The 223688-nt window shown below is 42.6% G+C and overlaps 8 protein-coding genes and 2 long non-coding RNA genes across 25 annotated transcripts; 7 read left to right on the forward strand and 3 right to left on the reverse strand.

Moving 5' to 3' along the window:
- The first annotated feature begins 419 nt into the window (after nucleotides 1-419).
- Nucleotides 420-12816, forward strand: EEF1AKMT1 (EEF1A lysine methyltransferase 1). Of its 4 annotated transcripts, none has more exons than XM_090133836.1 (5): nucleotides 420-707; nucleotides 8042-8195; nucleotides 9002-9084; nucleotides 9719-9999; nucleotides 11464-12816. In XM_090133836.1, exons 2-5 carry the CDS (start codon nucleotides 8046-8048, stop codon nucleotides 11589-11591), a joined length of 642 nt encoding a protein of 213 aa, XP_089989962.1. In that variant the 5' UTR covers nucleotides 420-707; nucleotides 8042-8045; the 3' UTR covers nucleotides 11592-12816. The 4 variants fall into 4 exon arrangements, with proteins under 4 accessions (XP_089989962.1, XP_031471584.2, XP_089989961.1 ...); XM_031615724.2 differs by lacking the exon at nucleotides 420-707 and adding an exon at nucleotides 959-1033 and having other exon boundaries at nucleotides 11464-12809; XM_090133835.1 differs by lacking the exon at nucleotides 420-707 and adding an exon at nucleotides 1104-1235 and having other exon boundaries at nucleotides 11464-12814.
- A 2645-nt stretch (nucleotides 12817-15461) lies between these two features.
- LOC149920265 (uncharacterized) lies at nucleotides 15462-18623 on the forward strand. Its single transcript, XR_016463376.1, has 3 exons — nucleotides 15462-15574; nucleotides 16453-16688; nucleotides 18543-18623. It is a non-coding gene; the product is annotated as an uncharacterized LOC149920265 (long non-coding RNA).
- IL17D (interleukin 17D) lies at nucleotides 16686-29947 on the reverse strand. 2 transcript variants are annotated; one of them, XM_090133837.1, is made up of 3 exons: nucleotides 29424-29947; nucleotides 29030-29319; nucleotides 16686-20730 (listed from the first exon to the last, which is right to left on the reverse strand). In XM_090133837.1, exons 1-3 carry the CDS (start codon nucleotides 29436-29438, stop codon nucleotides 20415-20417), a joined length of 621 nt encoding a protein of 206 aa, XP_089989963.1. In that variant the 5' UTR covers nucleotides 29439-29947; the 3' UTR covers nucleotides 16686-20414. The 2 variants fall into 2 exon arrangements, with proteins under 2 accessions (XP_089989963.1, XP_089989964.1); XM_090133838.1 differs by lacking the exon at nucleotides 29424-29947 and having other exon boundaries at nucleotides 16686-24006; nucleotides 29030-29050.
- A 492-nt stretch (nucleotides 29948-30439) lies between these two features.
- On the reverse strand, nucleotides 30440-67219 carry IFT88 (intraflagellar transport 88). The gene is made up of 25 exons (XM_090133834.1): nucleotides 65406-67219; nucleotides 64395-64457; nucleotides 63297-63353; nucleotides 62220-62273; nucleotides 61378-61441; nucleotides 61217-61286; nucleotides 60172-60262; nucleotides 58544-58648; nucleotides 57601-57707; nucleotides 56810-56920; nucleotides 56481-56712; nucleotides 54784-54854; nucleotides 54349-54435; nucleotides 52574-52673; nucleotides 51385-51471; nucleotides 50561-50747; nucleotides 49862-49970; nucleotides 47382-47532; nucleotides 46188-46303; nucleotides 44558-44610; nucleotides 43080-43145; nucleotides 41230-41336; nucleotides 36015-36075; nucleotides 31142-31237; nucleotides 30440-30708 (listed from the first exon to the last, which is right to left on the reverse strand). The coding sequence occupies exons 1-25, from the start codon at nucleotides 65493-65495 to the stop codon at nucleotides 30587-30589; spliced, it is 2457 nt and encodes an 818-aa protein (XP_089989960.1). The 5' UTR covers nucleotides 65496-67219; the 3' UTR covers nucleotides 30440-30586.
- Nucleotides 67220-73590: 6371 nt separating this feature from the next.
- Nucleotides 73591-126864, forward strand: CRYL1 (crystallin lambda 1). The gene is made up of 8 exons (XM_031615874.2): nucleotides 73591-73912; nucleotides 75895-76002; nucleotides 82904-83030; nucleotides 97652-97813; nucleotides 102537-102731; nucleotides 111552-111657; nucleotides 122465-122571; nucleotides 124552-126864. The coding sequence occupies exons 1-8, from the start codon at nucleotides 73881-73883 to the stop codon at nucleotides 124663-124665; spliced, it is 951 nt and encodes a 316-aa protein (XP_031471734.2). The 5' UTR covers nucleotides 73591-73880; the 3' UTR covers nucleotides 124666-126864.
- A 28049-nt stretch (nucleotides 126865-154913) lies between these two features.
- Nucleotides 154914-166827, forward strand: LOC116244191 (gap junction beta-6 protein). 5 transcript variants are annotated; one of them, XM_090133839.1, is made up of 3 exons: nucleotides 154914-155001; nucleotides 156320-156387; nucleotides 164696-166827. In XM_090133839.1, exon 3 carries the CDS (start codon nucleotides 164718-164720, stop codon nucleotides 165507-165509), a length of 792 nt encoding a protein of 263 aa, XP_089989965.1. In that variant the 5' UTR covers nucleotides 154914-155001; nucleotides 156320-156387; nucleotides 164696-164717; the 3' UTR covers nucleotides 165510-166827. The 5 variants fall into 5 exon arrangements, with proteins under 5 accessions (XP_089989965.1, XP_089989966.1, XP_031471605.1 ...); XM_090133840.1 differs by lacking the exon at nucleotides 154914-155001 and adding an exon at nucleotides 155024-156105 and having other exon boundaries at nucleotides 156320-156431; XM_031615745.2 differs by lacking the exon at nucleotides 154914-155001 and adding an exon at nucleotides 155026-156105.
- Nucleotides 166828-181644: 14817 nt separating this feature from the next.
- LOC116244231 (gap junction beta-6 protein-like) lies at nucleotides 181645-186430 on the forward strand. 2 transcript variants are annotated; one of them, XR_016471098.1, is made up of 3 exons: nucleotides 181645-181717; nucleotides 183488-184586; nucleotides 184745-186430. XR_016471098.1 is itself a non-coding variant. In XM_031615805.2 (2 exons), exon 2 carries the CDS (start codon nucleotides 183510-183512, stop codon nucleotides 184185-184187), a length of 678 nt encoding a protein of 225 aa, XP_031471665.1. In that variant the 5' UTR covers nucleotides 181645-181717; nucleotides 183488-183509; the 3' UTR covers nucleotides 184188-186430. The 2 variants fall into 2 exon arrangements, 1 of the variants encoding a protein (XP_031471665.1); XM_031615805.2 differs by having other exon boundaries at nucleotides 183488-186430.
- Nucleotides 186431-192367: 5937 nt separating this feature from the next.
- LOC149920266 (uncharacterized) lies at nucleotides 192368-196324 on the reverse strand. 2 transcript variants are annotated; one of them, XR_016463379.1, is made up of 3 exons: nucleotides 195489-196324; nucleotides 194800-195062; nucleotides 192368-192765 (listed from the first exon to the last, which is right to left on the reverse strand). It is a non-coding gene; the product is annotated as an uncharacterized LOC149920266 (long non-coding RNA). The 2 variants fall into 2 exon arrangements; XR_016463378.1 differs by having other exon boundaries at nucleotides 194800-195079; nucleotides 195489-195597.
- GJA3 (gap junction protein alpha 3) lies at nucleotides 195384-209233 on the forward strand. Of its 6 annotated transcripts, none has more exons than XR_016463377.1 (4): nucleotides 196718-196806; nucleotides 199860-199956; nucleotides 201660-205323; nucleotides 209047-209233. XR_016463377.1 is itself a non-coding variant. In XM_090133846.1 (4 exons), the coding sequence occupies exons 3-4, from the start codon at nucleotides 201677-201679 to the stop codon at nucleotides 205226-205228; spliced, it is 1530 nt and encodes a 509-aa protein (XP_089989972.1). In that variant the 5' UTR covers nucleotides 196718-196806; nucleotides 199860-199956; nucleotides 201660-201676; the 3' UTR covers nucleotides 205229-209233. The 6 variants fall into 6 exon arrangements, 5 of the variants coding, with proteins under 5 accessions (XP_089989970.1, XP_089989971.1, XP_089989972.1 ...); XM_090133846.1 differs by having other exon boundaries at nucleotides 201660-203162; nucleotides 205185-209233; XM_090133847.1 differs by having other exon boundaries at nucleotides 201660-201745; nucleotides 201920-209233.
- Nucleotides 209234-219178: 9945 nt separating this feature from the next.
- Nucleotides 219179-220551, forward strand: LOC149920267 (uncharacterized). The gene has a single exon (XM_090146522.1). It carries the CDS (start codon nucleotides 219179-219181, stop codon nucleotides 220253-220255), a length of 1077 nt encoding a protein of 358 aa, XP_090002648.1. The 3' UTR covers nucleotides 220256-220551.
- Nucleotides 220552-223688: the final 3137 nt, after the last annotated feature.

Consider the following 223688-nt stretch of genomic DNA (forward strand, 5'->3'; position numbering starts at 1 on the left):
GCAGGGGTAGATAGCTTACCTTTGGGCACCTCCTGCAAAAAAAAAGATTAAGAAACAATAAAGCATATATAATAAATATGTTGTAGGGCTCACATTACTGGTGTTCCCACCCCGGTGGCTGGTTTGTTCTCATGTCCCCAGAGAAGCAGTTCTGCAAGATACAACCTGTTTTCCTTTGCAAAGGATCATTCCAGCATCTCTGCTTTCCCACTAGCATCACCTATCACAGGTTCAAGCAGCTCCAGGCTGTGCATTTGCTCCAAGCAGCGCCTTACAGCACAGCCCAAATGCTGCTGCCTGCCCGCCCCCAGGCCTGCAGAGCTGTGCGTGATGTCTGTGAGCCCTTGGAAAAGAAGAGCCATCGGTGGCAGCAGGGGCTGGTGCTCCAGGGAGCCGGACCCGACAGATGTGTCTGCACGGCCTCCTTTCCCCTTCCATTCTATCAGCTCTCTGAGCACTTTCTTTTTCACCTAAAACAAAGCTGCATGGAGCGCAGCACAGTCAGGTCTCTGTCCCTCAGTGTCAGTATTCCTCCCGGTTACCGAGATGGCGTCGTGCCGCCGCAGGGCGGAGCTGAGCCCCCCGCTACTCCGCACAGCGCTGCGGCTCATTGCAGCACAACGCAGCGCCTCTGGGCGCATCCAGCTCTGCAGACGGCCATACGGTTTTATGCGGCTCATCTTTAAGCTGTAAATCGCGTAGTCGAGGTGAGGCTCTTTTAAAGCCTCTCGGAGCCCCGGAGCTGCGGGAAGACGGGCTACGAGTGCGGCTGCTGCCCGAGGCAGGCCCACGGCCGGCCTACGGCCGCGCTCCCCTCCTCCCGGAACACCGCACCACAGAGGAGCAGCGGCCCGCCGCCCGGGCGGCACGCGGGGCCTCCCCTCAGAAAGGGCGGGAAGGGGCGGGCAGAGCAGCGCCACGCACCGCCCTCCGCCCGCGGAGCCCGGCAGGGGGCGCGCGCCCCTCGGCCCACACGGCCGCGCGCGGCGCCGGGGAGGGGCGGGTCCGGGTGCGCGGAGGGATCTGTCGGCCGGTGAGTGGGAGCGGGGCGGCGAGTGGTGCGGCCCGCCGGGGTGTCCGTCCGCCCGCCCGCCCGCCCGCCTCCCTCTCGTCCGCCATGAGAGCGGGCGGGGGGCCGGGCTTGGGGCGGTGTTCCTCCCGCGGTGCCTGAGGGCCTATGCGGGCCGAGGCGCTGCGAGGCCGTGGGGCGCCGTGGGAGCGGCTGCCCGCGCACGGCACGTTCATGCGGGGCGAGGAGGGGGCGGGCGGGGCGGGACGCGGGTTGTGCGTACGGAGCGATCGCCTGCAGCCTCAGCACGTGGGTGTGGGACACGGCTCTGCGCGGCCTTCTGGTCACAACCACGGGCAGCCCTACAGGGCTGGGGAGGAGTGGCTGGAAAGCTGCCTGATGGAAAGGGACCTTGGTGTGCTGATGGGCAGTCGGCTGAATATGAGCCAGCAGTGTGCCCAGGTGGCCAAGAAGGCCAGTGGCATCCTGGCTTGTAACAGGGATGGTGTGGTAAGCAGGACGAGGGAAGTCATCCTGCCCCTGTACTTAGCACTGGTGAGGCCTCACCTGGAGTGCTGTGTTCAGTTTTGGGCACCTCAGTACAGACAGGACATGGTGCAGGTCCAAAGAAGGGCAACAAGGCTTGTGAAGGGCTTGGAGAATATGGCCTATGAGGAGAGACTGAAGGAACTGGGGCTGCTCAGGCTGGGGAAATGGAGGCTGAGGGGAGACCTTACTGCTCTCTTCCAATACCTGAAAGGTGCTTACAGCGAGAGTGGGGCTGGTCTCTTCTCACTGGTGACAGGTGACAGGACGAGGGGAAATGGCCTCAAGTAGCGCCAGGGTAAGTTTAGGTTGGACATCTGGAAAAACTTCTTTCAGAAAGGGTTGTTAAGCACTGGAATAGGCTGCCCAGGGAGGGGTTGAGTCACCATCCCTGGATGTGTTTAAAATCCATTTGGATGTGGTGCTCAGGGACATGATTTAGCAGACGGTTGTTACTTAGGGTAGCATGGTCAGGTTGTGATTGCACTTGGTGATCTTTAAGGTCTTTTCCCAGCTGAGCAATTCATGATTCTATGAAAAACATATCAGCCAGGAAATGTTGGAATTATTAAGGGAAAGAGAGGGAATGTGGCAGAGAACATCTGTGATACCACAGTATAAATGAATGATCACCTTTATCTTAAGTGCAGCATACAGCTGCAGTTCCCCCATCACAGGCAGGGGTGTGTGAGAAGAGGTGAATGAGGGTTAGTGAATACAGGGAGGCCCTGCTAAGGGACAGGAGTCAGGAGCTGCAGGGGGAGTGGCCTGTGCATGGCTGTGAAGTGGTGGGGTGGTATGAAGTGGGGTCACACATCAGTTTCTTTCCTTCCCCTGCATCTAGTGGATCCGGTAGCCATGTTCACTGCAAGAAGAGGTGGGGTTTCATAATGTGGAACTTGCTGCTGTGGGGGGACACTATAGATCACTTTATGTGTATTTAAGGATACTGGGCAAGGGTCTGTTAGAGAACTGCATTCACAGAATATATCACTTCAGCCAGAAATGCCCTTCATGGAGAAAGAGATTATAGACTGGGAGAAGGCAGAGTGAGTTAAGTGTCACCTCTGATTACTTGCCTTAGTCTCACTCTCCAGGACAGCTGGTTCTGGCTGTCTTCAAGATACTTCAAGAACAAGCACCAACCCTTGTCTGAACTAGTGAAGCTTCTCTTTTGAACCTCTTGCTGTGGATGTTAATGAAAGTTCTTCAGAGATCCCAAAATGGAGCTGTTTTTGGACTATGAATGCCCCAGGTTCACATCTCCATCTTGTCCCTCCTTTCTTCCCAGTTCTGTTTTGCATGCAGGTTTGTCAGGCCTTCTTTTCTGATGTTCCCCCCTCCTGGGATCCCCCTCAGTGGCTGTTTGATGCTACTGGGCCCCAAAGCCTTGCAGCTGGTTGACAAACATCCCAGATATTTGGGGAGTTTTGTTTCACCTTGGGAAGACCCTATGAAACAGATGCACATATGGCCTAGCACCTTTCAGGTTCTTCTGGCTGCACTATGCTAAGAGGATTGTTGTGGTTGTTACTTTGGCTGCTGTACTTAATATGCTTTGTCCTGTCAGCCCCTCTTGTGAAATTTGGCATTCTTGTACGTTTGGCAGTGCTCAGGTAATTTGTCAGATCCTTGAGCAAAAACTGAGCTTCCACTAAATTGCTTTTCAGTTTTAAAGATCTGAACTTCAAAGGAGGGGTCCTTTCTGTGTTGGGGTGATTTCTGTTTGGAGCAGGACGGCTCAGAGAAGTCTGCTGCTCTGCGTGCCTGCTTGGCTGCTGGCTGCTGGTGGAGACCTGGGCTTAGGATCCTTGCATTCAGTGGCTGGAGCATGAACAAAGCCCCTTGCTTTTCAGGTAGCAAGGCATGTGTCCAGCTTTGGAGTAACTCCCGTCCCCTGATGGAGACTTGTTCACCTCCAGCCAACTCTCCTGATGCTGTATTGCTGCCCAGGTTTTCTTGGCACATGTTTCATATGTCATCAATGACAGGCTCTGTGCTTCAAATGCTAACATGGGTGGCTTGGGAAAAATACTGCTATGTTTTATTCAGTTGCACACTGCTCTTAGATCTGTGCTATACTAGAATTGTCTTTTCTGAAGTTGCACGTGCACGTTTTATATACTTGATAAGAGATTGCAGGAGCTAACAGCATCCTTCCTTCCCTCACAGAGGTTAACAGCGCCAGTTCTCAGTGGCATTAATATTCCTTGGCTTTCCAGTAGTCTTTCCTTCCTTTAGTTAAGGGACGTTTATTGCAGTGAGATTACTTCTTCAGGGTACCATAAAGGGGTGAGTACTGGAAACTGGCAGAGCAGCCACGTTTCCCTCTACTTGTGCACACGTCATTCCGTATTTCTGCATTACACAGATGATAGGGAAGCCTGACCTGCAGCCACAAGTTGGGTTGAACTCTCCCCTGGCAGAAAAGTGGTAGTTAGCTGTGGTGCAGTCTGGAGGTAAAAGTTCTGGAGGAGCAGCTGCCTGCTTCAAGAGAATTTTTGATGTAGTTTCGTAAATATGTGTTCCACCTTGTGCTGCCTCTTGAACATTCCTCCTGAGTACTGTTGTGGCTCTGGAAGGATCTGATCTCATCTTCTGTAGTTGTGGGGTAAGCAGTGATGCATGGACATGCAGCCTAACCTAGCTGGGTGGGTGTGAGTTCCCAAGCTTCTGCTGTAGGAGCACAGGCACATCTGTGTGCAGGAGCTGCGTTGTTTTTCACAGAGTGCTGGTTTCCAGATGTCTGCATGTTCCTAACTATGGATGGACCAAATGTACTGGGGCACAGAAAGACTATGAAAGCCCTTAGGAATTTTTGAGTGAGTTAGTTTTTCCACAGTGTTCCTTCTGACTTTGTCTCCACTTCAGGGCTTAGCTGTGTAAAATTAGAGTTTGTTTTCATACATGAGAGCTGGAAACCAGCATTAAATTGTACAGTATTGCTCCGTAGATGAGGCAGTAAAGTCTTCTGTGCTGCTATTTCCACTTGGTATTATTACCTCTTTGTTATTTTTTTAGAAGAGTTTTCGCACAGAAGCGGTGCATCCACCCAAACAGCTCAGCAGCTGGCAGGGGCTCAGTAGGGGCTCAGCTGTGCACGGACAGGGCTCTGCAGGCACCTTTCCCTATCCTGCAAGCTGTGGGCTGTGGAGTGCAGTGTGTGGTGTTGGTGCACTCCCTCTGCTCATTCAGTGGGTCAGGCTGCCCCTTTGGAGTCGAGCAGCATTCACATAACAGTAAATCAGACTTGACACATTGCTAGCTTTAAACTCTGTATTCCTATTGATCGTGCTTAGAGGCACTGTGGGTTCCTCTGCTTCGTCCCATCCTTCCTCAACTTTCAGGGCTGTTTTTGAACTTGAGAGCAGCAATGTGTGGGACGGCTGCAGAGGGTTTCAAGAAGTAGTGCCTCACAGAATCACAGAATCATTAAGGTTGGAAAAGACCTATAAGATCATCCAGGCCAACCATCCACCTATCACCAATGGTTCTCGCTAAACCATATCCCTCAACACAACATCCAAACGTTCCTTGAACTCCTCCAGGGAAGGGGATTCCACCACCTCCCTGGGCAGCCCATTCCAGTGCCTGACCACCCTTTCAGAGAAGTAGTATTTCCTAATATCCAGCCTGAATCTTCCCTGGCGCAGCTTGAAACCATTCCCTCTAGTCCTATCACCGGTTATACGGGAGAAGAGGCCGACCCCCAGCTCGCTACAGCCTCCCTTCAGGTAGTTATAGAGAGCAATAAGGTCTCCCCTGAGCCTCCTCTTCTCCTGACTGAACAATCCCAGCTCCTTCAGCCGCTCCTCATAGGGCCTGTGCTCCAGACCCCTCACCAGCTTTGTTGCCCTTCTTTGAACACGCTCCAGGGCCTCAATGTCTTTCTTGCAGTGAGGGGCCCAGAACTGGACACAGTACTGGAGGTGCGGCCTCACCAGAGCTGAGTACAGGGGGACAATCACTGCCCTGCTCCTGCTGGCAACACAGTTTCTGATGCAAGCCAGGATGCCATTGGCCTTCTTGGCCAGCTGGGCACACTGCTGGCTCATGTTCAGCCGAGCATCAATCAATACCCCCAGGTCCATTTCCTCTACACAGTCTTCCAGCCGCTCTGCCCCAAGCCTGTAGGTTGCTGTGGCCAAAGTGAAGAACCTGGCATTTGGTCTTATTAAACCTCATCCCATTGGTTTCAGCCCAGCTCTCCAGCCTGTCCAGATCCCTCTGTAGGGCCTCACTACCCCCAGGCAGATCGACACTTCCAGCCAACTTGGTGTCATCCGCAAACTTACTGAGGGTGCACTCAATGCCCTCATCCAGGTCATCAATAAAGACATTGAAAAGGACAGGCCTCCTGATCACTTGAAAACAAAGGAATTTACAAGTCTTGTTCTCATAAGTTCACTTACTGTAATAGTTTTATAATGTAAGTCATGTGCATAAAAACGTCTTCATGCTGATGACCTAAGTCAGTCAATGTAGACAATGTACGTTCATTCATCCAGGCTGGATGTGGCTCTGGGCAGCCTGGTCTGGTGGTTGGTGACCCTGCACATAGCAGAGGGGTTGAAACTAAATGACCATTGTAGTCTTTTTCAACCCAGGCCATTCTATGATTCTGTGATTCAGAAAAGTGTTTTGAGGTTTGGAAGTGTTCCAAATAGATGGACCTCGTGGTATTTCTGCCATGTGTTCCGAGTTACCTTTCCTTGCAGCCTCGCAGTTAATTGCTGCTTGGTTCCTGAAGCTTTACTATGCAAACCAAAAGGAAGATTGCTAAAAAGGAGCTAAAATAACATGTAGAAAAAAGATACCTCCACTTGTATGCCCGCCCTTCCACCAAAACAACGGATCTTAGCTTCTGTCAGTGAGGATTTCATTTCATGTGTATAGATTCAGTCTTTGCAAAGGCCCAGATGGGGTCATTGAGCATAAAATCAAAATTTCAGCTTTTGACTTAAGAATTGCAAGTTTGCATCTGTTTCAGCTTCTTAGCATCAGAGCATAGATGTGTGCATGCTTTAGGGATAACAGCAAACCAGATTTCTGCATGTGTGACACACTTACTTTTTATCTCACACCTTCTCTTTAATTAATTTGTAACGTCTGTCTCAACAAAAAATGTTCTTGTACAGGGTCACGATGCGTGTTAGCAATATGTGTAGTCAAGAAGTAGGAGCAGAAGGAAGTGTTGTGTTGTTCCCAGGTGGGCTGGCTCCAGCATCCCTCCATCCACCCATCCATCCCTGCAGGAGGCAGCTGATGAGCTGTGTGTCGCAGCACCCCGTGTGCCACCAGAATGGCACAGCAGTTGCTGTAGTGTGGAGGTGAGCTGTGGAGTATTTCAGCAAGCAGTGAGAAACGGAGTTTTAGGAAATGTCCTGAAAGCTCTGCAGGAGCGCAAAGCACGGATGGAAGAGCAAAATGAGAAGTCCGTGAGCATTGCAGCCTCCACTGCAGCCAAGGGTGGAAGAAATGTGAAGCAGCTCTAGTTCAGGTGAAGCATACTTCACCTTGGAAATTAGCTGTGGTTCAGGTGGCACGTGTTGCTGTGGGACCTCTGACATGCACGGCTTCTGCCCAAAGGAAGGGGCACATCTGCTTTCAGTTCTGTTGAAGTCATTGCACGTCTATAAGTTCGTGGAACGAGTGGAGAGGAAATTAGTTTCTTAAGAGAATAAGTTTCACAGGCCCAATTGATTTCTGCTTGTCACCCTTGCTTCCACGAGGTGGCGGTGCCTCTGCTGGGAAGGACAGCGGTGCTCAGCTCCTGCCCGTGGTGCACTGAGCTGCACGGTGGTGGCACCTGGCTAACAAATGTCTGGCAGTGGCTCTGCTTGGTCGTCCTTCTGACATGAGCTCTGTCTGTGTTGGACACACAAGACAGTCATGCAGTGTTAGCTCAAAAAAGCATCCTGAGCATCTCGTCTGCTTCAGGTTTGTAGTATACAGAGGAGTCTTGTTACAGTGTGGGAGGTGAAGCCGGGTGATCTTCGAACACTGGTTTATTCATTTGGAGTCAAAATTGTGACTTTACAACATGGCAAGAAATGATTGGCAGCTATCGTTATGTCTAGGAGGGAAGGGTAAATATTCCAAAGGATTTGCAGCATCCATTAAAGCTTTTTGTTTTTTTTTCAGCAAGATAATACAAAAGTGGTGTTTGGATGCAGGGATACAAAATGTCATGACAACGTCCCTATAAAAATATAAGCCGCTTCTGTGTTGTGCAGAAAGGAAACAGCTCCCGTATTCTCTCTGGAGACGCGCTCTTTGCATTCTGCCTCTGACTGGTTTAAAGCTGCTAAGCAGAGGGAGCATGCTGTGCCCTGTAGGAGGCTTTCCTAGTTAGCTGTCAGACTGAGCCCATGGTGTCAGAAATGTTGGTTTTTTTTTCCTTGGGAAAGCGGGCTGTTATTAAAAGCTTCCACCATTGAAAAGGGTTAATATATATATATATTTTTCCCTTTGGGCAATGTCTAGGAAAATGGATGATGATGATGATGACGTTCCCCAGCTTTCATCCCATACATTGGCTGCCCTCCAGGAGTTCTATTTGGAACAGCAGCAGAGAGAGGGCATGAAGACCTCCCAAGGGTTTAATCAATATTCTGTTGGCTCAATAGAAGAAGACTGGGTAAGAAACTAACCTGCAGCAAATGAGGCACTTTGGTTTCACCGAGCTTTCTTTCATGGATAGATAATAAAAAAGTGAACACTCGAGGTGTTCCTAGAGTGGCCAGGCTGTTTGTGGAAGTTAACACTGTAGGGTTGTTCACTTTAAAATCAAGTCAAGTCAATTACATGAAGAAAGGGAATAAAGTTCCCAACAGAATCCTCTGTGCCCTCTTGACACTGAACTCCAGCCTGGTGTGTGAGGGTAGTGAAGATTGTTCCTTGGGTTTGAAACAACACAGTGTAACAAGAAGGAATATGCTTTCCTTCCACATGTATTTTTGCTTGTGTTTATTTTTTTGGTTGTGTGGGTGGATGCCTTGCTGCATTTTTTTATCTCACAGACTGACTTTTGTCTCTGAGTTTGTTTTTTTACTCCTTCTGTTTCTGATCTCATTTGGTACTTTTTTCCTTTATTTCCTCCTACATTGTCGTTTTTCAAGTTTTTTTTTTCCTTTTCCACTGAAGTAACATCAATTTAAGCACATGTTTATTTTGCATTTCTGCATATTGGGTTTGAACTAACCCTGCCAATGATTGGTTCTCCTGCTACCATAGGTAAGTGTTTTATAAAACACACAATGCAAACTGCCTGCTGTTTGTCCTTGGTTTTCGGAAGTAGAAAGCTTCTCTAGAAAATGTCATCTTTGTAGTTTGTGAACCAAGAAGTTGCAATGGATTTGGGTTTTCTTCAAATAGGGCTCTCAACCCCATTGTTCACAGTCAGAAGATATGATGTTGCTTATAATTGTGCATTATTTTTCTCAGCAATTGAGCCAGTTTTGGTACAGTGATGAGACTGCATCGTGCCTGGCTAATGAAGCGATTGTGGCAGCAGGAAAAGGTGGCAGGTAGGACTTAGTAGCTACTTTGTAGGTTTAACGTGTCTTTTCTGTAATTGTTCCATTTATGCAGAGAGAGCATGCAGCGTAATTCATTACTTTTTGTACCTTCTCTTCCTTTGGTGGAGGTGTTGCAGAAATGCCTTGCCATTACTTAATCAGTAGTTCCTACTGAACTTGTTCTGAATTGCAGTGAATGTTGTAGGCTCTGCTGGACAGAATCATAGAATCCGTAGAGTTGGAAGGGACCTTTAAAGGCCATCTGATCCAACCCTGCCATGAACAGGGACACCTACAGCTCCATCAGGAGCTCAGAGCCCCGTCCAACCTGACCTTGAGTGTCTCCAGGAACGCGGCATCCACCACCTCTGTGGACAACCTGTGCCAGTAACAGAAGTTTACTATGGATCTTTTTTTCTTTTTTTTCCCCTGAGAAATACAATGAGCTCCAGAGCACGTTAATGACTTCTAATTCTTTTTCCTATTTTCATACATTTCTGCAGAACAGACGGAAAAACTTTTCCCTCTTAGTTCTGCAAGGCTTTTCATTTGAAAATGAGTTTTCAAATTACCTGGGGCAAAAGTTTGAGACTTTTCCCACAGCAGCCCTGAGAACTTACATATTTTATGTGTCTTTTTTCAGGATAGCCTGTGTCAGCGCACCCAGTGTGTACCAGAAGCTGAAAGAACAGGATGGCACAGATTTTTCCGTGTGTATCCTGGAGTATGACAGAAGGTTTTCTGTGTATGGAGAAGAATTTATCTTCTATGATTACAACAACCCTTTGAACTTACCTGAACATCTCCTGCCACACAGTTTTGATATTGTAGTAGCAGATCCACCCTATTTGTCCGAGGAATGTCTTCAAAAAACTGCAGAGACCATCAATTACTTAACAAAAGGAAAGATTCTGCTTTGCACAGGTATAATTAATAACAATATGTAGATCGCCAGTAAGCTGCTCTTCTTCTGTCTCAAAAGGCAAACGTATTCAAGTGAGAAAAATCCCAACTCAGTAATACTAATCCATAGGTAATTCTGGGAAGAATTGACCAGAAGAGGGTAAGCTTGTACTGCTTTAGTTCTGCATTTATTTTTCATTGAAGATATGTGTATTTTAATGGTTAAAATCTGTACCTTTTTCTTACTGCGTTATGAGTTTTACTGAATTATTGAAGAACAATTGAGATCACCCTGCAAAGTTGTAAAATATTTTTTTCTTGTAAAAGATACATTCTTTAGAATTGTAGTGACTGAAATTCTGGCTGTGACAAACAGAGGTGTGACTTACTGTTGAATTTCTGATTTCCTAAGCATGTCTGTAGCTGCAAGTTTTCAGCTGCTGAATTTAGCAAAATCTAAGGTGAACTAAATAGAAAGACACGTAGGTTAGCATGGCCTTTGCCTGGTGAAGTGGGATGGTTTCAGCTAAGTCTTCCAAAGAAAAATGAGAAAAAGACAACTTTTTTCTTTTTCTTTTCCACATCAGCTGCTCCTCACTGGTAAATATAGCAATTGCAGTGTGAACAAGCACTGGAAAATTCTGCCATTGGTTCAAATAATTGGTTCTTAGGCATTGAAATGCAGCAAGAGGAATTAAAAATTGGTGATCTGGAAGACTTACTGAGTGCATTTGCCAGGCCTTCTTCATGAAGATGCTCTCAATAGCTTTAAGAAGCTACGAGCATCTGCCTTGGCTGTGGTGGTTCTTAAAGCTGTAGTCTTATAGTAAGTTGTCTGCAGACATTCAAGAAGCTTTTGCAAAGCAAAAACCAAAGGACAAAAACCCTCTGTATGTACAATTCTGGGCAGTCAACCAAGTAGGCAAAACAGAGAAAAATGAAAATAACATGTGGACAAAGAAAGTTTACTTCTTTGTTTAATTGTAAAAGACAGGCATGCATAAAAGTAGTTCTGAGATTTTTTTTTTCCCTAAAATGGATATGTGGGCCTTCAGTTTACACCATTTGACAAATACTCTTCAAGAAAACGATTTCTCAGCGTGGAGCCATAAATATCACACTGTGGTTTATTTAAATAAAATAGTATGTGTAATCTGTTTGCATTTCCCATGCTCCCCACCATGAGATTTCTCTGCCACGTAGCAGCAAGATGGAGTTTACATTTTTCTTTTCTGTGAAAGGGGCACTGATCTTACCCCTCTACCTATTTTTAAGAAACTTTGAGGATGTTCTTCCATTCTTTCATGCTTAAATAGCCCAAAATAGCAGTTGTTGAAGAGACAGTTAACAAAGTGACGGTGCAGCCCGTTTGAGTCTGTTCTCTAAAGAAAAAAGAGGCAGACAATTGGGAGGAGCTAATAAGAAGTCCAAACATTCTGATATTGTTACCGTTTTCTCACCAGCTACCCATTATTTTTGCTGCAGGTGCAATCATGGAGGAACAGGCAGCAAAGCATCTTGGTGTGAAGATATGCAAGTTTATTCCAAAACACTCTCGAAATCTAGCTAATGAATTTCGATGTTATGTGAACTATGCTTCTGGACTGGACTGATTTCTGGGAGAAGATCTGGAACTTTCTCAGGAGATCTGGAACTTTTTCAATCAAGTTACTTTGTATTTTTTTCTCAGTGACTCCACAACCCTGAAACATTCCACTCCAAGCAGTATTTTCTGGGCTAGAAGTAATCAACACAGGATGATAGTGTTTCTCTTTTAAATGTGTAAGCATTTGCAATTGTTGTTTACCTTACTCCTTAGGTAAGTGGGGACACAAACAATGCAGGTTCTGCATAATGGTAACTTCTTTGTTAGAGTTCCATTCCAACCAGTAGTTTTTACCATTGGAGTACTTTTCTGTGACTTCTCTGAAATGATTTTAGCTGGTTGGGCTGTAACACCATGTGGGTGCTTGCCTGACAGACATCAAAACTGTCAGCTGTGTCAGAACTGATGACTTGGTAGCTTGCGGATGGTTGAGAGAGCATGAATATTGGTCTCACCTTTCAGAGCTGTCTGTTCCGAACATGATGTGCTCAGATTCATTATCCAGCAGGCTGATATTTTTATAAAGAATAACTAAAGAGAAAACACATCTCCTTCTGGGTAGGTCTCTCCAGTTGCTTTTTATAATAATAAAAGATTTGCCAACTAAGATAAGACCTACTATCTACTGTCACCAGAGTGGCTTTAAAAAAAATGCAGTGGTTGTTTCACCTTTTATAAAGATTTTTCAAAAACCCAGACTTTGTTTTTGTAGAAGATGAGATCTATTTTGTCATCAGTTATCACCATGTAAACTTGTGTATGTGTGTCGTGCTTGAAAAAAGTCGTGTTAAACATCTCTTTGCAGCAGTACAGTGCATTTATTTTGCAATACAGAATAAACATGAGCAACAAAAACTGATTAACTTGAAAAACAAAGAAATACCCAACTAGACTTTTGTATTCATTAGCTAAGCTTATCTCTAAATGTTGGTATAAACCTCATGTCTCCTTGAGAAAATCACAATAAGGATTCACCCCCCAGACAGAGCTTTACTTTTATTAAGAATCCTGTATGAAAGTCAGGTAAAATCAGCGTAAAATATGAAGTAATCAATAAAAATGCCACACGTCAGCCAATTGTCTGAATCAGTGCTTCAGACCATGTCCATGGATTCTCTTTGAATTACTCCAATTGCTGGCTAGGAAATACTGCTTGTGTAGTGACATGACTCACACATGTGCATTAAATCTTGAATTGCTATGGATCTGATTAAATACAGTGCCTTCATTTTCATCGATTTCAATATCAAGTTGAAGATAATTTACAGATATATCAAGTTTAGAATTCCAAGAACAGGTCTTTTTTTCTGAATACTGATTTTCATCTTGGTCTTCTGTTCCACAGACAGAAGCGTTAGGAATAGAACAGAAATTGTTGGATCTTAAAAGGCCGATGAGGTATAACGTTTGGTAATAAACTCCTACTGTTTCTAACAGGCAAATATTAAATTTTATATAAAAGAGTTTGGCTGTATTTCAAGCATTTTCTGTCAAAATAGATGCTGCATTAAAAAAACTTCAGCATAGATGGAATTGTTGATAGCAGGACACTTCTGGAGCCATTTTTCTTTAACTTCTTGGCTACACTGCTGATGTGTTTTTGAGTGAAAGCTGGTTCATGAATTCCAAGGCACTCCAAAGTTTTTATCATTATAAATATACGAAACAAAAAATATACGTACTTATCTTCGTATAGCATATTAGATATTGGATTTGTGTAGAAGGCTAACAGAAATGCTGCATCTACAAAATGAAGCACCTAAGAAAAAGTATTAGAAAATCTATTTTATGAAAGGGATAAGCTTAATTATCCTTTTGAGGCAAGAATTCTAATAACATAGAGGTTGTACTCATCTTTCTGTGCATTTGTGCTGTTTGGATGCAGACTGTCCCATCTGGTAGAGTAAACAAATGCGCAGAAATATTGTAGATGGAATATTTTTAGAGTGCTCAAAGAATCATGCTTCCCAAGGTGGAGCTAAAATTGGATCCTAAATACTCTTCCCAAGCCACTCTTGCTCTCCTCTCCGCTTTCCAACAGATCTTTTCATGTCTGTTCATGTTCATTGCAGCCAGGATTCCAGTATTTCTCACGTCCCTGAGCCCTGCATCCCTAAACCTCTGGGTGGAGACCAGGGTGGTAAATCCTCCCCCGCTGTGAGGACAGAGCAGGTCCAAGACTGCCTCATGAGACTGAATGTGTACAAGTCTATGGGGCCGGATGGCGTGCATCCCAGGGTTCTGAAGGAGCTGGCTGAGGTGGTTGCCAAGCCGCTCTCCATCATATTTGGAAAGTGGTGGCTGTCAGGTGAGGTCCCGGATGAGTGGAGGAAGGGTCACGTCACTCCCATTTACAAGAAAGGGAGCAAGGAGGACCCCAGGAACTACAGACTGGTGAGTCTCACCTCTGTGCCTGGGAAGATCGTGGAACAGATCATCCTGGATGACATGCTTGATCACATGAGGAATGAGCATGTGATCCAAGACAGCCAGAACGGCTTCACCAGAGGAAGGTCATGCTTGACCAATCTGGTGGCCTTCTATGATGGTGTGATGGCATCAGTGGACAAGGGAAAGGCGACCAATGTCATTTACCTGGACTTGAGCAAGGCCTTTAACCTGGTCCCCCACCACATCCTTCTCTCCAAACTGGAGGGATGTGGATTTGATGGGTGGACCACTCGATGGATAAGAAACTGGTTGAAAGGCCGCAGACAGAGGGTGGTCATCAATGGCTCCATGTCCAGGTGGAGGCGGGTAACAAGTGGCGTCCCCCAGGGGTCTGTCTTGGGACCGGTGCTCTTTAACATCTTTATCAATGACATCGATGATGGAATCGAGTGCACCCTCAGCAAGTTTGCTGACAACACCAAGCTGAGTGGTGTGGTTGACATGGTAGAAGGAAGGGATGCCATTCAGAGGGACCTCAACAGGCTAGAAGGTGGGCCCGGGTGAACCTGATGAGGTTTAACATGGCAAAGTGCAGAGTTTTGCACTTGGGCTGGAGGAATCCCAGGCACCCCTACAGACTGGAAGGAGTGGTCCTTGAGAGCAGCCCTGTGGAGAAGGACCTGGGGGTCTTGATAGATGAAAAACTTAACATGAGCCAGCAGTGTGCCCTTGCGGCTCGGAAGGCAAATGGTATCTTGGGCTCCATTAAAAAAGGGATGGCCAGCAGGGACAGGGATGTGATTGTCCCCCTCTACTCTGCTCTTGCAGGCCCCATCTGGAGTACTGTGTCCAGGTCTGGAGCCCCCAGTACAAGAAAGACAGGGAGCTGTTGGAGAGGGTCCAGAAGAGAGCCACAAAGATGATCAGGGGACTGGAGCACCTCCCCTGTGAAGACAGGTTGAGGGAGCTGGGCTTGTTCAGCCTGGAGAAAAGAAGGCTGTGGGGTGACCTCACTTTCAATACCTAAAGGGAGCCTACAAAGAGGAGGGGAATCAACTCTTTAAAAGGGTATATAACTGCAGGACGAGGGGAAATGGTTTTAATTTGAGGGAGGGGAGATTTAGGTTGGACGTCAGGGGAAATTCTTTACAGAGAGAGTGGTGAGGTGCTGAGACAGGCTGCCCAGAGAAGTTGTGGATGCCCCGTCCCTGGAGGTGTTCAAGGCCAGGTTGAATGGGGCCTTGGGCAGCCTGGTCTAGTATTGAATGGGGAAGTTGGTGGCCCTGCATGTGGCAGGGAGGTTGGAAATTCATGATCCTTGAGGTCCCCTTCCAACCCTGGCCATTCTGTGATTCTGTGATGTTCTAAGACTTTTCCCCCACATTTTTTTCATCAGCTGCTTCCCCACCCTTTACAGTGCTCCTGAGATTCATGGCACTAGTTTTCTTTCTTTCACTCCTGTTGATTTCTGTCACAGGACTGCTAATGGATACTGTCAGAATAATGGCTGTGTGGCAGAGGAAATGCTCAGCAAGGCTGATCCAAGAGTCTCTGCATGCCTATGGCCAATACCTGTCAATCCAAGTGATGTCCCTGCTGGTAAGCCCAGTAATACCAGAATTCTCCTTGAAAGTTTCTGCCCACAGGTGACTCCCAGCTGGGGTTAGCTGTTTTCCAGGAGCCTGAGCCATTGCTGTTACGTGACCAATTTGAAAATAAAAAAGCAAAGCAGTGTTAAACACGTAGGCATTGGCATAAATCACAGCTGCGAACTGTTCTGTGTTTACTACCATGCCAAGTAGATGGAGGGAATGCAATATGAAGCAACTCCTGAAACTTTTAACTACACAGAGGCCTCAGGTGGGCAGGTACAGCATGACTGCCAGAACTGATTATATTCTCCCCTCCTGCCCACCTAAATTAGAATGTGCTGCCCAAATACAAGCTTTACATACATTGCTGCTTTATAGTTAATGTCTTTCAGTTGTCTCCTTCTCTTTGCTAAATCTGTTTTGCTGGGCTCTCTACCACCGCATTAAAAGGTAACTTTGCTAACTTCATCAGAGACCCGTTTCTTTTTCTTAAAAAAAGTACAACTTTGAGTTGTACCAAGAAACCCAGTTTGCCAAATAACTGCTGCCTCTCACACGTTGGCCAGATAGCTTTGAAAAGAGGCTCTGTGAAGATGCGTGACTGCAAATGAGGGTACCTGTAAATTTTTGTAGATGCAGTCCACACAGCAGCCCATTATCCACCAGCTTCCTTCTCCCAAAGCTGGTGAGGATGGGCAGCTGCCCAAGCAGAGCTTGACTGGTGGCATTCACAACCTTCATCAGTGATAGGGTGGAAACTATTTTTCCTGTATTTGTTTATGGGGAACTTGCTGTGTTTCTGAAGCCACAAAAGTCTGTAGTGAATTTGTACTTTGTGCCAATGCAGTAAGTTATGTAACAGCAAACATCTCTTTTTTGGAACAGGATTATCAGTGTCATGCAGTGCTTGGCTAGCACTTATTGTCAGTCTCTCATGGATTACCTCTCTCTCAGTGAAGCTTTCAACATGAAGCCATTCTTCCAATGCTGCCAAGGCAGACATGCTGCAGCCTCTGAGCTGCAGCAGCAGCAGGACCTCTTGGTGCCACGCAGCCATGTGCCAATATACCGTGCGACACCTGGCAGAGGAAACCTAGCATTGTGCACAGGCACATGAAGAGGTAGGTACCATGGCTACCTGCACTGTATCACATGACAGATGAGGCTTTCATTAAGCTCTAATTGGCATTAAAAGTGTTGTGCTCAACTCAGCATCACACAGCCAGCCAGGCTTCGTGCCGTCGCCCCTCAATCCAAGTGGGAAGCACCCACTGATGCTGCTGCTCCATTTCTCCTCATATTTTGCAGATTCCTTGAAAGGAAGTGCTGCAGAAACAAGTGGTAGCTCACACCACTCAGCAGCAATACGTGCTGATCTCCTTCCTATAGCTACGGCTGCTCCTTAATCCCAGAGAAATTAACAGGCAGTTATACGTTCTGAGAGCATGTAATCGCCTTCTTCCCTCTTCCCATTACTGCTGGCAATCTTGTGCTTATTTGCAGCTGCAGGCCACTGCCCGGTTATGCAAACAGCTTCTTGGAATGATAGGCCAGTAAACCAAAGCAAGCATCGCAGGATTTTCTCAGCTTTCCTGCATGATACAAATTTTCCAATATATCTTAAGTGATACTACAGAGAAGAAAACAATTCCTTTACCAAGGATATTGTTCCATGTTTTGTGGCTCCTAATGCATTCCAGGGACAACCTCCTTGCAGGAGAAGATTTTCCTGGCACAACAAAAATTTTCTCAAATCAGCCACAGCTGCCAGATAGTTTCAGCTTTGAATTGTTTGCATTTATTGGGCCTGGAGTTGGTCCAATGAGGCATTCTGTGTCTGCCTTCTGTCAATAGTTTGTAAACCTCGAAGCAACTCCAATGCACTTCCCTCCCCCCGTGCAAATTAAAGGCAAGGCTGTAACCAGAGGGCTAAAAGCTGGAAAATGTCACACCACAGCTGAAGTCCATCTGATATAAATCCACAATGTGATGAAATCTTAAAGAAAAGGAAAAAAAATCCAAACAAATGCAAACTACATTTAATACTCAAACTTTTCCACATGAGTAATGTGGAGAGGGCTTATAAATGGAAGGGTATGATGGTTAATAAATGTTTGCACAGCTAATAGTTTTTGATGTTAAATATTAGGAAACAGTTGTTCAATAACAAATTATTAGCAGTTGCTCACACTGAAACATAAACACCACTTTCAAGAGACACCTAACTGGAAAGCTGGATCAGAAAGCAAACTGGCTCAGCTAGAAAGCTTGTCATAGAAGAGAAAGAAGATTAAAAAAAGGGAAAAGAGAATAGCATGAGGTTGCCTGTGACCATAGGAAGCTTTCTGCACTTGTTGCAGTCTGAACAGAAGGTCGCCAATATACATAATCTATTGATCCACTGAGGTTTTGCAGTTCTCTAATACTTTCCTTTCAGTCATCCAATTCCTGAAGCTTTATGTAAGCTGAAGCATCTGTTCTTCTGGATTGACAAAACCACTTGTGTTCCATTTACCTGGTGTTAGCCTGTGATTCCCACAAATTCCCAGAACATATTCCAGTTACTCGAAGAAACTCAAACTGACACCATAAAATTATGGCTGCAGGACAGTTACAACAGAATGAGAACTTTTTTTCTCTCTATGTCACGTAAATAAATCCACAGATGCTGGTTAACACATTTGTTGTAAACATGGATCTGTGAATCAGAAGGATGTGGTCAGTCACACTGATTTTCTGGAGGACAGTTTTTAGAAGGAGCTTTGTTTATTTTGTTGTTGTTGTTGTGAGCTACTTTTATTATCTTTTGCAATGAATAATTTGTTTATTCAAATTGAATTCAAATTATTCATGGAGTCTGAAGGTCCAATTTCATCCTTCCTGAAATGTGTGCGTGCAGGAAAAAAAACTATGTTAAACAGTGAAACCTTTAAGGAACTGCTGAAGTATCATCTAATGCATATTTATCTTTGCAGGTCTGCTTCCTTTCGAAACCCTCTGTCTTTGATTAGCACTTCCCTTTTCTCCAGGGATGAGAAGTTCTTCCACATTAGGAGGAATGAAAAATGGCTCTATCAGCTTCAAGTATTTATATTCTCTGGAGAACAGGTAACCACCTTTAATTGCTGGCGGCAGCGAGGCAATTAGCTGTTCTGAACACTCTGTGGCCTCTTTTGAACCTTCCTTTGAGAATCTCCTTGTGATACAAGTATCCCACTCTGAGGAGACAGAAGCTAAGGTATAATAATAAAAAACACATCTTCAAGAAACAGTTACATACTTCAATCTGACATTGTGATGGGAATCTTTCTTTTATTGGTTCCCAGAATTCTTGAAGTTCTTTTAGGCTTCTTAGTTAGACAGACTGCACTACAAAAATATCATTATGCCATACAGAGCCATAAAGAGCACAATCAATGACTATGCTTCAAGACAAGGAGTTAGGTGATTTTAATTCTCTATTTAACTTGTTAATTCTGTTTAGCTTATAGACTTTCCATTCTTCATCCAATGACACTCCAAAGGTATGTTTTTGTGTAGGATTGAGACTTTCTCCTCTATGAACCAAGCCCAATTTTAAGATTCTTGATGTAGCAAATGCCTCGACACATACTGTATTTATTCTATTTTACAACAATATTGTAGTCACAATCATTCAACTGTAAAAGATACTCTCTGCTGTTCATTTTCAGATTTATCTCACACTTTGGTGACTGTGACCTTTCTACACGTTGTGGTCATGCAAACTATCCAGTTAGTCCTTACTGTCATTCTCTAGACTAAGTCAATCTTTGGTCCCTCATTGTGGAACTGCAAGTTTTTGCTTATTGATAGTTTGTAGTTGGGTCTTGCCCCCAGGTTCCTGTAAGCTGCAAGATGAAAGGCTGAATGCTTTTCTACAAGTTTTCACAGGCGACTGTCTGCTGCTTGTAACATGGGAAAACCGAGCAGAACTAATTGTATAAATTAGTTGTATTTAACCAGTTTGGCTTGGCTGTGATTTGTCTCAGTGACAAGAAAAACATTTTGGCCTTTCAACTTCACAGAACAGTTTTATCTCAAGAAACTGTTAAAAAGTTAACAGTGAATGAAATCCAACACAGAATTCTTGGGATGCAAACTCTATTTAGTCTAATGGATATTTTCTGTTCAATTAGCTGTAGTCCACAATGGGGAAGTCCACTGCACTTTCATCACGTTCTAGCATGTTTTTTTTTCTCAACACTTTTGTACCCTTAGCAATTTGGTGAGTTTAAAAATAGCTAACTCACAGAATGCTGTTTCATGAATGACTCCAGCTCAATGAAAGTTCCCATGCTGTGCTGTATAAACAAAGACATAACAGCAAAGAATGCTGCTATGGGTTGATAGGCAGTATAAGGGAAGGCTTTCCCACCCTGAAAAACTGTATTTTTAACTGATGTTTTGGCATCTGGACAAAAACTATGATCTTTGTATAAAAGTATTTAAAAGTAGAGTATAAGTGATTCCTGAATAATACCTACAACCAGCAGTCTGCTATAGCAATAGCTAGCATTTCTGACTATTGCATCATCTTCTAAAATATACTGTGAATAAGTATGGATAAAATGTTCCGTGCTAAGGAAAGGAAAAAAAGCTATACTGGAATTTGCAAGAAATACTCACATGAGCTACAGAAGTTCTTAATATGAATTGTCATCGCTAATGATCTGAGCAACTGAACAGAATTTTCCATCTTATAACTGAAATAACTGTAAGCAGAGAAACAGCATAATCTGATGCGTTTCTCTGCTGCGCGCAGTTTGCTGAGGTGGTGAAATAATGATGTGAAGCCAATACCGTACAGACGACTCTTCCTATATTCTTCATTCCGACGACGGCTTGTTCTGGTTTACCAGCAACTTCATTTCTTGCTTGTCTATGCTGGAATTTACGCTTTCGGCCTCCTTGTCTTGCTCAGGCACACAAGTGCAGCCCACTGGGATGGTGACGTAGTCTTCTGTGTACACATAGCGGCCCCCAGCGCAGGAGGAGGTGCGGCGGAGGATGACGGTGGGCATGTACACGGGGGTGCTGCGGAAGTGAAAATTCTCCTCGCCAAAGATCCCCATCAGGCAGCCCTTGCACAGACAGTATGCTTCGGGAATGTATTTAGGGTATCTTGTGGGGTCATATGAAATTCTACAGGGAAGCAGATAATAAAGATTCATTAGCGTCTCTCTGCATATTCATCTGGAAAACATTATTATAAAGTTATTTGACTGTAAACATTCATATAATGTTTTGGGGGATTTGTTGCCAGGATAAACAGCAGTAGTTGTTGCTGTCTGGCTTCTTAGTTGAAAAATTGAAAGAAAGAGCACAAACGACTCATTGAACTGATCACGTCCTACAGAGCCTGCTGAAGTATGAAGTGACTGGCTTCCCAAAATACAATTCAGGGGGTTCAACAGAGTAAGTCTTGCACTTTGGACTGATTGGGAAATTCACGTATTAGAGAAGGCTTGGGCATTTTCAAACTTATTATCTGCCTTGAGTTCTCAAAAATGCACTACAGATACTTGTTAACATTCTTACTGTTGACGTGATTATTTAGAATTATATAATTTAAATGGAATTTCTTTGTACAGTTCTTTCTGCAATAGTTTGTGCTCCCTAGTATGCTTAAGATGTTCAGGGTTGTAAGGGTTCCTTCCTCTTAAAAGCAGAACTGAGCATTTCTTCGCCTTATTAATCTCTGTAGTCTCTACCTCTTTCTCTAACCACATAGAATCATAGAACCACCAAGGTTGGAAAAGACATCTAAGATCATCCAGTCCAACCATCCACCTATCACCAAATTTCCCACTAAACCACATCCCTCGATACAACACCTAAACATTTCTTGAACACCTCCAGGGACAGTGATTCCACCACCTCCCTGGGCAGCCTGTGTCAGTGCACAACCACTTGTCATGGTTTTACGTTAACTCCGTGACACCACTCTCCTGGAGAAGTATTTCCTAACGTCCAACCTGAATCTCCTCTGGCACCATGTGAGGCCATTCCTTCTATTACTAGTTACGTGGGAGAAGAGGCCAACCTGTAGCCCACCACAACCTCCCTTCAGGTAGTTGTAGAGAGCGATAAGGTACCCCTGAGCCTCCTCTTCTCCCAGAAGAAAAGGTGTGATAGTGTGGTTTCAGGTTTATACTGATCCTGACTGCCTTATCACTTATGTTTTTAGCAGAGAGCAAAAGCTGATAAAGTCAGCTTGTTTCTTGAAATTAAAAAAAAAAAAAAGAGTACGTGGCATAAAAAATGAAGCGTGCAGCCACAGTGCATATTGTGGTGACGATGTACTTGTTCCTCAGTTCTCCACCCCCGCTTCCTGCTTATACTGGAATTGCTGGGAAGGGCCGTAACTTGGATTGGAAGAAGTTTTATACAGTGAGGATGGTGAGGCACTGGCACAGAATGCTCCATAATGAGACACTCAATATTAGGATGGACGGGGCTCTGAGCACCTGATGGAGCTGTAGGTGTCCCTGTTCATTGCAGGGGGGGTTGGACCAGATGACTTTAAAGGGTCCCTTCCAACTCAAATGATTCTATGATTCTAGGATCATTAAAAAAAAAAAAAAAGACTTTTTCACTTCTATTTTTGCAGTGGCCATATATTCTGGAATCTTTATCTTTTTAAGGAACTCGATTTCCTTGCAGAGAAATGTGGCCAGTTCTTGCATAGCCAGACATCTGTGATGCTGCTGATAGGTTTTGCAAAGCTGCTCTGTCCCATTTACACTTGCTTACTTTCCCCAGGAAATACCTTCCAGTTACAGGATCTCACACCAATGTGCATTGAAATGTCTGCTAGCCAGCAGAAAGAAAAGACAGTGAAATACGGTTGGTTCTCCTGTGATACATTCCGATTTCAAACTCAAATGTGAATAATTTCAGTGGCAGAATGTTAAACACACCATATGTCAAGCCAGTGGTATTTCCTATGCTGTATTATCTCTAGCACCTACCTGGTTTATGATGTTACTGGAAAGCACAAAAATGCTTCTTAATGCAAACACTGCAATTTTCACTAATAACAAGAGAACAGTGTCAGTGGAATCATGGATTGCAACAAACTTCCCCCTTCTGAATTCTCAAGTGGCAAAAGTCAGGCATAAATGAGGTTTTCTGGAAGGATGGTGTGGTGTGGTTTTCTCCTTTCTGTAGTAAAATCTCTTATATTCCTAAGTGTGGAGTAAGTACCACTGGTCCATGAGAAGAGGACTGAAAGGAATCGGTTACAAACGTGAAAATGAATCCAAAATGTAGATACAGTTTTGCATCCAGAGCAGAACTGGAGGGCTGAATGCTCTAAGTAATGAAATTAAAGGCTATACTGAAAGGTTCTGCATCTTCGGCTCAAACTTGCTAATAAAGACAACCTAATCATGCAGGTGCATTTTATGTCCTTCTCTTGTCTTTATGCACTGATCGTCAGTTTGTGCATACAGTGACCACAGCCTCAGGTTGATGTATCTTCATTATTCCAATCATGACAAATTCCTTTTTTAAGTCTTTTGGAACAGGACAAGCATGTTTGACAGTGTTCAACAAATGGACAAAAAGTGTGCTCCAAGTTCCCACTGACTCCTCCTACGTGTGGTAGAATATGCACCAAATGGGTGGACGCAATAGAATTTGCCCAGAGAAGCTGTGGATACCTCATCCTTGGAGGTGTTCAAGACCAGGCTGGATGGGACGCTGGCAATATGATGTAATGGCTGAATTAGAGATTGGCAACCCTGCCTGCGGCAGGGGGGTTGGAATTAGATGATCTTTGAGATCCCTCCCAACCCAAGGCATTCTATGATTCTATGAATCAGCTGAAAGTGAAGGATGACCTGAGATTTGCAACTTCCCACAGCTGTGTTCCCTGCATCCTTGTGCCAGGTGCTGTACCACAACTGCAAACTAGACAGACCAAGCACATAGATGCAGGCTGCCCTTGGCACTGAGCTTGACAGTCTCTCCCTGGCCTGTGGTCCTCATCTGCAAATGACCAAGCAGGGAGCTGTACGGAGCTGCTACATTTCCATCTGCTGGAACAAGCAACGGGTTTGTGCTGAACTGGAACTGCTAATGAAGTGTGACTAGTTCTAGGCTGCTTTTACTTACAGCCCTATGAGTGTCTTGAGAGCTCCCAGTGAAAAACAAACTTCCTGCCGTTTATGCACTAAGCCTGGAAACTCAAGAGAGACACTGCTGTCAGAAGCAAAACTCTTGCAAAGACTTTGTCTCTCTTGCCCTGTATTGCTATTTCAGATGTAGTATTTTTTAATAATATTAGCACTTCACAGTCTTCAAGCTTCCAAATCCAGCGGTCAGATGCTGTGCTGGATTAGGCAGGCACGGCTAACTTCAGAAACCCACAGCTGGCGTTGGGCAATTCAGTTCCACACGCACCACGCTTACTACCTGCATATAGAACACACTGAGCACAATGAGAACATAACAAATGAACACCTGCTCCAGAGATTTACATGTTCTGCCAAAGGAAAAAAACCATTTGTTAGCTCCTCATCTTCTAAGAGTGCAACGGGACAATGATCTGAATGTCACACCTCCAGTACCATCCAGCTGTTGTATGAACGGGTACGCAGAAAAGACAGCAGTTCTGTGTCCCCCAGTGTTCTCAGCCTCAGCTGCACCTTTGGGCCATGCACACTGTGCCACACACAAATGCTAAATCCCAGAAAAAGTCTTGGATAAGGTTCTTGCAAATCATTGGATTTTTATCCAAAGGAAAGCCCCTCTCGTGTATGACTTTATTTCCAAAAGCACTGTAGTCAGGTTTGGCCCTACCCATGAGGACAGGCCAGCCTGTATTACTTTTATTAACATTTTATGTAAATGAGCACTAAACTAAGGATCACAGAAACACAGAATCACAGGGGTTGGATGAGACCTTGAGAGACCATTGAGTCCAGCCCCCCCTCCAAAAGCAGCTACCCTGTAACAGGTAGGTGTCCAGATGGGTCTTGAATCCTGCCCTTCTGCTCTGCACTGGTGAGGCCTCACCTGCAGTACTGCGTCCAGATGTGGAGCCCCCAGTATAGGAGAGACATGCACCTGTTGGACTGTGTCCAGAGGAGGGCCACAAAAATGACCCAAGGAATGGAACACCTCTCCTACAAGGACAGGCTGAGAGAGCTGGGACTGTTCAGCCTGGAGAAGAGAAGGCTATGAGGTGACTTGAGAGCAGCCTTTCAGTATCTAAAGGGGAGCTACAGGAAAGAAGGGACAGATTCTTTCTTCAACAGGGTCCGTGGTGACAGAACAAGGGGAAATGGCTTCAAGTTTAAAGAGGGGAGATTTAGGCTGGATATAAAGAAGAAGTGAAGTGAGGGTGGTGAGGCACTGGAAGAGATTGCCCAGAAATGTGGTGAATGCCCCATCCCTGGATACTTTCAAGGCAAGGCTGGATCAGACCCTGGGCAACCTGATCTAGCTGTGCATGTCCCTGTTCATTGCAGGGGAGTTAGATGGCCTTAAGAAGTCCCTTCCAACTCTAAGGATTCTAGGAGTCTGTGAATGCCTCCATAGAAGGAGACTCCACAACCTCTCTGGGCAGCCTGTTCCAGTGCTCTGTCACCCTTAATGTAAAGAAGTTCTTCTGCATGTTAGTATGGAACTTCTTATGTTCAAGTTTTAAATGGAAACATTCTTGAAAAGCAGAAGAAGCAAGCCAACGTTTTAGAAAGGAACCAGATTGCACTGGACTTCACCATCAGATAAACGCAGACAATAGGAACCAATTCTCAAGGAACTCACTACAGAAAAGAAATGTAAGATGGAATCCTAAAAAAATGGTGAGAAATTTTGCCAATTATTTCACCCTACTGTGTTTCAGTAAACAACCTCCTGTGGAAATCATCATCTCCATGCAGAAGTTCTTTATTATTTTGCTGGCAGTCACAAAGTGCTGCATGAAAAATAAACAAAGGAGGACTTCACTGTGGAGAATCTGAAGCTCTAATCTTGTCTCTCAATTCAGGAAGTGACCCTTAAGTAAAAAAGGGGGAGGCTCCAAGAGAGACACAGAAGCCATGAGACTTGGAAATTCAGAAATAGGAGTGATTTCTTGACTACAGAGCTTTTATAACTCTGCCCCCAAACAGCAGACAATAAAGTTGATGAAAACAGCTGATTAATGGAGCAGCACTTTTGCTAGGCAGCAAGGTTAACGGAAGCTGAGCTCAACGCTGTCTTCCACATCTTCGTTATGAAAATTAGAAAGTATTGGATAGATGAATGCACGGTGAGATGGACAGAGAACTAGCTGACTGCAGAGCTCAGAGGGCTTTCACCAGTGGCACAGAGTCTGGCTGGAGGCCTGTAAATAGTGGTGTTCCCCAGGGGTCACTGCTGGGTCCCGTCTTGGTCAATGTCTTCATCAGTGACATGGATGAAGGGTCAGAGCCTGCCCTCAGCAAGTTTGCTGATGATACAAAGCTGGGAGGGGTGGCTGACACACCAGAAGGCTGTGGATCCCATTCAACAGGACCTAGAACAGACTGGAGAATTGGACAGAGAGGAACCTGATGAGGTTTAACAACAGCAAGTGGAGAGTCTTGCTCCTGGGGAGGAATAACTACATGCATCAGTACAGGTTAGGGGATGACCTGCTGGAGAGGTGCAGCAGAGAACCACCTGGATGTCCTGGTAGACAACAGGTTGGCCATGAGCCAGCAGTGTGCCCCTATGGCCAAGAAGACCAATGGGATCCTGGGGTGCATTAAAAAGAGAGTGGCCAGCAGGTCAAGGGAGGTGATCCTCCCCCTGCTTCTCTGCCCTGGTGAGGTCACATTTAGACTACTGTGCCCAGTTCTGGGCTCCTCAATTGAAAAAAAGACAGGGATCTCCTAGAAGGAGTCCAAAGGAGCGCCACAAAGATAGTAAAGGGCCTGGAGCATCTCTTGTATGAAGAAAGGCTATGTAACCTGGATCTGTTAAGCGTGGGGAAAAGAAGACTGAGAGGAGATGATTATAACAATGATTATAAATATTTAAAGAAAGCTGGGAGCCAAATGGGTGAGGCCAGGGTCTTCTCAGTGCAGCAACAGGACAAGGAATCATACCCTAAAACTTGTACATAGGAAGTTCCACACTAATATGCAGAAGAACTTCTTAATGGTAAGGGTAATGAAGCAAAAAAGGTTGTGCAGTCTCCTTCTGTGGAGCTATTCAAGACCTCTCTGGATGCCTACCTGTGCGACGTACTGTAGGGAGGCGGGGGAGTTAGACTCAATGATCTCTTGAGGTCCCTTCCAAAATGTGCAATTCTCTGATTCTGAGCTTCATGCTCCCAGCTATACACCAAACTCCTGTGGCCATTGGGATGGAATTTCAGTCTCAGGCAGACAAACTTGCATTTTACTCCAACTTTTGCTGAAATACCAATGGACAGCTGCTGCCAGCAGCAAGATTTTGGACCAGATGGTTCATGGTGCAGTCCACATGCATTTCCTGTACGTCCAGGTAGCAGCATGCCAAATATGACTTAAGTCTTGTTAGTCGTGTAACCAAACTAAGGATCAAGTAATAGAAAGCAAGCTGTCTTTCACACTGAACAGAATGACAAACTGAGATTTATATATGGAACAAGTTACACACTGATCTCTAAGTAACATATTTGATTCTTTCTCACAAATGCTGATATGAAAAAAATCCAGCTGACTTGAGCTAAACTGGCATGTGAGCAGAAGAATTACAAGAAGCAGCATTCAACAGCTGGGAGCAGGTGTCTGGGGAGACGTGTGGGGAAGGTAAGTGCAGCCAAGCTTGATATCCTCATTATTAATGATCTGGAATAGGGAGTGTAAGCAGCACGTTAATGAAATCTGCAGATGGTCACAACGGGAACTGCTGCAACACCAGTGAAGACAGAGTAATAGCACAGTACATCTCGGACATTAAAATGCAGGTCAAAAAGAAAAAGATTTCTGCATGGAGCAGAAATCAACAGTGCTGTATATCTTCACTGGCAGAAAAAAAGCTGGAGGACATCAGGAGATGGTGGAACTGTGCAGGAATCCTGATGCAAGTCTGAAATAGTGAAATTAATGTTTGAGGCGTGTCCGACCCATTGTGGTGCAGAAGAAGCATAGGAACATAGGAACACCAAGGTTGAAAAAGACCTCTGATATCACCCAGGCCAGCTGCTCACCTATCACCAGTATTTCCCCACTAAATCACATCCCTTAGTACAACATCTAAATGGAGAGGACCACTTGCTCTTCTCAGACGACACCGGGTGAGAGCACTTTGGCCATCCACCAAACAACCCTGGCAGTTCCAATGAAGAACAGCAGCAGGAAACACCCATGACTCCTGGAAGATGAGCGAAGGGGAGCAATTTGTGGGGAAAGACTGAAAGAATTAAACATATGTAGGCTGGTAAAGTTCTCTCACACGGGAAAGAGCTGTACACAGATCTTCACAATACCCTTGCCATGGAGAAGACATTGCCAAGATCATGTCAGAAGAATTGCTTGTCCACTGACAAGGTGTACTGTGTCACAGTGTGCTTTAATGAGGGCCGTGTGTTTTTTTTGGACATACACAACAGCTCTAAAGGCATCTGGGAGACCGCTGAGGGAGTTAACGGGGTGAACAGCCATCCTCTGAACACTGTGCAGCAGAGCTGGTCCTCCGGACACTCCTTGGATCTGGCTGCACAGCCTGCGAAACAGCAGGTTGTCATCATCGAAGCACACTGCTCTTCATAAAGGGCAATTCTGTACTGCACGCTTTCCACACGCATCTTGCAGTGTCTCACAGTATCAACGATGAAGGAGAAATGGGATCTGTGACTGGGCAGCATTCTCTGTTAAGCACCAAGAGCTCCAACTGAAAAGAAATACCTGCCCAGAGAGGCTGAGAATAGAACCCCCTGCTTTCCAAAGTGAGCCATTTTCTGCCAGCAGTGCAATTTGACAAAAGCTACGCACAAATACCTCAGCTTGCAGGTGGGCGTTCATCACACCCGGCTTTACACACGTTTAGCTCCAAAAGCTCTCAGTCCGCTTAATTTGTCGTACCACGACAAACACTATTTCTAAAAGCACTTTGTTTAGGAAAGGCTGATGGGGCACGTCGGCCGTTTTCCTCTCGGCGGCATTGCCTCTCCGAGGAGCAGCGGGCAGCGGCCGCGCCACACAACAAACGTTCGGGCCGATCGCTCCGAGGCGCCGTACCGAAGCCCGCCGACGTGCGGCCGCCCCTCGCGCCTCGGGCTCCACGGCTGTCCGCAGCGGGCTCCCCCCGCCGGGATGGCCTCGCACCTGTCCGTCGGACACCCCTCGGCGCCCCGTCCCGCAGCGCAGCCCTCGGCCCTCGCCTCCCGGCCGCCGGGGCACCGCGGCACCCGCGCCCACCCGGAGCCCGGCCCCGCCGCCTCCCGGCCCCACCCGGCGCTCCCCCGCCGCCCGTCGGTCACCTGTAGGCCCAGGGCGAGGCGCTGCGCAGGTTGACGGGCAGCCGGAACCTCTTGTCGCCGCCCGGCCGGGCGCCCGCGGGGCAGCTGGCGTTGTGCTGGCGGCCGGGCGGCTCGGGCTGCAGGGTGTGGTGGAAGGCGCCGAGCATGCCGGCCGCCAGCCGCCCGTACAGCTGCTCCAGCAGCTCCTCGGGCCGCTCGCCGCAGCTCCGGGGCCGGGCCGGGCGTTTGGGCGCTTTGGCGGCGTCCGAGCGGAGCGGGAGCAGCGCCGCGCACAGCAGCGCCGTCAGCACCTGCAACGGGCAGCCGTCAGCGGGGCCGCCGCCCGCCGCCCCCCGCGCCCCGCGCCGACCCGCTCTCCCGTCCGCGCGGCCCCCCGCCCGCCGCCCCTCCTCACCCGGCCTCGCTGCATGGCGGCGCTCGGGCCGCTCGAGGAAGGCGAGGGGAGCGTGCCGCTGGCTGTCTCCCGGCGGAGGAGCGGCTGGAAGCGCGCCCCGCGCCTCGCCGCATCTCCCCTGGCCTCGCGTGCCAGGAGAGCGCGGGCGCTCACGGAGGAGGCAGCGCTGCGGCGGGGAGAGAGCCGGCCCCGAGCTCTGCAGGAAACGAGGAGCGCGCGAAGCCCAGAACCGGCCGATGGGCTCGTGAAACACAGCTTTATTGTGAGGCGCGCTTGAATCGGCGTGGATCAATCCCAAAGGATAACTGACGTTTCCTCAGAGAAAACGGCTGAGACGCTGACGTGCTTTACCCCTCGACGGCCTCGGATGAAAACCGTCCCGCGGTGCTCCTGGCAGCAGCTGAGCACGGGCTGCCCCGGCCTCCCGCCTCGTGGCGCTGCCCTGAGAACGTGGTGGTCGGCTCACGCACCTTCACGGGGCTCCGTGACCTCAGAGCTCATTGTGTGTCAGTTTAGAGATTCCTGGATACGCAGGGTGTTAAATAAGCACAGGTTTGATTTGCACCTATCATAGGTACGCTTCGTCCACGTCTGCAGGCACACACCCCACATGCAGGCACACACGTGTAAAGATGCTTAAATATCATAGGAAAGAGGGACTGCACAAAGGAGAGGAACCAACCGATGGATTAATGAATCCAAGGTTTACTGGGAAACAGAACTTGGAGACTGTCCCACAGAACAGCGAGGGCTGGTGGTGCGGAGCTCTCCTCACCTATCGATGGCTGCAGGAGCCATGTCCTTGTCCTGGCCTAGAAGACAAAAGAGCCCTCCTCCACCACCTGTGTTCAAAGGTTCACAGGTGAGGTGAGAGGATGGTAGGCCCCCCCTCCTACACCTTGTCTCCTCACAGTGCCCATCCACCCTTCCCCTGCTTTTTGCAGTTTTAATGCAGGAGTAAAATAACCCTATCATAACTTATTTTATTTTTCACCAATCGTAAAACACACTGTAGCTTCAACTCCAAAATGTTTAATATACGGTCCCATAAACACAAAGTGTTTCAACAATTATTTCTTTAAAATCTGGTACAAAACCATCTTGAAGAAGCATTGTTTTGCTAAAAAGTTTAGAAGGAAAAGAGATTTTGAGTGGATCCCACATCATTCTGGAAGCAAATCCTCTCCCAGTTCTTCATCAGCGAAGTCATCTTCCTCAGTTCTTTTCCTTGCTGCAGTTTTAGGTCTTTCTGCTTGTGGGCCAAGTGGGTCTATGTAGGAAGCATCTGGGATTTAAACAAGTACATTTGAACAGTTACCTGCAAGTACTTTTAGCTTGGTTTTAAACACCTCTCATCAAACAGGAGACTGCTTTCTAACATGACACATCTGTCAAGGTATCTTCTTTGAAATGCAGACTAGAAAGATCACTGAAGAAGATACCACTTTTGGATTTTTAAGATATTTTTTCCTGACCAAACCTTGCAACAGAAAAATAGTAACATAAATATTTAGTTGGGCCACATTCCTTAATATCTACAGATCCTTTAAAGTGAGCTCTGAACAATAAAGCTAACGTCATTCATCACGATTATTTCATGGGGAAAATGCTTTCCTAATTGTGTAATTATTATACTTGCTCTTCCAATAACATAATTTTTCTAGTACCCCTCTCTTCAAAGGGTCTGGAAAGTCGCATGGTATAAGATGTCCACTTGCCTATTTCTTTACTGCTGCTGCTTTCATAGGGCTCGTTTGTTCCAGGCAAAGCTTTTAGTTTGGCACTCAGTCTTTCCCCTTTGCTACCACCAGCATCTGGAAGGCAAAAAAAAAAACAGTGAGAAGGCAAGGAACTTGCTGTCATGTGCTGTGAAGTCATGATACAAGAACAAGGTAACTTCAGCTACTTTCTTTCAAACAAGATTTAATGAAACCATCCTTTCATGATGGAGTCAGTACTCAATTGTAACAGTAATTATTAAAACACAACAGTCACTGTGTGTGATGTTTGTTGTTTTTTTACTTTGGAGTAAACCATATTAAACTATTTCTACTTCCAATGCTGACATGTCAGTTACTTACAACCGAAAGTAACATGCTGGAGCTAAAATAATCATGATGGTCACACTGGATCCAGTTCCATTTATAAATATAAAACATTTGTTTAAGTGGTTGGTTTCACATGGCAGAAAAATTAATAAAACAACATGCTGCAAAAGTAATCCTATCTTGGAATAATCCTATTTAAAGGAGTGACACCTCTAGCAAAAAAAAAAAATATTAAATTGTTACGTTTCTGTATGTCCAATTCAGGAAGATACCCATGAATACAACAATCCAAGCCATTAAAGCCCATAAAGTTATGTTTATATTTTTAAAAAATGCCATCACCTTCAATTAGTTTGATGATATTAATGCATCAGAAATTGAGCATCACACAAAGGACATAAATTAGAATTTTTAGTTTGGCAGTCTGCCTTCATAAAATGTTTAAGTAATGAAGCACACAGTTAACAATGCTTTTAGAGACTACAGAAGTTTCACTAAATCCAGAATGTATTTAAATGCAGCCCTTGGCACCTTTCACATTTGGGATGAAGGCACCATCTTTGGAGAAGAAAGGGCTTTGGTTGGAGTCAACTAGCAGGGTTGGACTAGATGATCAGCAGAGGTCCCTTCAAACCCCTACAATTCTGTGATTCTGTGACCCAAAAGAACAGTACTGTCAGTGTAGCAGCAAGAATATTATGTAAAAACTTTGAAAAAAATGCTTCAAAGCAAAACTTTTCAATTGTTGAACACAAGTTGTTTCTGGTGTATCAGTTAAGCCAACTCCTCTGGTGAGTTCATATGCAGCAAACAGGTTAAGATGTCCACATCATTCAGATATTTCCCATATGTATACAAAAAGAACTTTTTTTTTTGTACGCACAGTACACAGCCAGTAGAACCATCCCATAGCAATTTGAAATTAATGAGGTATGAACAGGCACACAAAGACTAGAAAATAATAACAATCGTGCAGTTCTTGCTGCAGAGTAATAGGAATAATCTTTTGCCTAAACCAGAGTGAAGATTATTTGGGATGCCCGGTGCCCTAATATCCATAATATAATTGCATATTAGTGCAAAGAGATTCCTATGAGGTGCTAAAGGGTGTCTGAATACAGAATGGTTGCTTGGGATGGACAAACTCATTTCTCCTCTAGCATCATCAAATGAAATTAGAGACATCTCAATTCTTCTCGTGTTTTTCCCCCCCAGATGCCTCTGGCTAGGCTTAGGTACCTGGGAAAGTGCAAAATGCTTAGCCTTTCATCTACTGAACCTCTACTGCTTCTTTGGGCTCCTGTCCGAGACATCAGGACGCCTCATGTACAACTGCCCTCTCATCTGGTACAACACTTCTCATTCAGAGAGCAGGGCAAATGCAGAGACCAAGTAAACACTGCTACAGTAAGGTGTTCCTTAAGGACATGCTTTCACTTATCCATGAAAGGCCTTATGGTCTTGAACAGGAGAAATCTCTTACAGCAGTAAAAACCATAATGCCCAAACTTCCAAGTGCTGGATGTTAGTATCACAGCTTTGCAAAACTCAAAGAAAGTGTGAGAACAAGAAGATTATTAAAAAGGAAATCTTTGACAACTGCTGAAACTCAGACGTGCTGTTAAAAATCCTTCAGGTTTTTTTGTCTTTTTTAATTACCAAAAATGTTAAGGGTACATACTAATGCAATCTCCTTCTAATGTGAATCAAAAAGATCACAAATTATTCATCTGATATTCAAGTAGAGAAGAAATTTTTCACATTTATAGAGCAAATGTGTTCAGTTTTGGGTAAGCAGTTTAGATGTAATGCTTATTTGCCTCTGACAACACAAGAGTAGACTTTATACTGACACTCACATAGATGTTAGTTTTTTGGGTTGATTTCCTTCCATTCTTTGCACTATCCATGCATATTCTATGAGTAGTCTTCAAAGTACGGTTTGGTGCATCTTGTGCTTCTGTTTTAATTCATATTGACAAAGCAAGGTTCTAAGCACACACCTTGCTGATTTCTCTTTCCTCCACTGAGCAATTTTAAATAATATTTTCTAAAACAAGGAAGTCTGAACCATTAATACTCCTACTACAAGTACAGGGAATAAATACTTGGAAAAAAACTTCTCCTAGGGATGCTAGGCACAGGGCTGGTAAGAGAAAAGAAAGAAAAACATGCATCATATCTAAAATATTGGGAATGCATATGCACTTCAATTAGCTAGCAAGTACTTTCATTTAGCTAGTAAGTAATAAAACTAAGCATGATTCCACTCCTCATTGTCGTCAGTAATGACAACAAATCTCCCATACAATGAAGGAAAATTATCCCTTTTGGTCTTGGCAACAACACTGGAAGAGATGAAAATCAAAATGCATACAAATGTTTATTTTCTTGTAATGAAGACAGTAGTATTTCAAATGCATATTAAGATCTTGAAATAAAGTAATCCTCATTTATACTTCATGTGTGTCTCCATGCAGACACTTTATATGCTGTAAAATACAGATTCATAACCCAGGTGGATAATGCCAAACACTGGTTAAAATGATGTTTCAGTCTTTGGCTTTCCCTTATTCTTCCTCAGCATAGGGTAGACAAGCTACAGTGTAGTCCTTAACATTTGTTGCCATGACTTCTTCACTGATAATGCTCCCCAGGTCAAAAAGATGTAATGCCTTTGACTCCACTGAGATATAGATAGATATATGTATAAAAATATATAAATATATAAATATACATCATACAAGATTTATATGTGTGATATACATACATATACACACACTCACCACAATTTTTAATTAGCAATCTCAACAAAAATTTTACTCCGGGTTCAATACAGAACCTTTTTTGTACCTCTACTTGTTTTCTGAGTCATTTCCAGGCAGGCTGGATCTTTGGCACCAACTTCATACAACAGAGGCTTCCCAAACATGCTCTTAATATAGGCTTGTTCTCAAAATGCTTTTGTCGATTCTTTCTTGAATTTGACACTATGTCTTGAGCATCACACTAAGAATTATTGGTAGGACAAGTTCTAGGTCAGTTCTGATCTTGATTATCCTCCCGTCCTCCTTTTCTCCAGTTATTCTGACTGAGGAGGGGAAGTAATCCCTTGGAATTAGTGGAGTTTGCACTGAAAGTTCCTGACATGCTCAACCTTTTTAGGGGGTGCCACCTTTCTTTTTTTTCTTTCTAATAATATTTTTAAGATAAGATATTTCTGTCTTTAAATAAATGATTGACTTGCTTGTCATTTATATTCTCTATTATTAAATTACTGATGCTACCTGATTCTGCCTTTATTTTTCTACTTTTTATTTTTTTTACTAAGGCAGGTAGACATCATGACAAAAGATCACTGTAAGAAGAGAGACCCTTTGTGCTGTTTGCCTGGATGCTTGACGCAGTGTTTTGCACAGCAGTGACTACCCTTACCTACTGTACCTTTAGTTGACTGTCTCGTCAGAGAGTTTATGTTAGAAAAGTGATCCCAGACATTTCCATCCTTTTCTGTTACCAAAATAAGGAACTTCACCCTGAGAATTATTTGGCCTAAGGCTCAGATCAGGTAAAATTAAGTTCTAGGCGAATTATATTTTTTCCTACATAACAAGAAGTGATTTAAAAGCTTCTCTGGAGAAACTGCTGAGCTAAAAAAAGAAATGAAAACTCGTAAGAATCCAGTAGTAATTCTTACCCCTTCGAGAACTCAGTACGGCAGTCTTCCTAAATACCAAAGCATTCTAAAATATTCCTTTTAACATGATGCTAGTAATTTTCATGACCCTATAGAATTGGATCAATGTAATAAAACTTCTGCTATGTCAGTGGATAAATAAAATTATCAGTTAGTTTCCAGTTAAGAAAAAAATGCAAGAAGTGTTTCACTGAAAAAGGAAGAGAATGAAATTAAGAATTTCTGGGTGATATCTTTTATGATACTGAACGATGCAAAATAAAAATGAAAGCAGAATACCAAGGAATAATTTCCTATTTGGGTCAAAATGGACTTTATTCCAGCTGGCCAAAGTAGCTGGAAGTCTGGTAGTTTCCTAGAACAGCAGAGGGGAACAGTCAGATTTAACAGTATTAATGTCTCATGGATTTAATAATGGAAGGGAAAAATCATTAGCTCTGTAATATGCAGACTGCCTAGTGCGGAAAAGACTACACAGGCAAGCTTCCAGATTTACCTTCCTGCAGTTTTACATTTAAGAAACTCAGCATTGTGGATCTATGGGAGCAGAGAGACTTAACAGTCAAGAGAATGAGCTTTTCTTTAAGGAAGCCTCTAGCACTTCATCTCTGCCATACTGGGAAAAGAGGAAGAATGAGCAAGAAGGTAAAACAGAGGTCTTCCAATTACAGGGTTGGTAGCACAAAGTAGAGTCTTGAACTCGCAACAAACACTGCTTGATTATTACTCAATGCTTATTTGTGTGCATTTATAAAATGTTTGTAGAACCTCCTTGCATTTAAGAAAAACTATTTTCTTTCAAATCCTGACAAGCCCGATATTTAAGCAGAGGCATTAAGTACTTACCTCCACCAGCACTTCCTTCCCTGCGGTTACGTGCACTGCCATCTCTGCCAGATTTAATGCGCTGCAGAACAGCAAAACAGGTTTAAAAAGAACAGAACAGAACCCCCATTTACTAATATACGTTAGAAATAATTATTAAAAACTCAACCTAGCTTATTACTAAAACAGAAGAAGAACATTAAATTACATTTATCCTACTGTAACTAATAAACTCTGTGTTTTCAAAGCACAGAATTGTCCCAGTATCAGTGTTAAAGCCAATGTTTATGTAAAACTAGAGTCCTGTGAAATTCAAACAGACTATCTCAATACATTGTTTTTCTTCAGATAAAATTTATACAAGGAACGTGCACAAAAAAATAGTTCAGATGAACCTCTGTGAAGTACAGCTGAAAAAACAGGCAACGTAGATCTCCTTGCATGAGTTCAAAGTAGTTTCTGCTCATTAATGTCTTGCAGATCCCACAGGCGTGTTATTATTGTAACGTTTCAAGGGAGGGGGAAAGTAAGGAAATGTATGAAAAGAACTATTCACCCCATAGGTCTTAAATTTTGAATACCTGGCATGGCACTGCAATTTACAGCAAAACTTAATTTGCTGCTGAGTGTTAAATGTAAGATAAAGGTGAAGGCAAATACTTCAAAAAACTATGCTTAAAAACTCAGCTCTCTTGCTCAGAGGAAGGTACCATAAACATCTTCCAGCTGTGTTTTTTTTTAGAGCTATTTGAAAACTCTGACAGTTTATCAAAGCAATACCTCTGTATCACATGGCAGAAATGGCTTCTCTTGGCTAAACACCAAAGTTCTCATACACACATACTGTCAGTTACAAGATGGTACATCTCAGAAAGGGACTGTTTTATGGTCAGGTACAAACAGTCAGCATTTCAAGCACTCATCTATCAATAAAAGTAATCTCTGTATCCTACAGAATTCAGATTCTGCATAAAACGTGTGCACGCTACTCTACTTAATCACGTGTTCAGGACAATTACTGTAGCTTCACTCATTTTTCACCAGTAAAGTAACATGGAGTCTGGCAAAGTTGGAATGACACAGATGTGAAAGAACTTCCAAGCTTCTCGCCAACAGAAGAAGGAAGAGCCTTTAAATCAAAATTCACAGGAGTCAGACAGGAAAGCAGCATGCCTAGCATGAAACCTGGAATGGTGTTGGAACTATCCAGCCTGGGACCAGAATCCTTGTATTTTGTATTTATTTTGGGAAATCTTCAAGTCTGGAATATGTTCTCTCAGTTCTGGGCTAAGCATTCCGTTCGCAGTCCAACGCTTTGTGAAAAACGTTCAGACTGTCCAGGCAGTGAAGGACTGACAAGAGTCCAGCAGCAGAAGTTCAGCTTTTGTCTGTCAGAGGGAAGTGGTCCCTACATGGTAGTGCTGCGGTGGTGTTTTCATCCTTGGACTTTACTCCCCCAGTGTTGCAGAAGTACTAAAGCCAAAGCATATGACTAATTCCCGTACAGTCCCGAGTAAAAAGCAGATACTTAAAATAGGCCCAGTCATTTCCACCCCAAAAACTTTTCTCATAAGACTGCAAAAGAAAGGTAGGTTGATGAGTCCAGATGTAGATGCCTGAAGGTAAACACAGCAAGTCCCCCTCTGTGTTTGCACCGATCGTCACTTCACACCACACCCAATCAGCCCCACTTTTTCAGTCATTAAGCTCACTTAAAGGAAATAAATGGTAATGTACGTACATGAGGGAGCCAAGGAGGTTATGTGAACTTTTATATTAATACCTGTCTTTTTTTAAACTGAAACATGAAAAAGAAATATTAATGAAGTAAAAAAAAAAAAGAAAAAAAAAGGCATGAAGGTTACAACAAAAATCCAGTGCTGTGAGAGACAGGGAGAAAAACTTCTACGGTGAATGAAGCCCACAGATGTTCCCAGATTCTTGTCTGGAAGTATTTAAAAACTTGCCCATATTTCAGACCGAGTGAAGAAAGTACTGCAGAATATTTATTTTGGTATAAATTTCATATGGATATACTTATTCTGGCAAAATAGTGCCAGAACAGCAAATTTTGATAAATTTCCATGCAGATACAAAGTCAGTGTGCAGACTTTGAAAAGCAGGTATATTACAGTGGCATTCATCCTTATGGTCTTTACTGTGTGCAACTGACAAACCACGCATTAGTTGAAAATTGTGAGCAGGAATTGAGTTGTATCTGGTTTTGTTAACTGAGACCAGTGCTGCTCCTACTGGAAATCTACACAGTGAAATATTAACACTTGATAATTTTAGAGCTCAAAAATACAGTTCATATGTGCACAAATGACAGAAGGATTTCCTTAGGACAAAAAGATCTAGTCATTCCCAAGGCCAGATGGCAGACATAAGAATAACCCTCTAGAACAACAAAAAAAACACCAGAAATCAGGAGATGGAAACCCAGGCATAACACCAACAGCAAAAAACAGCACTGGTGTTGTGACTCTGTCTTGCACTACTGGATTCCACTAAGACCTCTATCATTCACTTACTACTCAGTGAACTTAACACAGTGTAGTCAGAATGAGAAAACCCAACATTTGAAACATAATTTATGCGCTACTAAACTCAGTTTTTAAATAACTTCAACAATACAATCTCTTCAATATTCACTGGTAGCTTTTTCCCCATCAGACAGTACAGAAATACATCCAGGAGAGTTCAAACTTCCAGCAGGAAATAAGCATGATGAAATTTGACAAGAGACTTTTTTCCCCACATATTTAATCACCAATTTTCTTAAGAGAAAGATATGTCACTCCTTTGAACCTTCAACATTTGCAGATGTATGGTGCATAATTAAAATCTTCACTGGAAAAAAAAAAAAAAAAAACAACGCTAGAATTCTATGCCAAGCATGAGATTACTTCTCCATCCTTAGGAACCTCTCTCTCTCACCAACTAAGGTAACTGGGTTGAAAAGGACCACAATGATCATTGAGTTTCAACCCCCCTGCTATGTGCAGGGTCACCAACCAGCAGACCAGGCTGCCCAGAGCCACATCCAGCCTGGCCTTGAATGCCTCCAGGGATGGGGCATCCACAACCTCCTTGGGCAACCTGTTCCAGTGCTTCACCACCCTCTGTGTGAACTTCCTCCTAATATCTAACCTAAACCTCTGCTGTCTCAGTTTAAAACCATTCCTCCTTGTCCTATCACTATCCATCCTCGTAAACAGCTGTTCCCCCTCCTGTTTATATGTTCAAGTACTGGAAGGCCACAATGAGGTCTCCCCAGAGCCTTCTCTTCTCCAAGCTAAACAAGCCCAGTCCCCCAACCTTTCCTCACAGGAGAGGTGCTCCAGCCCTCTGATCATCTTAGTGCCCTCCTCTGGACCCGCTCCAAGAGCTCCACGTCCTTCCTGTACTGGGGGCCCCAGGCCTGGACGCAGTACTGCAGATGGGGCCTCACAAGAGCCGAGTAGAGGGGGACAATCACCTCCCTCTCCCTGCTGGCCACCCCTTTTTTAATGCAGCTCAGAACACAGTTGGCCTTCCGGGCTGCAAGCACACACTGCTGGCTCATGTTCAGCTTCTTGTCCACCAGGACCCCCAAGTTCTTCTCCACAGAGCTGCTCTCCAGGAGATCTTGCCCCAGTCTGTACAAACCCCTGGGATTGCCCTGACCCAAGTGCAGCACCCTGCACTTGGCCTTGTTGAACCTCATTAAGTTCTCATGGGCCCACTTCCCCAGCCTGTCCAGGTCCTTCTGGATGGCTTTCCTTCCTCCCAACTACACTGCTCAGCTTGGTGTCATCTGCAAACTTGTTGAGGGTGCACTCGATGCCATCATCTATGTCATTGATGAAGATGTTGAAGAGCACCAGTCCCAAGTCCGACCCCTGAGGGACACCACTTGTAACTGGCCTCCACTCTGACACAGAACCATTGATCACAACCCTTTGGCATTTAACCCTTTTGGTATTTAACTGGTTTCATAGCTGAGCTTTCCTGGGTACAGCACTGAGGAATTGGATGTTATTGCAAAGAACTCTGGATATCATGGACATCAAAGTGAGATTGTCTAGAAACTAAGAAAAGCCTGTTTAACACACTTGAGAGAGGTCTCAATTCAGAGTTTTGTAGAATAGGAATATCTGGTTATCTGCTTTGTTTACTGATGCCATTATGAAAGAGGCATGGATGAATACTAGCCCCACTATATTTGACCCCCTAAATTTGCAGACTGCCTTCTTGTGTTCATTTTTCAAAAAGCATTAAGGTTTACATTCACAGAAAATCCAAACCAGCATATTTCAAATGGCCCAGAAAGCAGGCTTGTAGCATAAAGTTGGAATCCTTTGAACAGCATTCCCCTGTCTGAGTTCTTCTCATTTCTGAAATGCTCCAGTCTACACGTGCATACTTAGACCTCTGGAATTAAAGTAAAACTGCAGTAACTAAGGATGTATTTACACATTATCCAACACTGAAAGGGAGCCAGTAAGTCTTACTAGCACAACATAAATTAGTTAAGACTTCAATGTGCCCTAATGTGATGATGCAGTTTTCAGACAATTCACTGGAAAGAAAGAGCAAGCTTGAGTATACTGCAGCTCCATGACACAGACAGTGCTTTCCAATTAAGAAGCTGATTTTAAGATCTTACTTTATCACAGGAATAACAAGAAAATTAAGAACACACACAGCTCTCAATGCAACACGAGTTGTGATTTCATACCTTTCACAGCACGTAGCTTTCTCATGGAAATCTTCTTCAGTTTAATATTTGCCACTAACATAAATGATTTACTTCATACTTATGTAACCTGCTAATGTCATGGTCCTGTAATAGCAAAAACAAGTTCTACCGCATGGAGAAATTCTTGCACTCTCCTCTCTCTCTATAGCTGCATTATTACTTAGCTAGTAAATATACTTTTCACACTCTGGCAAAGAAGTAGGAAAGACGACATTCCAGAGGAGCTGAATTATGCGTGTGGCTCCAGCATTCCCAGCACATCCACATAACCCATTTTTCACTAATATTTAAAATCACAGAAAATCCAGTGCTCAACAAACATTCAGACAGATTTAATGCTGACCGCTAATTTAAAACTAAAGAACCCAAACCACAAAACATGAGCCTCTCCATACCAGGAATTTAATATATGTTTTATTTTAAAGTACCATCAATACTGTCTTAGCTTTGTCTGTGGTACGCAGTCCATACTGCAGAAAGAAATAGGCTTACCTGCTCTCTTATCTCCTTTAATTTTTCCACTTTCTTGAGTTTTGTCATATATTCCTGGACTTCTTTCAGTCCCATATCTGTGCAGAGACGAACTAAAAATCGGAGGCCTAATTGAAGAACAAAGCATTGTGAGAAAAAGGCTTACTAGCAGCTCAAACTACAAGTGCACCCTCCCCAGACTGGACATACTGAATAGCAGTACAGACCACTGCAAAAAGGTAGGAACACAAGGTGATTCCAGTCCAACATGACAATGCAAGTTATGATAAAAATGCAACACTTTCTGTGATGCAGTGGCTATACCCACAAGCAGTACAAACATCATTTATGTAAGTTGAAGATGCAAAACATGCTCAATTCTTTCAGCTCGAAATGCTTGACGAACATTTTGGAAACTGGAAAGTATAATAATGGTACTAACTTATTACTGAGGAGCCACTATCAATAGCATTTTCTTAAAAATAATTTCATAAATGCCAAGTGAATCAGAATGGTTTGCTGTTTTTTTTGGGTTCTTTTGTTGCTCTAGTTAATTTTCGAAATATTAACTCTATAGAATAAAAAACACAAAGAGCAAATATAACTGCACAATGGAAATGAAAGGATCCCTAAAATCAGTCATTGGAGACGCTGGACCAGACTCTGAAAACATTGATGCTACTCCTAAGTGTTTATTTCTGCCTCAGAGGGATGTTGACGAACACGACACAAGCCACTTCTCTCAACTTCTTTTATATATATATGCTTTTTGATTATTATTTTTGTACTAGGTTAGTTTTCTGCTGCTTTAAGGGAGCTGCAATTGTTCACTGAGGGATCAGGTCAGCATCAGAACCAGCATAAGGAAGAAAGCTGTGAGCATACGGCCAGAAAGGGAAGGTGAAGAACCATTTTTTCAGCAGTAGGAAACTTTTAGATCAGTTAAATTTCTTGTCCAACTACTGTCTCAATTTTCTAATTTGTTGAAACCTTTCAGAAAAATAGTGGCATTTCTAAAAGGTTTTCACATACTCCTAGTGACCAATGAGAACGTGACATTTTGCCTACAACCTTGAGAAGTCCTAGTACTGAATTTATCTTGTACAACAGAACTGTATGCTTCCCCTTTAAAAAGTACATTTGTTAAAGCAGAATGATACAATCTTATTTTAAAATACAGTAAAAAACTCTTCCCATTTAAATTTAAAAGTGTAGGCTTGTTGGTGACAGCCTTGTAGTTTGGAATTAGTACAGCAGTGTGAGATGTAGGAGGATGTCATGGCAACCAGTCACAGGCACTGTTTCCTATAGGACTTCATCATTTACTACAGGATTACAGGTGTGACAGCTTCTGTAAAACATCCTTCTCTTCAAAGCTGTTTCCTGTACCTCAGTTGGAAATTCTCTAAGGATTTTCTAGAGACTATTTGACCTACTGTACTTAGGACTCTCTACCTCCTTATGGTAGGATGGGCTTTGGTAAAAATTTTACTAGATCATTTTTTTTGTATCTGGAAATTTTTTCACAGCAGGAGTTTCAACTAGTGGAGACTAGAAGTAAAAAGTTTTTAATCTCATGATAAAACAATTATTGTAATTATAAAATGTAGCAACTATGCAAGAAAATTAGCTCAATCAACTACAGATAGCTCATTTTCATATTTCTTCTTCAGCAGTACCCTAGTACTTCTTAAATCATATTTTTGTGCTGTCACAAACAATAACCCTACATGGGGGCATAAACTGGAGTAAAAATGTTAGTTCAAAACAATATCTGGGTACGAAAACTACTTACATCATATGGATCACCAAATATATTTAAGGTAAGAAAGTTTTCTTTGATGGTAGTACCACTCAATGAAACAACTTACATTCAACATTCTCTGGGAATTTTTGGTGAATGACTTTGTATTTCTCTAGAGCTTTCTGGTAGTTACCTGCAAACAAAACAGACGTCTCCTACCAACATTAACACATTATAAAAAAAAAAAGGATATCTGAAGAGGAATATATACAGTTTGATATCACTTTTCCGTTTCAGTTTTTATATATGATTTAATATTATAAGACCAAATTTGAGAAAACCAAGCTTAACATTAATTAAATACTACACAACAGCAAAAATTAAAAGCATCTGAAAAGCATCCAGATTATTCTATGAAAAACAGTTTCCTGATTTTTGCCAGCTAGGACCCTGTTGCCCTGTGACACATGTACCACATAAGACAGATAACACATCTAGTGCTTATCTGAGGCTGCAGATAGATGGACTGGTCAAACAGAAATGTATAACTGCTGAGCTCTGTTGTATTTTTTCCAATCAGAACACTTGCTTATGTCTCTCTCCGTCTCTTTTGCCCAAAATTGGTTTTCACCAATCTAGTAGCAAAGTAATTAGCCTTTAATTTGGTTCAGCTTGATTACCATGCAAAGGACTGACAGAGCTTGTGAATCTAAAAATTCACCTCCATGATATAACTGAGCAAAAAGCTTGTTCAGATATCATTGTTTTTATTTTCCTGATGTGAGACAGAGAACAATTGAATCTGCTTTGTGTTAACATGATAAGCTGGAAATTTTATCAGTGACTCATGAATGAGTTAAATAAACAGCCAGTTTTTCTTTGCTGGGAAAGCAGTTCATCTGTCTCTCCTTCAGTGGCACTGACTGCTATTAATTCACTGCCTTTCCCAGGTCCTGTTCCTTTTTCCATTGTTGAGTTCAATAAGCAGAGTGAGAAAATCACTAATTTGTTAAGAGATCCAGTACTGCAGAGTTCTAAAGAAGCAGAAGGAAGAATGACAAAATGGGACAGCTAAAAAGGTGAGTATCATTTACAAGATTATGTGATGAAAGAACCTAGAAAGATTAGGCACTTTCCATTTTGCTTATTGACATACAATATTCCCAGTAAGAAAATGCACATTAAGACTGTCTGTTTGTGCAATGCATGTACTATTTAAATACCTAACAAACATTTATTGTTGAAAATGAATGGGAATTAAGCAACTTTAAAATCTATGAGATACAGATCTCTGTTAGATCTGTATGATAATTACATTAAAGAACTTTGAGCAAATAATTTATGCTGTTATATCTTTATTTTAAGTACTTAGGAGCATAAGGAATGTTTCATGCATAAGTCAGTCCAGGCATACTTCTCAGAATTAAAAGAGAAGTCATGCTTTGTTGCACACACAATGAAAATTTATAACAAAATAATCTGTAACTGAAATTTTAAACAAAATTTAGGACCAGTACAGGAGACAGAAATGATCAGAAGGAAAAAAAAATAAAACATCAAAACAAAATTTTTCAACTAACTGCAAAAAAACATTACTGAACTTACCGCTTCTCCGATAGCAACTGGCAACCATCAGCTGCCACTTCACTTGTGTAGGTCTGCACATAAAGAAGACAAAGTTGTGCACACTGTAAGCACGCAATAAATAGGCAACATATTCTGCATAGCATTTGGAAAAACCTACTATTAAATTCCTCTTAAACATTTCACCCTTGTATATCTCTTCCTAGGAAGCAGCTAAACTGGTCAGTTTGCACACAGTGTATTTGTGTGTCATGTTCTTGTGTTCAGGGCTCTAGCTTACTAGATGTACTTTCATTTCCAATCAGTAATGATACTTATTCAGCAATCTATATTCCAGCATTCATATTTATCAATTGACATACCTAGATTATTTTAATAACAAATAAACACCCAAGTATCTGTGTTGTGTTATTTATTAATAACAGCATAATCCCACAGAGAAACCATTTCTGTATGAAAGACAGATGATAATTATAGATAATCATGAAGAATTTCATGTCAGTTATTCAAGACTACTTTACAAGGTCCTATATTTTGACCAAGCTTCTTCCATCTCTTCTAGGTACATGATGCCTTACAAGTATCAACTACTGAAGTACTGGTTGCTCTTCACAAAATGTTACTTTTGTGATCTGCACAAATTTGTTTGCTGCACCAACTGGTTGCAGAATTGAAGAACGTTGCATGCTTTAGTATTTTACTGTACCTATAGTTGCACATTTTTATATCCTTCCCTACATACAATTGAGTTTAATTACTTTAAATGAAAAGCTGGATTGACAATAGAATCACGTTAATCACTTCCTACAAAAATAAGAGTTTGAAAACATTTTCATGAGGAAAGAAGGAGCCTCACGCAGAATGGAAGAAAGCAGTCTTTGCATCTGAGGATCTGCATACTGTCAATGCCACTTCCCCAAGCTCTGAGTCAGACTGACAGTTAAAATCAGGAACACAGTCTTAATTTGATTACTTAGAATAAGTTAAGGTGATATCTCCCTTAGGAGTAATGCATTTGTCTCACAAGCTCACTTTTCTGACTTAGAATACAAAGCACAGCCTACAGGCTTGCGTTCTTAAGTGCATCATATTCTGCAAAGGACAATTTCAGTAAGTTCAAATATCTATATTGAGATCAATGTGATTTGCCAACTCACATCTGCTATCCATTGTTAATTCTGCATTGCACACTTCTTACTTTCGCACCTTATTTGTAACATCATTCTTCTTATGGGAGTAGAACTTAGACAAAAAGGGAAAATGCAGCAAGAACATTTAAATATACATTTATCTAAACCATCAGTTCCTGATTGTGTGATAAACAGAAAGGGAATGTTTCACATAAAGCCATAGAGAAGGAAGTCCTGGTGACTTAGAAGAAGCATTCCCTATTTCATCGCTGTGTTTAATGACAGAGGATAGAGCAAAGAGGTTCTAATAGCTAATACCATCTTGGGCCCTTACTTAACACTGAAATAACACAGAAAGAACAAAAACACCATGTAAACAAACAGAAATTTGGGGAAAATTAGATGATGTTCCAAAATAGTTTGCTCTGATACGAGCTTACAATACTAAAATTATCTCTGAGTATAATTATGGATGTCTAAACACAACATTTTTAAATAGATATAAAATAAAAATTACTTACAGGATAAGTGCTGCTCTCTCAAAGTACTCAATGGCTTTTTCACAAAACTGGGTGTCAATGCAATAGGCTCCAAGCCATTCAATGACCTCAATGTTTGAAGGGAAATAACGGTACGACTGACAAAATTGAAAAGGTGAAAGAAACACAACTGTAGTGATAAACAACATCTTTATGTTACTTCTGGAATATCTGACTCGTGTGTTTAATTCCCCAGATGCCAAAAATATGTTATATGTGAATGGAAGCAGTGTACTATGCTAAGTAATCCTGGGAAGGAAAAAAAAAAAAACAGCATGCCAAGTTTTCTAATTACAGAATGCATATTAGAAGTTACCTGAGATAAGTCTGTCACATTTTCCATACAACCTTACTTGAAGTACTATTTATACAGCCTGCAACAGCTAAGATTTTACTTAGATCAGGTCTATGTGTGAATACATTACCTAAAATGTTAATGCTACCTAATACAATTTCACACTCAAATCAGTCTGATAGAAAACTAACCTAAAAGCATTCTTTTCCAAGAAATGCATATGTGTGCAAAGCATATTCTTAGAAATCTCCATTGAAACAGGCACCAAAACGATAATCATGCACAACTCCACCAGTACTCAGAATTGCAATGCTGGTCATCCTCACTTTACATGTACATAAAAAGAACTATGGGACTGCAAAGTGGCTTCTTGTCTTATTCCTATTTCTGAAACGAAAGGATCTCTAGAAATCACAGCCAGTTTGAAAGGAGAGAGGATGTCTAATTTTAGGCAACTGTGCATACTTAATGCATAGCAATCAAACACAGACACATAGATTTATCTCCATATCCATCACACAGGTATACCTTCCAACTAATGCTGTCAAGTTAAGCACCTTTAAAATCACATTTATTGTATCCACTTTTAATCTTGAGTGTCAGATTGAGTTTTAAATTGAAACTGTTAGGGCCCAATGTAAATAACAACCACTTGAGAAAGAAAAGTTGGACAGGAGGAAACACAGACTAAGTGTTTCCTTAGGACCTGACTACAAAAATTAGATTTTGTCAACTACCTGCAACCCCCACCCCTGACAAAGGTCATTCTTTCTTCTTCTGGATGACATTTTGAACAGTTTAAATGACTCAGTTGTTAACTTGACACAGAAAACTATGGCAATATTTTCTTTAATTATGAGAAAGTAACAGAAAGCAAATACCTCATAGTAATAATGAAAGGCTTGGGATTTATCACCTTCATTGTCATATAATTTCCCTAGTTTTGAAAGTACATGTGGGTCAGTTGGTACTACACTGATCAACTGCATGAGCCACTCTATGGCTTGATTGGGATCTTCCATGATTTCATAGCTGAGTTTTCTTCAGTTAAGGAACAGCAGCGACGATTTTTTAATTTACACAGATTTCCAACTAATTTATATAATATAATCCACATACTAGACAAATATACTAGTCACTGTAGTATGGATGCATAGATAGAGTTTTTGTTTGTTTCTTTTAAACACACTTTTAATCATTTCTTTATGACGACACCAAGCTGAGTGGTGCAGTTGACACAATACCAGGGAAGGGAAGTCATCCAGAGTGACTGGACATGCATGAAAAGTGTGTGCACAAGAATCTAATGAGGTTTAACAAGGCCAAGTGCAAGGTGCTGCACTTGGGTCACGGCAATCCCAAATACATATACAGGCTGGGAGAATAACTCCTTGAGAGCAGCTCTATGGAGAAGGACTTGGGAGTCCTGATGGATGAAAAACTGGCATGAGCCAGCAGTGCGGGCACACAGCCCAAAAGGCCAACAGCATCCTGGGCTACATGAGAAGAGAGGTGGCCAGCAGGGAGATGGAGTGGATTATCTCCTTCTTCTCTGCCCTTGTGAGGCCCCATCAGGAGTACTGCGCCCAGCTCTAGGGCCCCCAGCAGAAGAGAGCAGCTGAAGTGGCTTCAGAGGAGGGCCTCAAAGATGATCAAAGGGCTGGAGCACCTCTCCTGTGAAGACAGGCTGACAAAGCTGGACTCATTCAGCTTGGAGAAGGCTCTGCAGTGATCTCATTGCAGCTTTCCAGTAATTGAAAAGAGATTACAAACAAGAGGGGGACTGACTTTTTACACTTTCTGACAGTGACAGGACAAGGGGGAATGACTATCAACTAAAAGAGGGGATATTTACATCAGATACTAGGAATAAAAAGTTTTTACTCAGAGGGTGATGAGATGCTGAAATAGATTGCATTCAAGACCAGGTTGGACGTGGCCCTGGGCAGCCTAACCTAGTGACTGCCAATCCTGCCCATCGCAGGGGGGTTGGAACTGGATGATCTTTAAGGTCCCCTCCAACCTAAGCCATTATTTGATTCTATGATATTTTCTTTATCATCAGCAAGTATCTTTTGCCGAAAAAAAGACAAATAGTTCAGACATTCAGCTGCTCTTTCACCTTTAAAAAAAAACTGGGCTTAGTTGTCTTTTATGTCAGCCAATAATTTCACATATTTTTTAAATAAGATTGAAGTGTGAGAATCATTTCTCATCTCATCATTTCTAACCTTGACACTTGAGTTTATATTTTGTAATACATCATTTCATCCTTAAATAATTGATTAAGCAGAAGTGCTATCCTTAAGAACAGACTTTTGCCTACCAAGAAATCTTCTGCTGTATGTCTAAGAAAGACAGCATAGGAAATGTTTAATTCTGGCGCCGAGTACAGAAGCAACTTTAATTTTCACTAGGCCTACAGCATGCTCTCCCCTCCTCAGCCACACAGCAGCTCTCATCTGCAGTAGTCTGAGCTACAGCTACTTCCAAACACAATGTTAAATTTTTTGCTGAACCCTGTCCTTCGTGGAAGTAGTCTGCAATCACGGTTGGAAAACTATTTCACAGATCTGTGGAGCACAGAAATTCTCCATCTGACCCTAGAGAGAATTACAGTGTATGCTTTTGCACATGGGCTAGGCAAGAAATACAAACCATAACCCTTTGGCATTTTTGGAGGTTGCTTACTGTCTCATCTATTACTTTCATTCTTAAAAGTGCAGTGCAGCAATTGGAATCTGTTCTGCTTTAGGGACAGCTTTATTATGGTTTGCATGTTCTCAGAAACAATAGTAAAACAATTTTGTACTATAGAATACCCCTGGCGATGTGTGAAGCCAAAACATAACCCACCCTATGTTTGGCTTTTCAATCTGTTTCTGCTTTTGCAGCGCTGGGAGACAATTCCTTTCTTACACATACCACTAGTCTGAACACAGCTTTCCCAACAGAACATCACTTTCATTACACCTATTATTTTTTTTTCCTCTAAGGCTTTACTCAACTGTGCTTACATCTATGACATTATTATCAAAATAAAATCAGCAGCTTTTTAAATACTCCACGACATACTTCAATACTGACCATAAATGTTTAGCTATTCCCTGACATGCTGATTAATGCAACATGAGTAGTATTAACATATTTCTCCACTTGCTTCACTGGAAATGTCAAAGAAGGTTTTAAGTTCTGTCCTTGTTTTTATAACTATCAGAGAATCAATCTATGCATAATCATCCTAATTATAATGGACGCTACAGTAAATTTCTAAGTCTTTCTGACATGGCTTAAACACATATTTCAGATGAAATGAGTTTACCAAAACCATCAACCGTTATCATAACACAGAAAAGGATACATGTCTGCTATTTGGTGAAGGACCTGGGCACTATTTCCAAGTATTGCATGGAGTTTCAGGAAACAATCCAAAGCTTCATCTATTCTGTTTAACTTCTTGTATGTTAAACCTAAAAAATAAAAATGGTTACAATGTAAGCACAATGAGAAAAAGATGGATTCAGCTCATTAATTAAGAGAAGAACCAAGAAAAATAAAATAGGGACATGGAAGCCAACAGCAGTGTAACTGCCTTGACACCAATGATCTCTATTACTTAAATCATCCTTATAGTTCTTTAACTCTTTCCCACTGTTATGATATTAGGATATAAAGGCAAGGAACATGAAGATAATCAAAGACCAAGAACATAACTCATCTCACTTTTTGAACAAGATGAATGACAAAAAGGAATGGCTCTCAAGAGCAGAATGGTGATTATGGTTTAATACTGCTAAAATTAGCAGATTTTGGTAGATAGGAATATTTACATCAATTTTTATATACAAAGTGACTTACCAACACCAACTAGTAATTGCAGATGAGTTTATTTTTTGTAAAAGAGATAGGAAGATTATATCCTACTACAACATAAATTACTGAATAAAGTAGTAACAATTACTATACATTTATACACAAGAAAACTGTAAAAGCCAGATTCTCAGAAACACTAGTATTACCTTTAGACAAAAACTCAATCACAAAAGCACGTTTGGCTTACCAAGGTTATAAAGTGCTTCAGTGCAAGAGCAATCATTCCTGAGAGCCTCTTTATAAAATTCAGCTGCTTTTTCGTAGTCTTCATTTGCAAAAACAGTATTTCCTTTGTTAGTTAGTGCTGCTGGGTTGTACCTATCAGAACTGACAGCTAAATCTGCATAGTTTGTTGCTTGAGCCAATTCATTCTCCTATATGAACAAAACCAACACTGTATTAGTCATTTCTCAGTCAGTTTTCTTGCTGTTCTGGCTTCTCATGGTTACTACAGTAGAATTTCAAAAGATTAAGGATGAAAAAAAATAGATTCTTCAATCTGAAAATATTCCTTATGTATTTTAATAATCTTTTTAAAGTTTCAGAGAAATAAGCACTTGAGACCTGTCCTGCCATTCCCTTCCATCCAGCCTGGAAGTTTTCACAGTTGCAACAATGAATGCTTGTTTAAAAACAAAAGACAAAAATAAACCCTCAAACTCTACAAATTCCATACACAAACATATCTGACTAACCTACATACTGCACACGTCCCTGAAGTTCAGACGGGCTTTGGAAGACAGGCTTTAAATGCATGTAGTGAACTTCAGCACAGATTGTACTTTAGGTATACTTCTGTGGCCTGGACATCAACCTCACTATTCCACCCAGCAGCAGCAAAGGGACATGCCCCAAACCATAGCCAGAGGAATGTGTTCCAGTAGTGCTCTTTCAACATGCAGTTTCCTGCTGTTTGTGCAGGTTTAAATAAACACAAAAATTGCTACAAAGATACAGAAATCACTGCATCAGGTTTGGTTCTTAAGTGGTTTTGTTGAAGCACACACTTACCAAATAATAAAGGAATGAAAGGTTTGTTGCAGCTGCACTCTTCACTCTGCTATCCTTTTTTTCAAACATTTTTAAAGTCTCCAGTGCCTAGAAGCAATTCAGAAACTACTTAATTCCCACTGAAGCAAACACCACATTTTGAGCATTGAGAAAGCACACATTGAGCACTGAGAAACAAACGTGCAGGAGTGGAGATAGGGAGGGGAGGAAGAACTCCAGAAACCAGAAGAGCTCAAATACAGAGAAAGGAAGGTGAACTTAAGCACATGGCCTTGCGTGCATCCTTTCAGGTGATAGGAAGCTGAAAGATCCTAGACCGTGCCAGAAGTATTGAGATTCAGCTAGAATTTTGTCTGTGTGACCTCTCATATTCCCTGCCACTCATGCTAACTTGGACTGCTATATTCTCTTTTAGCAATGATTCCTGTCACTAACTATAAAAAACAACCTACAAAGCATGGTAGAAGGAAATTGAGCAAATCTGATCTGAGCTTCCTGTTGTTTAGATGAAGGTGTTTTTTTGTTTGTTTGTTTGTTTTTTAACTGCTATCATTTCAAAATGAACCTCTTTCATAGGCAAAGAAATGATGAAAACGTGCTCTTATCCATTGTCCTGAAATCTATAAGAAAATTGATTAAAAGCAAGAAGTGCATTTGACTTAAAACTCACTACAAAAAAATGCACATGCCATTAGACAATAACAAAAGCTTGAACCTTGGGAGCTGTGGTATAAATCTTCACCACACCTTCAGTGGCAATTTATATACATAGTAAAGGAAAGCTATAGCTAAAATTATACTGTACATATTAACAAGAGACTGGTAACAGTTTTTGCCATGAGATCAGCTCAGCACAAAATTCATCAGCAGAAACTGCCCTTAAGGCTGCACTGACTGCACTGACTCCATCTGCATTAATTGTAATCATGACTTGGACAGCCAGGAAAGATAACAAAATTCAGGTGTCTTAATTTTGAAGTGAATTGCATTCATTGCAACTTCTACAGTAGAAATTTCATTGAGATTAACTGTTCTCTCTCCAGTATTAAGTTACCTTAACGAGCAGCATCAATACAATCATTGTGCTTGCCTAAATTATCCCTACTGTTGCTGAAAAATGTGCTATGGCCACATAAGATGTCTCTGACAATACCATATTAAAAAGAAATGACGTGAAAAGTTACTATACCTGGTTAAAATCCCGTTGTCTCAAATAAGTAGTGGCTTTATTTATCTCCAGGTCATTGGCTAACTCTACATAGTGGGAAGCTTTTACTGCTTCAACACACCTGCAACAGAAACAAATCTGATGTACAAAATGTATCTTTGCAAATGCCACTTCAAGGTACATACTCTTGCTGTCAATTCCTTTTCCCAAAGGGGTTCTTAGCTATTCCTTTTTTTTAAAAAGTCAAACAGCATTTCCATAAAAACATTTTAAATCACATTTTGTTCTTATAATCTACCTCAATAACACTGCCTCTGCTTTCTTCAGTCAGTTGCCTAAATATCATGTCATTTTCCAAGACTGAGTGAATGCTGTAACACTGATTTCTTTCTGGAAACCCAAGATTATGTTGAGAACTCTATGTAAGAAGCTAAGAAATCCAAAGAATATTTGCCCCTACTTTATTTTTGTAAGGAACATTCACTTGGTGAGAAGTATATTTAGTATTCAGAGGACTCAAACTAGTATCTGGGAAAACAAGCTCAAAATGCTGGTTAAGCTAAGATCTACAACTTCTTTACAGGACTTCAATACCTCAGCCTTGAAGGGGGAAGAGAATCTGTCCTGACACCCACCCAACAATTCTACACATCTCACTGCTGAGTTCTTTAGTTACCCAGAACAGGTATGAAAGACTACATTCTACTTAATGAAAAGTATTTTGTGGAATGCATGAAAGAAACTGAGCATCTGACAAACTGAAATAAATAAACTTTATTAAGATTTCTTGAATGAGAAAAAAAAACCCAAACACAAGCTACAGAGCAAACAAATCAGCCTTACTAAGCATATGCTAAGTTGCAAAGCAACCAAATAATGTTCGCTATACATACTGTTCTGGTAAGTCAGAAGGCAGAAGCAGGGAAATGACTGAATTAGATGATACTAAATCATCAGACACCACCTTGTGGGCTCTGGCAGACAAAGCATGTCTTCAGTGAGATTATTTCATTATTTCATCTTGTTGTAAGTTACTTAATTAATGAACTAGAATTATAGGACCTTCAGGGTTTGTAAATACTCCTAATTGGCCAACAAAAGGCCAGGAAGGAAAGTTTCCTTTTCCCATAAAACTTATTTCACAGAGTAACAGGGACTGGAAGAGATATCTGGAGATCATCACTGCCACTAATAGTTTTTATGCTGTCCTAACTGAAATTGTCCTTTTTTTTTTTTCTTTTAAAGCAAATAGAACTCTGATGTAACAAATACACCAGAAAGCAAAAACTAAGCTGTAAATTAAAAAAAAAACCTGTTGTTTCACACATATATACATATAAATATTAAATTTACAAATAAAATGCAAATAAACATTCCTAATAATATTTAGATACCTATGTTCTATATAATGACAAGCCTTCATTATGTTGTCTTCTAACTTAAAGACCCATTACCGTTGTGATCTGTGTGAACATGGACATCATGTCTGCTGAGACTTTAGTAAGTTCTGGAATTTTCAAATTCAATTGAATTTTACAAAGCTTCCTTTGTGCTCATGTACAGCAGGTTAAAACATATAATTCATTGCCAAGTTTCACTGATGCAACAAAATTCTTTTTTAAACACAGAATATGTTCTGTTTTTTTCTCCAATGCATTACAGGGTCAAACTGAATACAGCCTGGACCCTACCCTTGAGATGTGCAGCAAACTGCACTCCCCAGAACCCTCATGTTTCATAACCAACACCAGACTGGCACACAGGTTAGACAGAAAGAAGCCTTACTGAACCCTTACCAGTCATAGCCCACAGCAAAAGATGTCTCAATTACTGGTGCTATCAGTTTAGCAGCTGTCATGATATAATCCTCTGCCATGGACTTCCTAAGGTAAAACAAGCAAACAAACATTAACCAACTTTAAAACCAACACACAAACACATCACAGTTTCAAAATCAGTCTGCAAGAAATAACCAAACCTTGTTCTCGCTCTTTCCTGCGCTCAGGAGACAGTCTGACAATTCAATCTAACAGCCTCCTGCTGCCTTGTATGTTTTCCCTTCTCTGCACACTGTAGTTTCATTAAACAAACAAACAACAAAACAACAACCTAAAGCTGCAAGCTTTAAGCAGCACAACCCACCACATATGAGGTAGATGGCTCACTTTTAATACTTTCAGGAACAAAATCCTACAGCATCACAGTCAAGAAGGAACAGACTCCACTATTACCTCTCACGTTCTATTTGTCTTAAACTGTCGTTTTTGATGGCTTCAATCAGTAGATTTGTATGTGGATCATCCTGGATGGGGACAAAACAACCGTAAGCAATTATGCCAGTATACATGCACTTTAACTTGACTATAAACATAAATTTATGCAGATTACATAATCTACAGTGTTATTTTCTTTCCACATTTCAAAAGCTGAACTCAAATTAGTCTTAACGCTAACTACAAAACCTCAAGTTTGACAGCACAGCTACTTTCATCCCATTTCAGTGCTCAGGCACATGGCTCACATTATGGCTGCTGATAGGTGCAGTCAGCATCCCATGCATCAGACTGGGAAGGCTGAATGAGAAGCCTGCATCCACATACCAGTGAGAACTCTCACGTTTGAAAATAAGAACATGCTTCAGCACTTGCTGAAAGGCAGTGGTATGCAACAGATGGAGGAACTGCAGCACCTTGTCATTATAGCAGCTCACACAACCGTCTTGCAGTTTCTCTCACATATGTACATTCCTCTTAGTTCTGACAGAAACACATAGAGGTGAGGTGCTAGCAAATCAGCAAGGAGTGGCTAGAGATAGATCAAAGATTCAAAAAAAAAAAAAAAATGAAGAACAGAACAAAACTTCATCAATTTTTCCTCTGACTACTTCATAGCAAAACAGCAAACCTGGAATGACCATTACAACTGTACTAACCTATCCTTACAAAGAACATCTAGAATCCAAAGCTTTTCTTCCAACCAGTGATGTTATAAAGCCTTGAATTGACCCCGCAAATGTTCAGTGATACCTATTGCTACATAATTCCCAATATGAGAAACTGTATCCACTATATAATAAAAAACACATTTAAAATAAATATAAGAAATTGTATCTATGTGTATCAATAGTAATATAATCATAAAATACACATGATTATATATATTATTATATATCAATAGTAATAATAATGATATAATATGTGAAACACTATATAATATATTAAATGCTATTTGCTTACGCTAGGTGCTACAAAGCAATAACTGTAGTTGAGTTGCAAAGATCTTTGATCTTTAGGACTGAAAAAGAAGCTATGTGAATAAAAAAAAAGATAGCTAAGAAAATATAAAGTGTTTGTCTTTATCTTTCTGTAGACAATCCGTTTAAAAGGACCCTAAACCTATTCATTATTTTTCCTTTCTTTATATCATGAACAGCTGGTTTCATGCTAAAAAGGAAGTTCAGTTTCCAGCAAGTTCTATGCTAGCTAAAATAAGAATCTCTATACTTCACTTAAATCTTCTCTCTGTTAAAAAGAAGAGAGTATAACCAGTTTTATTAGCATTTATATAACTTGCACTAACTCATTTATTTGCTCCTCTTGTTTCAACTTACGATTCAGCAAAATGTTAAATACATAAAGGATGCAAAGCAAGGAGTGAGCTTAAGTCAGCCCAGATGAATTTCAACAAAACCTTTAAGGCAATTTTATGTAGACTGTATCTTTTGAGGAAAAAATATTCAAATATTCTCAATATCTATTACATTTCTGAGTGGTGCTGCCATGTTAAATTCATCCCAGTAAAAAAATGTTACTTTAGATAGGCACATACACATCAATTTACATATTTGTTATAGTCGAAGCATTCAACATATCTCCCTCTTCCTCCTGATTTATCATATAAATACAGCCTTTATTTTGTTCAAACTTACATTTGGTGAAATGTATTTGTCATCATAATCCATCTCCAAGGGAACTGCAATCAGTTTTTGGAATGCTTTTTTCATTTGTTCACTGTCTCCAATAGCAAAGTAACATACGATCAGGTTGAAGCCTGCCTTCAGGTTTGGGGACAAGCTCATTATATGTTCAAATGAAGAAATGGCATCCATGTACTGGCCAGTTTTAATAAATGCAACTCCAATATTTTGCATTATTTTAATCCTAAGCAAAGAAATCAGATCTAGGTTACGTTATTATTAACTATCATGCTGTACTCAAAACTTTCATTTCAGAACCATGCTAAATAGTACGAGCTCACCTCATCTCTTTGTGGACACTAGGAATCTGGTCTAGAGCCATGCGGTAGAATTTGATAGCTTTGGAATAGTTCCGTTGTTTTAAATATATATTTCCCATATTGACCTTCAGTCTACCTGTCACAAGAAGTCAATGAGTTACAATCTTTTAAAGCATAGTTACAGCAACTTTTAAAACTAGTTCAAAGGGAGATTAGAATAACTTTTTTTTTTTTTTTAACACTAAAATCAGTCTTTGTTACAGTCATCCTTTAAAGGAGCATGACAAGGAACAGCCTCCAGGTAACTCTGACCCAGAAGAAGATAAAATAATAGCAAAATCTGAAAAAAAGACTATCAATGTAAGACATATCTCTCATTTTTGATTGTGAACTGAGGGATGAACTAGACATTTATGATGGTGTGCTCCAGGAAGGCAGCTGTAAATAAGCACCTCAGAGAAAGAGCTGGTGGAATCTGCAGGAGTCTCAAAGATGTGCAAAACACATCTGAAGGAAGATTTCAGAAAGAGCAAGCTGAGTCAAAAGAGAAAAAAAATTAATATCAGAGTAGACAACATAGTATGTTGCATGAGCAAATGGTGTATTTGACTCTGTGCTCTGTTATGGAAAGAAAAGACTGCATGAGCTGGAAGAGTGTTAACCACACTAAATTATACCCAGCCAAACAGTATGAGCATCCACCACTCATCCTGGCAGATGTGAGAGCTGAGGTCTCTTTGAGTCAATACATAGAGATGAGGTCCTGATTTTGAATGCATGACTACCAATTTTTATTCATTTTGATACATAACCTACCTCCATTGTTGAACATCTTATTCTTCACTATAACTTGGTAAGTGTTCAGTGCTTCAGCATACATTTCATTAGCAGCATACTGACTGGCCAGATTGAAAAGAACCTAGACAAAAAAAAAAAATATTATAGGTATGGGAAAAGAATGTTCTTGTATCAACTGTAATAAATTTGAACTCCTAGTAGATACTTTCAGATAAATTTTACCTAAGAAATACGGCTTTTGCCAGTTTTAACTTTCCCATCTTTAATGCTCCTTTGTTCTTTAAAATAATACTCAGAAACGGTATAATTTACGACTCTCATCGTGTGGAAAATGGTCCTGCTAAGTTTATGAAGAGAACTTTTTGAACTGCTATTTCAAAAAAAGAAGTTCAGTTGGAGTCAGGTAAAATATCCCCAATATTTATCTCAGCTTTACTGGAAACTTCTCTGTGAAATAAGCAACTAAATCTGCCTAACTTGTTGCACTTTCTCTACAGCAAGTCAAGATACTAATATACTTTTTGTTATAATATGTTCCCTGATACTTAATGGTTCAAGATAAGGGCAATGGTAGATTCTTGTGTTTTCTTCTCCTTTGTATTCACACATTACATTTCCTACATAATTATTTTTGAAGTATGGAGCTTACATTTACTATATTTTGATATGTGCTTTTTTAATGCAATAGGTAGCTGGAACATCCCTGGGTGTCCTTCAATTTATATTGACTATGTGATGGATTCCTCATCTCTGGAGGTATTTAATAATGTGTGGATGTGGCACCACAGGACATGGTTTAGCATTAGGACTCCATAGGTCAGGTTGATAGTTGGATTTCATCATCTTGAAGGTCTTTTCCACCTTAGGTGATTTTATGATTACAGCATGCACATAGCAATAATGAAACATCATTAGCTACCAACACACTTTAGTCACTGAAGACTTCTAAGTACTTACTGAGTAAGTGAGATCTAAGTTGATGTTTTCTGAAGTAGCAGTTTGTTCACGTTGCCTCACTAATACTCTTTCCTTTCTTCCAGCTTCTTTTGCTTTTTCCAGAGCCTTAAATTAAAAACTGAAATTTAGCGATACCTCAAATCTTACTAACAGAAGACCACAAAAATACATTCAAAACAAGTATGAAAATAATATACTCATGTCCCTTTCCTTTAGGCGCACAAGTGTACACAATGCTTGAAAAGTAGCACTACGACCCACAGAAACGTGTTAATTAGCAATAAGCAGACATAAAGACATACTTAGTAGTGCAACTAAGCTAACTTATCTAAGTCAGCTTAGTTGCAATACTATTACAATAGTTACACAGTATGTATACACACACACACACACAAAATATGTGCCATAATCACAAGCACAGAAATGTTATTCTACTTGTATGAATAACAGAAACTGCATTTAAATTAAGGGTGACAAAAATGATTAAGGAACTGAAGCATCTCTCTATAAGGAGACGCTAGGAGACCTGGAACTGTTCAGTCTGGAGGAGGCTCAGGGGAGGATCCCATCAATGTCCATGAATACCTGAAGGGAGGGTGCCAAAAGGTTGGAGGCTCTGCAGTGCCCAGTGCCCAGACAAGAGGCAATAGGCACAAACTGGAACACAGAAGGCTCCCCCTGAATACCAGGAAGCACTTCTGTGCTGTGTGAGTGATGGAGCACCAGCATCAACTGCCCAGAGGCAGTGGAGTCTCTTCCTCAGAGATCTTCCAAAGCTACCTTGTAACAGCCCTGGGCACACTGCTCTGGGTGTCCCTGTTTGAGCACAAGTTGGACCAGGTGACCTCCAGAGGTCCCTGCAAGCCTCAGTTATCCTATGATTCTAAACAAGGAGCAGGGCTGTGTGTTTCTTAGCAGGTCCAAACTGTAGCTAAGACAGCTCACACATTCAGACAGCTGAGGTAAGATTAAGTGACCATCTACCCTGACAAAATCTAAAGAGAGATTCAAAATGGTGTGAATTAGATTGTGGATAGAAAACATTCTTTTGTGTCAGACAAAAGTACAACAGTTATTAAAAATGCTAACTTGCTCAAATAGCTTAAACTCACTAACTATATCCATAATAAATGTAAATAAAATTAGTTGTTACTTAGCCTCTAACAACCATGAAGACGCGTTGCATCTGCAACAGGGCAAATGCGTTCAAACTGCCTCCTGGAAAAAGGTCCATAGCAATCTTCAACTATACCTAGGACTTGTTTTGGAAAATAGCCTGGGCCAAAACTGTAACAGTAAGCATGCTAACCTAAGCTCAGGAATGGGTTGATTCAGAAATAAAGCATTGCATACATCAAAGAGCGTCATTTTCCTGAGCTGAAGTAAAGCACAGACCATTTGCAATCTGTCACAAAACTCGGAGCTCTACTCTTCTCAAATGAACATGAGAATCGATCAGACAAAAAGGCCTTTTGGCCCAGGATTGATATTGAATGGTATAAAGCAGTTCAGAAAGATATTTTATTCATCTTCTGCTCTAACTGTATTTCCACAAATTGCTTTCCTAGACTTCTCATTATTAGTGCTTCAAATAACACCAAATGAAAAAATAAATCCAGAATAAATACCAATTTCAAGTCTCCACAGCTGTTGGCAATGCAACTTTCTTCAACCAGTTCATTCACTTTTTTTTCTAACTGCCTAATCTTCTCTTCTGAGCTAAAATAAACACAACAAGAAAAGGATTGACTACCATTAGTAATACACTGGCAAATACTTAAGCTCTAAGGCAGCATATTCTCAGTAAAACAAGACAACGATACTTTACTACTAACTGGTTTCTTCATCAGACAATATAATGTGAAACTATGCCCAAAGAACCTCCAAAGATATTACATTCATATACACAGAAACCTAAGAAAACATAAATTCTCTTATGAAAAAGGGACAGACATGCAAATATCCCACACACGAGTTGCTGATCTGAAATAATGACAGCACAAACACATGAACTGGTGAAACTTTCAAATCTAACATCTAGTGAAACGAAATATTTTATTAACAGCAATTAATTGAAATTCATCTGCATATATAACTTTGAAGTATTTACTATAAGATTTTGCTTTAAAGTTCTTATTTGTCTGTATTTATTCTTTTCATTTAAACAAGCAAACATTTCAGTAGGATTCCCTACTCCTAAATGCATTTAAGGAATACAAATATTGTGAAAAGCTCACCAACACTCACAGCAGACTGCAAAACTTTCACAACTTCAGTTTTAACTCAAGCGTTAAGGCCAGACAGTGAACAGGGAGAAAGAGCAAGAAAACTCCCTCTGAGCTGCATGAATCACGGTGCCTCTTGCATACACTTTTTTATAACCCTCTGCAACCCTATTCAGTATCACAGCATTCATGTGGCAACACCCACATCCAGGCTGCTAGCTACAGCTGGAACCAGAAATCTCTGACAGCAGACTTTCCTTCAAGTCAGTACAACTACACACAACTACTTAGAATCAGATAACCATGCAGATAAATGTTTGTGACTCTATTCCACAAAGTTAAGTTTGGCCTCTCAAGGTTTCATAACTGCATTATGTTTCTAAGCTCTGCTGTCAGCTGCTCTTTGTACTATTAATGCTTTGAAATCAGAGCAAAAAACTGAACAAACCTGTCTGGATTTTTCGTTTCCAGAGGTGGAGCAGGACCTCTTGCTTGGCCAAGAGGATCAAATAAAGAACCTGTAAAATTGAGAGTACTGAAAATTTCAGAGTACTGAACACTGTAAAATAACATCTTCCTCTGATAGCATGCCATTTCTACAAACTGTACCTCTCATAGCTGCCTTTGTGTAACCTGCAGCTTGCACTGCTGTCATTGGTCGAGCAACCCCATCCTTAAATAAAAAGGAAGAAATATTAAAAGACATATCATGGACAGCATAGGCAACAGTTACATACTAAGAAACATTTAAGTGCAAAAATCAATTGTTAATGCATCAGTAAACTGACTATTTTTAAACTGTTTTTGTTGACCTGCCTCATCACTGTGGCATTGCCTGATTTTCTGGACTTTAGGTTGGATGTGGGCACCATTTCTATGTGGACCCTACTTGGTTTGCTCAGATGGTGGTGCCTGGTGATGCTCCTGCACGGCTCAACAGATGATTTCCTTCTGGGATCTTGGCATGCCTTTCCTTAGGGAGCAGCCCCATTCCCAACACTTCCAAGTATGTCCTATATCCTACCAGTACTGGTGCAAGGGAATAAACAGTGGTAGAAGAGAGAGTTGCCACTAAGTCAGTAAGTTTAAGCATGGTGTGGAAAATATTTGGTATGTTGCAGTAGTTTCTTATTAGAGTATAAACGCATAAGAAAAATGAAAAACAGAATCCAGCTTTCTTCCTACTTTGAAAAAAAATTATTCATTTGCATGTCAGGAGGTGTTAAAAACAATTATGGTGACGCTGTCTCCAACCACGTGCTCAAATAACATGCTCATCCAAAACATGACACTTGCTGTAAGATGCTTTCAAAAAAGGAAAAACTTAAAAAGTGCCATCATTTATATTTAATGGTTAATTGAAACAAGAATATTTGCATTCAACATAAACACTTTGCAGAAAAAAATCACTGTTCTGAGTCAACATAAAATGTAAATATTAAAACTTTTACCTGCACTGTTCCTGTCACTGGTCTTCCCATAGATGAAGTTAAAGTCGCCTTTGACTGTAAAAGTAAGTAACTTGTTTGAAACTGGCATTCAAAGAGCATTAGAAGCCTATAAAGGCTGTGCATACATAGTTTCCCTTACATTAAGTTTTAAGAGATGATTAAACTCATAAAAGTTCTTAGCAAAATTCCCATTTACATTATTCATGTGCAATATACTTGAGCCCGGCAGACCTGAAGATGTGAAACACTTCAGTTAGCACAAATTCACAATACTCTTTTTATATATTTGGATATTTGTGCCAAACCTTTAAAAAATGCAAACTGTATAAAGGCAAGATAGCAGTACTTTCCATTATTAAATTACTGAAATGACATTTAGTCATTACAATTCATGCATTCTTAAGTCTCAAACAAGTAATTTATGTAAAGTTCTGCAGTAAAGTTCTGAATACAGCTGATACAAGATTAGAAACTATAACTTGTTTGTTTTATCTATGTTATGACATTCTGGACATCCTCCACCCATCATTTTCACTGTAAGCAGTGAAAGGTTTTTTTACGCTTAACTATGAATCTTGGTGAGTAATTTGAAGTCATACATTCACACAGATCATTTTACAATAGAGACAGATATACCCACTGGCAGTTGCAAAGTATATTTTCCATTAGTTGACATGCCACATACTGTCCTTCTGTATAAGTAATAAACATAGGAAATAGCAGTAAATGCTAAAGGTTGCTACACATGCAATACAAATACATAAAAACAAAAGGCTTCAGGCCATGAAAAATCATTCCCCTAATTTCCACCCACAAGGCCTATATTACACCATTTTACCTGCTATCCACCACAAATATCATTTATTTTTCCTTTCTTCCCCCTCTCTGTTTACACAGCAAGGATTGTGGTGCAGAAGAAGTGAATCTGCAGAGTGAAACAGGAGGTACCATAGATGGGACAATGCTCCAGAAGTTTCCAATTCTATAGTGGTCCTGTGGACAACTGATCCACTTCTGGCTGGAGCCCACTAGCTCTGCTTTGAGCTGGGATTATTTTATTAATAAACAAATACCTACCCCAAAGGCAGTATCTATAGGTCTTGAAGTTGCTGTACCAGGAATTTTGGCTGTCACCTGAGTGGGAAAAATAATTAAAAAAAAAAAAATGCAGCAAACAACTGTATGAGTTAATCATTAGTCTTTTTATAAGTAAGTTCATAGAAATAATGTTTCAATTGTTACAGAAAGGTGTATTGTTGTAGAAACAGATTATTCTGGCAAATAACAAAAATTCCTTGTTTGCTTTTCCTCCAGCTTAACTCCAGAGCTTAACAGAATTGATACTGCACTAATTTTTTACTCGGTTTTCATACAAACAACTGAAAATTGTATATACATGCTATTAGGGGACAAAAAGATAAGAGATGCAATCTTCTGCTGAGAACTGGGGCTAAAATTAGGGAGAGGACTCTAGAGAACTTCTCCTCTACTGTAATATCCACAGAACCCAAAGGCAGGAACTAGGAGAACAAAGAACCGCTCTCTGTAGAGGATCAAAACCATCCAAGGAACCTGAATGCACACGAGTCCATGAGATGCATCAGATCACCTTAAAGAAACTGCTGGATTAAGTTGCTAAGCCACTCTCAATCATATTTGAAAAGTTGTGATGATCTGATAAAGTTTCCACTGACTGGAAAAGGAAATAAAGGGCTTTAGAAGGGAACAAAGAAAGACTTAAGCAACTGCAGTCCACACAGCCTCACTTCCATGCCCGGCAAGAACACAGAGTAGATCTCCCTCAAAACTTGACTAAGGAACATGGAAATCAGAGAGGTGACTGGTGACAGGAGATATAGCTTCACTAAGGGCAAATCATGTCTAAGAAATCTGGTGGCCTTCTATGATAGGCATTTACAGATAAGGGAAGAACAACTGATGTAATCTACCTAGACTTGTGCAAAGCATTAGATGCTATCTGGCACAACATTCTTGTTTCTAAAATAGAGGGGCATAGATGTTATAGGTGGACCCTGGAAGCACTCAAGACCAGACTAGATGGAGATTTGGGCAACCCGGTCTAGAGGAAGTCGTCCCTGCACACTGCGGGGTGGGGGTGGAACTGGATGGTCTTTAACCAAACCATTTTATGCTATATTTTTATAAATTACTTACAGGGGGTCTTCTACCATGACTTGTTCTTGCTGCCTGTAGAAAAGCTGTATCATTTTCTAAATCCTGTAAAGAACAAAATAAAATAAAACTTTAAATCACAACATCCAAAGCCACAATCCCAGAACACTATGACTACTGAAAGCAGATAGGTAAAAAGTTGTTCTTCTAAAAATACTAAAACTAGAACTGAATGACAGGTCTTACTGACAATAAGTAATGACTGCAGCTGGTCTATCTCGCTGGGCATTTTAGAATAAGAAGTGTAAAAATCAATTATTCCTTGAAAAAAACACAAAATTTAACGCTGAAGAAGCAGAGATTAAGTGATGAAATATAACATGATTTCTCTCCTTATTATTAACACTATTTCTGAATTTTAACTGACAGAAATGTCTGCCACACACACGCATAAAGATATCTATCTGAGGTCACACTGAAGTTTCCATGGACTTTGGTATAGGGATTTCATGCAGGATAGCAAAAAAGGCTTGTGACTTTGTGGGATTTGGACCAAATGAGACCCCTCAGTCCCTCCTATTGCTCCAATTCCAGTACATCAGAAGGTTTCAGTAATTGGTCTGTAGGGTTACTTTGCTACCCTAGATGCTCTGCAAGTTGGGCAGGGACCTGCAGAGTGGGGAACTGCATTCCCATTCCCTTCAGCTCCATCACATCAAGAGATGGATGACCTGCCAATTGCTAAATAGCAGGAAACTTGCTGCTGCACACTGAGAAACACCACAATGAATGCCAACACAGACTTCAGATAATTAGGATTTCCTAATCCTTATGGCATGTTAGACTTGTTATGAGATGCGCAAAAGCATTTTGTTGGAACAGATAAACGATCAGAAAAAAAAAAATTATTTAAAGAGACCCTTGTGAAGCTCTGTATTTATTGCAAAATGCAGAACGTGGCCCTTCAAAGCATCCCTGCACATTGCCAGTTTTTATCTTGTGCTCAAAAACTGATTCCCTGTAGGAAAAGCGGGCAAGAGCTAACGTTTTTACCTCTGTGTCAAAAGTGGGATTATAATCATTGTAGCCAGAGTAAAGATCATCCTCGTCTTCTTCAGGAGCTAGGTGCACGTTCTGCATCATTCTTCCTCGAAACACCAAACGTGACAAAGCGTTGTTAGGAGGCGCTTCGGCAGGTAACCCCCCGCCAGGAGGACGCCCTCACATCCCGGCACAGCCCCGCACCGGCCTGGGGTCCGCCCGCCGTGCCGCTTATCCCAGGGCAGAGCCGCTCCTTTCGGCGGCGCTCCTCGGCCCCGCCGCGGGGGCTCAGAGCGTCACCGCGAACTGCCGGCGACCGCCCCGCTCCCCCAGCTCCAAGCGCTGCGCAGGCCGCCCGGCCCGGCAACGCCGCCCACGTGACCGGGTGAGGACGCGGACCCCTATAATGCACTGCGTTCGGTTGCTACGAAACGTACGGAGCGGAACGAGAGCCCAAGCGGGCTCCGAGCATACGCAGAACCTAACGCATGCGCAGAGCCGCCACCGAAGCCTAGCGCCTGCGTAGCGCTGCCCGCCGAAAGGGGGCGTTCCCGCCGAAATGGCGGCGCAGCGAGAGGGCGGGAATGAGGGTTAGGGCGCGGGTTGTGCGCGTCTGCTTTGCTCCTATATCCGTTCTGAGTCTTGGGGATAAAAACATGCCAACTCTTACCTTGTTTCCACAGATTGTTTCCACAAATTACCTTGTTTCCACAAATTCCACAGCAATAAAAGTCTGCTATCCAGAGTGCATAGTTGACCATCTTTTTGATTGGAAATAACTGCGCTGAACTCCCATGGGCTGACTTTTGATGTGGATTACTGTTGATCACTGAGCTAAACTTGAACTTGAATTCCTTGCTTGTTCTAGGGCTTACTTTGACCTCATCCTGCAAAAACTTATGCGTACACTTAATTTCCTGAGTTAGGTTGTGCCTATTTCCAGGACAGGAATCTGTGTGAAGGAATAAAAAGATGCATCATACAGTAGACACACAAGTAAGTTCTGTTCACCCCTCTGCTTTCCTCAGCTTCTGAAAGAGGAACACAAAACCACTGTGAGTGATGGTTCTCCTTTAGCCTATGGGATAAAGATAGCCTAAATGGAAGAAGATCTCTTGTCTGCTGAATGTTGCTTTCCTGTATCTGGAATCCAAAATCTGACTAGTGCCAACTGGCCTGCCCACAGCAAATCCTTGTACTCTGGGAACAGGGGGGATCCATGGCTCTGTGGGGAACAAAGCAGACTGAAGACCTCTCAACGTGACTACAGTGTTTTATTTTTTTGAGAGAAAAAGGTTTCTGAGGCCAAATGTAAGCCTGCCCCACCTGCTGCCTGCTGCTGAGGGCATAAAAAAACCTGTAAAACAGTATACAGAGTATCCTACTGATACTACTATCCTATAATCAAGGTTTGTGAGCATTACACAATATTGAGCCTTTCTGCTGCTCACCTTTCACCCTCAAAGACCTTTCAGAAGAGATAAGGCACAAAGGATATCAGTGAAAGTTCTTTCTATTCCAGCTCCCAACATGACAAACAAAGATAACATAAAGTAGTATTAAAGCATTATCACTTCTTGCACTAACTTGTTCATGTTCCATGCATGAACTGTTTTCACACTGAAACCTAAGATGTGAGTCCTTTGGACATGAGAATTTCTAAACCTGGCATTTCTGGAACATAAATATTTTACCGAGTAACGGATACTATGTGGGAAAAAAAAATCAGGTGAATTACTTGCCACAAATAACAAACTTCAACAGAAAAAAATACACACATTTCTAGCCCTTCTTTTGTGCCTCTGACCCCTCACATAAAATTGAGCCTATGGTTTTTAGATTTTCTGGTTGTCTTCTGACACAGTCAGACTGAGCAGCAGGTACTTGCTATGGCAGCAGCCCTAGCTTTGCTACTTAGCTTGTCCACCTCAGGGATCTGAGCATACTGTGATGTTTTAGACCAGTTCTTTAGGGCACTGGAGAGAAGGGATAATGCTGGTGCATCTATCTTGTAAATGGAATAGTGCCAGGACATAACTGGAATCTGACCATGACCATTTCAAGCTTCCTTACCCTCCAAAGCAGGGTGTACACATTCATACCAGCTGTTGAAAGTTGTTCCTAGCCTCTATTACTTCTGAGTCCATACTGAGAGCCGTGAGAATGGTAATTAATTAACACTGTAACGGGATATGTTAACAGCAAAGGCAGTTGGCTCCAGCATCAGAGTGGGCTCTGAGATCAGGAGTACTCCCTAGCTCAGCTCCTTAGGTCCCTCAGTCCATGCATAACAACTTGAGGGTTGTAATAGGCTTTGTTTACACTTCTAAAAGCTGTATCAAGCTGCCTTTTTTTTTTCTCTATGAAGTATAAGTAGACCTTAATGCATGAAGATTTTACGCAAAACCTCAAAGTTTCAGTTTTCTCAGAAGATTACACTATGGGGAAAAATCCTTAGCAGTTTTTGGCTAAATCCTGAGGGTGATTTGGGTTGTACAGCTGACCCCCCTCAAATGCAGCAAGCAGTCCAAACATTGTATGCTGCGAATTCCAGATCATTTTAAGCTGTCAGAGTGGTTACTAAATAAGTTGTCCAGTTCTTTTTCCACCTTCAGATTTTCAGTCATGCTCCAAGATGTCCTCTGACTTGCATCACATTAGCTGTTTGTGCAATTAAAGCAAACTGCAAATACAATATATATATATATATATATATATTTGCTGTTGTTCAGTTAGATTTCAAGACCTTAAGTACCTGATCTGATAAATTCACTGAAACTTGAAGGAGATCATAAAGATATACTCTTAAACAGTACTGTCCTGGCAGTTCAATAAATACATGGTGTATCTATCTTTCTGCTGCAGTAACATTGCATGTAAGGGCTCAGACAAACTGTTCCAGTACCTGCTAACTTGAGTTCAGGGGTTACTGGCCACCATCTGTGTTGTAATCACTGTTCCTGCACGCCCTACCCTTGATCTGTGGGTTTAACTGTTTGTCTGCCCAGCTCCTAAGGTGTGGTTTTGATATATTAATATATATATATATATATTTAATGGTCTGAATTGAAAGGGTATTTCTCCCATTAAAATTTTATAAAAGTTAATAATTTTCTAGTATTCAACCCTTGACTGACCAGATGTTCAGAAGTTGTCAACTGAAGCACTTCAGCTTAACATCCACACACAGTATCGCTGCATTTAAACACTCCTCTTGAAACTAATGGATCTTGTCTGCATACCTTTAGAAATTTCTGAGAATAAAGAAAATAAAGAATGTATTTGAAACACTGCAGGCTTGGGGCAGAGCGGCTGGAAGATTGTGCAGAAGAAAAGAACCTGGGGGTGTTGGTCAACGCTCAACTGAACGTAAGCCACCAGTGCACCCACGTGGTTAAGAAGGCCAATGGCATCCTGGCTTGTGTCTGAAATACAGCCAGCAGGAGCAGGGAGGGGATCGTCCCTCTGTACTGAGCTCTGTTGAGGCCACATCTTGACTTCTGTGTTCAGTTTTGGGCCCCCACTACAAGACATTGAGAATTATAGAACCACTCAGGCTGGAAAAGACCTTAAAGATTGAGTCCAACCATGACCTAACCAAACTACCTTAAGTAACAACCCTCTGCTAAATCATGTCCCTGAGCACCACATCCAAATGGTTTTTAAACACATCCAGGGATGGTGACTCGACCACCTCCCTGGGGAGCCTATTCCAGTGCTTAACAACCCTTTCTGTAAAGAATTGTTTCCTTATATCCAACCTAGACCTGGTGTGACTTGAGGCCATTTCCCCTCGTCCTGTCACCTGTCACCAGTGAGAAGAGACCAGCCCCACTCTCGCTGTAAGCACCTTTCAGATATTGGAAGAGAGCAATAATGTCTCCCCTCAGCCTCCTTTTCCCCAGTCTGAGCAGCCCCAGTTCCTTCAGTCCCTCCTTACAGGCCATATTCTCCAAGCCCTTCACAAGCCTAGTTGCCCTTCTTTGGACCTGCTCCAGCACCTCCATGTCCTGTCTGTACTGAGGTACCCAAAACTGAACACAGCACTTGAGGTGAGGCCTCACCAGTGCTAAGTACAGGGGCAGGATGACTTCCCTCGTCCTGCTCACCACACCATTCCTGTTACAAGCCAGGATGCCATTGGCCTTCTTGGCACACTGCTGGGCACACCTGGGCACACTGCTGCCTTATATTCAGCCGACTGCCCATCAGTACACCAAGGTCCCTCTCCATCAGGCAGCTTTCCAGCCACTCTTCCCCAAGCCTGTAGGGTTGTCTGGGATTGTTGTGACCAAAACACAGGACTCAACACTCGGCCCTGTTGAAACTGACGCAGTTTGCCTTGGCCCATCAATCAATCTGTCCAGTGTATCCAGGTCATTGAGGCCTTGGAACATGTTCTGAGAAGAGCAGTGAAGGTTCTGGAGCACACATCCTGTGGGGAGCACAGGGCTTAAAAGACACTACATCAGGGGAACTACTTTGTTGATGGGTATTTCTACCATTAATGAATATAATTCTATCTGGTTTTCCTAAATCGTGCATTTGTATAGTTGGGTTTTTTTTGCTATGAGATTTCTGATTCCTACAGATAGTTTAAGAATCAGCATTTTAGTGCTATTGGCAATAATTGCATCAGACCATTTACACTGTAAACTGCACAAATTGCTAGTAATAATCAAAATTATAGTTTCAATAACAACATGATTTTAAAACACACTAATTATAATTATTGTGTAAACCACTACTTAGAACTTTACAGGATAGAAATAAAATTAATAAATGAAAACTATTATTTAAGCACACTTTATTTCCCAAGACATTACTATCATATCAACAACATACCATAGTCAATTACAAAATAAACATACTTTCTGATTCTGCTGGTAAAAAGTAACACATTAAAACAGCCTAATATCTAACAAGGATGAACTGTGGCTCTGTTTTCATTCCCTGCCAAAAGTTCAGACTAGGACATTCAGTATTTTAGAGACATGTGATTTCTTTTTTTCCTGCATGTGGATTCATGCTCCCACCTCTTCCACATTCTAACCCCTCTAGCTCCCAGCAAGCACTGGTAATGCTCCTCCTTTTCTTTCCCCAGACTTTTTTATAGTGCCCTGCTCCTCCCCTGCAGTAATCCCACCTCCCCTCCACAGCCAATAGTGGTTTTCACCTCCTCTGTGAGGCATGCTTGAGCATGCTCAATACACAATAAAAACATGGAGGAGGCAACTTTGGAGCTCCCAACGTGTTAAGTCAAATCTGCTCCTACTGCTGTTGGACCACAAAAATGAATGTAGAGGATGGTGAGTGTATACTTGCTCCACTTGGGCTTTTCCTCCTGCCAATATAAGCCTTACTTTTCAGCCCCTAATGGAACCTAGAACTTTTCACCGTTTCGTGATTATGGGTTTTTGATGCCTCTGGGCTGGAGGTATCTTCTGTCCTTCCCACATGAGCTGCAGAATTACTGTTGTATATTTTAGAAGCTCCAAGAACTAGATCTAAAAATTCTTATGCTGCTACACAAAAGTTAAACTAATGTTGTTTTCTTTCTAACCACGTTGCCTTTCCTTGACATACACTAATTACAACATAATTCTCTCTGTTTTCCTTGCTTGTAAATCTCTCTTTCTTCTCTTCTGACCTATTCATGTGTTGGTAGCTTGGGCTCATTAGTGTGTCTGGCTATCAAAAACAATGGGGAATAAGGCTGTTTTTGTGCCCTAATAAAATAACTAATGTAGAGTTACGTGGCACTGTTACTGCTACACTGATGGTAATAGAACAGTTCAGATTTTATTCCCAGAGATCTCTTGTTTTGGTCACCAATAGAACTTGCAGCCCATGTAACTGTTCTCAAACTCCTGCACTAACTCCTCCTAACTTGTTTGATTGAGCTCTTAATTTCCCTATATCAAATAATTATAGGGATTGGAAAGGACCTCTGGAGATCACTGAATCCAACCCCTTGCTAAAGCAGGTTCCCTACAGTAGGTCGCAAAGGAAAGTGTTCACATGGGTTTTGAATACCTCCAGAGAAGGAGACTCTGCAGGCTCTCTGAGCAGCCTATTCCAGTGCTCTGTCACTCTAAAAGAATGTTTTTCCTCACGTTCATGTGGAACTTCCTATGTTCCAGTTTGTGACTGTTGCCCCTGTTCGCTTCCTGTTTATGACTGTTGCTCCTCGTCCTGTTGTTGGGCACCATTGAAAAAAGCCTGGCCCCCTCCACTTGACCCCCATCTTTTAGATGTTTGATAAGATCCCCTTTCAGTTTTCCCAAGGCTGAACAGTCCCAAGTCTCTCAGCCTTTCCTCCTAAGGGAGATACTTCAGGCCCCTCATCAACTTTGTGGCCTTCTTCTGGACTCTCTCCAGAAGTTCCCTGTCTTTCTTGAACTGAGGAGCCCAGAACTGACACAGCGCTCCAGATGTGGCCTCAAAAGGGCAGAGTAGAGGGGGAGGATCACCTCCCTTGACCTGCTGGCCATACTCTTTTTAATACAGCCCAAGAAAATATTGGCCTTTGTGACCACAGGGGCACACAGTTGGCTCATGGCCAACCTGTTGTCCACCAGGACACCCAGGTCCTTCTCCCCACAGCTTCTTATCAACTTGTCTATCACTGAGTCTTGCTTTTGTCATAAGGCAACTTCAGATATAAATATGCATCTCAGTGTGTCATTGAATATTGAGATAACCTGTAAGTAATTCCAAGTGAGAGTGATAATGATCCTGTTCTCAAAACCATGTTTCCAAAGTCCAAAATACATCTATTTTATCTGGGAACTTTTTTTTCTTTAAGTAAAAACTTGCGTACACAAGGTAAATATACAGAGCTTCAATTACACTTTGGCTAGATAAAGTACTTTGTAGTATGTGCCAAGTCATGCAATTTCAAATTAGTCTTTAAAGGAGCAAAACTGGTATTTGCTATGAAATAATAGAACAATGCTTCTGACACATAAACTGGCAAGGACAGGTTTCCTGCATGCTGTTGCCCCACTTCCTACAATCTTGAGGCCAGTGGCCTGCACTTGGCTCCTCCATTTTTCAGCTACTAACAGTAGCTGCCATGTTACAGATGCAGTGTTTGTGTGCTGAGGTCAGAGAGAGTGTAGTTTGGTTTTCCTTCTATTTGCTTTCCCGTGGGTGGTCATCATGAGACCTTTAGGAATTTATACTTTTGAGATATCTGCCTCCTTGTTCAAGTAATAAACAGGGAGGTTGGTGGCCCTGCCTGTGGTAGGGGGTTGGAGATTCATGATCTTTGAGGTCCCCTCCAACCCAGGCTATTCTGTGACTCCAGTGCTAGTGAGGGGGATAGATATTGACAATGTTTTGTAGTTATTATGTAGTTGTTGTTTTTTTTTTTTTTGGAAACGAGAGTCAAATTGATTCACTGACATTCAGTAATTATGAAACACTTATTCTGAGGGGAAAAAATTATTTTCAGTGTAACTTTTTTCAGTATGCCATTAACACAAAACTTACAAGTGGTTCTCAGCTATGTTAAGTGTACAGATCTTTGGTAGCAAGTAAATATTTAAAATCTTAATTTTTATTTCTTTTCAGGAACATTCAGCATGATAACAGAGCAATATACAGATGAATGGGAACTACACAGAATAAACAAAAAAACAGATAATGCAGACTTCAGCAGAAATTATAGAGCCGTCAACTTAATTGCGTTGACCTTGTAGTCACATTCTTTCAGAATATAGAAAAGTTCTCGTGGAAAAAAACAAGGCCAGCAAAAATGCATCATCAGAATTCAGGAAGAAAGTATTCTGAATGATAACTGTGCTTCCCTAATGAATAAATAAAGCATGGAATTTAGCTTTTCATTTGAACACCACCTTGGAATCCAGAGCTTTCTGCAGCCCAGGCACGACGGGGTGGGAGGCAGCAGCTCCCAAGGCCCCGACTCACAGCTGGGTGAGTTTCAGTGGGAGCTGATGTAGAACCTGAACAGCTCTGAAGCTGTGGCTCCCGTCCTTTTTGCTAGTATGGTAAAACTGAGGTCTTTGCAAGATGCTGGCCGCGGTTCAGCACACCTGCACGGAGGAAGGCCGGGCAGACTGCGTCCTGGCAAAGGCTGCTCTTGCCCTGGAGGTGAGACCCCGCCTGCTGCCTCACGGCGCTGCCCGTGGGCTACCGCGCATAAACGCCGGGCAGCACCGCCCCCTCGACGCGAGGGAAGACGTCGTGGCCATCCTCCCTCGGGCCGCGCGAGAGCCTCCCTCAGGTGCCGGCGCGGCCGCATCGAAGCGGACTGCCTCCCGTCGGGGGAGCGAGGGCGGCCGGCCGGGCTCGAGGAGTGGCCGCTGAGGGGCGCGGCGCGCGGCCAATGGCAGCGCTCGTAGCAGGAGCCAATGGGGGCGGCCGTGACATGGCGGGAGCCGTGGGTGGGGAGCGGGCGTTTTTTAAGGCGCTGGCGGCGCCCCCGGCTGCGTGGCGGCGGCGGTTGCGCGTCCCCCGAGCATGGAGTCCATGCGGGTGACGATCGTCGGCAGGTGAGGGCTGCTCGCCCGTCCGCGGGGGGGCGCTGCGCGCGGGGTGGCGCGGCCCGGGGGCGCCGGGCCTCGGGGAGAGGGGCTGCGGCCGCAATCCGCAGCAGTAGGGGGCAGCGGCTGCGAGCGGCGCTGGGGAGATGGCTGCCGGCTGGGACTCTGCGGGCTGCCGGCGGGTGGGCGCTGCCAGCGGCCGGGAGGCCTCTGTGCGCCCCGGGGCAGCCGGCGGCGCTTCCGTAACGAACGGCCTCCTGCGGGTCTGCAGCAGCGCTGCCCTCTGTGCTCCGTCCCGTTTCTGCACAAGTGGAGCGCTGGAAAAGGAGGCTGAGAGCTCGTAAGAGCCAGGACGGTCATCGAGCTGCTGGTGTTCTCTAGCGGGCTCCTGCAGTGCTCTCACAACACACGGCGGTGTTTGACTCCCGAGTGCAGTGCTTCACCCTCTCCTTGAGCTCGAGCCGACGTCCTTTTCTTGAGCGCAGCCGCGCGGCGTTCAGTCGCGCCGTGTCCGCGGCGCCGGAGCTGAGCGGCACGTGTCCGGCACGGCCATGTGACAGCACGGCCCGCAGGCACCGCCGCGCGCCGCCCGCCTCGAGGGCGAGCAGGTGGGACCCCGGGGTGCCGCGCTTCCTTCTGGGCCCGGGAGACGGCGCTTCGTGTCCGGGAGGGCAGCCCTGGGGTCATCGCTTCAGCCACGCGTCGTGCTGGTGCTGTCGTGTACGACGGGAATAGTGCGAGGCTGCTGCCTGCAGCCCAGCAGCTTTGTGCGCTGTGGAGTTCTAAAGAAAGCAAATCTGACAGTTCTAAAAATCTGTATGAAAATAAAACTTATATTGCTGTTGTTAAGTGTTGATTTAAATAACCCTTATTCAAAGTGCAGTTTGAAGAGGTCTTACTAGTTTATAAAGGTATTGGTAGCTCAGGTATGCTTGTTTAGAGTTGAAGTACTCCAGTGCTTTCAGTTGTCAAGTGCTCGCTAGCTGGGGGGCTGCAGCATCTACTGTGGCCTGTACCTGTCTTTGTTGTAAGTGCACTTATTCTGTAGCTTGCTTGAGAGATGAGGCCTCTGGGTTTCTATGGCATGTGTTTGATTGATGCTTTAAGTGGGCAGTTCTCACTCAACTTTACTAAATGAGAAGTTTCACTTCATTTTTGTCTCAGTTATTTTCTCTGATTCCTGCTTTTTTTCCCCAAAGCTTCCTGTTTGTTCTCTTTTTGTTCTACTTTAGATAAAGCCTGAACGTGTTCCTATTTTTCTCTTCCTTCTTTTTGCATCTGGTCTGCTGACTTATCTCAGTTTATTACACCCCCACCGTCCTTTACTGTTACCCTCTTGGCCTTTCCTTTTCCCAAATGCCAGAGGTTGTTTAAGTTTAGTGTTACAGGGACAGCAATGAGGGAAGTGGCAGAAAATGCATGTAATGATCAGTGCCGTCACTGTGACAGATGTGGCTGTGGAGTTCTTCTTGCTGGGGCTGTTACTTTTTTCATGTGATCTGAAGTTACTTAAACTTACTGCACTGTGTCTCAGTGCTTCTCTCTGAAGAAGCTAATGCCCAGTAATAAAACTACTTAAGTTAAAACCAGCATTGCTTTAATGTAATACAATTATTGGTTACTATAGATTTCTCTGTAATGGACCACAAGTAATGTGGTTCTTTTCACTGGCTCCTAGGTTAGGATTACAGCTGGCAAAACTATTGATGCTTGAATCCAGCGTCCCAAAGTAGTGGTTTCTACTCCTTAAAATTCTGCCCTCCTTCTATTTTTAATTCCTTGTTATCTTTCTCCTTGCTCTCAGAAGCTGCTGTGCAACTAGTGAAGGATATTTCTTTGCTGAAGAAAGAGATTAGATTGTTATTAATATGTAACCAATCTTTAGATTAAATGCTGGAGAATTCAAACTGCGGTTTAGTTCCTGAAGTGCTCGTTGGACCCTTGAAGAAAATACTTTTTTATTAATTGGTTAATATTTATTTTCTTTTCAGCGGACTCATTGGTCGCAGCTGGGCCATGGTGTTTGCTGCTGGAGGCTTCAAAGTGAAACTTTATGATATTGCACAACAACAATTAACAACTGCACTGGAAAACATTCGGTATGTCTCCTGAGTTGCCATCATAGAATCATTTAGGTTGGAAGGACCCTAAAGCCCATCCAGATCCAACCCCTTGCCATCAACAGTGCTGCCATCCACCAGCCCAGGCTGCCCAGGGCCCCATCCAGCCTGACCTTGAGCCCCTCCAGGGGTGGGGCACCCACAGCTCTCTGGGTGCTCTGTGCCAGTGCCTCACCACCCTCTGAATAAAGAATTTCCTCCTAACACCTAACCTAAACCTCATCTCTTTTGGTTTAAAACATTCTCCCTTGTCCTATCACTGCCAGACTGTGCAAATGACTGACATTGTAATGAACCTGTGGGATTTCTGTAACTAGGAGTGAAGAGTCTTATTATTCGAGGGAGCATAGATTTTTGAGCATTAAAGAAAGTCGTAGTTCTATGCTAATGCTCCTGTTACTATCAGAAGAACCATGTTCCCAAATCTCTTAGGAGTTTAAGTTTAGATCCAAGTTCTTGAAATCATGTTTTCTGTGATTAGATTATCTATAGACTATGATTAAATACAGGAGTGTAAGGTTTTTTGTGTAGAAATACAACAAAGACGCAAAGAGGCTAATATTGATTGCTAAGGAGCTGTACTGTAATTACTAGTTTTCTTTAATTAGAAATATTTTAAAAATTTGAAGCAACTTTTTCAGAGTCCTAGAAGAAGTGGTAGCTAGTTCTACTGAAGACACAACTGCTGACCAGTTACAGTAGAGGCTTGAAAGCACTTTAAAAAGTGCAGATCTGAGGGCTTGAACATGAGAACAGTCAGTTCTTCAGAGCAGTACACCCCAACCCTTTTCTCTGATAACCTTGTTGCACTGTGGGGAAAGTACCATTCTTTGGGAATGTATGAGAGCTATAAGTTCAAGTCTTGCCTGTCTGTTTCCCCTCCCTGAACCTACGGTGCCTTGAAGTTGCATATGTACTGAGTGACTCTTAACCATATTGCTTCCAAGTATTTCTCTTAACCTTCCCTTGAACTTGTGTAAATCTTTCTATGAACTCCTTGCCAAGGGACTTTGTGATGTACAGGTTTACTGCTCTCTGCATGAAGAGCTATTCCCTTTTGTTTGCTTTGAACCTGGTTCCTCAGTTGCTTTACTTGGCCGCTGGTTCATAAGTTAGAAGGAACAGTGACTGATTGGTCCTGTTCACCCTCTTCTTGCGAGTCCTGGAATCTAGTCTGTGTGGGAGGGGGCATGCATTGATAGAGTGATTCTGCACACAGCCTTATATTGCTTTACCAGCATTTAATTCTGAAGTTCAGATTGTTTGATCATAAGTATAAAGCAAAATGTTTGTGTTCCCTTCCTGCTGTCTTGTAATTAAATAGTAATTGCTATGTGGCAGCTGGTATAGACATGAAGTTTCACCTGAAAAAGGGTTATGGCATGTTGCACTTTGATTATTTTGAGTAATCAAGTCTCACGAGGGGGAGGGACTTCAGAAGCCACTTGTTGAATTAGTTCAGTTCTTGGAGTTTGAAGGTTAAGCAATATGCACTCTTTAGTGAGATGTGCTTTATTTTTAAAAAAAAAAAAAAAAAGATTTGATAGTGAAGGAGGGGAAAATCTATCTTAAGTGATGGTTTGTCTTTGTGTTGTTTTTTGTTGTTTTTTTTTTTTTTTCAAAGCTCTGCAGGTAGATTTTAATCAAACCTAACATATTTATTACACTTGCATTTTTTTTTTTTTTTTTTGCAGAATTGCTGTCATAGCACTATCCACAGTAAGACTGTAGATTTATTGAGAATGGAAGGAGTTCTGCATGATATGTTAGTAAAGCCAGCACTCATCCCTTTTTATTCCTTGTCTAATAGCAGAATGAGGACTTCAGTATTCTGAGGTTTTCAGCTTGGAAAAGAGAAACAAATTACTGTGTATAGCTGGGTGGAGAGCTATTTGAGGTGTGTCAGTGTACTGTCCTGTGCCTGTATGTGCTGTTCCATAGGAGTTCAGGGCAGGTTTTGCCTTTTACATAAGGTGTTCTTAACTCAACTTATAATTAACTTATGTATCTTGGCTGTTCTAACATCTTAGTTAAACAGTTTAGTTCCAGAAAAACATAGCATTTGTGACAAGAACACAAGCTATGCAGTTGTTTTTTTTTCCCAACCAATATTTTAATGATTGAATCTGTGAAAATACAGTTAAACTGGAACATTCTTTTGGCACTGATTTCATAGCACACAACCTGCAGTAAAACTGTTTGCATTACTGAGATGATATTTTTATAAGAGCTGGAACTTCAGCAGATCCTGAAGGCTCATAGAGGAGAGCAGCAGGGCCTGCTGGTGAAGTTGAGTGACAAAGCAGTTGGTAGTTACTTTTCTGAACTTGCTGGGATTTGCTTTCTGGGAAATTTTTAAAATGTAGTTGTGGGAGTGTTGTTTTTGGGTGTGTGGTTGTGTGTTGTTGTTTGTTTGTTTGTTTTTAATTCAGTGTTGAAAAGGGTTTTGTTCTTTAGTCCATGACTTAAAAGTATGGAGCTACTTTAAAATATTAAACAGAAGAGTATAAAGGAATGTTTTTAGCTTTTCTTTTCTAAACTAAGGAGAAGATTTGAGTAGTACAAAGCACTTTTATAAGGAGTAGAAATGAGCTATTATGTGATTCACTTTTGGAACAATGGTTTAACTCATTGTTCTGAATATATACAAGCTGTATAAGAAGTGCACTTCAGGATTCCTTAACCTAGAGAATTTAGGTCTCACAAAACAGCAGGTGCACAGATCTGCAAGAGGACAGGCAGGAGAGTAGGATGGTGGTCGGTGATGAGGGCCTGCTTTTATCTGCGTGGAAACTCTGAAATGTGTTCTGCACTATTTCCAGAATGTGTGCCCAAAAATGAGACCAAACTGGAATTTGCATCTACTGATGCAAGTGGAAACTTGTAACAGTTACCACAATAGCAGTAGACCAGGTATGGAAAGGAAAGTGTGTTTACTAAGGCCTAGCTTGGCTTAGTGGATTCACGGCCTGCCTACCTGCTGACATGCACGTGGTGCCCTGACACAAAAAGTGACTTCATGCTGGATTGAACTGGGTGTACCAGTAGCATCATTAACCAGTGTTTGCTCTAATGGAACAACCTTTTTTCCGGGGGAAGAGAAAAAAAAAATCAATTGAACAGCTTCATGCCACTTGACCTACTGAAAAAACCCTGTAGTAACCTGCCTTGGAAGGTGTAACTTTTCCTATCTGATACTTTTTCTTCCGAGTCCTCGTGATTCTGGTTTGATTGCAAGATAGCTGAACTTTAAAATAATGAAAAATAGAAAAACAAATGGTGTGGTATTCCTGAAATTAAGCCTAAAACATACCATATAGTGTGTGTTACCCCCCTTGCCCATTGATTGTTGTGTAGATTTCTTTCAAATAGGTACCATGCTACTACTCTAAAAAGAATTATGTTGCTGATAAAGATAAAACACAGTGGTAATGCTGCACTAATAATAAGGTAATGAAGCTGTAGAAGGAATACTGTATGGAAAAAGTGGATGGGAAGTTTGAGACTGGTCTAATTGTTCCCCCATGACAGTTTCTTCCAATCACTGAGGAAGAAAAGTTTCCAGGTTCTTGTAAGGAGCTGTGAGGCCTGGAGGTGGGTCGCTGCTGTGTTGGAGTTGATAACTCTGCTTTTCAGAAGTTCTGCATTCAGAAATGTGTTGGTTTCTTGAGATGTGAAGGCTGGGGAGTTTGTGCTAAGTAGTGCTCTGGTGCTTGTCTGCTCAGTCTTGTCTGGGTGGTCACTCATACACATGCTCTGAGCTTGTGCTGAACTGTTTAGGTTTGGAAGCTGTAGGGCCAAATTCCTTTAGGCATGGTGCCTACTTCCATTCTCTCTAGTCCTTTGCCCTGCTGTAGTAATATTACGAAAAAGACTTTAATTATTGGCATCACTTCCAAGGCCCTTCTTTAAAACCTTCTGCAATAGGTGTTGTCATCAAGAGCATCACAGGCAGTTTGGACCCAGAGTGTTGCTATAGATTGGGTGCCCTATTTTGAAATGTATACTGGTTCAGTTCCCAGAATAGTGTTGACACATACAGTCCAGTACAACAGTGAAGCACTGGAGATATGCAATGTCAAATTGTGGGCTCTCAAAAAATTAATATTTTCTTCTGGGTGTGAATTTCTCATTCTCTGAAGACCTTATGGATACTGAGCCAAACTTGTCAAGCTTTGCATGCGGTATAGCTGCAGTGTGAAGTCATGTGGTGTGTCCTACAGCAATGACTGCTTTGTCCTTGGAGTCTGTGCTCATTCTTGGGGATGATCGCCCTGAAGTTGAAACTGCTCTGAATAAAAAGTCATCCAGTAGAGGTCAGTGGTGCACTGCTGTGTACCTTAACCAGTCTGTTACTGTTTAATGCACGTTAAGTATTGGGGAGGCTCCCTGCCATTGCTTATGCTTCTGTGGTAATGTAGGACCCAAGGGGAATTTAAATAGAGTTTAGCATTTGGAAAACTTAAAGTTCGTCTGTGGAATAAGACAATCACATTGCCAATAAATGTATGTAGTGAAGGTGGTTAAAAAAAAAAAAAATTGTGGCAATAGAACAAGGAGAAATGTCTTCATGCTCAGGGAGGGTAGGTTTAGGTTAGATATAAGGAAAAAAAATCTTTTACAGTGAGAGTGGTGAGGCACTGGAACAGGTTATATAGTGATGTGGTTGATGCCTTGTCCCTGGAGACTTTGAAGGTGAGGCTGGATCAGACTCTGGGCAGCATGGTCTCACTGTGGTGTCTGTCTTCATTGCAGGGGAGTTGGCCTAGATGGCCTTCAGAGGTCCCTTCCGACTCTAAGGATTCTATGATTCTGCTAGTTATGACCTTTTAATAAAACCATGTTGGAACTAGTAGAGTTTAGTTATGTTGTGTCCAAGAAAATATAACAAATCAGAATTTTATTTCAGCATCTGTACCTCTGCAATTTGATAGTTGATTTCAGCTCAAGCTGAATATTTGAGGGCCCACTGAATCTCTGAGGTTGGACTTGCTTCTGCGTAGTTTAATAGGAACTGGATTGTTTTTGTATAAGTAACTTTTATCTTTGCTAACTTAAGAATACTGTGATTGAAATGGCTTGGTTTTTGCTATTTTCTGTCAGGGAGAAATAGGTACTTATATTATAAAGATGAGACTTGCACATTTGAATGCCAAAAAAAAAAAAAATCAGACAAAGACACTATGTTTTCCTCTCTGAAAGAGAACTGAAGGTTATTGTCTCAGAATGTGCTGACAGGGTAGGATTAATCTTCATTTTATTTAGGGAATCTAGGGGAGGAACACAATATTAGATCTATGGATTCAACATTTATTGACAGTAAAGAGCTCTAAATAAAAGGATGGATTGACAGAGTGTGTATATGTTAGCCCGTGTTGCTCAGCAGGCAGTCTGAAAAGCAGAGAGTAAAAGATGCAGACAGAATGGCCTGCATCCCTCTCCCTCTTCTGTTAATTTAAAATGTCGCGTGGAAAGCTGTTGATGGGTTTCTCACCCCAATTTCATACAACAGCTGAAAGCTGAGGTGCAGTCAATCCGTCTGCAATACCTCTGCTTGGGGTGGCTGCAGCTGCCTGGCTGGTAGAGATGAAGAAATGCTGCCTCAGTGTAAGTGCTGGAGCTGATGCTACCCTTGTTCCAAGGTTAACTGCCTGCCTGGCGTTGTAAGTATTAAGGGCAGCATTTGCCTCTGGCTGCTGTAGTTAATATAGGAAACATTTGGGGTCCCTGTCTCTTCTGAGGTGTCTGCAAAACTAAGTCCAGTGGTACTGTTCCAGAAATCCCTTTGTACCAACTGTCATGTGTGCCTTTGTGTCACAGTCACTTAGGGAACATGTGATGGATCACTAGTTGTTTCTATACTCATCTGTGTGATATTTGTAATACAGGAATACACATTTTTTTCTCCCCAGGCTGTACAGCTTCTATTTGCTGTGGCTTTTCTACCCTCCAGCTGGGTGCCAAGTGTAATTTACTTATTATGTAAGCAAGCACCAAAGAGAAGCCAAAGGATTTATTTATTCCACCCCACTCCTCCCCCCAGTTATCAGCTGATAACCATCAGCTGAATTTCTTCCTCTCTTCAGAATGAGCAATTTTTGCTGAATAATAACAAAGCTATAGAGAAGTTCTGAACTTAGGCAACTGATGAGCTTAAATGTATTAATGGTTGTATCAGAGAGCTTCAGGTTCATAGTGATCAGATGGTTTAATCCCACATAACTTCTGTGAAAATTGCACTTCTCAGTTACTTGAGCAGCTTTGAAAATGGCTTGCTTGCTCTCAGCTTTTGAGGGTTTCAAGCTGTAGAGACTTCATCAGGTGGCTTGTCCAAATGCAGCAGTGATGTGTACCTGAATGTTCAGTTAAAGTTCTGGCCACTCAATTTATTAATTACAGAAATTTTCAGACACGCTGTAGTCATTACCTATGTTAGGGGGATTTTTTTTTTTTATGAACAATTTCTGGCTGCGTGGAATACTTCTGTTCCTTTTTTTAATATGGTTAAACAATGATGCTATAGTGAGATGTCATAACAAAAGGGCTATTGTTAGTAATACTATAGGAAAAAAATAAAAGGTACACTAAATTTAAGGAGAAGTTCTTGCTGATCCTGCACTAGTAAAAACAAATCTGACGTGGTGACTAATTTGGGAGTAGGAATAGATCTCTTAGCTGTCCACGTATGAAAAGAAGGAAGGAGGGGAATAGAGAGAGAGAAACAAAGATAAAGGACTGAAATGAACGTTTGTTTCTGACTATATATACAGTGGCATGACAAATAGTGTGTCGTTACTACGTCATTAAGAAGCTTTTATTGAAAAATAATAATAATGGCTTTAAAATGATAATGTAGATAAATGTGCTTTATTTCTGTTAGCAAACAAATGAAAGAGCTGGAGGAGTCAGGATTCCTGAAAGGAACTTTGAGTGCAGAGAAGCAGTTAGCTCTCATCAGTGTCTGCACGGACCTGAAGGATGCAGTAGAGGGTGCTACTTTCATTCAGGTAAGCAAATGTTTGACAACTCCTAGCAAACAATGAAAGATGAAAAACTGCTTGCTGTAGGTGGACAGTGAAGAGTTCAACACCCTGTCCCTGTAAGGTTTGTGTTTGTTATGATTAAAATTCTTTCCAGCCAGGACAGATTATTGTTTCTTTGTAGTTTTTCTGTTTGAGAATCTTTGCAGGTTTCTTCTGGGTTGTGTTGGAAAAAACTCTCAGCTGACTAAGCTCTGAGAGAATTGTTTACCTGTGTGTGTAACAAAGACTGTACCTCTTAGAAGGAAGAATATGGGGCAGAAGATTCTCAGGGGAGGGCTTATCTGTTGGACAACATCACACATCCTAGAGCTAGGATTAAAAAGTATTTTTTTCTTCTCTAGGTATCTAGAGGCAGGAAATATGGCTGTGCCAAGGGTAACTTCTGTTCTGCTGTCCTAGAATGCAGGCCTCTTTCTGCTTGTGCTTCCTGCTGTCTCTGTCACAACAGCTTGTCATGGGTGCTGCAAAGAGTCCTGCACAAAGGGCTGAAATTGTAGCTGAAAGCAGCTATCCACAGCATTAGAGTATTAAAAACAAGGTTTGTAGACAGCACTGAATCCATGCTGCTAAGTAACATTTGTCTGAGGAACAAGCTAGATTACTGGACTTGACAGTTCATGCTGCTTATCTATTAGTATGCTCACTGACGTGGGCATAGTTAAATGAGTGGATGCAATAGAGATCATTTCTGGAGTAAAGCATAAATAAGTCTGCTAGGACTTGACACCTTCTACCTTACAGGGTTGCCTGTTACTATTCCAGTGTTCATTAACTGTCCTCACACATTCATGTGCTGCACCCAGGAGTTTAGAGTTCATATTGTCTCAGGCTGTAAATATCACAGTTTGATCAACTTCAGCACATCCTTCATCATAATTTTAATCAAGAGGACAGACTTCCAGTCTTTTTTCCTCTTGCCAAGCTGGCTAGTTGAAGGGGAAAGAATGGGAGGTAAAGAAGTCAGGGATGTGAATGCACTACAGTTACTACTACTATTACTCTACTATAGTACACTATTTTGTGTTCATTTCCCTTTCAAGGGTCATGAAACCATTTAGTGTTAGCCCAATAGCTTACTTTCTCATCTGTATTGAGCTTAGAGTTTGTTAGTTCATAGTTTCCACATACTGCTTACCTTTGCTGAATTTAATCTGCAAGTTTATTGTCTATTCACTCAGTCTTATAGAATCTGTATGCGGATGTTTGTAGTAATAATGACAAGGATCAACTTAGTTCTGTGAGCTAACTAGCAGGCCTTTTCATCTCTATGTCTGTGAAGCAGCACTGGTAGCACGTTACACTGAGTAAGAGCTGTCTGCCAGTTACTGTCTGTTACTGGATCACTCACATAACTAGCTAACTTCCTTGAAAGCCTTTATTTTATTACAAGACTTCTGGATGTGCATGCTGACTGCATCAGCTGCATGATTGATTGCTGCATTCCCTCCTTTAGGGATTTCCCTTCGAAAAAGTTGCTTTGACTCTTCCATGTTTATCTAAAGCACATTCAGTGCTACCCCTTTTTAAAACAAACAAACAAAAAATAAAACTGCTTAATAGAGACATAAGGCTTACAGGCTCAGTGTATAGGTCTTCCCTGAATCTCCTTTAAAGTAGCCTCATGCTTGCCACTTTCCTCCTCTTTGGTACCAAAAAGTACATCTTCAGTTATTTCAAATCAGCAGTTGTATATTCCCATTTCTGGGTTGGGTATTGTAACTATACCAAAACTGGATAGCATGTCCCAGTATCTTATTTTTTGGTTATCCCTCCTTTTGTCTGTGATTTATTCTGCTTCTTTGCATTTGAGACAAACCCTAGAAGTTCCCAAAAGCAGGGCTTCAGTGTCTGCAAAGGTTAGAAAGGAAAAACAGAAGTAGCAAAGAAACTCCTGTTCTGCGTGCATTTTCTAGATGGTCCCTCTGGACTTACATCCTCTTCTAGCCCTATGCATTCCTTTTCTCCATGCATCTTGAAGGAAAAAATATATTTTTAACTGTTCAATAAATTGACACTTTTTTGTGCCTTTTTCTCATTCTTTCTTTGGCAAACATCCTTCAGAGCCGTGATTGTTGGGTGCCATTTCAGTTTTATCAAGTCTGCCTTCTTGGTTCTAGTAGACTCTTCTTTATGCCTGTTTTTTTATTCTTTCAAACATTTCTTACAACCTAGTATATAAATTTCTATTCCCTCTATGGTGTCTGTTAGTGTCTGATCTTTTTTGCTGCCAAGTGAGCATCTCTGTACAAGTATCCTGAATTATCCTTGACTGCCTTTTGAAGCTCCGTGCAGCTGTAATGGATTTGCTAGAAGATTTTTGAACAAGGGCCTGCATGCTGCTTTAGATGAAGTTGGGGCTGCATTCTTCCCCCCCGCCATTCATGTTCTCCTTGATCTGCTGTTCTGTGAAAAGTCTTGGACAAGTATTGAATCAGAATTTTCCATTAAAACAAACCTGTGGAAGTCAGCTGGTCCAACCTGCTACTCAAAGCAGAACAAACTTGAATCTTACATACAGCTTAGGATTTTTCCAACTGAGTTTTGAATATCTCTAAGGACTTCTAGCTTCTCCAGGTAATTTGCTGCAGTATGTCATTACCCTCATTATGATGCTTCTTTCCTAATATCAAATTAGAACTTCTGTTCTTGCAACTTTTGTCTCTTGCCTCTATCCAAACTCTATGGACCTTTGAGAAGATCTGGCTTCCGGGTACTCTCTTCAGGTAGTTGAAGACAGCAGTGTTGTATTGATAGTGTCTGAATAGAATCAGTCTACCTGGGGTGCTATCATATTCCTTTTCTCCTTCCAATGCCACTCAACACGTTGTTAAGCATATATATAAATAAAGTAGCTGCAGTGTGCCAATAGATAATAAGCCTTAAGTGTGAAATGCTGTTGGTGGTTTTTGTATCAGCTTATCAGTTTCAAACTATAGCATCAACTTTTGGCTTGAAACAAAGTGTTATCAAATAGGTAATGTAAGCAGGCAAATTATTTGAACTAGGTTTTAATTTGTTCTTTTAGAATGGGGGTGGGAAGGGAAATGGATATAAAAGAATTCTCATTCTAGGCTCGTAGCTTTATTTCAGCAATGAAATGACTACCTTCTGGCTGAACTTACTGAACTTCTGAAACTTGACCAAGTAAAGCTTTAAACCTAGGAGGACAAGATGGAACAATTGTAACTTATGGGGCAAGAGTATTGACTTTTTTATTGGTTACTTAAAAACATTGTTTGTGTTAATCTTGGTTGAATATAGAGGGCTTAATTTTCTGGTCTGATAATAAAATCCTACTGATTAACTTGTCAGAAGACTTCCATGAGATCTGTATTTCTTTACACTAGATCTCAGTTGGTTAAAACTTAATTTCTTTTCAAATTTGACCTTAATAGAGTAAGTCCAACCCCAATTAAAAAAAAAAATCCTTGATCTTTGTGCTCCTTGAATGAATTCTTGTACTGAGCCTCCTTTTTTTTTTTTTTTTTTTTTTTTTTTTTTTTTTTTTGTGGGACATAAATTAAAACAAATGGGGTAGCCTATAAAAATAAATTAAAAATAGGGAACTTCTTGAGTATCATGAATGAAGATACAAAAATAAAAAAGATGCAAAGATAATTAGAAGGACTGAGAAGAAAATTCAGAACAGTGGCATCATGACCTTCTGAATACAAGGTATGATTTGTATATTAGTTTGTCTTCACTATCTTGGATGCTTTTATGAAGCAACCTGTTTTGATGATTTGGTGTGCTTTACATCATCTTCAGAAAGAAATTAGTCTCTTTTTTTGTCTCTAAAACATGAGTATTCACTCAGAAAATAATTGAATAGAGTTTCACTTCTTAGAGTTTTCTTTCACTACTTAGAAAGCAGGTGGAAGTCTTTTACCACAACTATTAAAATAAAAGCACTACTTTTTATGCTTGGCTCTATTACTTTTGCTACTGAACTCTTCCAAAGTTTATTAGCTTTCATAGGAGGATGAAATGACTGGTTGTTGGTAAGATCTTATGTTTGACACTTGAGCTCTTGTGTACTCTGGCATCCAAGCAGGAGAATGACTTGGTGCTAAGGGCAGTGCTTGCAATGAGCTGTAGGGCTTGGCAGGGTCATTGATGGGGCTGGAGAGTTGCAGAGGGATGCTTGCTGAGCCATAGGACAAAGCAGACTGCAAAGGGAAGTTAACCTTAGTCTACTCCAGTGGAAAGGATTTGTAATCCTCACAATATGAGGTATTTATCCTTCTATCTTTTACATAGCTCTGTATAAAATGCCCTAAAGCAGGTGTTGTTTTTTTTTTTTTTTTTGTGGATTGTTTTCTTTAAGAAGGGAGGGTCTCTTCTTGTTCCCCTTTACACCTGCAGATTCTTTTGAACTGGTGGCAATAACACTAATAGATGTTTTAGCCTGGTTTCCTTTCTATCTTTATGGCTATTTTATCCCTCCCAGTCAGAAAAACAGAGTTACCACCTTATAAACAAAACAAAAAAAAAACTTTCAAAAAGACTGGAAGTGCCTCACAATCAGTCTCGACAGTTAGGTCTCTTGTGTTCTGTCATAAATTTATCTTTGATACCAGTTTCTACCATTAGTGTTTTTTCTACTTTTCTGATGACTTCCAAGGACTACTTCTGGTGATGGGCAAATACAGCTGTTTGCAGATGTGCAGAGATGCTTACTGTTGCCCTGAACCCATAGGGTAGAAGACAATCTTGATTTGGAAGGTGTGTTAATACCTATGTACATGAAAAGCTGCTGCACGGCAGAGTGTTCAAACATTTCAGTAACACAATTTCTTTGGGTCTGCTATCTGGTCAACTTGGAGCACTGGACAAACAAACATGGGTCTGTTTGCTCTTAATTGGGCAAATGTAACCTTAGGCCTGGTTTTACCTTATCTAGCTTAAACACTGATCTTGAGGCACTGGAAGTTGCATTTCAGCCTCTGAGGTAGCTGGTTCTAGGGGTTTTAATCATCTTGCCATCTTTGTAGATGTTGGGGAAGAAAACTCTGTTTGTAATTTGAAGGGTTGAATGAGTCTGATCACAAAGACCTGCTGTAAAATGCTTTCTTGTCCGTGTTTGAATTGAACTGAAAAATGATGTTTGAATAAGCAGTTTGTCACTTCTGTGATGCTCTTACTGAATGGACTCTTCATATTTTTCTAATATTCACTCCTGTCTAGCCTTTGTGTGTATCAAGTGGCATTATTGACTATTGCAGATTTGAAAATAGTCTTCATTGCCATAATTGTCATCTTGCCCAGAAGTTAACCCTGCTCCTCGTGTTCTTTCGATGTTCCCTGATCTCCTTTCAAGAGCTGTATTTCCATTGTCTTTCTTAAACATTTCTTCCCCTTGTACCTTTCTCTTTTTCAGGTTGGGTGGGATCTCTGTAAAAGAAGATACCTGATTATTTGAAATGGGATGTGGGGAGGAGGGTATTCATCAACCTTTTGTTAAGATCTTGTTCCTTAAGAGAACATAAAAGATGCTCACCTCTTCTACAGCAGCCTGATCATCTTGTCTATCCACCTCTTCAAAGCTCTGCAGAATACAGGAACCTCATGAAAAACGGTGGTTGTCTTCATTGTGTGATACTGACACTGGGTGAGGCAAAAATTCCCTTATTGGTATGCATTTAAAAAGCAAAACAAAAAACCCAAAAACAACACTCTCCCTCTCCCAAAAGCTCCAAAATCTTCAAGTTTTGACTCTTATTTAGGTAATGTTGTTCTGCTTTCCCAACTTCTGCTCTCTATTTTGTGCTAACTAAAAGTTGAACAGACACTTGTAATTCAGTCAGTTGTCCTGAAAAGTGTACGATGGCAGTAACTTGATAGTATACTGCTCTAGTTCCTTAACAGGGTATGTTTCTGAACTGTAGGAAAGTACAAAATGTTTCCACCGAAATGCTAGATTTCACCTCACTGTAGTGGTATTTATTTGTACGGTATCATGTGGTAGGCAGTCTTTTGTGTCTGTCAAGAGCTAGTGATTTGAGAAGCATCAAATTTCCCCCTAGTATGAACTCATACAGTCAAGACACTTAAGTTATCATTTTACTAGATTTGAGTTCAGTTATAGCCACAAATTCATTTTTAAAGTTGCCATTTTTATAGGTATCTCAACTGGTGGCAGTGTACCCCTCAGAAGTGACTCACCTGTTGGCCCTTCAATTAAGGCCCTGCTATTCTCAGCCTTCTCTTACCCTGGGCTTACAGGATACCAGTTTGTGTTCAGCTTGAGGGGACAAAAAGAAAAAAGGAAAAAAAAGAAAAGGGGAAAAAAAAAAAAAGACTTGATTGCCCAGGTTGTGTGGTTTGTTTGAGAATAACTGGAATTTTTTTGTATCTAAGGAGTCTTTTGTCTCCAGACACGGTTTGTTAGCGATTGGGTATTTGAACATGTGCTTAACACCTATTTTGGAGGAAGCTGTGTACCAGGTATTTAGAATGCATATCTGCAGGGGGAATGGGGGCTGACAGCCTGTTGGGCTTCTGTTCCCTGGCTTATATCCCACTTGTCTGGGTTCCTGCTCCTTCGCTGCACATTTCAGGGTCAGGGTCCTTGATCCTGCCCCTTGCAGTTGTGCAGAGCCAGGTACTCCCCAGTGATCTTAGAGGCTGGAGGTTCAGGTTGTAATTATACCTTGACATAACAATGTTATAAGAGTCTTTTGGCTTTTAATCTTCTTTATTCTAACTGATCAGAATACTGACACCACTCTGAAAGATGGCCAATAGCCTGGGGCCTTGCTCAGTGACAGCTGTGTGCATCTCTGTTTGTACTGTGTCCCAAACCCAACTGATGGTATGTATGAATCTTCTGTCAAGTGGCAGTCCTTACCTTTACTTATAGGTGAGCTTAAAAGCACTTTGTAAAAAGAGGCTGAAGTAAATGTTTTTCCCATTATGCCATCTTTGCAGTCTGAAGTGATGCTTTCTTATTTTACACCTTGTTGTAGTTAATATATGTAGTCAAATGGTTGCTTCTCTATTTGGGGAGAGCAGAACGAAGTATGGCATAACCTTGAAATCTAAAGCTGTGAAGCATTTGAACCCTCCTAGGCTTTTGTCATCCTCAAAGTAGAGAGATTAAGACAAAGCTTATGCTTTGTTTCTTTTCACTTTCCTGACAGTTTTTGCACTGCATGTTATTTCCCTAGGCTTTCCTATCACTTGTTCAAAACAAGCCATGCTTGCAACTTTCCAAGACCTGCATGTGTGGTCCTGTCTCTTCTCTTCTACTTGTTGTCTGAGCAGTGTGTTAATGCCACTTCCACTTTTTACTGATCTGTGAAGTCAAAAAACATATAGTCACAGTACTTATTTTTAACCACAGTTGTAAGGCCAAATGCTTTGGAAAGTCAATGTAAAAAAATTCAATAAAGCTGGTAATTTAATTCTGGGAGTGCTAGGGCAGGAGACAAAAAGTTGCTTTCAACCCTGTGATCTTCACTTTTTTTTTTTTCCCCATCTGTTCTGTGCTAGAGGAGCATGTCCTGAACTGTGATGTGGGGGGAGGCTGTTTTATCTTTCTTTTTTTAACCCTGTTATGCTTTCTTATGGAAAGAAACCTTGAAGCTTAAAGGTTGTCCACAGAATCATAGAATCACAAGGTTGGAAAGAACCTGCAAGATTGTCTAATCCAACCATCCTCCCATTACCATTGCTACCACAAGCTACTAAACCGTATCTCACAGCTCCTCATCCAGACACCTCTTGAACACTGTCAGGAACGGCGACTCCACCACCTCCTAATACAGGCCATTCCAGTGCCTGACCATTCTCTGAGAGAAAAAGTTCTTCCTTATGTCTAACCTAAACCTCTTCTGGTCCAACTTGTGGTCATTTCTTTCAGTCCTGTTCGTTGCCTGGGAGAAGAGGCCAAACCCTTCCTCATCACAGCCTCCCTTCAGGAAGCTGTAGAGTGCAATGAGGTCTTCTCTGAGCCTCTTCTTTTCCAGACTAAACAGTCCCAGATCCCTCAGCCATTCCTCAGAGGACTTGTGCTCCAGACCCCTCACCAGTTTTGTTTCCTTTTCTCTGGACATGCTCTAGAGCCTCAATGTCTTTCTTGTAGTGAGGGACCCAAAACTGAACACAGTACTCAACATGGGGCCTCACCAGTGCTGAGTACAGGGGGATGATCACCTCCCTGCTCCTGCTGGCCATCACTATTTCTAATGCAGGCCAGGATGCTGTTGGCCCTCTTGGCCACATGGGCACACAGTCAGCTCATGTTCAGCCGAGCCTCAGCCAATACCCCCAGGTCCCTTTTCACAGTCATCCAGCCACTCGTCCCCAAGCCTGTAGCGCTGCACGGGTTTGTTGTGGCCAAAGTGCGGCACCCGGCACTTGGCCTTGTTGGACCTCATCCCATTCACCTCAGCCCAGCGATCCAGCTTATCTAAATGCCTCTGAAGGGCCTTCCTACCTTCAGGCAGATCAACAACACCTCCCACCTTGGTGTCATCTCAAACTTACTGAGGGTACACTCAATCCCCTCATCTAGGTCATCAAGAAAGATATTATACAAGATGGGCCCCAGCACCAACCCCTAGGGGACACCACTTGTAATGGCTTGCCAGCTGGACTTAACTCCATTAACCACTGGGCACAGCCCTCCAGCCAGTTCCTTGCCCAAAGAAGGGTATACTTGTCCAGGCCACAGGCAGTCATTTCCCCAGAAGAATACTGTGAGAGACCTTGTCAAAGGCTTTGCTGGAGTCTAGGTAGACTACATCAACAGCCTTTCCCTCGTCTACCAGTCTGATCACCCAGTCATAGAAGGAGATGAGGTTGGTCGAGAACAACCTGCCTTTCATGAACCCATGCTGGCTGGGCCTGATCCCCTGAATGCCACATATGTGCTGTGTGATCTCACCCAAGATGATTTGCTCCATAACTTTCCCTGGTTATGCTGACAGGCCTGTAGTTCCCTGGATCCTCCTTACGGCCCTTTTTGTAGATGGGAGTCACATCGGCAAGCCTCCAATCCTCTGGGACCTCTCCAGATAACCAGGAGCACTGGTAGATGGCTGAAGAGTAGCTCAGCAATCACCCCACCAGCTCCCTCAACACCCTAGGATAAAGCCCATCCCATGGACATGTGACAGTCCAGATGGAGGAGGAGCTCTCTGAATCCACCTGAATTACCAGGGGTGTATTCTGCATAGCATCCCAGACTTCCAGATCAGGCTGTAAAGTACCCTGAGGATAACTGATCTGCCTATTAAGGGCAGATGTAAAGAAGGTATTGAAAACCTCAGCCTTCTCCTTATCCTCAGTGGTCATGTTCCCTGCTGTATCAAGTAAAGGATGGAAATTCTCCCTGGTTCTTCTCTTACCACTGATATATTTATAAAAGGATTTCTTACTGACTTTTACTGCAGTGGCCAATCTGAGTTCATGATGGGCTTTTGCTCTCCTCCCTGCGTACCTTAGCAAATTCCTTGTAATCTCCCCAAGTAGCCTGTCCCTTCTTCCAGAGGACATAGACTCTTTTTCTTCCGGAGTCTCAACAATATTTCCCAGTTCATCCACACTGGTCTTCTTCCCCTACAGCTCGCCTTATGGTATTCAGGGACAGCCTATTCTTGTGCCTTCAAGATTTCCATCTTGAGGAGCATCCAGGCTTCTTGGATCCCTTTACCCTTAAGAAGCAACTCCCAAGGGACCTATGCTACTAGCGTCCTGGACAGGTCAACGTCTGCCCTCTTGGAGTTCAAGATAGCAGTTTTGCTAGACATCATTCTGACATCTCAGAGGGATGCCTTGACAGGCTGGAAAGGTGGGCCCGGGTGAACCTGATGAGGTTCAACACGGCAAAGTGTAGAGTTTTGCACTTGGGCCGGTGGAATCCCAGGCATCCGTATAGTCTGGAAGGAATGGTCCTTGAGAGAAGGACCTGGGGGCCTTGATAGATGAAAAACTGAACGTGAGCCAGCAACGTGCCCTTGCAGCTCGGAAAGCAAATGGTATCTGGGCTCCATCAAAAGAGGGGTGGCCAGCAGGGACAGGGATGTGATTGTCCCCCTTTATTCTGCTCTTGTGAGGCCCTATCTGCAGTACTGTATCCAGGTCTGGAGCCCCCAGTACAAGAAAGACAGGGAGCTGTTGGAGAGGGTCCAGAGGAGAGCCACAAAGATGGTCAGGGGACTGGAGCACCTCCCCTGTGAAGACAGGCTGGGGGAGCTGGGCTTGTTCAGCCTGGAGAAAAGAAGGCTGCGGGGTGACCTCATTGCAGCCTTTCAGTACCTAAAGGAAGCCTACAAACAGGAGGGGAATCTTTGAAAGGGTAGATAACTGCAGGATGAGGGGAAATGGTTTTAAGTTGAGGGAGGGGAGATTTAGGTTAGACATCGGGGGAAATTCCTTACAGAGAGAGTGGTGAGGTGCTGGAACAGGCTGCCCAGAGAAGTTGTGGATGCCCTGTCCCTGGAGGTGTTCAAGGCCAGGTTGAATGGGGCCCTGGGCAGCCTGGTCTAATATTGAATAGGGAGCTTGGTGGCCCTGCATGTGGCAGGGAGGTTGGAGCTTCATGATCTTTGAGGTCCCTTCCAAACCTGGCCATTCTGTGATCTCCAAGAATAAAGAAATCTATGGTTTCATGGTCACTCTGCCCAGGACAGTTCCCAGCCTTCACATCTCCCACTAGTCCTTCTCTGTTAGTGAAGAGCAGGTCTAGCAGGGTACCACCCTGGTGGGCTCTCCTACCAGCTGCAGAAGGAAGGTATCTTCCACACACTCTAAGCTATCTTCCACACACTTTAAATGTTCATATCAACAGATTCACGGAATCATAGGGCCTGCAAGGGACCTCTGGAGATTGTCTAGTCCAAGCCCCTGATGCAGCAGTATCCTTAGAGTAGGTTACTCAAAATTCCTATAGGAATTAGGCAGAATTCACCTCTCTGAGCTGTATTTGTATTATTTGGTGTAGGGAGGATATCACGCTGCAAAATTTTAGACCATTCATCTTTTAAGCTTCTTTCTGGAGTCAGCAGTTGCTTTTTATTATTTACATTATTTTCATTGTTATTATGTAGATTTGTTAAATAATATGGAATAATGGCATTTGACTGTACAGGCACTTGCTATAGTTAAAAGAACTCTAAGATCTGTTTCATTTAACTAAATTTCCAAATCTCCTGTTCAGATCTCTTTTGTCTTCTGTCCTTATATGAATAAAACTAAATACTAAATAACTTAATCCTTTCTTTATGTGGGTGTATGCAAATCAGGCTTTGTTTTAAAAATACATCCCTCTATAGTGATTTGATAAGTTGAAAATAAAAGAACTATGCCTGAAGTCTTTTCTGTCTTCTTTTTAGTGGATTATAGCTGTAGAAGATAAATTATTTGTATAAAGGGATTAGGTGCTGAAAAGCAGCTTTCTGAGACATAGATGTCTCTCTGCTCTTTGTTTCTTAATCCTGAGAAGATGTTCATATTCCCAAAAGCTGACAGTCTGTCCCAGTGGGTATTCTTAGTGTCCCAGGAGCACTGGTTGTGTCTCGCCTGTGGGGGAGCTCAGTGCCCTGAAGGCTTCTTGTGATGTCTGCATACAAGGATTGCTGTCACCTGGCCCTGGAGAGTGTTCTGTGAAGGGCCTCGAAGCTGACAGCTACATCACAGCACTGAGAGCACTTACAGTGCTGTAAGTGGTGTGTATAAATACAGGAATGGAGCCAGAGTTTGTGGTGCATTTGGAGATCCTCATTTAAGTGCTCAAGGTGAAGAGCACGTGTGTAGCAGTCAAAGTGGGTATGGCCTCTAAGCAGCTCACCTGCTGTTGAAGCCCTGTTGAGCTCAATGGAGACTGAGAAGACAGAAATCCAGAGGATGATTTTCTACCTTAGTCATGGCTTGGGCTGTTGGACTCTACTGTTGTCATGTGGTTCAGTACTGCTCCCAATGATAGTGTTGTGAGATGTTGTAAAAGGACGTTGCTGAATGGTTGATAATATTTGACCTTTTTTGTGTCAGCTTAAATCTTGGGATTTCAGCTCATGTCTTATGCTTGTGCTGCTATTTTAGTACCATTGTGTTGCATTTGGTGCATTTATGTACCATTGTGTTACAGTGCTTTGCTTCAGGCAACGCTTTGCTTCTTAACCACACAGGGCTGGTAAACACATAGTCTTGGCAGCAAGTCTAATTGCCATGCAAGGAGAAGGAAGATGTTCTGCAAGGAAAGTGTTTTGGGGAGTGTTTCCTAGAGGGAGGTGGATTGCTTCCTTGGCGTGTCCAAGAGTGGATGGGAAGAACCTGGAAAGATGCCAGCATCTAATGAAAGTAAATGAAGTTACTGTGCTCAGATGAGCACGGGTGTGTGTGGGAGTGCAGATGGCATGGTGGAAAGAGCCTGTACAAAACCACTTGACTTAAACAGATAAAACTTCTAAGCTCTATGTGTACTGGCATTCATTTAAGGGGTTGAGTCATATGAGGGCAGATTCTCTTTAGGGGTGGCTAGACTCTGTCTGGATATGGGTGGATGTGGTCTGGTACGTGCTTATCTTTGTGCCTTCAGAGTTCATAGAGTGCTCAAGCGGCTGCTGAGTGTTTGCTGAACAAATAGTTAGACAGCTTAATACCTGTTGTCTTTAAGTTGTTAATACAACATAATTATTCCAGGAGGTGGGTCTTAAAAATTAGTAGCTGTCATGTTCTGATCAGGCTGTTAAAGGTGTCTGATAAAGTCAAAGTCAATTTAGTAGCAGCCTTGTTCAGGTGCTCAAGCCTCAGAATAAAGGTGTACTGTTTGCTGCACATGAGAAGTGCCATCCTGCCTACAAAAAGGGCACAGAAATATTCAGTGTCACTTAAAATGCATTGAGGTGTGTGCTAACCTTCTTAGCACTGATTCTTTGAGGGAGACTGAGGTGGCTTTAAAGCCGTATCTTATCTTTGTTTGATCTTCTTTTTCTCAGGGTAAGCAGGATAGCTTCAGACCTCTCTGTGCTCCAAAACTGACAGTGAGTGAGGTTCCTGTTTAATAGGTTGTTCAGAGTTTTATTTTCCCTCTGTTCTTAAGGGAATTGGTTTCTCTGAGAAAATAATTGCATGCTTGATGAGGATAGAAACTTCTTTGCAGTGGTCCAACAACGTGAATACAATTGTGATGCTATATGAGAAACTTCAAGCAAATGGCCCATTCAGAAACCTTGCGTAATCGTGGCAGGTTTGAGTTTCCAGCAGATTTGAGTTTGCCTTTTTGATTATCATCTGATGTGAGAGGAGGCTTAGAGTTTCAAGCTCTCAATAAGCCTATTCAGTGTGACCCTTTTATTAGCCTGAACAGTATCTGCAGAATTCTCTTCATCTTTGGCTTTACTAAAAGAAACTATTTAAACTTAACTAACAAGCAGGGATCCTGGAATTAGGAGCAGAGTATCACTTTGTTTTGATAACGCCATCTATTACTTTGGGCTCTATCTGGAGTTCTTAAATGACCCTGTTTATCTTTTCTACATCATGGAACTTTTAGTACTGTCCCATACAACTTGCTTATATCCTAATAAGGCTTAAAATTAGTTTTAACCCTTTTGTACTTGGTCTGATGGAAACTGGCTCTGAGCATTTCTGTCTGGTTCAGCGTAACCAGACAGGATGGGATGAAAGGCTGATACATAGGGAAAAAAAGTAGGTATTGTCTGTGTCTTTTAAAGGGAAAGCTGAAGTCTTTGAAGTTTGGAATTCTGTTTGGATTTTTTTGAAACACTTTTAGGTGGTAAAAAAACAAACAAACAAAGAATCCAAGCAGGCTGTCCTCGTCCTGGTCAGTTGGAAGTATTTCCTGTTGATTCCAGGATTCTCTGTTTTCCCATGCCCTCATTGCTCCCAGATTTCTGCATGCTCTCCTTCCGGCTGCTCCTGGGGATAACTTTTAACATTCTAGAGATTGAATCTGGCTGTTGGCTCATCCCTGTGAAATTTCACACTGCCATTCTGCAGAGCTAGGCATGTTCATTAGCTTTGGGAAAAGTTTTGATAGTATGCATTCTTTTTCAATCTATGAATATGATAGTATGCAATCTTTCTCTGGTCTGTAATAGGTTGAATAACTTTTTGAGTATGGCAGGTATTTTAGTGCAGATTCTTAAGGTTGGTATTCTCTGCCATAGTTGTGGGAACTGCAGGTTCATCTTCTTTGTAGCTACATATGTTCATTTTCATCTTGTCTGAAAAAGAATACTGACTTACCTCATTTGATGTTCTCTTAAAAACAACCAAAAACAGTGATGAAAAACAAGTCTTATTCCTCCCTACCTTGTTACATCTGTGCATCAGTAGAAGTCTGTACTGTATGCAAACCAGAACAATCTGTTTTATGTTCAGTCTGCAGTGGTGTGTGGTCATCTCCTTTCTGCTGTAAAGAACCTCCTGGACTTTCCCTTTCTTTATATGTAGGAAGATATTTTTGTGTTGTGGCTTACTGGTGTATCCATGCTGAGTTAAAACTGGTAGTTTGTATAGAGTTCTTATATTTTTGATTGGATCACTGAAGCCTGAAATGCATGGATAAGTGCTATTAGTAGAAGTCTACTAACACTGTTTTTATGTTCTTATTTCAGGAATGTACTCCCGAGAACCTGGACCTGAAAAAGAAGATTTTTAGTCAATTGGATCTCATTGTTGATGACAGTGTTATCTTGAGCAGCTCAACCTCTTGTCTCTTACCTAGCAAATTATTCACTGGCCTTAAACATGTTAAGCAGTGTATTGTGTCACATCCTGTAAGTATGATGGAGAGTATTGTTCTTATAATGGTATTAGAAGTACTTAATTTAACGGCATCCGAGTTATTTCTTGCAGACTGAGAGAGACTAGAGGATATTTTGAGTGCTTTTGTGCCATTGTTAGTGTACAGGGCCTGAATTTTCAATAATGTTTTAGTTTCATCATTCTGTGAGTAACAGCATATACTAAATCGACAATATGCATGGATGTTTTGTACCACTAGCTCAAGATACCTACCATTTCAATTCTTGCACTGATATTGTTGTGTTATTCCAGCTACTGGGTCTCAGAATACAGGAAGTGTGTTTTGTTGACCAACCCATAAAATTCCCTGTGCTCTTTTCACAGTGCTGCTTTACTATGAGATCTCTACAACAACCTAATGCTGCAGAGTCAAAATGCTTGAGCTGTTCCTTTCTGACACCCTGCTACCACTGCCTTTGTGCCTTGGGGTGACTGATCAGAAGGATTCTGTCCAAATAATTTACTGCTTTTTTTTTTTTTTAAATCCTCTTTTAATTAAAAGAAGGAAAAAAAAAAAAAGACAAAGATCATAGAATGGCTTTGGTTGGAAGGGACCTCAAGGGTCATCAAGTTCCAACCCTCCTGCCACAGGCAGGACTGCCAGCTGCTAGATCAAGTAGTAGATCAGATTGCTTAGGGCCCCACTCAACCTGGCCCCATCCAACTACTTCCAGGGACAGGGCATCCACAACCTTTCTGGGTAACCAGTTCCAGCACCTCACCGTTCTCTCAGTAAAGAGCTTCCCTCTGAAACCTAATCTAAATCACCTTTCCTTTAGTTTAAAACCATTTCCCCTTGTCCTGTCACTATCTACGCATGTAAAAAGTTTATTTCCCTCAAGTTTATAAACTCTTTTTAAATATCAGAAGGCTGCAATGATATGTCCCTGCAGCCTTCTCTTTTCCAGGTTGAACAAGGCCAGTTCCTTCAGCCTATCTTCACAGGAGAGGTGCTGTAGTCCTTGGATCATCGTCATGGCCCTCCTTTGGACCCTCTCCAAAAGCTCTGCATCCTTCCTGTGTTGGGGGCCCCAGACTTGCATGCAGTACTCCAGCTGGGACCTCATTAAAGCAGAGGGGGACAATTGCCTCCCTTGCCCTACTGGTCACCCAGGATACCATTGGCCTTCCATGCTGCAAGCACATGCTCTGGCTTATGTTACGTTTTTCAACAACCAGAACCTCTAAGTCCTTCTCAGCAGGGCTGCTCTCAAAGAGTTACTCTCCCAGTCTGTATACATATATGGGATTACTTAGACCCAAGTGCAAAACCTTGCACTTTGCTTTGTTGAACCTTATTAGATTCACAGGGGCCTACTTTTAGAATTTATCAAGGTTCTTCTGGACAGCATCTTTTCCTTCTATTCTGTCAACTGCACCACTTAGCTTGGTGTCATCAGTAAACTTGCTGGGGATGTGCTTGATTCCATCATCTATGTCACTGATAAGATGTTAGAGAGTACTGGTTCCAAGACAGATCCCTGGGAGACACCTCTTGTGACTGGCCTCCATCTGGACATGGAACTGTTGACCACAACCCTCTGACTGTGACCATCCAACCAATTCCTTATCCGCTGAATAGCTCACCCTTCAAACCTATATCTATCCAATTTGGAGATAAGGATGTGGTGGGGGACTGTATCAAAGGCCTTGCAGAAGTACAGATAGATGACAAAAGTTGCCTTTCCATTGTCCACCAGTGCCATCACTCCATCATAGAAGGCACCAGATTTGTCAGGCATGACTTTCCCTTGATAAAGCTGTGCTGGCTGTCTCAGATGATGCTCATGTGCCTTAGAATGTCTTCCAGAAGGATCTGTTTCATGATCTTTCCAGGCACAGAGATGAAGCTCACCAGCCTCTAGTTCCCTGGGTTCTCCTTCCTCCCGTTCTTGTAAATGGGGGTGATGTTTCCCTTTGAAGAACAAGTGTCAAAGTTTGTATGTGTGCCTATGTCTAAAGTTCAGGAGTTGCTTACTTCATATTTCCAGATTCTAACTCTGTAGTGTAAGAGAAAACAAAATGCCTATTCTTTTAAACTACTGTATTAAATAATTTTATTGATAATTATGACTTTATTTATTACCATTTCCTAGGCTTCTGCTCCTCCTGTCTGTCAGCCTTTCATATTTAATTATTCTTTTTTATTATCATCCCAGGTTGGTTTCTGTTGATTGGTCTATTTAGTTGGAGCTGCATTTTTCTGAAACAATCTTTGGTCAGATCTGGCAAAGCAGTCAGTCTCTGCATTTTCCTAGATTGCTGTTGTAAGGATACTTACAAAGCAATGTATGTATGTATTTTCCAAAGCAAATAGTTTGGAGTTTTTAATTGTTCTGAAATGGCCTTGCAGTCTGACTGAGACCAATTTCTTAGTAGTCTCACCTTCACTTCAAGGGGAGTATACTGTGGAAGCTGGGATCCTGTACATAATTCCAGGAGCATTTCTCTATTTGTTACATCAGGACAAATACTTACTTTGCAGTTGGTTTTAGATGGTTTTAATTGTGGCCTTGCTGACATCATGGGGAATGGTGACTGAAGGAAGTTAGCAGTTCAGAAAGATGCTGTGAAAACAGTGTGGAATCTGATATTCTAGAAAGACAAAACCTTAAGTTGTAAAGGCTCTGGTGCAGGTGAGCTTGCTTAGGAGAAATGAAAGGCTGTAAGGGCAGGAGGAGCTAATTACTCTACTTAACGTAATAGGCTTAAGAACTAGAAAAAAAATAAATAACATATCACAGCTGTATAATAGAAATGCACACAATCCTTACAGGCACAGCTGTGCTCTGCAGTCATTCTCTGGCCTTCCTTTCACAGCATTCATTTCTTGAGTACTGTGTCAGCCTGCTAGGTCACACAGCTAGAAACATGGAGCTAGAGGAGATGAGCTGCTCAGTGAAGTTCCTTGCTATAAAGGAAACCATATCATCAGTTGGCCTTGAAAGATATCAAGCTCTCTTTGCTACATGCTTTATTATGATTAATTTACATGACTGCTTCTATCTGAAGTTGTTTTTCTGTTCTATTTTGGTTTTATTAACAGTCATTAAAATTAATTTGTTGTTTGTTTAGACTGTGTAGTTATGTCACTTGTCTAATTCTGTGTGTTTACCATATCCCTTCTTAGCTTTCATTTTGTTAGGCTGTGTAAGGTAAACTCTTCTGCTCCCTTAAGAATGGCTTTGCATTCCACATTTCCCTTCTAATTTTTAGAATTTTTTTCCTCTGTCCCCCATAAATTTTATCTGTCTTACCACTTCTGTTTTTTACCAGCATCTACTAATCTACTCTTACAAAAATTGTCCTTCTCAGTTTCCTCAGCATGCTTGTTAACACACCCATGCACTCGCAGTGCCAAGTCCATGAAATAGAATATTTCAATAAGATCTCTGTCAAAAGTAATCTTGGAAGAGATTTGTATTAGCCTCAGTCTGGCTTAAGAGTTAACCTGTCTCCCTTCTGAAGAGACACTGCAGTGTACCTAAGAGTTAGAAAAACCTTCAGAGAGCTTCTTGGTGGTTGTAGTGTTTCAGGCCTTGCTGAATTGCCTGGCACCTCTATATCTGTAATGGCATCTGTCACACCACAGAGATTTGTGGTGGCACTGCCAAAGAGAATGAAGTGTGTTACACTGGTTAGGGCAGACATGACCATGCAGCAGGTCATGCATTGGTCAGACTCTAAAAGAAACTTGTAAATACCGAAAAGTGGGGAGAAAACCAACGACCCAGAGGAAGGGTTGCTTGCATGTTGCTGTGATTAAGTCTTGTATTTACATTTGCATAAGTGGAGCTGAGAGCAGTTGTCCATAAAGGAGCATGGTGAAATAATCAGTCCTTAAGTGCCATCCTTTAAATGTAAATGTTACTTCTGGTAGTCACTTAATCATTAGTTACATCTGTCTGTTACTTGGAAATGAGTACAAGAGCTGTATTTAAGGCTTTAAGATGGTTGTGTAAGGACTGCTGCTTCTCAAAGGAGGAAACATTGTGTACTGCAGCAGTACTGACCTGAAGAACTTAGAGGTGTTCCTAGGATATTATTCAGAATATTTGTTTATAGCTTCAGTACCATATTACACATAAGTCTTGACTGTTGAGAAATAGAATTTGGGAAGAGTCAGGGAGGGATAATATTTGTCTTTTTGCTTTTTCTTATAGCAGGTGCAGTGTTTGAAGGTAACCTGTTCTAGGGCTTTTTGGAAAGTTTATTGTATGTGATATCTATTAATGTGGTTGGCATATATTTATGGGGTTGGGCTGGCAACAGCTAAAGTGTTGAATTGCACAGATGGTTTATAGGAATAGTTTTGTTATAAATTTCCTGAATATCTAAAAGGAAATGCCTTGTTTCTTTAGGGAAGATAGGTGGTGGTTATTTTACAACAAAAAACAGTCTGAATATTGGGAAAAGATCCATTAATTCAAGTCAGTATGAAGTCTTCTAGTGCTGATTGGGTTCTCTTGTTCTTACTGTAGCTCCATAAACTTTGCTAGATTTAATGATAGAAGATCAATTTAATTTTATTATTTTTTAAACTGAATTGGTGAATTTGTTTAGGCTCTAAAGATCAGACTTACCTTGTTTACTGGAAAATGTCTGTATTATTAGATAGCTATAAAGATGCTTTATATTAACTAGTTTTCTTAGTCTGTTGATTGTCGACATTCTTCTTTTGTGTTTCTTCTTTAGGTAAATCCACCTTACTTTGTGCCACTGGTTGAAATTGTTCCACATCCAGAAACAGATCCTTCTGTTACAGAGAGAACGTATGCTCTGATGAAGAAGATTGGACAATCACCTGTCAAATTAAACAGAGAAATTGAGGGGTTTGTTCTGAATCGACTCCAGTATGCAGTGATAAGTGAAGCCTGGAGACTTGTGGGTGTATGTATATATTTTTTCCAATTTCTACACACACTTACTTTTATCGAGACAGGTGGGATTGTACATTTAAATTTGCTATCAGTTTGTCTTTTTTTAACCTGTACCTTATGTACACAAAAATTAAAGTTAGCACATAAATTAAGAACAGTAAGAAGTGATGTTGGTAAGAAATAACAGAGCTTGTGAAAAACAAAGTGATATGGTCTTAACAATTGTTCTTTATTCTACTTTCTTTTTTGAATATGATTTTCAAGACAATCAAAAGAACAATGTTAAAAGCTCTGAAGTCAAAATGCTGATTTTCATTTTTTCTAGGTTGTCTCATTACTTGCTGTTATTTTCTAAATATTACTGGCTTATTTTGTAGTGATTATTTTAAAATTATTTTAAATGGTCTTTTCTTTGGCCTTTAAAGAATTGCACTCAGGTTCAATGGTTATTCGATACTTGTAGGTAAAGACAGATTTCTCCTCCTTCCATTCTGACTTCTAGCTGAGTATCATCTATTTGTGTCACTTCATCTTTTCCCACGTTGCATATTCTGTGCTACAAAGTCTGATCTTTCATCAGAATTAGCTGAATTATGACACTGGTGGTATTCTGTTGGGAAGAGATTGAACTGGCATGAGTATGGCTGGCTTTTCTGTTGAATTGTTTCTGTTTATTTATTTTCAAGCTGTTCAAAGGAACTGTACTCACAGATGTAGATAAAGATCTTAAAACTGAGGTAATATTAACATACGGCGTTTATGGTTGAAAGTGTGACTGTATTTGCTCTTAAATTATGGAAAGATAAGCATGCTTTATGGGCTGTTATCAGGAAAAAAGGGTGTACTGACTTGAGGTGAATATTTAGTATGAACCTGTGCCTTCAGTATAAACACTTATGGATGATTTTGTGTGGGTGGTATTATGTTAATAGTAACAGAATAGTACTTCAAGCACTGACAGGTAATGATAGTCATCTAAGTTTCCAAGTTGTTCTGTTTTTGTTTAATTTTATTGCATTTGAAGCAAATAACACATTTCAACTGTAACAAGTTTAGTTTCATTTTCATGATGAAAGTCTAGACAGAAAACAGAAGCAAAGGTGTGTAGTTTCAGCTGTGTGACTTTAGGCTAAACAGCCCCTTTGGTGGAGGGAAATCACCCTAGGTGATCTTCCTACTCTTCCACTGCCAACATAGTCGTTTTCATTTTAAGTCATGTACTTTTGGTGCTTTCTGCTTTCGGAGTGAGGAAAAACATATTTCTGGGTTTGGGCTACTAAGTCACTTTTTAGTCTTTATCATCGGAGGTTAAAATGTTGTGAAAACATCAGCTTTCTACAACCTTTGAGAGGCTCCTAAAATTAAAATTTTACTCAGTGTTCTTATTTTCTTGCTGTGTAAGTCCACACTGATTCTCTCTAATAGCAGAAGTTTTTACTACTTGAACTGTGAGTGGAAGTTACGGTTAACAAACACTGCTTGTCCACAATGATCCTATTATCAACCCTTTTGTGGTTAGATAGGTAAATCTTGTGTATTAGATTTGACAATCTAAGATATTTTGAATGCAGAACAAAGGCATTCTTATGAGATTGCTTATGAAACCATTGGGATTTTAATACTAATAGTTGTAAATAGTTGCTTTTGACTGTTGTAAAAGAACAATGAAACAAAATCATAAAATGTAACTTCAAGCATACTTGTTCCATTACTAGTTGTAAATTGAACAAGTATTTGTGTGCCTACATTTACTTTTCATAAACTGATCGGTGCTCATATTTCTGTTTGAAGTTTTCTTAGAATTTTAATATGGTAATTGGGGAAAAATGCACATTGTTGATGGAGAGCTGTTATATTTGCACTGTTCTGTATCAATTCACTGATATATAACAAGGACACAAATAGTCTGGATATAAATGCCATGTATGAACTGGGAGAGAAACACAGCAGTGGTTTTAAGTGTTTTGAAGCCACTTGAAATGATCTTAAATCAGCTCATTTATGTCAATAACTGTCTGTCCGTGAGGACTTACAGATATGAACTTGCAAGTTCTCATCTTGGATCCTCACTCAAATATTTATAGCCATAGCAGGGAGAGCAATCTTACACACACATGCTTGCACAGATATACTTTCATGACAGTCCACTTCTTTCCTTTTTGTTTTTTAGTCAGCTGATCCTGCTTCATCCCAGGAACTAGCTGAAACTTCTGGTAGAGTATTTATATGCTATTAAAAGGGTATTGGTGATAGACATGCAGGTACAGCTGTGCTAATAGCATTTGTCTGGAAATCTTTATCAAGAATGTACTGAACAGCTTGCAGGGTATGTTTTTGTTCCTAACTGTAGGTTGGTACTGACAGCTAGCCTCTTTCTTTCAGCAGCGTTGTGATGAGATGTGTGAGGAAGGCATGGGGCAGGAGTCACACGACAGGAGAAAGACTCTGATACAAAGCTACAATTGTGTTGCCTAGTGAGGCACATTTGAACACAGAGCTGCACAGAAAGCGAGCACTACAACCCCAAAGCCTTTACTGCTTACTCTGAATTCATGCATTAAGTGTATCTGCTTGCTGGATTGTGCATTGGATTCATCAAATTCTGCCACACAGGCTTAAGAATAGAAAAAGCTGTTAGCGCAGCCAGAAATCTGTGGGAGCCCTATCAGCAGGTTGGGATTGGGCTCAGTCTCTGCACGGTGATCAAACTGCACAAGGGCATGGATGCTGGAGCAGAGAGCACAGCATAATTTAGGGGAAGGTTTCTCACTACAAGAAAGACATTGAAGCCCTGGAGTGTGTTCAGAGAAGGGCAATGAAGCAGTGAAGGGTCTGGATTGTCCTCCAGGACAAGGCTTATGGGGAGCAGCTGAGGGAACTGCGATTGTTCAGTCTGGAGAAGAGAAAGCTCAGGAGAGACCTTATTGCTCCCTACAACTGCCTGAAAGGAGAGTGTGGTGAGGCGGGAGTTGGCCTCTTTTCCCATGTAATTAGCGATGGGACTAAAGGGGATGGCATCAATTTGCACCAGGATGTTAGGAAATACTTCTCAGAGAGAGTGGTCAGGCACTGGAATGGGCTGCCCAGGGAGGTGGTAGAGTTGCCTTAGAAGTGTTCAAGAAGCATTAGATGTTGTACTGAGAGACGGGGTTTAGTGGGAAATACTGGTGATAGGTGGACAGTTGGACTTGGATGATCTTAGAGATCTTTTCCAACCTTAGTGATCCTGTGAAATTAGCAATGAGAAACTTGGATATTAGGATGCAGTTTGTCTTTACTGAAGGTGTTGAAATCCCCAAGAGCATGCATAGGTTGGGATTTTGAACCTGGGCCCAAATCGAGTGCTGTGAATGCAGGATTTGGCCAAGGGTGGGAATGGAAAGTACTGAGTTAAAATGGTGAAAAATTAGGAGACCTGGAAATTTGGATACCAATTGTAGGAAAATAAAAGAATGAAGATAGATTTGGAGGCAAAAAAGAGTATAGTTGAATGCTGAGAACTGTGGCCAGGTAGGTGGTTTGAGAAGTGGTTTTAAGGATACAGAAGTTTAACTTTCTAAGAACTTGGTAACAAACGCCGTAGATTCATTTATAGGCCTAAAAGTAGGAATTCAAGCAAATGCTCTCCTTTGAAGCAAGAGTGCTGCAATGAGATGTTTCATTTTGGATCTCAGTTGGTCTTCTGTCTGAAAAGATGTCTTACTGAACACTGTTTTGACTCCCAAGTTAGAAATACTTGAATAGTGCCAGTGTATGTGGCAGAAATTTTGGCGTCGGTTGTTTGTCTTGTGGTCCACATTTATTCCCTGAAAATACTGATACTGGGAAGACTCTAGTTGTCTGTTTCCATGTCTGTCTATTTAAGGTCTTGTGTCTGAGAACTTTCTGGAGGATGCAGGACTATCTAGTATGTATGAAACTGAAGTTCTTGAAGATTATTTACCTGTATTTTTAATTGTTTAGTTGCGCAGCTTGTTTTAGTGAGACTAAGAGACACAGTATGATTACTATGAAGAACCTTATTGCTCTAATCTTCCTAGTTTTCTCAATTCTAAATTTTGATATTACAAGGTTGGAGCTAGGAAAATAGCCTGTAACCAATAGCAGGGAAGAGCATCTCAGATCTCTTCCTCTTTTTTATTCCCTGTTATCATTTATTTACTTTCTCACACTTCTTTCGGCAGTGACCACTGGTGTATCTGATCATGTTTGTAGTTTGTGAGAGCAAATTTCTATTTGCTTGGAAAGCATCCAGTGCACTACTGATGCTATTATTTTTGTACCTTTAAGAGTAGCTTGGGATTATGTTTCAGAAGTTTTAGTTAAATAGTTGGACTTTGTTCTGAAGATAGCTTTGGTTGACTTGGTTCAGAAAGTAAGAACTACGCAGTTTCAGCAACACATTAGACTGCAAGTCTCAAACCTGAATATAAGTATCTGGGAATGCCCTTTTACTGTGAATTGCTGAATTGAAGCTTTGCTTTGTAAAATATTTTTCTGAGCATCAAATGAAATTTTTAAGGGGATGATGAAATACAGCAGGAAAAACAGTGAGGAGAACATGGCAATTCTTCATCCCTGATCTCATTTAGGAGTTCCAGCTGCTTTTAAAAACCTGCAAAAATCAGTTTGCAAGATGAATCATATAATACATTATTATAGGATTAGGATTATTTGTTTTTCTCTATATAAGCTTTTGGTACTACTTTAATACACCTTTCTACAAAAATGGTGTTGGTTTTTGTTGCTTTTTTTTAGGTGATAGTAGTGGAGACTGTAGACCGTAAGAACAGGCAGCACTGCTATTTAAGATTTTTCTCGTTAATTTATTGGGAAATAGGCAGTCATAGCTTGGCTGTGTGTCTATTCTGTTCATTTTCACAGAATCACACACAAAATCACAGAATGGCCTGGTTTGGAAGGGACCTCAAGGTTCATGAATCACTACCCTACCCCTCCCACCTGGCCACAGACAGGGCCACCAACCTCTGCATTTAGTACTAGACCAGGATGCCCACAGCCCCATCCAGCCTGGTCTTGAACACCTCCAGGGACGGAGCATCCAATCCATTTTCACAGCAAGAATGTGCATTGGCTTCAGTGTCTAATTTAAGGACCTCTTCCTTCTCAGGTGACTCGCTTGAAAGTCCTTAAATACTGGCAAGAATTTAATTTTCTAAATTTCACAGTTCCAAATTAGTTACTATTCATTGCATTATTTGTTCAGAAGACCTTTACAAAAAAATCATATATAAGGTGGGGGTTTAAAGACATATTTGTGGTGTTCCATAAAAAGGAGCTGTCATAAAAGGAAGTTTCAAAGGCCAGAGAGAAAAATAGTGTTGATCCTAAAGAGGTTCTTACAGGGTGAAGTGTGTGAGAGTGTCGTGGAAGAATATAGGGCCAACAAAATGAGGAGATGTGAATGGTGCAGGATGACAGATTCCTCAGACATGATGAAATAGAAGGAGAGACCTGGTAGAGAGATCTAGGAGAAAAGTCATATGCTTTGAATGACAGGACTGGACAAAGATCTGATCAGGGTGTGGATCAAAGGGACTTATTTGATTGAAGTGATAGGGAAGAAAAGGGCGTAACAAATGCTTTTGAGAGACAGCAAATATATTAGTAGCAAGCAGAGAAAAAAAACCAGGATCTTGGGAAATTCAGAAGATAAAATGACAAATCTGGAGATGGAATTTGTTGTCAGCACAGTCCAGGATAACTCAACAGGCATGTTGCAGTTACTTGGAGAACGTGGTGAATTGGTAGCAGTAGAAAAAATATTTTTTTTGTCCGTGTCATGTTTCATATTATTAGATGCCAAGTCCGTGACAGAAGTTGAGATGCAGGTGTGACTCACAGATGTTAAAGTCTGTTGATTAAAACCAGGCAGGTTAGTCCGGGCCTAAAGGTGAAGTGGAGACTGCAGAACCAGCACAGGCTTCTGGAAAGGAGAACTGGGCCCCTGCCTCATGAGGAGCACCAGCAAAATAGAGTCATAAGCAGCCTGAAGTATCCTGATATAGTCTGGATCCTGATGTTTGACTGGCCATTGGACTTGCTGAGGATTTTGTTAGATTTTGTTTTAAATTAAGTTCTTTACTTCTGTAGCTGTGAAAGTCAACTTCTGGTGAAGAAGGTTTTAGTTTTAACATACATCCTCTTCCCTTTGAGCAGTGCTTAAGGGAAAGGCTTATAGGAATGATTATGCAGAGGATGAAAAATCCTCTTAGGAGAATTGTTTCACACCTAGATTTACTGAAACAGGGTTGGAAGACTTTCTTGCTTACTTCTTAGCATAAACGCCAGTCTTTGTGGAAGACACCTTGCTGACCTTGCACCCACCCTGCTGATTCATTCCACCAACTTGTGATCTCCTGAACATAAGTGGGAGTAGTTATCCCCTAGGGGAAGACAGCCAAACTTGTTTCTCATTTATGTGTTTTTCATTTCTGAACCAAAAAAAGCAAAAGACTTTTCTTTAAGAGAGGCTATATGGCAAAGAAAAGGTGAGCTCACTTGTAAGAATAATAGGAGACTATTATCAGAAGAAGGGAATAATTTTTTTCGTTTGAAAAATAATTTACATTGATTCTAAAGTATTTCAAGAGTTTCATTTCGAGTCTGTTAACTTCGAAGAAAAAAAAAAAGCTATAAGCATAATACTAACTGCTGCTGTGGTTCACTGCTTGTATGGAACTCATGGTTAATCTTTTGTCCACGAATCCATGTCAAACAAAGAGAAAAATCATCAAGCACAGCTTTACCAGCATAACTCACTGTTTGGATGAAGCACTCTAAGCAGAAGACTGCTTTTGTTTACTTTGCTATTCTTGTTAAGAGAAGTTGTGTTGCCATTTCAGGAGAAAGGTACTGTGCATTTTCTGAAAGTTTTGTTTATGAAATGAACACTGGTTCTGTAATTTGAGTGCTGAGGCTTGCACATAGTCATGTCTTTGCACAGACCTTATTTTCCTCTAAGCAGGTTACGTTACTATGCCTGTGCCTTACTTTTGAGTTGAAGAAAATAATACTTCCTTATCCCTGCCATTGTGTGCCTAATTAAATTGTTGCCAGAGCCATATGTTGCAAATATATGGGTTGATTGTAGTAATTATGTTATCTTTTTGTATTCAAGATAGATTTCAAAAGTCACCTGTGACAGTGATTCAAGCAGGATTAGTTTTGTTAGGAGCAATGCCTACTAACAGATTGAGACTTGGGATTGAATTTTATAAAAGGCTCTATTTCAACTTGAGATGGTAAAACTTGATTTCTTTGGCCAGCTGCAAAAGTTAAGTTGTTCTTGGCTTATCACTTTCTTTTAAAGTAACAATAAATGATGTGGCTGACAAGCAAAGGAAGATGCTGTGGATGGGATTCAACTCATTTAAATGAGATTTCTACAATGTAGATGTTGATGAGTTTCAAGCTCCTTAGTCATTTTTCAGCAGGAGAGGACAATTAGACACTTCTGGAACTCAACTTATCTGACCTATTCTAGATATATGCTTTAGGATGATTATTTCATTTCTCTCCCTAGTGATCACAAAGAGCCTAGATGTCTATCTCAGATGTCAAAGTCTGCAGCAGGTCAGGAACTCTAGCTGCTCACTGTGTGATGCAAGGAGAGTGGTCCTGTGTGAGGGAAAGTTAACAGAGAGTGTCATATCTTGACCAAGCAGATTAGTGTACTTGTGTTGTGCAGCTCCAAAAGGACCAAGAAATCCTGAGTAGGGAGAACACCTCTAGAAAGATTAGGAAGGCAAAGCAGAAACAGTTCAACATCTGTCTCACCTTAACAACCAGAAGGAAATGCTTTTGTGTCCTTGGGAATAAAGAGGGTGAGTTCTTACATCAGATAAAGCTTAGTTTCAAGAAATTATAATTTGTTCAGTCCTTTCCAGTAAGTGGAAAATCAACTTCATATAATAAATATTCTTAAGTAAAGCTGCAAAGTAGTGAAACAGTGGCATGTTTTTATAAGTCCTCATGCTGCTTGCCCTAACCTGATGGTGGCGTTAGCTTTCCTGTACATGACGCAGTGTGGGTGGAACAGCAGCATTCAGTTTTTAACTGGAGAAATTCTACATACTCTTTATCCTGCCAGCTCTGAGAATTGATTCTGGCAATGAACCCAAGAACCTGGGCAGGTTGAGGCCAGGCAGGCTGAATGTTCAGTGAGTTTTTTGGGAGGGAGTGGCAGCTGCTTTACTTGCGTGTTTGGTCCCAGCCTTTTTTTCAGGAGGCCTCAGGGTAGTACTGATGCTGCACCCCCATTCTACTAATTTTGGGTCTGTACGAAAGTCCTGACTTAAGAAAACACGAAGGGAGCTGCAAGATTTAGCCAGAACTTATGTATTTGAAAGTGCAGATAGAGAACTTGGATTCTGGTATAAACTCTTTATGGTCATGTGCTATGTTGCTCTCTGGTTCTCAATATCTAAGCAAAAGGTGTATTGGCTGACATAAACAGATCGATTTAATTTTAATACATGAGTTTTTGTAAGCAGTATCAGACAAACTGGTGTGTACAGACAGTTGATATTATAAATAAAAAAAGCAGTGTATATACAACACTTTTTTAAAGTGAATTTGAGTTATGAAGTACAGTGATCTTAATAATAATGTGTTTTAAAAAGTGAATTAATGTTTATCGTGAACTATGAGACAACTTGTATAACAGGTGCACTTCTCTGGCAAAAACTTCTAGCCTCAGTTTTTATTCCTTCTTTAAAAATTAGTTTTAAATTATATACAAGAAGCAGCCAGTTTTGCATTAAGACTCAGCATTCACAAATTTTCCTGTTCTACTCCTGCTACTTAGGAAGGAGTAATATCTCCTACTGATCTAGACGTTGTGATGTCTGATGGACTGGGAATGCGATATGCGTTCATTGGACCTCTGGAAACCATGCATCTTAATGCAGAAGGTAGGTAGTTTAAAATGAGATGAGCAGGGGGAAAGGCTTATATTGTGTAAGACCCTGGAGATGTTGTACAACTGGGTTAGGTCTGCTGCAACTATGACTTTTCTCTGTAGACTCTAATGATGAAAAAAGGAACACTTGTATAAAATTTAAGATCAGATGGAAGGAAATGAGACAATTCTATTGTAAGCAAATGGATGAAAACTGACATCTATTTGAAACACCATCCATGTTCTTTATTTTTCTAAGATTTCTCCCAGTGCTTTGCCAACATTGCTGTACGCATAGTTCAGAAGTGTCTGAGTGTCAGGAAAAGAAAGTGTTTAAAAAGTTCATCTGATAGTCCAGTGTAAACAGCAACTTTCTGACTACTGTGTGATAGAAAGGAGCACATCACAGGTGGTCCTGCAGGAGGGAAGGTTGACAGAAAACTTACTTTCTTGGCCACGTGTATGAGCATATGTGCTTGTGTTCTCCCAAAGGCTGTGGAACAAGAGACCCTCGATAGGGGGAGTACCTCCAGGTAGGTTAGGAAGACAGTGTGAGTGAAACTTGCTTTCTGTAGATGGCTTCCTGTTTTTGCAGAATTTTTAGGCTAAGATCCAGCATGAATACAGCTGGAGCTGGCTTGCTTTAAGCTGGCTAGTATGAAGTGAAACAACTTCTGTCCACAAAACACTGTGTATACAAAGTTGATTTAGTTAAAGCAATCAGGTGGTAGTTCAACATTTATCTTGCATAATAAAAATGGATTTTGTATGTTTCTGGAAATTGTACGTATGAATCCAAGCTAAATAAAAAGTGAACTACATAAAATGTAATCAAAATCACAGGTTTGTGATACAAGCATTTAAACAAATTAATAAAGCATGAATGATCTTTACTTCCTAACTAAATACATTTTTTGTTTTTTACCTGTGCTGTATCTTTTTCTGTTTCTCTGTGGTCCCTGACATGGTAGGACCCTGTCCAGCTGCTGGATCTTTTAGGCACTGCTGCAATATATAACGATACAATAATAAAGATAAGAAAGCAGAATCATAAAATACTAGTGTGCGATTAGGGGTGTTATTTTATGTCTCCTTGCTGATTGATTGCTTGACAAAATTTACGTCTCTTAACGCTAACTTGCCAATTGTGAGATTAATGTGATATTATGGGTTCTCCAGCAGAGACTCGGTTGTGTTTGGTGCTTTGCTGGGGAAACGTCCCTCTCTAAGTAGAGGCATCTTCCTAAAAGCTTCTGAGGAGGGAAGCTTTTCAATCCTCTCTGTAGTGATTTCAGACTTACTCTCAGTAAAGCATACTGAACAGAATGTAAGCTCATTGCATGAGCCTTTTCACAGCAGTCTACCTGGAGTCTTGCAGTCCAAAGTTGTCCAGTCCTTGCACCCAGCTCTACTAACCTGCTATAGCATCCTCTGGAGGAATCATCCATGTGCAGGTGGTTCTGAAAGAGTAACTTGTTAAACTGCCTCAACTAAAACAAAGAAATATAATTAAAAAAAAAAAAAAAGTAAATACCAGAAAAAATTAAATAAATTTTAGATTGGGAATCCTTTATCTACCATATTTTATATTTTATTTGGTGGATAAAATAATTGATTGCATGGTTGCAACCTAGGAATTGTGATCAATGGCTTTATGTCCAAGTAGAGGCTGGTGATGAGCGGTGTCCCCCAGAGAGTCCATCTTGAGAATGGTGTTCTTCCATTTCTTTACGAGTGACATAGGCAGTGGGATTGACAGTACTCCCCAGCAAGTTTGCTGGTGACACCAAGCTGAGTGGGGTGGGTGATACTGGCCCATGAGGAATGGGTCCTCATGAACCTAATGAAATTCAACCAAGTCAAGTACAAGGAGTTGCTCTTAAGTCATGGTGATTCCAGATACGTGTACAGGCTGGGAGAATATTTCCTTCAGAGCAGCCCTGTAGAGGAGGACTTGGGGATCCTGGTGGACCAAAAGCTGGACATGAACCAGCAGAATGTTCTTTCAGCCTGAAAGGCCAACAGCATTCTGGGCTCCATGAAAAGGGGGGTGACAGTAGGGAGAGAGCCCCTCTGCACTGCCCTTGTGAGCCTCAGCTGGTGCACTGTGACCAGACTGGGGAACCCAAGCACTAGCAAAACATGGAGCTGTTGGATTGAGTCTGGAGGAGGAACCATGAAGATGCTCAGAGGGCTGAAGTACCTCTCCTATGAAGATGGGGTAAGGGAGCTTCTCCAGGCTTGTTCTGCCTGGAGAAGGAAAAGCTTTGGGTAGACCTCTTTGCATCTTTCCAGTACTTAAAAGTAGATTTTAGTCAGGAGGGAGGCAGACATTTTACACAGTCTGATAGTGATAGGACAAGGGAAAGTGGCTTTAAACTAAAAGAGAGGAGATTTGGATTAGATGCATGGGAAATCTTTTACTTGATGTTGGTGAGGCACTGACACAGGCTGCCCAGAGAAGATATTGGTACCCCATCCCTGGAGATGATCAAAGCCAGGTTGTATGAGACTCTGGGCAGCCTCAGCTCAGCTTTGCCCACAGCAGGGGATTGGAACTTGATGATCTTAGGCTAGGTCTCTTCCAACCCAAGCCATTCTATGATTCTTTCAATTAAAAATGACTCTCAGATAACTAGTACAGTTACTAACAAGGTGTTTTTTCTGCATACTCAGTAACTTTGATCCTGAAAAGTATTGCTTCACTCCCAATCTGGCAGCCAAATAGTCTCTGAATCTAGAGCTGCTCCTGTTTATGTGCTGGCAGTCTGACTCAAGCTGTTGCTCTCATCAGAGACATTAAAAATTGTCAGTGTTGCTGATGTCAGGACACACAATGGCTTACGGTCATAGTTCTGTACCACTGCCAACTTCTTTGCCCAGTATTGCTTCCCATAGTACAGAATAGTGGATCTCGCTTGCCCAAGACAACTCTTTCTGATTCATTATGGAAGTTAGTGTCTATTTTTGAGCAGCAGAGAGAAATGGAGATAGATACACCTTCTCTATTGCTATTAGCCTCCACAGCATCTTTACCTTTCTAGCCTTCCCACAGCCTTAACCTCACTGCTAATCATTGTGGGAAAGGTGGTAGGGATTCAAGAAGCATGAGAGGAAAATTTGTGAGAGATCCTGGAAGGCCAGGAAGACTTCCTTAAGTGTTGTGTGATAGTTTTGTTTGTTTCTGGATAAAAAATAATATTTCAAGGATTGATTTATTGATTTTGAAGTCATGTTCATGTGAACATGAGGATCTTCCCATGATCCTTTTGTGTGCTAATGCTGGGCTTTCTCTATGATAGTTTTTGTGTCCTTTCCTGCATATTCATAAGTAGTCTTATCACAAGCTGTCATTTAGGCCACCTTAGATTACAAATTAGTCCCTGCATGAGTAATAGAAATTTTGAATATATAGATGTGAGCCAGCAGTCTTCAACATGGAATACAGTGACCTTATCAAATCATTAAAAGGAGTACAAGCAGCAACTGGAGAACTGAATGGCAATAGGTATGAGGGCAGACCTTTCACATTCAAATTACTTAACATTCTAATATTGATTGTTGGTTTCTATAAATTAAATGAGTGTTGATTTCATAGAAGCATAGAATGGCCTGGGTTGAAAAGGACCACAATGATCATCGAGTTTCAACTCCCTGCTATGTGCAGGGTCACCAACCACCAGACCAGGCTGCCCAGAGCCACATCCAGCCTGGCTTTGAATGCCTCCAGGGATGGGGGATCCACAACCTTCTTTGGGCAACCTGTTCCAGCGTGTCACCACCCTCTGTGTGAAAAACTTCCTCCTAATATCTAACCTAAACCTCCCCTGTCTCAGTTTAAAACCATTCCCCCTTGTCTTCGTAAACAGCCATTCCCCCTCCTGTTTAGGTGCTCCCTTCAAGTACTGGAAGGCCACAATGAGGTCTCCCCAGAGCCTTCTCTTCTCCAAGCTAAACAAGCCCAGTTCCCTCAATCTTTCCTCACAGGAGAGGTGCTCCAGCCCTCTGATCATCTTAGTGCCCTCCTCTGGACCCGCTCCAAGAGCTCCACGTCCTTCCTGTACTGGAGGCCCCAGGCCTGGATGCAGTGCTGCAGATGGGGCCTCACAAGAGCCGAGTAGAGGGGGACAATCACCTCCCTCTCCCTGCTGGCCACCCCTTTTTTAATGCAGCCCAGTAAGCTGTCTTTTGATTTTGTCATCTTATGGTTTCACATGGCAGTATCACAACAAACTTCCTTTACAAGCAACAGCCATAGAATTGAGTGGTGTCACTTGACCTGTTTACTTATTATGGGATTAAGTCAGCAGACACAACATCCTTCTGCATATGTGCCGATATGATTAAAATATGCTTTCATCCACATTTGTCACACAGTCTTCGCAAACTTCACTGTCATTGGCAGAAATTGTTTCCCCATGCAAAACTGTAAATATAGACAGAAGCTGTTTCCCACTGCCTACCTGTAAATATACTGAAGAGAGCCTGGCCTCAATGAGATTTTATCTCCTATTTCTTGAACTGTCACTTTCTTTTAAGCCGCTGGAAAAAATGATCTGTAAAAGCAGAAGCTAGGCCGTAATCTATGGTGTTTCATATATCTGCAACAAAAGTTCTTCATGTGTACTTCATGATTGGCTGTTTTAGATCAGTTAATTTATTAGTGTGTTATTTAGTGAGCTATAATTGTAATTTAATATTGGTCTAAACCTGCTAATACTAGCGCAAGAGCTGGATAGAGGGAAGTTGAAGGATCTGTGTTGCTTTTTGTTATCTTGCATTTATCAAAACACCATTCTAGGTTCATATTCTGCCTAGCCCTCACTGTGAAATTTGTGTAGTTGTCTACAGAAAGAACAGAATGGAAATGGGCATGGATACACGGTCCTTAAAAGTACAGGTCTTTTGTGCAAAAAGTACAAAGCATCGAAACAAAAGAGGGAGAATCATAAGCCATAATTCAAAGCAAGGAGACTTTTTTTATCCCCTTGACAAAACATAGCCAAGCGTTTATCTTAATTACTGTAGACATATGTGCTGGCTAGTTCAAAAGTATAGATTATTTTCATTGCCATATCCTTTGGAACAAACCAAGCTTTAATCCCTTTCAGAAACTGTTGTGCTACAAGAAAGAAGGTGCAAAATTCTGCAAGTTAAGGTAGTCAAATCAAAGACAAGGAGGACTGCCTCTGTTTCTTCATTCAGACACATTCTTGATTTATGTGGAATTACATGCAGATGGTTTTCTTCAAACCTACAACGCCTAGAAACATAATACCTCTTTCAGCAAAACAGAGTTTGGAACTCCTTTACTTGGACATGCCTTAACCATGGCAAATTCCTCCATGGTATTCCTGAAGTACACCTCTTCTGTTCTTATCTATAATCATCTTCAGCCTTAACAAGTGCAACCACTTCTGAAATTTTAACTGCTAAAATCACCCCACCCCAGTCTTCCAAGTTGTTGATACTGTTGCAACAGTGGCTTGAGGCTTGACTATCTTTCCTTCTCTTTTTGAGTCACTATGTATCTTCTGAATATGTTGTTCAGGTTCAGTGTAGTCAAGTTCATGCTTCTTTTTTCTCTCACAAATATTTCAGTGCCTTCCTCATTTTGCCCCATGTGTAATGTCCCTGCCAGACTGGTTTACCAAGTTAATTTGCTCGCATCCTTCAGCCTTCATGCCTGTTGCCTTTCTTACAAAGAAGACTTAGCATACAATAAGCTGTTACTTGAAGAAATTTACATACAATAATGCCTGAACAAACCTACCTTTCATATTGTCAGGTATACCCTTCTTTTTTTCCTATTAATCCCATTGCCTTGGTGTTTAGGACCCCACCTCTGAAGACAACTTCTAAGGGCAGCAAGGTATTTTTATGTGTGCTTCTAAACTAAATGCCATCGAGAGTTCCTTTTCCTTTCTCAGTGTCCTGTTCCTTTCTCAGCATCTTGATGATGCAACTAGAGGCATTTCACTAATACCCACGTTTGTGCCACACCAGTGGAAGTTTTTCAGTTGAGCACCTGAAAAACAGCAGTGTATCTTATTCTTCCCATATAGTTGGTATAAAAGAAGCTTGCTTTTCCTCTTGGGCAAGATAGATATGGACAACTGAGAATTAATGTCCTCCTCTAGCTTGTGATAACCTGTTCTTGTAAATACACTGTACCAGTCAAAAAATGTTGGGTGGAATAGGAATGTACTCCTTTTCATCTCTGTAATCCATACCTCCTGCTCCTTCCGAACACTTTGTTATTCATTCCTCTTGTTCCACTCTTCAACATAGTTCCCACATGTGGTGGGATGAATATTCAAGGAACTCCTGCCCTCCCTGGGGGTATTTCTGTTCTGTGGTTATGGTTCTCAGATGTCTGCTGCAAAATGTCTGCCTTCTCCCCCAGCCCCTTTTCTCCAACGTGGATGAGGTGAGTGTAAAAGGAAGAGAGAGGCTTAGACAGAGGAATGGCAAACCATGTGGGCAAGTGGAAAGTGTTGCTATCCCTGTGCTGTAAGTTGTTTACCCTTTTTTGCTGGAGATGCTATTTTTTTCCTGGCTGAAGATAGTGGGGCACAGCACTAGGTGCATGGAAGGGTGGTGGCCTCATGTGCCATCTTCTTCCTGTTTTTCCAGATCCCAGGTACTGCCCTGATTTTGTCTCATACTGTTTATTGAGTCTAATTCATCAAGCTTAAGGTGCTACCTGAGGAGTATCAACAAGGATTAAAGTTAAAGGGATTCTGTAGTACTTGTTCTCCATCTTTTTGTCCCTGTGCTCCAGTCAAGTGCTTTTCTTTGTTTACAGCCCTGACCTTTGAATGAAGAAACTCCCAAGTCTAAAGGCCTGGAGTCAAATATTTGTCTTCTTGAGTTTGCAGTTGCAAAGCAAAGTGACTTTTCCAACAGTATTTTCCATTGTTCAAGTGCCGCCTTAAAGCTAGTAGCATAGGGTTGATCTTTACTTGCATCAGGTCAAACATTGCATTTCTCCACTGAGATTTTACACTGGGAGTGCAGGGTAGCTACTTGGAAAAGTATTTGTTTGTTTGATTTTGTCTCTGAGTGAAATCATGAATGTATTCTAACTTTCAACGTTTCCTTCACCTAAGACTGAAAAGTGCTTGCACAGAACATTCACCCCCTGCTTGGCATGCAGTGTACATGCTTGTTTGTTGCCACTTCAACCACAATGTTGAGATGAACATTGCTGCTCTTCTCTACATCCATAACATTTTGGTTTTGTACCTCTTCTTATTTTGATGACTTTGCATAAGGCTTCTTTTTCATTCATACATTGTATGCAATGAGTGAATTGTATTAACCAATCTGCATTTGGCATGTCTGTGTTGCCTTGGTGAGATGCACCCACCCAGAAGCTGTTGTGATTCATTCAAGCTGTAGATGAGTTGCCAGGAGCTCGATTTGTAAGACTAGCTGGCTGAGTGAACTTTTGAATACCATCTCTAGCTCAGGAGTTCACATCCACCAGGTAAATGAATCAGCCAAGTCCAAAGATTCGTCTACCCAAGCTACTAAGGTTATCTCTTTAAACTGAGGCTCCTGAAATACATTCGTAGCACAGAGACTTCTCACCTACCTTCTCCTGACTACACTAGAATCAGAACATCTCAGATCTATAGTGTTATTGCCAGGCTTACCAAGTGATTGTGAGGTTTGTTTCTACTGGCTTGAGGAAAGTTACTGATCCCAAACTTTTCAGTACTGGTTTAGGTGTCATAGACTTGTGTCAGCTGTTTAAGCACCAGAAGAACTGTAATTGACACTGCTTCATTTACCATTCCTTCGATTACTAATTGCTTGTGTGGATCTGCTTGAATTGCCGTATTTGGCTGAATCCATTTCTGCTTTTCTGGTAATTAGCAAGTGAGTTTGCAAAGTGACCACATAGTTCTGCACTCCAGCCTCAGTAATTTCTACTTGTGTACCTGGGAACTTTCTGTGGCGTTGCATGATGTGTGTTGCACGATGTGGGGGGAAATGTTTTCCTCAAACTCTTCAGAATTAGAAGAAAAAGCTCACATGAACAAGATAGAACGTAGATACTACCTTCCTGTGGTTGGTGCATGAGTATCATCTAGAACATCCCTGTAGGTCATTCCAGATTGGCTGCAGGTCCCAGTCTGTGAACCCAGTTGTTAGGAGGTGACAGCGCAGCCCTTTACACTAGTGGCAGGACATGGCCAGTATTCCAAGAACTAGTGGTCCTTTGCAGAGTTTTTAGGAACGAGGATGATCTCTGCTTATTCTCTCAATGGAAGAGATAGAATTGGATCACAGCAGTTCTGCAATTAATGCTTCTCTTCCCAAATATTTCTGACACTTCCATCAGTGGTATTTTGGAGCCCACTAGACAACTTGAATGTTTCTGTCTGTGTAGCAATCAAGATAATTGAACCAAATACAAAGTTTTCAGATAACTAGTGCACTGATACACCTACGTGACTAGATATCGTCCTTTTTTTTTCTGCTAGAGAAAGCCAAACATGCCAAAGCGTGTTGTAGGAACAGATGTGCCCCATGGGTGGATGACACAAGGAAATAGAGTGACAAAATGCTGACAGGAATGCTCTTGGCACAAGACATGAGTTCAAGCTACTTAAGAAGGCTGCTTTTTTTCTCAGAGTTTCCTTCCTTCTGACACTGGAGAATGTTTCTAATCCATTTTTTAAAGAGGGTTCAGTACTCTCAAATCTTTCCAGGCTACTCTCAGGCAATGGATGTGTTCTCCCAGCCTGTCCTTTCAGCTGTTTATATGATGGCCATCATAATGTCAATGCCCATTTCCTAATGAAATTATCTGTCATTTGAAAGTTCTTCCACCAGAAACAACAGTGTTCTCCATAATCTTACTGACCTCAGAAGCCATTTGGAATGTGTGTACTTCAGCACTTTCAGGCTATGAGGTATGCTGAGCATTACAAGTGTTAGTTTATGATTCATGGTTACCAGTAGTTGGAGGTTTCTGTTCCTTCATCCACCTTCAAGCTCAATCATTTAGGGTTAGGCAGGTGTGACTTTTATGGTATTCATATCACACAATATTGCATTCCAGAGGACTGTCTGCAAGCTGTTTGGGAAAGGGACTACTTAGTGACTTGGCCTAGGATACATTCTGTCATGTGGTAGTCTCTTAACGTTCCTTGTGTTTTGTGGTTAGATAAGACCATGGTGAGTTCAAGCTCATGCTTCTCAGTTTATATAATCTCCTGAGCCCTTGTATGAGGGTTGATGACCATTACTACTTTGTCTTCAATAGCTTTCTCTTTGCTGTGATAATTAGATAACGATGAGAAAGAAGGGTAAAAATTCTTCTGTGTCTGAGGTTCTCAGAAAAGGGGTTCTGAAGGATATTCAGAGCTTCCCCTCTCAAGTTAGTGTATTCACTGGGATAATGGTTCCACACCACATCCTTACCTCTAAATAGGAGATTTGCTAACTACACTAAGCTGGGTGGTGCAGTTGATGCAAGAAGAAGGGAATGCCATCCAGAGGGACCTGGAAAAGCTTGAAAATTGCGTTCTCATGAACCTAATGAAATTCAACAAGGCCAAGTGCAAAGTGTTGCACTTTGGTCAGGATAATCCCAGATATGTGTACAGACTGGAAGAACAACTCCTTGAGAGCAGCCCTGTGGAGAAGGACTTGGAGGTCCTGGTGGATGAAAAGTGGGCATGAGCCAGCAGTGTGCTTGCAGCCCAGAAGGCCAACTGTATCCTGGGCTACATGAGAAGAGAGGGGTCCAGCAAGGAGAGGGAAGGGATTATCCCTCTTTGCCCTGCCCTTGTGAGGCCCCATCAACTGTACCACATCCAGGCTTGGGGTTCCCTGCACGAGAAAACTGCAGAGCTGTTGGATTGGATCCGGAGGAGGGCATTGAAGATGCTCAGAGGGCTGGAGCGCCTTTCTTGTGAAAACGGATTGAGGGAGCAGGACTTGTCCAGCCTGGAGAAGAGAAGGCTCTGGGCAGACTTCATTGCAGCTTTCCAGTACTTGAAGAGAGCTTATGAACAGTGGGGGGACCAGGTTTTTACACAGTCTGGTAGTGATAGGACAAGGGGGAATGGATTTAAACTAAAAGAGGGGGTGGTCAGGTTAGGTGTTCTGATATAAGGCTTTCCTTGTCAAATTACCTTGTCAGCTTTATGGCAAAATGTGTTTGCTCCACTTTGTCAGGTGGATCACAATTTCCCCTAGCACTGCCTTCACTAACCTTCAGAGATAGTCCTGTTATCATAAAAGCCAAATCCCTGTTGTCATCTGCAGTTGCACAACAAAGTACTGATCTGCAAGAATCTGTGTATTTTTCCTCAAACCTTCACTAGAGACCACCATATGGTGATTTCCTTGCCTTTGACTCTTTTCCCTTGAGCTTTGTTGCAAGGTCACTAAATAAAACCCATAAGAGGGATGCTTCAAATGATACAATGCATACCAAGCAGGAGAAGAGGAGAGGTGAGAGCACTCCTTGTGTGCAATAGTTGGGGAGGCTTTCTGGTCTAAGGTAACAAAGCACAAGTATAACCACTGTTAGGTACTGCACCCCTCACCAGCATTGCCTGCTGGTATGTAACCTTTATTGGTTTTGTACAGAAGATGTGTCCTAAGTGATTATTCCATGAACCTTAATGAAAATGCAGCAGATGGAACCCATTTTTCCTTGGTGGTAATGAGCTGTCTTAGGCATAAGAGCACACCTTTTCTGGATTCTAAGTTAAGAGAAAGCCTAAGTACAGCTAGTGTTACTGTACTTAAAGTAGGAATTTCTGATCAAATGTAATCCTTCATTCTTATTTTAGGTATTTCAAATTATTGTGAAAGATACCGTGAAGGTATGAAACTTGTTCTGAATACCTTTGGACCGGTTCCAGAATTTTCAGGTGAAATTGAGCAGAAGATCAGTCAGGTAAATATAGAGCCAATAAATGCAATGACAGTCACAACAAAGAATGTTAGCTTATACATATATATAATTTCAATTTACTGTTAGAGGTATCTGTACTCTGTTTCTTGTTTGATTGTGCACCTTGAGCAAAAAGATCAGTACAAAATGTGTGATTATCTGAGTCCCTTTTCAGAGCACTTTGAAATACATCAAAGGATGATCAGGTGAGTAACGTTATTACTAGCCAGAGGAGTCAACTTTCAACAGCTGTGGGTTACAGACATTAAAACTCTCACACTATTTCTTATCATGTCTGTGCTACATCCTTTGTCATTACATGCAAAACTCCAAGTTTCTCTTCTTATATAATAGCCTTTCTTCCTTTGTCTTCCTTCTACTCATCTTGCTGCATAAACCCTGTAGTTTTCTTCCTCCAGCTGTTCAGTTGTTCTTTGTGTAGTTAAAAACTAGATCTCTGGTCTGTAACACATATGAAGGCATGCTAAGTTTACCTTAAGCATGTGAGCAGTCCTGTAAGATTGCTTATATGCACAAAAATAAGATGTGTTTTAAGTGCTATGCTGTACTGGGACTCAGCTTGTCTTTCAAGTTTCAAACCCAACAATTTGTTTATACTCACCTTGTAAGATATTATGTGCATCCATAGAAAGTAGCTAAAGTATTGCCATTTCCTTATTCTACGTTTTCATAGTTGCCTTTTTAAATATTTTGCTAAAGAACATGGATATGTAATGGATTGATCTTGATTAACTGTCACAGTTTAATTCCCTATATGCAGTCACTCTGGAACATAGCATTTTTCTGCCTTTTTATGTTAATGCAGTTTCAACAGCTGCTGTTAAAAGGGAAAGAGTGTTTTTTTGTGCTCAAACAACATAGTCTGCTTATAACAACAATCAAAGCCAACTGAGAGTTGTCACAAGTAGAAGCTTTTGATTAGAATGAAACAGTTTGGATTTCTTTATGGTGTACAAGATTCCACTTCAGCATCTGTCTTTTTGTCTATCAGCATTTGTTTCTGTATCTATTATCTAAAGTCATCAGCACCAAAGGCGGGTTTGCAAGAATCTTCTCATAAGGGTAAAACATTAAGCATCTCTTATCTTCCTCTTTTATCCCTCCCACTGATTTTTTCTGGAGTGACTGCAGCTTGCCAGGCATTGGGAGCAGCACCAGGTTTTCTTCAGTTTCCCAGCACTTACCTTTTAAACCTAAGACCTTGGTTGCTGTTTTGGCCAAGATGACCTTATGGTCTCTACCTCCATTCTCAGAAACAGCTTTTTTTCTTGGGAAGAAAATCTGTTACCAATGTTCTACCATTTAGTGCCTTTTGTTCTTCTTTCAATGATGCATATAGCAGGTACATCTGGGCAGCTTTGTTTATGCACTTTTATCTTTGGATCCTGAAATAGTGCTCTAATTTTTTCTCTCCCTCATTTTCCAATTAAAAACTAAAATCATAATTCTGGGTTTGTTACAACTCTTCCGCTGCCATTTAAATTGCAACAGGCACTCCTAGAATAAATGCTTGCAACAAACATGGTATTCCTCATTACATTTATTAGGAGCCAGAAGAGAAGCCACAGCCTTAGACACACATACATGGATTTGGTTCAGAGCACGTATTTAGCCACATAAAAGGCCAAGTGGTCTCCTTCCTACTTAATAAAGGATTACTGCCAAAAAGATGAGGTAGTGGCTGTGTGGGCTAAATGGAGAAAGGAAGCTGATGCACCAGTGTTTCTGTAGGCACCTTCACTGCAACCTGCAGATCAAACTTCTCCAACGGGAGCACTTTTCTCATGTCTGTTGACTCATCTCCAGTCAGACATGAAGAATTAGCAGCCTATTGCTTGTGATGGATTAAATTGCACTTTGTGTTGAAGGTTACTGGATCTGATGATTCCCGAGAGCAAGAAAACAATCCTGCTTACTACTCACAAAGTAAGTTCTGATTATCTCTTAAATTTTCTATTTCAGGCGATGTCTGAAAAAGTTCCAGCTGTTCCAAAGCACCTCGGTGCCAGAAGAGAATGGAGAGATGACTGTCTCATTGGTCTTGCCAAACTGAAGAAACAAATGAAATCTAACTGAGGGACACCTTGTGTAACAGGATAGACCAAACTAAGAGTGGTTCTTCATAAAATGTGGAGGTTTTTGGTCATGCAGAAGAGACCGAATGTGCAAGCAGTGATGAGCACAAGTGTAAAGACAAATGAAATATTTGGTCCAAATTTGTCGTGACATAATTAACAAATAACTGGAAACAGTTGTTAGAAGTTCAGTTAAAACTGTATCAGATCATTATATATATATGCATTGGATGTGTAAGCATTAGGTAGCTTTAGCAATATTAATACTGTGCAATGCTGGAACACAATCATATTTTAAATAACACATTTTTCAGCTTGCTTTGAAATTCAGCACTTGAACAATATTTGCTTATGCAGGGATCTGGAATTGGCAAACATCAGCTGTTTGCCACTGGAGAAAATGAGCCCTCACTACCAATCAGAGTGGCAGTGAGGTTAATTTGTAAAGCACTGACTGCAGATAGGAGGTTGTGCTAAGCAGAGAGCAGGTTTTTTGGCCAGTGAGCTGAGACCTCAGAGGCACTAAGGGTCACTTCAGATTAGCTCTGTAACCATTCCACAATGCAGGGGAAAGAATTACCATCCCTGGCAGCATTCAAGGCCAGGTTGGATGGGGCCCTGGGCAGCCTGACCTGGGGGGTGGCAGCCCTGCCCATTGCAGGGGGTTGGAGCTCGATGATCTTTAAGGTCCCTTCCAGCCTAAGTCAGTGATTCTGTGATTACTCCTTCTTCCCCCTCTTTGGCACTTCTGTAGTAGTGCAATGACCTGAATGTGAGTAAATAGATCCATCCTCATCCCCTCCCCCTGGTTCAGTAAGACTGACCAGACACCTACTTGGTTCTCCAGACCACGCACTTTGATACCCCACGGCTTTGCCCTAGCTTGAGTCAGGTGGTTGGTGCTGTCATAGGCATTGCTGCATAGACGTGCTCTATTCTAAGGCTTGCCTGTGAGAAATAAAGTAATTGGATTTAAAGCTATTTTGGGAGATTATAGAGTATAATGGATTTGTCTAGGCTTTTCCGAGCAACTCTACAACCTTCTTAATGGTCTTGGGAAGAGAAATCACCTCTGTGTTCCTTGTACATTATCAGAAGCAATGATTGTTTACTTAGGACTCCTCTGTAGACCCCAAGTATCTGATACTTTTCTCTGCTGCAGAGAGAGAAAGATGCCGTGGCTTAGATGTAGCACTTTGGCTTTATTGGTGTCCCTCCCTCCAGGAGGAGGCACAGTGGCTGTGTAAGGATGGAGTGTATACCTGAAAGCAGCAGTATCTCCTGAAAGCAGCTGCAGTGGTATGCTTCATTCAGTCCACATCAAAGTTGTCTTACAAATGTACGTACCACGTAATATAGCTGGATTTTGAACTTAGCTGACACACTGGGGCATTATTGTTATGCAGACAAGAAGAATAACCTGAAACAGTGCATTGCACCCGCACTGCTTGAGTTTAGCATTTCTGAATTTGTGCCAGCAGGTCATGTAACTTCTGATACAGCACAGATTCTGAAACCTTAAGCACTCGTTTCAATGAAATGCTCGGGGGCATTTCAAGGCTTGTTCTTTACAGAAGGTGCAGACACAGAAACATGTTACTGCAGCTCCATTAGTTACGGTGCTGAACAGCAAGAATGTCTGCAGGAACACACCAGTACCACTTCTGTGTAAATCACAACGAACAAGACCTGAGATGAGTTGTGCTCCCTGATGCATTGGTGGGCCGAGAGCACATCTGTCTGTTAAGCATGGGATGGGGGTGTGACGTTGAGATTGTCCTACATTAATTTATGACTTGTGGAGGGAAAGGAGGATTTGTGAACTCAGTTTTATCCCAAAACAGAATTAAAATTGTCAGGTTTCTTCTATTGCTTTTCATTGCCACAGTGACTGGCACAATCCTCATTAACCATCTGAAGTTGGGGAGGTCAGCACCCACACTTGGTGCCCTATTAAGCAATAGTGAATTAATTATGGGAATGATTTCCTCATATTATGTACGTTTTTGTATTTTGGACTATAGAAGGTTCCAGTTACTTTCAAGATCAAACCTGTTTCATTAAGAGCATGTGGCATTGTCATAATTAACTAGCTCACATTACTTGTGTTGATTCTGAGATATTTTAAAATCTGATTGTGTCTTGAAAGATTTGCTTCCATTTTTATTATTACTTATGAATAAAAGATTTTAATGAGAAAGGTCCTAAATTCTGCGATCCTTTCTGATACTCCAGTGGTAGAATGAATCTACATGTTCTGAAACCAGTGCCCTGGGAAAATAAGTTGTGAGAGTAAATGGGTGAGAACCAGCGTGCGCCCTCCTACGGTTCTTTAGGGATGACCACTGGCTGCAGACTCCCTTGTTGCAAGGGAGTGGTTTTCTGTCTGGGACAAAGCTCTGGAAAGGCACAGGAATGTGCCAGACCAGTGGTGTGTGGTGTCCCAGCCCCTCGCTGGGTCAGGTGCATGCAGAGCTCGCCTTGGAGCACTGCTTCCCATGTGGGGTCACAGGTCAAGGGAGAGGCTTGGAGAAAAATGTATTTTAGCTGACATTTGCTTGGGATTTGAAGCACACAGAATTATTAGTTGATAAATGCAATAACAACTGGAAAACATAAGGAAGAGTTGATTTGAGTTGAGGTTGAATCAGCTTTCCTCTTCCAAGAGTTTGTACCCTGTGCACAGTTAATCCCTCCCAGTCAGCAGGAGGACAGGCTGAGCTCCCTTCCAGCCTGAGCTGTCCCAGATTCCAAGTCTCCTTTGATTTTGGCCTGTGTTGTATCAGAAATGTTGCTGTGGCTTAAGTCAGCTAATTCCAAAGAGTGCATATAGGTTAGTTTGAATTATCACATATTGAGGATTTTATGACTTAAATTGTAAATGACAGAACAGTTTGAATGGACTTTTTTCATGCATTTTCCTTGCAAACTAAACAGGTCATTGAATTGGTGCAACTTTTCATAGGAACTTCTTGTAGAATATTTGGAGCCACCAGCAGTCCCAGGGTCACTGTGCTCAGTGAGGGATAAATGCAGTGTTTGTGTTTGGCAGCATCCCCCCTCCCTGGGGCTGCCCAGGGCAGATTCTACCTCTTTCCAGAGGCAGAAGGATGTTGTGGGAGCTCTTCACAGGGTTTGCTCTCAGGGTCTGAATTGGCTTTTTGGGATGCAGACCCCCAGTTTTTAGTCCTGCTAAAAGCCTTTTTCTTCTCCCTTGATTTTAGCTCTTCATTCTTGTCTTCTCCCTCCTCTCTATCCTCTCTCCACTTTTCCCTTTTCACTCTTGGTTTCTTACAATCCATCACTGACTACTCCCAGAGTATTTAGCTGATAATTTGCAAGGAACTGCTAATAGGTCTGTGCAATTGGTCTACTAATTGGATGCGGAAGAATCCCTTCTGGGGAGCACCTTGTCAGCAAATTGCTCGTTAGATATGAATCCTGATTCTGTTAAATTAATTGGTTTAATTGCTTTCAAATTCCTGTTACTCCTTTGATCCCATTATTATTTTTTCCTGAAATGCAATAGACTTGCTGTGATAGATTGCACCTGGTGTGTTAAGAGAACTTTTATCACCAGTAGTCTCAGAAAGTTGCAGAACTGCTCCAGCTATTGTCATATATTTATTCTGATTATCAGCTGAAGAAGCAAGGCTCAAGCAAGCAATTCTTCTATGGTAAACCACGAGATATTATGGAAGAATTCATCACGTGGCTTGTTTTTTACATGACCACCTATTTTTAAAGCCTGTGTTATGTTTAATCATTACACCTATTATGTCATTTTTTTTAAACTGTGTCTTTGTTGCACTGTGTTCTTCTTCGTTTATTATTTATTCATTTTCTTGTTCAGTGTGTTTTACAACCTCACTGCTTCTTTCTGGAAGTCCAGTACAATGTGCTCATATCAAAGCCTTTGATTTAACACTGTAAGGAAATTGAAGCAGTGCTTTTGTGTAAGATGAGGAAAAAAAGGCAGATACAGGGAGATACCTGTACCTGTACCTGTTCACTGAAGGAAATCCAGCACCTCCTACTCTTCAGAATGTTGTGGAAGTGGTTTGCGTGTGGCAAAGTGGGAGCATGAAGTTATTTCCAGCATTGACTGTAGTTATTCTTCTCTTGAGTACTAATAGCAGTTTGAAAGTTAGCATGAGACCATTTTGTGCCTGTTGTATTGTCAAACTGAGATGGTATTAAGAGATAGGATGACACAGTGTACAACATCTTTGGGGCAAAAATCAATCATGTTCCAATTGGGAAGCAGGATAGTGCTGAACTAAAAGCAGGATAAAACGAAACAAAAAAATTGGTTTGAGACAATGATGTGATTGTGAGTTTTCAAAAGGCAGATGTGATATGCATCAAATGCCTCTACAGTTATAGGTCAGGGTTACATTGCCACAACATGGAATCTATGGACTTGTAGAATGGCTTGGGTTGGAAGAATTCTCCCGGTCTGTACATATATGAGATTGACCTCACCGCAGTGCAACCCTTTGCGCTTGGTCCTGTTAAACCTCATTCAGTTCACTTGGGCCCACTTTTCAAGCCCGTGCAGGTCCCTCTGGATGGAATCCCTTCCTTTTATTGTGTTAACCACACCAGTCAGCTTGGTGTCATCAATGAACTTGCACTTGATCTCATCATCTGTATCATTGATAAAGTTGTTAGAGTGCTGGTTCCAAGACAGATCCCTGGGAGGCACCACTTGTATCCGGTCTCTACCTGGACGTAGAGCCATTGACCACAACCCTCTGGCTGCAACCATCCAACCAATTCCTCATCCACTGAATAGTCCTTCAAACCTCTATCTCTCCAATTTAGAGATACAGTGCAGGACCATGTCAGAACCTTGCACAAGTCCAGGAAGACGTCATTGGTTGCTCTTCCTTTGTCCACCAATACTGTCAAAAAAGCTACAAAAAGGTCTTTGGAGATGTGCAGCTGTGGTAAGCTAGCAAGAACAAAGGTACACAGGACAGGAGTCTGCGAGGCTTCAGCACAGCAAGTAGAGTGACAGTAGAAAAATGAAATGGGAAAATAAAGTGGTCTTTTGTTTTCAATAGCCTACCAGTCCCGAGGAGAAGTTTCACAAGTCAGTTTGGTCCTTGTTAGCCAAGGGTAAGTAGCTTGCCTGTTCAGGTAATGGGCTCACCTGCTGCCCTTCCATAAATCCTGCACGTAGTTGTGCTGCCAGCAGGATCCTCTGCTTTGTGTGTGCACATGGGTGTGGGCTACTGCAAATCAAGGTGAACAGAAAGGCAAAAAACTTGGGATATTCTGTCATTCTGAGGAGTTTCCAGCAAGGGGAGCCATGGCTGGCTGTGACCAGCAGGTTTTGCTCATCAAACCCTGGTTTGATGTCCTGGGGTTGTGAGGAAAAGCATCTGCCATTCTCATGGGAACAGGGTGAATCTAAAGGAGAGCTTTGGTGAGGGCATTTTTTCCACAAAATTCAGAGGACTGTTTAGCCATACATCAGACCACTTAGGGTTTTACCATTTGCAGGAAAACCAGATTACTTTTTTCCCTACATTATACTCAGAGAAATAATCCACAGGTTTGCACATCCCTCAGCATCTGCAGTACCACTGTGAGTAAAGTGCTGTCTAACACAGAAAGATCCAGAACCCATACTTGGATGTGGATATAGAAGATCTTCATGCAGTTTTTTAGTGTTGTTTTTTTTTTTTTCCCTCAAGGTTTTATGAACATATATATCTATATAAACATATAAATCTGCCCCAGATGGGACTTCCATTGTATTTAGCTTATACCTAGGTGATGGGTACTGAGCACTGGCCAAAGCCTCCGTAGGAGTCCAGCAACTCCGTGCTGGCACAAGGACAGGGGATGTTTTCCAAAAGAAGACATTAAGAAACCTCTGTAATTTAAACCATTGTGAAAACCTTTCTTTGCGTTTCTGATGTGTTTTAACATCAGGTCTTGCGCTTATTTTTCCAACAGCACAGCAGTACATAGTTTCCAGATGAAGCCACAGTTGCCTGTTTTTGGACTGCTTTACACAGATAATGCACCGCAGTAACACAATGGGAGCATTTTGTGCAGTCCAAGAAGACAGTGAGGAGGCTGCAAAATCCTTGCTGGCGATCTGACATGACTGAAGAAACGCCGTTGTCATTCAGCGAGGAGGTGCTGGGAACAGCTCTGTTGAAACTGGTTCGTTTTTTTTTTTTTCCTTGCCTAATAACGGTTTATCCATTAATTAAAGCTGGCACTAGCAGTGAGCATGACCTACCTTTGTGCTTCATTGCTGCAGTTACCTCAATGAAAACCTTGCTGATTTTCAGGTAGAGCGAAGTTCCCGTGCGGTTTCTCTCCCCGCTGTGCCACTGCAAATATTTTATTTTCTTATAAAGCTCTGCTAAAAACTTTATGTGGTGCAATATGCTTGCTGAGTTCTTAGTAATAATGGAGAAGAAGTTAATGTGCAACGGCAAGTTCTGGAATTCCTGATATCATACAAAGAAGGCAGACAAAGAAGCACCAAACTTTGTGCATCCCAGACCACCCGGAGACCACGGAGAGATTTTCCAATACCACTCAGCAGTGTCATTTCAAACCCACCGAGAAATGGAAACGTTTAATTGTGCCATTTCAAATGCACAGGATGGAGGAAATAGAGAACTGCAAAACGAAGCAGTTTAACTGAAAGGGCAGCGCCTGTGCGAGCTGTATTGTACAGGAGTTCATGGAGCAGCATGAAGTACCTCTGTGCACTTCTACAGACCAGAAGCATGTCCTGCATTGACTTTTGGTTTTCTGTTTTACAAAGAATGATGGCCAACATCTCCTCACAGGGTGACAGCGACAGGGCCTGAGGGAACGGCATGGAGCTGCGGCAGGGGAGGGCAGCTGGGGGTGAGGGAAAGGCTCTGCACCACAGGGCGGTGGGCATGGAACAGCCTGCACAGGGCTGTGGGCACGGCCCCAGTGCTGGAGCTCAGGGAGCGTTTGGAAGCGCTCTCAGACACTGGGTTTGAATGTTGGGTGGTGCTGTGAGGAGCCAGGGGTTGAACTCAATGAACCTCGCGGGTCCCTTCCATCTTGGGATATACTACAATTCTATGATATGCTTGTAGAAGGAGGACCTTCCTCTTGCCCCCAGTGCCTGGCTGTTTTGGTGCAGTGCAGTTCAATAGATACCCAGTATGAGTGGCCTTGTCCACTGTCCTGATTTTTGTTGTGTTTCTTAGGTCTGATGGGTCCTGCTGGACTTTCTGTCATGTTCTTGTAGTAACAGGGTTTTGCTTGACAATGTTTAAGCAGCCCAATCTGTCCTAACCAGCTTTTGGGAAGCCTGTTGCATAGCACAGAATGGATATTAATAGTTTGTCTACATCATCCTTTAGTCTTCCAGACTAAAATCAATTTTTTTTCCTACCAAGTTAGTTTACCTGCAAAGCCAAGTGATGTCAGTCTGTCCTAGTGCTGCTCTCTTCCAAGTTCTCTCTTCTATGATCCCTGTTGCAGCATTTCTGACTTTCCCTGATGCAGGTTACCACAGCCAGTGCCACCCATATGATGGCACTGTTTCCAAGTGAGGAAAGCTTAAAAACTGCTGTAGAATGAATATTCATCTTATCTGGAGCATTTGGCTCGGTTGCCAAAACATACAGTTGTAGAACCTTCTTCAGGTGGTCATATCAAAGGCTCAGAAACTTGCGCTGTCATAATTAAAAGGCACAAGCGATCACCACTGTTAATTAAAGCCTACAAGAAGGACTAGATGTGACCATAATCATGGTTTGTGGGTAATGTGGCATAAAAGACAGTGATAATTTGGAAGTTGCCTAATTAAGGCAGTGCTGAGAGATTTCCAGAACAATATATGATCATCTTGTTTACAAGTTTAATAGGTTTAATAGTACAATATGAAAGCAGAAAGACCAGAACTGTGTAAAGCTCAGTTGCCATTGGTAGCATGGATGGCTTATCATTAAGACCACTGCTGTCTCACTTTTGGGAACACAGTAAGTTCATTCACAATTGTAGGATCTTGATCCGTGTTATTCTGGTTGCATCTGATGAATCCTTCTCCTTGTTTTCTCATGAAGTTTATTTGGGCAAAAGAAGACTTTGTGTTTTCCAAGCCTTTTTTAATATACGGTCCTTTCCATGATATTTGAGTTAAAAAATGGCCAGGGTTGGAAAGGACCTCAAGGATCATGAATCTCCAACCTCCCTGCCACATGCAGGGCCACCAACTTCCCCATTCAATACTAGACCAGGCTGCCCAGGACCCCATCCAATGTGGCCTTGAACACTTTGAACTTACATAGTGCACTTATCTAGAACTTATATAGTGCATTTCTTTTGATATCTTCTTCCTTTTTTTTCAAACCTTCCTTTCAGTTGTCCAGTCATCCTTTATCATACAGCCCTGTTTTTGCACTGTTCTCTTCTGATGACCCTTTTCTTTATTATTTATATTTCTCAGCTTCTTAGAGCATCATCTTTAATTTCAAAACTACACACAGGAATTAACTGGTGCCCAGTTGTTGTGCCAGCCTCATACTCCAGTGTCTGCAGGAAATCGAGTTTGCGGCCATTACTGATTCTTTTTTTCACTCATTACATGGGATCCAAATGTAGACTTCTGGCTGTATGGGCCCTGCATAATCTCAGCTGACGTCTTCAGGGCAACTTTTTGATCTTTCCCGGCAGCACACTACAGTTCCCCAGGAGTGACTCATTGGCAGCAATTCTGTGACTCAGGTTCCTCCTGCAGGAGCTCAGTGTACTACAGGAGGTGAGCAGTCAGAGTCTTCTCCTAATCCTCTCTGTTGACAGTAATGTTTGGCTGCTCCGATTTTATCTTCTGATACGTTCTGAGATTAAGCTGCTCCCTTTTTTATGGCTGACTCAGTATTTACCTGTTGACTTGGTGGCTGCTGAGAGCATTGGTGAACTACATCTTGTCCCAGAGTTTTGAATCCACCAGTGCTCCACCTTATCAGCTTCCCACAGCTTTGAACTTCTGGAATTTCACTGAGCTTTGTGAAATATTTTGAACTGTCCCTCTGCCACTGAGGACAGTTTAAAATATTTCACAGAGCTCAGTGCCTGCTCCTTTGTTCTTATAGTGTGGAATTTAAAGAACAATTCTGCATTCACTTTTTTTCTTTGAATTTGCTGGTGTCTCTCTCCAGCCTATTCCTCTTCCAGCTGAAGTCTTGGCCCATTTGGGCTCCTAGGGCCCACCATCCCTGGAGGTGTTCAAGGAACATGGAAACGTGGTATTAATGGACATGGTTAGTGGGCATGATGGAGATATTCTGGTGGTTGGACTGGATGATCTGAGAAGTCTTTTCCAACATTAATGATTCTGTGATTTCCCATTCAGCCAGCACAGTCCTTCCAAACACAACCCTTCCTTAGGGAATCTTAACCTCTTTTGTTGTGTTGAGGGATATGGTTTAGTGAGAACCATTGGTGATAGGTGGATGGTTGGACTGGATGATCTTATAGGTCTTTTCCAACCTTAGTGATTCTGTGATTCTGTGATTCTGTTACTTTAACTATTATTTCCTCATGGTTTTTATGGTATGCTCTGTGATATCCTCCCAGCCCCTGAAAAAACTGTTTTTATCAAATCCACAACACCTATTCCTCTTTTCCTTTCTTTTCCACTTTTGTGTAGAATTATGCAGCTCCTAATCTATACTTCTCCTTTTAAAGAGTTTTATTCTCAGTCTGGGCATGGGACCAGTTACAGCTGCAAAACATAGCAGTGTCCTCCAATCCTGGTCAAAATCCCCTGTTTGCGTGCCAGGGAAAACCACAGAAGCTGGGTGGAGAAAGTATCATCTCCACAACTAAATTGCAAGACGACTTAATTAAGGCAGATATATTAGAGCAAATTTTATGGGAGTGTGTTTTCACCGTTGGCAATAAGCTAAGAGGCAACACAACAGCCTGGAGCATGGTCAGGATAGAGGAAGGCATATCATGTGTAGTCATCCTCAGGTCTCAGATCCTCAGATCATCTTTCCCCTCTGACCGGGAATGGGCAACAGTCCTGGGCCACTCTTGTTGGTTTGGGTGCTTTTTGTCATTTCCATCTGCAGCCTTAAACAGTTCCTGCCCTTCCACACCATCCTCACATTTTTCCCTCCCAAATCCATGCATGTATGCGTGTCCCTTACAGTTTTCCCTTCCTTTCAGCTGCCCACCCACTGCTCGGCTGCATCTTTGCATTTCTCCCCATTCGCTGTATCTCCCCGTGAAAGGAGTCTCACCCAGAGCATGGGAAGCTGGTAAAGCCTGACTGGTTGAGTAAAAAACCAAACTGGTCTATCACCTGCTACTCATGACTCCACATCTCCTTCTGCTGTCCATCATTTTGGCTGATCATCTACTTCCTTCTAATTTATAACTGGCCATCAGTGTTCTTTGTACACTCTTGGACTCACTGCTTATAAAATAATATAGATTTTTTTTCAGCTTTTACAAGATTGTACAAAGTTGATCTTAGGTGAAAATAAAAACATTAAGAGAGTTTGATTCACAGCCTGGGAAGAAGAAAAATAAGCAACCAAACAAACCATTTAGAGTGGTTGCAAAGGTTTTTGAGGTCTTTTAGGGAAGGCTTAGATACATATCTTAGAGATGATGCAGACATAGTTAGCACAAATCAGAAACACTTCATCACCATAAACATGCAAATTAAAAACAATTAAAGCATTGCCTAATGCTTAATGTAAGCATACACCCAGTGCTCATGCAGCTACCAATTAGTTTATCTAACAAAGAGACCAAGAGGAAAACCAAGAAAAAGATGAGGTGACACTTGATCACAGTAAGTAGGGATCAGCTTGTAGAAGGTGGTTTCAAAAGAGGTATTTGAGAGCATTTCAGGTGTCTATAAGAAGAAAGGCTCATGGTAAACCAGAGGGCAAGTACTCAAGGAAGTGATCCAAGATAGAGCGGACATCACAGAAAGCTGCAAGCAAATATGGTAAAGCTACACAGCAGTAAAACAAAATTGTTACAGGAAAAGTATGAATAAGCCAAGCTGAGACATGGCCGTTGCACAAAGTAATGAAGAAATCACCAAGAGTGGATACTCATACCTTTTAGAAAGGAGAAGGCACAAAGGAAATGGGAAATAGGTCAAGATACGAGAATGTAGGACAATAACAGTAGGCATAAGCATCCACGTGCTCTTGGCTCTTTGTGCTCTGTAGCACATGCACAGTAACTCTAAGATAGATGAAACAAATAGAGAAGTTAAGGGGTTTGCTACTTCTGGTGTCATAATTGACAGGAGAATAAAATAGAGCTGTACAAATAGCAGGAGAAGGCTACTGAAACATCAGAAATTATCTCCAAAAGAAGACAGAGCACAAAGAGAAACCAACCAGCAGGTTCCACTGCCCTTTCCTGACTTTGTAGAGGGTGATCTCAATACTTCTTTAGAGATAAAACAGGAGTCAGTATTGTAAGCCTTGGTGAGAGCAGCTGCCACTGGATTTACATCAGCTCAAAGGCAGCAGTGAGTTTGGACAGGTTGTCACTGCCAGCAGATGGGAGCTGGAGGACACCATGGCCGTGCTCATTCCTTGCTGGAGGCATTTGCTTCAGGACAAAGAACTTGCAGAACAAGAAATAAATGATACAGACACTCCAATGGCAACCTTGTCATAACAAAATTCACAGAGATGAATGCAGTTCTCTAGGAATTGGGAAACTCCACTTGAGCCACTGATTGAGGTCAAGCACTAATGGCAGTCAAGGAGATGTGGAGCTCCTTTCATGATTTTCTTGAGCAAAGATTTAGCATTTGGGTACTGGGAGATGTATTCCCACTGAAGATTCCTTGACTGATACATTGCATGAATAGTACTCACATTTGAATTAGTGACAACACTCTGTTACTCTGAAAACATCAGGGATTTACAGCTATCTCATCCACAAGTACTTCATCTGAGGAAGAGGACAAAATATTGTCATGCAGCAGCAGGAGCTTGCAAAGAACACGCAAATACCCTGTGAGCAGGAGCTAGAAATGGCACCACCAGTTCCTGCATGGGTGGTGGCAAACAGAGAGATGGCTGGATTGGGGTGTGAACAGAGTGGAACAGAGAGTGGGTGCTGGATTGACCTGGTGCTGAAACTGTTCCTCAGACATTTCTTTGGTGTCAAAGTGCCTACGTGCCCCAAACCAAGTGCAGTGGGCCCATAGGCATCATTCCTTGGACTGAGGGTGACTGCAGCAAGCAGAGGACTGGGTGTGTTGGATGGGTAAACTTGAAAAAAACCCACAGATTAAAATTGGTGGTAAAACAAAAAAAGAGAGCAGGCTGTGAGATAAGGGTACATAATGAGCTACAGATGGAAATTATAGAGGTGATATGTAAAGAATGTCCTGAATTAATCACTTCCTTTTGTGTAAGTAGTTGGGCTTAGTGAATGTTTATCACTTAGCAACCTACACCATGATTTTTTTTTACGAACCTGAACTGTTTCTTTGGGTATTATCTCTGTCTGGCTCAGCAAAATTACAGCAGCATCTCATTTAGCATCGCCTATAAGTAGATGGAAATAGTTGGCGCCAGATGTGTTATGAGTGATGCTTGGAGAATTGATATGATTTAGATGACAGAAAGCGGGGCATACTTAGTGCTCAACGCTTTCTTATACAGCAGTAATCCTCACTTAGCTTCATGGATCTTATCAAGCACTTGTTCAAGCCAAGTCACAGCTTCTGCCAACAACTGTTAGTGCAGTGGATAGGTGACGCCACACGAAGCAGGCAGGGACCTGAGCACTGCTGACCTCAGGCCTCGTGCCACAATGTCCCACTGCGGTCAGCCATGGGCAGCACAGGGCCGTGGGCCTGTGGCCAGAGGGAGGCATTGCAGCAGGGTTGTGTGAGGGCTCAGGAGGGTCTCTGTGGAAATGGAGCCTCCAGCCTCTCCCCACGCTCCACGCCTTGTGCATTTTGGAGACGTTCCCCAGCAGCCAGACAAAACACGCTTTGGTTGCAGAAGGAAAACTGATTTCTTCAGTCTTTGTCTCAGCAGTTAATATCAAATAATCACCTCCCTAAGAACGCTTTACGCTTAGAGGGTTGTTTCCATCTTTGCTTCCAGCATTCTTTCCTAAAAGAGCTACCTTTCCCCAGTTTTCCCTTTTGCACCCCTTGGGCTGCATTACCCATGACCCCTGTGCTCTCCTCCTCACTTCCTCAAGGTCTGCAAAGTGCCATATCCAGACTGGGACCCACACTCCTATTAGCTCATCCAGAGATTTCAGCATCCATGAAAGCACATCAGTTTCTGTGTTAAAGGAACTATGACAACACCTCTCCCCTCCCAGCTGGGCTTCCTTGGTGATCACAGTGATGCAAGCTGGGTATGGGGGTGTCACCAAATAGAACCCTTGCGTGCTGCCTGCACCTATTGCCCTCACTCTTGCACATTGCCATTTCCAGCCTTGTCCCAATGAGCAGAGTGGGTGGAGGGCAGGGAGTGGATGATGAGTGGTTCCAGCCTCCTTTTCCTCTCTGAAATCTGGTGCCCAGCTCTTGCAGCCAGCATGGAGTGGAGCCAGGCCTGGGCTCTGGGCCGCCCTCACTCCCCAGTCTTCCTTGACCACACATTTTGCATTTCCCTTCCTGCTCACATCCACCATTGCACAAACACTAGGCAAAGGCCTTGCTGTGAGGGATCAAGTAATTTGTTGCGGCCCTAAGAATGGGTCCAGAAATCTGGGGGAGCACAGCAATAGTTTTATGACATTATTATGTCTGGTGGAGAGCCAAGTCAGGACTGTGGGAAGCTGCTTTAGATTTGACATCCATTGGCTGTGTTCTTCACAAAGATCTTCACTCACTCCGGCTAACCAGCAGCTCTGAATTTTCACAAAGGAAATCCATCACCCACCAATATTTGTAAATATCCTGCAAACTGCCCTCTCATGGTGTGAAACAGAAGGAAAGACTTCCATTCACAGGCTCCCAGATACTTTTCTTGCCCTGCCTTGTCCCCACCAAGGTGTCCCCTCACTGCACACCGGCAGGTGACAAAGCTGCCCTGGTGCTACTGCAGCTGGGGCCGTGCCGTCATGATAGAGTGTGACCGGCAGCTTTTGTGCTGGGGAGGTGTTGGTGGGCTCAGCACCTTGCTGCATTCCCCACCCGCAGGTTCAGCCCCATCTCATGCCATGTGTCCTCGTGGTTTCTAGCCACTACAGGAGATTTATTTCAGTTTGGTCTGATTCCCTGTGCCAGCAGTGAGCATGCTCCTGGCTTGACCTAACCTACAGGTAGGACGGCTCCAGTCACACAGCTGGCGTAGTTCAGGGGTTTATGTCCACACCCTGTGGCATACGCACTCCAGTGTCCCTCAGGTCATCTTTCATCATCGGTTTACGCTACAAATCTCTGTAATCATATATGGTTATCAGAGCAACAGGGAGAATATTTACCAATGTGCAACTTAGGGGGGAAAAAACGAGGAAAGATAAGAGAACTGAAAGTGGAAACTCTGTTTTTTGAAGTATGTACTGCTGTTTGTTATAAAATGAATATGTTTTGCTCTTGCACACTGGCAATTCTATACATGAAGACATCTCATGCAACGTACTATTTGCCTTCTTTTCTGTATGGTAATTTGACCAGTAAGGTTTTCGTTTCTTTCTTCTGCCAAACATTCAGCTCTTGTTTATGTTGAAGGAAGTTGCTGGTGTGGAACCTGAGAGAATTAAACTTTCAAAGAGCTGGTCCAGGTCTGGACAGCGTTTCTGCATTTTTATTGTTTTTCAGTAATCATCCACTAATTCTTTCTCAGAGTTTCCTCTTAAGGGATTTTGCTTTGTCTCTGAACGACAGCAGATGGCTGAGATCTGGGGACAGATCACTGCATGGAGGTGTTACCGCACACTGGAGGTGCTCTGTGTGCAGGTCCCCAACCCCAAACACCACCCATCAGGTCGAAGAACACCTCTTCCTCAGGGCCTGCTAGTCTATTTATGAGAAAACAAGACCTATGCTACTCTTGTGACCAGGATTTTGGGCAGAGCATCTCAGCGACCGATACCCTTCTACCAAACTCTTTGAGGACAGCTGATATCAACTGCCCTCCCATATCTTGGTGGGAGCTTGAGGAGGATATGAAGGATGGCTTAGAAGATCACCATCCATTGCCATCCCTGTTGGTGAACATGCCTGTTACCTGGTCCTCTGCTGACAACTGTGTGAGCTTAGGATTCTCTGGTTACATTCTCCTTGCTCCAGTGTTCCTCAGCTCTCAAACATAAAATTCTACTTCCCCTAGGGTAAATTTGGATGGTTAATCACTATGGGCTTCTCTGAGCTCCAGAAATGGAAAGCTGCACCAAAGCTTAGTGCTGCTGCTGTTGATACTGGACATAGTCCTGTGGAATTCAAGTGGGATTTAGTGTCTGTTTTTTGTGTGTGTGTGTTTTTTTTTTCTTCCAAAAGTTTCTTGTTTGTCACTTCTGGACACACCCTGCCTTGTGACTGCCACCTCAGCACTTAATGAAGGGGTTAATGAGCACCTTCTCCACCTTTCTGCTCAGGGTGGTTATATGGCAGCCCAGAGTCTTCAGGGAGAGAGATCAGGAAGAGGTCTCATCAAGAGTCTTCTTTACCATACTAAAATGTCATGTTGAAAACTTGTCATTCCCTTGCAAACATCTGATCTGGCATGTGTTACACAGTTTCTTGGACACAGAAAGTGTTAAAGCATACCTACTTATTGTATTGCAAAGGGCATGCATTGCAAACTTGGGAAAGTATGTTAGGCAGCATGAATTTTGCCCTTAAGCAATATGTAATATGTGAATTACTTCTTAAAATTAGTATCCCATGCTTGTTAGGATTTGTTTTTTTTTCATTAAGTCCCTTTGCTACCTCCTCAAACCAGCTTGTGCACTTCTGCTGTGTATTATTACCCTTTCAACTCCTGCACAACTTCTACTGGGCCCGCAGGGAATTGGGTCCTTTGCACAAGGTTTTACCCAGAGACATCAAAATCTGCAGTACCCAAGCTGTGGCTGAGCACTGCCAGTGTTCTGGAGCAACTTGCAAGTAGGTAAATACATGTTGCTCTATGCCAGCAGCCCCTAGCTAGCTAAAGCCAAACTGGAAGCATTTCCCTGGCACTGCAAAGAGGGATGAGGTCAAATCAAGGTGAGACTTGAGTAGCTCAAGTTTTCCTTCTTGAGACACCAGCCTTATGCCAGGGGGGCTTCAGATGAGAAGCCCTGGGAAAGCCTTGTTCTCTGGGGTTGGGTGAGGAAATTGAGTGGGGAAGATAAGTGGATGTCTGATTTCCCAAGAGGGTTTGGAAGACCTGGTTCATGTTCATGACAGGGTCAATGAGGAGGAGAAGATAAGTGTAATGACAAAGCCATGGAGGTATGAAAAATGCAAAGGTCCAAATCTGTCTCTTCCACAGGCATTACTCTATGCGGATGAGATTGACTTGGAGACACAAAGGGCCTGAGAGACTTCAGTGATGGAGAAATTACAGTAATTTGGAGTTTGGGCTGTATCTGAATTTTATACACTTCAGAAAGGCAGTTTTCAGGCTAACAATTTACAAAATTTTACAAAAAATAATTTACAAAAATTAGAAGAGAAACAGAATAAGTTCCTCTGGGGACAGCAGGTGGGAGCTTGGTACTGCTTGGTACCTGGACTCCTGGTAGCAAATATGCAAGATGAGGAAACACCTTCCACCCCTGATCAGCTGGTGGCACAGTCTGTACAGCACAAAGGCTTTGTTCCTGCCACTGATCCAGCAAATGCCCATGCAAGTCATGGTCCTGCTTCCCTCTGTAGAGGAGAAAGCTGTGTCCCTCCTGGAGTGAGACCTCACCTGGGTGCAGCAGCCCAGGTCTTGCTGATCGTAGGAGGTAGGCCATGCCAGGAAGCATCACAGCAGAACCTGGACATACTGAAACCCCATGACATTCTCACAGCCCTCCTTCCTTCTTGCATTTGAAATGGGGATTTAATGCATGGGACTTAAGTCTTGTGAAGGCAGGGGAAGAGTGATCACTTACCTCTAGCTTTTTCTCTGCTGTCACTGATTTACTGTATAATTTTATTTTATAGGTAGGCAGTGACTTCCCGTTGGTGCAATTACTTTATGGTAAGATGAGATCTATATGAAGTAATAGATAAAGAAGGAATCCCTGGTGCTCAGAGTTCTGCTGATGGAAAAGGTACCATAATGGAGAACTCCTCTGCTCTCATACAACACAGGACTGAGATTTCCCCTTTAAATTTCAGAGTTTACTAGAGTTTCTTGAACCAAGAAAAATCCTTGGAAAGGGAGTGCCAGTAATAACAGGTCTGCACTCACATCGGGTGGTAGAAGAAGCAGCAGTTTCCCCTGAGGGAACTGGGATTCTAGAAGTTAAACAGAAACATTTATAATTGCAAGGAGTTAAAAGGCTTCCTGGGCACTGTGGCTTCCCTTTCATATCCTGAGCACGCTGGGGTAACGCATTAGCCCCGTGGCACAGAGGAAATAACCCATCAAAGGGTTTGCTTTTGTGGCTTCATCTTTTACTGGGAGAGCAAGGAAACATGAAAACAGAGGTGAGTGAGTGTGGGCCAGATGCTGCCCGCAGAAACTCCCCGTGGGGATTATTTACATTTTCCTTCTGTGCAGGAGACCGCTGGTTTCTCAACAGCTGAATCCACCTGCCCCAGTTAAAACAACTGCTGCTACAAGATTTGCTTACTTAATTTCAAGGTAACACACACAAAAATGGAGAAGTGCAAGCAAGGTGTGAGTCACCCTTTGCACACTGATCCAACTTTCCCTTCTCTTTTCTGTACCTGGGTTGTTCTGTTAAACTTGAATTTAAGACCTTTCTGCAATGTGACTTTTGGCTTGGCACATAAATAACATAATAACATAAATAATTATCCTGCTCTAATGTCACCTATGTCCTCCCACCACTCCTCCTACCCACTGCCATGCAATCTACATAGGCATTGATCCCAAATTAAAAGACAGCATCAAAATCTGAGTCACCTCTTTTGCACATTATTAAGAGCCCATTTTGGTTCAGTGGTGGTGGTTGCCTATCCCATTTCATATCCATCCTTCCCATCCATCTGTGCTCCTGCATACCAGACCATAACCTAACATGTCTTTGGGTCTGCCTTTCCTTTGGTTTTCATATGGATTTCACTTGATACCTTATGTCGGGGACACACATTCAGTTGTTTTCCCTCTTGCCCAACTCACCAGCTCCAACTGAGATGAGCAGCTGAAAATCTTGCATGGTGGAGATGAACTCAATAGTTCCAACCAAATGTCAGCTCCTGGCTCTGGTCTTACTGGGTGGAGAAAAATCTACAACCGAAGCAAATCTGGTTGCACGGGTAAGAGACAAATCTTTCCTCATCCTCATACATGAGAAATCCTGAACATGGTGAGAGAAAATATTTTGCTGCATGGGATGGAGAAAGGCAGAGCAGAAAGTAGTTTGCAAAGGGGTCCCCTCACTTCTTTGCTCTATGCAGTGAGGGAGGAAGACCCCACACTAGGAGGGCACAGGAGCCCTGTTATTGCCAGCCAGACAAACTGCCACACGACTGTCCAGAGGTGATAAGTCAGTGCATACTGCAAAGGGGATGTGGTCCTTGGGCATTACTGGCAGGACAAAGAGTGCAGGAGCCCATCCATCACTGAGCTGGGTGGGATCAGTGGGGGGAGTCCTCCTTTGGGGGCAACCAGATTGCTGGATGACAAGGAGAGAGGTTCTCCTGGAACCTGAATGTGTCCAACATACAGACCTGTGAGTGCCAGGAGATAACAAGTCTTCCCACAGTCTGAGTCAGCTCTGTAATCCCCTTGCTGCAGATTACCACACAGATTACCACACAGACATGCAGCCAGAGCAGCAGAAAAAATTGGAGATTGCATCCTTCAGGATCCACGGGTGTTCCACAGGCCTTCCTGCTGCTATAGCAAATGACATCATCACACCAAACCGGGTAAAGCAGAGGGTGTGACGATCCTGTATGACTCCTGTGTTGCCCAACATCTGCCCACTTGCTTGGTGATGCTGGAGAAGAGACTTAACAAGAAGGCAATGGGGTAAGGGAGCATTTTGTGTGTTAGCCAAAGGTTCAGCAGGAGCAGCTGTGGCCCAGCGTGGCTTTGGTGGGGTGGACTATCACCAGGTGCTGAGCAGGCATATGAGAGGCATTCATCAGCCACCAACAATCAATAGTGTTGGTTGAATGAAAACTCCTAGATAATATTAACAAGCTCAACAGAACAGCCAAAGTGATGCTAACAGTCACTGGCTGATTGCAGCACCCTAACTCCTAAGCATATGTGCAATAAGAGATGGAAGACACTCCATGGGATTTCTGTGATGACCTTCTGAGTATTGTCAGATATGCTTCTTACCTCTTTGGGTAGGATCTCATGGAGATAATGAAGCTTGAGTTAGAATCATAGAATCATAGAATTCTTAGAGATGAAAGGGACCTTTGAATATCATCTAGTCCAACTCCCCCGCAATGAACAAGGACATGCACTTGATCAGGTAGACCAGGACCTGATCCAGCCTCACCTTGAAAGTGCCAAGGGATGGAGCATCCACCACATCTCTGGACAACCTGTTGCAGTGTCTCACCACCCTCACTGTAGAAGTACTTCAGGTGATGTCTCATCAGTGCCAAGTAGAGGGAAAGGATCACTTCCTTGGCCTGTTGGCCATGCTTCTTTGGATGCTGCCCAGGATACAGTTGGCTTTCTGGACTTCAAGAGCATGTTGCTAGCTCATGTCCAGCTTCCCATTCACCAGTACCCCCAGGTCTTTTTGGCAGGGCTGCGCTCAGTCCTTTCATCCCCCAGCTTGTATTGGCAGTTAGGATTGTCTTGACCTAGGTGCAAGACCTTGCACTTGGATTTATTGAACCTCATTATGTTCTCTTGGGTCCACTGCTCAAGCCTATCTAGGTCCCTCTGGGTGGCATCCCATCCCTCTGGTGTGTTGACCGCATCCCAAATCTTGGTGTCATTAGCAAACTTGCTAAGGGTATACTCGACCCCACTGTCAGTATCACTGATGAAGGTATTAATAAGTATTAGTCCCAGCAGTGACTCCTGTGGGACACCACTCCAGGTGATCAGTTCAGTTGTACCTGACCTGTCAAGTACAGGCTACCATTTTAAGAAAGTTGACTCTGATGAGACTGGCTCAGCTATGCTGAGCCATTCTGCTTGGGGATCCTGGTGCTGAAGGAGAAGTTACCTCCGCAGCTTTTGTTCATGCAGACTGAGGATCATCACCAGAGGGGTGAGAGCCAGGAAGTCCCCTTCCTCCTTTCTCTTGCTGCAGAGCCTGGTAGCCCAGTTTAGTCACTCTCAGATGAGAGGAAGAGGGGAGGTCTGTCAGTACCTTCATTAGTCACCACATCTGCACAGGCTAGGTCATTTTGAAGTTAAGCAAGTGCTGGGGCTGGGGACAATAGTGCTTGAGCTGGAAGATGATGCTGGCTTTCTGCTCAGCCCATAGCTGTGTTTCTGAGTCAGATTACCCAACTTGAGCAAGGAGTGTTTTCTCAGTGTTTTGCTTTTGAGTTGCATCTGTGAGCACATGCTAGGAAGGGCTCCTTTTCAAAAACAGAAGCTGATGCAGAAAATCTTGTACTTGATATAAAACTGCTTCAAATCATCTCTTCAAAGTCGTGATCTATTTGGAGTATCTCATGGAAAACAATTATCTTGCCACTGCTTTTAGCTGTTTAAACAATAAAAACAGTTGTGAGAACAGGCAAAAACTGTTGGTTTTAGCTTAAAAGGTGTCAAGTGCAGTGACAGGTCCCAAGTGAGCAGCAGCAAATTGTGTGACAGAAAGATGACACCAAGATGGCTCCCTGGAGCCTCCTTTACTTTAACCTCAAGATGATTCAAGGTGACTGAACCCTAGATGTCTGGGAACAGACATTAAACCAATTGTTTGATTAGTGTTTGACACTGTCCTGCAAGACATTCTGGTCACCAAATTGGAGAAAAATGGATTTGATGAATGGACCTCTCACTGGATAAGGAATTGACTGGATGGTCACACTCAGAGAGCTGTGGTCAACAGCTCACCGTCCAAGCAAGAACAGTGACAAGCAGCATTCCTCAGGGATCTGTACTGGGACCAGTGCTATTCAACATCTCTGTAGGAGACGTGGACAGTGGGATCGAGTGCACACTCAGCAAGTTTGCAGATGACACCAAGCTGAGTGGTACAGCTGACCTGCCCGAGGAAAAGGATGCCATCCAGAGAGACCTGGACAGGCTTGAGAAGTGGCCCACAACTGCCTCATGAAGTTCAACAAGGCCAAGTAGAAGGTCCTGCACCTCGGTCGGGGCAATCCCAAGCACAGATACAGGTTGGGTGAAGAATGGCTTGAAAGCAGCCCTGAGGAGAAGGATTTGGGGGTGTCAGTTGATGAAGGACTCAACATGAGCTGCCAATGTGTTCTTACAACCCAGAAGGCCAGCCGTCTCCTGGGTTGCATCAAGAGAAGTGTGACCAGCAGGCCAAGGGAGGTGACTATTCTCTTCTACTCTGGAGTAGTAGTACCCTATCTGGAGTACTGCATTCAGTTCTATGGCCTCTGACACAAAAAGGACATGGAGCTGTTGGAGCAGGTCCAGAGGACAGCAACAGAGATGATCAGAGGGCTGGAGCACCTCCTCTACAAGGACAGGCTGAGAGAGCTGGGTCTGTTCAGCCTGGAGAAGGGAAGGCCCTGGGGACACCTTATAGAGGTCTTCCAGTATCCTAAGGGGGCCTACAGGAAAGCTGGGGAGGAACTTTTTATAAGGGCAGATAGTGACAGGATGAATGGAAATGGTTTTAAACTAAAAGAGGTAGACTTAGACTAGATATTAGGAAGAAATTATTTATTGTGAGGGTGGTGAGACATTGGCCCAGCAAGGCTGTGAATGCCCCCTCTCTGGAAGTATTCAAAGCCAGGCTGGATGGGACTTTGAGCAACCTGGTCTAGAGGGAGGTGTCCCTGCCTATAGCAGGCGGTTAGAACTAGATGATATTAAAAAGTCACATCAAAACCAATCCATTCTATGATTCTATGATATGATTCTATTATTCTACAATAGTGAACATTCCCTTTGACTCTCTGGTGGAATTTTCACACTGCACCATTAGGGAGACTTGCTTTCAGTCTTTGGCTAAAGACATTAAGGAATGTTTGACACCTGAGGACAGCAGTGACTTTCTGAATTTCTATCACATGGGCTTGAGACATGAGACATGTAAGAAGGTGAATGCCTACTTATGGATATTGTCCCTCAGAATGATTTTGTGGATGTATAAAAACTTCAAGTAGATGTTCAGTTCACTGGGACAGCACTGAAAACAACCAGCTGGAGATCTGAAGATTGACATCAATTGTTAAGAAGGTCAGGAATGATATTTCTTAGATATGGTCACTTACCATGTAAAAATATTAAGGTAGTAGATAGCATTTGAAGTTCTTATGACTATGCATTTAAAAACTGATGAGGCAAAAACTATAAATATACTACCTAATAATCATTTTTAATGAAAGGAAGAATGGTCCATGATTGTAACATGTATAAATGTATAAAACGTATGTGAAAGCAGTGAGATCGTGTGATTATGCAGTTTCTATAAGTAGTAATTGGAAATAACTATGGAAGAAGAGAGCAAAATACTTGAAGGAGCTAAGTGATTCCAGAACTAGCTAGCTCATTGGGGCTCTTTATTTGCACTTCATAAGTTCCTTAGACACTCTGGGTCTCTAAGGCTAAATCCTGCAAGTCCGTGTCAACTCACATTTAATATTTAATATTTAATACATAAAACAGTTGCAAACATTAAATAGCAGATAATAATGGTGCAGGAAATAAGACAAATCTTCAGAGAGAGAACAACTTCTTACAGTATTCCTGAATAGGTGTGAAACTGAAGTAGCTGAAATGGAGGGGTGGACATATTTACTCTGCCTGACTGAGCCAGTAAAGAAAATAGGCAGTCTGTGTGTGCATATAGCACTGCATTTTTCCCCAAATTCACGTTTCTTACAGACTGTAAAATGGTTACAAGCACAAATGGTTAAATTCCTTTGGCCAAATTCTGTTGTTATCTACATCTAGATGTTGCTTCTTGGCTTTTGCAATCTCATGTGCATGTGTGTGTAAGGAATGTGAGAATCAAGCTAATTTAGTTTTCTGTGACCCATATAGAAGCCCTTGGCCTAACCCCAAAAATGTTTCCTCTAAGAGACCTCCCCAGCAAGGCCCCTCTTGTCCCTTGGAAATTGGCCCTATTTCAGTCAGGCCTAACAATACTTTCCAAATGAGAGGTGCTCTGTGGCAGAGAAGATAATTGCCAGCATGATTTAATGGAAAATGTTCAACCCTTGAATATACTGTGAAGAGAATGGGTTTTCTTTGTTAATATGCATATCTAAGGTAATGCGTGTAGGGTTTGGCTTTTTCAACTTGCTGTATGAATGTTAGCTAAGGGTTGTCATGCTGGGTGTCCTGCAATCTTAGACATTTTCTTCTATGGATATTACTAAGGAAATATAAGAGGATGCTGTGGTGGAAAGGGAAACTGTGGAAACTGTTGCTGCTAATGAGCTCTATAGCCCTGGAGCAATGGGGTGAAGCCATGCTCCCACCCACTGATCCTCTCCTATCAGGACAATCCATAGAAAAGTGTTGCTCTTCGCTACAATTCTGTAATTTGAAATAGGGAGGAAGGAAAACCACAGGATAAAGAAAGAGAGGAAAATCTTCAGATTTCCAGATGGGGGAAAAAAGCTCAGCTACCTCCATATCTGTATAGACTACTGCGTTGCAATACTATGACCACCACCGTCTCTCAGCACACCGTGAAGGGAAGCAGCATCCCATGCCTCAGACCAAGCTGCCAGCGCTGTGCCTGCCTGTTGTGGAAGGTAGCACAACTGTTTCAAGTGAGAGAGTGATCTCTCCAAGCTACACACACCAACCACAGGAAAGGGAGAACCATGTCACCATGCAGGAGGCAATAAATTAGATGTAAGTCCATTGAAATGGTTACATCTGAACTTCTTTGTTTTTCTATTTGAGATAAAATCTCTTGCATAAACAATCTTGTAGAAGGCTTTGTTTGTTTGTTTGGTGGTTAATTTTTTATCTCCTGCCTTCTCTTTATTAAAACGTATTGACATCAGGATAGTAACATCAATGCAATGATAACAGTGAAAACCTCAGATAACACTGTAGTGAAGTGACTTGCAGATTATCTTCATCTATCATTTCTGAAGGAAACATTTAGTGCTTCATATCAGTGTTTTCCCAAACCACAGAAGTCTCTGAAGTGTAGGGTGGGGCTAAGGAAGGGAACAACTTTAGGCTGCTATTAGCATTTTAGAAAAGGACAAAATGCCTCATACTAAATAAAGGTGGATGGCCATAAATACTTTGTTTATGCTGCTGTCTCTGCAGCTGTTGTTCTTGCCACAGGAGTGCTTTGGGAATACAAGTGGAAAGACTAACTCTACACTCAGGGGCAGTTGTCCCCATCTCCTTCTTTCTTAATGTGTGTGCCACACTTGAAAAGCCTAGAACTTCTGTCTTTTACATGTTTCTGCTCTGTGACGTGATGACTTTTTAATGGAACCACTCCAAGAAAGATGCCTTTCCAGTTTGGAATATGTCAAGAAGAATCTGACACCCGCTAACTTCAGAGCTCATTTTAATGTTATTTTAATTATCATCATGAAGAATGAAATTAAGTGTCTGTGCCCAGTCCTGTTCTCATAACATTTTGTGATTGATTTGGCAGTAGCTTTTATGAGGGCTGGATCATACCTATATATGCTAGTAATGGGAGAAGGATTGCCAGTGTCTGTATCTTCTGGCAAGCCAGATGATCTTTGTAAACCAATTAAATGTGCTGAAGTCCAAAACAGGAGGACCTGCAAAGATGAATTCAAAGGGGATCACTTATGTAGGGGAGAGAATTAATGTTAGAGCAGCAGGGATGTGGATGAGTTGCATTAACAAGGGTACAAAGAAGTTGTATGTCCTACCTGGTCTACCATGCTGGGTTCTCTCTTAGAGAGTCACTCATCTGTATGAGCCTGCAAGAAAAAAAAATAGAATGAATTTGTATCTGAAAGAAACAAAGAGATGTATTCTTCTGCTGAAAACAAAACTTGAGTGGTTGATTTGCCAAAGACCCGGCTGTCCCAGAGCTTCCTTGAAGGTTCCTGGCTATATGACATCAAGGGATCCAGCATCTAAAAGTCTGAAGGGTCAGAACAAAAGCCTAGGAATGCAATGGCTTTGGCACACGTGCAAAGCAATGCAGAGACAGGTTATTTCTCTGCAATGGAAACTGAAGAACGTCATCCACGTGGTATAGGATGAGTAAAAAACTCCTGCAGGCTAGAGGGAAGTGTTAGATGAACAAGCTGGAGATATACGTTTGTAGACAATGAGTTTCTTTCTTGAAGAAAACATTGGCACATTAATTAAAGGAGAAAGCCAGAAGAAGGATGGGCAACCCATCCCAAATCTGTTCCTGGTAATACAGAAGCAGTTTTGTCACTGAGAGATGGGATACAGCCAAGTTCTGGTACAGCCAAGCAGTCCCTCCTGGACTTTCTTCCAAGGCACTTAAGAGGGAAAAGAAAAAAGAGAAGATGGGTAAATACAAAGAGTGAGCACAGACTGGGAAGGGTGATGTGGCTCAGAGGGGCTGGTCAGTGCAAAGCCAAGAAGAATGTGTGCTCACACAGAATTGTGTGTACTGGTCTGACAGCATGGGCAAAACTGACTTTACCTGCCCATACTGAATTGTGGTGGCCAAGAGGAAGCCTGGACTCACCCTGGTCATTGCTGTAAACCAGACTTACAGCTGGACACACCTATTCTGAAAAAAGCAGCTCCACTTGCAAAAGCGTGTCTACTTCTTGCATGGATGTCAGATGGAGAGTGGAGTAGAATAGAGGACAAAAGAGGGCAAGAAATACCTATACCTCATTTTTCTGCTGACTGGTCACAGAGGGGCACACGGAGGGATAAGATAAGTAGATCAGGGGAGACTGCAGAATGGACTGAGGGCCGGAGAGTGGAGGGTCAATGAGAACCTGAACCAACATCAGAAGGACACATTAGGTGAAAACTAAAGAGTGGTGGAATAGGTAACAGAAATAAGGAGCAATTACACTGGACACAGAAATCTCAAAAGAAGTGAATAAACCCAGGGCAGTGAAGAAAGAAAAAAAATGTTGCCAGGAAGCTGGCAGCAAGAGGAGAGGCTTCTGTGAGATACCTTAAAGGAAGGGAAAGTTGGGTACTGGCAGCTGCTGGAAGTGAAGGAAAAGGAGAGCCCTGGACAAGTGCTGCTGTCTGAGTAAGAATGCTAGGCAGAAAAGGATTAAAAAAAAATAGAAGTCTATTATAGAAAGGGCAACCATAGAATCATAGAATCATAAAATGGCATGGGCTGAAAAAGAGCACAATGATCATCTGATTTCAACCCCCCTGCTATGTGCAGGGTCGCCAACCACCAGACCAGGCTGCCCAGAGCCACATCCAGCCTGGCCTTGAATGTCTCCAGGCATTCACAACCTCCTTGGGCAACCTGTTCCAGTGTGTCACCACCCCCTGAGTGAAAAACTTCCTCCTAATATCTAACCTAAGCCTCCCCCATCTCAGTTTAAGACCATTCCCCCTTGTCCTATCACTATCCACCCTCGTAAACAGCCGTTCCCCTTCCTGTCTATATGCTCCCTTCAAGTACTGGAAGGCTTATGAAGCATCCTATCCTCGTTCCTATGAAGCATCAAGCAAGAAAATGCAAAGTCTTTGGGGAAGACCTGGAACAGGAATGAGTAGAAAGTGGTCAGGCATTGGCACAGGCTGCACAGGGAGGTGGTGGAGAACTGTCCCTAGAAGCATTTAAGGAAATGGTAGGTGTAATACTTAGAGACATGATTTAGTGGGCAATATTGGTGGTAGGTGGACAGTTGGACTAGATGATCTTAAAGGACTTGTCCAACCTATGATTCAGTGCAACAGAGAAGATTTCTGTGGGACAGTGGAAAGAGGAGGAAGGCTGGAGGCAGGTCCAGAGCAAAAGCCAGGAAAAAACAGAGGAGAAGGAAGGAGAGGATTACAGGCTGACCTCATTGGGCTGAGGAAAAGCTACAGGGAGAAAATGGAGAAGCAGGAAGGGAACAGAAGCTGGGGCTAGGGATCAGGTCCTGGGAGAAGACTGCGCTGGTGTAGGGGAGGGGGCAGATAGTATGGGCTATGAGCAGTGAGCTGTACTGGCAGCCAGCAGCAGGAGTTTGCTTATTCAGCAAGTGAGGTGGTAATTAATTAAATCAAGTCAGGCAGCAATCGGGTAACAATGACTCAATTAAGTTGAACTGGGGAACAATGAACTTATTACATCAAAGCAGAGAACAACAAACTGATTAAATCAGCTGGAAGCACCATCGTACATCCGGAGCCAGGGCAAGCAGCCATGGGAGCAGGGGAACTGACTGCAGTGCCTGCTCCAGGAGAAACATCACAGCAGTGACTGAGCATCATGGCTGACAGCCCTCCTCATCCTCTGACAGCCCAGAGTGAGTGAAGGACACAGCAGTGTAAAGCTGGTCTGATGAAACATTTGTAATAAAGCAAACAGGTGGGGAGATAGAAGCTGTCAGCTTCCAAATTAGCAATAGCTTTGAGAAAATTACTGGGCTGCTAAGGATGGAGAAAGCCCTGCCTTTCAAATCTGGGTGATGCTGATATCCGGAGCTGTCAGCTTAAGGAATCAGCTAAGAGGTGGGTGTCTACAGGTGATTTAGGCTGCCCTACCCAGGTCCACTTTCCAGATGAGGATGGCTATTAGTGCATTTGTACTAGAACAGCTGTGCTTATCCATTTTGAGGTACAAATGATGCGGGTTGTCTTCAGTCAGGCTGTTCACATACTGGCAGCACTAGGAACTGTTTTCATCCCCTTTCACTGGTCTCCCTTATCATTCAGGTTTGGAGTGTTGTTCTTCTGCCTTTTCTGTGCCTCCTATCTGTACAAGCAGAGAACATCACTGAGTTCACTGAGTTACCTTACAAGAAAGCACATTGTCCAGTGTGTGTCTTGGGATACTCCATGAATATTGGTTAAGTGAAAATAAAAAAGGGAAGGTCTCACCGATGAGAAAAATCAGAGGACAAAAAGATATGAATGATGGTCATTTGCACCTTTATTCAAAGAGAGTGTAATTCCAATGGCTCTGAAGAAGTACCCGTGAGATGAGATACGTGCTGGCAGGAGAAGTACATAGGCACTTGTACAGTACAAATGCTTGAGGAGCTGCAATGGTTTAATGAACAACTATATAATATGGGCAACCTTTATGATAGTACAGTGTCACTAAAGTAATTACATTAGAAAGGAAGTGACTCTTCGGGTTTAATTTCTGAATAGATGAGGACTTGGGATTTCCAGAGTCTATGTAAGTCAGAGCTAACATAATCCCTATGTGAATGTATGCCAGTAAATGAATCTGAACTGAAAATAAATGGTAAAAAAGAACAGATTCCTGAGCAGTGTACAGCAGGGAAAGTGCTGGATTCAAGACATCATATATGTTATCAGCCTGTTGTTTCCTAATAAAATGTGCCACAGCAGAGCATTCACTTTGAGGTGGATCTGCACAACACTTTCACACTGAAGCACCAGAGTTAATTCTGTTTCACCCTCTCTCTGAATGGCTATAACAATCAGGAAGCTGCAGGAGTGTAACTGGAGATGTGAAGGCTCGGAGGAAAAACAGAAAGCTGGAGGTAGAAAAAACTCCCGCTTCCAGTGCTCATCTCAATTTTTGAACAGCAATCTGCCTGGGGAAACAGAAAAGAAATATCCTGGTGAATTTTTTTCTCCTTTGGCATGGAATTTCTGAGCCCTGAATTTTATTTTTCCTCTTTGATTACATGTCAATAATACATGATTTCTATCTCTTTCCCTCCCTTCCTTCTCTCTTTTTAACTTAAAGATTAAGCAGTGAATATATATGTATTTATGTCACAGGTTTATCAAGCCATGCTTCTTCTAAAACATTCCTCATATGTGAGGAGACAAATACAATTTAATTCTTATTAATTCTAGTAACAATTACTAAATATATTTAAACTTTTTCTCATAATTAAAGAGAAAATGTTAAGATTGTAACTAGGAAACCCTTTCAGTATTCCTTAAATTCCAACACTCTTGCACACATCTCTCAGCCCCAGCATCATTACTTACAATCAAACAGCATGTTGGCACCACCAGATTGGAGAGGCAGCATCTGGCACTGTGAGTAAGCACGTGAGAACATGAAAAAAGGCCTGGTGGAGCAAAGCCTGGCTCCCCAGGCACCTATTCACATGCTGCTTCCCACTGTGGTTCCAACCACAGTACCACTTTAGTAACGTCTCCTTTTGAAAATGCAGAACATCGAGTAAGTTGTCTTTTTGGCTTTTCCTGCCAGAGCTGTGGGTTTCTGCTCTGGAATCAAGGCCAGGTGTTGGCATTGGAGGGCAGCACTCCCTTGGAGGCAGCCAGGACAGGTCTGCTCTGCCCTGCTCACGGCTCTTCTCCTGCAGGTAACTGCACAGTAAGAAACACAGTCTTGACTCTTCAAGTTCCTCATCATACTTCTCTCTCTATAAAAACTTTCTTTGGCAGCAAATGCAGACTTGCAAACAGCGCAAACTCAAAATCCTCTCTGCGGCTTAATATACCCAATGTTTAGCTGGAAGCTTTTTAGCTGGGAATGACATAAAGGGCACATATGGCTTTTTCAAAGTCACTGAGTTGAGCTGGAACGTAGCTGGTAAGGGAGCGACTCACAAGTGCCTGATGTCTCTCCAAAGCTCTTCTTCCATAGGGAGGGCTCCCTTTAGCAAAGCATGGCCACATGGCCCCAAGCCGCCTCCCTTCCTGAAACGCACTGTGCTGTGCGCATGAACCCTGAACACACCTCAGTGCAACTCCCACGGAAGTCAGTGAGCCAGGAAGACTCAGGCCTCAGGTATTTACTGCCCGTCTGGCTCAGCATCGAACAACTTGGGCCTGCAGCTGTGCACTGACCTGGCTCTGTCTGAAACTCACATGGATGGAGTGTGGGTGCTGAGCAGTCTGAAAGGAGCACAGGCCCTACTTGGAACGGATCAGGCTGGAGACATCCAGAGATCTCCCTGACATGAACATGCCTGTGGTGCAAAGTGCAGGCTGCAGGGAGCTCCGTGAGGAGTGGTAGATGATGAGTGCCATGGAGATGGAAGGTAATACTTAAACCAGAGCTGGCAGCAATTTCTTATCTATCATATGCAAGGATTGAATTGCTTGCGCTAAACAATGAAATGAGCCATTGACTTCTGCCAAAGATTTTCACTGGAACTGTTTTTATTCCGGAAAGTAGAGATAAGGGGCAGAAGAATTTAGCTGGAAAGGCTTTGTCACCTGATCCATCACTCTGTGCCCTCAGTGAGTGTGAACACATGTCCAACCCTGAGGTGTGCTGCTGCAGTTGTATTGTGTGTTTTCCCCAGAAATTTGGGTAGAGCATTAGCAACCATTTCTCTAATTAGCAACCATTTCCCTAATTAGACATGTACGTGTGCAAAAATCAAGGTTTCAGATAGAGATTTCTGAACCCCAAGGTTATGACAGCAAAGCTGTGTTGGAAACAGGACAGTGTGCAGAGTGGGTCCTGCATGGATACAGAGCTGTGGGGTAGGAGTGCACAAGTTGCCAGGAGCTGCAGCTGCATTTCAGGGACCTTCAGAACATTCTCACAAAGCCAGCAACCACTGGCTTTTCTGCTACCATTTGCCAGTCACAACTTCCACGAGGAACAGGCCCTTCCAAATACCAGGGTTTGACAAGACAGCATACGGTTCTGTTATCTTACATGCACATTTACCCTACAAAACCCACATTTGCCATTATCTCTCTACGGGTTTTCTCCAGCACCTTTTTTTTGCCGGATTTTCCCCCGCTGCCCCACGCCTCGCTCTGCCTTCCCGCCCTTTGCCTCTGCCCTCTCCCCGTCCTCACAGCCCTGCCCTCGATGCCCATCTAGGCGGGACGGCTATGGAAAGGGCGGCTCAGGGGAGGGGCGAGACCCCCCGATCGGGGCTCTGCTGTCCCCGCACAGCCTGGCCCCGCCGGGGATGGGCGCTCCCGGCCCGGCTCCGCCTCGGGCACTCCTCCGAAGGAACCCCGCGCGGGTGGAGGCGGGCGCGGGGCGGGCTAAAAGCGGCGGCAGGTGAACGGGGAGGGACCTTAAAGCTGCGGGCCGGGAGCCTTGGGCCGGCTGTTCCTGTGGCACCGCACCGCTGAGCCCGGGTGCTGGCCCCGAAGGGGTCCCGGCAGCGCTGAGGCAGGTGAGGGGAGCGGCGGGAGGGAGGGCGGGCGAGAGTGAGCGGGCGGCGGCGGCGGGACGGTGCCCCGCGATGGGCTCATGGCTTCACGTCCCGCTTCCTCGTCCGCAGCCTGCGAGGCAGCGCGGGGCCCCGGCCTTATCGGGAGTGCTTTTCTCGGTCACTGCTGTCTATTTAACTCCTAACAGCTCTTCTTCTAATCCCCGATCTCTCTTAGTGAGCGCGTTATGTGAAGTGCCCGAGCAGCTGCGGCACCGAGCGAAATAAAGGCTTCCGCAATTGCAGGTAATTCGCGGCACACCTACGGACGTTCGGAGCGCTGCGCTGAGGTAAACAGCTTGCAGCGAACTGACAGGTCCGGCGATCTCGCGCTGGAAGCATTCCTGAGAGCTACCGGGGAGCGGAGCTGAGCCGTGAGTCAGAGCGCGGCGCTGCGGCTGGGGGCACCGCGCTGCTCCCGCCGGCCCCCGCCCGGCCCGCCGCTGCCCCTCTTTCGTTGAGGGTAAGGAAAGTCCCGCCGGCTGGCGCGGCGTTACTGGGACAGTAAGCGGGGAGCTGGCGGAGGCATCGCTCCCACGGGCGCTCGAGGATGTGGCACTGAGGGACGCGGGTAGCGGGCAGTGCTGGCGCTACGTGCCTGGCTGGGATAGGTGGTCTTAGCGGCCTTTTCCTGCCTTAAGGATTCTATGATTTTATGAAATATTCCAAGGGAGCAGTCAGAGGGTGGTTAGAGGACAGAAGGAGCCTCTTATCTCGAGTGCTCTTTTAAGCCAAGTTGTTGCGCTTTTATCACTAATGAGCTGTGGCTTGTGTGCAGTGATATCTAGGTCTGGGCCTGGCTTGTGGCTGGGTTCACCACAAAGTCTGTGTGTGTGCCGGGTTGAAAGTAGAATCAGCTAGTTTCATTTTTGATTTTCGTTAATGAATTTCTGTGGTTTATGTTATCTCTTGGTCTCTGTTGCTCAGCCTGCTTGCCTTGAAGTAAGGCAGGAAAAGCAGCACAGAGGAAGGCTGTAGATTTAGCTCAGAGACAGGGCAACGGTGATTCAGGCTTCAGCCTTCTGCAGTGAGCTTGAAGGAAGCACCTTCGTGTGCCAGTTAGGGATTGCAGTGACTTTTCCAGGTGGGGTTTGCTGTATGTTTGCAGAGCTATGATGTTGTTCTTCTAGTGCATGTGGGAAAAAAAAGTGAAAAAGGTACAATAGAATATCTGAGTATCTAGGAAAATGGCAGTACTTTGAGGTACATAGAAGTTACTGCACAAAGTTATTCAGCAGAGATTCAGCTGGCTCCTGTCAGTAAAAAGGGCACTTTACAAATAGTGCCTCTTGCTGTTATGTGAATGGGGAAATAAAAGATGTCGGAAACTTCAACAAACAAGAGCAAGGGTTTAATTTTTGTTTTTCTTCAGATGTTTTTTCCTTGTTCTGTTCCTCACAGCTCTTAATTGCTGTTAGTGATGATTGATGGCTTATCTGAAAAGACACCCAACTGTTGCCTGACTAAGTACTGTTTTGTATAAAGGAAAATCTGAAGTGATGATGTATGAGGAGAGAGACAGTGCTGTCAAAACAAGAGGAATATGAACAAAATAGAAATGCAGCAATTAAAGGGAAGCTGAAAACAATTTATTTTTTTTTTGTATCTCATATGTAGTTCTTCCTGCCATAGATACTTTTAAAAGGAGAAAGTTGATTTTTATCTCTACCTTCCCAGAAAGAAATACTGACAAAACACACACTGAAGGAAAAGCTACATTTCACTATAAAATAGTGATAATGTTTCCATAAGGGTTCAAGCCCTCTCTGAGGAAGTAATCTGCCAGTCAGAAATCCTGTGAGGTGGGAGTGGGTGTATTTCCAGGAACACATGGTGAATCTGTAGAAAGAATATGGATGTATGCCTAAGCCTGGTGATTTTTGTTATCTTTTACAAACCCAGACAAATAATACTGCTACTTTTGTGTCTGGGGGAATGCAAAGCGCATGTAAAACTTTATTTAGAGTTTGGGAAATAGGACACTCGCATCAGTGAAGAAATAGTCCTCAGGAATTTGAATCCCTTTCAAAGCAAGGGCTTTTAAGCACTCTTTTTCTTCCCCCTGCAAACCTTTCCTTCAAAAATTGCCGAGGGGCCAAATTCCAGTAGGAATTCTTCAGTCTTGTTATACCTTCAAACATGACCAACCTTTCTGATGTCTTATTTTCCACAAGTGGAGTGAATTTCATGCAGAGGTATTCTCTGCATGGAGGATGGTAATTCTCCACTTACAGTTGTAGGGTAGTGAAATAGCCATGGATATTTCCAAATCTGCTTGGAAAATGGCTTAGGAGGATGTAAGGGCATGAACATAGGGTATTCATAACGTGGTCAGTGTGGGGCTGAATCCTCAATGCTCTTGTTTTTTACTTAGCATATATTTTTAATATTAAACTTCATGCATATTGGGTTGTGATGTGTTATTTTAAAGGCTATATATTTTTTAACATGAGGCTTAGAGCAAACAATGTATCCTGTTGGCATATTCTTGAGTAGAAGAAAACACAATGCTTGCTGTGTTCAGACCTGCAACTGTCAGAGGTTTCCTGTTCCTGATTAGTCTTGGCCTGTTCTTGTGTCAAATCAGATATACTGTAACTCCTATCTGTCTTGGGTCTTCTGTTGCTCTCCGGTTTCCACTCTGATGTGGAGATAGGTGCTCAGAACAAAGCTTGAGAGCTGCACGGGCTTTTGGGATTATTAGACTGATCTTTTGATCCTTATTCAACTTCTTAGTAGAGCTGTTGATTCTTGAAGGAGCATGCAGTTGAAGCACTCCTACATTTTTAATATACTGCAGTAAAATTGAAATAGCTGGAAGCTTCTTATAATAGTGAAATGAAAGGATTTCGGTTTGCCCAAGTCAGAGTTCAAAGCCGCATCTTACAGAGTGAACTCTACACTGCAGCTGTTGTAATGGGAGGAGCTGTGTTCTCTCTTAAGTAACGAGTGTTCTGAACGGTTCAATTTAAGCTCTGTATTTCAACTTTGAAATAGTGCTTATCACTCTTGGTCCACTGATAATGAAGTATGACTCTCTGAAGTGTCCAGTTATAGAGGAGCACTTCAGAACAACCCTGTGAGAAAGTGAGATTTTGTTATCTCATTTAATGTCTGGGGAACTAAGGTGTGGGGTAGGCTTAACTTTAAGTAGACAGTCTGGGAGAGTCAGCAGGTAAGTGTTGTTGCCTGTGTGCTGGCCTTCCCTGCTGAGATAAAGGGATGCTGTCTTTGGAAGATATTGATCTAATATATATTTATAAGAAGCTTCCTAGACTCCATCCTGACAACACTGTTCTGTGTTGAAGCTGCTGCTCTCAGGCTTCTGAGTTCCTTCTTTATCTCCAGCTCTGATCAGGACCAGTACCTTTTGTTTAAAGATTATCTCAGTTAATGTACTCCTAGGTTGGATGAAGTGACATCTGTCTCCGCAGACTGCTGATCTTATACCAGTATCTGGAGGCACTACTGCAAGTGGTGCAGTGCACTTTGCACTGGTGGCTGCTGGTACCCTACACTGAAATTCTGATAGGAATGGAGACGTTGTGAACAACCTCTGCATTTCTGTTTGGTTCCCTTAGAATAATAGACTGGTCCATAGTGGAGGAGTGTGTAGTTTTTGAATTTATACATGCTGTGGGCCACCTCCTGACTGGAATTCTTAGATGTTCCTATAGTGCCTCCAACATGACTTTTTTGCCTTGTTAATATCCTATAACAGTAAGTTCCACAGTGTGTACATCAAAGCGATGCAGCTTATGTTGTTTCTACCTTTGCTCTGCACTCTGTGGTTTGCTGAAGCCATGGATTTAACGATTGACTAATGATTATCTGGTATACCAGTCCTTACCAGAGCAGAGCAAAAACACCTACTAAGTAGCTGTGTGCCTGAAGTGCTTGGTGATGGTGTGATGTGTGGGGATTTTAGTGGGTGCATGCAGGGTGCTGTGGTTGTTGTTTAATGCAGGTTGGCAGCAACTAGTTTAAGCAGTAAGCAGTCCTGGCAGTGCAGAGCTCAAAACCTGCCCAGTATCTGGAGAACTGCAGAAATAGGTAAGCTGTATTTGTCCTGCTGTCTAGCCTACTTACAATACCTGAGCCCACTAGGGGAAGAACACTTGTGTGCCTCTCCATGTGTTGTGTAGTCATGTAGAACCATTTTCTGCACTGCTAGGTCTTTGGCTGAGAGTGGTGACATCTCAGGATCATTTTTATCTCCTGCTGTAGTAGCTGTGCTGTCCTGCTCCTCTGATTTCTCAGATGGAGGAACAGAAGGTTCAGCCAATAGAAGAACAGATCATTAATTTGTTTCGTTACATTTTAAAATGCACTCTCATTTTAAAATGCAGTCTAGATGCTCAGCTACTCAAGTTTACTGGCTTATCTTCTGTTCTCATCTTCCTCCTTTATCTTCAGTCCCTATTCCCACTGTACTTTTTTTTTTTTTTGTCCCAATTTCACCTGGGTTTTCATGTCTTAACTTATTCCTGTCCAGAGCTTTACTTCTGAGATGAACAAATACTATCTACACACTGTAATTTCTGTGTGCATTTAGGTGGATTGGCTCACACAATTATCTGTAAGAGTTAGCAGCCATCAAAGGGAAGTCCCTTTCCTGCTTTAGTTTCCATTGTTCAGCCAGACAGTTAATATTTTACTTAGTAGTAAGGAGGTCTGGAAAGCAAGTATTTGAAAGAAAGATAACCTGCAATGGGGAGTCAGCACCATACTTTTTTTTAGTAAATTAAGAGTAAATGAGGCATCACATCCCTATAGAATAAGCTAGGAGTAAATCAGACATCACATCACTACAGATAGCCCCAACGTGATGTCTGGATGGAGTGATCTGTGAAGGGCCGTACTCAGTTAACTTACATTCTGCTTTGGTCACTCTCTACTTATTGGATGAAAGGTGGGCACTTCAGTGGTTTATGAATTGCCTTTATCTCTCAGTAACACAGTTTAGAGTATCTAATATTAAAAGTCTAGGAAAACCAGGTCCAGAGTATCTGGGTAGGAATATGGCCCTGCAATCTCAGCTGTTCTGCTCTTCAAGAACTTCACTGAGTGCAGTATCTGATGATCACTGTGTATATCAGTCTCCTGAACTCCTCAGAAGTCACATGCCTTTCTGCTAGCATAAAAGCAAGTCAGGCCATGAGGGTAGAACAAGGAGGGGCAAAGGTTGGTGACTAGCTCAGCAAGCAGCAGGAAGAATGGGATGGTGGCAGGAGGAGTAGAGAGGTTGCTGGAGGAGTTGGAAGGTGGGTGGGAATGGTGAAGAGGGGAATGTTTGGGTGGATATGAAAGTCAAAGGGTTTTGGGAAGGAGTGGAGATGGCCCTGGGAGGCTGTCCTGTTTTACTTGCCCATCAAGTCAGACTAGGAACAGCTCCCTCTCTGAAGTGCAGTGGCTTTTTCTGCTTGCATCCAGGTACAGACATAGTTTTGCTAGGGTTGAAACATAATATGCTCTCAATGGAAATGGAACAGTCAGGTGAATGGTGTAGTTTAACAATATCTTGAAGAAGCATCCCTGCTAAGGGCAATACCCTCTTCTTCACTAGCTGCTCATTCTGATTCTTTGCAGTGTGCAGCTTGTTTCAAAATGACACTCTTTCCAAATGGTTTGTGGAGCTGTGTGCTAAAGCAGATCATGGAAATGGGTAAGGTTGGAAAAAAGCAATGTACCAGCACTGGGAATAACTTCTAAACAAACCAATTGGGTGTTCTGGGTTATAATGTACCCTCACAGTGCTGCGGAGGATGGAGAACTGCAGCAGGAACAAGCAATGATGGGGAAGTGTCTGTATCTAGCTCTGCCACTAAAGACAGGGTATCCTTTAAGTACACCCTGAAGCACTTGTATTTTGGTATCTCATTCTGCACAGGGAGACAGGAAGGTGCAATTGTACATAGAAGCAAATTCTTGGGAAGCAACAGAAAGGCAGCAGTATTGGTTTACAGCGAGGCAAGAAAGCATTAAAAATGGGGCTTATGAGGAGGGAGTATGCAGTTCCCCCTTCTCATTCTTTCGTATTTATGGAGATGGCTGATCAAAGAGGGAACAGAAGAAACACAAGTTGTTATACTTAAAGGGTAGGAGATGAGGTGTAATGCTGCAGTTCATGCAGTAACTGTCTTCCCTAGGACTTAGAACTGTGGTGCATGAAGGTACTTCTAATCAGTGTTATGTCACACAGTGCGTGTCACATCATTAGTTCCATAATAGCAACGTGCGCATTAGTAAGAGAACATGAATATCAGTAGTAAAGCTGTAACTTTTCCTCTGCTTCAGTTTGATTATATGATGATCTCCAGAACAAATCCTCTTTTTTAAAAAAAAAAAAAAAAGAAAGAAAAACAAACAAACAAAAAAAAAAAGTGATCTGATCAATTTAAAATAAGATGGCAAAAAGGGGGATAGAGTCAAATGTTTTAAAATCTGACTGTTTTGTAAGTATCTCTGGTGTTCAGAGTCCTTCCCGTGCTCTCATGTGCTAACCTGTAGAGACTTCTTCTGTATCCATATGCTGATGAAATATACAGTTTATGTTTGGGAGGAAAATAAAACATGATAGGAAGGCAGCTCTGCAACCAGGACTCTTTTCAGACAGATGCAGAGGTAATATCTCACACTGCATCCCAAAGGAGAGTCAGAATCGGGAAAGGTTTCTTACAACCTCAAGAAAATCTTGCCCTTCTTCCATCCCACTCTTTCAGCTCATGAAGTAACCCCCACAGTCATCCGAGATGACCTGGTAATACATGTTTTCTGCAACCAGAACCTTCCAATAAGCCAGGAAAGAAAAAACCCTTTGTTCACATCATGATCAGACTTCTTCATTTTGCTAGAGCTGTCGTGTTCTTTGATGCTTTGTATTATTGTATGTGATTCATGAGTATATGTAACTCTGTTAGAAAGCAGGGAGGGTTTTGACAGTGCTCAAAATGGAAGTGTGATGCAGAAGTTGGGTCACACTGCACAAAGAAGATAAGGAAGGTATGTCTCTGCAGCTATCTCAGAATTGATAAAAACCGTAATTACATCACAAAAGATGTAGTGGCCTTTGCCAGTGACAACAGAGCTGTTCTCTAGAACCTCTGGAGAAGTGTTTTTTGTTTATTAAATGCCCTGTGCTGCAACTGCCAAAGTAAGATGATCTCTGAGAGATGATAAAATTCACAAATTTGAGAAATCAACCTCTTGACAAGAAACTTCAGAGCAAAGAGGTTGAGGAGCACTTCTGCCTGATGGGCACAAGAAATGTTTTCTTAATTTCAGAGTAATATGCAAATTACCTCTCAGTAAATTCATTGGAAGGGAGTAGGGGTGTGAAGTGCTTCTTTATGCCAGCTGCAAATGCCTGTTGTGTGGATTTCCTCAGCTTCCACAAACAGCTGCAGTGTTCCTGGAGAGGTATGGGGCAGATAACGAATCAAAGGATTTTAGCTTTACAGTCATGATGCTTTGAATCCCAACTACTGGAAATGCTCTTTCTGTTGAAGAGTTTCTGAGCTTCTGCTGGTCTGTTGACTTTGGCTTTCTCCCAGCTTCTGAAGCTTCTCTCCTGTTTGAGGAGTAATGTACTTCTGTTACAAGGCAAGGTCATCTGGATGGGGATGGGAATATGTCTCATGTCTAAGTACCCTACGCTGTCTTAGTGGAGAGAAACACAATTTTGGATGAACCTCATCGTGCTGATTTTAAACAAGATAAGAAAACAGATTGTGACAAGATTTCACCTCTATTCCCTCATGAAATTGTGGCTTTCTCTTCAGCAACAATGCAGAAAGCCATACAGCCACATCCTTAATATTTTCTAAGGCAGGCAGTGCAGGCCTCCTCATGTAAGGTGCAGAGCTTCCACAGCAGCTCCTCAAGGTCTGTCTTTATTGCTGGAATAATGTACTCATGAAAATGTTGCTTATGCCCTGAAGCCAAGGATGCGCAAACTTGTCTTAACTTCCTAATAAGTTTAGCTTTTTTCTTCTCAAATAAAGTAACTAAATGACCATACAGATTTTGTTTTTCAGTTTCTTTGATTTTCTGTAACTTTACAACGATGCTTCCACCTCACCACCTGCTTCTTCCTGTTTACCTTAAGAATTCCAGAGGCTCTGAGGAACCTCTCATTCTGGTTACATTTCACCATAACACCTACTTCGCTTTTGACTGTTGATATCATCTTCTGTTCTTTGCTCCTGTTATCAAAGCTTCTAGAAATTGTAGCTTTTAAATAAGGTCATTTTTTACCAATTTCCCTTGTCTACTTTTTCTTACTGATGTGGATAGAAGTTTTCAGTTGCCAAATACGCCTAGCAGTCAGAAGGATTCCTTCCCTGTTGTCGAGCAACAAAATGTCACCTGCTGATATGTGGTTACTGTGCCACTTTGACTGCTTATGAGAAAGACCACTGTGTCAACAAGATGTCACCACAGCCTATGAATGTACTGCAATTATATTTACAATGTTGCCTTTATTTTATACCCTATGCTTAATAGTATTTTTTTTCCTATCCTGATGAATCTTTTTCTTTTTGTCTCATCTTAGGTAATACCTTTAAAACAAGACAATGGATTGGGGAGCTCTGCAGACCATCTTAGGAGGTGTGAATAAACACTCCACCAGTATTGGGAAGATATGGCTCACAGTCCTGTTCATCTTCCGTATCATGATCCTGGTTGTGGCTGCAGAGAGAGTCTGGGGAGATGAACAAGATGACTTTATCTGCAACACTTTGCAACCTGGTTGCAAGAATGTTTGCTATGATCACTTTTTCCCCATCTCTCACATCAGACTCTGGGCCCTGCAGCTGATCTTCGTTTCTACCCCTGCGCTGCTGGTGGCCATGCATGTGGCTTACAGGAGGCACGAGAAGAAAAGGCAGTTCAGAAAGGGAGACCAAAAATGCGAGTATAAGGACATTGAAGAAATCAGAACCCAGAAGTTTCGTATTGAGGGCACCCTGTGGTGGACATACACTTGCAGTATCTTCTTCAGATTGGTCTTTGAAGCAGTCTTCATGTATGCATTCTATTTCATGTATGATGGGTTCCGAATGCCTCGCTTAATGAAATGTAGTGCTTGGCCCTGCCCCAACACAGTAGACTGCTTTGTTTCTCGACCTACTGAAAAGACAGTGTTCACTATTTTCATGATTGCTGTGTCCAGCATTTGCATTCTTTTAAATGTGGCTGAATTATGTTATTTACTGACAAAATTTTTTCTCAGAAGGTCTAGAAAAGCTGGAAATCAGAAACACCACCCCAACCATGAGAATAAAGAAGAAACCAAACAAAATGAAATGAATGAGTTAATATCTGATAGCTGTCAGAACACAGTTATAGGATTCACAAGTAGCTAAGGTGGTGTCAGTGCTGGTATTCACTCCGAAAAGAGTGAACGTTCTTTGTCTAAAGGCTGCAAATAAAATTTGTTATACTGAACAGCTTATGTTGGGGGAGATTTAGATGTGTAGTGACAGGTGTCAGTAATGCACCTGTTGAGGGGGAAAAAAAAGGCAGCTTAAACATTTGAAAGTTATGAGGATTAAATAGGAAAGTGTATTTTCCTACTGATATCCTTACAAGTTGACTATGACAAGTGCACTAGTGCCTTTGTGCTGGTTCCTTGAAAACGCTATGCAACAGCAATAAGAACAAAAGTCTTTCCAAGCTAGATGTGCTAATGTTTCAAACTGTTTTGTAATAAAGATAGTTTTTAATTGTGAACAGAAAATTAAAGTATTTTTGTAAAATCTAAGATTCCATGTTACTTAAGGTGTTACAGTAAGCATCTGACTCTGTGCTTTATTTAAGCAGGTAATTGCAGATGGACCCTGCAATACCATATTCATAGAGAGGAAATAGCAGTAGGCCACTTCTTTACAGCTTTGCAAGCACTGCTTGAGCCTGGATGTGTAGCTTGAGGCACCTGCATCTGCACTTCTGGCTGTGGGGCTGTGTGAAATCCCACCACAGGTAGTGTGGAGAACTGGGGTAGCTAGCTTCTGAGTGCAGTGCTGTGCCTAAAAGCAGCACAGCAATACAGGTGCAGTCCAAGTAGACCCGCTTTTGACAACTAGCAGACCCAGTATAAGTATTCCTGTTAATCTTTTCATTGCATGCTGCCAGTTTTATAGAAACATACGTAATTTTATGTAAATACTCCACTTAGCACATGTTTATTTCTCTAATGCATTTGCTGTATTTGTTTCTTTATGCTTTATCACATCATTGAACCTTTTGCTTTTGTTAGCTATTTTTTTTCTTTTGTGGTAGACTGGTGTTGTTATGAAACTAGGGGCTCTTTGTTCTGGAAGACATGGGAAAGTATCTTAAACACTGGAAATGGAGAAAGTCTTCTGAATAAAAGGCAAACACTTTAAACTTTGGCAATGAAGTGAGAGTCTATATATGAATGCTAGTGAGAGCTTAAGCCAGACAAGTGCTTATGAAAGGCTGCTTTTGAGCAGGGACTCTGCATCTGAAGTGTGCATGGCTTGTACGCTGCTCGTTCCCACCCAGAGCGCTGATGCCCTAATTCTGTTGTCCCCCATAATGGAGGTAAGCACACAACCTGTCTGCTCAGGAGGATGGGGTTTTGGGATAGATGTGCTGTTGAAAGCAAAGAATCCGGAAATGTCAAAGAGGTGGGTATAGTAGAGGACCCTAATTATGCTGTTTTATGTGTGCTTCTCCTGTTTTGCATCTCACTTTTCACCAGAGTATGTCATGAGTGCACTGTCCTCAGAGTTGTTCTTTTTTTTTTTTTTAATACTAGTGCAAATGAACCTCACTGCTTTTGTGTTGCAGAGCTACTTTTCTAAAGAGATGCTACATGTGTCACTAGGAGCAGACTGCACTTAATGCATAAACCATCTTCAGTTTTAAGTTCTCTATCTGTCACATCAGACTTTTACTTTGTGTGTGTGTGTCCACACTATAAATGGCTTCAGGCTTGTTCTTGCTTAATGTAGATCTTAAAAGGGTGCATGGCCAAGCAACTGAGAGAAAATAGCTGGAGTCAACTCTGTCCTCAGAGAATGGATTTTGGTTGCCATTCTCTTCTTCTGGCACACTCCTCAACTTCCCTGCCTTCACAGTAGTTTCTTTTCCAATCACTGTTATGAAAATCTATTATTGACAGTCTTCTGCATATTTCTACCAGCAAGCTAGAGAGTGAAAAAGTGGGCATGAAACTTTGTCTGCATGGTTGTATAGTTGCTGATAGCCTTGTGGTTTCTCCAAGCAGCACAGGTTCCACGTATGGCTGTGACAATGGTCTAAACATATTTACTTCAATGGCTCTGTTTCTTTACAATGGGCAAGTTCAAGGTTTGGGCAGTGCCTCACCACCCCTGCTCAGCAAATTCCCCTCCATCATTCTGTTAAAGAACAAAGACAGAGTTCAGGCTTCATGCTATGCTGGGCTCGGGGTGCAATGAGACTACATTTGGTCCAGAGTTGTATTGCACAGGGCAGCCCTAGCTGTGGACTTTCATCCTGGTCATGCTGTGAATCACATACCATACAGGGAATAGGAATGGGGATTGGTTAATGATTATGTATGATCATGTCTCATCTCATGTTGTGATCAAATTAAATAGACCTGTGCTGGATGTCAGTAAAACCTAGAAAACATCTTAAGGCAACTATGTTCTCCTCAGATGGAGGGTGAGGTTTCTTATGAAGGACATGCCTATTAGACCCCAAACTGGACATAACTCTGTATATGATATTTTCATTGTCCATTTACAAAAATTTCAAAAAGTGTTTTTTGTTCTAGTAGTTGGATTTTTCAAGAATACCAGCTCCATATCTGTTGTAAGTTTAAGCCTGGATAAATGGGCAATGCTTAAATGAAAAAAATGAGCATACGTAATGCTTTGTGCATCAGCACAGGCTGTGCTGTAAATGGGTTTGGGTTGGTTGGCTGTTTCACGTGAGGAGTGCCTGATACAGTGTCAGCACAAACAGCCCTTCTCCATTGCCCTGGCACCTGGGTGAGTCGGAAACAAATGTGCTGATTCCTGCACCATGGATGGGAGCCAGAGCTTATCCAAGGCTGCACTTGTATGAATTTCTTGCCTCAGCAGGGAGGATCAGTTGTGACTGAGTTGTGTTTGGCTGTGATGTTTCTCATCACGCTACTGTGCATCCTTGATCGCGCACTCCTTTATCTAGAACATCATCTGACTTTTGTAACTTCCAAGTAAAAGTCCCTGAAATTTTCAGTGCCCTCTAAGTTGCGTTTCCAGTCTCACATCCTTGCAAGCTGGCTGAGGCTGTTCCTGGCTCTAAAGCACACCAGCTCACAGCCCTCCACTGTGCCTGCTGTTGCTCCCACACCATCACTCACAGCCAGGGTCTCTGAAGTCTCTGCTCTACCAGTGACCAGAAATGTACGCTGTGCTGGCACTGCCACCACCCCATGGCAGTTCAGCAAGTTTCTTTGCTAGTAACTGCCTTAATTGTCCCTGCACATCTCTGGCTGCACATCCCCACCCTGCGATTTTCCCCTTTGTTGTGCCTGGGGCAAAGATTGCTTAAATTGGCCCAGTTGCCAAATGATTTTTCAGGGCCTCTGGAGAAGCCCTCCTCAAATCCCCCCTCTTGCTTTCCCATCACATAAGGAAGAGCCCTGACCAGCTCTGTGTCTGACATGTTCCGCTCCCATTACACAAAACAGACATTGGCTCCAACCCCACTGCATATCCTCCTCCATCTCTCTTTCTTCTGAACCCAGCCCCCTGCAGCCTCAGTTTTGTTTGTCTGCTGACCTGATCCCAGCAGCCTTGGATGCCAAAGACACAAAACAGACCAGTGGTGGGATGCTCTGAAATTGCATTTCATTTTTCAAATTACTACCCTGACCTAATGTCAACCTGTGGATCCACACCAGATCAGAGTGAGCACAGGCATCCCAGCCCTTCTGCGAAGCAGGGACCCTGTAGACACACGTCTGTCGACCACTCATACTGTATTACCCCAAATCACCCTGCAGCAGAGGGCTGGGAAGCATGCCACCAACTTGAGGTGGACCTCTGCTCTCACTTGCATGGTTTGATTTTCTACATGCCACAGTTACCTCTACTTCCTACACTAAACCAAGACTTTATTGTACTTCTGAAACAAATCTATTTATCCTCTTCATAAAGGAACACTCTGCTGGCCCTTCCCCTTGCTCCTCGTTGTGGCTGTGGTGTAACAAGGAAACTGCCCAATTGCCCGCCTGGGAGAAGCACCCCTCCAATGCATATCTCGGCAGAATCATGGAATTATTAAGGTTGGAAAAGGCCAAGATTATGCAGCCCAACCATCAGTCCATCTCACCATGATGCCCACTAATTGGTGACTGCACCACCTCCCTGGGCAGCCTGTTCCACTGCCTCACCGCTCCTTCTGAGAAGAAATTTTTCCTAATATCCAACCCAAACCCCCTCTGGTACAACTTGAGGCCATTCCCTCTTGTCCTGTCACTGTTGCCCGGGAGCAGAGGCTGACCCAGTAAACCCAGGGGAGACCCTGCACACCCAATGATGGCTGCGGGTGGGTTGCCCAAGTCCTGACACAGCGCATGGCAGGTGGGTCTGTGGGAGGAGTGGGCAGGGAGAGGCGCGGGCAAGGCCCTGACTCAGCCGCCAAGCCCTCACACAGCCGCAGCCAGCGCCTGCCTCGTCCGTGCCAGGAGGAGCAGGGACGGCCGGGCCGCTCCCCACACCCCGTCCCCACCCCGCACCGCCTGCCCGTGCTGTAAGCCCGTCCCCACCAGAACTTCTGCCGCAGCCTCCCCCTGCTGCTCGGTGCTGTGAAAGCCACGCTAATGTTTTCTGAGTGCTTGCGGAAGTTTGACTCAAATCTCCTCGCTGCCACTCAGAAAATCCCGGTTGATCTCCCCGGGCTTGGGCCAGGCCTGTGGGAAGGGTGTAACAAAAGAACACCGTGATGCCACCCAGCTGCTTTCTGCACAGCTCTTTTGCAACATCAGATCTCATGGCATGCTGCAGCCACGACCTTCCCACAGCACTTCTGCCAGCTGGGTGAGCAGCCCATGCACTGCAGCCCTCCACACGGTCCTCTCTGGGGCCCTTGTCCACCCACAAGCACTGGTGCAGCACGGCGTGCCCGCATTGATGTGTCATCACACTCACAAATCATTGAGCTGTGATTTTCACTCTATTTGCTGGTGGCTGTAGAAAACACGGTGGCAACTTCACATAAAGTGTGACAATGACCTCTAAGAAGAACTGTGCACAGTGGAGGGCTGTGAGCTGGTGTGCTTTAGGGCCAGGAGCAGCCTCAGCCAGCTTGCAAAGATGTGGGATTGGCAGCGCAACTAAGAGGGCATTGAAAATTTCGGGGACTTTTACTTGGCAGTTACAAAAGTCATGTCCTTTGGTACCATGGATGACCCAGGAGAAGGCTGGAAGGGAAAGCAGCTGGTAAATGTGTGTTCCTGGTAATATTCCTCACCTGCACCCAGAGCCAAAGTCCACAGCAGCAACTGCCCTTCCAGAGGACGACAGAGCTGTGAGGGGTCTGGAGCACAAGTCTTATGGGGAGTGGCTGAGGGAATTGGGATTGTTCAGCCTGGTGAGGAGGAGGCTCAGGAGTGACTTTATTGCTCTCTACAGCTGCCTGAAAGGAGGCTATGGGGAGATGGAGGTCGACCTATGCTCACATGTAGCAACAGTAGGATGAGAGGGAATGGTCTTAAGCCGTGCCAAGGTTGAATATTGTTGTGTTCAGGTTGGATATTAGGAAACATTTCTTCTCAGAAAGGGTGATGAGGCACTGCCCTGGGGAGGTGGTGATGTCACCATCCCTGGAGGTGTTTGAGAAATATATGGATGTGGCACTGAGGGACGTGATTAGTGGGCATGGGGGGATGGGTTGATGATTGGAATGCGTGCAAGTTTCGCAACACAGATAAGGCTGAAGCAGGAGTGCTCCTCACATCTCAAACACCCACAGCCATGAGGGTCTGAGGATCCCAGGGACCCCAAATTGAGGTGTGGTGCACCCACGAACTCAGCTTCACCAGGGCCATCAGCCAGTGCAACTGGCAGATGTTGGTACCAGACACCACTTCCTTATTCCTTGATGAAAACTAAACCCACACAGCCCTCTTCTTGCTCAACATGCAAGGAAGCATGGCTGCCCTGTGTTCTCACAGGCCTCCTTGCTGAAACTTTGTCTGCATAAAGCAATGGCTATATGGATGTAGGCATTTGTGCAGGTGTATGTATATGACATGCAGTGTCGTGTTTTGCATGAACACTGAATAAATCAACAGCAAACACTTTAAAACCTGTCCTGAAGATTGAACATTATCTTGGTATCCATTATTATTGTTAATGTTAAAACATTATTTAAATAGGCTGATAGAAGACAGTACCACAAGAGTGAATTAGTCGAGATGAAAGAAGAATTGAGGAACTTTGCAGAAAGATCATTTTAGCAGCAACACAAGAATAAAATAACAACATGCACTTCAACAAAAAATTAGAAATCCTCATCCTCGTCCCAGATCTCCTGTGAACTGAACTGATATAGAGGTGCAAGGTGGCCAGGCTGCCTCTGCTCTGCACCCAGTGGTAACAGAGCAAATCAAAATATTTAGATGGATAAAGGAGAAAATATGTAATGAAATTGATAAGCATATCACCTAACCATGCTGACACATTTATGACAGGTTATGATCTCCACCAAGAGTGAGACAACAGAACCACACTGTACTGAGATCACAACCTTAGGGCATTCAGGATTTGGGGGAAAGCAGGTACTTTCCATTTGAAGTCCCCTGGGCTACCTGGGAGCTAAACCAGGTTTCTTTGTTGTGGGTGGGAGTTCGGTGACGCTGGGGTTGGTGACCCATGGCCAAGATGCATAGCTGCCATAACACTGCTCTGCCAGGTGACACAGGGAAGAGGAGTGGCAGGTGCCCAGGAATGTGCAGGTCCTGGAAGGCACCAGGAGGATTTAATGCCTGGAGGGCTGGGTGAAAGCTGAGTGGGGCTTTTCTTTGTTGTAGCTCTGAACGTAGGTGTCTGGTATTTATTTAAATCCTAAGTACCTGAATAGTCTCTTGGATCTCGTCCCAAATGTATCTAACCCCTTTATCATTATGTAGGAAAGACTCTTCAATTGAAGGCTTTGGGAGTGGAAGGCCTCACAGCAGCTGCTCACAAATCCCTTCAGACCTCCTCTGAGCTGGACTTAGTCAAAGGAGAACATGGCTTGGCCTCAGGCCCTGCAGCACTGCCTGCTGCACACCAGCTCACCAACGTGACACTGCTCAGCAGGCTTGCATTACTGGCTGCTGGCTTTTTTTTTAACAGCTCTGGCTTTACACTGCCCACCTCACCAAAGAACTGGAAGTCATTACCCAGATAATCACTGAAAAGTTAATCACTGGACAATAACTACATCATTACAAAACCAGTGCCAAAGGCATATTCCAAACAGCGGGGAGGAACTGTTTGTTTGATTTTTTTTCCATTTTTTTTCTACACACAGAAGCCAACCCAAAAGTAAATACCAGGAGTGCAAAGGCCAAGGAACTTCGGAAGGTCGTACGGCCCAGTCCATAAATCTGAGGCAAGATTCACTCAAGATTCACCTGAGGTGCACTTGGTTGATGGCATCCTTCAAAGAGAAGGGCTATTTATTTTCAGTTGGGCTGTTTTTAGCAGAAAAGCTGTTTGGGTTAACTAAACTTTTACTTATCTTGATAAGTTCCTGCAAAACTCTTGTGGCAGATATGCTTCAGTTAGTCTAAAATTTGTACATGTAATTTGAGCTTCCTGGTACACGTTATTCAAGCTTCATTTGCTAAGTCAGCAATGCTGTTAAACCAATTTGAACATGGATACACTCTCAGGACTAGCAGAACCCAGGAACCCGGTCAGTAAGAACCCCGGGGTAGACAACACTGTCCCTTCTTCACCACAGACCCACTTGGGTCCTGGCAAGAGGGAGACCCAGACTTCTATTTCCTTCAGACTGCTGGGTGCCATCCCACACCTTCTCTTCCCCAGGCTCATGAAAAAGGGTGGAGGGAGGGACGGAAGAGCCATGTACTGAAAGGCAGAGACTATATGAGAGGACCTGACTCATCTGGAGTTTAAGATGGGCAGCTAGAAAAGGATGACTCTGCTTCTGAATCTTGTTTGCTATCTTCTGTTCAGTGTTCAATGTAAAATGTATGAACAGGAGCAGAGACCAAATCCAGAGCCTCTTACCCTTTCCCATTTGTCCCCAGTTCTTAGGAGAGCATCTCCCACAAGTCATCTTGTTCCCTCCCCTCTCCTTTTGTCCTGCTGACTTTTGTTCAGCTGAATAAATCCTGAGAAAGTTGAGAGCAACACCAGCCTGGAGTAACCTGCAGCTCTGTGGCTATGGCACAGTGCAAGGAGTAGGAGGTAAAAGTTTGACTCCTGTCACGTCAAGCAAAACAGCATCTCTGAATCTGTATGACTTTGGGAAAACCGAAGGGTTTTTCTATGTGCCACGACCCTTAGTGCCACATCCACACGTGTGGGGACTTCTGAGCTCAGCATCCAAAGGGACATTGGTAGTCTGATCTCAGATTTGAGAGATGAGAGCACAGCTCCCAGTGCCATGGCTCACAAGCCCTCCCTAGCTGTCCTGGGGCATGGTATAGAAATGCCTTGCTTGCCAAAAAGTACTGGATATCAAAAAATCTGGACTGTAGCTTGTTGAACAGCATTTATGCAGCTTTCCCCGTATCTTCCTTGGCTTCTTCAAGCCAAGGCAAAAGGAAAAAGAAAAAATAATGTAGCTGGTTGTATTGATCTAGCTATGATTTTCACATCAGCAGACAGTATGAATATTCTAGTGAGCAGTGCTGGAAGTGTGCTGAGTGCTGTAGAAAAGAAAAAGAGATGCAAATCCAATTAAGCAAGCAAACTGGAGCTGTGTGTAGCAAAATGGGCAAGAACAATCTTGTTGTATGCCAACATTTCATGTCCCTGAAGCTATATACAGGTATGTGTATTTTGCTGATTTACAGGCAAAATTCCTGTTCCCAGCATGTACACTACGCTTCATTACAGCACAGCATGTCTTGACGTGGGGAGAATGTCCACACCTGAGACTGTGGGCAGCAGTTTGGAAATGAAATGTTTCAACAGCAATCCCTGGTGAGAATGGGCAACTTTACACGTGCTAATCTTGTTTGGAATTTCCTTATTTCTCCACACAAATGTCCATTGAACAATTTCCAATAGATTCTATCTCTTTTGAAATAATAGAAACTACTGTGATTGATTTATGACCACCCTTGCCTGACACTATACCCATAACAATAAAATACCTAGCAACAACACTTATACAGCTTAGTCCTGATTTATTTTACATTTTTTTCCACATGCTAGACATGTGTGGAGCTGTTGTAAAATTGTTTTTATCCCGTTTTTCTATTGTTCACACAGAGCTCAGCCCATCAGCCAGCCAGTACCTAGCAGCACAGTACGCCAGAAGTGCTCCTGAGCTCCCTGTGCCAGCCGGGTGAAAGCCTCCTGGTGCTGCCCTGTCTCCTCCTGGCTTGGAAGTGTTGACATGAGGGCTTTGGTGGAATGGGAGCAAGCAGGATGGATCTGGTGGGCCTGGGGCAGAGCCAAAAGGAGCTCTGGTAAAGAAGCTCCAGCTCTCACAATCTGCTGTCATTTATGAGTGTGATTTTGGCATTGCAGGGCTCCCAAAATACAGTCTCTTTTGAAACGTGATGAGTAACAAAAGAATAGATTTGTTTTTCCATGGTCCATTTATTTTGCCACCATTTACTCTTAAGAAAGTATGGTCATATGTGAAAATTTGTGCACTGAGAAAAAGTTTGAACAAGAGAGCAGGAACAACATATTTCTTCACAAAAGAAGTGATCTACTGATACATAAAATTACCCCAGCAAGACACCAAGTGTCTGCTTAGCTGGAACCCTTGACTTCTAGCAGTAAGTGTTCTTAGTACACAGGTAATGCAAACATTGCAAAAGACAGTGGTTTTCTTGGACATCTACCTTTCCCTGCCTGAAGCAAATCCTTTTATGATGTGCTTGAATACAGTGAAGGGCAGAGGCAGAAACATTCCTGACTTGAGGGAGTTCATTTTTCCTTCTCGTGGGGTGCTGGTTGAGAGTGATACTTCTTGTCCTCATCTGAATATTTTGTAAGCCTGAATGCATTGCTTGGCCATAATTGCAGTGGCATGTCTAACGAGGTGCTGTGTGGCTGTTTGGCACAGCTTGGCATTATGGCTCTGTTTCCTCTGTGTCTACAAGATCCCTTCCCACAGATCTCTGCAACGGACTCTGCTGAACTGAACTGAATTCTGCAGGTAGCAACATGAGGATCAACCAACTGGGGAGACCTTGCTGCCTGGAAAATTGAGCTTCCATGGGGCTCCACCATTCCCAGAGAAGGGCTCCCTCTTTTGATGAATTTAGCACTAATCACTGCTCCACTTTTGAATGACCTAGAGCCAAATGGTCCTCTTGACTTGGCTAAGCATAGATGTGGCAGCCTCCTGAGCTCCTGCACCTGTCTCCATGCAGCTCCGATGTTCTGTGTTTGTGCAGAAATCTTGCAGAGATCTTATGGGGAGAGTTCTAGCACTTTGCAGCTTACTTTTTCCTTTCAAATCAGTGAATACAACCACTTCCTCAAAGAGTTTGGATGTAGAGTTCTGCAGACTGCATAGAGCAGGGAACGTCCTTCCTTCTCCATGCACACTAGGTCCTTGGTCCTCAGCAAAAAGAAATGCTGAAGTTCTCAGTCTTTGCAGCCTGTTCTTTGCCTTTTTCGGGTAAGGGAAAGGCTCCTGGTAGGAAACTAAGGACTGAGAAGTGCATAAAGATGTCAGGGAGGGCCTGAAATTGCAGCCTGACAGTTCATGGACTTTTTCACTCTTCATACCCCAAGGACACTGCTCAAAGTGCTCAGGGTTTCTTACTGCACAGAGACTGAGAAAAGCCAGCCCTTTATCCTTTTCCAACCTGTTACGGACATGGACAATGAAACTGATGAATACACAGCAACAACAGCTTCCCAGTGTTGTTCATGATGCATTAAACTGCCACTAATTACTGACTTTTCTGATGAATGGCTCATTCACTCCCTGGTTATTATCTTCTATTGTAGACCAAATTTATCCCTAAAGCTATTTTATTATTGATCTTAAATCAAGAACACTGATCATTATCTAGCCCTCAAATACTGAAAGCCCATATGTTTATACTGAACATCTCTTTATCACCTGCAAATATGCAGCAAAGTAACAAAGCAAAAACAACCCCCAAAAAAGAGCAGGAACTTTCTGGTCACATTTACTGGCCCACAAACATTTTAGTTGACTGCAGAAGAATTATTTCACTAAAAGGGTTTTTGTTTGTTTGTTTGTTTGTTTTTTCCTTTAAATTGTATTAGAAAGGTATTTAATATTTTCTCTGATTTTACTCTCATCTTTACATGCCAGCTTTTACATACCAAATCTGAGACTTGTGCTGCTAGTCTGGGGTTTGTGCACACCACCAAACCCAGAAGATTCCTCAGCAGCAGTGCGTGCCCCAGGCTCTGTGAAGCAGGCTCTGCATCCCTCTGACAAGAGGAGCTGGCCTCAGCTAAACAGCCAGGAACCATTCCAGCAAACTGGCTTGTATTTCCACTCTGCTGATAACATTTCTCTTTTAGGTGGTGTAGACTGTGGTGGGTATCTTTTCAAGCTTGAGGAACATCAGTGAGTACATGCCATCTGAATCCTTCTTGATTGCTGTTTGGTGTCCAGCATAGACACTGATGAGCCATGATGATCACCTAAAGCAGACTGCTCCCAAAGAGAAGGGATGGATCTTGGCAGACTGTACTGCCTCACCTGCTTTATGTTCTTCATGGTGCACATTTTCCCAGTACAGCCTGTTACCTTGTGCTACAGGCTTTCAATCACCTTCCAAGAACATGTATTATCTGTGAATGTTGTATCTTTTTTCACTAGTTACCCAGTGGCTCTTGGTCAAGTGGCTCTTCCCAAAGCCTGCTTCTTCAGCTTCCTTTGTTACTGTGTGCAATGTGCAGCCTTGCAGACTTGCATAACTTCTGTTGACTTTTCAGCTGCAAATCATTGCCCACTGACTAACTGCAGTCAAGCTTCAGCATGCGGCTGCCTGCTTGGTTTTCTGTCATCACCAGAGCTCTCCTCATGTTGTCTCTGCATAGGAGAACTAATGCTACTTTTGTGTATAGCCCTGCATGCTTCAGTGCTCAAAAACACTGTGGGTATTTGCTCCCCACCAGTATCAGTATATGGCCCTGTCATGCAATGCTCCTCTTGATTCTGCTGAGTGTAGACAGCCATCGAAAGCTAGAAGGTTTTAAGCATTCTCCAAATTATGTATTTGACCACCTTGCAGGGAGCTCAATTATCTTCACCCCTCAGTTGCAGTGGAGACCATTCTTGAATATCCATAGAGAACTTCTGCCTTGAGCTTTGAAGAAGCCAACTGATGGGATGGGTGGAAATTTGACAAGTAGTAGAACTGCACAAAAGAAAAAAATGTCTAAAATTGGAAAACACAGAAGAACTGAGGAATCAAAAAACGAATAGTGTGCATTGGAAATTTATCCTGTCCTCATTTCTTACAACTCTGCTGGTACACATCTCCTATGTCTTCAAAGGGGCTTTGTGCCAAAGATCAGCACTAGACTTGGGGTATCAAAAGGCTGACTCTGAGAGCCACCCACACATGTGATCTACAGGCCACAGCTGTAACCCAGCGCAGATCTGTTGGTGGAATGTTTTAGAATGGGCTTGACTGTAGCTTCTGCTCAGAAAGCATTTTGTAAAAGCCATTTCTTTCCTTTCTTTCTTTCTTTCTTTTTTTTTTTTTTCCCCTCCCTTTCTTTCTTTTTCAACAGCAGGATATCCATAACTATTTAGTTCCTCATGACTCTTCCCCAGTCCAGTTCGATTCCTTTGTTGCTGATGTGGTGAGCAAGAGGAAATGTTTCCCATCCTATATTTGCATTCTAGAAATGACTTGACTAGCGTGATGCACATACAGGTGCAACCAAGTCGTTACTGAATCATACCATTCTTGTTTTTAATCTGATTGAGGACTTGCACTTGAGACCTCAGTGAACTGTTGGATTAGTCATGTAGTCAGTGATTTGAATACTGACAAAAGGAACAAGAGAGTGTGCTTGAATTAAAATAAAGCAAAGGATGGATCCAGCCTGCTTTCTACAGAGGAATCACCCATCACTGTTGGATGCTGCCTACTCTCCCCACCCTTCCCCTTGAGCCCCTGCCACTCACTCCTTTTATTTACAGAACTTTTAATTCCAGAGCTCTCCTCCCACTCTCTCCCTCCCACTCTCTCCCTCCCGTCTGTGGGATGTACAGAACCAGTTCTTCACTCCCTGCTGCGATCCAGCATGTCCCCACACTGCACTGGCAGTGCCCACCCTTCGTTCTTAGTTTTATTGCTGCTCCATCAACCCTGCCATTAGCGACTTCTCTCCTCAGTCACCTGTGCTTACCCATTGGCTTCTTCCTATTCTTATCTCCGAATAAGTAAACTAATGTGGGCTTCTTCTAAGCTGAGTGCTCCAAGAGATATGGAAGAACAATAGCTCCTCGGATAAGCATTAAAGATTCAAGTGTTCTTGGCAAACCTGATAAAACTTTGCCTAAACAATGCATTTACAAACATGCAATGTGCATAGCAAAGGACAGCAATTAGCACAAAGTAAGGGCTGCCCCTTTCTCTGCCCTGTACCCCACACCCAGCCCTCCTCTGAGGGGAGATTATTTGCGAAGGACAGTGGTACCAGAAGCAAAGAAAGTCACAGTTCTCTTTCATAAACCCTCTTCTGTCTGTGGATGCTTGGGCATCCTCGTGATGCAGCTGGAGGTGAAATGGGGCCCTCTCTGAGAAGGGACCCTGCTACCCTCTCCCAAAACATGTTTTATGGTTTACAGCCGACTGAAAATTGTTTATCCTCCCCACTACCCTGCACAGCCAACAGAATAGAAGGTGCCCATGCTGTTCCATGTGATGATTTTGCAGAGTCATTTCCAGGAAAAGTCTGGTAGAAGGGAGATCTAACTCATGGAAGGAGAGCCGGGTGTTGCATCTCTCTCCAGGAGCCTCCTGGATAGTTTGAATGGCAAATACAGGGATAAAGAAGCAGGGATGTCTGCACTGGACTACGAGTATTGAAAAAACTCAATGTTTGCAGCATCAGCTTGTTTTTTCTGGGGTCTGTCTGACACTAATATGTGTGTAATGATATCAAAGGAGTAAGAACAGCTCGTTCAAAGGCTGCTAAAGTGTGGTGGTGTGACTAAAGTGAGTGAGTGAAGAATTAATGTAGAAACAAACTGATTACACAAGCTGAGTTGAACTGTGAAGGTGCTTTTATTGCTGATGCTGGTGAGAAAAGTCAGGTGTAGAATATGTTCGGCTCAGCCTTGAAGAAATGAAGACTGTATCCAAAATATAATTTAGCTGTATAAATTATAGCTACATTTCCAGTTCAGAAATAATTTTACACAACAACTAGCTGCTAGGTGTAGAAAGAGCCTTGCTTTAAGCAGAAGTGAAAGATATGGAGTCTGCCACACTAATGATTTGGGAAAAATCAAAATAGTATGTATAGCACATTAAAAAATTGAAGCTTTGTGGTAGTCAAAATTAAATCTGGCCATGAGGCATAGCAGATGTTGTCCAGTTGCTCATACCGGATGACAATATAGCAAATGAACCTCAGTATCAGCTGATGTAAACCACTACATACTACAGCTCTTTGAAAGGGAAGATAGCAGCAGGACAAAGGGAAATGGTTTTAAGTTGAAGGAGGGAAGTTTTAGATTGGATGTCAGGGGGAAGTTCTTTAATGTGAGAGTGGTGAGGTGCTGGAACAGGCTTCCCAGAGAGGCTGTGGCTGCCCCAAGCCTGGAGGTGTTCAAGGCCAGATTGGATGGGGCCCTGGGCAGCCTGGTCCAGTATTAAATGTGGAGGTTGGCGGCCCTGCCTGTGGCGGGGGTTGAAGATTCATGATTCTTGAGGTCCCTTCCAACCTGGGCCATTATGTCTGTGTAATATGTGATGTGAAAATAAATCCAAAGTATAGCTGTTCAAGTGTATAGGCACACATGTACTCCAGGAGGCATCAGTTTTATTAGCCAGAATGTCCCAGGAAGGAACCTTGGACTGACTGAAAAAATCAGTTCACACGTCTGAGGTGCTTGAAAGGTGAATAGGGAAATAGCAGAGAACACAGTAGAAAACTCTGCTCTATGCATATGCAAAGTGTAGGTGCAGCAGGTAGTGGGGTGCAAAAATTTGTGATGAGTGTGATGAAAGTATAAAGCAGTTCCTGCATGACAAATGTTGAACAGACGATGCTTTAAAGATGGATTGATGGAACCTTGATGACACAAGTTGCTGCACTGGGCAGTGCATGGGGCAGAAGAGTAGGGGTTAGCCGTTACTCCTAGTGGTGGGGACAAAGCAGGAATCTGTGCTCTGTACAGACATACACTGTGGCACTCATTGCTTTACTGCCACTAGAACGACCCTTCCCCACAGTAGGTGAGCAATGGCTGTGTCTCTGCAGGACTCCTCTCTCCTTCCCACATCAAGCACTCTGTGCTACCTCCCACATTAAGGCAAGCAAAAGAAGATGAAAAGAAATAAAAGTAACCCTCAGCTTTACCACAGTTCTGGTTTGGCTATACATGAAAGCCACTACAGCAGCACCGTGGTGTGGATTTCTTTCGAGCATTTACATTTACCACTATCAAACTTTGCTATAGTTTTATAAAACAGAGTTGTCTGGTTGTTCCAGACATTTATTCTCTATTTATTAATGTTTAAAGACATTACACACCTGCCTGTTCCCTGTACTTACAGAACAAACTCACACGGGCGTTTTGCAGACCCACAGACCCACACAAACGCTGGCTTTCCATACTTTCTACCCACGCAAATTACTAGAACGAGCTTATTTATTTAAATCACTCCCGATGAAAGCGTCTCTCCTTCCAGACACGCCACACAGTGCAATACTCAGGACAGATCTTCACCTCAACGCACGAACACACCGTTTCCAGCGGTGCTTTCACGTCCCTAGACAAGACCCCATTATGCCTGCAGCCACAGGCACGGCATTCCACCACCGCTCAGCTGTTTCACACACAGCGCTGTTTCCCGGCAGGGCTTCTGGTCGCAGCGCCGTTAGAAGCGAGCCGAAGGCACCGTGCAGTCCTTCCCCGGGCGCCGTGCGCTGGGAGCGCTGAGCATCCCGCAGTGCAAGGCGAGCGCCGTGCGCTGCCACGCAGCTCTGTACCCACACCTGGCCGCCGGGCTCCGCCGCCAGCGCCCCACGGGCACTCCGGCCCCGCCCGCGGGCGGAGAGAGGCGGCCTCGGGGCGGGTTAAAAGCGGCGGCGGTGGAGCGGGGAGGGCTTTGAGAGCTGTGGGACGGCGAGGCTGGGACCGGCCGTCCGCTGGCACCGCAGCCCGGGACCTGCGCCGTGCCGCGCCGCTCCAGGTGAGGCCCGCGGAGGGCTGGGGCTTAGGGCGGGGATCTTCTCGTGCGGCGGGGTTTGCCTGGCGCCCCGCAACCGGTCGCAGCGTTTGTGTCGTGGGGAGGAGCAGGGGGGTCCCGTCCTGTCCTGTGTTCTTTTCTTCCTCCGCGACTTGCGGCTTCCGAACCGCGGTGTGAGTCTGCACCTGGAGCCCGGGTCGTTCGTCCCGCTGGGATTCGCCTCAGGTGGTTACTGTCCTTCGATAGTTAGCCCCATTTTGTTCGTTTTATTTCTGTGTTTTAATGGCTATGTGACAGGTGAGAGGAAATGCTTCACAGAAAGCGCAGTTATCTGACCACAGCCGTGACTTTGGATCAGCATAAAAAGCTGCACAGAATGCTGCCATTCTGCAACGAGAACACAAGAAGCGTGAGGAATTCCAGCCGCCTTTTCGAGGCTTTTTCTTTTTTTCTTTTCCTTACCCAACGTAACCTTTCCTCATGACAGTAGACGTGACCTCTCCCTCCTGCCTGGAGGCCTGTCTGTACAGGCTGGGCCAGCGCCGCGGGTGTGTGCATCCCTCTCTGGTGGTGTAACTGCAGTGGGGTAAAGGAGTTCCTTCTCTCTCTTTTTTTTTTTTTCTTTTGCTGTTACCTGAGAATTAGCAAATTATAAAGACTTTACCAGCCCGACAAAGCACGCTGCCTGCACCAAGAGGAGCAGGAGTTCTGGTCCAGAGCCTGTGTAGCTTTTCTGCATGGCAGATTGAGTCCTGCCCCTGGGAGATATAGGACCAGCTATGCAAGTTCCTGGCTGTGGATTTGAAGCTTTCAGTGGTAGCTTCCAAATGGCTGCTGAGCACTGAAAGCCCAGTCCTAAAACCAAGCTCTGCCTTCAGCAAAACTTCAGCTTAACTGTCAAAGGGTGAATGGTGAATTTCCTTCAAGAGCAGGAGGAAGGGAGAACAGAAATGGAACTCCTCTGATGTTTGACCTCTTATTTAACTGGGGTGTGATATCATCTAGGAAATCAATGTAAACTTTTCAGCTGAGGGCATTATGCTCTCAGCCCTCTAGCTTGGCTAATCTCCTTTTTGGATGAGGTAGTGATGAATGTGGAAGGGCAGGCTCTGCAGAATTGTCCTGTGCCTGCTGATTGGTTCTTTGCATGTGCACAACCCTGACAGAGTTGATTTGAGGTTTCTCAACAGTGAAATCAGATGCTGTACTCCTAGAGATGAAGGCTCTGCCAAGTAAAGGATGTGTCTGAGCTGCAGACCTGCTGGAGACATCTGGGAGGAAGTAGGGCTTCTTTTGGAGATGGCCCAGTAGTCCTTGGAGGCAAGGCAAGAACCACCCAGCCTTCTAAGGCTTTGGCATTGGCAAAGAAATCCTATGAAAATAATTTGTTTTGTCAAGATTATTTTATATAATTATATCATTTTCTATAGATTTGGAAAGTGCACTGAGAGCCTACCACAGAAAGGGAAAGAGGGCTTGGGGGATGCAGGGAGGAAATGCTTGAAGGTATAACTTATTTCCTACCCAAAACCTAGTTAGAAAAATATCAAAGTATGCTAGTCTCATCATAAATATATGAATAGAGAGAGTCTAGAGTCTATTAAGCTGTTTGAATCCACTAACACAGACATAAATGTAAGGATAGACTTAATGTAACTTGAACTTGCCTACGCCTTGAGTGAATGCTAGGAAATCCTCTTGCTTATAGAAAGTTTGGAAATGATTCTTTGCTGCTTGGAAAGTAATTATTTAGTATTTTATGTCATCTTGCAGGTGAAAGAACACAGAAAAGAAGATGGATTGGGGAACTCTGCAGGCTGTTCTGGGAGGTGTCAATAAGCACTCCACCAGCATTGGGAAGATATGGCTCACAGTCCTGTTCATCTTCCGTATCATGATCCTGGTTGTGGCTGCAGAGAGAGTCTGGGGAGATGAACAACAAGATTTTGTCTGCAATACACTTCAACCTGGGTGTAGAAATGTTTGCTATGATCACTTTTTCCCCATTTCTCACATCAGACTCTGGGCCCTGCAGCTGATCTTCGTTTCTACCCCTGCGCTGCTGGTGGCCATGCACGTGGCTTACACCAGGCACGAGAAGAAAAGGCGATTTAGAAATGGTGACAAAATTAATATTGAAGAGCTGAAAAATGAAAAGATTCATATTCGAGGTCCCCTGTGGTGGACATATACCTGCAGCATCTTCTTCAGGATCATCTTTGAAGCAGTCTTCATGTACGTGTTCTACTACATGTACGACGGCTACCAGATGCCTCGTCTGGTGAAGTGTGATGCGTGGCCCTGCCCCAACGTAGTGGATTGTTTTGTGTCTCGGCCTACTGAGAAAACCACGTTTACTATTTTTATGCTTGCTGTATCTGGGATCTGCATGATGTTGAATCTGGCTGAGTTGTGTTACTTAGTGCTAAAAGTTTGCCTGAAAGATTCTGGGAAAACAACAGTTCTAAAATAATTCCTCAGTTCCATGATTGCTTGGCTTCCCAGGTCCCTTCAAAATTTACTTAGGCGTCAGAAAACAATTGGCAAAAGGATAAAAACAAAAGGGCATTTTTTTTTTTTTCTTAATGATAGCCTCCCTAGGAAGCTGCCATTGAGGCAGGTTTTAAGATCATGAGCTACTTTGGTATTCCTGTATCCACAAATAGAGAGATCAGCCTTCTTGGCTGCACCTTTTTCAAGTATGCTTCCTGCTGTGATGGTCACTTTTTGAAAAGTGGGAATGAGAAGCTCTAGTGCCACACAGACAGAGGGATTGCAAACAAATTGCACCAAATGATTGTTGCCAACGAGGCAGGGCACTGTGGTTTCCTGCTCTTTTTCTCCCCAGCGTTCTGTGAGGAATCTCAGTACGGTAGGTTTTATTTGGTGATGAGACTTTTTACTCGACTGGGCTTCCTTCAGCAGTGTTTTTCTGTGTGTGTGGTTTTTTTTTTTTTTTTTTTTTTTTTTCCCCCAGTAAAGTCAAAAAAACTACCTTGTTTCATTCTGGTTCTTTTGTTTCTTTTCCAGAGGAAGTGCTTCAACACTTAGAGCATGGTATGCAGCAGCTCATAACAATTGGTGCTCCATCAATCTTTTTTTTTCCCCTATTCATCCTGTATAACTTTTCTTCAAAAAAATTTTCAGTTCTGATTTGGTGCACCTTTTAAGTAGCTGGATCAAACCACTCCCAGTCTCTGTGGCATTCTACATAGTGAGACTGAAATCTCTTCTCTTGTTACAGTAGGATGAGCAAGAATTACAGGCAACTTGCATAGACAAAATAGCAAAGTTTCCCAATCAAAAGTCAGGGGGATCTTGAAAACTTAATGTTCACATTGCTGAGTTGTGAATTGTACATTATTAACTTGAACTATGTGAGTCTGTCTCATCTCTCCAGAGCAGTCTCAAAACATATTCTGTTTTATGCCTGTCATTGGCAGCTATAGCAGCACATGCAGCAATGCAATGTACTTCTTTAGTGCTTGCACACTGAATACGCTTCTAGTAAACTGACTCTTCCTCTTTAGCTTTAATAATGCTCCTTTGTTTGGGAGGAAAGCTTGTTACCTTAGGTTTTCTTTTTGTAGCCATCTCCTCAAATACTTTTATGGCTTCTGGATAAGCAAAGCTGCCCAAGTTAAGACTCATTACCTCTCACTGCGCTGGAAGTGGAGCACGAGCAGGCTGCCACTGCTTGTGTGCTTATCCAGTGCTACAATTTGACTGCAGATGGAAGTTGTTCATTAAACATGGTAGCAGAAAGAAAAGGAAAAGCATCCTTAGAAGTGTGAATGAACAAAAACATAAGTCATTAATAATGAGCTGAACTGGAAACTTGCTCTGTAAAAACATCCTTAATTCAACTCTAAATAACAAAGTTTGGCACATTGGATTTGTGCTTGGTAAAGTTCCTGCACTGTTCTGTGTACAAGTACAAAGAGAACAAACTATCTAAACTCCCAGTGCTCTAGTATTACATTTCTTTTGTAACAGCAAGATTTGTGTTTTCTTCTGAAATCACAATTAAAGGACATTTGTGGTGTCCGTTTTCTGTATTACCTACATGTGCCTAACGTGTCTAATGAAAATCTGTTTACTGCAATAGAAAATGAATTCAGCAATAATACATTTAATAGCTGGGAGCTACTGTAAGCATTTTTGCCTTCTGCCACAGGTTGCTTTTCAATCTGTTACACTGCCTTTGCTATCAAATACATCCTGCAGACATTGTGAGCCTATAGTGGAAGGCCATATGTGTGATCTGTGCTAGGGAACAAATATGTTGTGTAAATCAGTCTTGTACTAGTGAAACTTTAGCTGGAAATGGCTCACAATAAACAATGTAACCTCTCCATAGAGGAGAGTTTGTTTTTCTATTGTGCCTTTAACTGGAACTTGGAATGCAGTATGCCAAAACTGGCAACACCAACAAGATAAGGTTAATTAATTATCTTCAGCTTGTAGTTTGGCAACCAGATATCATACAAGGAGAAAAAGATAGCAACTGGGACAGTTGCTGGAAGTGACCCAAAAGAGGACTCTGACCCAACTGTAGCATTAGGTGTTGTAGCTCCACCAGAAGATGGAGATCTGTCTACGAGATTTCTGTTTATATGTTACTAAACAGCTATTTTTTAAGAAAACAAAATAATGTTTTTCAGATACTTACTAGGAATTAATCCCTCTACACCTATTTCTGTGTGCTACGTTGCATGGTTGACAAACAATAGATTTCATACAGATTAAAATACAATGCTGTTTTGGAATTGTGTGCTCTTTCTTGAAATACAGTGTCATCTACACTTTTGCATGTGGATGCTAGATTCTGCAGAATGAAGGTTGCAAGAATGTTGAAGTCTGAAGCAACAAATCTGAAGTGTTGTCTGTAAAGGAGGCTGATTCCTTACTGTAAAGTACAGCACAGCCAGGATATGAAGTGTCAAATGATGTGCTATCCGAACTGGGAATTGTTGGAGTGGGGCAGTCCAGAATTATCCCTCTGGGTTAAAATCACCAGAGGATTACCATTAGCTTCATCAAGGCTAAACTTTCATCCAAAAGCCTTGAAACCAAACCTATAAATACACTATGATAACTGAGCATATATATATATATATAAATACACCACGATAACTTAGCTAAGACTAATGGTCTTCAGGATATTCAGGAGTTACATATGTTTTCTTCCTCGTCCTGCCTACTCAGCTTGTTTTCTTTTACAGAATATATTTATCTTCTGTAAAGTTGTCCCAGCTCTGACCTGGGTATTTTCTTTATACACGTGCCTAGCCATAAACAAACAAACAAGCAACAAACATATATATGTGTATGTATGTGTATATATTTATAACGTAGGCTTGGAAATGAGCTAAGATTTAACTGGCAGACTCAACTGAGAAAACAAGTTACATCTCTGACTTTCCACCTCTGAGAACTCAGCTTACACCTACTGTCACTATCATGACTGATCCCCCACAGCTACCCTAAAATTCATCTTCAGAACTGGCCACAAAATCGTACACAACTCCTCCCTTCCTGCCCTGTAAATCACCAACACTAACACAAATCTTATTTTTTCATCTGTCTGTGCAATGCTCACTGTAATCCACTGTATTTGAATAAGACATTTCATAACAGAAAATCCTCTCCAAGCATACTGCCAGGTAGTCAGATGCTTGCATCAGCCTTTCTGGTAAATTGCATGTCAGTAGGGCATACAGTTTAAGAAAATATGTTTAGAGTGAACTGGTGGAGAGCATACACGGTAGACCTGTGAATTACTTTGGAGGTTTTGGATGAATAAAATACTATGTATGTTCAAATGGTGTTTACTTTTTCATTGTATCTTTGAAGCCGCTCACATAAAGCACTGGTTTCAGGCTGCTGTTTGAACAGCAGTGTATTTTGCACACTACTGAGAATCAAATAGCATTTCACTCATAGTCCAGCGTGGGAGCCAGGAAAATAAATGCAGTGACACTAGTCTGAAGCAGGCAGCATTTTTCAGAGGACAGGCTGTGCTGGGCAAGCTGGCTTGCTTGAATAACATGCATCTTTGCTGTCTTCTTGGCAATTACAGTCAGCTGTGGTAAAAAAAAATAAAATAAAAATCAACAATGTTAAAACAGTTCAGGATCACAAAAAGTGATTACGAATGTTTTGCAGGTCATTTGCAGGACTGAGGTTCACTCTTTAAGACAACAAAAGATTGCCTCCTCCAAGCAATCCACACATCAGCAGAATTGCTACACCTTCTTTTGATGGGTTGACTGTAACATCTGCTGCCTATTTGGTATCCGTCAACATTTCTCTTGTCATAGGACTCCTTTCACTTGGTCTGAACATATTATGGCAGTCCTAGTACAGAGTTAACCTGAGTTTCTCCAACTGAAAGACAAACATGACAGCTATGTCATGTTCACAAGGGAACAGGGATGATTAATCAAACACCATTGTTTGTTAAGGTCAGTGCAATGACAGGTGCCAGAAAAAATATTTTTATAATTATTGTGTGGAAAACATTTCAAACCTATTGTATGTTGCATCATTACCATAATACCTGCTTATGGTTAGTCACAACCCTTCTCTAGATGTTGCATCCTTTCCAAGGACTGAGTGCTTAATATGTAGTGTAAGGAGCTTCCACAATCTCTCCAATACAAATGAACAAAAACAAAACCTGCACTTGCCCATCCACACACAAGTGCAGGTAGAACAAACTGACTACTAAATCATTATACCACTGTCATCTGATAGAAGACTGAGACATTGCAACACAGAATTGTCAGGAGTAATTTATGTCTCTGCCATGATAAAAGCTTTTGTATATAGCAGTAAGATAGTTGTTAATGATTCATTGTTAAAGTGTGAAGATCTAGCATATAAGATAACCCCTATGCATTTGGGAGGAGCTGCAGATACTTGGGAAGATAGGCTTGGAAGTCAATAAGATCCTTATCACTGGGAGAAATGCTATAACAAAAACAGTTTGAGACTTCCTTTGGGAAGGAGTAAATGGTAGTGTTTTGAAACACTAAGCACTTGCAAGATTTTAGGGTGGAAAACTGTTCTGAAGCAAAGAATAGTTTTGCAGAGAGCTGATGTTTGTAGTAGACCATCAGTGGAACATGAGTCAATCATGTTTCTGACTTGGAAAATATCCTGCTGGTATGCATTAAAGGTTTTCCAAAAATATGGTGTTTGAAATAATGATTCCACACTTCTTTAGCACCTGCAGTTCCTTATCAGAAATGTACTTTGGAGCACATTCTGTTAAAAAAGTTTATCAACTGGAGAAATCAAGGAGTGAGGAATAATAGATGACCAAATATTTAAAACACAGAACTTAACAGGAATGCATGAAAGAAACAGGGCAGCCTGGAAAAGTTTCAAGAAAGTTCTGCAGAACTCTCCAAATGTGTAAAAGATTGTGGCAAGGAAGATGAGATTGTTCTTTCTACCTGCTGGCAACAGGGTAAGAAATAAAGGGACTGTGCTGCAATAAGTTTTGGGCTAATCATTTCGAAAACAATTCTGTGGATGATGAACTCTTCATTACTGAATACTGTTAAATGGCAACTTAGTCCAAGATTTGCTGAGGGTGGCCTGAAGATAGAATTCTGCTACGAAACAGAGGGAACTTTTAAAAAATCTGTGGGGAATGGGGGCCCATTTAATGAGTCAAGTTGTACAGCTTCTTTTTCTGAACCAAAGAAACTACTAAATAACTAATAATAATGACTACTAAATAAATTTATTTTTCATACAAATTCATGTCTGCATGTCAGTGCAAGGTCCACCCAGTACAATCTCTATCAGCATGGCTCCTTTGTGCTTTCAGCAATCATAACAATGCAGTCTTGCACTACAATAAATTCCACCTGACAAAAGCATACAACGTGGCACTATGAGTAGATAAAATTGTAATTTATATTAATGAAGTTAGCAATGGATAATTTTTTCTCCTTATCAGAGTGGATAGAAAGCTCCTTCTGCCAAAGACCAAAACCCAGACCTGTTTTAAGTTTTGCTGTCCAGCTGACTGTATGTAGGTGGATTTCCTGGCAGCCTGGTCTGCATTCAGGAGAAGATTCAGAGGAATAACATGCCATTTTGGGTTACAGGATTCTTTCAGTGCAAAAGCAAACCATCAGGTGGTTCAATAGGTTGAAATTAGCAGAGATATTTTTCCATATACAAACTTTGCTTGTTTTTCTATTTCAAAACAGGAGATCTGTTGCTGTTCCTCTCTGTAGAAGGTATTTGATGTCTTGACAAACTCATGATGTGTGTCAGTAAGGTATATTCCTAAAATAAAACATATTTTATTTGCTCTTACCTTGAATACAGTGAAAAAGAACATCAGTCAGGGAATTTACTTGTTTAGAAGCTTTGGCTGTGGTTTGGCATTGCAAAGTGTTCATAGAATCACAGAATCATACAATGGTTAGGGCTGAAAGGGACCTTCAAAATCATCTAGTTCCAACCCCCTGCTATAGGCAGGGACACTTCCTTCTAGACCAGGTTGCTCACAGCCCCATCCAGCCTGGCCTTGAATGCTTTCAGGGAGGGGGCATCCACAATCTCCTTGAGCAACCTGTTCCAGTGTCTCTCTACCCTCACAGTAAAGAATTTCTTCCTAATATCTAGTCTAAGTCTACCTCTTTTAGTTTAAAACCATTTCCATTCATCCTGTCACTATCTGCCCTTATAAAAAGTTCCTCCCCAGCTTTCCTGTAGGCCCCCTTTGGGTACTGGAAGACCTCTATAAGGTGTCCCCAGGGCCTTCCCTTCTCCAGGCTGAACAGACCCAGCTCTCTCAGCCTGTCCTTGTAGAGGAGGTGCTCCAGTCCTCTGATCATCTCTGTTGCTGTCCTCTGGACCTCCAACAGCTCCATATCCTTTTTGTGTCAGAGGCCATAGAACTGAATGCAGTACTCCAGATGGGGTACTACTACTGCAGAGTGGAAGAGGCATAGTCACCTCCCTTGGCCTGCTGGTCACACTTCTCTTGATGCAACCCAGGAGACAGCTGGCCTTCTGGGTTGTAAGAACACATTGGCAGCTCATGTTGAGTCCTTCATCAACTGACACCCCCAAATCCTTCTCCTCAGGGCTGCTTTCAAGCCATTCTTCACCCAACCTGTATCTGTGCTTGGGATTGCCCCGACTGAGGTGCAGGACCTTCTACTTGGCCTTGTTGAACTTCATGAGGCAGTTGTGGGCCACTTCTCAAGCCTGTCCAGGTCTCTCTGGATGGCATCCTTTTCCTCGGGCAGGTCAGCTGTACCACTCAGCTTGGTGTCATCTGCAAACTTGCTGAGTGTGCACTCGATCCCACTGTCCACATCTCCTACAGAGATGCTGAATAGCATTGGTCCCAGTACAGATCCCTGAGGAATGCTGCTTGTCACTTATCCCTACTTGGACATCAAGGCATTGACCACAACTCTCTGAGTGAGAAGCTCCAGTCGATTCCTTGCTGTTCACTATGCTCACTAGTAGCACTCGCTAAAGATATTAACATTGTTATTGCTTCCTGTTCCTGTCCCATCTGTGTCTCTCTCCCTCCTCATCCAACACAGTGCCTCCACTACAGGGCCTTTACTGAGCCAGCATAGTTTTTTGCACAGCTGCAGTCAGCACTGGATTGAGGGACTGTTTTAACTGGTATAAAAGCAACCATTTTGCTTTGCTGGATTGATTTTTATCTGGATCAATGCCTTCGTCTGACTTACAGGGAGAGTATGTGAACAAATGTTTATGATTACATGACTGTGGGGCAGTAGGCCATGATGTAGGGCAAGAAGAGCTGTAGGGAGTGAGCAGAAGGGCTGGAGGGAATGGCAACGTACTAAGTTGCATTTACTGCTACATAAACTGCAATTTCAAATCACAGCCTCTGGCTGTACTTCCATAGGTGGCTGCTTCTAGAAAGACAGAAGCCTTCCTACCTTTCCCCTCTTTCATTTCTGTACTTTCCTTTCTCTCTAGTCATTTCTATTAGCCACTTTCTCCCTTGCTGCAACACAATCTCTTCTCAACAGCTGTATGAGCAGTTTTAACTCACTAACTCAGCAGAGAACTCTTTGAACTCTGTTTTTTTTTTTTTTTCTTTCTCTCTTTTTTTTCCCAGCTCAGTTAGGTGGAATTGTGGTCCACATTAATATACACCGAGTACTAATATTTCTGTCTTATTTCTTCACTTTTCTGCCAGTAGGAAAAAAAAAGCTTAATGCCATAACCAAATGATAAAAAGTGTCATTCCTCTTGAGATTCTACATGTCCTGTATCTTACAGCTACAAATCCCAGAGCAGTCTGATTTTTCACTGTGTTCGGAGATTTCCCACAGATTTCTTTTGAGAGGAAGCCTGCTCTGTCAGTTAAAATGCCAGCCTAGGATTTCAGCACCGTACTCAGCTCTGCTCCATATTTTTTGTGTAATCTAGGATAATTCATTTGCGCCACTGTTCCTACAAACTCAGTAACTTTTTTTGCCACCAGTTATTCATTTGTTAATATTCTTCATTCTCTGATGTGCTTGTCAGTAGTATCTAACAGAGCAGAAAACTAGATACTAATTGGAATAGTTAATAATAGTAACTATGTAATATGAAATTAAACTACTACTACAGTTTTTATTACCGATTTATTAAATAGTTGATTTCGATTCATCCGTGTAGAAAACAAGGAAGGAAGGAAGAAAAGGCTTTAGTGCTTTTCTTAGCTTTAGCTGGACCGCTGCCTCCTGGTAGTGGCCTTTCTCAGCATTTAAATATCTCTAGTGCCATCTTCTGTAGCATAGCGGCATGTCAAGCAAAGTTCTCACCGCTCGCATCCCATACAGGGTGGTTGCCCCAACGCTCTGAACTGAAGGCGTAGGTAGCTCCTTTTGATGCTGTGCGAATACAATTACAATCAGCACGGTCAAGCTGTGTAGCACTTTGATGTGGCTTGTTTATGACTAAAGATGTGCACTGCAGATCAGAGTTGCTTCCATTAAATGCGTTTGGAGGCACCGATATGGGACGAGTGATCCTCCTCTGTACTGCAAAACAGATGCGTATAGTCGAAGTAGCATGGGGTAAAACTCTGCTTTTCATCAATATTCATATGCAGATCTCTTTCTTTCTTATAGGACAGCAGCTCAGGTTCAGCCTAAGATTAATATGTATCTTCTTAACTTATGAGATCTTTTCACTATTTTATAGAGCTTAGTATGTCTCGGGAAGGAAAATACTACTTTTACTCTTTTCCTCTTGTACTCGGCTTCAGATCCTCATCTTCTAGTACACAGCTAACAAATAGCCTGTCATACCTCCTCAGCATGCTTTCATCTTTGGTTTTTCACCAGTACTTAATTGGCCTTTTACTTTTAAAGCTGCACCTTTCGGGTTTACTTGGGGCATTTTGCCTCTCTGCTTCCGAATTTTTCTACAGCCATCCCAGAGATTTGTCGACAGTCTGTTCTTCCCTTCCAGAAGGGAATTCTTGGAATGGAATTTATTAGTGGATGGAATTTATTAGTGGATGGATGTAGTCCTGCTGTGGGCAGCCACTGCATCAGATTATCCCTGTTTGAAGATATATTGGATTCTATCTTAAAAACCTTCTGGGTCAGTACTGAAAGGCTCCTCTAGAACATCACTGCTCTTCTGATCAAGAGTATTTTTCTAACAAAAGAGTTTTAAGGCTAGTCTATACAGCAAGTGGGAAATACTTCTTAAAATCTTCACGGTACTGGAAAAGCAGTATCGTTGCGGGTTTTGTTGTGGAAACCCAGTGATTCATGCAATTAAACCTTTTGGACAGATGATTCTAAGTGATATCTTTCTCTTTCTATTCCTAGGATCAAGTCTTTCAGCTGAGGGGCTTCATGGAGTGCTGTGACTGACATGGACTGCTGGGATTTCCTCCTTTGCACTCATGCCCCACTGCTCCAGGATCAACACTGCAATACTACTTCCCTTACAGTCATGGCAGCGCTGTGTATCACTCATCTCTGCTGATAGTCATTTGTCCTTGTGCCACTACTACTGCTTAGGTCAGCAGAGATCTTTCTAGTGTTTCCAGATGAAAGATTTAAGAGGGAGAAACCAAGCATTGCAAAGATCTGGATCCTCTGTTTCCATTTGCCACTAGTCCTCTGCTACACACGGCTATTCAGTGTCTCAAATCTTTTTCTTGAACAGAATCAAAGAATCATGGAATCGTTTGAGTTGGAAGGGACCTTTAAAGGCCACGTAGTCCAACTTCTCTGCACTGAACAGAGACACCTGTAGCTCCAACAGGTTGCACAGAGCCCAATCTAGCCTGATCTTGAATGTTTCCAGTGACAGGGCATCCACCACATCTCCAGGCAATCTGTCAAAAGGCTTCACTATCCTTATCATAAAAAACCTTTTTGCCTCTACATCTCTCCTCTTTCAGTTTGAAACCATTTCCCCTTGTCCTGTGACAGCAGGTGAGTCCGTCCCCTTCTTTCTTATAGTCCCATTTTAGATACTGGAAGGCCACTATCAGGTATCCCCAGAGCCTTCTCTCCTCTGGGCTGAAGTTTTTTGTTATGACCTTCTGTAGTTGAGTTTTCAGCTCTCTGACTGTAGAGTAGCTACCAACTGAAACTTGTATATAAATGCCAATAAAGTCATTCTGCCTAATGTTTTCTTTTCTTGGGATAATAATCAAGAACATGCAAAAGCTGAACCAAAATGTAGAGGATGGTAATGTTTTTGAGTATCAATGCTGAAAATATGCACCTGCAAATTATCTGGACTATTCTGAGCATTGCTGCAATAAATCAAGCTCTTCAAATGCCATGTGCACGGCAGCATGACAGATATTCTTGTCTGAGAGAAAACACTTCTCAAAATATTGCTCATAATGCCTTTAATTCCTAGCACAGACTCAATCAAGGGTATAGTCAGGGGTACAGGCGCTCATTTTGCCCAGCAATGGGCAAAAACTGGGGCAGTTCCATACAAACAGGAGAAAGAACTTCTTTACTGTGAGAGTGACAGAGCACTGGAACAGGCTGCCCTGAGGGGCTGTGGAGTCTCCTATGGGGATACTCAAGACCCACCTGGGCACTCTCCTTTGTGACCTGCTGTAGGGATCCTGCTCTGGCAGGGGGTTGGACCGGAGGATCTCCAGAGGTTGCCTTCCATCCCTATGACTCTGTGATTCCGTGAAAACCTGAAGACATTTGTAGAACGTGAGGGGCCTCTTGAAATAATGCAAGGCACTGTGATGTAGTGCTGCTTCCTTTCGACCTATGGAATGATCTGGCCTGGTGTGAGAGCGTTAACTGCAGCCGGTGAAGCACAGCTTGTGGTGCTGTCAGCCCTGTGGGGCTGCAGGGTCTGTGGAAAAAAAAAAACAAACTCCTTTGTGTGAACACCCAAGATTTAAGATGTATCTGACACCGCACGGAAGGCAGCGCGGATTCTCCCCCGCAAGGTCTGCGGGCAGTACAAGCGCTGCGTAAGAGCCCCTCACAGAACCCAACCTCCTCCGGCCGCTGCACGCGGTACACGAGGCCGCCACTGGGCGGCGCTGCTCCGCCCCTCAGAGCCGGGTGCCCGGCGCCCGCCGCAGAGCCGAGCCGGAGGGGCGCCGCGGGCTGCCGCCGGCCCGAGGGGAGCCGGGCTGCAGGCAGGGCGCGGCCGCCCCGCCGGGCACCCGCAGCCTCCTCCGCCTCCCGAGCGAAGCTTTGCGGGCTTGTTTTCTCCAGAGTTAAACGAGCTATGAGCGAACGCTGCCCGGACTCACCCGAACGAGCCGAGCTTTTGCCGCTCCCAATAGCGCCGCTCCCGCAACGCGTAAGTAGAGCGCAGCGGGCGGGTGCCCTGCTCGGCCACCTCCGCCCCTCGGCCGTGCCCCGTGCCGAGCGATCTGCCCCTGCGCTCACCGGCGGGACGGGGCCTGGCGCGGCGAGAAGCGCCCGAACCTCCCGCAGCGCCTCGGGAATGCAGCGGAGGGAAGCGCCGGCTGCTCCGGGATGTCACGGCTCCTGCCCGCCCCGCTGTGCGTGTGGAGCGGGTGGCGGTCCTTCCCCAAGGGCTGCCGCTCGCATTTGAGCGCTGATGCGCATTTCGAGCCAGTTTCAGGCTAGGAGTCGAATTAACTCCCGATATAAAGCGGAGACGGATTTGCTTGCAGCCTCGTACGAGGCGCCTCGCGGGAGGACGGCGCGGGCCGAGCGACCCCAGGCGCCTCTGACTTCCACAGGGTGAGCGCCGAGCTGCCTGCCGGGCCGGGGGCTTCTGCCCCAGCCAGGGGACAGCGGCGTGCTGACCTCCGCCGGGCCGCGCGGGGAGCGAGCGGGGAACGAGCTTCTGCCTCACTCCTCGCGCCGAGAGGTGCCAAAAACCCCGTGTTCGCTGAGGACTCAAAGGGGATGGAAAGTGTTTGAAATGAGTGAAAGTTCTTTGGAATTCTTTGAAAATTTGATGAGGCAAGCGTTTAAAAAAAAGGTATCAGAAAGATATTTGAGTCCGTTCCTGACTTGCCGAGGAAATCACATCAGCACAGGACGTTGTTAGGAGTCCTGAGCATGAGTTAGTTGTGTAAGAATCTGGCACAGATATGAGCAAGGAATTGAACCGAGTAGGCAAAGCTGCTTGAGTTTCCCTTTAAGGGGATTTTAAAGGGAGAAGGAAAAATCTCTCTGGAGCATTTCAGAATTAAACAAGGAAAACAAATTTTCTTGATTTTGACAGTGTAGAAAAGTTCTTTAAGAAGTTTGAAGAGGACATCTGGCACTGCCTCCCCTGCAGTAACTTGTGTGAAGTGCCCTCTCACTTCAACCTGTCTGTTGGGTGCCTGCTGCTCTGTAGTGGAAAAGGGTCTTGAATCTTTGAACTGGCAGCAAAGCTCCTCTTTCCCTTGTAACTCTGGGGCGGGGGGTGGGACGCTTCTTACTGTGCAGTTTTTGGATCCGTGTGGCTGATGACATGTGGACACTTGACAGATCTGTCTCATTCACGCTCCACTCACTCGCGATGTAGGGACTGTCCCCTTCATGCTCGACGGCCATTCCTAGTGCCCCGGTAGCTCCACAGTCTCCTCACCTTTCAGTGTTTTATTGGTAAGTCACTGTCTTTTAATTCCGAAGTAGAGCTCTAGGGTGGCATTTTAGTGTGCTGGGAAAGGAAATGGGATACTTTTTGTTCCTGTGAGCAGTGAATCAGAGCAGAGGTTTGCTATGCCAGGGAACAGAGGAGTTCTGCAGGTGGAGTGTACTCTCCTGGGTCAGCTCCTTGTGCTTTTCCTTTACTCCAGCCAAACTTTCACTGGAGTCAAGAGGTTTCGCCTAGGATTTAAGGAAAAGGCTCCATGACGTTTAAGACAGGAGATTCATTTCTCACAAGTTTTTAAAGTGTAATGAAGGTGATTGTAGATGCTTCTTAAAGTGTTACACTGAGCATGAAGAAAGGTGTTTCTCAAGCCCTCATTAAAAACAAATTTATAAAGCTAATTATGAAACCTCAACTGTTATTTCATATATGTATGTGTACAAGACCAAATGCCATTACGTTTCACTGAAAATTACAGCAGCTCATTCTCTCCCTTCACATTTTCCAGACATGGTCCACTGCAAACTTTGTGCAAGGTGACATCTTTTCCTTTACTATAATTTACTATAAAAGATAATTTACTGTAAAAACAAGGAAATATTGCAAGTTATATTTTATCTTTTAGCAGCTTTTTTTTTTTCTCATACTGGTTTGTGAAGTGTACATAATTTTGAATATGAAAACAAATCCCAAGATATTATAGACTATCAAAGGAAATGAAATGTGGACTGAATTTAAGAAACTGAACCGTGTTCTGACAGAGATGCATTAGTCTCAAAATAATTGCTAAAGGACATTTTTCTAGATTTGACAGCATTATAAAAACATAAGTAGAGCAGGTGTCACAATATGGAAATATACATAACATAGCTATGTAATAATTTATATGTATATGCATGCATGTGTATATATGCATACATAAGCATACGTAAGAGTAAAATCATAAGTAATTAAAATACCATACTTCATACAGTAGCTACTTAGTGATGATGAGCCTCTTCTGTGGCAGGACCAGAAACACAATTTGTAATAATAGCTGGCAAGTTTATAGATACCAGATTATCTGTCTTCTGTGGATAGATATATTTGACATAACAACTTTTAAAATATACTCTCTCTCTTGCTCATTCTCTTTATCACACACAAACGCACACGGCATCCACAAAGCCAATTCTACTTATACTGAACTTGTTAGCTAATGGTAGAACATTAATTCTGAAGCATAATTCCGTTCCATTTTTAATGAATTGCCTGTTTTTCAGTATTTTTCTTAACAGGGACATGATTTAGCAGAGGGTTGTTAGGGCAGCATGGTCAGGTTGCGGTTGGACTTGATGATCTTTAAGGTTTCTTTTCCAACCTGAGCAGTTCTATGATTGTATGATTTTTAATGACACAACCAGTATACATAACTCCCAGTTGTTATGAAATGATCCCAAGATAAGTGAACTCCTTGCTTTTCATACCGTTGAATCAGAGTGCTCTCTGACACAGATTCTCTGTCATTCCCTTGCAAGTATTTTTTCTTGAATTTCATTTTTTAATCTGTATTTTTTCCAACTATGGAAAGAAAAAGAGCTTTCCCTTCGCAAACAGTATGTGAGACTAGAGTTAAACAATTTCCTGTCTCTGTATTTGAAAGCACGATCAGCTGTGCTGGAAGTAGTCCTGTTCAAGTGAAGTTTAGTACTACAGAGCTAGCTTGGAACTGTTCTCAGCTGAAATAGTGCCTGTTTAAATATGATGTAGGTATTTTGTTGCTGGACCTAATGGTGACAGCTCAAATAAATAAAACTGAGAGCTCTGTGAACCCTCGGGTTAAGTCTGATGTCATTTAATCATTTTTTTTATATCAAAGCACTCCTTTAAAGTGTCTGTTATTTTCATATGAGTTGCACTGGCTTTAAGAATTGCTCGCTGGAGAATGTATTAACACTGAATGAAGATAAAAGACTTGGATCTCTGCAATCTCTCCAGCCACTGGAGATAAGTATCTTTTTATTGCCTTTGGAAATGATATCCTTCCCATATTTACTTACAGGTGATAGGCATTTGTAGGGAAGGCAGTGATTGCTGCAGTAAAATGAACATTGAGGTTGTCACCTCTGCACGGTTTAGATGCAATGAAGCATCTGCTCACTGCTTATGCATTCTTTGTGTGTACTGCACGAATCCTCAGACTCTAAAAGAAGTCATTGAATTACTGTAAGCATTAGAATAGCTTCTTAAGCATATCCATCCAAGAGCTGAATTTGTGATCATGTTAAACTTCTTTAATCCAGCCTGTATCACAGTATTTGTTACTCCCACGTTGCAATTTTTGTACTCAAAATAAGAAGGTTCCCCAAGAACACTACAACAGAGCTGAATTGAGTATATTTTTAAATGGTTTGGAGTAACATAAAGTTATAAAATGAATGAATCATTTCCTGAAAATTAATACTTCTCAAGGTTAAAATTCCTTCTCCATCCAAAATATTATACCTCCCATAAAATTAAAATTGAAAAACATAAAAACATATTTAATTAGAATTAAAGAAATAGAGTATCCTATCAATGTTAATGCAGTCTTGAGTTAGTATTTTGAAGGGCAAAAACACATTCTTTAAAAACACCTTGAATATATTAAAATAAAATAAAATATAATGAAAATTAGGTTAGGATCAGGAACATTACTACACAAAGTCAGTATTTCCTTGTTAATAACTTAACTGACCATTTATCATACTGTACTGCAAAAGGAACTCCATAATATTAAAGGCAACGTTATTGTAGGATATCAAGGATCTGTTTTGTTGTGGATAGGGTTCTTGTTGAACTAACTCTGTGGGGATAAGAAGTGCTTCAGCATTCTAGGATTTCCAAAAATGTTGCTTTTTGTGTGGAAATATACTGTTGTGCATTTACAGGTATCTTACTTCCTCATAGTAAAATTAAGTTATACAAAAATTAAGTATACAAAAAAAAAAAAAAAACTGTCTGTATAAATGACTGTAATTACCTTAACTAACAGCTTGAAAGAAGTTCAGTGCTGACTTTGGAAATGTTCCCTTTTGAATTTCAGTGACACTGTTGTTGGAAATCACAATAAATTAAATACCAATAATAGTGACTTCTACACGTAATGATGAACTCCTCTTCTTGGGAACTGTAGCACACAGGTACTTAAACAAAAAGACAAAAAGTGTATGCAAGTGAAAAGAGTGAAGTGGAGAGTGTCATTTGATTATGCTAATAAAAAGATGTTGAGATTTTTAATGAAAATAAAAGCATAATTTTTCTGATAGTTATTTTATTTATTTACTTATTTGCATCTAGATTGCTGTATCTGAACTATAAATATTAAACATTTCTGAAAGTAAAGTGTGTTTGTGTTTGTTAGGTGAATGAAATGTACTTCTTACATGTGTTTCACTCAGAAACAGCCAGAAGTGATATCAGCAGTTTATAGCTTGTTTCTCAACTGAAGACAGCTAACAAGAATATTACAAAAAAATATATAGTCCTGTATTTCAAGCCTTTCCAAATGATAATTACATCAAGTTCATACTTCATTTCTTTGTGCACAGCTGCTGAAGTGCCACGAGTTGCTTTTTTTAAAATAATTTTATTGATGTTTCAGTACATGTGGCTCAGTAACCACAAATAACGGGACAGGGGAACAACAGCATAGAAACCTTTAAACCATCCCTCTTCGTATTTAGCATTTTCCCCAATATTTCTAGTTATTCAGTAATTCTCTCTCTCTAAACATGAGTAGACTTGGAGAGCATGCTTGTTGGTGTGCACATTCCAGGATTAAACTGTAAATGTTATAGATTTTGAATCAGAATTTTGGGGTTTGTACAGTATTAAAATAGCAGAGACTTGAGACATTGGCCTCTTGAGTGCTATAATAATTAAGTCCTGATGATAAATAAGTGACTTTGTATCATGCCACGATAAAGGTGCAGTCACATTATAATTAGAATATTCTGATTAATTGAACTAATTTCCACCTGTTCTTTCCTAAAAATAGGCAAGAGCAGTTAGAGGCACCTCAGGCATAGCTCTGAGTCTGTCTTGCTGTCCAGTCTGTACAGACATTTACAGCTGTACTGGCTGGTGGAAGCACTAAACATCCTGCTTCTGCGTTCCCCACAGCCCAGGGCTGCATGGGACAGGAGGTTAGTCTGAAGGCAATGCCTCCTATTTATTTCCATGGAAACGACAACAGATACAAAGAGCACAATAACAGTACTTGATAGAGCATATTCTCAGCTACAAAAAAAATATTTTTCAGCACAGCCAGCACCACGAGCTAGGCATTTTCACCAGTGGTGAACCAAAAACCTTCATGCCGCACTGGGAAAAATCTGCATGGCCATTGCTGCTGCTGCTGAAATGTACCACCCACTGCCTCACTGTGCTCACATTCACTGTTTGGTCTTCGTACACATTCAGCAAGTGTTGATGAATGTCAGTGGGTGCCATTTTTTCCACATGAGGGAATTCTGTTCCACAACTTTGCTTCATACGCACTTCCATGCCAGATGCCGTTCTGTCAGGCTGCCCCTCTGCTGCCATCTGTCACACAGCAACAGCATGTAATGGAAAACTGGTGGGAAGGTTCAGCCTCTACTGCCATCCCACCAACATCTGCCTCTCATGTGATGAGCCAAAAAAGTGAAATAGAATGCATTACTTTTGAAGCAGCCCAAAGTAATTTGGAACATATTTGTGCAATATTCTGCAAAAGGGAGTACATTTAAATGTCATTTATGGAGGAACAAGCTGTTCTGCTTCAGCGTTGTATAATAACAATATTTTTTAACATTGTATAATAACAATATTTTTTAACATTGCTCTGATGCTCTTATTGCAGGCTAGAAATCTGAAACGATGGGTGACTGGAGCTTTCTGGGGAGGCTGCTAGAGAACGCGCAGGAGCACTCCACGGTGATTGGCAAGGTTTGGCTGACAGTACTGTTCATCTTCAGGATACTGGTGCTGGGGGCTGCCGCTGAGGAAGTCTGGGGAGACGAGCAGTCAGACTTTACATGCAACACTCAGCAACCTGGTTGCGAAAATGTTTGCTATGACAAAGCCTTCCCCATTTCTCATATCCGCTTCTGGGTGCTGCAGATCATTTTTGTCTCCACTCCAACCCTCATCTACCTGGGCCACGTGCTGCACATTGTACGCATGGAGGAGAAGAGGAAAGAAAAAGAAGAGCTGAAAAAGAGGGGAAGTGTCAAAGACAACAACTACCCAGGAGCAGCAACATCTGGTGGTGGTAGTAGAGGTGGCAATAATTTCAAGGATCCTCCAATCAAAATGGGAAAGGAGAAGCTTCCGATCCGTGATGAGCGTGGTAGAATCCGTATGGGAGGTGCTCTGCTCCGTACCTACATCTTCAACATCATTTTCAAGACGCTGTTTGAGGTAGGCTTCATTGTGGGCCAGTACTTCCTTTATGGCTTTGAACTAAAGCCAGTCTACCAATGCAGCCGTCCACCTTGCCCACACACTGTGGACTGCTTCATCTCACGGCCCACTGAGAAGACAATCTTCATCATCTTCATGTTGGTGGTGGCCTCTGTCTCCCTGCTGCTGAACATGCTTGAGATATATCACTTGGGGTGGAAGAAGCTGAAGCAGGGCATGACAAGCCAGTACAGCCTTGAGATGCCTGTTACAACGCTGACACCGGTCATGGTAACAGGGGAACCCAAACCAGTTTCCCTGCCACCACCAGCACCACCAGTGGTGGTAACCACCACTGCACCTGCTCCTGTTCTGCCTGACACGCGTGCTGTCACACCGCTGCTGGCTCCAGTGACCATGGCACCCTACTATGCTGCGGCTGCTCCTAGGGCACGGCCTCCCTCCAACACTGCCTCCATGGCAAGCTATCCTGTTGCTCCACCAATTCCAGAGAACAGGCACCGTGCTGTCACCCCTACGCCCGTCTCCACTCCTGTCACCATCCCAACTCCCATCCCCACACCCACACCAGCCGTCATCAACTACTTCAACAACAAAAGCAATGCCCTGGCAGCCGAGCAGAACTGGGTCAATATGGCAGCTGAGCAGCAAGGCAAGGCACCCTCCAGCTCAGCGGGTTCCTCCACCCCTAGCAGTGTCCGGCATCCCCTTCCAGAGCAGGAAGAGCCCCTGGAGCAGCTTCTCCCACCCCCAGCCGGGCCACCCATCACCACAGCCAACAGTGGCAGCAGCTCCAGCTTGAGCGGAGCAAGTGGAAGCAAGTGGGATGTGGAAGGCGAGGAGGAGCTGGCGGAGGAACGGCCCATCTCAGCCACCTGCACCACCGTGGAGATGCATGAGCCACCGTTGCTTGTAGACACACGGCGTTTGAGCAGGGCCAGTAAGTCGAGCAGCAGCAGAGCCAGGTCAGATGACTTGGCCGTGTAGTGTGATCAGCGCTGTGCAGTGGAGCAGGTGGCTGAAGGCAGAGTGGGCAGGGGACCTTCCCCAAAGAGGCCAGGCCTGGCACGGGTGGGAAGGCCTGGGTTTCAACTTTGATGCTTGCTGTTTTTGCACTCTGTGAGTTGTAGTGGGGAAAATAGCAACGTTTTCTAATAGGTCAGGGGTGGCCGAAGCGCAGCCCGTATGCCAGGGGACCAATCCTGCTCTCTTTAGTGGCTATGGCAGATCTCCCAAGGGCAGCCATAGTGGAGGCCTGCAGAGGTAACAGGTGGTGATGGTAGCTGGTCATGTGCCCTGAGGCTGACTTTCATTTGAGCAAAATGTTCCTATCCCTAGTGCCCATGTGCCTGCCCATCATCTCCTCCATGCCCTTGTCTTCACTTCCAGCCTTTTCACATAAGCTCTATGTGAGCAGATACCATGACTTATTTTCTTCCTTTTAAATCCCGTGTAGCCCAATGGCAAACATCAGGATGGCGCACTGCCTGTTGGCAGCTGTCATCTCTCTGGACCAACTTGCCATATTAAAGACCAAGGTGACTGCAGTATCTTCCATATAACACAACTTAAGGAAGCCTTTGTGTTCATGGCAAATTGCCAACGTGGTCCTCTTGGCTGGGCAAAGTTTAGGTTACCCCTGTAATAGATTTTATCATTTTGAGGTTCATCTTTCTATTTTATTTTATTTTTTCCTTTTTATTTTTTAACTCTTGACCTGTTAGGAAGTGTTCGGTTTGACCTTCTATCCAGCGTTTGCCAGCAATGATCACATCATGTTTTGAAGCCCACAAATATATTTGGCCATGCTTGATTATAATTTTAGATGACTTCTGAAATTGCTTAGAAGAGGACAGGAATGTAAACCACACACCTCAGAAATGATTACACAGAACAATTTCTCTTCAGAAAGCAAGGATTATGGTTTCAGTACATTGTGGCCCTATATGTTGCCCATGGACAATCAATAGGATGAAGTAGAGCTCTGCATTTTAGACTATTAGTTACCAGCTTAAGTTTGTTGGAAGAAAGCTATTTAGAAGTAAACTTGAGTGCATATTTTTAAGTATTTGAACCTTTCTAGAGTAATTTTGATCTGTAGATTTAAAGTTAATTGACTGTGTACTTACTCATTTTAGTTTGATTTTTGATCTTACAAGAAAATGTAAGGGGAAAGAAACTTAACTAATGGTGACAAAGACCCAAACCAATATTTCCTGTTATGATCTACCCTGTCCCTTAACAGCAATCTGTAGTGTCTGAGAAGTCTGTAAAAACAGATTTAGACAATGTTGTGTTGCAGAAAAGGTGGCTAAAATATCTGGGCAACATGCTGATGGGTCTGTATTGACCCCACTGAAGTCACTTGCAGAATTTCCATTCATTTTAACAAGGAGCAAGGTTTGGCAATGGAACTTTCAGGCTGTATTCAATCAGAACTAAAATTCACATGGAGTTTTGGGAGCCAGAACAAGTGTAGATTTGGGGCCTTATATAGAGATTTTAAAATCCTGCTTTTGAAAATTGTGAACTTCCCTTAAAAATGAGTAGAGGAAACAACTGGGTATTTTTTTCTAAGGTGCAGCTTTTCTTTTAACTGGCTTAATCCTTCATTTCATTGTAACAAATACTCTTACAGAAATTAGTCAGAATTTTAAATTCCTGAGCAGGCTTGTGAGAGTTTGGGTACAAAGCAATGCAGGATTAGGTTCAACTTCTGTTCTAAGCAAAATCCAAAATAATTGAAGCTCAGACTCAGCCTTTTTGCTGCTGTAAATTGGAAGTACTGTAATTGGAGAAGAGCAACCAAACACATTGGGATAGCCCTTCACATGTTGGAAGTATTTGGCCTGGCAGTGCAACCCTTACTCAGGCAAAGCAGGGTCATCCTGTAGCAAACAGTTAAGTTGCCAGTGACTTTGCTGTTAAATGTTTTCTGGAATGTGTTTATTTTATTCAACAGTTAAAATGTTCCCACCACTCAAGCTTGAAGTGGTCTGCTTTTGAATAGATACAAGGATTTTCTCTTGGTCAGAGGTACTGTTCTGCAGCCCCTGGGCATGCTGTCTCATGACTTCATTGACCAGCTTGTAGTGAACCAGGTGAGAAGTCTTTTTTGATGCCACTGATCTTGAAGCAGGCTCTGCATTAAGAGTCAATATACAGTAGTACAGTAAAGATATCTACTGTTAGGTGTTCAGCTTGAGGCATTCACTCTTGGATTTTCTGTTATAAGCCATAAAAACCCTTTCTACAAGAAAGCCAAAAGTTGAATCCCACTTTCCGTTGTATCCATGCAACTGTGCTGAACTTAATTAAAGTTGATGAAATTGCCTCATTGTAAAATAAGAGGCAGAGTTTAGCACTCAAAAATTTTAGACTCATTAGTATGTGTAGTAGAGGTTTTAAGTTTAGATAAATGTCAAATAATTAGACTGCTGAAATAATGCAATAAGCATATCTGCATATTAGTACATCAAAATTCATTTGGAATGGCTGGATTTTCCTTTCTTTCGTACTTCTGGAGAATGAAGTCAAAGTCTTTCTGGAGTGTATTTCCAGACCACCTGGGAAATGTGTTGTTTTTTGTTTCTTTTTTTAATATTGAGGCCCAAGAGCAAAACTGACTTTCTGTTGATGGAGCCCTGTTTCTTGCTGCCTTTAATTTAGTGAGCCCCTACAGAGTGAGTCCTGCAGGACTGCATCCATACCGTATGTATAAAATGAGAACGGAGATAGTTTTAACTTAGGATCAACTGATACCTTCTGAATTAACATGTGGTTAGACCTGCAGAGAGCTCAGGTGCTTTTGTGGAATATGTGGTATTTTCAGGCAGAGTAATTACTGGAAAGCTGTAAAAGATCTTTTTTTCTCTTTTTCTCTTTTTCTTTCTTTTTCTTTTCCCCTGTAAGGTTCAGGGGGAGAAATGTAACTCTTCTACAACCCCCAAGAGAAATTTGACAGCAGCCTCCACATCAAAGCAGAGCTTGTCTGAGAAAGCAAAGCTGCAACTTAAAAGTTGTGCTTTTAAAATCAGCTTGTTTAATTTCCACCAAATATTTCTACAGTCTCAAGCTTCTTGGTTACCTACAATTTCATTTAGAGTCCACTAATTGTTCCTTCCTTGAAGCCCAGGTAATTGTTTGAGCAGAGCTCCCCTTCAGTGCTTACCACTCCTTTGAGTTGCTGTGTCACATCTGAGATCAGATCTGTTGAAAAAAGTCTCATTAATGTGGCAGAATTTGAGTATTTTGATTAATCTTTACTTATGAATTTTCACTGAATTCACATACATGGTAAAGCAGAAGGACCAAGCTCAGAATTTGGTCGAATGCAGTGTAACATAGGACTATAGCTCTTAATTTGGAACTAATGGAAAACTTAGGATAAGATCTAATTCTTTGCGCTTTTCTTTCCCAAATAAGAATTACAAATAGAAAATATTTAGTGTCTAATAAGACATTTTCAGAATGTAACTATTGGCTGGTGTATCAAAAGGTGAGTGTTACAGTGATTTAAGGTATTTGCCCTGTTTTGATATTAAAAACAGATTAATTTGCTACCTTCCATAGTTCTAGGAAAAATGTATGAACACCAACTAACTTGCAGAACAGACTGTCAATACAGTCCGATAATTTTCAAGTTGTTTACTCTTATACATTAATTAACTCCAAAGAAGGAGCTGATAGCAAATAATACTTTGATTTAGCTTGGTCATGCAGGGGGTTGAAAACAAAATCCTGAAAGATTGTACTGATACCCATAACCCAGTTATTGCAGAAGTAGAACAGAATCATGCCTGATATTAAGAAAAGTGAAAAAAAAGTAACCACTAATTTTTACTCTTTGAACAGAATGATTGTGGGAAGATTGTTTTGCCTTAAACATAGTTAAAAAAAATAAACGTTAAGTAAACTATGAAAAAGAAAAGAAGAAAAGCAACAACAACAAAAAATACTCTTTGAACAAGTTACCAGGTGTGTGATGAGCTGCTCTTTTTCCAATAAGACATTTCACTGTTACTAATTGATCCTGCTTTGAGCAACAGGGTTGGAGTAGATAACTTCCAGAAGTCCCTAACAACCACAGTGATTACATGGAACATATTTACCAAATCACTGGTTGCAGTAGTACATTTTTTCACAATAGTTTTACAAAGATATAAGAAAAATCTTATCTGTACTGTACATAAATGCATGGGTTCTTTGCCGTGGGCACAGATGTTCTGTTTTCTGTCACTGAGTTTTTTTAATTAGTGCAGCTGTGAGTTAATAGAAAAGAAAGTGAAGTATTTAAAACCACACATTTCTTCCCTTTGTGTTTTGATTAAATGAAAACAGCCTGCCTGAACCTTCCTTTTATTGAAGTGGTATATTTTTGTCTATGAAAATCCATCTACTGTTTTTTCATAGATAAAAAGGTGCTCCTTGAATTTGTTGATCCAGGCTGCCATTGAAAAATGTTAACTTCTTGAAAATAGACAGCATGCTCTGAGAAAGCAGATGAACTGTGTTCTTCTCCAGTGTAATTCAGAAACCAGTGGTGTGCAAAGTGATGCCATGGGTTGATTTGGCTTGGCATGTCTGTCATTTATGAAAGTGCATGGAGCTAATTAAATGTCTGACATTTTGCAGCTCTTGAGATTATTTCCGAGTATGAACACCCAACTACGTGTATGATCTGTGGAATAACTAAAGCAAGCTTTAAAATTCAGATCCGTACTTAGATCCTCATTCAGTGATTCATGAGACTGCCTCAGCTGATGCAGGTTGTTGCATCTCACTGAGCTCCTGTGAGTGATAACAGTCTGAAAGAGCAGAGCATTGAGCCCCCAGGCCCTTTATAATTTTTTCAATGCATACAGTAACATCGTGGATTTGAACAGGCTGGCTTTTTTTCTTTTTTCTTTTTATTTTTCCTCCCGAATATTTTTGTTTCCTTTACTTTGATTTTTCTTGTGAAAAGTGTGCTCTTGTAATTTTAATTTTCTGAAGTTTACATTCAGTTTTTGATTTCAGATTGCACATTTGGATGAAATTGTTTTCTGAGTTTACATTTGTGTAAGAATTAAAAGAGTGACTCTAGCAATATGCTGAACCTAAAAGAGCTTGTCCTACTCTGACACAGGAACTCTTCAGACATAAGGCAATGCCATTAAATAAAATGAAACCCGATCACTGACCTACCATAACAGTTTTGTCTGCATATTTAAACTATGGGAACTGGTTATACAGGGAGCACACTATGGAAAAATACACTTCATCACAAACAATTATTACCAATCAGTTTAGGGAGTCACTATTATTTATATGCCTTTTTGTGTGTGTAGAGGTTCAATGACAGAAATCAGGTGTGGCATATGTCTTTTAAGAGCAAAATTTACAGCCTGGTTGGAAATTCCAAACAAAATACTTGTGGAGAAATACTGCACTGTTTAAGATTTTACCAAAAAGATGAATGTTTTGTTTTCTAGCCAACAGTACAGTTCTGAGCCTGCAAATACAATTTCATCTGTCACTTCTACTTGTGCAAATAAGACCAGTAAATGTAATGGGACTATTTGCATAAGCAAAAAACACCAATGTGAAAAAAATAAATTGCAGATTTGCATTTTAAGTTTGCATTGAAGTTTGTTGCAAGATGCCAATCAAATTCCAGATGCTTCAGTCCTTGAAGAGTTATGCAAGAAATGTGAACGTGCTTTATTATGGAGAATATACTCCTATTCCCATTTACAACGTATCTCACAACTAAAAGGTTGTAAAGCACTAGAAAGCTTACTCAGAGCTTTCTTGTTGCTTACCAGGTGTCTTTTACATTACAGAACCTGACAACAAACATAATGAATTTTCTGGACCATCATGGACTTACAGTAACAATAAAAGCAGCAAACAATTAAAAGTGCTGTCTTCCCAGAAGTGCCTTGTGTATTAAATTCTGTAAGAAACAAGTTGATGTAGATGTTTATTTACCTCAAATGTTTACAAAATCGTGACTAAATAAACTTTTTGTACCACAGTATTGTCTCTTTTAGATTCAATTTTCATGCCTCTGTAGATGGTCTTTCAAAATACAGGAGTGACTGAACAGTTAAGCAAAGTCAGTTAGCTCTTTCCCTTTATTCACTTGCTCTGCTGCTTCCCTTCTTCATATGAAGTGCATGCTGAAGTGAAGCTGTTGGAAAACTGGATGTTGAGACCCTTCTCTATGCAGAACTCTCCTGGCTTCAAAGGAACTCACAGTCCAGAAGACACAGCTGATCAAGACCTGCGCTAGCAATTAAGAGACGTGAAGAGCTGACCACCTTGAAACTAGTGGGAGGTCCTCCTCTCCTACTGAATACAGGTTTCATCCTTGGTTCTTACTTTGGCGTACGTGTTTGTCTCATGTTGTTTTGGCGTTAGTAAGGATTTCCATCTTTTCATTAAATTCACTGCTTTTGACCTGTACAGGTATTGGCCATCTGGCTGATTTGTCTAAAAAGGTTCTTGCTACAAATGCACAAGAGATTTTAGTGCTGGCAAAATGGGGCCCTACTGGGGAAAATACAGAGTACTCATTGTGTTTGAAATCTGCCCCTTGTAGACAGTATTCAGAGTTTAGCACACAGAAGCATAACTCAGTTTTGTACTGAAAATGTACTATGTACTAATGACAAGTTATGTCAAAGTATCACATAACCCTGTAAAGATGTTTCCAAGAACTTTAATCTGTGAAAAGCAGCAATGTGGGCAAGGTTAAGTGACTCTTGTAGAAATCTTAGAACAGGTATGGAAGTGTTGTAAAACTAATTTCTTATACATTGTTTATACACCTATGCCACAGACCTGAGAGGGCAGGATAGTTTCTGTCCTGCAGAACAGTCTTTCTTACTCCTGTGTTAGTACAGTTACTACAGTACTTTTTGATGTCTTCTGTGATCAGGCAATGCCATGTCTGCTTTACATGATGCAGACAAGATCCACCAAAGTGAATGAGTAAATGGTGGGAAAGTGAAATCAACATATTATTTTCCACATGAAAATATATCTTGTACTTCTATACTCCTAAATTAATACAAACTAAAAAGAAGGGGCAGGCATTTACAAGCTATTGCATGTTCTCACTTCCCAGTTTGGCAATATTATACTTTCTAAAGATTCTGGCTTTAAGGAATGCTGTGGCCTTCTGAGCAGAGATTAAGGGATAATTATGGTTGAGTTATCCAGCTCCACAGAGGAACCTACTGTTTGTTTTGCATGGCTTATTTAGCGGGGTCTGTTATGAAAATGGAGCACAAAATGCAGAGCTAAGCAGCTGAGGATGATTTGCCTAAGCAAACTTGTTCTTGTTTGAATTAGTCTTGGATAATCTGAGAAGAAAGTGGCTTTTTCATTATAAGCAGTGGAAGATGAGGAAGGGCAGAATCATAAAGTAGTTATATTTCTTCCTAATCCTCTGTTATGAGATGTATAATACTGAATATAGAACTGTTGTACTGGGTCTTTGAATTAGAGGTAGTTTTCATACCCTCATTTAGCACCCCTCCTTTCTGTCTCTGCTCCGTAAGGGAGAGTTAAATTTTTCTTTGTATAAGTCATAAAGTTGCTTCTGTCTATCAGGCAGCCAGTATCCCCTGGTATGTGTCTTTACATACTTCTGTGACTGAAAATGAAATATGGTTGAAAAAAGAAACAAAAAAAAACCCCAACAGAATGAGCATAAGAACTGAACGTGCTAATTAAAGTCATTTACATTAACCGCAGTTTAGTCTGCCTGAAGTTACGTCTAAATAGCTGTCACGATGCTGAATGTGATTTGTCCACATTTGTTTATGACCATTATGTTACATTTGCCTGCTCAGGTGAGCTCGTTCTGCCAGCAGTGTCAGAGAGGTGTCAGGGATCTGCCTGATGACTGTGGTCTGTCTTTTCACTTCCCTGCCATGGAAAACCAAAGATCCAGGGGTTAACACAGTGTCCTCTGCAGTGTTCTGCAATCACAGCTGCTGGTAACAGCACGCTCAGCATTTCTTCAAAGGAAAAATATCTGAGCAGCCCCCAGAAAGCTAGGGGTTTCTTAGAGGTATGGTCCTCTGAGGGCAAAGAGTAACAAACAAAATTGTTGCCCAGTCATATTTTAGGGCAGAAGACCAAGTGAGTTGAAACCACTAAATGGACTTTTTTCTTCATTGTCTTTGAGTTTAAAAGAAGAGCTTTGGATGTGAATAGAGTGCTGAGAGTTGAATTTTCACCACTGTTCTCACCAGAGAGCCAATTGTTAGCGAGGAAAGGGAGAACCTGTGAGCTCATTGTTGATGGTCACCTTCCAGTACCGAACACAGCTCCCTGCCTGGCTTTGTCCTGCCACCTGCTTCTTTTTGAAAGTTTCCTTCTCTCACAGATTGTAGTCATCAGAAAAATGCTTTCAGGAAGAGGACACTGCCTACTTTTGTTGGCCTGGTCTGTGAAATTGAAGCTCACCATTGCAAAACATTACTTGTAACGAGCTCACCTGACAGTCAGAATTTCCATTTCACAACAAAGCCAAGAAATAATGTATTTTCACATAACCTTCCAGAAAAAAAAAGACTCTGATAAACTTTATCTAAAACATTTTGTATTAGAGAAAAATATGGGTGATCATTTTGGGAACAAAGTATCATTCTGAAATTAAGTTTGTTTGTTTTCCTATTTTGTATTATTTTAAAATTACTTTCTATGGGAAAGGTAGCTGCACCTCATGTTGTATCAAGCCAAACAAAGCAGGGGTGGTGATGTCAGGGCATTTTCTGAGCACTTCCCGTAAGTTACCTGAATTCCATCTCTTTTAGATGGAAAAAAAATCAGTTTCAAACACTTCATTGTTATCATATTCCTTCATCCTTCAAACCTTTCATGTTCAAACCTTTTATACCCAGAGTGATGGAAGCCATCTCCACAGAGGATCCAGACGTTAATAATCCCATTGCTGCTGAGCAAACTGGACAGAGCATGGGTTGCTTGTTATCCATGTATAATGTGAAAGCAGCAACGTATTTGCTTAGGTGTGAAAATCTGTTACAGCCAAAGCTGAGACCTAGCTTTCTAACACAGTTTTGTGTATTACTCCGAATTCCATTTCCGTACAGCTGCTATAGCAAGTCATGCATGACACTGAAATGTGCATTACAAGTTTTTTCGGTGTATAGGAGAAGTGCAGTGATCTGCATGTAATTTGGGTGACTGTCTTTATTTTCAGCTGAAAGAATTCTCTCAGTTGCAACAACGTAAATCCAGTATAACTCCATCACACTGGTGTAACACAGATAGGGCTTCTTTTGTGTTAAAATGACTGCAGTGAACAAGATCAATTGCAGAAAGAATAGTTCTTTTTTAAAGAAAGATCTGTAAGTTCAGTACATAATGGCACAAATTAATCTCTGCTGTAAGTACACTCATTTCAGTGGTGCTGCAGCAGGGATGAATTCAGCTCACAGCAACTTTACAATAATTCATATATAAGCGTGCACAACTAAAAGTGTAATCACTTTAAACAAACAGCATTGTCCAGAACATTGCTGGTCTGCTGAGCCTCTGAGCTGGGAATTGGCCATTGTGCAGTGAGTTTGTTTAGACAGTGCCATTTTGTTCAATTGGCTACATCTGTGGTATTTTAGTCACAGCAGAAATGTCCCCCTAACTACAGAGTGACACTATTGCTGCTGGACAGGAGTGTTCTGGGACATGGAGTTCATTTGTGCACTTATGAAATTATGAACTAAATACAGAGGAGTAGTAAGTTCGTTTCACCAGATCTGAAATGTGTGTCTCTTTAGTTGAGTTACCCCTTTAATAGAAAGGGATTGAAATGGTCTTAAAAAACAGTCCTCAAAAGTGACAAAGTGTCGAAGAGAGTGAAGGCTGAAACAAGTCAGAACTGCAGGTCTTCTGAAGGTCACTGTTCAGGCTTTAACAGAGGGACATATGGGCTGTGTGTTTTAGGCAATCAGCATTATTACCAAGTACCTGCAAGGATGGCAATCCCACAGGTGATATCTTTTGGTCTTCTAAATGTCACAGAATCACAAAATCAGAGAATTGTAGGGGTTTAAGGAGACCTCTGGGGATCATCAAATCCAGCCTCTCTGACAAAGAAGGTTCCCTACAGAGGTTGTACAGGAAAGCATCCAGGCAAGTCTTGAATAACTCTAGACAAGATTCCATTATTCTCACAGTAAGGAAGTTCTTCCTCATATTTGTATGGAACATCCTCTGTTCCAGTTTCTTCCTGCTACCTCTTGTTCTGTTGCTGCACACCACTGAAAAAAGCATGGCCCCATCCATTTGACTCCTGTACTTCAGATATTTATAAACAGTGATGAGATTTACTCCCAGTCTTCAGCTGAACAGCCCCAGTCCTCTCAGCTTTTCCTCGCATAGGGAGATGCTCCTGGTCCCAGTCATCTTTGTGGCCCTTCATTGGACACTTTTAGAAGTTCCCTGTCTTTCTTAAACTGAGGATCTAAGAAAGGCACACAGAACTACTGATGTGGCCTCACCAGGGCAGAGTGGAGGAGGAGGATCACCTCCCTCAACCTGCTGGCCATGTTCTTTAATAATACATTCCAGGCAACCATTGGCCTTCTTGGCCACAAGGGCATGCTGCTGGTCATAGGCATGGTCAGCCTATTGTCTGCCAGGACACCCATGTCCTTTTACTCAAAGCACCTCTCCAGCAGGTCAGCCCCTAACCTGTACTGGTGCATGCAATCATTCCTCCCCAGGTACAAGACCCTTTAGGTTCCTCTCTGCCCAACTCACCAGTCTGTCTGGGTCTTGTTGAATGGTAGCACAGCCATCTGGTTCATTAGTCACTATTCCCAGCTTCGTATCATCAGTCCACTCTGAACATCCCAAAACACAGCTTCTAATTGTTACCTCTCGTTATACCATCTGCCATGAGCAAGAAATGTTTAGCTCTTCATGCTTTTAAATTCCTTCCAAGTGCTTCTAGGCTCCTGTTTTACCCATCTTAGCCATCTCCTTGCCAGACTGAATGAGCCCATCTCCCACAACCTCCCTTTGGGCTCCAGGCCCCTAGCCATCATGACTGGATCCTCTCAAATTTCCCCACATCCCTCTTGATCTGAGAGCCATGAAACTGTGTGACTATTCCATGAGCTGCCTCACTGGTTGCCAGGACTAGATTTGAAGTTAATTGATCTGTTCCTACCAAGAACAGTTAGAGTAGTATCTTCTTCTCTACTGTGCATGGTCTGTTTTCTCACACTGCCCTGTGTTTCCCATTGGGTTTATTACCAGTGTCTGGTGATCAAATGTCCTGTTGTCACACAGTAGTCAGAGACAGAGATATAGGTCTGTTTGAAGAGCTGATTATGATTCGGTCAGGTCCATCCCTGAAAACTTTGCTGTTGTATTGATGGGGCAGACAGTGTACAGAGGAAGATGAGGAGGTCTTTGCTGGTCAAAAGCTATTTCCATTTTTTTCTTAGCTGGCTGATCCATGAGGAATAAAGGACATGCTTATCATTTAGTATATTTATAGAATTTTCTACAGGAATATGGTTTATAAATAACTACAGATCTTAGGACAGCTTTCAGTTCCTTTTGGAACAGAGACTTCAGCAGAGAGTAGGGAAGTTTCACTTTTCTCAGAGTTTGAAATGTTGCTTCTTGTGACGCTTTTCTTACAATGCTCTTCTTTTTGATACCACTCCTCCCTCCTACCTCCACCAAACCACCAAACCTTCCCCTCCTACCCCCCCTTTTTTAAAAAAATTATTATTATTAACTTTTGGGTCCGTCCCAACATTCTGAGGCAATGTTGACCAAAAGGTAGTTTCTCTTTGTGATGTCCAGCAGTTTTGCCTTGCAATTTTCTACCCCTGCTTATAGTGAGATTAATGGCCCTGACATGCATTTGAACTGAACTGCATCCAGCCTTTAGTACTTCAGTGGCTTGGCAAAGCTTCTCCCATATGGTTACTGTGGAAGTCTGGTGTACAGGCAGCAATTAATGTGCTGGTAATTCTAGGCATCTCTCAGCATATTTGGAGCTTGGCTGGGCCATGGGGTTTGCTAAATGGCACTGGTACTTCAGGAATGCTCTCTTCAATGGAAATGACCAGAGAGGACAATATGTAATGGCTTAAGGTTGCACCAGGGGAGGTTCAACTGGAAATTAGGAAAAATGTTTTCTCACAAAGGGTGGTGAGGTATTGGAACTGAGGGATCACCATCCCTGAAGGTTTCCAAGAAACAAGGAGATGTGGCACTGATGGGCATGGCTTAGTGAGCATGGTGGAGATAAGTTGATGGTTGAACTGGGTGATCTCATTCTTTTATTCCAAACTTAATTATTCAGGGATTCTGTGATTCTGTGTCACTCAATACAAGCTCTTTGTTTCTTTCTCCTCTCTTTCCTGCTCATACATGCTCTCCAGTTTCAATCCTTTACAATCCTTCTTTCACTATCTGTCTTCTCCCTTCACCCCAACAGCAGAGAACCAGTTCCATTTCCCTAAACTTATCTATTAATGGTTGTGACCACCATAGCTATTGCCCTATATTCTACCTAAGGTACTCATCCTCAACCTTTTGTGAGATGTCCATCTTCTCCCTTCCTTTTCCTCCTGTCTCTGGAACACCCATTTCATCTCTAAAAATGTCACAGGCAGCCACAATATTTCACTGCACTACTTTTTGTATGTCCTCACTCTTTTGGCTCAGTTTTCAATTTCTTCATCAGCATCTTTTTTTTTTAAAATTTAATTTTTTTTTTTCAAAGGATCTTACCAGTTCTGTCAGAATTTAGCCTGACTTTCCCATTCCCCATCTCACAATTCAAACAGCAAACAGAGGTGTAAAAGTTTATCTTCTGCTCTCTTCTTTTAGTATTTCCATTTGTCCCAGTGGCTCCCTATCTTCTAATGTCCATTAGAAGATCACTGGCATGTCATTTCAGCCCACCCTTCTTCTTACTCCTCTTGCCTGTCCTCAAGTTCTTCCCTTACACAACGTGCTTCTGCTCCAGCTTATAAAAAAATGGAAAACCCTTGGGTCTCTTTAAGTATCTGCCACTGTTCCTCCACCTTGATGTTCAATTGCCATTGTTCAGATTTTGTGCCAGTAATCCTTGTTTCCATCCCACTCTTTCTTTCCACTATTTTGTTTTGCCTCCTTACTGGTAATTCATCAAAACTGGAGCAAGAGTTCTTTTGATGACTTCTGCTAGCTCAGAGCCAGTGCTTCACATTTACACTCCTCAACCTCTGGGTACAGCCAGCCTTCTTGAAAATTTGCCCTCTTGTCTTTCTGAAGTTCTTTGTCTTCTCCTTATCATCTGCTTACCTTGATAATAGTCTTCCATGTGTAGTTTCAATGAGTCATCCAATTCTCTTGCAACTTTTTTTAGGAGTTTTGTTGGTCCCTTTTCTTACTGTTCCTCTTTTCTCTTTACAGACTATGGATGTGGGGGGAATGTCTTAAAAATGTAACTGTCATCTTCTTGAGGTTATCACACATTTTCAGATGAATTTCTAAGATATAACTGCACTTTGTTTTGAAGATGTTTATCAGTTCTGGCTCAGCATAGACATTTCATACCCTTCAGTATCCAAAATTTTTGCTTACTAAATGCTACCATCACGTTTGTCACTCACAGGCATTATGTGGATGCAGTTTTCCATGGAAGTATCTCTATACAAATTAACAGCTGGACTCTGACCAAACCATGGGTAAGTCAGTGACTGCTAAGAGTGGTTTTGGGTCAATATTTCTAGCATTTAAGATGTGCAGAATGTTTTGTTCTTGGCTTCCTCCAGCTGACATTATTCCATGGACTCATAGAAGTATATCATCATTTGAGTTGGAAGGGACTTTTAATGGTCATTTATTCCATCTTCCCTACAACGAACAGTGACATTTAAAACTAGATCATACTGCTCAGAGCCTGGTCTAGCTTGACCTTGAGTGTCTATAGGGAAGGGAAGAAACCCAGGTGGGTTTTGAATACCTCCAGAGGAGACTCCACAACCTCTCTAGGCATTGTTGAGCCATGACATCGCCTGACAACAGCCAGCCTACAATCCCTACAGGTTAGTGCACCAACCAGATGCAATCAGGGTGCATGGAACAGAAAACCAAACCCCAAGAGTGTCCCACCAGAGATAGTTTTCTCTGTTACTGGGGGCCAGCAGAGGGATGTACTTAAGGTTCAGAAAGAACTCTTTATACCACTACTGGTGCCTATACATCATGAATATCATAGCTACCTAACAGACAGGTGTACTGTGCCAGTTCCCACTAGGGTGGGTTGGCAGCATCATCCCTGTAACAAAAGTCAAACAACTTCTTCCACAGACTTGAGATGTTGAAAAGTTCAGCAAGCAGTTTACGGGATGATGAAGGATTGCTGGCTGTTGTGAAGGCAGTGTTAATTTGTCCTTACAAATCATCTATATCGTCTAAAAATCTCCTCTTTTAAATCTACTCACCAACACCTAAATACAACTTACTTATAAAAGTGAGAAATCTGTTTCATTTAGGATCAGGTACCACTCAGCATTTTTCTGAAACTAATTCTCATGCAAATGTGCCTATTTTCCTTAACTCTACTGTCAAGGAACATTTCCTTTGCTTAACTGTAAGATGTTTTGAAGAAGGTTTCCTGAGACAGACTTAAAAGATAGCTTAAAAGATGAAAAGTTGGAAGGTTACACTGTAAAGTTGATCATGAAAAATTAAACAGGCCCATGCAAATTCATTATCTGACAGATAAACTCACACAGTGAAGAGATATGGGCATAGAAAACTGACTAGTTTTGGGATTCTGGGACAACTTCCAAGGAAAAACAGAGAGCTCTGCCTGTAAAATAAAATAAAATACTTTTTCTCTAATAGATTGTCTAGAGCCACTCAGACATGGCAGGTTGAAAGCATATATTACATTCTTTATAGCTCAGAAATACTCATTGAATTAAATATTCTATCAAGACCTGAGTCTTTGGTTTGACTCTTATCCTGGTTCTGGTCCCGAGGTTATTTCATTTAATGCTCTCAGGCATCTCCACACTCTGCTTCAGTCAACAGTGTTGACATATGCCCACACACTGGAATCTGCTCACTTCAGGATGCTTATCTGCCTTCAGCAGGAGCCCAGTCACACAGACACCCTGTACAACAGTCTCTGGTCAGATTTTCTGCTATCTGTATGATGGATCTTTTTACATCTTTACATCTTACATCATTGCTGAGGAGACCAGCTTCAGAGCAGGTAAGACTGCGCTGGGGAAGGGATCTATAGCAAAGAAGCCGACGAAAAAGCTCTTTTTAGGGCTGGTTTTGAAGGCAGCAAAAAGCACGTGGTCGGCGCCGGGAGCTGGCAGCTTGTGGGCGGGCTGCTGAGGCAGCAGGGGTGGAGCTGGCCCAAATCGCGGTATAATTTAAACAGCTTCCTACTGTGTGAAACGGTCATTGCTGAGGAGACCAGCTTCAGAGCAGGTAAGACTGCGCTGGGGAAGGGATCTATAGCAAAGAAGCCGACGAAAAAGCTCTTTTTAGGGCTGGTTTTGAAGGCAGCAAAAAGCACGTGGTCGGCGCCGGGAGCTGGCAGCTTGTGGGCGGGCTGCTGAGGCAGCAGGGGTGGAGCTGGCCCAAATCGCGGTATAATTTAAACAGCTGGCCCTTATCTCTTGTACCTGACCTTGACTGCTCATTGGGAATTTAAAAGCAGCTCTTGGGAGGGCAGGAGCCGGCTCCTGCCCACATATCGCTCCAGGTGAGAACGAGGTGTTACCCGCCTTTGACACCGGAGAGGGTGGTCAGAGTGTGAACGCAGCCCACACTGCTCATACATTACTGCAGTAGCTGGTGTGGGAGTTGTGACTTGTGGCAGGACACATCAGTGCTTTGTCCTTGTCTTTGTTCAGGTGATCAGCTCTCCTACTGACAGACCTCGAGACCGCAGGTTCAAACATGGTCTCTACCAGGCGGCGGGCTTCCCCCAAGGGGACTGTGGCGACCCAGACAGAGGGCCTGCCAAGAAATGTAGCAGTTCAGGTCTCTGGCTGTAGGGAGTGCCTGAGCCTGCTGCTGCCAGGGGAGAATGGGAAGGATGCCACTTGTGCAAGGTGCGAGCAGGTGGACGAGCTTCTCAGCCTGGTGGTGGAGCTTAGGGAGGAGGTAGGGAGATTAAGAGCCATCAGAGAGTGCGAGCGGGAGATAGACTGGTGGTGTGACTCTCTGCGTGAAAGACAGAGAGATTGCACCCCCCAAACAGCAGTGGACCCTCTCCCTTGCCACGATCGAAATGAGAGAGCTAATTTGAGGGCAGAGGAGGAATGGCATCAGGTCCCAGCTCGGCGATGCGGGCGACCCCCATCCCGACCTACCTCGGTTCCCCAGGTGCCTCTATGTAATAGGTTTGAAGCCCTGAAACTGGAGGGTGCGGTGGTTGAGGGTGAAGTGGGAGAACTGCCTCCAAGTGTTCCCAAGAAGAGGCATCCAGCTCCACGCTTAATGACTGCCTCCTCCAGAAAAGAAAGGAGGGTAATAGTCATAGGAGACTCCCTTCTAGAAGGAACAGAAGGCCCAATATGTCGGCCTGCCCCCACCCGCAGGGAAGTGTGCTGCCTCCCTGGGGCCCGAGTCAGGGATATTTCCAGGAAACTTCCTAGTTTGATTCGCAACTCCGATTATTATCCCTTATTGATAGTCCAGGCTGGCAGTGATGAGGTCACTGACGGAAGCCTGAGAACTATGAAAAATGACTTCAGGAGACTGGGGAGGTTAGTTGAAGGAACAGGCGTACAGGTAGTATTTGCCTGTATTCCTACAGTGGCAGGGAAGGACGCTGAGACGACCAGAAGAACACACCTTATAAACACATGGCTGAAAGGATGGTGCAAAAGTAAGAATTTTGGGTTCTTTGATCATGGGGCGGTCTACTCGGCTCCTGGCCTGGGGTCTGCTGATGGGTCTCACCTGTCTCGAAGGGGGAAACGGATCCTTGCCCAAGAGCTGGCAGGACTTGTAGAGAGGGCTTTAAACTAGATATGAAGGGGGTAGGGGATAAAACCAGGCCTGCTAGAGATGAGCCTGGGGGAGCGGCAATGGGATTAGGGATGAGGCGAGGGGCTCGGCTGAAGTGCATCTACACCAATGCACGCAGCATGGGCAACAAACAAGAAGAGTTGGAAGCCATGGTGCGGCAGGCAAACTATGACCTAGTCGCCATTACGGAAACATGGTGGGACTGCTCCCATGACTGGAGTGCTGCAATGGATGGCTACAAGCTCTTCAGGAAGGATAGGCAAGAAAGAAGGGGTGGTGGTGTGGCTCTGTATGTTAGGGAGTGTTTTGATGTTACTGAGCTTGTGGCTGGGGATGATAAGGTTGAATCCCTATGGGTAAAGATCAGGGGAAGGGCTGACAAGGCAGATGTATTGGTGGGTGTCTGCTATAGACCGCCGAACCAGGATGAGGAGACAGATGAGGTGTTCTATGAGCAGCTGGCAGAAGCTGCGAGGTCGCCAGCCCTTGTCCTCATGGGGGACTTCAACTTCCCTGACATATGCTGGGAATTCAACGCAGCGCAGAAGAAGCAGTCTAGGAGGTTTCTGGAGTGTATAGAGGATAACTTTCTGATGCAGCTGGTGAGAGAGCCTACGAGAGGAGCTGCCCCGCTAGACCTGCTGTTCACAAACAGAGAAGGTCTGGTGGAAGATGTGGAGGTTGGGGGCTGTCTTGGACAGAGTGACCATGAGATGGTAGAGTTCTCGATTCTTGGTGGAGCCAGGAGGAAGAACAGCAAAACTGTTACCTTGGACTTCCGGAGGGCGGACTTTGAACTGTTTAGAAGACTAGTAGGGGGAGTCCCCTGGGATTCAGTCTTAGAGGGTAAAGGGGTCCAAGACAACTGGTTGCTCTTCAAGAAGGTAGTCTTACAGGCGCAGGAGCGGGCTGTCCCCCTGAGCTGCAAAATGAGCCGGCGGGGAAGGAGACCGGCGTGGATGAATAAGCAACTATTCTTGAAGCTCCGGGAGAAAAAGAGAATCTACCTCCTGTGGAAGAAGGGACGGGCAACTCAGAAAGAATACAGAGAAGTTGTTAAGATATGCAGGGAGAAAATCAGAAAGGCGAAAGCCCAGCTCGAGCTCGACCTGGCCACTGGAATAAAAAGAAACAAGAAATCCTTTTACAAATATATCAACAGTAAGAGGAGGACTAAGGAGAATCTCCATTCTTTACTGGATGAAGCCGGGAATGTGACTACTGAGGATAAAGAAAAGGCAGAGGTCCTGAATGCCTTCTTTACGTCTGTCTTTAAAGGTCAGACCAGTTATCCTCAGGATATTCCACTTTTCGACCAGGTGGTCTCGGCTGGAGACCAGACTAAACCACCCATGATTCAGAAGGAAACGGTCAGAGACCTTCTACTCCGACTGGACTGTCACAAGTCCATGGGGCCGGATGAGATTCACCCGAGAGTGCTGAGGGAACTGGCGGAGGTGATAGCCGAGCCGCTTTCCATCATCTTTCAGCGCTCCTTGTTGACTGGTGAGGTACCAGAAGACTGGAGGCTTGCCAATGTGACTCCCATCTACAAGAAGGGCTGTAAGGAGGACCCGGGGAACTACAGGCCTGTTAGCCTGACCTCGGTGCCAGGGAAGGTTATGGAGCAGATTGTCTTGAGGGAGATCACGCGGCAAGTGCGGGACAACTGGAGCATCAGGTCTAGCCAGCATGGGTTCACGAAGGGTAGGTCCTGCTTGACCAACCTGATCTCCTTCTATGATCTAGTGACCCGCCTGGTGGATGAGGGAAAGGCTGTTGATGTAGTCTACCTAGACTTCAGCAAGGCCTTTGACACTGTCTCCCACAGTATTCTCCTGCAGAAGCTGGCAGCCCGTGGCTTGGACAAGTTCACTCTTGGCTGGGTAAGGAACTGGCTGGAGGGTCGAGCCCAGAGAGTGGTGGTCAATGGAGCTAAATCCAGCTGGCGACCGGTCACGAGTGGTGTTCCCCAGGGGTCGGTGCTGGGGCCTGTCCTTTTCAATATTTTTATTGATGACCTGGATGAGGGCATTGAGTGCACCCTCAGTAAGTTTGCAGATGACACCAAGTTGGCTGGAAGTGTCGATCTGCCTGGGGGTAGCGAGGCCCTACAGAGAGATCTGGACAGGCTGGAGAGCTGGGCTGAAGCCAATGGGATGAGGTTTAATAAGACCAAATGCCGGGTCCTACACTTTGGCCACAGCAACCCCAAGCAACGCTACAGGCTTGGGGTGGAATGGCTTGAAGACTGTGTAGAGGAAATGGACCTGGGGGTGTTGGTTGACGCTCGGCTAAACATGAGCCAGCAGTGTGCCCGGGTGGCCAAGAAGGCCAATGGCATTCTGGCTTGTATCAGAAGCAGTGTGACCAGCAGGAGTAGGGAAGTAATTGTTCCCCTGTACTCAGCTCTGGTGAGGCCGCACCTTGAGTATTGTGTCCAGTTCTGGGCCCCTCACTGCAAGAAAGACATTGAGGCCCTGGAGCGTGTTCAGAGAAGGGCAACAAAGCTGGTGAGGGGTCTGGAGCACAGGCCTTATGAGGAGCGGCTGAGGGAGCTGGGATTGTTCAGTCTGGAGAAGAGGAGGCTCAGGGGAGACCTTATTGCTCTCTATAACTACCTGAAGGGAGGTTGTAGCGAGCTGGGGGTCGGCCTCTTCTCTCGTGTAACTGGTGATAGGACTAGAGGGAATGGTTTCAAGCTTCGCCAGGGAAGATTCAGGCTGGATATTAGGAAATACTACTTCTCTGAAAGGGTGGTCAGGCACTGGAATGGGCTGCCCAGGGAGGTGGTGGAGTCACCGACCCTGGAGGTGTTCAAAGAACGTTTGGATGTTGTGCTGAGGGATATGGTTTAATGAGAACCATTGGTGACAGGTGGATGGTTGGACTGGATGATCTTATAGGTCTTTTCCAACCTTAGTGATTCTGTGATTCTGTGATTCTGTGATCTGCCCCCTGGAGCAGCTGGTTATGGAGTGGGTGAGCTGGGATCTTAGCACCTCCCTGGATCTTGCAGAATGCATCCATGCTTTAATTACAAACGATTTGTACCAGACAAATAACAGATTGAAGTCTGTGATATGCAAAGGGAACTTGGTTATGCTTACAGCTACCAATAATAATAACTTTTGGGCACAGGGCTGGGCTCCTTACCAGGATTTTTTCTCTTCAGTACTGCAGAGACCTTTCTCCTGCGTTGTCACTGACACTGTAGCTAGCTGGCTGCTCTTTTGCCAACAGTAGACAACTGAATTTCTGAAGCTTTGTTTTTCAGGCTGATGCTTGAATTTTGCAGGTAAGAAAATAAGATAAAATTCTATCTTTAGGTGTCAAAGCTGTAATTCATCGATGGTCCTTAAGTATGCATTAGACACAGGTAACCCTGAAGAGTAGAACTAAAGGGTTAAGTCTAAAACGTAGTTTAGTTGCC

This window comes from Phasianus colchicus, chromosome 1 (assembly GCF_987193195.1).
Source record: "Phasianus colchicus chromosome 1, bPhaCol1.hap1.1, whole genome shotgun sequence".
Taxonomy (NCBI): domain Eukaryota; kingdom Metazoa; phylum Chordata; class Aves; order Galliformes; family Phasianidae; genus Phasianus; species Phasianus colchicus.

Coding starts and splice junctions, on each gene's coding strand:
- EEF1AKMT1 (XM_031615723.2), top strand. CDS start 6,701: ATGCGTGTTAGCAATATGTGTAGTCAAGAAGTAGGAGCAGAAGGAAGT. Junction 9,085..9,718: donor GCAGCAGGAAAAGGTGGCAG/GTAGGACTTAGT, acceptor GTCTTTTTTCAG/GATAGCCTGTGTCAGCGCAC. Junction 10,000..11,463: donor AAAGATTCTGCTTTGCACAG/GTATAATTAATA, acceptor TTTTTGCTGCAG/GTGCAATCATGGAGGAACAG.
- IL17D (XM_090133837.1), bottom strand. Junction 20,731..29,029: donor GCCTCGCCCTGGGCCTACAG/GTGACCGACGGG, acceptor GCTTCCCTGTAG/AATTTCATATGACCCCACAA.
- IFT88 (XM_090133834.1), bottom strand. CDS start 65,495: ATGATGCAGAACGTGCACCTAGCTCCTGAAGAAGACGAGGATGATCTT. Junction 61,287..61,377: donor CACAAAGGCAGCTATGAGAG/GTACAGTTTGTA, acceptor TCAATTTTACAG/GTTCTTTATTTGATCCTCTT. Junction 54,855..56,480: donor ACAAATACATTTCACCAAAT/GTAAGTTTGAAC, acceptor GTCCCCATCCAG/GATGATCCACATACAAATCT.
- CRYL1 (XM_031615874.2), top strand. CDS start 73,881: ATGGAGTCCATGCGGGTGACGATCGTCGGCAG. Junction 97,814..102,536: donor AGTGTATTGTGTCACATCCT/GTAAGTATGATG, acceptor TTTCTTCTTTAG/GTAAATCCACCTTACTTTGT. Junction 111,658..122,464: donor CATGCATCTTAATGCAGAAG/GTAGGTAGTTTA, acceptor TTCTTATTTTAG/GTATTTCAAATTATTGTGAA.
- LOC116244191 (XM_090133839.1), top strand. CDS start 164,718: ATGGATTGGGGAGCTCTGCAGACCATCTTAGGAGGTGTGAATAAACAC.
- LOC116244231 (XM_031615805.2), top strand. CDS start 183,510: ATGGATTGGGGAACTCTGCAGGCTGTTCTGGGAGGTGTCAATAAGCAC.
- GJA3 (XM_090133844.1), top strand. CDS start 201,677: ATGGGTGACTGGAGCTTTCTGGGGAGGCTGCTAGAGAACGCGCAGGAG.
- LOC149920267 (XM_090146522.1), top strand. CDS start 219,179: ATGGTCTCTACCAGGCGGCGGGCTTCCCCCAAGGGGACTGTGGCGACC.